This window comes from Leucoraja erinacea, chromosome 10, assembly GCF_028641065.1.
Source record: "Leucoraja erinacea ecotype New England chromosome 10, Leri_hhj_1, whole genome shotgun sequence".
In the NCBI taxonomy this organism is placed as follows: Eukaryota; Metazoa; Chordata; class Chondrichthyes; order Rajiformes; family Rajidae; genus Leucoraja; species Leucoraja erinaceus.
Genome location: NC_073386.1, coordinates 34,581,097 through 34,800,613, shown reverse-complemented (window position 1 = coordinate 34,800,613; position 219,517 = coordinate 34,581,097). Strand labels below are relative to the sequence as shown.

Below are 219,517 nucleotides of genomic sequence, written 5' to 3'. Positions count from 1 at the left end.
AGAGGCACAATATTTGCCACCTTCCACTCATCCGGCACCTCAGCCATGTCTAATGATGATTCATATATCCCAACCAGTGCACCTGCAATTTCTTCCATAGCATCCTTGGATATATCTGATAAGGCCCAGAAGTTTTATCTACCTTTGTACACTTTACGATATTCAGCACCTCCTTGACTGTAATCTGGACTGTCCTCAAGACACTTCGATTAACTGACCCAAATTCCCCAATCTTCATGCCTTTCTCTATGGTAAATACAGAAGAGAAATACTCATTGAGGACCTTGGTCATCTCCTGCCACTCCACAGAGATGAACACTTTATTTTCTGAGGGGCTCTATTCTCGCTTCTAACCCAATTTCCCATAATCTTTTAATGTCCTTAATATTATGTTTTAGTTTAGTTTAGAATGGAAACAGACCCTTCGGCCCACCAAGTTCACACTGACCATCGATCACCCGTACACAAGTTCTATGTTGGCTGCCAGAGTTATCCCCTGCCCACTTTTTGCCCTCTTTCACGTACACCATTTCTTTCAGGTATGCTGCTCAGTTCCTGAAAGTCCTCCTGGGATACTCTTGATCCTAGCTGTGCATTATGCCTCCTTTTTCCCTGAACAGAACCTCAATTTTCTTGTCATCCTTACTCCCACCTGCCTTGCTTGCCATTCACTCTAACAGGAACATTCATGCTCTGAACTCCTCATCACATCTTTAAAAAAAATCCCTCTTTTTGGATGTTCCTTTGCCCACAAACAATCTGCTCCAATCAAGTTCCTGCCTTGCACCAAAGTTGGCCTTGCTCCAATTCAGAATTGTCACTGTGGGCATACCCTGTCTTTATCAATAGCTAATTTAATCTTGTTCATTTACACCATGTGTCTTTTTTTTTGTAAGCCAGCATCTGCAATTCTTTGTTTCCATTGATTTCAATCTGCGTAGTTTTTAAAGTGATGCATGCCAATAACTACAGTAAAATCCCTTTCTAAATTTAGATTGATTGATAAAATTTCTACAATGTGCATTTGTATGGGAGGTTGACTGGGGTTGTAGCAACTTGAGACAATACTCATATGGACAATGTCCCAAACAATATCTATCCAATACAATTCTCTGATATGAAAAAAATAAATATTGAGCTTAATCACTTCTGAAGTAAATATTGATAACATTGATAACATTAAAATCCAATTTATTCAGAAATTGCTAAATTTCAAAAAGGGGTAGTGAAAGCAGTTATTGATAATACAACAAGAATTGTTCACGTATACTTTAATTACATTAGTCATCATTACATTACATCCAGGTGCCTGGTGCTAATTAGCCATTTTTAAACCTCTGTGCAAGTAGAAAATTACAATCATTTGAGGATAAAATCTAGCTGAAATTGCTCAAACTTTTTTTGAGAACAGAAGATATTTAGCATGTGCTGAAAATACTTCCAGGATTACAATAATTTTTTCACATTATTTAATATCAGCGGTAATGTGCAGAATAATGAAATTAATATTTGTATTAGAAATAACTGTTGTTAGAGCAGCAAGAGATGACCAAGATCCTTACTGATTAGGCTCGCATAGATTATTTGCGTGTTCTTCCACTGCATAAGGATCACTAACTATTTGGCTGGCCAGTGTGCTCGTAATAATGCTATTTAATACGACCACCTATGCATGGAACAAAAACGTAGACATCATTAATAACTTTAGTTTAGTTTAAAGATACAGCGCGTATACAGGCCCTTCAGCCCACTGAGTCTGCACCAACCAGCGATCCCCGCACATTAACACATGCCTACACACACTAGGGACATTTTATACTTATACCAAATATACAAACCTAAGTCAATTCACCTACAAACCTAGGGCCGGATTTAGATGAAAAGAGGCCCTAAGCTGTTCCACTTGTGAGGCCCCCTCTGCGTTGGTTTTCAGCGCTGGCGGCGAGGCAGCGACCGGACGGCCAAATCTCCCACAATTCAAAGTGAGGGAGAAAGTGCCCAGCGCCGACCAGTTGCCGTTGCAGTGCGCATGTGCAAGGCGGCCTGCCATGCCGGCGGATGAGGAGCGAGCGGAGCCCGGCGGCCCGGACACGGATAGCGGGGGGAGATGGAGAGAGAGAGAGAGATAGAGAGGGGAGCCCACCCAAAGTTGAACGGTAGGTGTCCTGTCTTGGCCGGAGACCCCCCTAGTCCTCGAGGCCCTAAACTTAAGCTTGTCTAGCTTATAGGTAAATCCGGCCCAGTACAAACCTGTACGTCTTTGGAGAGTGGGAGGAAACTGAAGATCTCGGATAAAACGCACATGGTCATGCGGAGAACTTACAAACTCCGTACAGACAGTACCCATAGTCGAGATCGAACCTGGGTCTCCGGTGCTGCAGGCGCTGTAAGGCAACAACTCTACCGCTGCGCCACCGCCACAAATTACTACCTGTCCTGAACATTTCCAGCATTTTCTGTTTTTATTTGATTTATAGCATCTGCAGACATTTGCTTTTGTGAGCACATATTATTCTGAGAGTAATATTAAGCACTTGGGTGATCCATAATATGAAAAAGGAAAAACAGACATTTTCAAGCATGTGCAAACTTGCTTGAACACAAAGCAACACTGAGCTTTTTGAGCTTGCTACTTTAATTCTCCATCCCACCCTGACCTGTCAGTCTGTGGCTTCATGTCTGTGTTAATGAGTACTAATACAAACTGGAGGAACAGCTTCTTATCTTCTATCCAATCACATTACACCCTTCCAGATTAATATTGAATTCTACAACTTCAGATCATTTCAGTTCTGTCTGTATCAATTTGGCTCTGCATTTTGCAGCTCTTACATTTGTTGCTATGTTCTCGTTCTCTAATTCAAATACACAGTTATAAGTAACATTAGTTCTCTAAGATAAACAGTTATTAATGTTCAAAACAGAATAGTAAAATTACTGAATCCAACAGAGTGAAGAAGAATTTTTATATTCTACATAAGGTGCATGAGGAGCAAGCGTAGAGTAGGAGTAAAACGGGTCCTTTTCACAATGGCAGGCAGTGACTAGTGGGGTACTGCAAGGCTCAGTACTGGGACCCCAGCTATTTACAATATATATTAATGATCTGGATGAGGGAATTGAAGGCAATATCTCCAAGTTTGCGGATGACACTAAGCTGGGGGGCAGTGTTAGGTGTGAGGAGGATGCTAGGAGACTGCAAGGTGACTTGGATAGGCTGGGTGAGTGGGCAAATGTTTGGCAGATGCAGTATAATGTGGATAAATGTGAGGTTATCCATTTTGGTGGCAAAAACGGGAAAGCAGACTATTATCTAAATGGTGGCCGATTGGGAAAGGGGGAGATGCAGCGAGACCTGGGTGTCATGGTACACCAGTCATTGAAGGTAGGCATGCAGGTGCAGCAGGCAGTAAAGAAAGCGAATGGTATGTTGGCTTTCATAGCAAGAGGATTTGAGTATAGGAGCAGGGAGGTTCTACTGCAGTTGTACAGGGTCTTGGTGAGACCACACCTGGAGTATTGCGTGCAGTTTTGGTCTCCAAATCTGAGGAAGGACATTATTGCCATAGAGGGAGTGCAGAGAAGGTTCACCAGACTGATTCCTGGGATGTCAGGACTGTCTTATGAAGAAAGACTGGATAGACTTGGTTTATACTCTCTAGAATTTAGGAGATTGAGAGGGGATCTTATAGAAACTTACAAAATTCTTAAGGGGTTGGACAGGCTAGATGCAGGAAGATTGTTCCCGATGTTGGGGAAGTCCAGGACAAGGGGTCACAGCTTAAGGATAAGGGGGAAATCCTTTAAAACCGAGATGAGGAGAACTTTTTTCACACAGAGAGTGGTGAATCTCTGGAACTCTCTGCCACAGAGGGTAGTTGAGGCCAGTTCATTGGCTATATTTAAGAGGGAGTTAGATGGGGCCCTTGTGGCCAAGGGGATCAGAGGGTATGGAGAGAAGGCAGGTACGGGATACTGAGTTGGATGATCAGCCATGATCATATTGAATGGCGGTGCAGGCTCGAAGGGCCGAATGGCCTACTCCTGCACCTAATTTCTATGTTTCTATGTTTCTAATCCTAAATAAGAACTTACGGTATCTTCGTGTGGAGGCATCTTATCAAGCTGATATACAGTGACTTGTCCATCGCTGTCCCCAACAAGAATGCAGTCTGTGTTTTTAGCAAAGAGTATTGTGGTCAAACTTAATTCCTCATTGGCTGGGCAGATAATAATAGGATCCAATCTACAAAATAATACAAAATATTTTGAGTATTTACTTTGGTATGTTGTGCCTACAGCAAAATAGGTTCAGAATTAACATTGAGATCTGTTGTTTCAGTCTAAACCGAACAATGTTAAATTAAATCTCTGTCCAAACCATAACTAAAGTTTGAACCACCTGGTTAGCCTTACATTGAGGCATGGGATTCACAACCCTTTAAAGCTGCATACACAAGTCGGATCTGGCCACGAATAACAACTGCAGTTCAGAATAATTTGATTGCTATTATTCATTTTTGGTTGTTCTGAGAACAATATCATAAAATATATTGCATACTGCATACTATCATATAACATACTAGGCAGTATATAAAAACATAAACCACTGTAAATATTCACGTTGATCAAACAACAACAATGGAGAAAGGAATATGATCAATCTTTCAGATTGATAACCTTCCATCAGAATTACAATATACTGGGTGCATGTCCGAATGAGTACCTCTGGTCTGTATGAATGTAAGAGTGCTCACCCTGACTCCGATTAGTTAGGATTCTTCACCAGTAGCACCAGTAACACTACCACCTCAAATAAGCTCTGAACTACACAGACTATTATTGTTATTATTGAACGATTATTGCTTGTTATGTGTACGTATGTGTGTGTGTATAGAAAACACACACTGAACTTTTTTTTCTCATTTGCTCATTAATGGGCGGCATGGTGACGCATCGGTAGAGTTGTTGCCTTGCAGCGCTAGCAGCGGCGGAGACCCGGGTTCGATCCCGACTACGAATGCTGTCTGTAAAGCTCTTGTACGTTCTCCGCGTGACCACATGGGTTTTCTCCAAGATCTTCAGTTTCCACCCATACTCCCAAGGTGTACAGCTATGTAGGTAAATTGGCTTGGTATAAGTGTAGATAATGTTAACGTGCAGGGATTGCTGCTCGGCGGACCGACGAGCCTGATTCCGCGCAGTATCTCTAAAACTAAAAAACTAAAACTAAATTTATGGTATAGTTTACAGTGTACTACGTTTACTTATTCTGTTGTGCTGATGCAAGTAAGAATTTCATTGTTTTATCTGGGGCATATGACAATAAAACACTCTTAACTCTTGACTCTCTTTCTCTAGTTGATGTACCTGAAATCCCAGATTCTTTATCACTATCCACTCATTAGTGGCTCAGATTACTGATATGACAGTGTCAAATGAACCTCATGCCAGTGAGAATACATTGGCTGGAGAATACTGTTTAGGTTCAAAAAGCAAAAACGCATGGTGTGCATTGGATGATTACTCTTCCGCACAATAGGGTTTTGCCCAGCAGCTGCCACACTTCTAGCTGCTTCTTCTTCTTGCGTATGGCGTGCACAGCCTAAAGTTGTAGGACAACTTGTTCTATTTGATCTTATTTGATTGCTAACGCCAGGTTGATTGCATTCGTCGAAACAGGGCGGACCATGTGAAGGTTGCAATCTCCCACCCCTTCTAGCTGCTTATCTAGCAACAGGCCCATTTAAGTTGCTCAGGTATTAGAATGGTGAAGCAAAAACAATTTTCCACAATATTTTCACCCCTCCCCACCTCAAACAAGCTCTCATCCTGGAGCGTACATGATTACTCTCTTTGTGTAGGGGTGAGTATGTGACAACTAATATAAGCCTACATGCATATGTTGATTTTTATACAGTTGGATCTTCTAAAAGTGCTGATCATTTGTGATAATATAGTTTCAGAGTTTCCAGTGCAGCCTTCATGTGTGATGTTAGTAAATATTCATAGCATTTTTTATGGTGAGACATCATAGGTGATTAATGTTTTCATCATGTGTCCATGTCGAACACGTTTTCACAAAGTGGAACAGAAATTATATATTGTTCAAATAAAGGCATCTGGGTAATTGCTGGGAAATTTGATCCACGTTCGTGCCTTTTCTATTGTCATAGGGAAGCTAAGGATAACTATAGCTAATTCCTTTGGTTGTTCTTAGTACAGATCAGATTCAAAAATCAAAAAACAACAAGCATCTGGTCTATGGATATTGGTAATAATATCAGGTACTATGAACTAGGTTATTGGGAACACTAATACTGTAAGATTAACAACTTACTCTCTATAATATTTAAAGAGGGAAAATACCCACATGCTGATGGAGAGGTCCCAGATTTCCATTCTGTCCTCATTCACTGCTCCAAACACAGTAGCTGACTTTGGTGACCACATGATATCGTGCACAGCCTTCGTAATTGTGGAAGAAAAGCGTAGAATTGGTTGTACTATTTCCTGACTCCATATATGAATGGACCAATCAGCCGAGCAGCTTAGAAAAGTATCATGAGAAAACGGTGACCATGTTACTTTATACACAGGACCCTGGAAAGAAAACATAAAAAGGAAAGGCATTTGCTGGTTGTGAAAAATGACTACGAACTTTAACATAAAGATAACATCGGGGAATCAAGAACCAGGGATAGGTCTATGGTGAGAGGAGAAAGATATAGTAGGAAACTGAGGGGCACCTTTTTCACACAGAGGGTGCTGGGTATATGGAACGAGCTGCCAGAGGAGGTAGTTGTGGCAGGTACTATAACAACATTTAAAATACACTGGACAGGTGCATGGCTAGCAAAGGTTCACAAAGATATGGGCCATGTGTAGGCAAATGGATAATAGTGTTGATGGGCCAAAGGGCATGTTTTTGTGCTGTATGACTCGAAAGTAATGACTGGCTGCACACACTGATCTTTAACCTCCTGCTAATTTCTCTATTTTCACTGTGTTGAAAACAAAATCCATAGACTTCAAAAGTGATCTTGTTTTTCAGACTTAAAACTGTAAAGCATTTTACCACTCCTTTTCGCCTTCATCAGGAACCATTCTACTGGTCTGCTCATCCATCCCTACCCACCCCTCTTCAACCTCTAGCACTTCTCTACAAGTGCAAGAGATGTACCACTTGTTCCTATACATCCTCCCTCACCACCTCCCACATGAGGCCAAGATTCATGTGCACCTCCTTCAACCTTGTCTCTAACAGTCAATGCTCTCGATGTGGCCTCTGCTGCATCACTGAGACCAAATGCAGACTCAGCGACAAATTTGCAAAGCATGTGTGCACTGGGCCAACCTAAGCTCCCTGCTGCAAGCCATTTCAAATGCCTTTCCCATCTCCTCACTTGTCCATCCTCAGCCATTTCCCCGCCATACTCTTCCTGCTCCCTATTACCCATTTTTGTCCCCCTCCCTGTTCCATGCACCTACTTCCCACATATTTCACCCACTGGATCCTGCTCCCCCATTAGGTTTCACCACTGGCACCCTTACTCATCAAGAATCTTAAAAATATCCATTGACCTGGCATCCACAGCCATATGTGGCAAGGAATTCCACAGACTCACCACCCTCAGACTAAAGAGGGTGGATGAGGTCATACAGAGAGATTATAGGGAGTAATTTCATAATCAGCTTTGCTTTCAATAGTACCACCCACTTTAGTATTATCTGCAAAAATACAAATAATGCCTTCACTCTCATCCAAATCATTGATATAAACCACAAACAGCAATCGGCCCACCATTAATCCCCGAGTTACAGCACCAAAACAACCTTTCACCATCACCCTATAGCTGGTAGTTGGCAAACACATGAGAGGGTTTTTTTTTACATGCAGATTGTTGTACAAAGGCCAGAAATGAAAAGACAGGTGTGAGCCCTGGAGTTGGAGCTGGTCCGGACTTTGGGCTTGGGGATGAGCAAGGGAGGGGGAGGAGATTACTGCTGCCGCCAACACCACCATCACGAACAGCACCAGCAGCTCCACCGGGCGCCCGGCCTTCCATGGCCGGCAGGAGCCCATCCGCAAACTCTCTCCGACCAGGATGACTCCAGCAGCAGCGACTCCGAGTTGCCCATCTTCGAGCAGGGCCGGCGGCTGCCCATCTTCAGCAGGATCTCGGTGTCAGACTGAGGGGAGGGGGGTGAAGGTGGAGGGCTGCTGGCCAACCCGGCAGGACAGGCAGAGCTGAGCTGGAGCCAGCGGCTGCAGCGCTGGCTGCAAGTCCACGGCCGCCCCGCCAGCCCAGGGCCGCCCCAGACACCTCCGGACAGGGACGGGACACAGGGGAGGGCACAGGGATGGCACAGCAGCAACTCAAAAGCACCGGCAGCGACGGAGAGCTGAACCCGACCCCGACCACGAAATGCAAGCCTGCACACAATGAAGAAATACCGTTGCTGAGACTGTTTATAGCTAGTGACCCATGACCTGGGCATGCGCAGTCGGAATACCGAACTCGCTTATTGCTGGAGTCTTTGAGGACATATTCAACCTCTCATCACTGATTCCTTGATACAGTTAATTTTGTATTTTGAGTGCCACATACCTTGTGGACTCCATACGTTTCCAAGAACTGCTCATTATAGGAACATGAGCATTTATGAATATAGCCTTCTTCTGTTCCAGCCAAGTAAATATTAGTTTCCTGCCACAAATCAGAGCATCAGTTTCAAAGGCAACATATTGAAGTAGAATATACAATAATTAAGCTTGCAAAATTGGGTTAATATTGAGACAGAATGATTTAATTATGATTTTGAAGTGATTTATTCTTAAACGTTTTCCTGAAAGCAATTTTGGTTGATTGTCAGTTTGTTATCAGCAGGCCCCCAAAAAGTTGTAAAGGAGCTAACACAGCAATTTTGAAAAAACACTCTCCTTCCTAGAAAGGCACAACTAAACTTCCCCATCAATGTGATGAGATTATTAATGATATGCAGCACTGTGTTGGCAGATAAAGCTCTGCATATAATACATTTTCGGGACTGAAAAATGATTGTTGGCATAAACTGTAGCTTTGGATGGCTTTAATTTATTACTTACCCTTAATATGACTCCTAAACTAATGGAAATAATTTCCCTTCATCTAACTTATTACTTATGTCCAATAACTTGAACTTTGATGAAAAGCACTTTAAACTTACAAATTTTAGGCTTCAGAATTCTAGTTTATGTCTGTTCATTTCAAACACACTGAATGTGTAGGGGTGAGAACTGGCATTCGATACTCTCAAGGGCAATTAGCACAAGTGAATAAAGGCATTCCGTGACATTGCTATCACTGAATCACTTGTCATCAACATGAGGGGCCGGGCCCCGCCATAGACACGAAACTCAACTGATTCAACCACATAAATACTGAAGTTTTTCACTGTATTCCGGTACATACGACAATTATAATAAACCTAAACCTATCCTTCACAGACAGTACAGCTCTATCAATGCTCAAGAAGCTTCACACTACCCAGGACAACATGGCCCGCTTGACTAGCATGCCATCAACCACGCTAAATATTTATTTATTCCTTCATTTTTTACCACCAGTGCATGTTGTAAACAATCTACAAAACATACTGCATTTACTCACCTATTCTGCACAGAGAGCAACTCCAAAATCCACCATCTACCACATAGGAGAAAAGCAGACAAGGGAAGATCACCGCCCAGCATTCGCCTCAATCCGAACAATGAAGATATAAAATACAAAACTCAACCTGATGTGTGCGCCAGAGTAGTTGTAAATCAATACCATGCTGAAGCACTGATTGATATTGATTGTTGTTGGGAGAATGATGGGATCATAGAGCAAGGACCAATATGAGTTTTATGGTGGTTAAGATTGGCTGTAAACTTTCAGCAATGGGATCAAAACCTGAAGGTATCTTTAAATGCATTAATCAATCTGACTACCTCCTACCATCATCTCTATATATCTGTTCTGAGAGGCTTCCATGATCTCTCCACCATATTCCACTGTGGGTGTCAAGACATTAGACATCTGCTACCATGTCTGTGATGCTATTCCTGTTCACGGTTCACCATAAACTGCAAAGTGATATCCCGCATCAGCAGCATTAATTGGTTATCTTCTCTTTGAGAGATGCAGGTATGATTTAATTAAAATGTTAGTTTCAGTATCAGAGGTTCGTAATTAATTAAACATACAGTTGGGTGGAACGCAAAACACATTCCTGGCGCTTGGCGAGATATGGATGCTTCACTCTTCTTATCTTTATCCATCGCCACTTTTTTAGATGTCTGTACACCTGTTCGTTTTATCCTCATTAAATCTGTAGTGTAAATTAAATGTTACATTATGAAAAATCTTGGATTTGCATTCCTGTGAGTACATTGTATGTGAGAATAAGGGGTGGCACAGACAGTTGATAGAGTCGCTGCCTCACAGATAGAAACATAGGCTTGATCTTGACCATGGCTACTGTCCGTGTGGAGTTTACACATTCTCCCTGTGACTGCATGGGTTTCCTCCGGGAGTTCCGGTTTCCTCCCACATTCAAAAGATGTTCATGTTTGCAGCATAATTGGCCTTTGGAAATTGCCCCTATTGTGTAGGGCGTGGATGTGATAATGGGATAACATAGAACTAGTGGCCGGCGTGGACTCGGTGGGCCAAAGGGCCTGCTTCTACGCCGTATCTCTAAAACCAAATAAACAAACAAACAAATAAATATAAAATGAAAGTGCATTGAAGATAGACAAAAAATGCTGGAGAAACTCAGCGGGTGAGGCAGCATCTATGAAGAGAAGGAATAGGCGATGTTTCGGGTTGAGACCTTTCTTCAGTATATACATTGAAGAAGTTTATTTTAAAGGGAATGTAACTTTTGCATTTGATGTTGCAATACTAGAGCTGTTCTGTTGTACCTTGTTAATTTCTTAAATGTGGCAAAATAAACTGTAATTAATGGCTTCTTGCTATCTCTATACTACACGATTGGATTCTAGGCTTACCTGAAGATTCCAGTCCTTTTGCAAGTGTCCATTTGGCAATCCTGCCATCAGCAGCAATGGAGATTAATGTCCCTTCCTTTTCATCCCCTTTGGAATTTCTGTCCTGTTCAGTCCACTTCAGTTGCCAGACTGGGCCGATGTGCTTATTCATATCATTACTGCAAATGAAAAAGATAGACATTTTGTAAAGGCCCCAATTAAAAAATAATATTTGTTTTATGAGAATGTGCTCAAAAACAACAATCAAGATCTTGCTGGCACACATCACCATCCACAATCACATCTTGTGGTCACCCTTTTTCATACCTATCAAGTCTACATAAGCAGGGCTGCCAACTCTCACGCATTCAGCGTGAGCTCAAATCACGCATTTCGCCAAATTCTCACGCTCTCATGCTGATCACAAATTTCTCACGCTCCGTCGTGGGGAATTCTGTGAGCAACGAAAATTTCAAAACTCATATGAACTGCATGGGCCGCGGGTGTTGGAGAGCCGGGGCTGAGGGTGGGATGGAAGCAGAAGCAGTGGCGGAGGCAGATGCGGACGGGGAGCCAGGGCTGGCGAGTGTTTGCCTGGCTGGCGAATGTTTCCCGGGCTGGCGAGTTGCTCGCTAGAGCTCTGGCCATGGAGCAGCTTCAGTGCAAAGAGTCCCGGGCCCATAGGAGGCGTCGGAAGCGTTGCGCCGCGGCCGAGTCTCTTGTGCCGAATTCGCCCAAGTGACCGGCATGGATCACACTGCGGCTCAATGCATCCTGGAGGACAACCAGTGGCTCTGGAAGTAAGTACCAAGCACTGGGTAGAAACGGTGGAAGGTAGTGGCCTTCAAATGGGGGTGGTTGGTGAAAGCATCCTGCTTGCCTGCTAGATTTTCACTTACTGTAACTGCAGGAAAAATGTTCCCGATGTTGGGGGAGTTCAGAACCAGGGGTCACAGTTTAAGAATAAAGGGTAGGCCAGTTAGGGTTGAGATGAGGACCAATTTTCTTCACGTAGAGAGTTGTGAATCTGCAGAATTCTCTGCCACAAAGGCAGTGGAGACCAATTCACTGGATGTTTTCATGAGAGAGTTACATTTAGCTCTTGGGGCTAGCAAAATCAAGGGATATGGGGAAAAAACAGGAAAGAGGTACTGATTTTAGATGAACAGCCATGAACATATTGAATGGCAGTGCTGGCTCGAAGCGCCAAATGGCCTATTCCTGCACCTATTTTCTATGTTTCTATGCTTGAGTATATGGCAATAAAACTCGACCACTTGATTTTGAGGTATAATGTAGTCATAGAGAAATACAGTGTGAAAACAGGCCCTTCGGCGCAACTTGCCAACACCCGCCAACATGTCCCAGCTACACTACCTGTTTATGGTCCATTTCCCTCCAAACCTGTCCTATCCATGTATCAGTCCAACTGTTTCTTAAATGTTGGGATAGTCCCTGCCTCAACTACGTCCTCTGGCAGCTTGTTCCATACACACACCACCCTTTGTGTAGAAAAAGTTACCCCTTAAAAAGCTAGCTCTTAAAAATACTTCAAACAAAAACCATTGAAATCATACTTCTACAATGCACTAAAACATACATCAAATTTCAAAAGTCCCTACCCCACTCGGTTGCTCCATTCCCTCGCCAGGTACCCCCAAGGCCAGTGATCAGTGAGCTATCAGCCTGGCCCCTGGTTCAGACAGAGAACACTGCCAGATGTGAGCGGGGAAATGAGGCCTGTTGTCCGTGATGTCTGGATCCCAACGATCAGTGTTTCGGAGTTGGCTAATGTTATTGATTTGGAATTAGTCTGATTTGTAATTAGTTGTCAAAACCTTAATCTATTAATCTGGAATTTCCAGGGGGATGGGATAAGTGTAATATTAAAATGACATGCAAGATGTCAGACTGTCTGTCACAACATACATCCCCGATATCCCATTATTTCCTCCAGTTAAATATTGGGAAGGTAGCACTATTGTCATTTGGCACTCAACTATTATGTTTGTTTATCTCACTGACTATTTCTAAACCTCCTCCCCCCACTCCCCAAAATTCCTTTGACAGGTTGAATAGAAATGTCCACAAACTCGTTGTTTTATTAATTGAACATGTAGATGAACATCCTCAAGGAGTGTAATCAGATGGAAACTGATTCAGATGCGATGTTTAAGAGCTTGTTCAAAGAAGGGGCATATTTTAAAGGAGTGACAGAGATACTTGCAGGGGAATGTGTGGGGAGTTTATTATTTGTCTTTAGTTTTAACTTGAACCAGGACATCTGAAGATTCAAAGTTTAATATAGTAATTGTGCTGATATTGACTCCAACCAACCACGTAATGAATATCATCCATCCCAGAGGTTTTATTTTTCTAATGCCATTTAAACTTCACTTGAATTTCAATGACTTCAATGTAAAAGTAAATGGGAATGAGGAGCATTGGAACAAAAATTTGCACTCGGTACATATTAACTAATATAATAATGTATGCATGTTGGTAGGTGCAATCAAAACAAATATCTTTTTATCATTGTTGTGTTATGAATACCACAGAAAATATTATGTACTCTCAAGATCACATTTAATAGAATAATATTGCTTAAATATATAGTTATTGGACTTTGCATTTCGGAAAAGTCCCAGCTGAGAGGAAGACAGCAAAATACTGAAAATATTGGGGGTGAAAATGACTTCAGGACACTTTGTTAGGAAAATGAAGGAAATGGTAACAGAATACCTATACAGCTGAGTGAGTATAAATTTATGGATGAGAAATTGAGTTAAATCAAATGATGACTTCTTTGACAAAGTAACTAGCATGTTAGATAAAAAGGATGCCAATGGATGTAGCAAATTTTGTTATACAATTTGGCCTGTGAAGTGCCCCACAAAAGATTACCGCATTAGATAAGCACCTGTGGACTTGAACATAATAGGTTAAGTTCAGGGGGTCAGATATGGGGCTTTATGTGTGGGCCAAATATATTTTCAGTGCAGAGGGGGTCGGAGCAAGGCCAAGAATGTATCCAGAGTCAAGGTCTGGAATAGTACTAGGTGTGCAGTCAAAGCCCCCCCCCCCCCCCCCCCCCCCCCCCCCCACCACCACCTATCCACCCCGGATTGATTCACCCCCCCCTCCCCGACCCTATTGTGCTGGAAATGTCTTCAGAGCTAATATTGACTATGTTTGATAACGGAATACAATCAAATATGTTTTAATTCCCAATGTTATTATTTGTTTTAATCCATAAAGATGGATTCATTACATTTTGAACAGGTGAAACATTAAAACCACAGTGTTCGATTGTCACTGACACGTTATTACAGAATTCATTTTAATGGCAAATCAATGCTGTTAATATGGAGTATCAGTGCTGTAGTTATTTAATGAGAAACATTCACAACTATACGTTGGATTTATCCAGGTTTTACTTCTACAGTCAGTCATATACATCACAAATTTGGTCAGGAGATATTTCAGTTGAAATTTTAACGTTAATTCTGAAGTGGGAATGATGGAAAAAGTGTTTATCAACAAATTTTTTTTTTTTAATGGTGCTTACAAACTGGGTATCTTCATTGCCACATACATCTAATTTGAATGTCCGGTAATGTGGCCTCTTGACACCTTTAAATATATTACCAAACATTTGCTGCATTTATGTCCTTTGGCCATCTCTTGTTAGTTAGTGTAATGTTTAACCTGTCAGATGGGTATAGTCAGTTTTAACAGCTATTATCATAAAATGCCTTTAGAAAATTCCTTGCAACCTGTATATTTTGTTGTGGATAAATTATGTGAGAAGCGAGAGTGTTTCTGTGCCAATAGCAATAACGACCTATGCTATGGCCATGTCATGATAATTTTCGGTCCTTCACAGAAAACATGCTTGCATCAATCTGTAGTGTGCATGGTTGAGCATATATGCTATCAAGGTCCAGGATTTATTGACACAAGTTGATCATACGCTGAATAATCCAACCACATTTTTGTTTGGAAGTGGAAAGAAATAATAAAAATTGCATTTATTGCAATGTGTAAAAAGAGTTGTGATACCGTATTATAATTTTGCTGCATGTCATTGTGGTATATATCATGTCTTGAATGGTGAATATGTTAGTTTCTGACTATTTGAACCAGAAATAATATGTGAATGCTTCATTGAGCATAATTCCGACTGGTAACTACGCACTTCGTCCGAGCAAGCGTCATGCAAGCCATTTTAAATGACCACCTAAAATGTCATTTGGCAACCTAAAAAGCTGCCAAGGTTGATTGACTGGCAACAGGGGAAAAAAGTTAAGCGAGAGCCCTATAAGATCATTTATGTGCTGCACCTGTTGATCAGAGCCTGGAACGTAATTAGGAATGTAATTTAGCCTAACCTTATTCATAGCTAATCCAATTTAAAGCATAAATATTGCATTCAAGTGCAAGTTAAAAGACTCGCTACAGTATGCACCAGATTGCACAATTTCAAGCTGAAATATGCAAAAGCTCCGTACCAATGAGAGGGGGACAGTTCTTTTTTGAAATGTTAATGAATCACTCTTAAAATGTTGCTATAATTAAAAAGCAAATTAATTTAAAAGAAAGGAACTCAAAGCCCTACTATTCCTTCTGAAATTAATTGGTTTGAGGGACTGATAGTATTGAAACATGCACCACTAATTATGGCAAAATAAATCAGGAATTTCTATGGTTGGAATGCAGTAATCTAAATATGCTGCCAATTGAACAGGTAAATGCTATTGGTTCCATATTATTGTAGATAATCAGATACAGATTCCATTTTTTGGAAATAATTTATTAGAAGACCATTTTTTGCACAAAAAAAATAAAAGCTGAAATTAACATACAACTGAGAGGCAAAAAAAAATTCAAAAACATAATTTCAGTGTTGTAAAACCAACAGGGCAAATTGTGGCAGTGGCTGAATTGTCAGCATTCATTTGGTCATAGTCAGTCATACAGTGCAGAAACAGGTCTTTCGGCCCAACTTGCCCATATGCCCCATCCACACTAGTCCCACCTGCCTGGTTTTGGCCCATATCCCTCTAAACCTATCCCTTCCATGTACCTCCTCTGGCAGCTTGTTTCCCTTACTAGCACGTGATACTGGAAGCAATACAAATATCACTTCCATGGAGGTTCTGCTTTTTAACCTTTTACTTAACTCCCTATGCTCATATGGCAATACCTCATTCCTTTTCCTAGCTGTGTCATTTGTGTCAACGTGCATAACGACTTCAGGCTGCTCACCTTCCCCATTGAGAATGTCACACAGCTGCTTCTAAACATCCTGGACCCTGGCATCTGGGAGGCAACACACCATCCCAGAGTCTCAAATGCTGCCACAGAATCTCCCATCCCCTAACTAAAGCTGGCAAAGGTGAAGCCTATTCTGGAGCGGCAGCATTTTGAAACAGTAATCCATGCCTTTATTACATCTCGGCTGGATTACTGTAATGCGCTCTACACTGGAGTCTCGCGAGCTTCGTTGGCGCGTCTCCAGTTGGTCCAAAATGCTGCCGCTCGCCTTTTAACCGGAACTCGAAAGAGGGAGCACATTACCCCAATTTTGGCCTCCCTTCACTGGCTTCCAGTGCACTTTCGAGTTCATTTTAAAATTATTTTATTTGTTTTTAAATCTTTGAATGGCCTCGCCCCGCCTTACCTCTCTGAGCTGCTCCACCTATATGCTCCTACCCGGTGCCTCAGGTCAGCGGATCAGCTGCTCCTTGAGGTACCAAGGTCTAAGCGGAAGCTCAGAGGGGATAGAGCCTTTTCTGTTGCTGCACCGGCACTTTGGAACACCTTGCCGCTGCAGATCAGACAGGCCCCTTCACTGTCCATCTTTAAATCCTCCCTAAAAACGCACTTTTATTCACTGGCTTTCGACACTGGCTGAGACTTTGTTCCTGTTTTAGTGCTTTTAATGTCTTTTAATTTTTTACTGTTTTTATAGTCCTGTCGTTTTAATGGTTTTAGTTTTGTGATAACTTTTTGTTGATTTCCATTGTACAGCACTTTGTGGTAACTGATGTTGCCTAAAAGTGCTTTATAAATAAAGTTATTATTATTATTATTACTCCTACCACTATGCTCTGCCTGACGTTACCTTTCCCCGCTGAGACGCAGAGCCACGTTCGGTGTCGCTTTCCTGCTTGGCATTGCTGCTCAACCTTTATTTTTCCCCTCCAACAGCACTCAAAAGGGTCTTGTTTAGAAGAGGGATGGCCTCAGGGGTCACCAGCACTCCATGTCTATTACCCTTCCTTGTGGTCACCCACCTTCTATCTTCCTGGACCTTGAATGCGGCTATCTTGCTGCACATCGTGTCCAAGAAGCTCTCATTCTCAAGAATGATTCTGATGACATGCAGCTGCAGCTCCAGTTCCTTAATGCCGTCTGTAAGGAGCTGCACTTAAAGACACAATTTCCACAGGTATAGTCATCAGGGACACCAACAGTTTCCATGACTTCCCACATGCAGCAGGAGGAGAATTGTACCAACTTACCTGCCTTCACCACTGCAACTGAACTAAGAGAGAGAAATAATAAAAAAATAACCAGCACACAAGGGCAGAGCAGACTATCCTCCTCATCCTCCTATCCGCCTCAGCTAGCCTCCTTGTCTCAGCCTCCGCACTGTAGACTCGTGCCAATGACCATAATTTGACCTCCACTCACCACTTAATATTCCTGAGCCAAATACTCACAATTGACCTCATCACAGCACATGATTCATGCACCCAAGACTTACACTTGACCCCAACACAACACTTCAGCTCAGCACAGCCTCTCTCCCGACAAGGCCGCTCCCAATAACTCCGCTACACCTTGCCTTATTTTTATTAGCTGCTCAATTGGCCAATCTTGATGCTCCAACCAATCCACTGGCTACCTTAATATTTCCTGACTCTCAGGTAAACTGCCCTCAGATGGAGGCCATTGTAGATATCAGAAATGTGGGTGCTTTGGGACAGAACCATTGTCTGTGAAAAATAACTGCTGATGAGCTCATTTTGCAAGTTGCTGGACCAGGCTCCACAATGTCTGGAGTTTTGCAGGATTTGCAGGAAGTTCTGCACCTGTAACCTTTTTATTGACACTCTGTTCGGGGTGTTAAGTGCTTTTTCTTATTTTGCAGAGCAAGGACGCTGAATGCATGCATATAATTGGTTGGGAAGTTTTAGGTTCTTACTTAGTTTCTACTTTGTTTCAGTGTCGTCCCCCCGTGGGTACCTGTGATTGGCCCAGATAGTGGCCTGCACCTGGCATGTTTCGCTATGCCCTGGAGTGTAACTACTTTGTTTCTGTCTGTTAGGAATGAGATGTATATTGATCTATGATTGGGCAAAATAGTTGCCTCCCAATGTAATTTTGCAGCGGTATTGATTATTGGCTTGTAGGGGTTGCCTCCCCCAGTAATTTCACGCCCTTAGTTTATGGGGTATAAAAGGGTGAGCTTTCAGTTGGGGCATGCCGGTTGTCTCCAAAGATCTTAGAGCAGAGCAAGATGGGTTACTCTCACGCAAACGCGTAGTACGCTCATGGATAGATTCATGGGTGATTATAGGACACATTTTAGCAACCAGTCCCCGCCATCTTGCTCCGCCATCTTGCTTCCGGCCAAAGATCGGATCTTTGTTTCCGCAGCGGGAGAGGGAGTGTGCGGCCCGGGGCTGCGGGAGAAGGAGCGTGCGGCCCAGGGCTGCGGGAGAGGGAGCATGCGGCCCGGGGAGAGGGGGTGTGCGGCCCGGGACAGCGGGGAAAGGTAGTGAGCAGCCCAGGGCAGCGGGGAGAGGGAGTGAGCGGCCCGGGGCAGCGGGAGAGGAAGTGAGCGGCATAGGAGGGGGGGAGACATTGCAGGGGCATAGGAGGGGGGGGGGGGGGGGGAGACATTGTAGTGTGGGGGGCAGGCGAGGGAGTGCCGGGGAAGAAGGGGGGGGGGGGAGAGAGTTGAGGGGTGGGATAAGGCCTAGTGTGTGTGAAGTTGCAGGGAGGTTTACAATGTTTCTTATTTAATGTCCCTTGTCTAGTCTGAAATAAAGTTCATCATTGGATCAGAAGAAATATAATTGTGTGTGTTATATGATTATATACATTTATATCACATTCATGTATGTGTGTTTATAAACATTTTATTCTTTAACAAGAATTAACAGAATTATGAACTAACAGAATTATGAATCTAACCCTATATCACACACAAAAACTTCCCCCACAATGTCAATTTCCCTGCGGGTCGGGTTGGGTAGGTTCCGGTCACTACAAAATCAACTCAAACACTGCTTGTGAGCCATTTTAAAAGAAATGATTTAAAAAACATTAAAAAAGACAATTACCAGAGTCAAATTTTATTCTTGACAAGAAGTATGAACTGACAGAATTATGAATCTAACCCTATATCAGACACACAAACTGTTGCCCCGCAACATTGATTACACTGCGAGTCGGGTCGGGTCAGGTAGGCTCCTGTAACTAAAATGGGCGGGGAAAAATGCCCAGGATCCCCTCCGTAGCGTACTACACGTCAGCCCATTGTATTTCGCAGGAGTGGCCTATCTTGCTCTGCTCTAATTTCTTTGGTTGTCGCTTTCTTCTGTACTATTTGTACGAGGCTGGTGTGGGCTTGAGTGAAGAGTTCTCAGTCCGGCCCCGCGGTACCATTTACAAATAAAGAAGTGTTTGGATCACAGTGTTTGAATTAGTGCTTGACTGAACCAGACTAGGGAAGGAGTTTTAGAACTGGAATCTACACCACGATAACCAGAATAAGTTAGTGATCTGACCTGCTATCCAGAACCATTCCATTTTCTGTGTTGCGTACGTTATAGATTGCCACAAGTCCATTATAATGGCCGACTGCCAGCAGATTGGGGCTGTCCGCAGAGAAATCCAGCGCTGTAACGCCACTTTCACATTGGTATATGCGTTCGGGCCACTAATATAAATTCAAATGCACATTTCTTAGGGTCCAAATAATATTACAGGTGCGCCCTGATTTACGATGCTTCAACTTATGATACTTATGACATGCGATATTTTGACTTTACGATCGGCAAACGCTCAGCAACGGCAGCGAGTCGCATGTCACTTCCAGTCATGTGATCGCCATATATCGCAATGCGTTTTCGACTTGCGATATTTTTGGTTTACGATGGGTTTACATTCCGATAAACCCATCGTAGGTTGAGGAGCACTTATCACAATCGGAAAAAGATCATTGTAGTACAAGATGTGAAAATCATCAGGAATAACAATCAAGAGATGTAAAATAGGCAGCAGGCTTGCTCTCAACTTATTTAATGCTGTCATGCAAGGCCAAAACCTGCCTACAGTTTGAGAGTTCAACAAAGCAAAATATGAGTTAGATCTGTGTGCTCTTATAATGGCAGGGACTGTGCTACAGGTAAACACTTTCTGAAGAATAGTTGGAAATGCTTTCAGGTTGACAATAATATAAAGAAATAAATTCCTGCCCCATACTAAACTAATATGAAAATACATTATCCATGCGAAATACAATTTGAGAAAAAAACTGGAGGAAGTTGCTACTCCTACTTTCTGAAGTTGAGGCTATGATCAGAATAGCTATCATATAATTGAAGCTGGGCCATGTGGGGATGTGGTCTCTCTTTCTAACACTTCACAATTATATTTCACCCTGCTGAAAATATATTATTACGGTTTGCAAAAGCAAGACTTCTCTTTTACACCATTTAAAAGTAAATTATCGGCATGTAAATGGTATCAAGCTGCAACTTTGCTGCAAATCATGATGAAAAATCTATAGGCCCAACTAAAATGTTGCATTCCATGGAGTTTCATTTGGCTTCAACAACATGCTGCAACTTATTCAACTTACCATGGGATTTTTCAGTGACCAGCAACAAATCAGTCCTCCTCTCTGTTCCTTATATCCAAATGATCCATAGCCGACTGCTAGTAGGTCCTGTATGCCAACAAAACACAATTATCATAAGAATATATACATAAAGTTATAATCCTAAAATTTTACATTACATATAGCTATAGATAAGGACAGCGCTGGTACACAAGTTAAGTTCTAAATGGGACAAGGCCAACTTTGATGGTAAATGGGACATGAGATAGCTCTGGAAAATAAGATTAAGGAGAATCCAAAGAGACTTTATGTGTACTAGACCAAGTGGGACCCGTTGGGTCCCATCCACTCAACACGCGGTTGCGGTGGGGGAGCCCTGCGGTGGGGGGGGGGGGGACTGTGGCATCACACACACACACACACTAATCCCCCCCCTTGATATTATATTAATATTATTAATTCGCTACTTTTCCCCCATCCTCCGCCCTATCCACTCACGCATTCCCCCCAACTGTGCAGGCGTTGGGAGAGAGGGAGCGGGTAGAGAGGGAGGAGGAAAGGGGTAGAGAGGGAGGGGGGGGGGGGTAGAGAGGGAGGGGTAGGGGGGTGTAGAGAGGGAGGGGTGGGGGGGATGTGGGGTCACAGGGGAAGGCTGGTCCCCAAATGCAATACTCCACCACTCAGTGGTCCCAATACTCACCAATCCCTAGAGAGGGAGGGGGGTAGTGAGTGAGTGGTGGTAGAGAGGGAGCGGTAGTAGAGGGGGGAGGGGTAGAGAGGGATGGGGGGGAAGAGAGAGAGAGAGGGCAGAGAAGGAGAGAGGGCTGAGAGTAGCAATGTTACAAAATTTTGAGATTTTAAAAATCAAGTCTGCAATTTATCCCATCAGGTAAAGCATGAAAAGAAGTTTAATTTGACACCTAATTCACTTTCATAACTCAAGTATTTAAAAAGTTATGGCCATTTTCATACTATTTTCTATGGACATAACAATAAAGCTGTGATCGTGGACAGTCAAAAACCCATAACTTTCTTAAAAATTAAGAGAACTAAATGAAATTTTCAGTTATCATAGATTGAAGCATTCTGAAACAAATATAAAAGAATCTTACTTGGATGACCTGAAATTAAAGCATATAATTAGTTAGTTACTTAATTGTAGCTAATTTCAAACTTCAATTACTAGATCTAAACATCTATCCATTTCTTAATAAATGATTAACATTTTTAAATAGCCTAAGTGTCCAAATAATACTCACAAATAATTCACAATAAAACATGATTTTTAAATCTCATTGACATTAATTTATAGGCCAAATGGAAGGAATTTAGTGTTCAATTGCTGTAAATTAATGTCCATTTAAATCAGCTTTCTGGTGGGATCCTGTGAACGTGCTGGTTTAGAATGTTCACATTGCGGTGGATTTGTGCCCTAAATGCCCAGAAAAATACTGCGGGATATAATGGGCCCAAAATTAGCTACTTGCAACTTTAAACTTTGTATAAAAGGATCTTAAGAAACCCTTTTTAACGTAAAAATAAACAGCCTACCTTCTGTTGTCCCCTGTATGAGATCCGACCCGTTGTTGGCGGTCGTGGGTTTAGAGGTTAATTTTTAACCTACTATAACAAGTAAAGAAAGCCCTTAAAACTAAAAATAGCTCCAGCTACGGAATCTTCCAGCGATTTTTCGTTAATAATTAACTAGGCTGAAAAACCTCGATTTGAACAGCCTAGGGAAAATCGCGTTTTAAACCCGCCCCCCTCTAAACGGCGCCAAAATCGCGCACACGGGCTGGGACAGATTTTCAGCGACGCTTCAGGTAGGCTTTGCAACATACCTACTGAGAGAGAGAGAGGGCAGAGGGTAGAGAGGGGAGAGGGCAGAGAGAGAGAGAGGGCACAGATGGGAATATGGCAGAGAGAGAGGGCAGAGAGAGGGAGGGCAGAGAGAGGGCAGAGAGCGAGGCATAGAAAGAGGCATAGAGAGAGGCAGAGAGAGAGGCAGAGAGAGAGAGGCAGAGCGAGGGAGAGGCAGAGAGAGGGTGAGGCAGAGAGAGGGGCAGAGAGAGGCAGAGAGAGAGAGAGGCAGAGAAAGAGGCAGAGAGAGGGAGAGGCAGCGAGAGAGAGCAGCGCCAGAACCTGGAACTCGGCCTGGTTCTCGTACTCAGCCCAGCCCTGGCTGTAGACTGCAGCCGTTAGCTCGTCCGCTGCATGGTCTCCAGTCCAGGCCCTGACTTATCGGCGGCTTATTTTTCGGTGCCGGTCACGGCCCCATCCCAAGCCCTGGGCTCGGCCCTCACTGGAGTCCAGCCCAGGCCCAGTCGCCTGGCTCGGCCCACGGCAGCAGCCTCCCGACCTGGCCGCAGACGGGCGTCGACGACCCTGACGCTGGCTCGTCCTTGGTTCCACCGGTGGCTTCTTTATTGGAGAGCTTGAGTGCCCCTCCCGCACGGAGTGTCCCGTCGTGCCTTGCGAGTCGATTGTGACATCAGTCGGATTTTTTTTCTTCGAAATTAGAACTTTGAAAACTTTCATATTTTAACAGTAGGCAGTATTGGCCGATGGTCCAGGAGGCCGGTTAGGCCCCCCCCCCCCCCCCCCCCCACCCGCCAGTGGGGGGTTCAGGGGCGCACCTGCATTTTCAATAATAATATCAATATGTTCCCAATATGTTCTATCCTATTCGGAACATCCTACACACTGGGACAATTTACAGAAGCCAATTAACCTACAAACTTGCATATCTTTGGAATGTGGGAGGAAACCTGAGTAGCAAGCGAAAACTCACGCAGTCACAGGGAGAACGTACAAATTCCGTATGAGTTGCATATGTAGCCAGGATAAAACTCGGATCCCTGGAGCTGTAGGACATCAACTATACTGCTGCACCACTGTGCCGCACGAAAGCACAATGTCAGTTAGAATTACAATCAAATTTCTACGTCACACATTAACAAAAATATGTATTTTCCTTAATCTGTTACCCCAATAATATTTTATTTTACTGTCCCCCTTACGTTTCCTCACCAAATTGTGTTTGTTCCAGACCATGCAGCTCACATTGTGTCCCTTGGTGAGACTACAGGTAAAGGTCCAGAGTGGTAGCAGTTTTGGACCCATGACTTCCAGAATCAGCATGCTCTCTACCAGCTCTTCTTCAGCATTCAAACCTCCATCTGGATCTAGGTAATATCAAGGATTAAATATTAAAATATTTTAGACCTCACCTAATGAGGAAATAAAATGAAACAAAATAAAAATATCAGTCACAGACACAAAATGCTGGAGTTGTTTATCGTTGGTATACCAGCATCATCAGTTCCTTTTCATTAAATTATGAATATCAGAAAAATGACTGTTAATAAGTTTTGGAAATCTCTATAATACTAAAACGTTGTCTTGTTCATGGCCGTGTGTGTGTGTATGTGTGTGTGTGCATGCATGCGTGTGTGTGTGTGCATGTGCGTGTGTGTGTCTGTGTGTGTGTGTGTGCGCGTGCGTGCGTGGCTGTGTGTGCGTGTGCATGTGCGTGTGTGTGTTAATATCTGGTTAATTCCTATTTTCTTCCAAAAGTTAGGCCACAGACTTCTCATTTCACACATTCTACTCACAATTTTCCCGTTGAGGTGATAAACATCTTCCCATCGCATTCCCACCTATATTTCCGAAGTTGTTAATCGTTTAAAGTTTTAAAAACAGCCGGAAAACTCGCCCATATCAGAAATAAAAAAACGAGTGACGTCCCAATGCACTCGCAAGGCAGGACGGACATTACGGGAGGGAGGGACACTCCAGCGCTCGCGGTGAATGAGGAGCGGCAGCAGCTGCCAGCACCTGACGCCCAATGCCTGATGGGGAGGGTGGTGCTGGACCTGCAGCGAGGGCCGTGCGCGGGGCTTGAGATGGGGCCGTGACCGGGGCAGAGAAAACGAAGGGGCCGGGGCCGCTGGAACTAAGGATGAGCCTGGGTCCGGGGTCAGGAACGAGCCCGGATATTAAGTCGGGGCCTGGACTGGAGCCCAGGCGGTAGCCGAGCTGACAGCTGGAGCCTACATACAGGGCTGGGCTGAGTACAAGAACCAGGACGAGTTCCAGGCCCTGGCACTGCTCTACAACCTGGGTAGGAATGGGAGTGAAGGGAGGAGGATGAGGGAAATGAGGAGGAGGGAGATGGGGTAGGGAGTGGGGGTGGTAGAGGGAGGTGGGGGGTGTGGAGGAGGAAGATGGGGAGGGGTGGAGGAGGGAGATGCTCCCTCCCTATTTACTCATACTCCCACCCTCTCTACCCCCTCGCTCTCTATCCCCCACCCACGCTACCTACCCTCTCCCTCCCTACCGCCCACTCTACCCCTCTCCCTCTACCCCCTTCCCTCTTTACCCCCTCCCTCTCTGCCCCCCACTCCCTCTCTGCCTCCCCTCCCTCGCTAGGGATTGAAGAACGAGGGTGAAGAGGAGGAAGAGGTATTGCTGGGGGATGAGGAGAAATTGGCCGCGCCTGCGCAGATGGGTGCTATGCGTGAGTGGTGCAATATTGCGTTGGGGGAACGGCTTGCATTGGGGGGGAACAGGTGAATGGTGGAATGTTGCGTTGGGGGAGTCTGCACTTGGTCTAGTAAGTAATAAAGATCACTTGGATTCTCAGATTGATTGATTGATTAAATTTATTGTCATTGCACTTTTCAGTGCAACGAAATGGTTTAGATCAAAACCTTTATCAGAGAAGTTCTGACAGATCACACCTAAAACATTAATCTGGATTAAGATGCTTCATTGAGATGATTCCAATATTTACTAGATTAGATTTGATTGATGATTAGCTGTAGTCCTGCAGACATGGATGCAATTTCTCTGCCCACATATATTATTCAGTTTGTACGCATTTTGTAATCTCCGGAGCCAAGCAGCCATAGACACTTCTTATAGAGTCATAAAACAATATGGAAACAGGCCTGACTTGTCCATGTCAACCAAGTTGCCTAATGCCCCTGTCCCACTTAGGAAACCTAAACGGAAACCTCTGGAGACTTTGCGCCCCACCCAAGGTTTCCGTGCGGTTCCCGGAGGTTGCAGGTGGTTGCAGGAGGTTGTAGGTAGTGGAAGCAGGTGAATGACAAAAACCTCCAGGAACCACATGGAAACCTTGGGTGGGGCGCAAAGTCTCCAGAGGTTTCCGTTCAGGTTTCCTAAGTGGGACAGGGGCATTACCAAGCTAGTCCCTGTTGTCTGTGCGTGGCCCATAATCCACCAAACCTTTCCTATCTATGTACCTGGCCATATGTATTTTAAATGTCATAATTGAACCCATATAGATATCTCTATCAGCTCATTCCATAAATGCAACACCCTAGATGTGTAATAGTTGCCCGTCAGGACTCCCCGCTCACTTTAAAACCATGCCCTCGAGTGTTAGGTACTCCTTCTCTGGGGTAAAGACTGTGGGCATTCTCCTTATCTATTCTTCTCATGAATTTATACACTCGAATAAAGTCATCTCTGCGACCCTGATGCTCTAGGGGAAACAGTCCAAACCTATCCAGTCTCTCCTTATAAGCCAAACCTTCCAGATCCGGTATCATTCTCATAGATCTTTTTTGTACTTTCCAGTTTAACACCATCGTTTTTATAGCATTTGTTCTTATTGCATATGTCCTATGGATATCTTAAAGAATCATAGAGACATATAGCCCGGAAACAGATCCGTTTATCTAACTGGTCCCGGCAGACCAAGATGCCCCATTTAAGCTATTGACATTTGCCCACCTTTGCCTCATATCCCTCTAAACATTTCCTATCCATGCTCCTGTCCAAATATTTCTTAAATATTATTATTTTACCTGACTCAACTAATTCCTCTGGCAGCTTGTTCCATACACCCACACCCTCAGGTTCCTATTAAATATTTCCCCTCTTACCCTAAGCCTATGCCTTCTAGTTCTTGATTCCCTAATCCGGGATAAAACAATCTGTGTGTATTCACCCCACATTGAATATAAGAAGGAAGTCATGATACAGCTTTATAGAAGTTTGCATGTACTCCCTCTGATCATGTGGGTTTTCCTCTGGGTGCTCCGATTTCCTTCCACATCGTAACACGTATGGGTTAGTAGGATAATTGGCCACTGTAAACTGCCCCCAGTGTGTAGGGAGTGGATGGGGAAGTGGGATAACATGGAGCTGGTGTGAATAGTGGCCGATGGTTCGTATGAACTTGATGAGCCAAAGGGCCTGTTTCCATGCAGTGTCTCTAAAAGCTTAACATTCCCCCTCCTCTTTTCCACTTCCTCTATCGTGCCTGTGCTCCCGCAACTCAGAACATTAACCTGCTAGTCCTATCCCTCCATTTAGCAAAACACAAAGTCCTGGAAGAATTCAACAGGTCGGGAAGATTTGTGGAGGGAATAGGGAGACGATGTTTCGGGTTGAGACCCTTCCTCAGACTAAATGGAGCATGGGGATGAATGTAAGGAAGGCCCTTTGATCCAACTCATCCATGCCAACCAAGATTGCCCATCAAAGCTAGGCCCATTTGACAGCATTTGGCTCATATCCCCCTAAATCTTTCCTATCCTTGCACCTGTCCTTCAAATGCTGTTACATCCTCAGCCCACTTGCCTTACTGATCAAGATCCTGTTGTAACTTTTGATAACTTTATTCATTGTCTACGATACCACGTACTTTAGTGTCATCTGCAAAATTAGTAATCTTGCTCTTAATAATCATACATTTTCATCCAAGTCTTTGTTATAAACCACACATAGCAATGCACCATATCCTGAGGTACATCACTAGTCACAGACATCTAGTCCAAAAAACAACGATCCACCACCACCATCTGCTTCCTTTCAGGTGTATGAAGGTAGATAAATCTCCCGGGCCTGATCAGATATATCTGAGGACACTTGAGTAGCTGCAGAAATCGCAGGAGCCCTGAGATACACATATAGTCACGCAGTGTGGAAACAGGTCCTTCGGCCCAACCTGTCCACACTGACCAACATGTCCCATCTACACTAGTCCCACTTGCCTGCATTTGGCCCATATCTCTCTAAACCTGTCCTATCCATATACATGCTTGTTAAATGTTGGGATAGTCCCTGCCTCAACTAACCCCCGTGGCAGCTTATTCCATATATCCACACCCTTTGTGTGAAAAGGTTACCACTCAGATTCCTATAAATCTTTCCCTCTTCATCTTAAACCTATGCCCTCTGGTTCTCGATTCCCCTACTCTTGGCAAGAGACTCTGTACGACCACCTGATCTATTCTTTTCATGATTTTATACACCTCTATAAGTTCACCCCTCATCCTGCTGTGCTCCAGGGAATGGAGTCCCAGCCTACTAAACCTCTCTCTATAACTCAGCCCTCAAGTCTTGGCAACATTCTTGTAAATTTTCTCTGAACCCTTTCCAACTTAACAACATATTTCCCATAACATGGTGCCCAGAACTGAACACAATATTCTAAATGCGGCCTCGCCAACGTCTTATATTTATAACTGCAACATGACCTCCCAATTTATATACTTAATACTCTGACTGATGAAGACCAATTTGCCAAAAGCCTTTTTGACCACCCCATCTACCTGTGACGCCACCTTCAAGGAACTACATATCTGCACTCCTAGATCCATAATAATATGAATCATCGTTAGACATGGGTGAGGCACCAGATGACTGGGCTAATGTTGAGCCTCTATTTAAGAAGGCCTGCAAGGAAAATCTTGGCAACTATACATTGGGAACATGTTTCCTGCCTCTAGCGTGTCCAATCCCTTAATAATCTTATATGTTTCAATAAGATCACCTCTCATCCTTCTAAATTCCAGAGTATACAAGCCCAGACGCTCAATTCTATCAACATATGATATCTCGGGAATTAACCTCGTGAACCTACGCTGCACTCCGTCAATAGCAAGAATGTCCTTCCTCAAATTTGGAGACCAAAACTGCACACAATACTCCCGGTGTGATCTCACTAGGGCCCTGTACAACTGCAGAATTACCTATTTGCTTCTATACTCAACTCCTCTTGTTATGAAGGCTAACATGCCATTAGCTTTCTTCACTGCATGCTTACTTTCAGTGAGTGATGAACAAGGACCCCCAGATCTCTTTGTACTTCCCCTTTTCCCAACTTGACACCATTCAGATAATAATCTGCCTTCTTGTTTTTGCCACCAAAGTGGATAACCTCACATTTATCCACATTAAACTGCATCTGCCATGCATCCGCCCGCTCACCCAACGTCCAAGTCACCCTGCATCTTCATACCATCTTCCTCACAATTCACACTGTCACCCAGCTTTGTGTCATCTGCAAATTTGCTGTTGTTACTTTAAATCCCTTCATCTAATTCATTGATGTATATTGTGAATAGCTGCGGTCCCAGCACCGAGCCTTGTGGTACCCCACAAGTTACTGCTTGCCATTCTGAAAGGGACCCTTTAATCCCTACTCTGCCTGTCTTTGGTTTCCTGTCTGCCAACCAAATTTGACCAACTGGGCTTGTATTCACTGGAATTTAAAAGGATTAGAGGGGATCTTATAAAACATATAATATTCTCAAAGGATTGGACAGGCTAGATGCAGGAAAAATGTTCCTGGTTTTGGGGGAGTCCAGAACCAGGGGTCACAGTTTAAGAATAAGGAGTAGGCCATTTAGAACTGAGATGAGGAAAAATGTTTCACCCAGAGAGTTGTGAAACTGTAGAATCCTCTGCCATAGAAGGCAGTGGAGGCCAATTCACTGGATGTTTTCAAGATTAAGTTAAATTCAACCCTCAGGGCTAAAGGAATCAAGGGATATGGGGGAAAAACAGGAACAGGGAACTGATTTTAGATGATCAGCCATGACCAATAGAATGGCGGTGCTGGCTTGAAGGGCCAATTGGCCTATTCCTGCACCTATTTTTCTATGTTTCTATGATCTACGTTTTATGATAGTTAATGATAGTGGAAGATCGCGTCTCACAAATTTGATGAAGCTTTTTTGACAAGGACAAGGACATAGGCGTTGCCTATATGGATTTCAATAAGATCTTTGATAAGGTTTCACGTGGTAGACTGGTCTATAAGTTTAGATTGCATGGCATATAGGTGAACTAGCTTCGTGGATACAGAATTGGTTTCATGGAAGAAATCAGAGGGTCGGAGTGTTAGTGTGCGGGGAACGCAGGTCGGTGCAGAATCGATGGGCCGAAGGGCCTATTTCCACACTGTATCTCTAAACTAAACGGTTATAAAATGTTATAATTTACCAGCTAGTATAGGTAGCTGCCGATAAGCAGCAAGTTTAGGCTGGAAAATATTCTCCATAATGACACGCTCCATAATAAATAAATCTTGCTTCAGTTTCTCATTCTTTAAGATTTCGTCCAGCTCATGGTCTACATATTCTATGCCTGGAACTGAAGAAAAACTTTCCGACTCCCCCGATGAGGTGGATCGGCTTTCTGTAATCAAAGCAAATATTTTACATGTAAAAATATAATTTTCCAATTTGTTTTACAAAGCCTCAAGCATTGCGCCTGCTCCCTCAGATTTTCCACCAGGTTGGCTATTGTCAAAAGATGCCATTGTCAAATGGACAAACCATTACATTATTTTAGGTACACAAAAATGCTGGAGAAACTCAGTGGGTGCAGCAGCATCTATGGAGCAAAGGAAATAGGCAATGTTTCGGGACGACCTGAAGAAGGGTTTCCGCCCAAAACGTTGCCTATTTCCTTCGCTCCATAGATGCTGCTGCACTCGCTGAGTTTCTCCAGCATTTTTGTGTACCTTCGATTTTCCAGCATCTGCAGTTCCTTCTTAAACACATTACATTACTTTGACCAGTTCAGAGTACAGGGAATTCTGATAGTGAATGTCACCAGACACCATCGGGTCTCTGATTGTAAAACTGGCAAAGACCATAAAATAAGAAAGAATTGGGAAAGGCTCGTAAGAATATTTTGTAGATTATTGAGATGGTGCTTTTTGATCTTATTCTCAGCACCAGGCTAAGAATCATAAATCAAGTCAATATTAAATCATCCGTAATTATTTTTCAGGTGGAAATGATGACATACATACGGCAGCTATGTAATGCCCTTTAACTGTAATAGTGGCTGAGCAATTATGACAAACTTTATCACATCATATAAACTATCAAGGGAGAGGAACAGGTGCCCAGTGGAACAATGACAAAACTTATTTGCACCATAACTTTCAGGAACATTTATATAATAGCAATAACAATAACAATAATACTAACAGGGTTAACAATATTAAATTGTAACAGCATCAACACATGTACTTACTGTGTATTGCTGCGCTCTAATTTCCAGTAGAATCAGGATCAATTTCCCATCTCTATAACTTGAAACCTCTCATCTTGTATGTGTGTATATGTGTGTGTCTTTATATTTTCGCAAAAACACGACGCGGTAACGATAAGATTTTTACATATTCTGACTCACATTTTTCCCCTCTAAGCAGTGATCAGCTTCACTTAAGATTTTATGCATTATTTCACGACATTGCTGATTAAATTAAAAACATTTTTTTTTAAACTCCCTCTTAAAATGACCAGATACCACTGATGACGTCACAACGAGGTCCGCGGGCACAATGGCTCGGCTCAGAGCCCGTTTCACACACAGAATATTCTACGAGCTTCGAGTGATGTCAGGCAGACGGTAGCATTTCCAGAACATTTCTCAAACGCTTCACCACCTCCCCAACGGTCGACCTGCTTCATTCTCACTGCTTGATGCACTCCTTGATGCTTCATTCCGACTTTGTCATCTTTAAAGATATGATGTCACAATGAGGTGGCCGGCACCATGGCTCAGGTCAGCGCCTGTTTCACACACGCCCGCCCGCGGCCTCGCTCAGGTCCTCGGGTCCATGCCCGCCGGCAGCCTCGCTCGGGGTCCTCGTGTTCACGCCCGCCCGCGGCCCGGTGCCTGGTGGGGTGGCTGCTGCCGCGGGCCAAGCCCGACAACTAGGCCTGGGCTGTAGCCGAGCCTGGAGCTTGAGTAAGGGCTGAGCCCGGAGCTTGGGATGGGGCCGTGATGGGGGCTGAGAAAGAAGCTGCCGGTGGAAACAAGGACGAGCTGGGTTCAGGAACGAGCCTGGAGGTGGTCGGGATCTACCCGGAAATGAAGTCGGGGCCTGGACTGGAGCCAATGCAGCGCCCGAGCTGACGGCTGGAGTCCTCTCTACCCCTCCCCTCCCTCTCTATCCCCTCCCTCTCTACCCCTCCCCTCCCCTTCTCTACCCCCTCCCCCCCTCTCTACCCCCCCCCTCCTTCTCTACCCCCCCCCTCCTTCTCCCTCTCTATCCTCCCTCCCTCACTCTCTACACCACCCCCTCCCTCTCTGCCCTCCTCCCTCATTGCCCCCTCTCCCTCTCTACCCCCCTCCCCCTCCCTATCGACCCCCCCTCCCTCTCTAGGGAGTGGTGTGTACTCGGACCTATGGGTGTGTGGTGGAGTATTGTGTTCGGGGATCAGACCTCCCCTGTGACGCCGTTTTCCAAAATGCCATTATGGTCACTTCCTTCCAGTGTGAACGTATTATAAAGCATTATCGGATTTGACCTTCCAATGTTGCAATTTACAACCTGAAACACTTGCAATTGAAATCATCCACAGCAATGTTGGGCAGCAGCTGGCTCTTAGATATACTCTTGTGATCTCAGGAACTGACAAAGGGGGATGTGGAGGGGTGGACAAACCAGTTGCAAAATAGTAGTAACATGGAAAAGGTGGTGATATGTGAAGGACGGCAATTGCAAGGGCAATGGATCAGTGGGAATGTATTCCACAGTTCACTGCTGGAGAGGCAGAGCATTTACTTGTTCATAAGTCATAAGAACAAATATATCCAACAAAATAGCCTCCACAGCCATCTGTAGCAATGAATTTACAGATTCACCACCCTCTGACGAAAGAAATTCCTCCTCATCGCCTTTCTAAAAGTATGTTCTTTTATACTAAGGCTGTGCTCTATGGTTCCTAGATTCTCCCACTAGTCATAGAGAGTCATGTTCGTAGGTTCAGAATCATACAACGTGGAAACCTTTGGCCCAACTTGCACACATTGATGAACATGCCCTATCCAACTAGTCCCACCAGCCTGCATGTGGCCCATATCCCTCCAAACCTGTTCTAACCATATATCTGTCTAAATGATTCTTAAACATTGTGATAGTACCTAGTGGAAACATCCACTTCACAATCACTCTATCAAAGACATTCACTATTCAGTAAGTTTCAATGAGGTCACCCCCTCATCCTTATAAACTTCAGTGAGTACAGGCCCAGAGTCATTAAATCCTGATCATGCATTAACTCCTTCATCCTCAGGATCATTCTCTTAAACTTCCTCTGGACCCTCTCTATTACCCGCACATCCCGTCTCAGATATGGGGCCAAATGCAGTCTGAGTGGAGCCTTATAAAGCCTCAGTATTACTTTCCTGCTTTAATATTCCAGTCTTCTCGAAATAAATGCTAACATTGCATTTGCCTTCCTTACTCCCAATACAACTTGCAAATTAACCTTTTGAGGATAAATCACTCTTCTCTCTGGGTATGGAGGAAGTCCAAGACAACAGCTAGGCACTCTTGGCAGGAGATTGCTTGGGAAACCTCCATTTGGAGAGGATTTTCTATGTCTGCACCATCTATCAGTGTCTGTATTTTGGGGAAACGCTCACAAATACTCATGCCTGCAAATTAACCTTTTGGTAATCTTGCATCATCACTCCCATGTCCCTTTGCATCTTAGATTTCCGAATCCTCTCCCCATTTAGAAAATATCTACACCATATTCCTACTACCAAAGAGAGTGATCACACACTTTGCTACGCCATATTCCAACTGTTACTTCTTTGTCCACTCTCCAGACCTGTCCAGTCCTTCTGCAGCTTCCTCTACACCACCTGCCCCTTCACCTATCTTTGTATCATCCCCATCATTAATATATAAGGTGAAAAATAGCGGTCCCAATACTGATCACTCTGGAACACCACTAGTCACCTGAAGCTAACCAGAAAAGGTCCCCTTTATTCCCAGTCTTTGCCATCTGCCAGTCAGTCAATCTTCTGTCCATGCTCGTATCTTCCCTCTAATACAATTAGCTCATGGTTGATAAACCCTACAATGTTTCCTTCTATGTGGCCCCCTCAACTGTCTCCAAACCCTGTGCCATGCCATCCAGCAAGTTAGGTGGAGACAAATACCGATTGGAAGTTGGTTTTGATTGTAAGAAAGCAGTTAACATCCGATCGTAAATGTGATCAATGTTTTGACTAGGCATTGCTCCACAGTGTGCTATGGAACAGTCTGACAAGAATGTTTTTAGTGTGATTGGCCAATCAAATTGTGTGATTTTAGGCAAAGCATTTTGTTGCCCAGTGGGTAAACAAAGACACTCAGGTGCAGATCGGTGAAGTTGAAAATCATGCCAGAAGGCAAAAAGCAGGTATTGCACCATTGCTAACATAATTGGAACTAATTTAAATATTTCCAGGGGAGTGCATGTATCAAATATACACAGCTCATCAGTATGAAACCAAATCTTTTTTTAAATGTTCAGAATTATATATTCAAATTTTCCAAAAGGCAATCAAATTGCAGTGCAATTCTCCATTCAGCAGAGTTACATACCCCCACTGGAAAATCAAACAGTGCCCAAAATCAACATAAAATAATTCTAACTAATATAATTTAGTTCATTTTCTAAAAAACTCATGAGCTATTTTCAGTATAACATGAATAGCTCATTTACACAGATGATGCACTGCTACCTCAGTGCTCCAGGGTCCAGGTTCACTCCTGGACATGTCTTATCTCAGAGAAGTTCACACATTCTCTCTAATTCTCCTGGTTGCTAAAGACTTTAACTCCCCCTCCCATTCCACACTGACCTTTCTGTCCTGGGCCTCCTCCACTGTCATAGTGAGGCCAAATGCAAATTGGAGGAACAACACCTCATATTTAACTTGAGCAGCTTACAATCCAACAGTATAATAGTAATTCCTCTAACCTCAAGTAACCCTTGCTTTCCTTCTCTCTCCGTCCCTAGTTCTCCTACTAGTTTCACTGTCCTGATTAATTTTACTGTTTGTATGTTTCATTGTCACCTTCCCCTCAACCAACAATGAACCATTGTATATTTCCTTGATCATCGTCTGCTTTGATCTGTCCCTTTCACACCTTACATGTTCTTTATACCCTTCCATATCTCGTTTCCCTCTCCCTGACTCTCAGTCTGAAGAAGGGTCTCAACCCGAAACGTCACCCATTCCTTCTCTCCAGAGATGCTGCCTTTTCTGCTGATTATAGACAATTGACAATAGACAATAGGTGCAGGAGTAGGCCCTTCGGCCCCTCGAGCCAGCACTACCATTCAATGTGATCATGGCTGATCACCAAAATCAGTACCCCGTTCCTGCCTTCTTCCCATATCCCTTGACTCCGCTATCTTTAAGAGCTCTGTCTAGCTCCCTCTTGAAAGCATCCAGCCTCCACCTCCCTCTGAGGCAGCAAATTCCACAGACTCACAACTCTGCGTGTAAAAGATTTTCCTCATCTCCATGCTAAATGGCTTACCCCTTAATCTTAAACTGGGGCCCCTGGTTCTGGACTCCCCCAACAGCGGGTACATGTTTCCTGCCTCTAGCGTGTCCAAGCCCTTAATAATCTAATATGTTTCAATAAGATCCCCTCTCATCCTAAATTCCAGAGCATACAAGCCCAGCCACTCCATTCTATCAACATGAGAGTCCCGCCATCCCGGGAATTAACCTGGTGAACCTACGCTGCACTCCCTCAATAGCAAGAACGTCCTTCCTCAAATTGGGAGACCAAAACTGCACACAATACTCCAGGTGTGGACTTACTAGGGCCCTGTACAACTGCAGAAGGATCTCTTTGCTCCTATACTCAACTCATCTTGTTATGAAGGCCAACATGCCATTTGCTTTCTTCACTGCATGCTGTACCTACATGCTTACTTTCATTGACTGATCAACAAGGATCCCCAGATCCCGTTGTACAGGTGCACAACCTTTTATCCGACGATCCAAATAACGAAAACCTCCGAATAGCGAAAAAAAATTCGGTCCTTGAAGAAAGGTCCTTGAAAACGTTCACCGAGGGCGGCCCGCAGAGGTGACAGCGGAACCTCCGGTCGGTCCCGGTCCTCGAAGAAAGGGGAACTAAATCCCCATTCATAAAAGAAAAGGTGAGGGTATATTGCGTGGGAGGGTTAATAATTGACAATATGCTGCTGCCTGTCCGAGATCCCAGAGACCCACAGCCAGCAGCAGCCCAGCCCCGTACCAACTACAGAGGAAAACTGCAAACTGGCCGGAGACGTCAGGACCACCAGAAGCCGCTCCCCGAGCTGCGCCCCCTCATCGGGACACCGACCCCCAGGCCCACTGCAAGCACGGAGATCCCAGATCAGCAACTCCAGCCCAGCCCCGCTCCAACTCCAGAGGAACACACTCCCCGTATGGACAGAAGCTGATGGTGTGCAAGGGCCGTCGTGTTTTTGGGGTCGCGCAGCTCGGGCTGTGGGCGAACTGCCACTTATCGCCGTAGCGGCCCATAGGGGAGCGGATTCCTCTGGAGTTGGAGGGGGAGTGGGGTATTGTGCTGTTTGATGGCCCCCTGCTATCCCAGGGACAGGGAGACAGGACGTTCACCGAGGGCGGCCCGCAGAGGTGACAGCGGAACCTCCGGTCGGTCCTCGAAGAAAGGGGAACTAAATCCCCATTCATAAAAGAGAAGCCGAGGGTACATTGCGTGGGAGAGTAGGAATCCCAAGACAAAGTTGAGTGAGCGTTCACCGAGGGCGGCCCGCAGAGGTGACAGCGGAACCTCCGGTCGGTCCTCGAAAAAAGGGGAACTAAATCCCCTTCATAAAAGAGAAGTGGAGGGTATATTGGCCGGGAGGGTATATCGCCTACCTGGAAGAAACCGGACATTTTTTCCAGGATGTCGTCTGCACACCAAAGCTCACCAGTTTATGTTTAAAGTTTTACTTAACGTTTATCTCGTCTTTATTATTTATTCGGGGGATTCAAGAATCCCCAAGCTAGGCCGCCTATGTATCGTGAGTCTACCGTGGGAACTCTTTAACTCAGGGAGGCAGCAGCAGATTGTCGCTCCCTTCAGTTTCCCAGCGACAGTCACCTGCCATGGGAGAGAGATCATGCACTGTTGTAGGTCTCCTTTGCACGTCGGTGTTTCTGTCTTTCTCCACTCATTGTTGGCCCCATCTGTCACCACCCCCATCTACACCCCTCTGCTTCCCGGCCATGTGTGTGACCCCTTCCCTCCCCTCTCCAGCTCCCCGCTCATTGCACCGGCGCGGGGGCTTTGTACTGTCTTCACCGGAGACGTCAGGACCAATTGGACGTCGAGCACCAGGCCCACCGCAAGCACGGAGAACCCAGAGACCCACAGCCAACAGCAGCCGAGCCCAGCCCCGCTCCAACTACTTAGGAACCTGGGTTGCGGATGACGGGGCGCAGCTCGGGGCGTCGTAGGGGCCCATCGGGGAGCGGGTTCCTGTTGGTCCTGACGTCTCCGGCCACCTGCCATCCTCCGGGAACTGTACCGCCCTTGCAGGAGAGTGGGGTTGTTTGCAGTTGCAGAGGGAGGGGGCAAGGGCGGTACAGTTCCCAGTCTCAGCTCCTGTCCATGGGGGTGGCCGGATACGTCAGGACCAACGGGACAGCGACCCCCAGGCCCACTGCAAGGACGGAGATCCCAGAGACCCACAGCCAGCAGCAACTCCAGCCCAGCCCCGCTCCAACTCCAGAGGAACACGCAGGGGTAGAAGCTGATGGTGTGCAAGGTAAGTCTTGGGGTGGCGGATGAGGAGGCGCAGCTCGGGCTGTGGGTAAACTGCCACTTGTCGCCGTAGCGGCCCATCGGGGAGCGGATTCCTCTGAAGTTGGAGGGGGAGGGGGGTATTGTGCTGTTTGATCGCCCCCTGCTATCCCAGGGACACGGAGACACAGCGGCTTTTTAGACTGGTGGGCAATCACTTCCAAAGTTCTGCCCACACAGTCAGTACACCTCTCCTACACTGCATTTCATACAAACATTTATTCTGCAAGAAAAAACTACATTGAAGACTCAAACTCGCGACTGAGTAACTGCCGGGATCAAGGCGCAAACTCGCGACCTTAGATCGCCTAAGGGCATGTAGCCCCGCTAGGGTGACATGAGTGCGGGAGGTGATTTAATGCTGCGGGCACATTTACAAATGGAGGAATTCATTAAACACACTGCATTTCATACAAACATTTATTCTGCAAAAAAAAACCCAGATTGAAGACTCAAACTCGCGACCGAGTAACTGCCGGGATCAAGGCGCAAACTCGCGACCTTGCGGATATGAGCCGAGCACTCTACCACTGAGCCAGCCATTAAAATCTACGCTAAAAAATTTCCATTCCGAAGACCGACAAATTCTGAATTACGAAAAGTGTCTGGTCCCAAGGCTGTCGGATAAAAGGTTGTGCACCTGTACTTCCTCTTTTTCCAACTTGACTCCATTTAGTAAATAATCTGCATTCCTGTTTTTGCCACCAAAGTGGATAACCTAACATTTATCCACATTAAACTGCATTTGCCCACTCACCCAACCTGTCCAAGTCACTCTGCATCCTCATAGCATCCTCTTCACAGTTCACACTGCCACCCAGCTTTGTGTCATCTGCAAATTTGCTAATGTTACTTTTAATCCCTTCATCTAAATCATTAATGTATAGTGTAAAGAACTGCGGTCCCAGCACCAAGCCTTGCGGTACTCCACTAGTCACTGCCTGCCATTCTGAAAGGGAACTCTTTGTTTCCTGTCTGCCAACCAATTTTCTATCCATGTCAGCACCCAACCCCCAATACCATGTGCTCTAATTTTGCCCACTAATCTCCTATGTGGGACCTTATCAAATGCTTTCTGAAAGTCCAGGTACACTACATCTACTCGCTCTCCCTTGTCCATTTTTCTAGTTACATCCTCAAAAAAAGTTACTCCATCATTTTGTGTCCATTTTCAATGTAAACCAGCACCTACAGTTCCTTCCTACACACTCTAATGACCATGTGGGCTTCTGCTGCATGCCCCACTTTCCTCCCGCAATGACATTTGGTTATTGTAAATTACTCCTTTATGGAGATAAATGGCAAAAGATTCATTGGATGTAATACTGGCCATAGTGAGGGGAAATAAAATAGCAGGGCCACATTAATATAAGTAGGGGGGACGAGACTGATGGAATTGTACTGTAAGAAGCTAACATGGTCCCTATGGGTCAAAAAGCTTCTTTCTGTGTGGTATTAATAAGTAAACAAACAGGAAGTTAGAAGTCATAATGACAGATTGTAAATCTATAACATTTTATGGAGAAATCAGTTGAAATCATCTCTATTTAATAAACTTTTTCATTATTACATACTTACCTAACCCTAAAGAACTTAGAGCTGATAACGTTTGAATTATAGTTTTGTCTAAATTAACTTGTGCTGGTAACGAATCTTTTTTCTGTTTCATTGGATTGAAGGCAGCGTCTGCATACAGTTCTCTTTCCTTATAGCTATCATACAGGTCCCAGGTTGTTGCCATGACAGCTGGAAAGCAAAACATTGTAATTTGTCAATGTGTCATTTGGATACTTCAGCTAGATTTCCAAACATGGAATTAATTTTTCACCACAAGCAAAAATAATACCGGTGTAACCAACTGAGAGCAAATTTTGACACAAATGCAAGAGTAAGGGGTGATATCAAATATATGTAGTTATTTTGAAGCTCAGCCTATTTCATCTCCCCAGTTTAATCTCCATCTGATTGGTTATTTTGCATCTTAGCACATTAAGATCATGCATATTTTCTGGCTGTTTCAAACAAAATGTCAGAAACATATATAAAGCCTATATAAAGCATCCAGTCACATCTATCCAGTCACATCTTCCCATCTCTACACCTTTCTGCCTTCCGCAACTCCTTGGTTCACTCATCCCTTCCCACCCAAATGACCACACCTATCCTCCCCCTACAATCAGTCTGAAGAAGAGTGCATACCCAAAATGTTGCCTATCCACATTCTCCAGCTGTTACTCCAGCATTTTGTGTTTTTTTTTGTAAACAAGCATCTGCTGTTCTTCGTTTCTATACTAGGAGTACAGGTACAGGTAGTTCTCTGAAAATGTGATCTCAGGCAGATAGAGTGTAAAGAAGCCCTACATTGGCCTTCATCAGTCAGGGTATTGAGTATAGAATTGGAGACGTTATGTTTCATAGCAAAAGGATTTGAGTATAGGAGCAGGGAGGTTCTACTGCAGTTGTACAGGGTCTTAGTGAGACCACACCTGGAGTATTGCGTACAGTTTTGGTCTCCTAATCTGAGGAAAGACATTCTTGCTATAAAGGGAGTACAGAGAAGGTTCACCAGACTGATTTCTGGGATGTCAGGACTTTCATATGAAGAAAGACTGGATAGACTTGGTTTGTACTCGCTAGAATTTAGAAGATTGAGGGGATATCTTATAAAAACGTACAAAATTCTTAAGGGGTTGGACAGGCTAGATGCAGGAAGATTGTTCCCAATGTTGGGGAAGTCCAGAACAAGGGGTCACAGTTTAAGGATAAGGGGGAAATCTTTTAGATGAGGAAAACCTTTTTCACACAGAGAGTGGCGAATCTCTGGAATTCTCTGCCGCAGAAGGTAGTTGAGGCCAGTTCATTGGCTATATTTAAGAGGGAGTTAGATGTGGCCCTTGTGGCTAAAGGGATCAGGGGGTATGGAGAGAAGGCAGGAACAGGATACTGAGTTGAATGGCGATGCAGGCTCGAAGGGCCGAATGGCCTACTCCTGCACCTATTTTCTATGTTTCTATGTTACAGTTGTATAAAACATTGGTGTGGCCACATTTGGAGTACTAGATTCAGTTTTAGTTACCCTGCTATAGGAAGGATGTCATTAAGGTCATAGGTTAAAGGTGAGAGGGGCAAGATTTGAAAGGAACCTGAGGGGCAACCTTTTCACTCAGGTGGTGGTGAATATATAGAACGAGCTGCCAGAAGCAGTAGTTGAGGCAGGTACTATACCAGCACTTAAAAGACGGATACATGGACAGGAAAGGTTTAGAGGAATGTGGACCAAATGCAGGTAAATGAAGCATCTTGGTTTTCATGGATGAGTTGGGCTGAAGGGCCTGTTTCCATCCTGAGCTAAAGTACCTGTATTCGACTCCCCTTCAATTTGGGGAAAGAAGATTGTGACCATTCACCTTATCTATGCCCTTTGGGTTTTAATACCTCTATTAGGTCCCCGCTCAACTACTTAGTCCAGGGAACAAAGGCGCAGCCTATCCAATCTCTCATTATAACTCCGTGCCAGTATCAACCTTGTGAATCTTTTCTGCACCCATTGCTGCTTAATGACATATTTCCTCCAGGTAACCACAGCACACAATAATTCAGGTGTGGTCTAATCAACATCTTGTACAGTTCCAATATGATTTCCCAACTATTGTACTCATGTGATAGGAAGGAACTGTAGGTGGTTTATACCAAAGATAGACACAAAGCACTGGAGTAACTGAGCAGGTTGCCTGACACGCTGAGTTACTCTAGCACTTTGTGTCTCTCTTGTATGCAATGCCATGACTGATGAAGGTAAGTATGTCAAATGCCTCCTTCACCATCTTGTCTACCTAAACCTACCTGTAAAAACCTTCAACGAAGTACAGACTCGTATCACTAAGTCTCTCTGTCCTGCCACACGCTTCAGGGTTCTACCGTTTGCTGTGCAAGTCTTGCGCTGGTTTGAGTTATGAACTTGGCTTCCAAGATCCCCCCCACACATTAATGCTGTTAAGTGTCTTGCCATTAACTGTATATTTTCCCCTTATATTCAACCTTCCAAAACTGCACACTCAACACTTGCTCAGGTTAAAGTCAATCTGCCAATTTTCTGCAGTTGATCTATAGCCTGCTGTATCTTCAAACAACCTTCCTCACAGCCTGCAACTCCTCCAATATTGGTGCCGTCAACAAACTTACTCACCAACCCATCATACAACATAGCCATTGTGAATCCCGCCGTACATTGTAACCTTCTGGATCAACCTACCACCTACCTACGCAAATTGGACAAACAGCATCTCATATTTCCTTTGGTATGAATATTGATTTTTCTCACTTCAGGTAGCCCCGGCATTCCCACTCTTTCTTTCCCTCAACCCCACCCAAGTCACACTCACTTCTCGTTTTCACCTAACAAACAGCTAACAATGGCCTTTCCTTTATCATCTTTTTTTGCATATCTTTTATTCATTGGTCTTTATCTCTCCACATCATCGTCTATATCTCTCCTTTCCCTTATCCTTTACCAGTCTGAAGAAGGGTCTTCTCTCCTGAGATGCTGCCAGTCCCGCTGAGTTACTCCACCTTTTTGTGTCTATCCTATCTTGCCTCCCTCAATAACCTGGGATAGATCCCATCAGGCCCTGGGGTCCTATCTACCTATCCTTACTTTGAAGATTACTTGCCATAACCTCCAATTTCTCATCAGTGTTTCCATTTGCTGGCCTGCTGCACTGGTTCTCACCCCCCCCCCCCCCCCCCCCCCCCCCCCCCTATTATTTAGTTTAAACCCATATGTGTAGCCCTGTTTGTCAGTGTTGCCAGAATGAAAATTTCAGTTATTATAGATTGAAGCATTCTGAAACAAATATAATACATTTTACTTGGATGACCCGAAATTAAAGCGTATAATTAGTTAATTACCTAATTGTAGCTAATTACAAAATTGACCGTTGTGACGGAAAATAGTAATAAACACCTAGACTGCCATGAAAATTCAAAAATGTGATATTCTCAAGATCAGAGCTTTAATATTATTGTATTATATGTTGTAAGTCTGTAACAGATAGGTAAATAAATTACAATTTCTAGCAATAGACCAAGTCTTTATGGAGCAGATCAGTTGCCAGCTGGTACATTGGCATATCATAATAAGTAGCATCATCATACTCCTCAGATTGTAACCAATAAGCAACTCTGTACACCTTGTTTTTCCTCAACTTTTCAATTTTGGCATTGTAAACTACAAGTTTTTGCTCTTCAAACCACACATGGCATGCCTTTCTGCCCACTGCTTTTCCATTAACAATGTCCTGTAGATTCAATTTCTTAAGAAAATGATATCTTTTTTAAATAGCCTAAGTATCCAAATAACAAAGTAATCCCATTCACACAAGAATTCACAATATAACATGATTTTAAAATCTCACTGTCATGAATTTATATCCTAGATGGAACGAATTTAATGTTTAATTCCCATAAATTAATCTAAAAACATCCACCCAAAATATAATCAAATTATTGTTTTTTGCACAATACATGGGACACAAACTGCTGTGAATATTTGGTTTAAAAATAATGATCATGGAGAGAGAATAACACAAAATATAGACAATTTAGATGGCTTATCTCCAATAAAATGGGCATTTTAATCATCTTGCTTCTGGAACGCTATTGATTAGAACGTTGCATTTGTGGTGAATTTGAACCCCATATCGGCAGGTAAAACACTGCCGGTTCCTATGGGGCCCAAATCACTTTTTCGCAATGTAAAATTAGATTAAACCCATCCCATGAAGCAAGATTATATGTAAAATAGACGACTTACACTTTGTTTTGTCCCGTTTTTGTGATACGTCACGTTGTAGGCGTTGAGGGCGTTCGAAGTAGCTTTTTATTTTAATCCAAATATTAAATTGTCCAGCGATTTTCTTTTAATATAGCGCGAACGGGAGTCGGATCGGTTTTTCTTCAGCAGCTTAGCAGCCCGAGGAAGTCCGCCTCCGATAGGCAGTACAAAACGGCATTTTAATCCCCCCCCCCCCTCAAAGGCGCCAAATTCGCGCACACGGCCAGTGGCAGAACTGCAGCACCGCTGAAGGTAAGTTTTGTAACATCGCTAAAACTTTGCCTCAATTTATCTAACTTTTTCACCATCCTCAAATTTGCTGGTGCTCTGCATTATGTGCCAATAACAAATAAACTAGATGTTTGAATAATATGTTTTGTTTGCTTGATAGTTTACCTTGTTCTTTTGTGTTAATTTTGTCACACTGAATATCCTTGGATTTTTGTGCTCCAGTGAATGTCTGTGCCATCCTTTCAATGTAGCGATCATTGCCAACTCGCTCCCTGCAGAGTTCAATATATTGTGCATTCCTTGTCCTTAAAATGAAAAAAATGCCAAAGTTTGCATTCACTTTTGCTACAAATATTGCGAGGCGTGGAACAGGAGCAAAGACTGGGATCAGCTGCAATATTTGGTCCATTTTCTCCTGGTAGTACCGAGGTCCAATTTCATGATGTGCCAAATACTCAGCAGATCAGACAGCATCCGTGGTGCACATGGATAGGCTCTGAATGCAGTCGAAGAAGTTAGAGGAAGATGATTTAGACTTTGTGTGTAGGAAACAACTGCAGATGCTGGTTTAAATCGAAGGTAAACACAAAATGCTGGAGTAACTCAGCAGGACAGGCAGCATCTCTGGAGAGAAGGAATGGGTCGCGACCCGAAACATCGCCCATTCCTTCTCTCCAGAGATGCTGCCTGTCCTGCTGAGTTACTCCAGCATTTTGTGTCTATCTATGAGTTAGACTTCCTCTGACCTCATCACGTCTTTTTACAGCGCCAACCTTCCTGTTCATCGCGGTGTGTGTCTGTTTCACCTTGGCTTTGCACCGTGGGAATTTTTTAGACAGCGCTCCCCCGCGTGCCCTGTCCCCCGCCTGCATAACAGGCTGGTGAAGGAAGCAATGTGTTTGTGTTCCACTCTGACAGTCGCCGTACCAGTTGCCGGTTTTTCAGGCGACTGTCGGCAACTTGAAAGTCGCCGGCAGTCCGCCGAAAAATCGCCTGTGAGACTGGCTCATAAAGCTACAAGTTCAGTATTTCACAAACTCTGGTTTGCTCTGCAGAATAAACAGCACCCAGCTTACTTCAAGAAACTGCTTCCATTCAGTAATATAAATGGTAGATTAATCAAATAATATGGTAGGATATTTACGATGTAAACACTTACTTTACAGCTTCTGCTTCTCCTGAATCCACTGAAATTATTTCAACTGGAAGATCCAGAAAAGTATATGTTTCAGTCTCTGTCAGGTACACATCAACAATGTTATTTAGTTCATCATCTGTCAGTTGTTCTCGTACATCCTCTCTCCGCATTTGTTCATCTAAAATCGTGAGTGTTTATGAAAGGCACAAATAATAATCCGAATTATCATCTAAAATTAACAGATTTGTTTAAAATGTTGAAATATTTTAGTCAAATGGGAGAAAATGGTTTCCACGGATTGATAATTAAAGAGCATCACTTTAATTAACAAAGAACCATCAACTAAGGAACAAAGGGAATATCTGCCTGTACATAATTATCTAGGATACATTTTCTGTGGCAGATAACTGTTAGGGTAATAAATTAACCACATTGGCGTAATAGCTTCAAAAAGAAAAATAGCAATAGAATGCCTCGGAATGATGGGGACACAGCAACAAAGTACATGCTTTTTCAGAAAACTTAGTTTGGTTCGAAACAGTATTGGTTTAAATGGCATCTTTCCCTGCTTTAACATTTTATCCTTCTATAATTTCCCACTCTCTAGAACAGGGTACACACCTGTCAAACAAATCCTGATCACACATTAGCTGCAATTCAGATTAGATACTAATCCACAAGTGACAAATTAAAACCTGACATGATTACCCTTGACAGCATCGATGTATTGATGTACAAAGGGATTTTGGGATCCAAGTCCATAGCTCCCCGAAAGTGGCAACGTAAGTAGATAATGGTAAAGAAGCCGTAAGGTATGCTTGCCTTCATCGGTCAGAGCAATGAGTACAAGACTCAGGAAGTCATATTGCAGTTTCATAGGACTTTGGTTAAACCGCATGTGAAATATTGTGTGCAACTCTGGTACACCCAATATATAAAGGTTGTGGAGACTTTGGAGATGGTGCAGACCAGGTTTATGAGAATGCTGCCTGGATTAGAGGGTATTAGCTTAGAGTGCATTGTTTTCTCAAGGAGTGGTCAGTGCCTTGAACACACTGCCAGGGGTAGTTATGGAGGCAGATACAATAGAGGCATTTGAGAGGATTTTAGATAGAGAAAGGATATGCAGAGATTGGAGGGATTTAGATAACGTGCAGGCAGAGGAGATCATGTTCGGCATGAACATTATGTGCCAAAGGGCTGTTCGATGTTCCATAATTAAAATAATAGCAAAACTTATAATTCTCTCAAATTCCCTTCCAATACCAATATTAAAAATGTTTAAGAAAGTATCATTAAGTACTGTAAAAATGCTTCCAATTTATATCAATACCACATTATAGTGGCTGAAATAGCAATATATGAGCAATTATAATTTATCAAGACATTAAATGTAGCTACAGTATTTTTCATGAAATTTCCATCTCAAAAAATAACAATATAAGTAACCAAAATAATAAACTTTATGAATTAGTAACTAGGGAGTTAATGACATTATACTCATAAATCTGTACAGTGTTAAGCTACAAAATATGGTGACAAATCTTACAATGTATACTTGTAACCTCATGATGCACACTAGAATCTCCAATATCATCCATTGAATCTGAAAAAGTACGACTTGTTCTGGAGATGCTACCGCTGTCAAAAGTGGATCTGTGGATAATAGAGAAAAGAACATTGACAGGAAATGCAGGTAAGTACACCCGCACACTTTGTTGTGATCTGTAATTTGTCTCTGCTTTGTTTAGTTTAGTTTAGTTGAGAGATACAACGTGGAAATGGGCCCTTTGGCCAGGCAGTCCATGCTGATCAATGATTACCTGCACACTAGATCTATCCTACACACTACGGACAATTTACAGAAGCCAATTAACCTACAAACCTGCCCGTCCTTGGAATGTGGCAGGAAACTGGAGCACCTGGAGAAAACCCACGTGGTCACAGGGAAAAAGTACAAACACCACACGGACAGCACCCGTAGGCAGGATTAATTGACACTAGACCAAGTGCAGACCCGTTGGGTCCGTTACCCGAACGTGCAGTAGAGGGAGGGAGGGGGGGGAGGAGGGAGGGAGGGGGGGGGGGAGGGGGGAAGGGGGAGGGGGAGGGGGGGGGAGAGGGAGGGGGGGCAGAGAGGGGGGGGCAGAGAGGCGGGGGGGCAGAGAGGGGGAGAGGTGGGGGGAAGGGAGGGGTGAGGAGGAGAGGGGGTGAAGTGGGGGGAGAGGAAGGAGAGGATGGGGGAGAGAGGTAAAGTGGTAAGGAATCAAAAGGCCGAATCTGGCACCCACAAACACACACACGCACACAGACACACACAGACACACACACACACAGTTTTAATATATAGATAGATAGATAATAGATGCCAAATTTTGTGAGTTTCATACCAATTTTGAAATGAAGTGGCCTGAAAAGCCCTAAAATCCAAAAGCTTATTTTATGTCAAGCACCACAATGGAATCCACAGTCACGGAAATGTACAATAGGGGTGTTATCCCTTTCCAGAACAATGTTCAAAATCTCAACTGAACGAGATTTAAGACAAAATGAGAGTTACCTGGTAAAGGGTCCTCCATAACTGACATTTGCTCCAGTTTGGTAAAGTGTGCCAGTGAAGGTATAGTCAGAAGTTGTTAAATCTTGTGAGGAGAAAATTTTACTTTGCCTGGCTTGTGGAATATTAGGATCCAAGAGTGGATGGGGAGTGACATCTTTTCCATTTTCATCAAATACCTAGAAATTGATACAAACAGCAATATCAGTTGAGCATGATCAATAAGCATTTAGTAAGGAGATAGCGAGCTCAATAGCATGGTATGAAGAAAATTTCTCCCTCAATGTCAGCAAGGTGAATAAGCACATCATTGACTTTAAGAATCAAAATGATGTACACATCTCAGTCTACATCAATGGTGCCGAAGTGCAGATGAACAAGAGCTATAAGTACTGTGACTTAAATATCACCATTATTCAATGTTTATGAACTTGGCAACAAACCTGAATGAATACACTGCAGTTGTTAATGACTAGAGCCAGGATGTTTAGGCGCTAAAAATCTCTGAAATAGGCAGGCAAAAAATTACAAAATAGGCACGAAAAAGGCATTTATTGGCAAAAAAGGCATAAAAAGGCATGTATTTCCACGACCAAAATATGTTTAAAAATGATAATTATGAAGGAATACTACATTATTGCCTGGCTGCACATAACTACTAGCATTGTTTTTAAATAACTGGTGTTAAGCTATGCCGTTTGTCAGACAGAATATGCTTCAGTTGTGAAAAACTTCTTTCTACCCCAGCTAACGTCACTGGTGCATTCCTGAAACAAGCTACAAACTCTACATTCATGTTGATATCTTGTACTTTTTGACTTCTCCAATACTTCCAATGTCAAGAAATACTCCTTTGATGATTGACCTGCCTCCAGTTTACCGATGACCACATTGGCAACATATCTCACCACAGCATTGGTTGTCTCGTTTATTAAGATCCATATTTTGATGCATGCAACTTCATCTCTAATGTTCTGCACAACAATGTTGAAGTTGCTGTCAACATAATTTTTCTGTAATGATGACTCGCTCGGTATAGGTTCCGTTGTGTATTTCCCTAAAAAACCTCTGAGAGATTTGTTTTCCAATTTCCACAGTGGAATTGCAGCATCAATGAATGCTTTGCACAGAGCACTCGAAGCGATTGGAGCCAGCAGTAAATGTTGTGAGGAGACAAGCTTGCGTATTTTGCGGTCAACTTGCGTTTAGCTGTCTGTTCATGCTTCGCAAAACAGCACAGAGTTGTCTGTAGAGAATATATCACTCCCGTACACTCTCATCAAATCATTCAGTTTTTTACAAGGCGTTGACGACTTTAGGCATTTTGATGCTTGCAGGGGTAGATCCTACAGGAGCGGGGTTGCAGACCTCTTCAGGCAGGTCAAGTACAAGCTGAGAAGAGGAATCAGAGCTGTCAAGGAAAGGTACTCTGAGAAGTTGAGGAGCAAGTTCTCAGCAAATTACTCTTCTTCAGTGTGGAAGGGCTTGCAAGAAATCACAAGTTACAAGAGGAAAACTCCCCGCTCCTTGGGCAATCGTCAGCTGACCAATGACCTGAACGAATTCTACTGCAGGTTCGATTAACCCTGGTACCCCACACCGGATCCCCAACCAACACTTCACACCTACTCACAGCTTGACTCCAATATGAAAAGACTAGATCCTTCCCCAATCACCACTTCACACCTACTCACAGCTTGACTCCAGTAAAAAAAGACTAGATCCTTCCCCAATCTCCACTTCACACCTACTTAAAACATGACTCCAGTCTGCAAAGACTGGACCTATTCCCACGCACCCCTCTCCAATCACCACTTAACACCCAGTTACAGCCGGGTTTCGCTCTGGTGCTGTAAATTTTCTTGTAAGTCATGTTAAAATGGCAAAAAAGGGCTGATTTAGGCACTCAATCGTCAAATGGGCAATACAGACCTCAATCTGTATGAATTGGCAGCAACACTTCCTCCATGATCACCACCAGCATAGGAGCATCTCAAGGATGTGTGCTCAACCCCCTGCTCTACTCACTCTATACTCACAACCATGTGGCCAGAAAGAGTGTGAATTCCATCTTCAGGTTTGCCGACAACACTACCATTGTTAGACAAATTACAGAAGACAATGAGTCAGAATATAGGAAGGATGTCAATCGACCTACCAAATGGTGCCAGAAGAACAATCTTGCACGCAACGTCAGACTAAGGAACTGATTGCAGAATTTGGAAGAGGAAGGATGAGGATCCACAAACCTATCTTCATCGATTGGACATCGAAGGAGTCAAAAGCTTCAAATTCCCGGGTGTGCATAGCTCTGAAGATCTATTCTGGACCCAGTACATTGATGCAATCATAGAAAAAGCCCTTCAATGGCTTTACTTCCTGAGAAGATTTAGAAGATTCAGTAGGTTAACTAATATTTTTGTGAACCTCTTCTACAGGTGTACAGAAGAGAGCATATTGACTGATTGATTCACGGCCTGGTTTGACAACTCGAACACCTAGGAACGAAGAGGATTGCAAAAATTGGTGTACAGCGCACTACATTAGTGTACTGCCCTCCCCACCACCATCAATGTGATCTCCAAGAGTCGCTGCCTCAAAGGCAGCCAGCATCAACAGTGACCCACACTACCCTGGCCTCGCTCTCATTTCACTCATCATCGGGAAGAAGGTATAGTAGCCTGAAAACTGTAACGTCCAGGCTCAGGTACAATTTCTTCCCTACAACCATCACGCTATTAAATCTCCAAATAGACTTGTACCCAGTCGCTCTCGACCAGATCCCACAAAAAGAAAACATTTGACGATCTTGAAGGTCTCGACCCAAAACGTCACCTTTTCCTTCGCTCCATAGATGCTGCCTCACCGGCTGAGTTTCTCTAGCATTTCTGTCCACCTTAAATTTTTCCAGCATCTGCAGTTCTTTCTTAAACACTTGACGACCTTAACCTTCACCCATCTTTGGAAGAGATCAAGAAGACCATCAGTCCAACCAGCATAGGCAAGGCCTCAGGCAGGACGGAATCCCTATTGAATTCTACAAGGCAGCAGGTCCTGAGATACCAGACGCCTTCCACAACATCTTGTCCAACATCTGGGAGACAGAAAGTATGCCCGATGAATTCAGGGACGTCACTGTTGGCTCCTTGTTCAAAAACAAAGGTAGCAAAGTTGACTGTTTCAACTACCGAGGCAGATACTGACGTGTGTCATCCTTAACCGCCTAATCGATAAGGTCGCGGAAGCAAGCTTGCCGGAGTCTCAGTGTGGTTTCAGATCTGGTCGCAGCACTTCTGACATGATCTTCAAGGTCGGACAGATACAGGAAAATTGAATTGAGCAGAAGATGGACCTCTACGCAGTCGTCATCGACTTGACAAAGGCCTTTAACACGGTCAACCGGGAGGCTCTGTGGTTGATACTTCACAAGCTCGGCTGCCCAAGAAAGTTCATCCAGATCATCCGCCTCTTCCATGATGGTATGACAGTAACAGTTCTGGTCAACGGCAAAACTTCTGCACCTATCGACATCTCCAATGGACTGAAGCAAGGTTATGTTCTGGCCCCTGTACTCTTCAACCTCTTCTTCGGCTGCGTCCTGAGTCAAGCACTCCAGGACCTCGACCATGGCATGCACCCGAAGTACCATCTGAACAAACCTCTCTTTGACCTTCGACGACTGAACGCCAAAACCAAGACGCCAGAACAGCTAATTCTCAAAGCTCTTTTTGCGGTTCCCTGCGCCCTCATGGTTCACAAGGACCTCTGGTGCATTGTGACCAAATTTGCAGAAGCAGCACAGGCATTTGGTCTCACAATCAGCCTCAGCAATAGACAATAGACAATAGGTGCAGGAGTAGGCCAGTCGACCTTTCGAGCTAGCACTGCCATTCAATGTGATCATGGCTGATCATCCACAATCAGTACCCCATTCTTGCCTTCTCCCTATATCCCCTGACTCCGTTATCTTTAAGAGCCCTATCCAGCTCTCTCTTGAAAGTATCCAGAGAACCAGCCTCCAACACCCTCTACGGCAGAAAATTCCACAGACTCGCAACTCTCTGTGTGAAAAAGTGTTTCCTCATCTCCGTTCTAAATGGCTTCTCTTGTTATGAAGGCCAACATGCCATTCGCTTTATACACTGCCTGCTGTACCTGCATGCTTACTTTCATTGACTGATGAACAAGGACCCCCAGATCCCGTTGTACTTTCCCTTTTCCCAACTTGACACCATTTAGAAAATAATCTGCATTCCTGTTTTTGCTACCAAAGTGGATAACCTCACATGTATCCACATTAAACTGCATCTGCCCACTCACCCAACCTGTCCAATTCACCCTGCATTCTCATAGCATCCTCCTCACAGTTCACACTTCCACCCAGCTTTGTGTCATCTGCAAATTTGCTAATGTTACTTTGAATCCCTTCATCTAAATCATTGATGTATATTGTAAATAGCTGCAGTCCCAGCACCGAGCCTTGCAGTACCCCACTAGTCACTGCCTGCCATTCTGAAAGGGACCTGTTAATCCCTACTCTTTGTTTTCTGTCTGCCAACCAATTTTCCATTCATGTCATCACTCTAGCCCCAATACCATGTGCCCTAATTTTGCCCACTAATCTCCTATGTGGGACCTTATCAAATGCTTTCTGAAAGTCCAGGTACACTACATCCACTGGCTCTCCCTTGTCCATTTTCCTAGTTACATCCTCAAAAAATTACAGATTAGTCAAGCATGATTTCCCCTTTGTAAATCCACGCTGACTCGGACCGAGCCTCAGCAAAACGGAAGTCATCCACCAGCCGGCTCCAGACTCTGCAGCACCGCCCCAAGTGTGCACATTGACAGCACACAGCTGAAAGCCGTTGACTCCTTCAAATACTTGGGAAGTGTAATATCATCTGATGGCTCCCTGGACAAGGAAATCTCAACGAGAATCAGCAAAACCAGTCAAGCACTTGGACAACTGTGTACACGAGGGTTGAACCACCACAACATCAAGCTGTCAACTAAACTCAAAGTCTACAAAGCAGTTGTGCTTTCCAGCCTGCTCTATGGCTGTGAAACGTGGACCTTGTATAGGAATCACAACCATCAACTTGAGAAATTCCATAAGTGCTCGTTACGGTCCATCATGGGATGACAAAGTGTCCAACCTAGAAGTATTGGACAGATCAGCTTCACAAGCATCGAGGTAATGATCATCAAAGCACAGCTCCGATGGACTGGGCACGTCATCAGGATGGACGAAACCCGCATGCCTCGACAGGTCTTCTACAGCGTGCTCTCCGATGGACAAAGGAACCGTGGGCATCCTAGGAAGCGGTACAAAGATTGCGTCAAGGACCATCTCCACTATTGTGGTCTTGCGCCCCAGCAACTAGAAGCCTGCGCCAGCGACAGAACACGCTGGTGTGCAGCAGTTCGAACAGCAGCCAGAAGCTATGAAGAGCGCCGCCTAGAGCAACTTACCAAAGCCAGGGAGAGGAGGAAGGCTGCCGCTCAGAACCCGCCCGCAATGACCTTCATCTGCCCCCACTGCCCTCAAGTGTGCGGTTCACGAATTGAACTTGTGAGCCATGTCAGAACTCACCAGAATTGTGACTGCACAACCCGCCATCTTAGGTACTGACGAGCCACCACCACAGATTCCAAACTACATAGAATCGGGGACGTTATTTTTTAACTTGTCACTATTATTGTTTGTTTATTTGTCAAGTCAACTTTATTTGTCACATACAAGATGTGCAGTGAAATGAAAGTGGCAATGCCTGTGGATTGTGCAAAAACAACAGAACATGATCAGTATTTACATTATTAGAAAATATATATATATTTTAAAAGACACAACACAACAGTAAATTAGTACAGTAAATTAGCCCCTGGTGAGATAAGAGTTTACAGTCCTGGCGGCCTGTGGGAAGAAACTCCGTCTCATCCTCTCTGTTTTCACAGCATGACAGCGGAGGCATTTGCCTGACCGTAGCAGCTTGAACAGTCCGTTGCTGGGGTGGTAGGGGTCCCCCATAATGTTGCTGGTTCTGGATCCTGGGTATAGGTCTTGCAGGGGGGCGAGTGTAGTTCCCATAGTGCGTTCGGCCGAACGCACTACTCTCTGCAGAGCCTTCGTGTCCTGGGCAGAGCTGTTCCCAAACCGGATTGTGATGTTGCCAGACAAGATGCTTTCTACAGAGTAGAAGCACTGAATTTCCTCAGCTGCCTGAGGTGTTAAAGGCGCTGCCTTGCCTTACTCACCAGTGCGGCAGTGTGTGTGATCCATGTCAGATCCTCTGTGATGTGGACTTCAGGTATTTAAAGCAGCTCACCCTATCCACAGTAGTCCCATTTATCTCCAGTGGCATGTACGTCCTCGGATGTTGTGCCCTTCTAAACAATCACCTCCCTGGTTTTAGTGACATTCAAGAGGAGGCTGTTGTTCTGACGGGCACATTGAAGTTGCGTCTAAGAAGACACACCAAAGCCTATACTTCATCAGAAGACAAAGATAGTTTGGTGTATCTCCACAATTCTTATCAACTTCTACAGATGTACTCGAGGAAGCATCCTAAAGGGATCATCACGGCTTGGTTTGGCAACGGGTCTTCACAAGACCACAGGAAATTGCAGTGTTATGGATGCAGCCCAGTCCATCACACAAACCAGCCACCCTCCTCCCACCATTGAAGTATAGGTAATAGTGACAAATAACATCAAAGATCCATATCACTCTGGGCATGCTCCAGTTTTACTGCTACCATCAAGAGAAATGTATTGAAGCCTGAAAAGAGTGACCACCTGGTTCAAGAACACTTTAGTCCTTGCAATCATCTGGCACATGAACACTATACAACACTAATCGTAGCTACTATGATCTCCAATGGACTTTCTTTGATTGCACTTCAAAAAAAAATTATTTGCACTATTATGGTTATCTAGGATTGTTGTCCTGGCACCATTCAAACAGATTTTCAATCTCCCTCCTGCACTCTAATTCATCGTTACCCATTATTTGTCCAACAACAGTGGTATCCTTGATAAATTTAAAGGTGACGTTTCAGCTTTGTCTAGTTGCACAGTCTTAGGAATAGAAAGAGTAGAGTAAGGAAGACATAAATAATCTGCCGGAAATAGCAGGGAACCGGGAGTCAAATGAGATGGAGGAACTGAGTGAAATCCAGGTTAGCCGGGAAGTGGTATTAGGTAAATTGAATGGATTAAAGGCCAATAAATACCCAGGGCCAGATAAGCTGCATCCCAGAGTACTTAAGGAAATAGCCCCAGAAATAGTGGATGGATTAGTGATAACTTTTCAAAACTCTTTAGATTCTGGAGTAGTTCCTGAGGATTGGATGGTAGCTAATGTAACCCCACTTTTTAAAAAGTGAGGGAGAGGTAAAACGGGGAATTACAGACCAGTTAGTCTAACATCGGTAGTGGGGAAAATGCGAGAGTCAGTTATTAAAGATGGGATAGCAGCACATTTGGAAAGTGATGAATTCATTGGACAAAGTCAGCATGGATTTATGAAAGGTAAATCATGTCTGACGAATCTTATAGAATTTTTCGAGGATGTAACTAGTCGAGTGGATAACGGAGAACCAGTGGATGTGTTATATCTGGACTTTCCGAAGGCTTTCGACAAGGTCCCACAAAAGAGATTAGTATGCAAACTTAAAGCACACGGTATTGGGGGTTCAGTATAGAGAACTGGCTGGCAGACAGGAAGCAAAGAGTAGGAGTAAACGGGTCCTTTTCACAATGGCAGGCAGTGACTAGTGGGGTACCGCAAGGTTCAGTGCTGGGACCCCAGCTATTTACAATAAGATTGAGGGGGGGATCTTAAAGAAACTTTAAAAATTCTTAAGGGGTTGGACAGGCTAGATGCAGGAAGATTATTCCCGATGTTGGGGAAGTCCAGAACAAGGGGCCACAGTTTAAGGATAAGGGGGAAGTCTTTTAGGACCGAGATGAGAAAATCATTTTTTACACAGAGAGTGGTGAATCTGTGGAACTCTCTGCCACAAAAGGTAGTTGAGGCCAGTTCATTGGCTATATTTAAGAGGGAGTTAGATGTGACCCTTGTGGCTAAAGGGATCAGGGGGTACAGAGAGAAGGCAGGTACAGGGTACTGAGTTGGATGATCGGCCATGATCATATTGAATGGCGGTGCAGGCTCGAAGGGCCAAATGGCCTACTCCTGCACCTATTTTCTATGTTTCTATGTTTCTAGTAGGCAACTGAGTGCACAGCCCTGAGGTGCTCCCATGTAGATAGTTATAATAGAGGAAGTGTTGTTGCCAAGTGTCTTGCCAATGAGGATCCAATTATGGAGAAGACGTACAGAGAGCAAGTTCTCTAATTTAATGACAGGTGTGGAGGGGATGATGGTGTTGAACTATAGCCTGACACACATGTTCTTATTGTCAAAGTGGTCCAGTGCAAAGTGGAGAGCGAGCAAGATTACATCCCCTGTTTGTTCATTGTGGCATTCTCTGATTTAGACTAGTTGATTCAGCATGGGTGAAAATAGCTCTTTTAGCTTTCTTGTAAAACTACTCATTAAATTATTCCTCATTGGATAAGCCTGAGAAGGATAAAAATAACATTTAGTTTACTACTATCATTGTCACATGTACCAAGGTACAGTTGCGTGCTATCCAATCAGCTGAAAGATTGTACATGATTACAATCGAGCCATCCATAGTATACAGATGCAGGATAATGGGATAATGTTTAGTGCAATATAAAGTTCAGTAAAGTCCAATAAAAGACAGGCCGAGGGCCTCTAATGAGAAAGATGGTAGGTCAGGACTGCTCTCTCGTTGGTGAAAGAATGTTTCAGTTGCCTGATAACAGCGGGAAGAAAACTGTCCAAAAATCTGGAGGTATGTGTTTTCACACTTCTGTGCATTATGGGGAGAGGGGAGAAGAGGGAGTGACCGGGGTGAAATTGATCCTTGATTATGCTGGTTGCCTTGCCCTGGTGAAGTGTAGAGGGAGTCAATGGAAGGGAGGTTGGTTTGCGTGATGGTCTGGGCTACGTCCAGAACTCTGTAATTTTTTGCAGTCTTGGATGGAGCTGTTCCCAAACCATGCTGTGATGTGTCCCGATAAAATACTTTCTATGGCGCATCCGTAAAAGTTGGTGAGAGTCGCTGAGGACCTGATTAATTTTCTAAGCCTTCAAAGGAAATAGAGAGTTCAAGAAGGAACTGCAGATGCTGGAAGATCGAAGGTACACAAAAATGCTGGAGAAACTCAGCGGGTGCAGCACCATCTATGGAGCGAAGGAAATAGGTGACGTTTCGGTCCGAAACGTCACCTAATTCCTTCGTTCCATAGATGCTGCTGCACCCGCTGAGTTTCTCCAGCATTTTTGTGTACCAAAAGAAACAGAGATGTTGGTGTGCTTTTGTGGCCATTGCTTCAGGACAGGTTGCTGATGATATTTACTCCTAAGAATTTGAAGCAGATTTGAGGAAATGATTGTAGTCTTGGCACCAGGTGACAAGGTTCTCAATCTCCTTCCTGTATTCCATCCGTCATTATTTGACATCCGGCCCACTAGTAGTATCATCTGCAAATTTGTTCATTGAGTTGGAATTGAGCTGATTATGTTCCGAATTGATGTAAGCCCTCAAATAATTTGTATCTGTCCAGTTAGATGGATTTAAATGGCATACCTTGCATAGAATTCTCTTACCTAAGAAAAGGAGCTAGCTGATCAGGACTGATAAGTGTTTTCAATTTTATTTATTTTTTTAACTATTCGTACTGTTTATATCAGGAACTGGATTGTTTTTATTTATGTGTGAAATGTTTAAGTTTTTATGTGCGATGCTCCGGTATTCCCTGAGAAACGTCATCTCATTTTGCACTGTACAATTTGTTGCTTTGCATGGTGATAATAAAGAATGATGATGAATTCACCATTTTGTTGCATTATAGAATTGTACAGCATGGAAACAGACATTTTGGTTCAACGTGTCCACACCGAGCAGTGGGCACCCTTTCATATTAATCCGATTGCCTGGCAATTTGTGTAAATCCCTCTATCCCTCAACCATTCATGTGTTCAGCTGGACACACCTTAAATGCAGTAAGCTGATCCAGCTTCCACCACTTTCTCTGGCAGAGAACTGCTGATACTCACCATTCTCTGGGTGAAAAAGACAAAACAAACTCTAAAATTCATTGATGTTATAATTCGAGAAAGTGAGTTTCTTCTTCCTGCGTTTGAGGCAGCAGAAGTCTGCAGCAGGGTGATGCCATCCGGTTCGACGTCCGTAGGTGCCCGCCATAAAAAGGGCGCATGCTCCAGATTGGTGCCAAGCTGCGCCGCTGCTGCAGTGAAGCACTAACTATTCCTTTCATACCATATGTTTTATATTCAAAATAAACAGCACTCACATTTCATAAGTCATTGAAGCAAAACAAGACAAGTCATAGAAGAAGAAACTAAACTGAAACTTTTCTTATCATTAACATTAGACTTTATCTTCGCAGATATTGGGTTTCATTTGCAGTCTTCTAAGCTCCTAGCATAATTTACAATTTTGGATGGGTCAAAGCAAGAGGATGAAGCATCAAAATACTGAGACAAACAGACAGAATGATCTGGTCAAAGATCGCTTTATGTGTAACTTCATCAATTTACAAAGTGGATCATGTGATTATACACAATTCATTTAAGAACCCAATTATTATACATCTCCAGACTTCAGACCTCAATTGCTTCAGTTCAAGCAGATAACATAACTCCTAAGTAGACATTTCATGTTGAGACCGTTCATCAGGTGATGATTCACTCTGATGAAGGGTTCGACCCAAATGATCACCTATTTCTTTTCTCCAGAGATGCTGCCTAACCCGCTGAGTTACTCCAGCATTGTGTCTAACTTCGGTGTAAATCAGCATCTGCAGTTCCTACTTACCACAACTGCTAAGCAACCATATACATATCTGATCCAAATAACTATCATTTCTCTGTTACATGCACAGTTTATCATCTTAATTTTGTCTAAACTAGATAGTTGGATAAAGACAGAAAAATCTGGTGGAGAATTTATCTTATTTTAACATGTAAATGTGGCTTCACTTACAACCCAATGCTATGAACATTAAATTCTCCAATTGTCGGTAACCTTTAACGATTGCCACCTTGCACCCCCATATCCCGCCACCCTCCCCTCCCTTGTGCCACACCTGAACTCACACCTATTTCTCCCATCCTCCTCCTCCTAAATTCCTGGCGCTGGCTTCACAATAAGCAAGTATGGTATTCCGACTGCGCATGCCCAGGTCAAAGGTCACTGCATTAACATTGCTGTAAGCAGTAGAGATGTATTCATATAGACATTCATTTCATCTGTTTTTTCCAGCTTTGATTCTTCTAGGTAAGAAAATACTGCTTTCAAACTATGAATTAGTTGTATTTATTGTTCCTTTGTTAAAAACTATGTTGATTTTATCGTTTTTATTGCTTTATGCTTCGGTGAGTGAGCGAGATCGTGCTGCTGCGTGGGGTCGGCGTCGGGGTCCGTGGTCGGGATGGGGCGCAGGTCTCCGGCACTGCGGGTGCTGTTGAGTTGCTGCTGGGCCGTCCCCGTCCCCTCCCAGGTGTCCCGCCCCTGTCCGGGGTGGCCCTGCAGCCAGCTTGAGGGGGAGGCGGTGGCTCTGGCTCCCGGGGGGGGGGGGGGGGGGCATTTCCCGGCGGGCCGGGGACCATCGGCTGCACCTTTCTCCTTGTCCAGTGGCTGTCGGTTGGTGCTGGCGGGGGGCAAGCGCCAGTCATCAGCAGGGGTTGCTCGGCGGATCAGGCAACATCTCTGGAGAAGGGTCTTGACCCGAAAACGTCACCCATTCCTTTACTCCGAGGATGCTGCCTGTCCAGCTGCAGTGCTTTGTGTGTATCCCCGTTGATGGCTGGTGCTCAGCTTTCGCTGGCAACGGGGTAGTTGGCCGGTGGCCGCTGGGCGTGGTGGGGGGTGCGGCTGGCAATCTCCGGCCCATCGGGGAGCGGGTTCCTCGGGAGTTGGAGTGGGGTTGCCGCTTCTTCTCCACGCTGCCTGTGGGCCTGTGACCGCTGGTGTCCTGTCGGTCCGGGGTCACTCTAGGCGTGGGTGGGGGAAGGGGCGGTCCAGTGGCGGTTCGGAAGCGCTTGCGGCGCCGAGGACCCAGGTTCGATCCTGGCTGCGGATGAGGCATGCGTCTGTGTGCGCACTCTCCCCTGTCTCCCACTCACATCTGCCCCCTCTCTCTCCGCTCTCCCGCTACCTGTTTCTTTGGGGGGGATGAGGAGTTGACCATTTATGGGAGTCCCTTTGGAATCGAAAATGTCATTGCTTATTCGTATTCATAGACAAGGCTGAAGAATTCCATTGCCTTGAAATTAGCAGAATAGTGAAATCTGACTCAGAAACTATCATTGTTGTGTTCCTGTCTGGAATACATTAATTTTCCTATAATGTCACCACACGGCCCCCCCGTTCCTCAGATTATATTATTTTTTAAACGTAAATTATGAATAAAGATAAGAATTTATACACAGTTTCTTCAGCCAGCGCTTAATTCACTTTTTCTTTATGGTGAATGACCTTTGACAAATCACATGATTCCTTACATTTTTCAGAATACCGAACTCACTTATTTCCTACCATTCTATCTGTCTGTCTCACATCTACTTTAATCTCTACCCTTTGTTCCAAAGATCTGCCTATCAACCTCCTACCCCCTCACCTGTATTCACCTATTACCTGGCATACTTTGTCCTGCCTCTGCTCTCCCCCAGCTTTTATCTCCCTCCCCCCTACAATCAGTGTAAAGAAGCGTCCCTCCCTGAAACATCACCTATCCACCTCCTGAGATGCTGCTTGACCCAATGAGTTACTCCAACACTTTGTTCTTTAGTGCCTCAAATCTATTTTTTTCACCAGCTCCAGGGAAAATGCTTAGCATTAATTTAAAGTAAGTATGGCAAGTCTAAGTTGGATAAACAGTTTATATGGAAAAATTCTGTCACAATTCCCAAGTGTTCACATCCAGACATGATGCTGAACACATAAAACTGTACCTGTGTGGTATGTCGTCCTCCTGCACTATAGCCTTTATCCAAGAATTTATCTGCTTGTATACTTATCCTTGGGCGACCACTTGATCCGAACAAATTGAATACGTTTTTTTGGCTTTTACTGCCTAAGTTACTGGAACTGCCATGAGTAGAATGCTTCTTCACACTTCCTCCAAGTTTGGATTGCCTACAATGTCAAACCAAAAGAAGCCATTAAAGATTCAAAATACTGCAGTGTTTTGGTAGCAGAATGTGCAATATAAAAAAAGATGCTGGAGCCAAATTACTTAAACGTGCAGCATATTTCTTGATCAAAATGTTTAATTTGTCATCAGTACTATTTTACTAGGAACAAGAGAGCTCTAAACACAAGCACTGTATTTTACTACAATGTACTTTAAAATGCTTTCCCTGAAAATATATCAAGATTTCAGGGAAAAACTAGTTCACATAGCACTTGCTATTTTACATTGTCCAAAAACTGCCGATGGTACCTATTATCCTTCAGATGAACTCTTCACAAAGTACAAAAGCAAAATATAGTCTATGCTGAACACTTGAAATAAAAAAGAATAGGCTGGAAAGACTCAGCAGATCAGGCAGCATCTGTGAAGATAGGAACAAAGTTAACATTTTAGGTCAATGACCTTGCATTCTCCACCAAAGTCCAGGAGCTTCATATATTACAGGGTATGAATTGGCTGAAAATGAAGATTCAAATCAAAATCAATCTGGTATCAGGTCTTAATATATTTGGAATGGCTGCCTGGCATGAACAAGGGGACCAGCCCTCCCCTGTGATGCCGCGCGCACCCCCCTTCCCTCAATCTCTACCCTCTCCCTCTCTACCCTCCTCCCCTTCGCTCTACCCTCCCTCTCTACCACCCTCACCCTCTCCCTCTCTACCACCACCTCCCTCTCTAGCCACGCTTGTGCAGTTGGGGGCAATGCGTGAGTGGGTAGGGTGGGGGATAGAGGAAAAGGAGCAAATGAATAATATTAATATAACTAGACCAAGTGCAGACCCTTTGGGTCTGTTCCCCCAACGTACGGTTGTGGGGGTGGGGGGGGTCACACACACTAACTATCCCCCCCCCCCGCACTCATGCTAATTACTCCCTTGATATTATATTAATATTATTAATTTGCTCCTTTTACCCCATAACCACCCTATCTACTGACGCATAGCCCCCAACTTGCAGTCACATCCAGAGGGGCAGGGGGGCGGGTGGGGGTAGAGAGTGAGGGCAGAGAGAGTAGGGGCAGAGACAGAGAGAGAGATAGACAGAGACACAGAGAGAGGGGCAAAGAGGGGTAGGGGGTGGGGGGGGGTGAGGTGAGGAGCAGGGAGGGAGGAGAGGGGGGGGAGGAGGGAGAGAGGGAGGGGAGGAGGAAGAGGGGGACGGGGGGGGAGGAGAGCGGGAAGGGGCGGGAAGGAAGAGCGGAGGGGGAAAGGGGGGGAAGAGGGGGCGGAGAGGGAGGGGGAGGTGGGGAAGGGGGGGGGGGAGGGGAGAGGGAGAGGTGGGGAGTGTGGAGCAGGAGAGGGGGGGAGGGTGGAGGGAAGGGGGGTAGGGGTGTGTGGAGGGGGGAGGGGGAAGGGGGTTTAGGGGAGGAATGGTGGGGGGGAGGGGATGGAGGGGGGGGAGAAAAAAGAGGGGGGAGAACGGGGAGAGAGAGGGGAAGAGGACGAGGGGGGAGAGGAGAGGAGAGGAGAGGGAGGGGAGGGGGGAAGGGGGGGAGGGAGGGAGGGGAGGGGAGGAGGGGGGGGGGGAGGGAGGGGGGGGGGGGAAAGAGGAGAGGAGGGGGAAAGAGGGGAGGGGGGAAGAGGAGAGGGGGGGGAGAGATTTCTGGGGGGGGGAAGGGCAGGAGGTCGAAAGAGGCGCAGGAGGGGGGGAAGAGGAGGGTGGAGGGAAAGAGGGGGGGGAAGAGGAGAGGGGGGGGAAGAGGAGAGGGGGGAAGAGGAGAGGGGGGAAGAGGAGAGGGGGAAGAGGAAGAGGGGGAGAGGTGTAGAGGAGAGGGGGGGAGGAGAGGAGTGAAGGGAGGAGGGATGAGGAGGAGAGGAGAGGGGGGCAGGAGAGAGGGGGGGGGGAGAGATGAGCGGGGGAGCGGAGAGGAGGGGGGAGAGGAGAGGGGGGGGGGACGGAAGGTGGAGGGAACTCACATAGGGGGATAGAGAGGGAGGGGGGAGAGTCGACAATAGCTTCTTTTGTAGGGCTGAGGAAGCAGACGGGAGGTTGGAGGAGAGAGAAAGAGGGGTGGGAGAGGAAAGGCGGGGGGGGAGAGGAAGAGGGGGGGGAGCTGGAAAGGGGAGAGGAAAGGAAAGGGGCAGGGGAGAGGGAAAGGGGGGGAGAGGGGAGCAGAGGGGGGTGTGAGGGGAGAGGGGGGGGAGAGGGAGAAAAAATATTTTAGCCATAGACCAAAAAGGACACATCTGCAAGCATTGTAGAACCAAAAGAGACACTTTTTTGCAAACAATTTTTAGAACCAATAAACACTTTTTGCAAACATTTTAGAACCAATAGACACATTCTGCAAGCGTTTTAGAACCACTAAGGACACTTGCATTTGAGTAGACATGTGTTCAGTGTTATTCACAGCTCAGAGAAACGTGACCCTCTGCCTTCCTCCAGCTCGCAGACACTGATTGAGGCACACCACTTCCTGGTTTTATAGTCCCTCCCACCTGCCGCCAGCAGGGGGCAGCAGAGAGAACGGGGAATTTTGTAAAATCACTAATGTCTCTGTCATTTTTCATCGACGGGAAAAATGCTCGGCACACACACGGCGGAGGGGGGCTCTGAGCAAGGTGGCCAAAAATGACGGCCATGGGTGGCGGCGTTTTCTCGGAAATCGCAGCACAGATGGCCAAAACCGGTCAAGAACAGACTTTTAGTAATATAGATATCAAGGGGTGGATTAGTGTGTGTGTGTGTGTGTAGTGTGTGTGTGGTGTGTGAAAGTTGGTGTTTGTGGGGGTGTGTGTGTGTGTGTGTGTGTGAGCGTGTGTGTGTGTGTGTGTGTGTGTGTGTGTGTGGTGTGTGTTTGTGTGTGTGGGTGTGTGTGTGTGGGTGTGTGGGGGGGGGGGATGGTTAGTGTGTTGTGTGTGATGCCACAGGCCGCCCCCCCACAACTGCATGTTGAGGGAACGGGACCCAATGGGTCCCACTTGGTCTTGTATAACTTTAAAACTCTCATCTTGTATATATGTGTATGTGTCTTTATATTTTCGCAAATTTTTACATATTCTAATTCACATTTTTCCCTCAATGCAGTGATCAGCTTCACTTAAGATTTTATGCCGGCGGCGGCCTCTGGCCGGGATCAACCTGAGAGCTCCAGTCGCAGAGCCTGTGGACTCGCCATCGCGGAGCTGGCCGTCTTCGGAATGGGAGGAGCTGTGGTGGCGTGCGGCTGCGACCCGACTTCGGAGCTTCGGAGGCTCCGGCCGCAGGCCCGGTGGACAGGAACATCGGGAGCTCGCAGGTCCCTGGTGGGAGACCACTTTTCGGAGCACCCACAACGGCAACTTCTACCGCTGGAATCGCAGGGTTTAAAGGACTCGGAGCGGGGCCTAACATCGCCCGCCGGGGGCTTTAACATCGGGAGCCCCAGTTTGCCTCGACGATGCAGTTGGACTGCTGGACCCTGGGAGAAGAACACCACGGGCGGACACCATGGCTCAGGTCGGCGCCCGTTTCATACATGCACGCTCACGGCCCGTTTCACACATGCCCACTCATGCTCGGGTCCTCGAGGCCATGGAGCCTTGCTCGGGGTCCTCGGGTCGACATCTGCCTGCCCGCAGCCTCCCCCGTGCCCACGCCCGCCCGCAGCCTCGCTCGGGTTCTCGAGTCGACGCCCGCCGCCTCGCTCGGGGTCCTCGAGTCCACGTCCCCCAGCGGCCTCGCTCGAGTCCTCAGCTCGACGCTCACAAGGGGTCCTCAGGTCCACGTCCACCCGCGGCCTCACTCGGGGTCCTCGGGGCGGCCCGGTGCCTGATGGGGAAGCTGCTGCCGCAGGCCAAACCCGGCGACTGTGCCTGGCCTGGAGCAGAGCCTAGAGCTGGAGTGAGGGCCGAGCCCGGGGCTTGGGATGGGGCCGTGACCAGCACCGAAAAATAACCTGGAGATGAAGTCAGGGCCTGCCCAGAGATGGTCGGGGCCTGGACTGGTGACTGTGGCGGCCGAACTGACGGTTGCAGTCTACAGCCAGGGCCAGGCTGGGTACGATCACCAGGCCGAGTTCCAGGCCCTGACGCTGTTCTACGACGTGGGTAGGTGCTGCCTCTAACCCCTCACCCCCCCCCGACTCTCCACCCCCACCCTCTCTGCCCCCCACCATCTCTGCCCCCCTCTCCCCTCTCTGACCCCCTCCCTCTCTGCCCCCTCACTCATCTGCCCCCTCACTCTCTGCCTCCCCTCCCTCTCTGCTCCCCCCCCCCCGACTCTACCCCCATCCACTCTGCCCCACACCCTCTCTGCCCCCCAACCCTTTCTGCTACCATCCCTCTCTACCCGCCCACTCCCTCTCCACCTCCCTCCACTCTACCCCCCCTCCCTCTCTATCCCCCCCCTCCATCTCTAGGGAGTGGTGAGTATTGGGACCTATGGGTGAGTGGTGCACTATTGCGTTCGGGAACCAGCCCTTCCCGTGCTCCGCACATCCCCTCTACCCCTCACTCTCTACACCCTCCCTCCCTCTCTACCCCTCCCCCCTCCCTCTCTACCCCCACCTCACCTTCTCACTCTCTAACCCCCTCTGTCCCACCTCCCCCCCCCTCTGCCCCCTCCCTCTCTGCCCCCCCCTCTCTCTCTCTCTGCCCCCCCCCTCTCTCTCTGCCCCCCCCTCTCTCTCTCTGCCCCCCCCTCTCTCTCTGCCCCTGTCCATGCTCCCTCTCTACCTCCCTCTCTAGGCGCGCCTGCGCAGTTAGCGGCTATGCAAGGGTGAGTGGATAGGGCGGGATGTGGTAAACGAAGCCAATTAACAATATTAATGTAATATCAAGGGGGGGGGGGGGGGTTAGTGTGTGTGGGGGGTAGTTTGTGTGTGTGTGTGTGACGCCCGCAGGCCGCCTCCCCCCTCCCCCCCCGCCCGCAACTGCGTGTTGAGGGGACGGCACCCAACGGGTCCCACTGGTCTAGTACATAACTAAAACTCTGATCTTGTTATCTTTCGGTTTGCATGGTCTTTTCATTTGCATAAAAGGTACGCAATAGCGCTACGATTTTTCACCAGCTCACTCACCGTTCACCTGTGCTGCGAGTGTGCCGTTTCGTTCCGATCGGTTGAATGATGTAAAAGTTAGCGAGGATCAAAAATCTTAAAAAACGCGCATGTGCAGATCGATCTCCACTGCTGCCAGTCAGTGCCGCGCGGATTAGTCTCTTCTCCTGCCACTCCCCAGGACGGTCCGCCCCTTCCTGCGCCATCTCATCTTTACTAGAGCTGAGGGTGGCCGGCGGAGGTCTCCAACCGGACATAATTTTCAGAGGGACCGGAAGCAGCCCAGCCCAGAGTCGGAGATGTCGTCAAACAGGAAGCGGAGAGAATAATCTCCGGTTGGCGGCGCAGCTCACGCAGCCTGTCTGTCTTTTTTTTTTTTTTGTCTAGTTGAATGGGGTTTGTTGTGTTCTTTTTATATTGTTTTTAACTGTGTATATGTGGGGGGCGGAACTTTTAAATCTCTTCCCTTCACGGGAGTCTCGACCTGGAGCGGGGCAGTACATCGCCCGGCGCGGCCTTAACGGCCGTGGGACTTACCATCGCCCACCTGGGGGCTTTAACATCGGGAGAAAAATGGAACACTGGAGAGAAAAGACTTTGCCTTCCATCACAGTGAGGAGGAGATTCACTGTGATGGATGTTTGTGTGAATTGAATTGTTTGTGTGTCTTGTAGAAATTGTTCCTTTTTGTATGGCTGTAGAAACAGAGTTTCGTTTGAGCCTCATTGAGGTTCAAATGGCAATAAATAAATATTGTATTGTATATTGTAATCCCAGCAGAGGAGAACGACCAATGTGAGTCCCATCGCACTGCCAGTTCCAACCCCTCCAACCCCTGCACACACACCCCTCCCCGCCCAAGCACTCTTCCGGCCACAACCCCACCTTTGGCCTGCGCAGTTAGGGGCGATGGGTGAGTGGTGGAATATTGCATTGGGGGAACGGGTTGCGTTGTGGGAGCGGGTGAGTAGTGGAAAATTGCGTTGGGAAATGGGTTGCGTTGGGGGACCAGGTCTCCCGTGTGATTGGGACCCAACAGGTCCCACTTAGTTTAGTTATTAATCTAGATTGACAGACAAAAGATTGACAAAAGATTGACACCACCTACTCATCTCCGGGGGGGACGAGTACGCCTACCGGGATGAGGCGGAGCAGCTGACAGTGTGGTGTGAAGAAAATAACCTGCTCCTCAACACCTTAAAGACAAAGGAAATAATAATAGACTTTAGGAAGAATAAAACGGACATGGTACCATTGATTATTAGAAGGGGACTGTGTGGAGAGGGTGGCGGATTTCCGCTTCCTGGGAATCCATATTGAGGAGGACCTGACGTGGAGCGTGAACACCACTGCGCTGCTGAAAAAGGTCCAGCAGAGACTGCACTTCCTGAGGGTGCTCAGGAAGAATAACATCACTCAGAGACTGCTGCTGTCCTTTTATCGGTGCTCCATTGAGAGCATACTAACATACTGTGTATGCGTATGGTACACCAGCTGCACAGCGGCTCAGAGGAAAGCGCTCCAGAGGGCCATTGACAACGCCCAGAGGATTGTCGGCTGCCCTCTCCTTACCTTGGAGGACTTACACAGTTCCCGCTGCATCAAAAAATCCCAGAGTATTATAAAGGACATTTCCCACCCCGGTCACTCCCTGTTTGAACTGTTGCCGTCAGGCAGACGGTACAGATCTACAAGGACAAGGACGAACAGACTAAAAAACAGTTTTTACCCCACTGCTATAAAAGCACTAAATGTAGCCGCCAAGGAACGCAGGGGCGATACATACTAAGGGACTGTGGTACATTGTGAAATCGGCAGAAGGATGGAGGGTTGGGTGTTTATGCGTGCTATTTGCATGATATTTATTTTAGTTGTTTATCTTTTAATATTTTACCTTGTATGTATCGTTAGCTTTTAGAAATGTTTGAATGGTGCACTGACTGGCTGACATTTTTAAATTTCGTTGTACATGGTTCATGTTACAATGACAGTAAAGAAACTATTCTATTCTATTCTAAAAGTAGACCCAGCACCAATCCATGTATAGCACCTCACTGGTCACAGGCTTCCAATTTGAAAATTATCCCTTCATTACCACCCTCTGATTCATACAGCATACTCCCGGCAAACACCCATATAACCATATAACCATATAACAATTACAGCACGGAAACAGGCCATCTCGACCCTTCTAGTCCGTGCCGAACACATAATCTCCCCTAGTCCCATATACCTGCGCTCAGACCATAACCCTCCATTCCCTTCCCATCCATATAACTATCCAATGTATTTTTAAATGATAAAAACGAACCTGCCTCCACCACCTTCACTGGAAGCTCATTCCACACAGCTACCACTCTCTGAGTAAAGAAGTTCCCCCTCATGTTACCCCTAAACTTCAGTCCCTTAATTCTCAAGTCATGTCCCCTTGTTTGAATCTTCCCTACTCTCAGTGGGAAAAGCTTTTCCACGTCAACTCTGTCTATCCCTCTCATCATTTTAAAAACCTCTATCAAGTCCCCCCTTAACCTTCTGCGCTCCAAAGAATAAAGCCCTAACTTGTTCAACCTTTCTCTGTAACTTAGTTGCTGAAACCCAGGCAACATTCTAGTAAATCTCCTCTGTACTCTCTCTATTTTGTTGACATCCTTCCTATAATTAGGCGACCAAAATTGTACACCATACTCCAGAATTGGCCTCACCAATGCCTTGTACAATTTTAACATTACATCCCAACTTCTATACTCAATGCTCTGATTTATAAAGGCCAGCACACCAAAAGCTTTTTTTACCACCCTATCTACATGAGATTCCACTTTCAGGGAACTGTGCACAGTTATTCCCAGATCCCTCTGTTCACCTACATTCTTCAATTCCCTACCATTTACCATGTACGTCCTATTTTGATTTGTCCTGCCAAGATGTAGCACCTCACACTTATCAGCATTAAACTCCATCTGCCATCTTTCAGCCCACTCTTCCAACTGGCATAAATCTCTCTGTAGACTTTGAAACTCTACTTCATTACCCGCAACCCCACCTATCTTAGTATCATCTGCATACTTACTAATACAATTTACCACACCATCATCCAGATCATTGATGTACATGACAAACAAGCTGGATGAACTTAAAACTAGACTCACCTACCTTAATGAACTGGGATACTAAAGTGTGCATTGTTTTACAGAGACAAGGCTCACACCTGCTCACCTGACTGTGCCATTCAAAATAAAGGCCTCTCAATTCATTGGATGGACCATAGGGCATCCTCGAACAAGAAAAGATGAGGATGGGTCTGCTTCCTAATCAACATTTCATGGTGCTTGGACGTGGCTGTTCTGGTGAGATCCTGTCCCGCACCGTGAATATCTGAAAGTAAAGTGCCATTCCCTATTACCTGCCACAGGAATTCACTTTGGCTATCTTAATTGCAGTTTCCATCCCACCCTATATGGTTGTGATTCCTATACTGGATGTACTGTGCACCACTACCAATAGCCTAGAAACAAAGTACTGCAAAGCTTTAGATAGACACAAAAAGCTGGAGAACTCAGCGGGCCAGGCAACATCTCTGGAGAGGAATGGGTAAGGTTTCGAGTCGAGACCCATCTTCAGACTGGTAAGGGATAAGAGAAAGCCTTGTTCATCATAACCTAGGGCTTCAACCAAGCCAACCTTGAGAGTGTTCTACTAAAATACTATCAACGTGTCCTCTGTCCGACAAGAGGGCCAAACACCCACGATCACCGCAAAACAACCCCTGTCTGAATTTTGGAAATCTGACCATCAGGCTGGAAAAATCGAACCAGTTTGTAAAATTTAACCAGCTCCTATTCCCTCCTTACACTCAAAAACAGAACTCAGATAAACATAGAAAAATAAATAATGTATCAATTATATATAAGCTACACATAGAATTTCAAAAAGAAAAACTGTACCAAAATTAAGATAAGGTGCAAAAACATAAGTTGAAAAAAAGCACAAGTCCACAGTAGTGCTGGTGATAGTCTGTAGTGTTCCGTTATTGAAGTAGAATTAGGGTTGTGTGGGTTGATTCAAGAAGACAAAACTTGTGCGAAAGTGATGTTCCTGAAACTAGTGGTGTGGGGACTTTTTTATTTTGCCTGATGGTACCAGTGGAAAGAGGGCAAGGCCTGAATGGTTAGGATGCCTGGAGAGATTCCACCTTCTTGTGGAAGTATAATGTGGATAAATGTGAGGTTATCCATTTTGGTGGCAAAATCAGGAAAGCAGACTATTATCTAAATGGTGGCCGATTAGGAAAAGGGGAGATGCAGCGAGACCTGGGTGTCATGGTACACCAGTCATTGAAAGTAGGCATGCAGGGGCAGCACGCAGTGAAGAAAGCGAATGGTATGTTAGCTTTCATAGCAAAAGGATTTGAGTATAGGAGCAGGGAGGTTCTACTGCAGTTGTACAGGATCTTCGTGAGACCACACCTGGAGTATTGCGTACAGTTTTGGTCTCCAAATCTGAGGAAGGATATTATTGCCATAGAGGGAGTGCAGAGAAGGTTCACCAGACTGATTCCTGGGATGTCAGGAATGTCTTATGAAGAAAGACTGGATAGACTTGGTTTATACTCTCTAGAATTTAAGAGATTGAGAGGGGATCTTATAGAAACTTACAAAATTCTTAAGGGGTTGGACAGGTTAGATGCAGGAAGATTGTTCCCGATGTTGGAGAAGTCCAGGACAAGGGGTCACAGCTTAAGGATAAGGGGGAAATCCTTTAAAACCGAGATGAGAAAAACTTTTTTCACACAAGGGTGGTGAATCTCTTGAACTCTCTGCCACAGAGGGTAGTTGAGGCCAGTTCATTGGCTATATTTAAGAGGGAGTTAGATGTGGCCCTTGTGGCTAACGGGATCAGAGGGTATGGAGAGAAGGCAGGTACGGGATACTGAGTTGGATGATCAGCCATGATCATATTGAATGGCGGTGCAGGCTCAAAGGGCCGAATGGCCTACTCCTGCACCTAATTTCTATGTTTCTATGTTTCAGGCAGGTCCTCATGTAGATGCTTTTGATGGACATGTTAACATTGAGTGAGAGGGTGTTTTTGCAGCACCACTCAACCAGGTGTCCTATTAGGTTTTCTAAACTATCTGTGACACCAGGAGACAATTCCAGATCAAGTTCATTACCGAGACTAACCACACAGATACCCATTGATCGTATCAAGGCCTGCATACTATAAGTGGCTACAAAATGAAGTTGGGCAGAGTTGCTGACAACAATGCATTCCTCCCTGAGTCGATGCATTCAAACCTCATTTTAAACCAAAGATCAGAGAAATGCAGTGTTCAAGTCTCCTGCCCCGATAGCCTCAGGTGCACATGTGATCATGAATACAAACATCAGATTGGATTTCCAGAAACTGAAGCAGGTTAAAGTGACTGGCCCAGACCCTGAATGTACCACAGCAAGCCGAACATAGCACAATACTGCACCATTACAGGATCTTCGTCCCAGAATATCCATGCTGAACATGATTCCAAGTTAAACTAATCTCTTCTGTCTGCAGGTGATCCATATCCCTTCATTCTCTGCATATCCATGTGTCTATCTAAAAGCATCCTAAATGCCAATATCATATCTGCCTCCACCACCAATACTCCTTGGTGGAGATATACGAGCAGTAATTAAATACAGGTGAAATGCCAAAAGACTGGATGGTGGCAAATGTTGTGCCTCTATTTAAGATGGGAAAAGCCTGGGAACAATAGATCAGTGACTCTAGCATCTGTGGTCATAAAGACAGTAGAGAGTATTCTGAGGGATAAGATATAAAAGACTTTGGATAAACAAGGGCTGATTCGGGATAGTCACCACGGTTTTGTTTGCGCGGTATCTGGTCACACAAATTTGATTATTTTTTGAAAAAGGAACCAATAAGGTTGACGAGGGCAGAGCTATAGACTGTCTATATGGATTTCAGCAAGCCATTTGACAAGGTTCCACATGGTAGGCTGCTCTGGAACGCTAAATCACATGGGATCCAAGGAAAACATCTTTGAATAGAAAATTAGCTTCATGGAAGGAGGCAGAAGGTGATGGTGGAAGGTTGCTTTTTGGACCGGAGGCCTGTGTCTTGTGGTGTGCCTCAGGGATTGGTGCTGGCTCCTTTGGTGTTTATGGTTTATATCAATGATTTGGGTGAGAACGTACGAGGCAGGATTAGTTAGTATGCACACTAAAATGGGTGGTATTGGAGATAACGAAGGTGGTTATCAAAGGTTGCAACAGGACCTGGATCAGTTGGGTAAGTGGGCAACATGACCATCTACATGAGTTCCACCCGTCTGCATTCAGCCCATATCCCTCTAAACTTATCCTATCCAGGTACCTGTCTAAATGTTGCTTAAATGTTGCGATAGTTGTCCCAACTACCTCTAGGAGTGCAGGTTAGATAGTTTATTGCAAGCGGCATCTCGGGTAGATAAGGAGGTCAAGAAGGTTTATGGCACATTGGTCTTCATCAGTCAGGGTTTTGAGTATAGAAGTTGGAATATTATGTTACAGATGTACAAGGCGCTGGTGAGGCCACGGTATACCACCAGTATTGTGTCATGTTGGTCATCCTGCTATAGGAAAGATGTTAAACTGGAAAGAGTGCAGAGAAGATAGGGAGAGGTCAGGCAGAACAGGACCTTGTACCTTGTACCTTATACCTTCCACCTTCCGAAGAGTCCACCAGGGACTATACTGGAAGTAGGACTATTTTATACCGGACAATTGTTTTTACATTTATCAAACCAATTAACCTACAAACCTGAACGTCTTTGGAGTGTGGGAGGAAACCGAAGACATAGGAGAAAACCCACGCAGATCACGGGGAGAACGTACAAACTCCATACAGACTGCACCCGTAGTCGAGATCGAATCTGGGTCTCCGGCACTACATTTTGCTGTAAGGCAGCAACTCTACGCTGCGCCACCGTGACTGCCCTCCTGCATTCCTTGGAGCGTAGGAGGATGAGGCGATCTTATAGAGGTATATAAGTTCATGAAGGGAACAGTAGATGCGCAGAGTCTTTAACCCACAGTAAGGGAATCAAGAACCAGAGGACATAGGTTTAAGGGAGAAATTTAATCGGAATCTGAGGGGCAGCTGGTTACACAGAGGGTTGTGCGCAGTTGGAATGAGCTGACAGATGAGATAGTTGAGGCCAGCACTATCACATTTCAAAGATATTTGCACAGGAACATGGATAGGATAGGTTTAGAGGGATGTGGGACAAACACGGGCAGAGGGGACGAGTGTAGATGGAGTATTTTGGTCGACATGGGCAGGCTGGAACGAAGGGCTTGTCTCCTCTGTGCTGTACGACCTTATCCTGAATCTTTCTTTCCGGTTCATATTCACGGGCTGAGACAGTGAATAGCAGAAAATGAAAAGCCGATAAATCCGTCAGTCTTGCTACTATCTGCTTCCACAGCTGCTTGCTGCTATGGACATCATATGAGTGTTCTAGCGGTAATTTTCGCAAGACAGTTCAGAAGACAGTCTGCAGAAGGGTCTCGACCCGAAACATCATCATTCTCTCCAGAGATGCTGCCTGTCACGCTGAGTTACTCCAGCATGTTGTGTCTATCTTCGGTTTAAAGCAGCATCCGCAGTTCCTTCTTACACACTCAGAAATAACATGTCGTTTCGATCTCTATCCCAATCTCCGAGATAACTTTGGACAGCATTCCTCAGTGATAAACACAAAATGCTGGAGTAACAACGGGCCAGGCAGCATCTCTGGAGAGCAGAAATGGGTGACGTTTCGGGTCGAGACCCTTCTTCAATCTGAGTCAGGTGAGAGGGGAGACACAGAGAGATGAAAAGGTACAGAACAGATCAAAGCTATGATCTGACCCGAAACGCCACCTATTCCTTTTCTCCAGAGAATGATGCAGCCTTACCCGCCGAGATACTCCAGCATTGTATGTCGGCGTAAACCAGCAACTGCGGTACCTTCCTCTGTGAATTGAAATAACGATCTTGGGCCACTGAATTACACACGAACCTTTAATTATCAGTCATATAAAAAGTAACACAAAATCTAGCAGAACTCACGACACTGAGGTGTTGCCTTTCTTCATTGCTGCAGAGTTTTGCATGAAGTGGATGCACTGACTTACTCCCTCGCCGCTCTCCAACACAAAGACCTTATAGCTTTGCTCCAACCGGCTTCACCAGTTTCCAAGCGACGGGGCCGTTGTCAGGGAGCGGGCGGTACAGTCACCATGGTTACTCCGGCCCGCCCGCAACCGCAAGAAAACCCAACCCGATTGGTCAATATTGAAACAGAACCAGTTCATTCCAAGCAAAATTACGCCGCTATTTCAAAAACAGTTTTAACCAACCGACGGAAGAAGGCGCCACAAAAGAGCCGAGAACTGTGAAGCGGGCGGCGGAACATTCATTTACACTGATGGTCCAAGTTACTTGCGCGTCCAATCAGAGAGATTGTTGCGGCACGGTTGGGGGGGAGGGAGGCGGGATGGGCAGTACATCCGGGTCAGCAGTCGATCTCACTCTCCGGCCCGAAGTTAGAAAATGGCGGAGGTAAGGCAGAGCCGTCAACACTTGGCTGAGCAGGAAGAAATAAAAGTTAATTTAAACATCTATTCTTTAATATTTATTCTCAAATGTGACCATCATCCGAGTCTGATTATGTTATATATTTAAAAAGCAAGATGCAATTTTAAAGAGCAATCGTTCAGCTGCTCAACTTTTCGTTTTTCTTGGGGTTAAATATTGCAAAATTGTGGAATTATTACTAGGTTGAGCCTGCCTTCGCGGCGCGCTTTCCCCAACCCCCACCATCCGATGTTGAAGTTCTGTCCGTATCCGCTAGGCCTTGGTAAGGGTTATTCCTCTCCTGGAATTCGTCACTTAAAAAAACCCCACAAAAAACTGCGTTTCTTCTGAAATATGTTTGAATAAAGTTCTTGAATTGCTGCATTTACTTTGATTTTTTAAAACATTTTATTTCGCTCCAGGCTACGTGCAAAAGTCCGCCAACAGCGGCTTGCCATTACACAAACTTTCCTCTCAACCCACCCAGTCAACCAGCCAACATTTCCCAATTTGTATTTTATTATTACTTTTAAGAACGGTGGTAGTTTGTGAATATATATTTAAATAATATTTGTATAATTTGTAACGCTTTATAACGCCATTTAAGACTTTAGATCTAGACATGGTTTTTTTTAAATGACTGCCAGTGAATTTATTTTGAACCTTTTCAATTTTATTTTAATCCACAGCCTTCCATTGGAAGCTCAAGCCCAGGTAGAGTAAATGTAAACATTCCTTAAGGTCTGTATTTATGATAAAGTTTGCTGTTACATCATGATATTTTGTAGAAATGGCTAATTTATAAATTGCAATTTTTTTTTAGTCATGGGATACTGGGCAGATACAAAACTCGAGAATTTCAAAAACTTTTAACATGAAATCCAATAGATTTCTCACAGATAATGTGGTCTCATTGGGACTAGAGTCGTATCAATGTTGGACTACAAAGAACTTGATGCTTTCTATCAAATATTGTGTAAGCAAAATCTAGTGCTGAAGGTCATCATAAATTATGTTGAAAACTATAAGGCATTGCATTGTTTTACACTCAACATTCTCCTAAAAATGCCTTGTACAGGGGGTGCAACATGCTCAGAGGACCACGATTTTGATCCATCTACTGATATGTTGGTGCATGATTTTGATGATGAGAGAACACTTGAGGAGGAGGAAATGATGGAAGGTGACAACAATTTCAGCTCAGAAATTAAAGATCTTGAAAGAGTAAGTAATATTACATTGGTTATGGTTTATGCTTGTGAATGCAGCAACTTTGTTGCAGACTGATTTCCCCATCTGGATTGTTTATGAAAATAATGAGTGTTAAAATTGTGACATTCTCATAATCAGCTTTGTGGTGTTTCCTATTACTAGATAAACATATTTTTGAAATGAAAAACCATTCATATTGTCCACTTTTTATTCCTTGACTTTATTTGTTACATTGAACAGTTTAATTTAACGATACAGCGTGGAAACGGGTCTTTTGGCCCACCGAGTCCATGGCGGCTTTCAATCACCCATTAACACAAGTTCTCATCCACTCCCTACCCACTAGGGACAATTTACAGAGACTAATTAACCTGTATACCAGCATGCCCTTGGGATGTGGGAGGAAACCAGAGGAGGCCCATGCAGTTATGGGGAGAGTGTGCAAGCTCCACAAAGAGAGCACTTGGGGTCAGGATTTAACTCTGGTTTCTGGCGCCATGAGTCGGTAGCTGTACCACTGTGCTGCGCCACTGTGCTGCCCCAGCTCGGCCATTGGTCGGATTTCAAGTCAAAATCAGCTGTTATTTAAATTTTTGCTGCAGATTTATTTTTCCTTTGAACATTTCATTTGCATTGTTAATAAAAACAGAAAATGTTGGAAATGGTATTGGTTTATTAATGTCATGTGCACTGAGATTCAGTGAAAAACATTGAGTTGCATGCTATCCAGGGAAATCATACTGTACATGAGTACATCAGATAGTGCAAAAGAAAAACTAAACAGTACAGAGTATGTCTTTACAGCGACAGAGAAAGTGAAGGTAAAAATAAAGGGCAAGGGTTGAAACAAGATAGCTTTAAAGATTGAGAATTCATTTGTGGTCTCAAGGTCCATCCAGGAGTCTGAGAACAATGGAAGAAGCTTGCAGTAGGCAGTAGCTGCTTTCAAGTTTTCTATTTTCTGCCTGACAGGAAAGGGGAGAAGAGAGAATGGCTGATGTGTGAATGGTCATTGATGGTCCTGAGACAATGTAATTTGTGGAGGAGGAGAGTTGGGTTTGCATGATGGGCTTTGTGTTTACAACTCTCTAATTTCTCGTAGTCTGGGCAGAGCAAGCTGTGATGCATCCGGGTTGAATGCTTTCTAACTGTAGAAATTGGTACGAATCGTTTGAAACATGCTCAATTTCCTTAGCCTTCAGAGGAAGTAGTGGCGCTGGTGTGCTTTCTTGTCCGTAGTGCCAGTGTTGTTTTGTCCATGACAAATTATTGGTGATATTTTCAGCTAATGGTCAGGAGAAAGGAAGTTAATATTTCAGGTCTACAACTATACAATTGAACTAATGATTGAATGATCATTCACTTGAAACAACGATTTATAATTAGTATCATTTTTTTGTGCTGGTCCAAATCATTTATTTTATTTCAGAAATTCATTTTTGTTATGTATATTCAGAGCTGAAGAAGTTAATTTACAGTTTTGCAAATTGCTGTTTACTGCTGTTATTTTGTATGCATCAGTAAACCTTTTACTGATTTTCAGTAAAATAGATTTTTCTAAGAGAAAATTATAGATTGTTCTCTATAATAAGGCTAATTATAAATCTGCAATGTAGTTTCTTGTTAATTGTATAGCATACATGTTTTTTTTTAAAGTGTTTTCTTTAATAGCAATATTGTAAACCTTTGTTATTGCAGACATCATTACAATGGATTTGGGTTATAGTGGATTGTCTCTAAGAAAGGTAGACACAAAATGCTGGCGTAACTCAGTGGGACAGGCAGTGTCGGGGCGAGACCCTCCTTCAGACTGATGTCAGGGGAGTGGGTGGGACAGAGATAGAATGTAGTCAGTAAGACTAGTGGGAGAACTTGGAAGGGGAGGGAATGGAAAGAGAGGGAAAGCAAGGGCTATTTGAAGTTAGAGAAGTTAATGTTCATACCGCTGGAGTGTAAGCTACCCAATCGAAACACAGTGCCCTCCATAATGTTTGGGACAAAGACCCATCATTGATTTATTTACCTCTGTACTCCACAATTTGAGATTTGTAATAGGAAAAAATCACATGTGGTTAAAGTACACATTGTCAGATTTTAATAAAGGCCATTTTTATGCATTTTGGTTTCACCATGTAGAGATTACAGCAGTGTTTGTACATAGCAAGGCTGTCAAGTCGGAGTTGGAGCAATTTTGGTGCTGCTGGAGTCGGTAAAAAAGTCCCGAATCCGACCTCAACATAAATTTCAGAGAATTACAATTTGTAATCATGTGTTGTTTTTCTGCTAACTGGTTAGCACGCAACAAAAGCTTTCCACTGCACCTTGCTACACATGACAATAAACTAAACTAAGTGATGAAGTTGATCAATGCGAGTACGGTAGTGGATGTTGTCTACATGAATTTTATTAAGGCATTTGTTAAGGTTTCCCATGGTAGATTGATCCAGAAGATTAAGATGCATAAAATTCACGCTGACATGGTTGTAAGGAATTATAGCTGACATTGATAGAAGATAAAAGGTTGTGGTTGAAGAACAATGTTCAGGCAGGCTTTCTGAGACCAATGGAGTTCCACAGGTATCGGCGCTGATACCTCTGTAATATACAAAGGACTTGGACATTAATGTAAATGCTTAGTTAGTAAGTTTGCAGATGGCACCAAAATTGATGAGTTTGTCAAGTTGGGAAGGCCATCAAAGTGTACAGTGGGACATGGATCAGCTACAGAAATTGTGGAGAAATGCAGAATATAATCTGAGCAAGTGTGAGGTGTTGAATGTAGGGAGATGGAATGTAAGGGGAATGACAGTTAATAACAAGATCGCTGATGTATGGAGGGATCTTGTGGTCCAAGTCCTTTGGTTCTTGAAAGTGGAAATGCAGGTAGATTAGTATAGGAGGCGTAAGGCATAATTGCTTTCATTGGTCAGGGCATTGAGTTTGAATGGGGAAGTCATGCTGCAGATTTATAGGACTTCAATTACTCCACATTTGAAGTATTGTTTGCAGTTCTGATCACCCACTACAGGAAGGATGTGAGGCTTTGGATAGGATGCAGAAGAGGTTTACCAGATTGTTACCTGGAACGGAAGATAATAGCTATCAGGAGAGGTTGGGCAAATTTTGATTGTTTTCTCTGGAGCGTCGGAGGTTGAAGGGAGATCTCAAAGTATATAACATTGAGAGGCGTAGATAAGGTAGACATGTAAACTTTTTTACTAGGGTACGTGTCAAATATGTGAGCGTAAGATGAAACCAGGAAAGTTTGAAGGAGCCAAGTAGGGCAATTAATTTTTAGGGGGTGCTAGTTTGCACTGTCAGTGGTGGCTGGCATTTGGTGGTATTTGAGACTTACTGATACACACATGGATAGGCAGGGGATGGAGGGATATGGATCGCATGCAGGCAGAAATTTGTTTAACTTGACATCATGTTTGACATAGACATTGAGGGCTGAAGAGCTATTTCCTTTGCTGTACTATTTTATGTTCTGTGAAATTAGGTTTTTGACTAAGCTCTGCCGAGCACTATGCAGCCTCTGGGGCTGCTCCAGTTTCTTCACTTTTGTACTGGACCTCTATTCTGTTTGCCTGCTTTTGTTCCATCTCGAGGAGTGGAGCAATTGCTACCGTGCTTGACCTCTGTGGTGATAGTTGTTTCTAAGAAGTCTGTACAGAATTTTGTCCAGTGCACCAAACCACAACAGGCCAGTCATTTTAAACTTTTTTTGTGGAAGCTATTAGTAATTGTCCAAATTGCTGTTAATTTCATCTAAGATAAATTTGGATTAGTTTAGAGATACAACATGAAAATTGGCCCATCGTGCCACTGAGTCTATGCCAATCATTGATTACTCAATCACACTATTCATTTATCCCATGTGTCCATTCTCCATGCTAAAATTTAGAAGCCAATTATCCTATAAACCCACACATCTTTTGGATGAGAGAGAAAACGCGTGCAGCCAGAGAAACCCCACACATTCACATGTGGAACGTGCAAACTCCACACCACATTCGACGGTAGAATTGAACCTGTGTCTCTGACACTGCACCACTTTAAAGCAGAGTCAGTTATGGATGATTAAAGAGCACACTTGACGTGGTGTGTTGATGTTTAATGTGCCAAATGAGAGTGTTGTAAGTAAGCTTTATGCATACCAAGTGAAATACAGAGTGGCAGTATAAATAAATAATTGGTTTAAACGGAAAAGAATCATGCTGAACATTTGTATGGTCTGAAGGAAGGTGGCTTGGCAGAACATAATTTAGAATTAACATGATGACAGAAAGGACAAACCCCAGGAATAAAAATGGAGATAAGACCTGTTTAGGCTGGTCCAGAAGATTAATTCAAATGAGACCCATAGTGACTTGGGAATTGGATCCAATACTGACTGTCATGAAGAGGATGCAATGACAAAGATATTTTTATTACAGTAGGTTTGACTTGTGTTTGCAAGTGTATGATTTGCATGAAAATATAGATGGTCTCATTAGTTCATAAGATCATAAGTGATAGGAGCAGTATTAGGCCATTCGGCCCATCAAGTCTACTCCGCCATTCAATCCCCCCCCCCCCCCCATTCTTCTAACCCCCCAGAGAGTATAGGGCCAGTGCCGTCAAACACTCATTCATTCCTGGGATCATTCGTGTAAACTTCCTCTGGACCCTCTCCAGAGCCAGCACAAGCCAGCACACGCTTCCTCAGATATGGTGCCCAAAACTGCTCACAATATTCCAACTGCGGCCTGACAAGCGCCTTATAGAGCTTCAGCATTACATCCCTGTTTTGATACAAGCCCTTTCGAAATAAATGCCAGTATTGTGTTTGCTTTCTTTACTATCGATTGGACTTGCAGATTAACTTTTTGGGAATCCTGCACCAGCACTCCCAAGTCCCTTTGCACCTTGAAGCTTCCCAATCCTTTGGCTTCCCACTAATATTTGCAATGTTATATGTCTTCTCTTTTAGTTTTATACTGTCCTTGGCATTTCTTGTCAGCCACAGTCGCCTCTTTCTCCCCGTAGAATTTTTCTTCCTGTTTGGAATGAAAAGATCCTACATCTTCTGAATTATTCCCAGAAATTCCTGCCATTGCTGTTCCTCTGCCATCACTGCTAGTGTCCCTTCCCAGTCAACTTTGGCCAGCTGCTCTCACATGTAGTCCCCTTTGTTCTGCTGCAATACCGACATGAAATGAAATTTGTGAATTTTGGATTGAGGGGCAGTCAAAGAACAAAGCAGAATATAGATCAGTACAGATATGTTGGAGAAATGGCAGAGGGTGTTTAATCAGAGTTTGGGATATTGTATTTTGGGGGATCAAATCCAAGGAATATACTAAATGGCTGGGCTCTTGGGACGGTGATGTACAAAGGGATCTTTGGGTGTTTGTCCATAGCTCACTGAAAATAGCAACGCAAGTAGATAATGAGGTAAAGGAATATGGCATGCTTGCCAACATCGGTCAGGGCATTGAGTATACAAGTTGGCAAATTGTGTTGCAGCTGTGCAAAACGTTTTGGTTCTGTTACATTTGGGGTATTCTGTCCAATTGTCCAATATAGGCAAGATGGAGAGATTTCAGAGAAGGGTTTTACCAGAATGTTTTTGAAAAAAAACCACATGCAGTGCTAAAATAATGAGGCAGATCAGACAGCATCCCCCCACCCATGTTTTCTACTGCTCATTGACCACTTTCTTTCTTAGACTCACTGCAATAGCCACGTGTCCTTTGTAAAAAATATAATCATAGTTTCCCTTGTCCTTGCCTTTCATCCCACTAACTTCCACATTCAGCATATCCTTTATCTCTTCTGCCAACTATAACACGATCACACAACCAGCCCTTATCCCCACCCTTCTGCAGTGACTACTCTCCATAACTGCTTGAACTGCTCATCATCCTGTTGGCACTTTCTCTGCTGGAGAGCAACACTTGTTCCTAAACATCTTCCCTCATCACCTTTCAGGGACCTAAGCTGTTCTTCCAGGTTAGGTGAACATCCACATGCATCTCCTTCACCCTTGAATACTGCATCCAGTGCTGTTGATGTAGCCTCCTCAACTATTCCAAATGCAGAAGAGGCGACTAGTTTGCAGAGCATCTGAGCTCTGTCCACAATAGCAATCCTGAGATCCTGGCTAAATGCTATTTCAACTTCCCATTTCCACACTGACTTGTCCGTCTTTAGCCTTTTTCACCACCAAAGTAAAGCCCAACACAAACTGAAAGAACAATACCTGGTGGAGGAAATTGAGATGGAGAGGGCATAGGTTTAAGGTGAGAGAGGAACGTTTTAGCCTGTCGAGGTAAATGAGGCAAGCCCAATAGCAACATTTCAGGGACATTTCAAAAGGTACATGGATATGAAAGGTTTTGGGGGGGGATATGGAACACCTTGATCAGTGTGGATGAGTTGGACAGAAGGGCCTATTCCTGTGCTACATGGCTCTGACTAACATAGTAGATTAGGTCGTCTACAACCCAATAGTACAAATATTGAGCCTGAAATTTCAGGTAAACATCACCACTTGTTCTCCTCTTGGTCCTCTCATTTTTGTCCCCTTTCCCATTAAACTCCCCCTCACCCGGATGACTACGTTTCTTATCTCTCCAACTTTAGTTTTAATCCATCATCTACCGACAATCTTCACTCATAGAAACATAGGAAATAGGTGCAGGAGTAGGCATTCGGCACTTCGCGCCAGCTGATCATAGCTGATCATCCAAAATCAGAACCCCATTCCCGCTTTCTCCCCATATCCCTTAATTCCATTAGCCCTAAGAGCTATATCTAACTCTCTACATCCAGCAAATTGGCCTGCAATGCCTTCTGTAGTAGAGAATTCCACAGATTCACAACTCTCTCAGTGAAAAATGTTTTCCTCATCTGTCCTAAATGGCTATCCCTCATTCTTACTCACTGTGTCCCCTCCCTCATATGGCACCATGTACCCGTCACCTCTCCCTTAATAGTTCCCATTTATTACCATCTTTATCAGATTCTCAGTTTTCCGCTTTTGCGTCCCCACTCAATGCCCTCCATTCATTGTCTCCAACTTTGCCCTCCCCTTCCCCCACTTGGCTCCATCTATCTTATTCCTTCTCTCCAGAGATGTGGCCTGTTACTAGTCGGAGTCGGATACACAAGAAATCAAGGAGTCGGAGTCGCGTGTTTTGGGTATCGACTCCACAACCCTGATATATTGTCCCCCCATTTCAGGATTGAGCCAGTACCTTCAGCAGCCATACATGCCCAGGCCATAACACCATGTTTCACAGATACGGTGATATGCTTTGGATATTGGGCAGTTCCTTCTCTCCTCCATACTTTGCTCTTGCCATCAGTCGAATATGTTAATCTTCGTCTCATCTGTCCACTAGACCTTTTTCCAGAACTGTGGTTGCTCTTTTAAGTACTTCTTGGCAAACTAACCTGGCCATCCGATTTTTGCAGATAACCAGTGGTTTGCATCTTGTAGTGTAGCGTCTGTATTTCTGTTCATGAAGTCTTCTGCATACAGTGGTCATTGACAAAATCACACCTGAAGAGTGTTTGTGGTCTGTCAGACAGGTGTTTGGGGATTTTCCTTAATTATAGAGAGAATTCTTCTGTCATCAGCTGTGGAAGTCTTCCTTGGTGTTCCAAATAGTTGATTTTGGTAAGCCTTAGGTTTGGCTAACAGTTTTATTCTTGGTTCTCATAAGTCTCATAATGGCTTATTTGACTTTTATTGGCAGAACTTTGGTTCTCGTGTTGATAAACAGCAATAAAAGTTTCCAAAGGTCATGGAAAGATGAGGTGCTGAGAGCTCTCTTAATTGCCATTAAGGAGGCAATTAAACACACCGGAGCAATTACAAACGCCTGTGAAGCCATGTGTCCCAAACATTGTGGTGCCCTGAAATGGGGGGACTATGTATAAACACAGCTGTAATTTCTACTTGGTGAAACCAAAATGTATAAAAAATGGCCTTTATTAAAATCTGACAATGTGCACTTTAACTGCATGTGTTTTTTTTTCTATTACAAATCTCAAATGGCGGAGTACAGAAGCAAATTAAATAAACGATGGGTCTCTGTCCCAAACATTATGGAGGGCACTGTATGAGGTGCTGTTCCTCCAATTAGTGCTGGGCCTCACTCTGATAATGGAAGAGGCCCTGGACAGAAAGGTCAGATTGGGGCTGGGAGGGGGAGTTAAAGTTCTGAGCAACCAGCTAGCTGAGTGCTGAGCTTTCTCCTTAAGAACACAGACTGCTAGTTACACTGCTGACACTATGGAAATTGACATGACATTGAAATTGACTGACTACCGATTGCTTCCATCCACACTTAACTCTTTAATGTAACAGACTGCCTTTAGTATTTTAGCTTGCAGTAACAAAATTACATGTAGCTACTAAAAAGAACTTTGCATTTGAAGGCAATTCATTGTATCACAGAGTGGCCGCTAGGTGGTTGGAGTAAATCCCTTACTTGCTTATAGCAGACAATCTACAATAGCGAATACTATTTTCTCCCTGTGGTATGTTATAATGGGGGTTTACAATTGATTGCAGAATTGGTACGTTAATAGATTGATACAGATGGGGAGGGTATTTGATAAAGTCCCGCATGGTGAGAGACCAGGTACGACTGCTCAAGGATAAAGGAGGAAATTTGTGCTTGGTCAGACGATGTGTGCAAGGTACTAAATGAATGTTTTGCATCTACATTCACCAAGGAGAGGAACATGGAGGACAGTGAGATCAGTATGGAGAGTACTAGCATGCAAAGACATTTTCAAATTAAGGAGGAGGTGGTGTTGGGGTTCTTAAAGAGAATTAAGGTGGATGAATTCCCTGAGCCTGATGCGATCTGTCCCAACTTATTAAGTGGAGATTTGCGAAAATACTTCTTTCTTCTCTAGCTACAGGCCAAAGTCCTGGAGGACTGGAGTCGATGGTGTTTCTTTGTTTACGAAGGGAAGTGGAGAGAATCCAGGAAGTTACAGGCCAGTGAGCCTCATGTCAGTGGTAGGGAAGCTATTGGAGAGGATTCTGTGGGATAGGATTTCTTCCCATAGGAAGGTGGGCTAATGAGGGACCAACCTCATGGCTTTGTAACTGGTAGATCATGTCTTCCAAACTTGATTGAGTTTTTTGAGGTGACGATGAAGATGATTGAAGGGGGTATGGCGGTGGATGTTTTCTACATGGAGTTTAGTTAGGCAGGAAGTTGAGTAAGTCTCCCACGGCAGACTGATCCAGAAGATGAGGGATATCGTGGGCTGAAACGCCTGTTCCTGTGCTGCACTTTTCTGTTGTATAAATGTTGTGTGAACCTTTGAAATCCATTAATATTATACTTGCCTCCTATAGTGGAGAGCAAAACTGAACTTTTTTGTTGCTATAGTTATGGATGATCATTTATGATTGAGAATTGTCCAGAGTAGTTAGTTAACAATGCAAGGTTACTTTTGCCATATGGAATGATGACTGGGTAGCAATAGATTATCAGTGGAAAATCTGCAATTGGGTTATTTTACTATGTTATATTGAGGATTCATAACAGGCAAAATGATGGTGATGATCAGTTTGTACTGATGTTTCGTACTGAACTTAATTGAAGACTTAAATGATCAACACTGAATATCCTTATGGGCTTTGACCAGAAGCAAAGCCAATGATGAACATAGTGTTAAAAAAATTTAAGTTCTGACATATGATCCGTGTTTCTCTGCACTATTTATTGCATATTCCTTTGCCTTGTTTCTTCTATACAAAGGTGGCACCTCGTACCTCTGTAGATGGAATTCCATTTTATGTTTTGGCCTAGTTAAGTATTCCACTGATTACCTTTTGCTGCCATAGTAATTTTTCACTATCAACCAAAAAAACCTTTTCCTCATCCAGCAGTACTGAGAATTTTTGTAATACTCTGTATGACTTCCATGCTGTCTGGTTGTTTATCTTGACATTAACTACAGTTTAAGTCATTTTGTGCTTTAATTTCTCAAAGTAAAAGATAGATATAGATATAGATATGCCATTTATTGTCACTATACATGTACAGTGAAACTGAAAGCTGCTCGTACTCAGTGCATACATACAATTTAGCACAAAAAACAAGAAACAGAAAAAACAAAAAATTCTGCACAAATTCTGCGGCGCTACATACATATATACATATATACAGATGGAAGTCCGTGTTGGGCAGTGTAGTCAGTGCATGTGTGAATTTGAATTTATAGTAGTTATAATTCTCGGAAAGCAACTATTCCTTCTGTTTGTCCTGGAAACCTATAGCGCCTTCCAGAGGGTGCAGGTGTCCAAACGCAGATGGGAGCTGTCTTTGATGATCTTATTTGCCCTGCTAAGGCAGCGGGAGGTGTAGATGTCCATCAGGGAGGGGAGAGGGCAGAAATGCGCTGTTGGTTACCCTCTGAAGTCCCTGTTGCCTTGCCATACCATGCTGTAATGCAGTATTGCAGGCTCTCATGGACATGTGTTTTAGAGTCCAGGTTATGCTTCCTGAGGACCCTCAGGAAGTGCAGCCGCTGCTGAGCCTTCTTGATGAAAAGTAAATGTCATTAAAAATTTAGCTTTAATTAATGCTGATTTTCTTTAAAAATAATGTGGATGAAAGTCTCAGGTTGCTTTTTTGTGTTGAAATCTTGTAAAGTCACTTCCTTTAGTTGGATCATTGACTCAAGGCATGTGTTTTGCTTTCCACAGAGACTGGCCTGCTAAATATTTCCAGAACATTGAGATGATTTTTATTTCAGAACATTTTAATTTCAGATTTTCATTTTCATATTTTCATTTTCGTATTTTGATTTTTCATTTCATTTATTTTTTAATCTCTTCATTTTCTTTTATCTTCAGGAAGGTGAAATGCCAATCCAAGATTTATTAAATTTGTATGGTTATGGGAAGACTGTGCCATTTCCTGGTGATGATGATGAGGAGGATGATGATGATGAAGTGGAGGAAGATGATGATGGGGATGAAGGAGATAATGAAGAAAATAGTGGAAGCAGTGAGGTTCCAGAGACAGAGGATCTACCTGAGATAAATATAAACCAGGTTAGTTAAAATGTTGGTGGTATAACAGTTGGTGGATAAGAGCTTCATCTGAGCAATCTATACATAAGGTTTTGTTTTGAAGAACTTATGGTTTGATGGAGTGGGATTTTAGTCATGTGTCATGTGAGACGGAATTTTTTGTACTATGTTCAACTAAACTGCGAACAATGCTCAAACACAATTATTTTTTCTTAGATTTTGCTTGTTCTTTGATTCAACATTTTATTTTCTGATGTATTTGTTTTTTTACAGTCATTGCAATACACCTTGTTCAGTCAAACTGTCCTTATCATTAATTTCCTGGCTCTTTCATGTATTTTTGTGCTGCTCCGGAAGCTGTGATCATTATATAGAGATTTTTGTTCACCAATTATAGTTAACCAGCTGCTTCCATTCATAGGAGCATAAGCAGTCCCTTGGCATCCATATTAAATTAAGTTTGAATCCATGAATTGTTTGAATGCAACCATTGCTTTTTAATGCCAGTTTAAAATCTTGGATTTGGGTCTTTCAGGAGGGACTTGAACCTGAAACCTTTTTATTTGGGTCACAATGAGCATTTGTCTGGAGTCGGAGCCTCTAACCCAGATGTAATCATTATACATCTAGGGTAGACAAAAATGCTGGAGAAACTCAGCGGGTGCGGCGGCAGCTATGGAGCGAAGGAAATAGGCAAAGTTTTGGGCCAAAATCCTTCCTAAGACTGATGCCGGGTGGGGGGCGGGAAGAAAAAGGAAGGGAAGAGGGAGAGCTGAGAAGGGATAGGAGACATCAAGGGCAACTGGAAATTGGAGGTCAATGTTCAGGCCACTGGGATGCAGACTGCCCAAGCGGAATATGAGGTGCTGCGCCTCCAGTTTCCGGTGATGCTCACTCTGTCAATGGACGTGGCCCAGGACAGAAAGGTTGGATTCGGAATGGGAGGGTGAGTTGAAGTGCTGAGCCACAGGGAGATCAGGTTGGTTAATGCGGACCGAGCGGAGGTGTTCGGCGGAATGATCGCCAAGCCTACGCTTGGTCTCACCGATGTAGATCAGCTGACATTTAGAGCAGCAGATGCAATAGATGAGGTTGGAGGAGATACAGGTGAACCTCTGTCGCACCTGGAACGACTGCTTGGGTCCTTGAATGGAGTCGAGGGGGGAGGTAAAGCGACCAGTGTAGCATCTCTTGCGGTTGCAAGGGAAAGTGCCCGGGGAGGGGGTGGGAAGGTGGGAAGGGAAGAATTGACGAAAATGACTGAGGACTATTTGTTGTATGTGACGGCTAGTGTGATGGAAGGTGAGGACTCTAGGGCCTTTGTTCCGAGTAGGGGGATGGGGAGAGGGAGAGCAATGTTGCAGGGCATTGAAGAGACCCTGGTGAGAGCCTCATTTATGGTAGGGGAGGGGAACCCCCGTTCCTGAAGAATGAGGACATTTCCGATGCCCTGGTGTGGAACACCTCATCCTGGGAGCAGATGCGGCGTAGATGGAGGAATTGGGAGTAGGGGATGGAGTCCTTACAGGAAGCAGGGTGGGAAGAAGTGTAGTCTAGATAGCCATGGGAGTCAATGGGTTTATAGTGGATGTTGGTCAAAAGCCTATCACCTGCGATGGAGATAGTGAGGTCAAGAAATGGTAGGGAAGTGTCGGAAATGGTCCAGGCGTATTTGAGTGCTGGATGGAAGTTAGTGGCGAAGTTGATGAAGTTAGTGAGCTGTGTGTGGGTGCAGGAGGTGGCACCAATGCAATCGTCGATGTAGCAGAGGTAGAGGTCGGGGATGGGGCCCTGGTATGTCTCGAACCTTGTTCGATGTACCCTACAAAGAGGCAGGCATAACTGGGGCCCATGCGCGTGCCCATAGCTACGCCTTGTGTCTGGAAGAAATGGGAGGTCATATGAAAAGTTATTGAGGGTAACGACTAATTCCGCTACGCGGAGGAGCGTATCAGTGGACGGGTTCTCCGGTCTCTCTCCCCATCCCCCTACTCGGGACAAGGGCAGAGTCGTTATGCAATTTCTATTAGTTCTTTCCACTTCCAAACAAAAATGTGGTTGGATTATTCAGCATATGATCAGACTGTGTCAATAAATCCTGGACCATGGTAACATATATGCTTAACCATGCACACTACAGATTGATACAAGCATGTTTTCTGTGAAGGACCGAAAATTACCATGACACGGCCATAGTATGGGTCGTTATTGCTAATGGCACAAAGCACTCTCGCTTCCCACATAATTTATCCACAAAAAAATATACAGGTTGCAAGGAAATTTCTAAAGCTTTTTATGATAATAGCTGTTAAAACCGACTATACCCATCTGACAGGTTAAACATTACACTAACTGACAAGAGATGGCCAAAGCACATAACTGCAGCAAATGTTCTTTTGGTAATATGTTTAAAGGTGTCAAAACAAATAATAACATTGGGAATTAAAACGCATTTGATTGCATTCCGTTATCAAACATAGTCAATGTTCGCTCTGAAGACCATGAAGCACAATAGGGTCAGGGTGTGTGTGAATCGGTGCGGGGTGGATAGATGGCGGAGGGTTGAGAAGGCAATCGGTGCAGAATGGATGGATTGAGGCAGGTGAATTAGTACATGTTGGTTGGAGTATGTAAAATTGTGAGGGGAGAGCACGGGGGATGTCAGTGGTGTTGAAAGGTGGGATCAGTACGGGATGGATGGGGGGGGGGGATCAGTACAGGAATGGTGGGGATCAGTACAGGATGAATGGGGGTAGACAAAAATGCTGGAGAAATTCAGCGGGTGAGGCAGCATCTATGGAGCAAAGGAAATAGGCAACGTTTCGGGTCTATACCCTTCTTCATACTGTCCCCCCCCCCCCCCCCCCCCATTCTTCTTGAATGGGGAGATCAGTACAGGATGGATGGGGGGGCTCAGTACAGGATGAATGGGGGGGGGGGGTCAGGACAGTGGAACGGAGGATATGTGCAGGATGAATGGGGGATCACTACAGGATGAATGAGTTGATCAGTATAGGATGAATGAGGGATCAGTACGGGGTGCATGAGGGGATCAGTACAGGATGAATGAGGGGATCAGTACAGGATGAATGGGGAGATCACTACAGGATAAATGGGGAGGGATTGGTGCCGAGTAAATGGAGGGTGGGTCAGTATGGGATGAATGGGAGGATCAGTGCAGTATGAATGGGCGAAGAAGTACAGGATGGATGGGAAGAGGGGTCAGTACAGGGACCAGTGTAGGATGGGGGGGGGGGGGGGGGGGGGGGGGGGGGTGGCAGGAGAATCAATGCAAGGTGGGTAGGGTGATGAATAGATTGGGGGGGGTGGGTAGATGGGGAGGGGAGCACAGGGGATGCCAGTTAGGAATGAATAGAGGGAATGGGGATCAGTGCGGGATGGAGAGGAGGGGTCCCAGGATAAGGGGGCGTACGAGAGGGAGGGAGAGGGAGAGAGAGAGTGGTCAGCGCTCCTCGGACAACATCGCCCCGCTGCCTTGGCCGTCCCTGTCCAACGCCAAAGTAGTGCCACCGCCAAAGGAGGTGTCGGTTGGGATCTCCTCGCCACGGCCTCCCCTCCTCCGCCAGCCGACAGGAAGGTGCGGGGCCGAGGGGTGCAGCTCAAAGATCCTATAGCTATAGGATCTTTGGTACAGCTGCTTCAAACGGCGGTATGAGACCTCCCTCTCCCCCTCCCTCTCCCTCTCCCTCCCACTTCCCGGCCTCGGCGTGCGAGAGGGGTTGTTTGAAAGCGCTGTTGGCGGATTTGCAAGCAGCGGCGGTTATCAGGGCGATAGTGGCCGCTGCCTGCATATCCGCCAACGGCGCTTTCAAAACAACCCCTCTCGCACGCCGAGGCCGAGAGGAGGGAGGGAGAGGGAGGCCTCCTTCCGCTGGGCGGGGTGCGGGAGGAGGAGGCGGTGGAGCCGCTGTCGCGGCCGCCGCTGCTGCTGTTCGGTGCCCATTTGCTCCGACCCTTCGTCACCATGCACCTAGTATCTTTGCCCCGCAATACAGCCGCCTCCGACATGAAACATCACGTTCCTTTTCTCCAGAGATATTGCCTGACCCGTGGAGTTACTCCAGTTTTTTGTGTCTATCGGTATAAACCAGTATCTGCGTGCCAAGCCGGGCAAAATGACTCGCCGTTTAGGTTGCCCGACGGCACTTCGGGTAGTCAATGGCACCCGGGTAACCGCTAATTTCGAGCCCTGAACTAGTGGTCTGGCACCACCTTTAATCCGGATAAAATTACAAAAGTACACTTAAAGCCGGTGTCTCAGCTCCTCGGAGGCCTTAACCTCTGTTGGTCCAGCAAAATGAATAATCCAGTAAGACTCTGGAACCGAGTATGCCAGAAAAACGATGGTGTACCTGGACTTTGCAGCACATGTTAAAATAGACCAAAGTCAACATGGTTATTGTGAAGGGGAGATCTTGCCTGACAAATCTTTTGGAATTCTTTGAGGAAGTAAATAGTAAGATAGACAAAGGTGAGTTAGTGGATGTTGTTTACCTGGATTTTCAAAAGGTTATTGATAAGGTGCTGAGCATGAGGCTGCTACAGAAGATGAGAGTCCATCGTATAAGAGGGAAGATACTAGCATGGATAGAAGTCGAAACAAAGAACTACAGATGCTGGTTGATACCAAAGATAGAAACAAAGTGCTGGTGTAACTCAGGTGGGTCAGGCAGGATCTCTGGAGGAAATGGATGGGTGACATTTCAGGTTGGGACCCGAAATATCGTTGATCCTTTTCTGCCAGAGATGCTGCTTGACCCGCTGAATTACTCCAGCACTTAGTGTCTATTTTTAGCATGGATAGAAGATTTGCTGAATGAGCGAAAGCAAGGGGCGGAAATAAAGAGGGCTTTTTCTGGTTGGCTGCAAGTGACTAGTGGTGTTAAGGGATCGTTGCTGGAACCGCTACTTTTCACGTTGTATATCAATGAATTGGATGAGGGAACTGAAGGCTTTGGGGTCAGGTTTGCGGATTGTATGAAGATGGGTGTAGGGGCAGATTGTACTACGTTCTGCAGTTCCATGAGGCGTTTTCATTTGTATGCTGCATAAGTAATCTTTCCCCTTTTCTAACATTTGCATATAGTTACGCAGTCCTTTAGAGTAGCCTTCATATTTTGACTCAAAAAATCATACTTTTGTTCTTGATCTTTTTCTACTAAATGTTGTGAATTCATTGAGCTTTGTTTTACATATTTTTTAATGAATTTCATAGCAAGAAGTACCAAAGAATTCGTGTGGACACGAAGATGAAACTCAGTCTTCAAATGATGACCTTGTACCATTGATAACCTCACACGATGTGCAGGAGATGATCCGCCCACGCAGATGTAAATACTTAGACATAGGTATAATTTATTTTGTGCATGTAAATAATGAAGCTATGGTTACCATTCATCGCCATTATTATAGATCTCAATGGCTTCAATCTCTGTTATTGTCTAAAAATGAGCTGTCGCAACTGAGGAGCGTAAAGGTCACAATGCAAATAATCAAGGATGCGAGGCAAAGGCAGCTTCATGAAGTGAGGTTCTAAATCAGATGGACACAATGCTGTCCACAGTAGGACAGGAAGCATTTCTGGAGAGAAGGAATGGGCGGTGTTTCGGGTCGAGACCCTTCTTCAGACTGAACCTACCATTACTAGGTTGTTTAAATTTAGAAAATGTGTATAAAATATAAGACCAAAATAACACTAATTTTCTCTTGCTCCATTAATTTTCACAGTCTAACCTCAGAAGCAGTAAAAACTAAATTGAAATTCAGTTTCAGCATTTTAGAATATTTTAAACCAGTTTATATCAAAATGATGATTGTTACACAGTTAGAGCTGTACTGCATGTACCAGGCCCTTTGGCCTATTTCGTCCATGTCAACCAAGTTGCCTGTAATTGCCCCATATCCCTTTAAGCCCTTTCTATATATCTGTCCAAATGTTTCTTGAAAGTTAAATTTATCCACTGCTTTTTCTTCCTTTGAGTGAAAAAGTTGCCCCTGAAATTGCTTCCTTTTGGTGTCGTCTGCAAATTTACTAACAATGCTAGCTACATTGTCATTCCAAATCATTAATGTAGATAATAAACAACTTGTGGACCCAGCACACACTGGTCACGGGACTCCAATCAGAAAATCAACCCTCCGCAGCTACTCTTTGACTCCTTACTGCAATACAGTTTTGAATCCAATTAGTTTGTTCATCTGGGATTCCATGTGATCTAACTTACAAAACTAGCTTACCATGCTGTACCTTGTTAAAGATCTTGCTAGTGTCTATATGACAAGGGCCAGTCCTCTGATCTTCACTGACTTTTTCAACAAAAAAAACGGATTCATGAGACACAATTTCCCACGCACAGCCATGCTGGCCATCCCTAATCATACATGCCATTCCGTATGCTGTTAGATCTTGTCCATCAGTATCCCCATCAGTAATTACCTCCATTAATTTCAGACTAGGTCTGTAGTTACCTCGGTTGTCGTTGCAGCTTTATTAAAATAAAGGTACACCAATAACCACCTTCCAGTCTTCGGGACATCACCTGTGAATCATGATGCAAATTGCACAGTGGCGCAGCAGTAGAATTGCTGCCTTACAGCACCAGGAACCCGGGTTCAATCCTGACTAAGGGTGCTTCCTATATGGAATTTGCACGTTCTCCCTGTGACCACGTGGGTTTCCTCTGGGTGATCCGGTTTCCTCCTACATCCCAAAGGCATGCAGGTTTGTAGATTAATTGGCTTCTGTAAATTGTCCCTAGTGTGTAGGATAGAACAAGTGCAGTGCGTACTCTGTGCACTGAAGGACCTTTTTTCATGCTGAATATCTAAAATCTAAATATCTCTGCAAGGGCCTCTGTAATTTTTTTTCTCTAGTTTCCCACAAGTTCCGAAGGTCAGGTCCTGGGGATTTATCCACTTTAATGTGTTCTAAAATTATCAATAATTCCTCTTTAGAGAAAAGACACAAAGTGCTGGAGTAACTCAGCAATTCGAGCAGTATCTAGTTCAAACCTGGATAGGTTGTGTTTCAGGTTGGAACCCTTTTCAGACTGATTGTAGTTCACATCCCTTCCCACCCAACCACCCCCTCTCCAGGTACTTTGCCTTGCGACCATAGGGGGGTGTAACACCTTTCCTTGTACCTCCTCTCTCACATCCATCCAGGGACTTTCCAGCAGTCTTTCCAGGTGAGACAGCGTTTTATGTGCACCTCCTCTAACTTCACCTACTCCATGTGCTGTTCCCTATATGCCCTCCTTTACATTGGCGAGACCAAGCATAAACTAGCTGATTATTTGATCAAACACTTGCACTCTCGGTCCACCAAAGCCTGGCTGATTTCCTGTTTGATAACCATTTTAAATCTTCCCATCACCATACTGACCTTTCTGTCCTGATATGATCAGTGAATTCTCCAGTTTTAGGTAATTAACCACAAACACCCTCCTCCCCTTTTTCCCCTCACTCTTCCCTGTGCCCCCCATTTCTCCCCTTACCCCTGGATTCCTTCCTCTGGTTGCACTATTCGCAACTCTTCTATCCTTGTATTCTGGTCTCTCGCACCTTTTGTCTTTTCATCTCCAGCCTTTGTCATGGCTTTGTCCTGCCCCTAATGTTTCCAGATCTCTCCTCCACCCCACAATCAGTGTGAAGAAGGGTCCTGACTCAAAGCATTCTCCAGCGAAGTTGCTGACTTTTTATTTTTAGCATTTTGTGTCCTTTTTTGTAAATTAGCATCTGCGCCTTGTGCCTTGTCTTTGGAGGTTTGATGAACTAATTGGAACTGTTATAATATGTATGGAATGGGGTGTATCAATGAAAGCACTGTGCTTTACCCAGAGGAGGGGAGGCAAGAATCGGAGAGCATCGATTTAAGATGAAAGTGGAAAGGTTAGAAACCTGGGGGGGGGGGGGGGGGGGGGCACTATTTTTACACTGTTGGAATGGTATATGGAATGAGCTGCCAGAGGAGATAGTTGAAGCAGGTACTATACAACATTTAAAAGCTATTCGGATATGTACATGGATATGGGCCAAATGTGAGCAAGTGGGACTAGCGTAGGTGGGGCATCGTGGTTGGTATGGGCAAGTTGGGCAGCAAGACCTGTTTCTATAATCTGTGCATTGCTGATCTATAAGAATTCAAAATTGCAAAATCATGAATGTATATTTTCAGATTTTATGACCAAGAGACCTACAAAAGAGCAAAAGGGTAATTTTTATTTATAATAACATTGATATTTTGAAAAAAGCTTATGTACAAATTGAATTAGTTTCAAAGTTCTTATTTTAAACAAGCAAAGCTCTTTCCATAATATTACGAAGAATAATACTGGCATGTCAATATCCTTAGGCAATGAAGAAGAGGAATCTGAAGAAGATGAAGACTATGTGCCCTCAGAAGATTGGAAAAAGGTAATATTATCCATAATAACAATGATTTACAAATGTTGTTAACTGAAGCCTCATTTCACAAGTCCCCCAAAACTTTATTTTTTGACTTTGTGCATGTATGGCTGATTTCCATTTTAGCCTCCACTAAGCTGTTCTGAACAGGCTGGCTAATAATTAAAAAGATGAGTCAACAATAGGTAAAATAGTAGCATCATCACCTCAACTCTTGAGTTTAAGAAACAAAGAGAGAAGAATGGAGTTCGTGTACCGATAATGTGACAAGTACATTTCTTGGTGCTATATGTTTTTAAATACCGTATTTCCCAGGGTGGGGGGGAATTCCTTTTACAGCGTTTGGGGAGTCTGGCCTGGGGTAAAGTTGCGGGGAGGGCAGGAGCGTTGTGAAGGAGGGAATCGGGATCATGCCAGTAACCCACATACGATGCTCCTTGCACGGAGCCACCGCATGGAGGCCGGGGTGGGGGGAGAAATAGCTCGGGTGGCTGAGAGCGGCCGCTGGGCCGGACAGCGGAACCAGCCACCACCTCTGCGCCTTCTGCTGGCTGCCGCTCACCTTTGGCAGCTCTCCGTCTAAAAACCTCTCTCCTGCCGCTTGCTGGCCTCACTCATGTCAGCCGCTTCCAGCAAATCTTTAAATTCCAACAACGAGATTGAGGTTACTCGGCTGTGGGAATTTAAGGATTTGCGGGAAGCGGCTGACATGAGCGAAGTCGGCGAGCGGCAGGCGAGAGGTATTCGGACGGAGAGCACTGCCAGAGGTGAGCAGGCCGGCAGAAGGCGCAAAACTGGCAGCCAGTTCTGCTGTCGGGTCCTGGCGGCTGCTCGCAGCTACCCTAGCTGCTTCCCTCCCTGGCCACAATGCGGTGGCTCCGCGTCCGGAGCTCCGCAGCAGCGGTGAGTGAGTAAGTTACTGGCATGATCCATGACCACCTCCTTCTCAACACTCCTGCCCTCCCCTCAACTTTACCCCTGGCACAGACTCTCCACACGCTGTGAAAGGAACTCTCCCCCCAATTGGTCCCTTGAACAAGTGTTGTCATTCAATAAGATGACAACTGATTCATCTTGTCCCGGTGTGCTCCCGTTTTTCCCACCATCTCTCTACCTGCTGTCACCCTTCACCCCGCACCCATTCAGTAATTCAGAATAAAGGAGACTTGGAAGCCTTGGGCAAATTGAATTGTTACTGTCTTTATTTTTAATTTTTATGGGGAGAACATTCTGCGCATGCGCGGTTTAAGTTATTTTTTTTATAGCCGACTGACTGCCTACCCTGAGTAATTACTCACGACACGTGCCTGCCACAGATGCTGCCTGACCCGCTGAATTTCTCCATTCCAAATGAACAGTTTGGTTTTGGAGAGGGAAGGCGGTGCTCTCACTGACAGTTTATGCTTATTACGAAGTTGGGACGGGGTTTCAGAAGCAGATTAAAAACTGGAGCTACCGTCATGAATTTATCATCAGTATTTGATGCTATCTGGCATGAAAGCCACCCACCGAATGATTTGGTATGCCAAGACTCTCAGGGCATTCAGCGGCAAATAAATTTAACTTGAGATCATCTACTCAACAACTATCTGTCATGTGAGCAAGCCTCCCACTGATTCCCAGAGGTGTTATTTATGTTGCCATTGCTAGAGGAAGCAAGTTAAAAAATATTTGAGCAACTGACACCCATAAATGTGCTGCAGTCAAAAGGAACCGTGGATTTAATCAACATCCAATTCACAAAGCCCCCTCATAGCAAAGCCCCCTCATAAATAAAGCCCCCTCATAAGACATGCTCTTATTTGCTGATTTACAGAAAATGACATACAGCGCTGGAATAACTCAGTGGGTCAAGCAGCATGCCTGAGCTGCTGAGTTACTCCAGCAGTTTGTCTTTGTTCCCCATCGGTACACTGTTCTGGACCTGGCATCCCATCTGAAGAAAATGATGCTGGGGGAAAAAATCAAGTTTTCCAAAAACATTTTGCCCATGAGCATCATCCTGGTATCTCATGGTATGCCTCATCTAATTAAAACACTCAAAATTTGGAACCTTCAAGACCTCTCAAACTGTGTGACTATTATAACTGGGCTGCATTACCCTGCCTGCTATTCACTGTAATTCTGATGACCTCTCAGTTAAAAAATGTGTCATGGATTTAATCAACATCCAATTCACTATAACTTAGCAAAGCCACCTCACAAATAATGCCCTCTTAGAAAACATGTTCTTATCTGCTAAGCAGCAGTCAGTACCGTGCGGGTGGCGCCCCCTATCCAGATTAAAGAAAAAGCAGCATGCATCCAGTGCATGAAACGGGTATTTCATCAATGGAACATACAGATACATTTAGCTTTGACTTCAATCACGGATCAAGTTCAAATAGGACAGAATCTGTACAGGCCAGGAATGATGAGACCACTTGGTTTACAAATGGAAGTGTTAAATAACCTGAAGTGAGGTCATAGTATATGTCCAAAATATGGAACACGTCACCTCAGTCTGACAAAGAATTCTGTTGCTGTCTGGCACCTCATTTCTCCACCTGGCTGTTGCCTGCATTGACGTACTTGCATGGCGGTAGCTCCAGTTTCTCCACCTAGCTGTTGCCTGCATTGACGTACTAGACATTCAACTGTCACTCATTTCACATTGTTTGAAAGCAGTAAAATACCTTAAAGCATTGTTTTGGTTACCTTGTTAATGTGTCCAACTGGGAACTTGAAAACTAACTACTGTTCATTTTTACCTCTAGTCAGGAATTTTTATTGGTTGGAATGATATTCTCCCTCTTCTCAAATATATATTGGGCTAGGTTATGTTCATTATAACTACTGGCTACATCCTATTTGAGTCAGCTCATTTACTACTTAAATACCTGAGCATTGCAGTGCAGAAGTCAGAGATAAACCGGAGGTTATTTGCTAGGGCATATGATCTACACCATTTCAGGTCCCTTAGCGTTACACAAGGAATGTCTAGTTTCAGTAGCAAGCCCATATTTATTTGAAGGTGCTTGTCATTTTTCTTAAATAAGGTGATAAGTTTATTTTTTTGTATTTTATGTTTTAATTTTTTAGAAATGTTTTTCACAATTTCAAATAGTTTAAATGTTTTTCGACTTTTTGAGACAGTTAAAAATAGTTCTGACATTTTTGAGAACAGTGACTAGTCGAGAGGCAATCAGTGTGCTTTGAGTGCAAGGCCTCAGGATCCATTGCCTGAGGTCACCACTCAAAGCCCACTCTGCTTTCTGGGATGCCTGTTGCATCAAAACATGAATGCTGTTTGCCACAACAGAGCTGCAAAAGGTAAGTGACGCTGCAGAAATAGCATAGGAGTTGGGGAGGTAAGCCTGGGTTGTGAAGTGGTTCAAGCATTACCTGGCTCAATATTTTCAGTAGTGGGAGAACAAAATTGTGTGTTATCACTCTCTTTAAATAATATATGAAACCTATAATGCTTTTTATAAGTTTATATAAACTTTCTATGAAAAAAACAATTCACGGCATGTGCTTTTATATTCTGGTGTAGTGCTTGTGCTCTTAATTTCTGATACATGTGTCCTCGGCAATAAAATCAAAGTAAAGTTGCCAGATGTCTCTAGCAGCAGAAAAATATGTTTTTCCAATTACCACTGTATGAAGAATGTATAAAATGAACAGGCTATTGAGTGTAACTGCAGTTATGAAATATGGGTAATAAATATGATTTATGTTTCTTTATAGGAAATTATGGTGGGCTCCCAATATCAGGCTGAAGTTCCCATTGGCTTTTACAAGTATAAAGAGAATGAAAAGGGTAAGCTTTTCTCCAGAATGTGCTTCTTGAAAAATGCCATATTTGTGTGAGAAACAGCGAGTATTGTGAACTGTGTAATACTGTGACGTTTTATGTTGCACCTTTCCAACTATTCGTTACTTTGTATCTACAACGTTCCTCTTGTTTGAAGCGCTCTGTCATTTGAATTTAAACTGATGTACAGATCTATAATCTATGCAGACAGCTTTTAAATTTATCAATTACATTGAAATTTAAAAAAAATAGAGGAGTCATGTGCCTCCTCAAACTTGCTCCAGTTGTCAATAAGATTCTCTCTACATGCCAAGTCAACTTTTCTATCAGATTTCCTTTCTTGCTTGATCCTCTTATTATTTTTCTGATTTCTTAATGGCCAGCTTTAATGCAGATGTTATGCCTCCCTCTTGACATTCCACTCAGAGGAAGCAGTCTCTCTGTATCTACCCAAACAAGCACTTTCAGAATCTTGTATTTAAATGAGATCATCTATCAATTTTCCAAATTTCAAGTCTAACAAGGACAGGACATACCCAGTGAATGGTAGGACTCTGGGAGTATTATAGAGCAGAGAGCTATAAGAATGCAGGTACATGTTCCTTGAAAATGTCATCACATGTAAAAAGGGTAGTCAAGGCTTTCATTGGACTTCATCAGTTCGAGTATTGGGTATAGAAATTGGGAGGTTGTATTACAGTTGCATAAGGCATTGGTAAGGCCACATTTAGAGGATTGTGTTCAGTTATTGGCACCATGTTATAAGGAAGATGTTGTCAAGCTGGAATGGGTGCAGAGAAGATTTACAAAGATGTTGCCAGGACTCGAGGGCCTGGCTTATACGGAGTGGTTGAGCAGACCAGGACTTTATTCCTTGGAGCACATGAGGATGAGGCGTGATCTTATAGAGGTGTACAAAATAATAAAAGGAATTGATTGGGTAAATGCCCACTTTTGTCCACAGTAGGGGAATCGAGAACCGGAGGACATGGGTTTAAGGTAAGGGGGGGGGGGGGCGATTTTATATAAACCTGAGGGGCGACATTTTTACACTAAGTTGGTGGGTATATGGAACGAGCGGCTGGAGGAGGTAGTTGAGGCAGGTACCATCACAACGTTTAAGATCTATCGTAACATTCAAGGGACATATGGACAGGTAAATGGATAGGATCTGTGTGGAAGGTTATGGGCCAATTGAGGGCAGGTGGGCCTAGTGCAGACGGTTGGGTCGAAGGGCCCATTTCTACACTATGACAATAATTTATGCCAGTGTTGCACACTCATTCTGGTGGAAATCCCTCATCACACGAATCTTAACTGGTGAATCTGAATCCTACTTACAAGGCAAATGTAGCTTTTCTTGGATTATGGAAATATAAACTAGTGTGGTCTCACCAAAGCCCTGTTTTCTTGCACACCAACTCTAAATGCATGCAGGCCATACTGTTTATTTTTTAGTTGCTGTACATCTGTGTAGACCGCCTGCATTTCACGAATCAACAAGCTAAGTTAAGTACACTATCTTACTCATTGCTTACCATTTTAAAAATATGCTTTTCTGTTCTTCCTAATTAAATGATTAGTACCTCATTTTCACATATCATTACTCATCTGCCTGTTCATATGCACTTGATATATCATTGCTGACACCATGTGTCATTCTCACAGCTCACTTTCCCACCAGTACAGTTTCCTTTTATCTCTTCTGTCCTCAAACAGATTTTAAAAGGCCAAAGATATCTGAGCATATCGTGACTCCAAGACTAAATTCTCCCAACAGAGGAAATACCTCCTTCATATCTACTCTGTTAAGACTCTTCAGGATTGGAGTTTCTGCGTCCATCTTTGTGCTTTAAAATTCCAGCTGATACAAGCCTAGCCTGTCCAGTCTTCCCTCATACGACTAATTTTCTATTCCTGCTATTATTCTAGTAAACCTTCTCTAAACTGTTTCTAACACATTAACATTATTTTTTAAACTAAGCAGGTGTGTTAACATGCTCTTCTTGGCACATGACTTCACAATAACTGCTGGCACGATAGCTATTCGCAAATCATACACTACGATGCTCACGTTATTTGCTGCTCTTTCATCATTTTGGTAATAGGTTTTTCTTTTCCTTTTCCTGCCTTAAACTCTACCAACCCTATATCAGCAGTAGTGTTAATGTTAATTTCTTAAATACTTTGAGCATGGATTCAAAATGAGAGCATGCTCTGTATGTATTGTGATGTGTATACGTATGTGTTGTGCTTTGTGTTTTATAACCAATTTAAAACCGTCTGAAATTTAGTACTACTGTAGGTTTCATTTTATCAAACAAAGTTCAAGAATTAGGGGCAACATTTTTTTTTTAAATCCTAATCAGATTAAGTTACAGAAACATGCTGTTTTATATTAGTTATTTAGCACTCCCTCCAACTTTATTAAGTTAATTCCAACCTATCAGAAAAATTAGCTTTCTCCAGAAAACACTGCCATTGGCATGCAAATTGTTCTGAGAATTGGTCTGAATTGTTTTGGAGAAAATACCTATCTTTTGCCAGAAACGTCCTGATTTTGCCAGGATGTATGCAGGGAAACATGTGAAAGACACAACATCACAATTTAGAATGGATAGGGTTCTAGGTGGTAACCCAAAGGGAGATTCTCCAAGTCAATGTTATGGAATGTTTTGCAATCCTTTTTTTTTTATCATTGACTGCTGAGAGGATAGGACTCTTTTTTGGCTGTAACCCTCCTTCAAGAGAGAAAACAAATGTGTTCAACCATCTTCACAACTGTCTACATAGAAATATCCAATGCCTAGCTGTCTATCTTTGAAAATGTGGTATAACAGTATGAACAAATGTTTACTTTTTCTGAGTGGTGATCCAATGCTATTACTGAAGAATACTGCTATTCCGTTTAGATCACCTCCTACAATAGGCCAAGGTAATTGGCAGTTGGAGCTAAGTTTATGGTGCATGTTTAAAAGCAAAAGTATCCGTGGTTTGGATATTCCACCAATAGTGGGATTGGGTAATCCACTGACATAACTATGAAAGAGCCTGACATCCTTTGTCAGGACTTGTAAGTAATAAGTGGTTGATTAGATTAGTTGTCAAAGTTCTTACATCACCTGAATATTTCTATGCTAGCATAAGATGTCTGAGGAAAATTTATTTGTTATTTTCTTTTTAATTTGTTAATGGTTTCTTTGGTTAATCTTAAAGATTGAGCCATAACGGTTATTTATGAGTCAACTATAGAATCGAGAACCACAGAGATGCATAGTGATCGCAAGTGTATGGCATGGGTAAAACTGTGCACTAATGGATCTTATAAAAATCTATGTCTAGTATATGAGAATGAAGACCAGTTGTTGTGGAATCCTGATTTTCTGCCTGAGAATAAAGTGGTGGAATTTCTTTGTGATGCTAGTAAGCGTACGGGTGAGGAGAAAGGATTGGATGCAATACCAGAAGGCTCACACATAAAAGACAATGAACAGGTTGGTTGTATATGTTGAATTTTACATATCAAACAAGGCCTTAGATAAAATCATTATCTCAAATTAGTATCTCAGTTTAACATCATTATACATTTTGACTAATTATTGTAATTTGAATTTTTAATTGAAGGCAACGTTTTTTGTATTGTCCTCTCTGTTAAACATGCATTCTGTAAGATATAAGATAGTAAGAAAATTCAGTTAACAAAAGATTGAAGCAACTCATTCAGATTAGCCATTTCATTTAGAACTTAAATCTCTGGATGAGTGACGGCACTCCATTTCAAAATGCTTTGCAAACTTCCATGACAGATGAATGTGCGGCTGAGGAATTGGTGCAGGGAACAGGAATTCAGATTTTTGGATCTCTTCTGGGGCAGTGGTGACCTGTGCAAGAGGGATGGGTTGCACTTCAACAGGAGGGGCACTGACATCCTTGCAGGGAGGTTTGCTGGTACTACTCAGGAGGGTTTAAAGTAGTGCTGGGGGGTAGGAACCAGAGCATCAGATCAGCAAATGGAAGGGCTGCTGAGAAAGTGGAGGTCTCAATTATATCTTAAATAAGCAAGTCTCAAATCAAAGACAGGCAGGGAGAGGTTCATGAATACGGGGATAATGAAGGGCTGAACTATGTTTGCTTCAATTAATATTGTGACGAAAGGTGATGGAGCATGGCTCAATGCTTAGAATTATGATATTGTGGTCATTACAGAAATTTAGTTGTGCGAGGAACACTATTTGGGCTGAGGAAGGATGTACTGGCCCTGGAGAGGATCCAGAGGAGGTTTACACGAAGTATCCCAGGAATGAGTGGGTTATCTTCTGATGAGCGTTTGACGGCACTGGGCCTGTACTCGCTGGAGTTTAGAAGAATGAGGGGGGACTTCATTGAAACGTACCAAATAGTGAAAGGCTTGGATAGAGTGCATATGGAGAGAATGTTTCCATTAGTGGGAGAATCTAAGACTAGAGGTCATAAGCTCAGAATCAAAGGACGTTCCTTTAGGAAGAAGCAATTTCTTTAGTCAGTGGGTGGTGAATTTGTTGCCACTGAAGGCTCTGGAGGCCAAGTCAATGGATATTTTCAAAGCAGAAATAAATAGATTCTTGATTAGTACGAGTGTCAGGGATTATGGAGAGGAGAACGGGGTTAGGAGAGAATGATAGATCAGCCTTAATTGAATGGCAGAGTAGACTTGATGGGCCGAATGGCCTAATGCTACTCTTATCACTTATAACCTTATGACTGGCAGCTCAACCTGCTTAGGTTTCGATGTTTCAGATGAGATAAATAGTTGGTTAAAAAAAGGTGGAGTAGTTGCTTTGTTAATCAGGATGTCACGATGATACTCGGAGAACATATTGGAGGGTGTGTCTACTGAAGCATTATGGGTTGAGCTGAAAATAATCTATTCTAATGAGATTATATAGGCCTCCCAAAAGCAAGTGGGAAATGGAGGATCATTTACGTAGACAAATTACAGAAGTATGTAAGCATTGCAGGGTTGTTGTGGATGACTAACTTCACCAATATTGACTGGGACTTACTCGGGGCAAGAGGGTTAGATGGAGCAGAATTTGGTAGGTGCACCCAAGAAGGTTTCCTTAAACAGTATGTGGATAGTTGACTCGAGGGTGGACTATACTTGACTTTGTATTGGGAAATGAACCTGGTTATTGTGACTGGTGGTGCAGTGGAAGTGGAATTTGGAGATAGTGATCACAACCCCACAGGTTTTAACCAAAAATAGAAAATGCTCGAGTAACTCAGCGGGACAGGCAACATCTCTGGAGAGAAGGAATGGTTGACGTTTTGGGTTGAAACATCTGCAGATTGAGTCGGGAGAGGGATAAAGAGAGATAGGGAAGGATACAAAGAGCATGTAAGGCATGAAAAGGACAGATCAAATCAGACAATGATCGAGGAAATGTACAATGGTTCATTGTTGGCTCTGGGGAACGTGACAACGAGGCAGACAAACAGTAAAATTAATCTGGGGATAGTGAGAATAGTAGGACAACTCTGGTGTTGGAGGGAGAGGGGGAAAGCCAAGGTTACATGAAGTTTGAGAAATTCAACATTCATACTGCTGGGTTGTAAACTGCAAGCAAAATGAGGTGCTATTCCTCCAATTTGCATTTGACCTCACTGTGACAGTGACGAGGCCCAGTACAGAAAGGTCAATATGGGAGGGGAGTTGGTATTTAGCAACTGGGAAATTGCGTAAGACCAGGCAGACTGAGATAAGGAGGTCATTGAAATGATCGCCCAGTCTGGTTTTAATATTTTGAATAGGGATAGGTCTGGATGTTGAGGGAAGGCAGATTACAATGTCATACGGCAGTAGCTAAGGAGAGTAAATCAGGAGCGGTTGTCATTGGGTAGTCCACAGATGTCACGTGGGACTCATTTAAAAGCCATCTGATCAAAGTGCAGGATCCGCATATTCCGGTAAGAAGTACTGATGTGGATGACCAAGGAGGTTGTAAACTTGTTCAGGAAAGAAAAGTATGTGTATGTCAGGTTTCAGAAGGTAGGCTCAGATGGCCTCAGAGCAATATTAAGCAAGAAGGAAAGAACTCGAGCGGGCAATCAGAAGGGGCCCTGAAATGCCATTGACGAGTCAGATTTAAGTAAAATCTCAAGAGTCTTTATACAGATGTTAATAAATAAAGGGTGACCAGAGGGAAGGTAGGACTGCTCACTAAAATGAGGAATCTATGCTTGGAGTTGGAGGATGTAGGTGAGGTACTAAACATGTTCTGTGCATCTGTGTTCAAAGAGGAGAAGGACTTTGGCAGCGAGATCAGTGTAGTGAATACATATATGCTAAGGCAGCTTGAGATCGAGAAGGTGGTGGTGGTGGTGCTGGGGCTCTTGAAGACATTAAGGTGGATGTTCTCAGACATCTCGTGATGGGATTTATCCGGTTATTGAGGAAGGCAAGAGAGGATATTGGGGGTAGACACAAAAAGCTGGAGTAACTCAGTGGGACAGGCGGCATCTCTGGAGAGAAGGAATGGGTGACGTGGCCTTGACCAGGATCTTTGTTGCTTCTCTAGCCACAGGTGAGGTCCCGGAGGACTGGAGAGTGGCCATGTTGTTCCTTTGTTTAAGAAAGGAAGTAGAGAGAATCTAGGAAGCTATAAGCTGTAGAGCCTCACATCAGTGGTAGGGGAACTATGAGAGAGAATTATTTGTGACAGTATTTACTCCCAATTGGAAGAGATTGGGCTAATTACGGATAGTCAGCACGGCTTTTTCCATGCAGGTTGTGTCTCACAAACCTTATTGAGTTTTTTTGAGGTGGTGACAAAGGAGATTGATTAAGGTCGGGGGGTGGATGTTGTGTATATTTTAGTAAGGATTTTGATAAGGTCCCTCATGGTAACTGATCCAGAAGATTGATATGTGTGGGGGTTCACAATGACTTGGTCGTATAGATTCTGAGGTGACTTATTCGTAAAAGACAGGGTCATTGTGGAAAGTAGATATTCTGGCTGGAGGTCTATATGTATTCTAACTGTAGATGAGTTGGTGAGTAAGTTTACTGATGACACTAAAGAGGAATTGGAGACTGTCAGAAAATACAATGGGATATAGATCAGCTGCAGAAATGGCAAATGGAGTTTAGCATGAGCAAGTATGAGGTGTTACACTTTGGGAGTTTGAATGTAAGGAATTTGATGTACAGAGGGATCTTGTTGTCCAAGTTCATAGCTCACCGAAGGTGGCAACATAATTCAATAGAGTGGATAAGAAGGAATATGATATGCTTGCCTTCATTGCTAGAGGCATTGAATATAAGAGTCAGGAGGTCATGATGCAGCTCTATAGGAATTTGGTTGGACTGCATTTGGAATATTGCGTGCAGTTCTGGGCGCCCTATTACAGGAAAGATGTGGAAGCTTTGCAAAGGGCGCAGAGGAGGTTTACCAAAATGCTGCATGAATTAGAGAGTTTAGGCTACTAAGAGAAGTTGGACAGACTTGGGTTCTTTTTTCTGGAACATCGGAGGTTGAGGGGTGACTTGCTAGAAGAATATAAATTTGAGAGGCATAGAAAGGGTAGACGGTCAGAACCTTTTTTCCAGGATGGAAATGTTCTACAGTTAAGGCATAACTGTAAGATGAGAGGGGAAAAGTTTAATAGAGGTGTGTGGCGTGAGTATTTTGCACTGTGGGGTGTGTGGTGGGGGGGCTGGAACACATTGCCTGGGGTGGAGCTGAAGGGTGATGCAGTAGTGACTTTTAGATAGGCACATGGAAGTGTAGGGAACAGAGGGATATGGATCATGTGCAGGCAGATTAAATCAGTTCAGCTATAAATCCCGTTCGGCACAGTCATTGTGGGCTGAAGGACCCAAAGGCCCTAAGGGTTGCTATGCTTTGTAGGTTCTGTAAGGCAATCTCTGAAGAGTTATTTTCAGTTCCCACCTATTCCTGCAGTAGCAGTTTCTGGATAGTCAAAATTTGATTAACTAGGACTTGCTCTTGTATCATTTTCTGGCCTTTGTCTAATTATCATGGCTTCAATTTTAAGTCTTTACACTCTGGCCTTTTCCACATGAAGCTGTGTAGGTATCCCTTGTATGAATTAAGTTCCAGTCTGTGCCAACCAGCATGAATAAAGCACAATACAACTTATTGCCCTAGTTTATGTTGCCCTGCCTTTATTGCCCTAGCTTTTTATTGCTCTGTGTGCCACTTTTCAGGGTTAAATTGTGAAATAAACACTGATTGAATGAGATGTAGACACAAGGAAGATACTGGCGTAACAAAAATGAAAAGACAAAGTGTGAGATAAGGATAGAAGAAGCGTGAAACGTGAAGCCAGAGGAAGAAATATAGATGTAATAGAATATGGGGAATGGAAGAAATGGTTGCACATCCAGGTGGAGGACAAGGAAAATAGGGGTAAATGGGAAGGGTGGTGTGTTGTTTACCAAATATTGGAGAATTCGGTGTTCATTCCATTGGGTTGTAAGCTATCCAAGCTGAATCTGAGTTGCTGCTCCCACAATTTGCATGTGGCCTCACTCGGGCAATTGGGGGATCCAAAAGGTCTTGGCGGACCAAGCGAAAGGGTTTAGTAAATCTAGTGAGTAAGAGATCCTGTCATAATGACGCTTAAATGAATGTGTGTGAAAAGTTTGGTAGCTTGTTCGAGGCAAATAGAATTATGCACAAGTTCATGCTGAAGGAGTAGCAAATGGCCTGATGAACCTGTTTTATGGAAATCCATGATTTAATTCAATGAATCTGCCTTCCCTCTGTCATACTTTGGTTAAATTAAAGTCTAATACTCAAATATAATGTTAACAATTGTTCAAGTATCCATTGTAGATAAGGGCTTGGTCCACACCTGACATTTCTTGCATGGGAAAAGCATTCGTCTCAAATTTAGTGTTTGTATCACGTTAAACTTGATTAGATTTGCTGAATGTTTCCTATAAAATTATGGTACCTATGTTGTAAACTAGTTAAGAATATATAGTGACGATATTACATAAATAATAAATTATTAGAAGTGCCATTACGTGTAGGTACCTATAATAATAAACATTAACTATGGGTGGTTAATTTTAAAATCATATACATGCATCAAATTTTGTCGGCCAAACGTAGTTTTAGATGAAAAAGCTTCTATAAACAACATAATTTAACTAATCTGGAAAAGTCTACAGATACGTGAATTATTTGTCTTTCTCAGGCATTGTATGAATTGGTTAAGTGCAATTTTGATACAGAGGAGGCACTGCGCAGATTGAGATTTAATGTGAAAGCAGCCAGAGGTAAGAGCATTTTAATTTTCCGATAAATGGTGGTTTATATTGCAAATGGTGAAAGGTGCACAACAATTTCCACAACTTTGAAATAATGGACCAAACGTTGCATGCAATTATTGTTGCTCAACATGGTGCATATGGACACGCTTTTCTTGGATTCTTCAGTGTTTGCTTGCTTTACAGAATTATCTGTCCAAAATAGTACTGGCAGCTGGATCTGGCAAGTGTTAATTTTGTCGGGTGGGCAAACCAGGGTAAGCGTCACCTCTGCTATAGCAGCTAGATAGATACTCTGCCAGCCATCCAAGCCGTGGCATTAGCTTAGTGAAATCTATAACATTTTTTTTAAAGCGTGGCCTGCTAGGGCAGCGTTGACCATCATCCCACATTTACACTGTTCCTGTATTAATCTATTTTATATTTCCCTCCACATTCTTATCAACACACCTCGGATTCAACTACTCCTTACAAGCTAGGGCAATTTACAGTGATCATTTGACTTGCTAATCTACATGCCTTTTAGGATGTGGGAGGAAACACAAGCAGCAACAAAAAACCCACTCGATCATAGGGAGCACATGCAAACTCCATATAGACAGCACCCAAAGTCAGGTGCTGGATCACCGTCAAACAATATTTAAGCAGATTTTTTTAAATTTATATTTCCTTATGCTTTCATGGATATTTCAAAGCAATTCCTCTTCTTTCCAAGATTGAACCTGCAATTCTCCTTTGTTTAATCTATCAAAGATTTGGCTGTCAGGTTCTTTCATTTTGTATTTCAGATTACTTGGTAATCAAATTTCCTGTCAGTTCAATGACGACTTCAAACCTACGGTTTTAATGCCTTTCTGAGCACCCATAATCGTTTTCTCACCTGCTTCAGAAAACAGAGAGATTAATATATCTAGTTCTTTACCACAAAGACTGATATCAATCAGCATTGCTTTCAGATACATTAGGTAAATTTTGTCTGAAAGTTAAAAACTTTTACTTCCTGTCGTATTCCTGTGTTTCCAATGGTAATCTGTTTTTCGCAATATACACATCCCTTTTAGTTGAATACACTTTTTCTAATTAAGGAATCCCTTCACTTGCTAACTTTAGCAGCTTGGAGCTAGCATAAGTTTTTGAATATACATAGAAACATAGAAAATAGGTGCAGGAGTAGGCCATTTGGCCCTTCGAGCCTGCACCGCCATTCAATATGATCATGGCTGATCATCCAACTCAGTATCCCCATCCCTGCCTTCTCTCCATACCCCCTGATCCCTTTCGCCACAAGGGCCACATCTAACTCCCTCTTAAATATAGCCAATGAACTGGCCTCAACTACCTTCTGTGGCAGAGAATTCCACAGATTCACCACTCTCTGTGTAAAAAATGATTTTCTCATCTCGGTCCTAAAAGACTTCCCTCTTATCCTTAAACTGTGACCCCTAGTTCTGGACTTCCCCAACATCGGGAATAATCTTCCTGCATCTAGCCTGTCCAACCCCTTAAGAATTTTGTACGTTTCTATAAGATCACCCCATGTTATATACTTTGGTTGCTTTTTCTTTAAAATATTCTGAATTATGTACAGTTCAAACTGACGATGCTTATATTGATCTCTAATTATTAATAGATCTAAGATTCTAAATGTATATGGAGAAATAGGAGTGGGAGACCTTATTATGTAGTTGTAACAATAGAATGAAATCTTGTCATTATTACATAATTTCAATATTACTAGTTATTGGGGATTTTGTTTTAAACATCGCTTGAGATAATTAACCAGGCATTAACTTTAAAAAAAAAAAGGTCAAAAGTTCCATAAAGAGAGGGGCCATTGGAGCAACAAAGTTTGCTATCAACGAAATCAAGATTGTTTTCATTTCCTCTACTATTCCCATAAATGATCATTACCCATTTCCCAATATTGAGTGCTATTATTTAGAACCGATAAGCTTTAACCAGTGGCATGGAAAAAAAATCAAATGGGAAAATTGAATGCTTGTCATGTGAATGCTCATCACCGGTCCAACTGATGCTATAACATAAGGACTTATTCTCACTCCTCAAATCTTAAACAAAAACTTGGATGGAATGACTTTCAATGAAAATTAGACCCTTGCCTGAAAATATTTACTTCTAATCAGCCAAGTGGTGCTCCAGCATATAATATGCAATGCAGTTTGTTCTTCGGATTAAAGAAGAAATATGCTCAATACTTGTGAATTGTGTTGTAATTTGCACCCTTTTGCTTACAAGTTTTTCATTTAATATAGAAGAACTCTCTATTTGGAGTGAAGAAGAATGTAGGAATTTTGAACAGGGACTCAAGGCATATGGAAAAGATTTCCATCTGATCCAGGGCAACAAGGTAGAATCTCTCATATCTATGCTTGTTATCTTGAACTCTAAGAATAAATGTTGATAATTGGACAATAATAATTCTAAAACTGGAATCTAAAAAAAGATTGAAATTTCAACCAGAAAAATCGAACATTTTCATGCCTCATGTGCAATCCATAATGCTGGCAGGCCAATATGTGATTCTCGACACATCAGTGCAGTTGACTTTCAATTGCCTCCTAGAATTCAGGAACAATTAGAGATAGATAATAAATCCTGACATTAGCCGTGCCATCCCTGTGTGAATAAAGCAAAAATGTCAAATAATTATAATGCAGTTAATGTACAATACAGATTTTAAAAGATCAATTTGAAGGATAATCGTGAGAGGAATAGATTGGATAGACGCACAGAGACTCTTGCCTACAGTAGGGGAATCAGGACCCACAGGACATAGGTTTAAGGTGAGGAGGGAAAGGTTTATTAGGAATCTGAGGGGTAACTTTTTCACGCAAAGGGTGGTAGGTGTATGGAACGAGCTGCCAGAGGAGGTAGTTGAGGCAGGTGCTATCGCAACATTTTAGAATCATTTAGACCGGAACGTGGATAGGACAAGTTTAGAGGGATATGGGTTTAGTGTAGATGACACATGTTGGCCGGTGTGGGCAAGTTGGGCCGTGGTGCCTGTTCCCATGCTGTAAGACTCTGACTCTATGATAGCCTTATGCTTTCCTTCAAAACAGCATTGTGGAATAACTAAACTGAGAAACCAAAAAATGCATGCATTATGTTAGAACGGTAAGGAAGCTATTACAGAGGATTCTACGAGTTCAAATGTACTCATTTGGACTGGCTAATTTGCGATAGTCTGCATGGCTTTATCCCCAGCAAGTCATATTTATGAACGATTGAGTTTTTTGAGTTGTCGAAGGTGATTGATGAGGTAGACCAGTGGAATTGTCTCTTTGGATATTAGTAAGGCATTTGATAATGTCTGTTATTCTGGCTGGGGGTCTGTGACTAGTGGAGTACAGGGACCTCTGCTGGGACCTTTGTTACATGTGATATATATAACTAACTTGGACGTAAATATGAATGGGTAAGTTAGTAGATTTGCAGATGACACCAAATTTAAGGACTGTGGGGAAGGCTGTCAAAGTATACATGGGCAAATAGCTCACTTGGTTAGGCTGCATTTCAAATGTGTGTTCTAGTCACCCCATTACAGGAAGGATGTCAGAGGTTAAGGGGAGAGCTAATGAAAGTATGTAAAATTGAGAGGTATAGATAGGTTGAAACCTTTTTTTCCTCTGGTGGATATGTCAAAAACTAGAGGGCATAGTTTTAAGGTGAGAGGGTAAAAGTTTAAATGAGATCTGCATGGCAACTTTTTTTACACAATGGTGAGTGTTGCAGGAGTGTTGGGGGAGGCAGATAAGAGTGGTATTTAAGAGGTTTTTATAAAGACGTGGTTTGAACAGTTATGTATCGTGCATTCACCAGTGTCAAAATAAAATTTGCCTCCTACATTTTTACCTACTCGTCGTAAACTAATGCTCTCTATTACTTAACATTTCCGAACTGGGGGTAAACGACTGTCACTATCTAACGCCCCTCATGATTTTATAAACTTTATCGGGTTCACTCTTAGTCCCTGAAGATTCAGCAGAAATAATGGTTTGCCGAACCTCTCCATTTAACTAACATGCTGTAATCCAAGCAATGTCCTTCACCATTCTCCAGCACCATTTTCACCTCCACATCCATCCTTAATGTGGTGACCTGAACTGCTTGCGATACTCCGAATGTGGCCTAGCTGAAGTTTTATACAGTTGTGACATGAATTCCCAACTTTGGGACTAAATGCCCTAACCAATCAAGGCACCTCTTTACCAACCTACCCACGTGTTGACACTTTCAGGGAAATATGGAGTTGCATCCCAAGATCTCTTTGTACTTCAATGCTCATAAAGGACTGGCAATTTACTGTATTCTTGCATCTTGCATATAGTCTTCAAAAATGCTTCATCTTGCATTTGTCTGCTATAAACTCTCTCTGCTAGGTACACAAAAATGCTGGAGAAACTCAGCGGGTGCAGCAGCATCTATGGAGCGAAGGAAATAGGTAACGTTTCGGGCCGAAACCCTTCTTCAGACTGATAGGGGGTGGCGGGGAGAAGGAAGGAAAAAGGAGGAGGAGGAGCCCGAGGGCTGGGGGATGGGAGGAGACAGCTCGAGGGCAAAGGAAGGGGAGGAGACAGCAAGGGCTAACAAAATTGGGAGAATTCAATGTTCATGCAATGTCCTTCATGCCCAATGAACATTGAATTCTCCCAATTTTGTTAGCCCTTGCTGTCTCCTCCCCTTCCTTAGCCCTCGAGCTGTCTCCTCCCATCCCCCAGCCCTCGGGCTCCTCCTTTTTCCTTCCTTTTCCCCGCCACCCCCTATCAGTCTGAAGAAGGGTTTCTGCCCGAAACATTACCTATTTCCTTTGCTCCATGGATGCTGCTGCACCCGCTGAGTTTCTCCAGCATTTTTGTGTACCTTCGATTTTCCAGCATCTGCAGTTCCTTCTTGAACAACTCTCTCTGCTAGTTCTTCACCCAAGTTTCCAACTGATCTTTATCTTGCTGTATCCTTTGACAGCCTTCCTCACTATCCAAGTCCACCATTTTTTGTTTCACTAGTATAAGAATGAATAATAATTTTTGACTCAAAATTAATGTCTAATGCTATCTGTTAGATCTTGTGGAATTAATAATAATAGAATTACTTTAAAATAAGACATGGCTGAAATAATTTCAGTTTCCAGGCTTTTTTTAAATGCATATTCTTGTGAATTATCTGCGATAAAGGTATTATTTCTTTACTATTTTCACAATATGTAAATGTTGAAAATTTATATTTGCAATTTAAGCATTAGCTTTTGCACCAGGTTCAGAACTTCAACAATTTTTTAAGAGATGCTATAAAGACACACATGGAATTCATTGGATATTTTAATTGCATTCAGTTAATTGTGAAATTATTTCTTTTAACTTTAATTTGTTTAAAACCTAATTTTGAACATAATAAAGTTTTAAGAAAAAGAATTCAGGTAAAATTCTTTTGAAAATGAATTTTGAGATTAAATGTTTATCAGCAAACAAACCAAAAACCATATTTTTAAATGAGAATATTAACCCTAAACATTGGCAACTGGTGATAACACTTATGGATGAGATGGTTAATAAAATAATAGATTTAATAATCCTGGAATAGTCCAACACCAAATTATGAGATGAAAATGGATGGCATGGCAAGATAACGTTTTGCTTTCACTAAAGGAAGTAAATAAGATTTTCGTTATCTGTGCACTTAACTTTGACACAGTTTAAAGTATATTGTTACTGATTTGATTCTGTTAATATGCACAGGTGAGAACACGGTCAGTAGGGGATTGTGTAGCATTTTATTACATGTGGAAGAAGTCTGAGCGTTATGATTTTTTTGCACAGCAGACTAGATTTGGAAAGAAGAAATATAATCTTCATCCAGGTGTTACGTGAGTATCTTTGGAATCATTGTACAATCTATAGGGCCAATTCATTTTTTAAATATTGTAATATCACATCCTATAAATGTTCTGTTGCACAATTTTAAAAACCCACATGATGAAGAGGCTTTAGAAAGGGTGTAGAAAAGACTAACTGCTAACTCCACGCTGTATTTCTAAACTAAACTAAATGGTTAGCAACTTGGAGATCCAAGGCAGACCAGGTGCAAATGCTCAACAAAACAGTCACCTAGTCTATGTAAGCTCTCCAGATGTAAAGAAGGCCACATCAGGAGCAGTGAATGCAATAGATGGAGGTTAGAGAACGTTCATGTGAACCGTCTCATCTGGAAGGGCTGATGGAGTCCCTGAATGGATGTACCGTATGAGGTGTTGCATTTTGGAAAGTTAAACCAGGGCGGGACCTTCACATTGAATGGTGAGCCTTAGGGAGAGTATAGAGCAAAGGGATCTAGGAGTACAGGTACATAGTTCCCTAAAAGAGGCGTCACAGGTAGAAAGGGTGCTAAGGAAATATTTTGGTACATTGGCCTTCAACAAAACAACTTACCATGGAATCATTTTTATTATTAAATGCCTTATCAAATGCCTTGTTGAAGCCCATATAGACAACATCTACGGCTTTGTCCTCAATATTGTTAGTTAGTTCTTCATAAAACACTGAGATTTTGAGACACGAACAAAACCATGCTGACTATTCCTAATTGGCCTTTGTCTATCTAAATGCTTGTGTATATTATCCCACAAAATACTCTCCAGTTACGTGCCTAGCGCAAATGTTTGGCTCTCTGGTCTATCTATATTCCCAGGCTTTTCCTTGCAGCCTTTTTTAAATAGAGGCACAACATTCGTCACCCTCCAGTCTACCGGCACTTCCCCTGCATTTAATGATGATTCGTATGTCTAAGCTTGGGTGCCTGCAGTTTCTTGCGTTGCTTCCAAGTGTCTTCTGATATATCCGAGAGATTTATCCTCCTTCATACGACTGAAGACATTCAGCACCTCAACTGTAATACTAACAGTCCCCAAGACATTGGCGCAGTGGTAGAGTGCCAGAGACCTGGGTTTGATCCTGTCTACAGATACTGTCTGTATGGAATCTATGTTCTCCCTGTGATCGTCGGAAGTTTCTCCAGGTACTGCAGTTTCCTCCCACATTCCAAGCAGATGCATGTTTGCTGGTTACTTGGCTTCTGTAAATCATCCCAGCATATAGAATGGAACTAGTGTGAATTTGTCATCGTGGACCTGGTGGGCTGAAGGGCCTGATTTTACGCTGTATCTCTAAACTAAAGACACTTACATTAACTGTCCCAAACTTTATCACATTCTTCCTATAGGGTGTCAAATGCCACCTTCATGATACTGTCCACCTGACTTGCCACTATCAGGGAACCATGCACTTGTACTCCTATTAATGTTCTGTTGCACAATTTAAAAAACCCATATGATGAGGAGGTTTGATCACTCTATTCTGCAACACTCTCCAAGCTCAAGCATTTACTGTGCAAGTGACCTAGTTTGACATACCAAAGTGCAATACCTCTCACTTTTTTAGAGTTAAATTCCATTGGCCCACCATCCCAACTGATCACTGCTTGTTGTAAACTTAGATATAGAAGCAGAGTTATACAGCATGGAAACTTATCTATGCTGACCATGATGTCCTCATCTAAGCTGGTCCCATTTGCCTGCATTTGGCCCATATTCCTCTAAACCTTTCGTATCCATGAACCTGTATTAGTGTATTTTAAATGTTGTTGTACCTGGTTCAACTACCACCCCTGGTAGCTCATTCCATATAGCCACCACCCACTCGATGCAAAAGTTGTCCCCCTCGGATTCCTATTAAATTCCTATTTAGGTGCGGCACAGTGACACAGCTGGCAGAGCTGCTGCCTCAATGCCAATGACCCAGGTTTGATCCCGATCAAGGGTGCTGTCTGCAGAATATGCACGTTCTCCGTGACTGTGTGGGTTCGCGCCGGATGTTCCAGTTTCTTTTCCCAACTCGAAGACATATGGGTTTGTAAGGTAATTGGTCTCTTGCCTCTAATGTGTAGGAGGAGACAGGTGGGATGACATGGAACTAGTGTGGACGTGTGATCGATGGTCAGGCTGATGGACATGTTTCTGTGCTGTATCAATAAACTCAACTAAATTAAATAATTCTTCTCTCACTTTAAACCCATGTCCTCTGCTTCCCCTACTCTGGGCAAAAGGCTCTGTGCATTTACCCTAGCTATTTCCCTCATTAGCTCGTATACCTGTAAATTATCACTCATCCTTAGGTTCTGCATGGAATAAAGTCCTAGCTTGCTCAATCTCTCCTTACAGTTCAGGCCCTCAAGTCCTGGCAACATCCTCCTAATTCTTCCTCATAACACTTTCCAGCTTCCCTAACAGGTTAATCAAAACGGAATAGGAACCTAAAGGTCGACATTTTTGCACAAAGGGTGGTAGGTATATGGAACGAGCTGCCAGAGGATGCAGTTGAAGCTGATACTATCGCAACATTTAACAGACATTTGGACAGGTACACGAATAGGAAAGGTTTAGAGGCTAATGAGCCAAACGCAGGCAGATGGAGCATCTTGGTCGACGTGGGCAGGTTGGACCAAATGGTTTGTTTCCATGCTGGAAGACTGACTCTAAAATTGGAAATCGTGCAGCAGAGATTGAAGGCTTGAGCCACAATTTCCTCCATAATGTTTGGGACAAAGACCCATCATTTATTTATTTGCCTCTGTAAGAGAACTCTCAGCACCTATTCTTTTCACCAGTCTTTCCATCACCTTTGGAAACTTTTATTGCTGTTGATCAACATGAGGGCCAAAGTTGTGCCAAGGAAAGTCAAAGAAGCCAGTATGAGCCTGAGAAACAAGAATAAAACTGTTGGAGACATCATCCAAACCTCATGCTTACCAAAATCAACTGTTTGGAACATCATTAAGAAGAAAGAGAGCACTGGTAAGCTTACTAATCGCAAAGGCAACACTGCAAGATGCAAACCACTGGTTAGCTTCAAAAATAGGATGGCCAGGTTACAGTTTGCCAAGAAGTACTTAAAAGAGCATCCACAATTCTGGAAAAAGGTCTAGTGGACAGATGAGATGAAGATTACTTATATCAGAGTGATGGCAAGAGAAAAGTATGGAGGAAAGAAGGAACTGCCCAAGATCCAAAGCATACCACCTCATCTGTGAAACACCGTGGTGGGGGTGTTATGCCTGGGCATGTATGGCTGCTGAAGGTACTGGCTCACTTATCTTAATTGATGATACAACTGCTGATGGTAGTAGCATAATGAATTCGGAAGTGTATAGACACATGCTATCTGCTCAAGTTCAAACAAATACCTCAAAACTCATTGGCCGGCGGCTCATTCTACAGCAAGACAATGATCCCAAACATACTGCTAAAGCAACAAAGGAGTTTTTCAAAGCTAAAAAAATGGTCAATTCTTGAGTGGCCAAGTCAATCACCCGATCTGAACCCAATTGAGCATGCCTTATATGCTGAAGAGAAAACTGAAGGGGACAAGCATAAGCTAAAGATGGCTACAATACAGGCCTGGCAGAGCATCACCAGAGAAGACACCCAGGAACTGGTGATGTCCATGAATCACAGACTTCAAGCAGTCATTGCATGCAAAGGATATGCAACAAAATTCTAAACATGACTACTTTCCTTTGCATGACATTGCTGTGTTCCAAACATTATTGTGCCCTAAAATGGGTGGACTCTGTATAAACACTGCTGTAATTTCTACATGGTGAAACCAAAATGTATAAAAATTGCCTTTATTAAAATCTGACAACGTGCACTTTAACCACATGTGACTTTTTCTATTACAAATCTCAAATTGTGAAGTACAGAGGCAAATAAATAAATGATGGGTCTTTGTCCCAAACACTATGGAGGGCACTGTGGGCAGGTTCCTCTTTGGAGTGTTGGCAGCTCAGGGATGACCTTATTGAGATGTACAAAAAATTATGAGATGCATGGATGCAATGAATTCTCATTCTTTTTCTCGAAGGAGAGGATTTTAAAACTAGAAGGTATAGGATTATGGTAAGAAGATAGAGATTTAAGAGGGATCACAGCAGCACTCTGAGATAGTTCATATCTGGAAAGACTTGCCAGATGAAGTTGTAGAAGTGGATATAATTGTGACTTTTAAAAGGCATTTGGTCAAAAATATATGAATACAAAGGTTTAGAGGTTTACGGGCCAAATGCAGGCAAATGGGACTAGCACAACACACTAACAGCCGACATGCTAGTTTAGTTTAGAGATACAGCATGGATAGCAGTCCTTCGGCCCACTGAGTCTGCGCTGACCAACAATCACCCGTGCGCTTCTATCCTGCACACTGGGGCTATTTACAGAAGCCCGTTAACCTACCAACCTGCACATCTTTGGAATGTGAGTGGAAACTGGAGCACCCAGAGACCCCGTGCAGCCACAGGGGGAATATACGAAATCCGTAAAGACAGCTCTTGTAGTCAGGATCGAACTTGGGTCTTTGATACTGTAAAGTAGCAACTCTATTGCTACACCACTGTGCCCTACAAGGTGGATCAGCGGGCTGGTTGCTGTGCTCCACAGCTCAATGTGATGTGTTCTGCTCATTTGAGGAAGGGGTGGGAGGGGAGGAAGGAAATTGTAGTCCAAAAAATGTTTATAAGAAATGTAACTAGTGTGAAACTGGTGACTGGGTTTTTGGATAACATCCATCTGAAATTGTTTTTAGGGATTATATGGACCGACTGCTGGATGAAACTGAGAGTACAGCTTCTAGTTGTGCACCTTCCCCTCCTCCAACCACCTCGACCAGCAGCAGTAGTCAGACAGAAAGGGAGGATAATGCTACAATAGGAAGTAATACAAATGGTGAGTTCTGCATTAAGTTTTTGTTTCTCAGGCTGAAACCGGTCCCCTGTGAATCATGATGTTGCCATGTATCTGATAAACTGTTAACTTTATCATCTTAAAACATATTATGACCCAAAACAATCATTGTATAAATTTGCTATACCATTTTAAATTGATTGCGCTTTTGAAAATATCAATATTTTGATTGGCGTGGTTTATTTTAATTTGGTTTATTGCAAGCTGCATTGATAATATCAGGTCTCCTTTTTGTTGACGTTCAATTGTTCTCTTAACTGATTTGTATCAGTTGCCGATAACTTTGTTTTATTTTGTGGGGTTTTTAAAATCAGAAGTTATATTTCGTCCTATGATCCAAGATGCAATCTCCACAAGATATTTTGATTTCGCGCAGGATGGACACAAAGTACTGGATTAACTCGGTGGGTCCGGCAGCATCTTTGGAGAAAAAGGACAGGTGACATTTTGGGTCGGGGCCCTTCAGTCTGAAGAAGGGTCCACCTGAAACGTCACCCATCTGTTTTCTCCAGAGGTGTGCCTGATCTGCTGAGTTACTCCAGCATTGTATCTATCTTTGGTATCAAGCAGCATCTGCATTTCTTTGTTTCTACATTTCTTGATTTGACAGGATTCATACTTCCTTACTGAGATTTCAAACTGGGTATAGATCCCACTTACAAAAATTACAGAAAAATTGGTCTAACCATAAGTTTACCACGTTATATGTGAAAAAGCTTGCCAGTCAGCATAAAATGAATGAATAAGTTTATTGACCAAGTATTCACATACAAGGAATTTGTCTTGGTGCTCCGCCCGCAAGTGTCAACATGACATACAGTGACAGGAATGATACATAAAACATTAATAATAAAACATTATTGATTAAACATGTGAATTTAATAAAATACCAGAGCAAAAGGAGGCAACAGATTTTTAGTTATTGTGTAGAGCTACTACTCGTGGATAAAAGCTGTTTTTATGTCTGGCTGTGGCAGCTTTGACAGTCCGGAGTCGCATTCCAGAGGGAAATGATTCAAAGTGTTTGTGGCCAGGGTCAGAGGGGTCAGAGATAATCTTACCCAGCCACTTCCTGGCACTTGCAGTGTGCAGTTCGTCAATGGAGGGAAGGTTGCAGCCAATAACCTTATCAGCTGATTAGATGATTTGCTGCAGCCTCCGGATGTCGTGCTTGGCTAATATTTGCCTAAAACGTTGTTTCTGTCATTTGCTGTCATGTGAAATTTTGAATTTGTGTTGTCCATTTTTATACAGCTTTGCAGTGAATAAATTCTGTGCAAATGGTATCTTTGGATTTTAACTTTTAACTGAGATGTTGCTTTTAGCTGAGTTTCATGATAGCTAAGTTTATTTATGTAATTATCAAAGACAATTTCTCACATTTTTCCATTATACTGTAATGCAGTAAAATCTAGCACCAACAATTTTGCTCAGATTTTTTTCTTTGAGTAACCTGATCAATTCCATTCTCTTGCATGCTCCCTGTAGTCTTCCAAACGACGAGAGTTAATTATATAATATTTAATTGTCTTCGTATTTACCTTTAATTTATGGTCTCATATTACTATCATGCTAACAGATAATAAACAATTCATCAATATTAATCTGGAATGCATCCATCAAACTGTATTTAGTATCTTTTTGTAGAAACCCGCAACATCACAATGGATTAGGGATACTGAAGCTGCTTTGATCACATTCTAGGCTCCTGTGTCTGCTTTCACCCAAAGTTAGAGTGGTGGATGATGATGTGTACATGGATTTTAGTAAAGTTAAAACTCCCCCATGGCAGGCTGATCCAAAAAATAATGATGCAGTGGATTCACAGTGGCTTGGTCATTTGGAATCAGAAATTTGCTTTCTCATAGAAAGGTTTGGTTGGAAGCCAGTGACCCGTGGAGTACCACAGGGACCTGTACTGTTTCTAATACAGATAAAGAACAGGGAAGAGATAAGACTTTTGCCTTCCATCACAGTGAGGAGGTGTTGGAGATTCACTGTGAAGGATGTTTGTGTGAAACTGAATTGTGTGTTTTTTTGCTGTTATGACTGCAGGGAATGAAATTTCATTCAAACCTTTGTTTGTTTGAATGACAATAAAAAGGTATTCTATTCTAAATTACTTGGGTATAAATGCAGATGATTGCTGGAGTTGCGGGCAGTGAGGAAGGCTGTCAAAGTATGCAGCGGGACATAGATCAGATACTAAAATGAAATGGGATTAGTTTAATCCAAGTAAGTATGAGGTGTTGCATCATGGGAGGTTGAATATGTGGAAAATATACAGTTAATGGTAAGGTCCTGAATTGCACATATATAAAGAGATCGAGAGGTCCAAGGCCATAGCTTCATGATAGTGGCAACACAGAACGTAGTGTAATAGAAAGGTTCATGGTATGCTTGCTTTTATTAGTTGTGCGATTTAGTATAAACCGGCAGAACTGCTGTCTAACAGTGTCAGAGACCTGGGTTCAATCCTGACCTCGGGTACTGTCTGTGGAGTTTATGCGTTCTCCCTGTGACTACATGGGTTTACTCTGGGTGCTATGGTTTCATCCCGCATCCTGAAGATGTGCAAGTTTGTGGGTTCATTGGCCGCTGTAAATGGGTGACCGATGGTTGGCTTGGACTCGATGGGACAAAGAGCCTGTTTCCATGCTGTATATTTCAATCAGTAAATCGAGAAGTTGTGATGCCGCTCTATAAGACTTGATAGGACCACATTTGCAGAATGTGTGTAGTTCTGGTCATCCCATTACAGGGAGGAATGGGGAGACTCTGGATAGAGGGTGTAGAAGAGGTTTACCAGGCTTGGGTTAGAGAATATTAGCTATAAAGAGAAGTTGGGCAGATTTGGATTGTTTTCTCTGGAACACTAGAGGTTGAGGAGAAACATGATAGAAGTATATAAAGTTATTTCAAAGACTAGATGGCATAGCTTTAAGGCGAGGGGCAAAGTTGAAAGATGTGCAGGACAAAGCTTGTACATGGCGAATGATGGGTACATGAAATCTGCCACGGGTTGTGGTCAAAGCAGATATGATAGTGGTGTTTAAGGGGCGTGTGTTCTCGATCTCTTTCCTTCCAATCCACTTTAGTTGCTTTCTACCTAGCTTCTCTACCCACTCCCCTGCACCTCAATTTTCCCTGCAAGTCTGTCGGGCATGGCTCAGTTTAGGTGTGATAAATTGGATTTTTACAGGTCCCATCTGCACCAGACGTTGTTTGAGAAATCTAAAGACTGCTCTTCTGCACCATCTCTAGTTTCATGTATATGCTTTACCTTCTTACTCCTATACCAATCAGTAGAGCCAGGATTTTGCCATAAATGCCATGTCTTTTCATGCTTTGTTTGATGATTTCACCAGAATAATGCCTTTTTTTGCCGTATTACTAAGAGGTTTAATTATTTTCTCTTGTTGTACCATGATAACATTTTCTATGTTGACATGTTAATATTAATGTTATTATTAACGTGTTATCATAGTATAATTTACAAGAAAACTTCCACCACCGGTGTAAAACCAGGGCGCCACCAACGGTCGATCAATCGTTCGTGCCGCTGCCCGCTGGTTCACTTTTCTCCAAGATCTATTTAAGAAAGAACTGCAGATGCTGGAAAAATCGAAGGTAGACAAAAATGCTGGAGAAACTCAGTGGATGAGACAGCATATATGGAGAGACGGAATAGGTGACATTTTGGGTTGAGACCCTTCTTCAGACTGATGTTGGGGGGGGGGGGAGAAAAAAAATGGAAGAAGCGGAGACAGTAGGACCAGAAGGAGAGGGGGGAGGAGGGAGAAGACAAGGGCTATGGAAAATTAGAGAAGTCAATGTTGACACCGCTGGATGTAAACTAGTTTCTTGTTACGACAAATACTTGCTTAGCGCACTGGGTGAGCTTGAACTTCTACGCTGTATAGGCCCAAGGAAGACCGTGACTGCAACTGTAGCAACACTGGTGAGGAATCATCGTAAGCGGTATGACAGGATGCGGAAGTGGGGCAAGCGCGGAGGAGTCTACGCTAGGCTAATCCACACAAACCAGCAACTCATGTTGGCAAATGTCCGCTCCCTTGACAACAAGATGGACTACATCAGAGTGTGGAGAGCTTCTCAATGTAGTGGGAGGAACTGCTGTGTCTACGTTTTCACAGAGACCTGGCTGAACCAGAACATCACGGACGCTGCGATCCAGCTGGCGGGGCTAATGCTACACAGAGCTGACTGAGTAGCTTCGCTAGCCGGTAAGCTAAGTGGAGGTGGCCTGGCTTGAGTACTTCAACAGATCGTGGTGCCGGGATGCCGTGGTGGTTTCCACTCGCTGCTCACCCCACGTAGAGCTAATCACTGTGAAATGCCGACCCTTCTACTTGACGAGGGAGCTGGCGGCAGTCTTCATAACGGCCGTCTATGTACCACCGAGCGCGGACGTGAAGGGAGCTATGATAGAACTCTACAACAACATCAGTGAGCAGCAGAGGGAGCATCTAGTTGCTTTCTTCATGGCAGCTGGGGATTTCAACCAGGCACGTCTCACATCTGTTCTGCCTAAATTCTATCAGCATGTGAATATTGCAACCAGGGGATAGAACACACTAGACATGGTGTACACAAACATCAAAGATTCATATAAAGTAGTCCCCCTCCTCCATATCGCTAACTCTGACCACCTGGCGGTTATGCTCACACCAGCATACAGACCCAGGGTGAAACAGGACAGGCCAACGGTCAGAGAAGTCAGAATGTGGCCACAGGAAGCTACCGCAGCACTGCAAGACTGTTTTGAAACCACACACTGGGTCATTTTCAGAGAGGCAGCAACATGTGACAGCGGCACTGACCTTCAGGAATATACAGAGTCTGTCATTAATAAATGCATTAACCGTTAAGAGGCGTGCCAATCAGAAACCTTGGATAACTGGGGAAGTTTGTTCTCTGCTGAGAGTGAAATGCTGCATTTAAATCTGGGGGACTAATCTGTCCCGGGGGATCAGGAAAGGTAAGAGGCGGTATGTACAAAAACTAAACGGCCACTTCACAAACGACAAAGACACACGTCGCTTGTGGCAGGGATTTCATACCATCACTGACATCAACAAGTTCGCTGACGACACAAGTGGTGGGTCTCATCAGTGACAATAATGAGTTGGCATACAGGATGGAGGTGGAGCTGCTTACAGAGTGGTGCAGATCTCACAACCTCACCCTCAACGTGGATAAGACGAAGGAGATGATGATTGATTTCAGGAGGGCTGGCAAACACCATCATACACCGCTGCACATCGACGGTGCTGCTTTGGAGAGGGTTAGCAGCGTGAAGTTTCTGGGAGTTCACCTGACCTCAACGACCAACAGCAGTCATCAAAAGAACACAGCAGCGGCTCCACCCCCTCCGGAGACTCGGATAGGCAGGTCTCCCTACTGTTCACCTTACCACCTTCTATAGGGGTACCATTGAAAGCATACTGACCTACGGCATCACTTCCTGGTTTGGGAGCTGTAAGGCCTACGAACAAAGACAGCTAAACAGGATAGTGAAGACAGCCAGTAGGATCATTGGTGCCCCCCTCCCTTTCCTGTTGGAGATCTACCAGAAGTGCTGCATCCGCAGAGCCATCTCCATCATTAAACCCTTACCACCCCTCCCACCACATCTTCTCCCTCCTGCCATCTGGGAAGAGGTACAGGAGTATCAGCTGCAGAACCAGCAGGATGCTAAACAGCTTCTTCCCACAAGCAATAAAAATGGTTAATGGACTGTGTCCCCTCCCATACACATACACCCCCACATCTAACCTCGCCCAACACCTTGACACCTGTCAAGGTAAAGTTTTTAAATAACGCTTAATTGGGGATCGATTGTTCTGTTTGAATGGCTGTTTTTAGTTCTATTTTAGATAATTTTTAACGTAAGTATTCATTTCTGTTTTTATTAATTGCACTGACAAAAACTGATGAGAAACAATTTTTTTGTTTCTTCTGTGTATGCAAGTACTCGGTGAAATGACAATAAAGTGAATACTGATATGGGGAGAAGGCAAGAACGGGGTACTCATTGGGGATGATCAGCCATGATCCCATTGAATGGCGATGCTGGCTCGAAGGGCCAAATGGCCTGCTCCTGCACCTATTGTCTATTGTCAGATAATTTGAAAAAAAATATGCAAGTAATTGTGTGCAATCAGGCAACTTTGGTCATTTAATGAAATACCTTTATAATTATTATTTTTAACCATATTTTGGTGGTGGAAATAAATGCCTCTTATTGTCACAAATGCCTTTTTCATGTCTTTTTTGTAATTTTTTAATGCCTTTTTGCCTGCCTATTTCAGTTTTTTAGTACCTAAACATCCTGGCTCTACTAATCAGCATGTGGCACTGAGTAGTCCTAAGAGTACCACCTCTAGCGTCCTGTTCTTTTAACTTTCACAGCTCTGTGAACGCCACCTGCAGAACTTCAGCCCTCCTACGTGTTCAGTAACATCCTTGACGCTTGCAAAATCCTGCAAGTGACAAAATAGTTCTCAATGAATGAAAGTTAGAGGATAGATGATATTTTGCTATTGAAGATTGGAATATTCAAGTTAAGAGGTTTGGATGAGAATTTCAGCAGAATTGTATGTTGATTCTTTTTGTAGGGAATAAAGGGTCAAGTTCAGCCTCGTGCTACTGATCACTTTCATCTAACCAGCCAGAATATTCAACCTCAGCATCACAATTATGTCCTGCAAATCTTTCATGTTTATTGTTTTTTTTTTAAATAAGGCTTAATGGAATTTTGAAATAAATATTTCTGTATTCTCTCTGTAAAATATTTGAAAATAATAGAATAAAGAGCCATCTGAAATCTTTGTTTTGTATCTGATGCAGGAATGAATGCTAATGGTTCAACTGAGACATCAGATCAGTGGCATGATTATGGTGAAATCAAGGAATTGAGCTACAATGGGCCCATCATTAATTCCACAATTTCTGGACCTGAAAAAATGAGCACAAATGGCTGTGAGAAAGATGATGGTTTCTGTGACCACAATCTGGTAAATACACAGAATAAAAATGACGAGTCCGAATCAAATTGTGAAAGACCAGCTAAGATTTTGAAAACAGAAGGTGACCTTGGAATTGAAAAGAACAGTGTAGGTATTTCAGAAGCAAGTTTGCATGTGAAGTCTGATGCTTCTGAGAGTCTAAACCTGACTGACTCGCGACACCAAATGCCTGTTGAATTGGATGCTCAACAAATCTAAATATATATTAACCACTTTTTATTTACTTTTTGAAAAACACCTGATTAATAATTGGGTTGGTTTGTATAAATACAGTAATTGACATCAGTGATGTCCTTTATACATCTGTATATGTTAGTATATATATATATATATGTAAAAACTCTTATTATGTGGGCTCAAATACATCCTGTATTTTTGCCATATTTCTACGTAAAATTTGGAAGGATTTTTTAAAGATAAATACTCATTTCTAGTCAGTTATGTAAAATTTGTACAGTTGCTAAGCTTTATCATGGAAGGGGGAAATTAATAAATATACCAAGAATCTAATTATGTTTGATTCATTCCATTTGGGTACAATTTTAAATTATTAAAATGATGGCCTGTTTAAAATATTTAAGAGGTAGTGGTTTTACACTGTCTTCAGCTGTTGCCAGGGTCATAGTTTTTACAAGACAAATTAATTGAAGCTTTTTGTATGCTAGTGTATCACTGCAGCAAACATTTTAGCTTAAAATAACATTTTGTTCCTCAGTATTGCTGAGTCACAGTTGATTTATATGCTGCATTTTCTTGATATTTTTGATAAGACAATTACAACATGTTGAGATGCATGTTACAAAATTAAATTGTGTAAAGACCAATTGTAATATTTTTCAATAAAAAAAAGTTTCAGTTAACCTCCCAAGATTCTGTTTCTTTCAATGATATCCTGTGCTCATGATCTTGGTAATAAAACCAAGACATGTTAAAGATAAGCAGTGAGTGCAAGATCCATCATGATAGAAGTAGCATGTGTGCTGTTTTAAATCACTGAAGTATACAATAGATCTGCTTCTGGCAATGATTCAAACATCGGTGGTACAATTTTAAAATTTACATGAGAAGCTTTAGTTATTTTGTGTATATGTATAAAATTAATGCTTTGCCTTCCAGAGGAAGGGTTGATGTTACAGGATACACAGAAAACAAACTCATTAGTACAATTTTAACAGATAGTGCCAGAAAGAACAATGGATGCTTGCATGTAAATTTTAAATGACAAAAGGACACAGAAAACAACTCAATGGGTCATGCATCATCTCTGGAAAACATGGATGAGGTTTCGGGTTGGGACCCATCTTTCAGACTGATTGTAAGGTGGGAGGGAGGAGATTCAGGACAAACTGTGGCAGGTAATAGATGGACACAGGTGGGGAACAGGCAGATAGTTGGAACAAATGCCAGAGGTAAAAGATGTGAGATAGAATGATTGAAGTGTTGCAAATTGAAACGTGAGGAAGTAATGTAGATGGGGAGAAATAAGGTTAAGGTCAGTTTATTGCCACACGTACCAATTATGGTACAGTGAAATTCAAATTACCATATAGCCATACTAATAAAAGCAGCAAGACAAGTTAACAAACATCTACCACAGCAGGTTCCTCACTGATGGAAGGGAATAAAATCTAAACTCCCTCCTTTATTCTCCTGTGATCAGAGCTCTTGGAGTTCCCAAAGCCGGTCTCTGACTAGGGACCACGAGCTCCACGATGTTAAAGTCTGCAGGCACCTGCGGTGAAGCTCAGAGGTCGATCCTTGGCAAAGTGATTGCGGGCTCCGTGATGTTAAAGTCCAAAGGCACCTGCTGTGGAGCTCCCGAAATTGATCTGCAACAAGGCCCCAACGCCTCAATGTTAGGCCGCAAGACGGACAGAGATGCCATATGACAAATATAACCATATACGATGCAGAAAAAAAATTAATCTCCGTCGAAGTAAGGGATAAGAAAATGTCACCCCACCCACCACACAACAAGCTCAAGATCACCAAAACATACAACAATAGAAGGAAGGGACAGAAACTATGGTGAGAGTCCAGGTGAGGCAGTGGTAGAAATTAACTAAAATTAGAGAATTCTATGTCGAGAATGTTAAATTGGTAAGACTAATTAAAAGTACAATTTATTATGTAAAAGACAGGAAGTTGCATTGAGCTGCATGGTACAACATTGGATCCAGTTGGTACAATGACCAGATTTGGCTCTTTAGGAAAGCAGTAAAAGGTTTGAAAGATGAGGGATTACAATTATAGGGAAAGATGGGAGCAGCTGGTATCGCTCTTTGGAAAAAAGCCAAACGACTTTGAAATTAAAGTATTTAAAATCACGAAGGGGGTATACATATAAACAAAAAAGTAATTGGAGTTAGTTGAACAGTTAAAGCAGATTTAAGAAACTAGAGGCAGTGGAGATTAATATTAAGAAACAGGATGATACAGATTCAATGGTCGTGTTCCAAAACTGATTGGATAGATACGTAATTAAATTACATGAATATGGCAAAGGAACTGGAGATTGCGCTTTGAAAGAATGGGCAATTAAGTAATCAGGCATACAGTACAGAAAGAGGCTCATCGGCCCAGCTTGCCCATGCAACCCAGGTGTGCCTCCACTTATTCACCTGCGTTTGGCCCATATCCAACTAAACCTTTCTAGGCATGTACCTCTTCAAATGTACTATTAAATTTCTCCCCTTAAACCTATGTCCTCTGGTTCTTGATTCCCCTACTGTGGGTAAAAAACCCTTGTGTATCTTCCCTTTCCATTCCATTCATGATCTTTTAGACCTCTATAAAATCATCTCTAATCCTCCTACACTTCCAAGGAATAATCCTAGTATGCCCAACCTCTGCTCAGACCCTCAAATCCTCGTAAAACTCCTCTGCATTCTTTCCAGCTTATCAACATCGTTCTCATGGCAGGGTGGCCAAAACTGAACTATGCTACAGCCACGTCTTACACAGCTGTAATGGAACTTCCCAATTTCTATACGCATTACCCTGACTAATGAAGGTTAATTAAAGCTTTCTTTTAACCACCTTATTTACCTGTGACACTGCTTTAAAGGAACTACGTACCTGCATTCCTAGATCCCTCTGCTCCACAACACCCCCCCAGAGCCCTGCCATTCACTGCAAATTCTCTGTCCTTGTTAGACTTCCCAGAATGCAACACCACATTTATCTGCATTAAACTATAACCATTCGAAGGTAGATACAATGCTGGTCCAATTCAGCAGGACAGACAGCATTTCTGATTAGAAGAAATGGGTGATGTTTTGTGTTGAGACTTCTTCAGAGGAGAGGGAGACACAGATATAAAGAAAGGTAAGATGTTAAAACGAGACATCAAAGGGGATGAAGCTCAAGGAAAATGTAGAATAGATTGTTAGCGAGGGGAAGCTGACAATAAAGCATACAAAGATAAGATTTAATCAAGGGCTTTTTGTGTATCTTCAGTGTAAACCAGCATCTGTAGTTCCTTACTCTCCATTAACCATTTCTGCCCAACTGATCAAGATCCTGCTGTAACCTTCGATAACCATCCCTGCTGCCTACAACTGCAAATTTACTAATCACACCTTTGAGGTTCTCATCCAAATCGATATAAAGCACAAAGAGCAAATGCCCTTGCACTGATCTTTGAGGCACACCACAGGCCTCCAGCTGTAAAACAACCGATCACCCTCTGCTTCTTTCAATGAAGCCAATTTTCTATTCATTCAGCTAGTTCTCCTTGGATTCCATGTGATCGAACCTTCCAGAGCATGCAGAACATTGTCCATATGAATTTCAGCAAGGCACTTGGAAATGTCAACAGCTCTGCCCTTTTTGGTTCCATCTTCAAAGAAAAATCAGATTATACACAATCTCCAAATATATAAAACTATGCTGACTGTCCATAATCAACCCTTGTCTATCTAAATTAACGTATACCTTATCCCTCAGAATATACTCAGGTAACTTTCCAACAGCAGATGTTAGGCTCGCAGCCCTTTCGCTCCTATGCTTTTCCTTGCAGCCCTTAGAGGCCGTCCTCAAGTCCTCGACACCTCACTCATATTTAATGGTGATTTGTATCTCAGCCAGGGTACCTGCCATTTCCTCTCTAGGTGCCCATTGTCCTCGGATGTATCTGATCAGGCCGGGGAGATTTGTCTACTTTCATACGCCTTAGGACATTCGGAACCTCCTTGACTATAATACTGACTGCCTTCAAGGTACTTCCATTGACTGCTCCAGATTCCCGGGTCTTCGTGTCTTTCTCCAAAGTAAAAACAAGAGAAATACTCAGATGACCTTACCATCTCCTATGGTTCCACACAGTGATGACAGCTTTGATTCCCGAGAGGCCCTATTCTCTCCCTGGTTACCCGATTTCCATTAACGTACATAAGATTTGGATTTTTCTCAATATTAACTTGCAGAGCTATCTCCTGCCTCCTTTTTGCCATCCTAATTTCCTTTTTTAGCATGCTCTTCAGTTCCCGAAATTACTTCAGGGATACACTTGATCTCAGCTGCCTATACCTGTACCATGACTCCTTTTCCTTGACCAGAGCCTCAATTTCTCTCGTCATCCAACCTTCCTTACGCCCACCTAGAACTCAGCCACCACTTTCAAAAGCATCCCACTTTCTGGGTATTCCTTTTCCTGCAAACAACATGCTCCAATAAACTTGAACGAGTTTCTGTCAAATACCAACGTTGGTCATGCCCCATTTTAGAATTTTAAACCGTAACAATTGTAAGGCAAACAAAAGTGGCCACTGGTTCCAAAAGGGTCATCCACGAACTCTTCAGCAAATTGCTACTCTCAATTTCCTGAGGCTAGTTCAAGCATTGCCCTCTCCCATGGAGGGTCCTCGACATATTGCCTGAGGAAACATTCCTGAACATAGGCATAGAGCTCTTCAGGTTCCATACATCCTCCACCCCGTGTCTGAAAAAGTTACCCTTCAGATTCCTGTAAAATCTTTCCTCCTTCACCTTAAACCTTTGCCCTAAGGTTCTTGATTCCCCTACTCTGGGCAAGAGATTCTGTGCTGATCTATTACTCTCATGGAATTTATACATGATATAAGATCACCCCTCATCCTCCTGGGCTCCAGCATGCTCAACCTCTCCCGATAGCTCAGACCCTCATGTCCTGCAACATCCTTTCTCTGCAACTTGTCAACATATTTTCAACAACATAGTGCCCTGAACTGAATACAACAGTTTAAATACAGCCTCACCAATTTCTTATATAATTGCAGCATGACATCTCAGCTTGTCTTAGTGCTCTTGACTGATGAAAGTCAATGTGCCAAAAGCCATTTTGATCACCCAGTCTACCTGCGATGCCACCTTCAAGGAACTATGTATCTGCACTCCTACACTTCCCAGAGCCCTACCATTCACTGTGAAGGTCCTGCCCATGTTAGACTTTCCAAAATGCAACATCTCACATTTCTCTGTATTAAATCCCATCAACCATTCCTCAGCCCATCTGGCCAACCGAACAAGATCCTGCTGCAATTTTGGACAACCATCTTCACTATCTGCAAACTTCCTCATCTTGCTTTGTCTGGTCTCATCCAAATCATTGATATAGATGACAAACATAATGGGCCCAACACTAGTCACAGGCCTCCAGTCCGATTTGCAACCTTCCACTGGGAAAGTTTAAAGATTTAAAAGTTACAAAATGGATGCTTTCACCTTTCTCCTATTACACTAGCAAGGCTAACAGAAATGTGTTCGCCATTCTTCCATAACACTAGCGAGAAAACAGCACATGATGTTTTCCTTTATGATATAAACAATCAGAAGAATGTTCAGACAACATTTTTTTCCCTCTGCTCTACTGATTGCAATGTACAAACAATAGATCAACAAGGTCAAAAAACAAGAGTGCTTGAATCGGCCAAAAAAATGCTTCGTTAGCATAACCATATATGGGATAATCTTTCTTCTCTCGGAAGAACCTGTCAATCTTAACAGACAAGAGGCTGTACAATGCACTGTAAGATAAAGAATTGCTGATTATTGGGGTATAAATATATCTGATTGAACATTACCTCTGAGGGGATAGTGAACCTATAGTCTGTATATTACATATTGTGAGAGTTTACTGCCACACCCACCCGGTGTAATAAAGATTTTACCACTCGACTACTAATTTTATTGCGTTTTTGTCTGTTTGAAGTGAAACGAACCTTAACACCACCATCACCCTCTACTTCCTTCCATGGTCGATTTTCTATTTATTCAGCTATCTCTCCTTGGATCACACGTGATCTAACCTTCCAGACATCTACAGCTCTGCCCTCATTGACCTTTTTTGTCACATCTTCGAACACATTTGATAAATGCTGCTCCGTTTAAACATTTTGCAGTATGACACTCCCAGTCTATGTTGGAAAAGTTAAAATCCCCAGCTATGACAACCTTTAGTCGTGCCTGCAATCTCCTGGCTCTTCTAATTCCCATTGACTATTTGGGGGGGGGGGGTCTGTAGTAAACTCCCAACAAGGTGATCATCTCTTTTTTATTTCTTGGCTCCACCCATATAGCCTTACTGGACAAACCAACAGTAAAGTCAGGCCTTGGTAGCCAAATGATCTTTAGTATAGAGTTTTAGACATACAGTGGGGAAAAAGGCCCTTTTGTCCACCGTATCCATGCTGACCAGCAATCACCTGAATACTAGTTCCATCCAACACACTAGGGGTAATTTACAGAGGCCACTTAGGAAAGACTTCTTTGGAATGTGGGAGGAAACGAGAGAACCTGGAGAAAACCCATGCGGTCACCAGCAGGATGTACAAATTAAGTAGACAGCGCCCGTAATCAGGATCAAACCTAGGTTTCTGGGAGTGTAAGGCAGTAACTACCACTGCCCCATTGTGCTGTACTATTATACAGCTCCTTTTATAATGTCCCAACTTACTTTGGTCACTCATGGGGAAATGCAGACAAAACTACTTAATCCCTCTGGCCATGATGATCCGCTATGCCGTTACAATTTCTAGATGCAGGTAGACTAACACAGAAACATAAAAATAGGTGCAGTAGGCCATTTGGCCCTTCGAGCCAGCACTGTCATTCAATGTGATGACGGATCATCCAGAATCAGTCCCCCGTTCCGTTAGCCCTAAGAGCTATATCCAACTCTCTCTTGAATACATCCAGTGAATTGGCCTCCACTGCCTTCGGTGGCAGAGAATTCCGCAGATTCACAACTCTCTGGGTGAAAAAGCTTTTCCTCATCTCAGTCCTTAATCTTAAACAGTGACCCCTGGTTCTGGACTCCCCCATCGGGCCGGGGGGGGGGGGGGGGGGGGGGGGGGGGGGGATCTGCATCCAGCCTGTCCAAATACTTAATAATGTTATATGTTTCCATAAGATCCCCTCTCATCTAAATTCCAGTGAATATAAGCCCAGTCGATCCATTCTTTCATTATATTAGTCCCGGGAATTAACCTGGTGAACCTACACTGCACTTCCACAATAACAAGAATGTTCTTCCTCAAACTAAGAGACCAAAACTGCACACAATACTACTCCAGGTGCGGTCTCACCAGAGCCCTGTACAACTGCAGTGGGACCTCCTTGCTCCGATAATCGAATCCTCACTATGAAGGCCAACATGCCATTTGCTGTCTTCACTGCCTGCTGTACCTGCATACTTACTTTCAAAGACACCCAGGTTTTGTTGCACCTCCCCTTTTCCCAATCTGACACCATTCAGATAATAATCGGCCTTGTTCTTGCCACCAAAGTGGACAACCTCACATTTATCCACATGATACTGCATCTTCACACTCACACAACCTATCCAAGTCACCCTGCAGCCTCATAGCATGCTCATTGTAGCTCACACTGCCACCCAGCATTGTGTCATCTGCAAACTTGGAGTTGTTACATTTAATTATTTTGTCTAGTTAATATATATTGTAAATAACTGGGGTCCCAGCACTCATCACTGCCTGCCATTCTGAAAAGGACCCGTTAATTTGCAATCTTTGCTTCCTGTCTTCCAACCAGTTCTCTATCCGTGTCAATTGCCCCTCCCAATACCTCCTGCTCTAATTTTGCACGCTAATCTCGTGTGGGACCTTGTCAAGGGCACAACTGCTGTGGGACCAAAGCTAGCTATCAGACCTTTGACTACCAAAATTATTGTGGAACCCCCAAACAATGGTGTAAGATTCACACTTCCACTTACGTTTTGCAGCAAGAATGCGACAACTATCTAGCCAAATAAGATGCGATCCTTTGTAAGTCCTGATCTGATCTCTCCAAGGTTAACTATTCAGCCAAAGAATCAACAAACTCGGCTGACTGTCTTAGTAATGGTGAAAGGTCACAAATAATGGGGTTGAAATTCATTCCACCGCTGCACTTAACAATCCAGGTAATTATAAAAATTACCTTCTTCCTTCACCCCGCCAAATGTCTAAGAGAAGGGAAACCGTAGATGCTGCCTCACCCACTGAGTTTCTCCAGCATTTTTGTCTACCTCCAAATGTCTGATTCTTCCATTGATTCGTATTACTAATACCAACATTTCTAGTTTGAAAAAAGCAGGAGAGCTTGAACAGTGCAAATATCCAGGTCGGCAGAAGAGGCGAAAAGCATCAGTTGCTTAACAGGTAAGTGGTGTCTTTCTTCTTTCAGTTTGAAGAGCAGGAGAGTTTCAACAGTGAAATTGGCCAGATCCAGGTAAAGGCAGTGAAGGTAAGAGGTAGGCCAATTTAAAGGTAATAAAGGCAATTTAAAGATAACCATGGGTCTGGTTGCAGCATCAAATTAGTTAATTGAGTAGTAAATAAAAAATAAGGCAAGGTAAAGTGGAGTGGCAATGTTGGGTGAGGGGCTGTGTTGAGGGTAAATGCTGTGGAAGGGTCGTGTGAGTCTTTGGCTCGGGAGTCTTCGGCGAGGAGGCTGAGCCAAGGAGACTATCAGCAGCAGATATGAGAATAAGGTTCAATCAGCTGAGTGTTTCTTGTCATCTAATTATTGATTTGGCTGCAGTGGTAATGGCATGCAAGTCGTTGCAGTGTGTCACCTGCAGGATGTGGAAAGTCAAGGAAACTGCTGGTACAATTGTAACATAACCTCCCAGCTTCTATATTCAATAATAAGGGTCTTGACCAGAAACGTCATCCATTCCTTCTCTAGAGATGCTGCCTGTCCCGCCGAGTTACTCCAGCATTTTGTGTCTACCTTCTACAGTATATTCAATACCCTGACTGATGAAGGCCAATGTGGCAAAAGCCTTTATGACCATCCTATGTATCCATGTAGTTTCTTCTAAATGTAGTTGTATTCCAATTTCTGCTTTCTATTCAGTCAATCAAGACATGCTTTCATAATGCTAAATTAGAAATTTGACATTGACGAGAAGGGCACAAGTATGAAGATGACAAATAAGTCAAGTGGAGGTGGTGGAGACAGGTTCGATTTTATCATTTAAAAATAAATTGGATAGTTATATGGATGGGAAAGAATGGAGGGTTATGGTCTGAGTGCAGGTAGATGGGACTAGGGGAGAATAAGTGTTCGGCACGGACTAGAAGGGCCGAGATGGCCTGTTTCTGTGCTGTAATTGTTATATAATAATAATAATAATAAATCTTATTTATATAGCACATTTTTAGTCAACTTGCATTGACCCCAAAGTGCTTCACATAATTACATTACATTTACACACAGGCAAAGGTGGGTGAAGTGTCTTGCCCCAAGGACACAACGACAGTATGCACTCCAAGCGGGATTCGACCCGGCTACCTTCCGGTCGCCAGACGAACACTTAGCCCATTGCGCCATCTGTCGTCCCACAGATGGTGGTTAAACTAAATGTTATAGATTTAGCGTAGAACAGTACAGCATTAGAATAGTGCTTTTAGCCCACAATGTCTGTGCTGGCATTATGCCAAGACCAACCTACATATAATCCATTCTTTGCAGATCCAAGTCTCTTTAATGCCACTGTTGTACCTGCCTCCACCACCACCTGCAGCACCTGCCATAGCTGGTACCCGGTGCATTCCATTGCCTAGTTAGGATTTGGGTTCTGCTGGTTGGTTCAAGAACCTGATAGTTAGAGGTAGGAAACTGTTTTTGAACCTGGTTGTGAGAAACTTTAGACTTCTGTACCTTCTGCCTGACAGTAGTAACATGGTCCAGGTGGTGAGGATCTGATCTGATATGCGAAATGCCACATTCTTGATACTTTTGATTGTGGGAGAGCTGTGCATGTGATGGACTGGGCTGAGTCCATTGTTCTCTTCCTATTTTGAATTGTCATACCTAGCCATAATGCAACCAATTAGGATGCCCTCTATAGTAAATCTGTAGGTTTGTTAGCCTATTCAGTAACGTGCTGAATCACTTTAAACTTAAGAAAGAAGACTCCATCACAAAAATGTAGTGCAGGTCAGCTAGGAAGAAAAATATATTTGTAGAGAGATAGATTTAACAAAAAATGTCTAACTTATGAAAATGTATCAATAAATTGAACTTGGAATATCTGGAACTAGTTTTACGCATCAAATAATCGCAATTTTTCTTCACTTGGAATAAAGAAGGCCGAGAGGGATAGAAGAATGCCTTTAAAATTTGTTTAAAATTGTGACAGACTTTGCACTTGAGAATATTGAGTATCAATACAAGATAATTGTTAAATTGTTACAGCACTACATTTTCTCCACATGGCTGAAATCAAGAGATTGGAAACATTTAAAAGGAGAGTAACAAACAATATAATTCGATGAAATTGTAAAAAAAATTGTTAGTGCGAATAATTAATGCTAGGAATGGGGTGAATAATCTACATACTACCAGATTCAATTTTAAATTATGAATGCCAGCAGATTGACAGAAATGTCATGGCCAGATACATTAGATAGCAAATGTTAACTGTAAATCTCACCTTTTTTGCAAAACGGACTGGATTAATTTGAGACCCATAAGTTGAAATAAAGTATGTTATATTTGGTTTTCTTATCAATTGTTAATCATAGGTACAAAGACATTGCTGCCAAACAAGCTAAGAATGGGTTCCTTAGCTAAAAGGGACCACACTAATCACTGCCTGCCATACTGAAAAGGACCTGTTAATTCCTACTCTTTGCTTCTTGTCTACCAACCAGATCTCCATCCATGTCAATACCCTACCCTCAATACCATGTGCTCTATTTTTTTGTGTGGGACCTTGTCAAAGGCTTTTTGAAGGTCCAGGTTTACCACATCCACTGGGTCTCCCTTATCCATTCTACTAATGAATCCATTCTAATGAGGAAATTAAAACAATTTGAATTATGCCACGTACATGGACGAAAAATCCATTCTTTATTCAGATCTACATAATGGCACCGCTGTTGCCTCAGTACCAGATAATCGGGTTTGATCCCGACTTCTGAATGGACTTTGCCCGTTCTCTGTGACCACGTGTGGCTGGTAGCGACTTGTTGGTTAAACGTCCTCTGTACAATTACCCTTAGTGTGCAGAGTGAGAGAGAAAGTGGGATGAGATAGAACTAGCACGAACAGGTGATTGATGATCGGCGCGCACACTGTGGGCAGAGGGCTTGTTTCCATGTTGTTTCTCTAAACCTGCCTCTCACATTCTTTAGAATGCATTTGACATTGCTAATGATGATACAGTTGTTCTAAATATATGCACAACATTTTACAGATGTAAGTAATATGGTGACTGTTTTTAACTGTTGTCCAAGAGTTAAAGGTTTTTAAAAGGATAGCAAGTCAAGTTTTAGATAAATCATATGCTTAATTATTAGGACTTAATTGAAAACTTCAAAGACTTATTGAAGTATTGACGACAATTTTAGATGCTTAATAAAATGTTTTGCCTCATAAGCAAGGGTATGGAATACGGCCAGGGAGACATAAATCACTTGTTCGACTGCAGGTTGAGGACATGGTACAGATCTGGTTACATTACAGAAAGGTGCAGCTGAATTGCAGAAGTTGTTCTCTTTAGAATCAATCAGCTGAGTGAGAGGAGACGGAATTGAGATACGGCAGAAACCTTAGAAATTATGACCTGCAGGACTACAGATCAAATGTACACGATCAGGCAATTCTTTCTCAACCAGCTTGTCCAAAATAGATCTATTGATCTTATGATAAATGTTTCTTTGATTTGATCTTCACATATTGGTTGCACAGTGCAACTCAATTTATGATCATCATTAAATAGTAAAATAACTGTAATCTTTGCTTAGATTTTAAATAATTGCAATATTATTATATTGTTTTCCAATCTACATCTCGTTTCACCAAGACAGAACTTGGACACAAACTTAACATCAGGCAATAAAATCAATACATAACTAAAGCTCTGATCTTGTTATCTTCCGGTTGCGCGGTCATTCTATTTGCGCAAAAAGGTTACGCGATAGTGTTACGATTTTCCGCCAGCTTACTCACCATTCTCCTGCATTGCAATTGCACGAAGTTTCGTTCCGATCGGTGGTCTAATGTAAACTTTATGCACCATCGCGTCTTTACTGGAGAGGTGGATGGCTGGCAGAGGTCTCTAACCGGACACAATTTTCGGAGGGACTAGAAACGGCCTGGGAAATGTCGCCAAACGGAAAGCGGAGAATCTGATCTCGGCGGAGAATGACCAGCGACCACTGTGAGTCCGCTCCTTCCCCTCTGGTCCCCCTCGCTGGCTCCTGCCCCCTCCCACAACGCCCGTATTTTCTCCAAGCTCTCGCCCCCCGCGCACACACCCCCCGCTCCCCCATCCACACACCCCCCCTCCCCCAGCTCACACCTCCCTGCCCATACTCCGCCCCCCCCCCGCCCCCTCCACACACACCCCTCCCACACGCCTGCGCGGTAATACCTGCGTGTTCTACGTCACAATGAGAACCCAATGGGCGGGAAGAGTGGATGGGGGGGGGGGGGGGGGGATGGAGAGAGTGCGGGGGGGGGTAAGGGGAGGATCAGGGGCTTCACAACGGGAACAGTCAGCCGCGCCTGCGCAGTTAGGGGCTATGGGTGAGTGGTGGAATAATGCATTGGGGGAACGGGTGAGTGGTGGAATATTGCGTTGGGGAATGGGCTGCGTTGAGGGACCAGGCCTCCCATGTGACTTGGTCCCAACAGGTCTCACTTGTTCTAGTAAACACTAAAAGGTTGAAAACAAGACAAAGTGCTGGAGTAACCCAGTAGGCCAAGCAGCATCTCTGCAGAACATGGATAGGTGACTTTTTGAATTGGGTAATTTCTTCAGACTGATTATGGTAGCAGGGAGGGGGTATAAAGCTGGAAAGGAAGAGCAGCAGGATAAAGCCTGGCAAGTTTTTGGTTGATACAAGTGAGGGTGGGGTTGATAGGCAGGTTGGACAAAGACCAGAGTTGTAAGGACATGAGATGTGATAAGGGTAGAAAGATTGCTTCCAAGTATTTGGAGGGGGAACGGTGGTGCAATGGTAGAGCTACTGCTTTACAGTGCCAGGGACCCAGGTTCGATCGTGACTATGGGTGCATGTTTGTATGGAGTTTGTACATTCTCCCAGTGACCCATGTGGGTTTTCTTGGAAATCCTCCGTTTCCTCCCACATTCCAAAGACGTACAGGTTTGTAGGTTAATTGGCTGGTATAAATGTAAATTGTCCCTAGCGTGTGTAAGGCAGTGTTAATTTGCGAGGATCGTTGTTCGGCATGGACTCGGTGCGCCCAAGGGCCCGTTTCCGCGCTGTATCTCTAAACTAAATTGTGAAGCCAGTGGAAGGAATATAGGTGGAGGGGGGAAATGGGTGCATATCCGTTAGCTTGTAAGCTACCCAGGCAGAGTACAAGGTGTTGTTCTTCCAGTTTGAATGTGACCTCACTCTGGCAATGACATAGACCCAGGACAGAAACATCAGCATGGGAATGGAAAGGGGAGTTACAATGGTTAGCAACTGGCAGATCCTGTAAGCCATGACAGGCCAACAACAAAACTAAAAGGATGACTATGAAATCTACTGCCATCACAAATTTACAGAGTAATATTAAGGATTAAATAACTTTTCCAGGCAAGATTTATAAAATACTAAGTATTTATCTGTATATTATGCTGTGGAGATATTACAGGATGAAGAATAATACTCATGTGAAGTTAAAGCAATTATTAAAACAGAGTTAGTTTAAAAAAAAAAGCTGTATTTGTTACAAAATATTTTTCAAATCCAAATTTCATTCAATGAAAGGATGAAGTACAACTATTAAAAACAAAGTAGAACACGTCCTTTATACATTATGGGAAATTGCACAAGCAATACATCATCGGTAGTAATTAATTTAAGAAAATCTAGATTTTCCAAATGCATCCACATTACAAATACCCAAATATTAAAAAAATAATTCAATGACTAGGCACTTCAGTGTTTACTTACATTAAACTATACATGTTTACTGATCACCATATTTTCAGTACTAAAAGCATTTTGAAAATCACTAAACCACTTAGCTGACAATGCAGAAATATAAAGGAAACCTTGTTGCAACGTTAAATAGAGATTTAGTGCTGAACAAAAGCAAAATGGTACTACAATTTAGCAAGTGTTAATTATTCTGGACGGTGTCGTTTCTTATTTCCATAATGTAGACTTAACTAATTGATTTTCAATTGATCTCACGATTTCAATACTTCTTATTACATACATGATTTACAAATGCCATATTCTGACAATATGCATTTCGGAAATTGAACATTTAAAAATGCTCATTAAAACTTATACAGGTGCACAACCTTTTATCCGAAAGCCTTGGGACCAGACACTTGTCGGATTTCGGACATTTTCGGATTGCCGAATGGAAGATTTTTAGCGTAGATTAGGTAGGTAGCGCAGGTGGCTTGAAAAGTCTGGAGCGACTGCCTCCTCCCCGGAGACCGGGGAATCATTGTAAATCATTGCATAAATGTTAGTCAGTTAGTTTGGAGCGTTTTTATGTGGTGGTGGTGGGGTGGGTGGGTGAAGGGGGAAACTTTAATTCTTAGTCCCCTACCTGGTCGGCGACTCCCAACATCGCGGAGCTGGGGGCTCCGTCCGGCCGCGGGCGGTGCCGGTTGGAGCTCCGACCCCGGCAACTCGACCCCTGGCTGCGAGGCGCTCCAAATCCAGCGCGGCACGCGGTCGGACGCCCGCAGCCCCAGCTCCGCGAATGTTGGGAGAAGGCGGCCTCAGCGCCCTGGAACTTACCGCACAGCGACCCGGTAAGGCATTGCCCGCTTCCCGTTGGTATCCCAGCGCTGCGACGCCGCCAACTCCCAACATTGGGCGGGCGTCAGGCCGCGGGGGGCACTGAATTTGGGGTAGAGTAGAGTTGCCGGGGTCGGAGCTACAACCGGCGCAGCCCGTAGCCCCAGCTGGAAGTTGGCGGCCACAGCGCTGCGGAGCTTACTGCACGGCGACCCGGTAGGGCATTGACCGCTCCCCGTCTCTCCGACCAAGTAGGGGACGAAGAATTAAAGTTTACCCCTTCATCCCCCCCCCCCCCCCCCTCACATAAAAGCCCTCCAAACTAACTGACTAACATTTAAGCAATGATTTACAGATGTTTAAGTGTCTCCCCGGTCTCCGGGGAGGAGGCAGCCGCTACAGTAGTACAGACCTGGGTTGACCGTGGGTCGTTTCGGGTCAAGTTTGACCCCAAACGCGAGCTTTGGTGTGCAGACGACATCCTGGAAAAAATGGCCGGTTTTCGGAGTTTTTCGGTTTCCGGAACACCGGATAAAAGGTTGTGCACCTGTACATACATTACAAATGTAACTGTCTCCTTGATTCCTCATATTCATACTTTTTCCTACAAGCTTTATATTCCACATACATTATATTTAAAAATGTTATGAAGTTGTCACAAACACACAGTAGATTTAAGCAACCTGTCAGAAGTACAGAACAATTAATTATTAAATACTTTGGTTCATCCAGGTACTGAATGAGTTGTTTGAAGTAAATTTAAATATTTCATGAAAAGTTACAACTGAATGGGCCAAGAGGTTTAATGTGAACCAACATTTTCTAATCTTCCAATTTTATCAATTGTTTAGCAGACTTAGAAAGCATCAAACAATTTTTTGAAGGGTCCCAACCCGAAACACCACCTATTCATTTTTTAAATAGCTTTGCTTTAATGTTAAAAATGTTAGTTCCAAAACTGTTCTTACAATTCAGTTGTGTTTAACACAACTCGCTTGTGCAACACTCATTAAATTGTTTGACAGATTTTTTCAGATTTCAAAATATTTAATTAAAAAAAGGCAGTTCAAACGCAGCACTAAATTTATTTTGAAAAAACAATTCTCCACTAAAACTACCCTTGTGATGTTATGATTATCTGAACTGCATTGTTAAATGTAGTACTTAGCAAAGCTATTTCTGGGAATTTCAGCAGAAGGTGTACCAATAAGATATTTATGTCAACAACATTCTTGCTCCCCAAAGTCAGTTTCTACCATTTGAAACCTAGAAAATTATCCCACACTTTACTGCAACATTTCTTTCTGTAAACGAACAAGATTGTTTACTTACAAATATCTGATTCATTGAATACAAGATATCTGTTCATGGACCAAATTTGGTAGCCACAGTGCATGAGATAGTTGGCTTGCACCCAATGCTCCAAGATATCCTCAGCCTCTCAATCCACAAGTACAAATTTTAAATCGATGCCAAAAACTATCGGTACTCTGACTTCCTCCACTTAAAAGTGTTATCAAAATTGGTAGTTCTACAATTCAGTCATCATTTAATTAAAACCATTGTAAGCAGAACATATTATCTACCTCTAAGATTGCCAGATTATTGTACTGTTCTTTCGCTGTTCTTAAAAAGAGGTGCAAACAGACAAACAATAAATATTGTAAAAACAGATTAAGATGCCCCAGTGGAGATATCTATTGGGAACTTTGGGGCCGAGACAAAATAGAACCTGTAGGGGAATGTATAATGTTTTAAAACCAAACTGTAGCACATTAAAAATGGGCCATTTTGTACTAGTTTGGCTTTATTTGGTCTATCAACATTGTAACAAACTTGTACCAAAATTAAAACAGCATATAATTACATTAATCTATAGTCATAGATACCTTTCTTAAAGAAATTAAAAGGAACAAAAATGTTAATCGAGATGCTCTGCTCAAACAGCAATTTTTCCCTTGGTTTCAGTGTTGCTGCTGGGTGTCTTGGTTGACTGCTCCTCTGTGAATGTAATATAGGAATATACCAAACTTCCAGCAATGCTGTTAAAACAAAATACATGAAAAAGTTCATGACATCGCACTATATGAATAGGTCAAATCAAACAAGAAAATTATACCATTCTACAATGTTGCAGACATAAGGAGAGACGGTTTAAAAGATGAAGAACACAATGCCAGGGCCTAAAAGGGAACATTAACCTGTTAGATTAAACAATATACATTGCATAATATTGCATGCCCTTTCGGCAATACTAGCTGTTTTGCAATAAATCCTTCCATGACCTACTCTGTAAATTTCCCGTGTATAACCAATTCCTTTGAAATTCACCACAGGAAACTGAGTAATTCAGTGTGGGAATAGGCCCTTCATGCCGTCCAAGGGCGGCACGGTGGCGCAGCGGTAGAGTTGCTGCCTTACAGCGAATGCAGCGCCAGAGACCCGGGTTCGATTCTTACTACAGGTGCTATCTGTACGGAGTTTGTATGTTCTCCCCGTGACTTGCGTGGGCCCATTTCCGTGCTGTATCTCTAAACTAAACATGAATGAATTACAACCTCCCCCTGCTATCTCCAGAGGAGAGGAATGTAAGACCTCTCTACGACTCCTCACTAATAGCATAGCAAATTGAAGATTACTATATACAGACCTCAACAAAGAGGGTAAAGAAAACCACAAAGCGAGCAAGGGTTGTCAAGAGGCCAGAAAAGGGAAAATCATGTGAATAAACGTGTTGTCAATCACTGGAAAGGACTTTGTTGATAGTTTGCCACGCCTTCTGTACCTGGGGGGGGGAAGGGGGAAACTACCTTTCAGGGTCCCTACCTGGTCGGAGAGGCAGCATTTCTCCGGGCTGCAGCTTCGACCCGTCCTCACGGCCTACCAGCGGGCCTGGAGCGGCGTTTCCCGTCGGGGACCGCCCAGAACCTCGGCTTCGGCGGCGGCACAGCGCTGGAGCGGGCGATGCCTTGCCCGGGTCGCCACGCTGGAGCTCCGGTGAGCTGAAGATCGCTGAGGAAAACATCACGGAGCTGCGGGACTGTGGAGCGACCAGCGGCGCTGAAATTTACATCGGGAGCCTGGGATCTCTAGATGAGATCGCCAGTTGTGGAGCTCCAACCGGCGCGGCCTTGTTGGCTTTGGAAGCCGCGGCCTCCAGTGCGGAAGCGGCCGTTCCAGGGTTCCCAGGCCGCTGAGAGGATCCTCCCGACGCCAGAGCAACATCACCCGGCGAGAACGGCCTGGATCATCGGGCCTCCGTAGAGGCAACTGTGGAGGCCTCAATAGGCCCGACTATGGGTGAACTGAGGTTGGGGACTGGACTTTGTGCCTTCCCTCATAATGGGAACCATTGTGGGGGGATGTTATTTATGTTTAAAACTCTTATTAATGTTATGTCTGTATTCCTTCTTTATGTTCTGCAAAATGGCAAGAAGCATTTCACTTCACTACACCTAGGTGTATGTGAATGTGACCAATAAAATACCTTTGATACCTTTGATAATGATCCAATACCTATATAATGCCTCGATTTTGTATTGGAGATATAGTTCTCTGGACCTGCCCCAATCTGTGTTGGAAGGTTTAAAGAATTATCCAGCACTGTCAGAATAAAGAATCGATTTCAATAGCAACAAGATTTTGAATCGAGTGTTCTTGAATTAAATTGAAAAAAAGAGCTCGGTTTAACAACGAAAATAACTAAAATATCAATCATTACTAACCTGATATTTAAACCAATGAAGTTAGTCCATGTGAATATATAGTCTCCACCAAGAAACATTCCAATATAAGTCACCAAAATATTCTGTGGGCATAAAAATATTTTAATGCAAGTTAAAAAAACTAAAATATCACAGGTTACTTTTCCTGGAAAAAAATAGAGCAGAGTGGATAAATGATACGATGGAATGAGATGTGACAGTATGAAAAAAAAAATTACAATATTTGTAAAACTAAAGTAGAGAAGATTTTAAATGTAGCCAAAGTCTAAATTTTAAAAATCAATGCTTTTCACGTACATCAGCCCTCATTTGGGCAAGTAGAAACTGGATGCTGGTTTCATATTTAAAATGTAATATTTTTAAATTAAAAAAATGTATTTTTGCTGAAGCTCTCAGCTAGAACCTTATTTCTTATTTTTTCTCCTGCAAAAAAAACTGCCGCAATAGATTTTGATTTACAACACCATGCACATTGGTATTCAAATTATTAAATTGATAGTGCCTTTGACAAAAACTGGAAATCTTCCTGGTTTAAAAACCATATGGTTTATGGTTTACTTAATAAAGTAAATCCGCGTTATAATGGATCACGTGGGGTGGAGAAAAATATATATCACAGTTTACTTGCTGGTAACAGCTCGTCTACCAGTGATGCTCCCTGGTATTATTCTTTAAATTTACAATTTTATGTGAGAAGTGTTCTTTTCCGACTGAAAATTCAGTTTAAGAACAGTTCTCAGGAATGGAACCCTTGCATAACCTGGGAACCCCTTGTGGCAAGCAGCAATACAATTGGTCTAAATATACTTATGCAAAACTTGGGTATGGCTATACTTTATCTGCAAAATAATTTCACTGTACGACTGCACATGAGATAATAACCATTGTAAGTAAATTCAGGAAGAAAATAGTCAATCAAAATCTCTCTATTACTCAATGATCCTCAGCAATAGGACTACAGGGTCACCCTTAATTCAGCCATGACTTCAAATTACTGCTGGTAATTGAGGACAGAACTATGTAGATTGTTTGCTACACATTGCAGCTTTATAGACACTTCCCAACAAAAAGAGTCAAAGACGAGAAGCCATCACCACCATTACAGAGCGCATTGTACAAACATGGAACGAGCTAGAACATCTTACAGGCCTCTGTTCCCCAACTCTTGGATGTTGCATCCGGTCAGTCAGGGTGAAGACATGCCTGATTTTCCCTTGATACTTGCCATCAAGAAATATCCAATACGGACCGTTCACATGAAGTTCAAAAAGGATTAAGCATGTCTCTGTACTTCTTAGCCATACCATAGTCGAACAAAGGCAATTCAAAGATTATGCAGGATAACAGGCAAATTACGTGCAGAATAGCAAAAAGGTAGGGAATCATATAATATTGCCATTAGAAAGATAATTGTCAGGGCATGCCAAATACTGGAAATAAATGGATCATCTAAGGTTTTGTCCTATCCTACCTTAACACAGCCAACGATGGTGGTGGTAAGAGCAGAATTATACTGTGTGCACAGAACTGTAGAGTACATGAGAACAAATCTGCAAAGAGTAAAATAATATCAATAAAACTTGGGTGATCCCAACTGAACTCAATTAACACAACGATTTAACCAAATTCAGTATTTTGTGTTAGTGATTTACTAAATACCAAGAGGCAGGTTTTAAATTCAAGTAGACACAAATATCATTGTTGCAACAGGAAACTGCAGATACTGCTTTATAAAAAAAAAGTGCTGGAGTAACCCAGTGGATCAGGCAGTAACTCAGGAGAACATGGATCGGTGACGTTTTGGGTCGGGATCACTCTACAGGCGGATTGTAGGGAGGGGAAAGAAAGCAGGAGGACAGGAAGAGCAGGAACAGAGATTAGCATGGTGGATGCAGGTGAGGGGTTTTTGGATGGGCAGATGGTTGGACAAAGGCCAGAGATTAAAAAGCAGAAGTGGGTGACACAAAAGGATTGAAGAGTTGTGAATTGTAAAGCAAGATAAACCAACATAGGTGGAAGAGTTGGGGAGGAAAGAAATAGGTGCAAGTTCAAGTGGGGCACATGCGAGGGGGTGCAGAAAGAAGAGGAGGGGCGGATACCTAAAATTGAGGAACTCATTGTTCATACCAAAGATACCAATGTTGGAGCACACAGCGGGTCAGCTAGCATCTCTGAAAAAAATGGAAAGACGACGTTTCGGGTTGGGACCCTTCTTCAGACCGAATGGTGCAGGAAGAACGGTGGAAACATTTGGAAGTGAGAAGAGGCAGGGCAAATTACTACTGGCAACAGATGGCCTCAGGTGAGGGGGTACTGTGATAGGCAAATTGTTGGATTGAAACAGATCTGAGCCCAAGAGGGATACATAATGATTGTAGAAAATTGAACATTGAATTCTCCAATTATATGTAACTTCTACAAACCTCCCACTGGAGTTACTCCAGCACTTTGTGTTTATCTTTCGTATTATCTATCAGCATTTGCAGTTCCTTTTTATTTCAATGTTCATACCACTGGGTTGTAAGCTACCCAAGCAGACATCCTTTTATGCAATTCTCCAATTTTAAGTAACTGCCCCTCCCCCTTCATCCCCCAAATATCCAAGGAAGAATGTGCTGGCGTGGAGAGGGTCCAGAGGTGGTTTACAAGAATGACCCCAGGGATGATTGGTTTAACGTATAGGGAGCGTTTGTTGGCTCTGGGCTTGTACTCGCTGATGCTTGGAAGAATGAGGGGGTGGTGTCATTGAAACTTACCAAATAATGAAAGGCTCAGATAGAGGGGACATGCAGAGGAGTTTCCAGCAGTTGGAAAGTCTAGGACCACCATGTTTAAAATTGGCATGTAAAGGGATATTTCTCTGACTGTCAAGGCAGAGAGAGGCGCAACCCACATTTTATACTGGAGAGGTTGGGGGAAACCTCGGGTATAGATTACATCCCAATGAATTCTCCAATTGTACCTAATATTTCTCCATCCCTTCTCCCTATCCTGTGTGTGTCCCCTCCCACACACACCCCAATTTCCCGAATATGTGCGTTATGATTGTGTTTATAATTTGTTTGGTTGTTTTGTTGTTTGTCTTTTGCACAAAAGTCCGCGAGCATTGCCACTTTCATTTCACTGCACATCTCATATGTGTACGTGACAAATAAACTTGACTTGACTTGATTTCCCCCACTATCATGCACCTCTTGCATGAGATCATGCCCCTCTCCCCCCTCCTTTCCCAGACCCTTCCACCTACATTCCTCACTCGGACTTTAAATTTCACTCTTCCCCTTATCTGACACTCTCTTCTCTACTTTCCATCTTATGTTTAAATACTTATTCAACTTTAATTTTAATCCAGTCTCAAAAGTAACACTATTCTTTGTCATTTATTCCATCCAAATGCCAACCTAACCCCTCCTCGTGTGCATTCAGCTTTGTCATGCCCCAACCTCTCTTCCAGGTTCTCTCCTCCCCCCCCCACCACTAAGCCAATCAGATTAGGCCATTCAGCCCATCGTGTCTGCTCTGCCATTCAAACACGGTTGATCTATTTTGCACTTTCAAAATTACTTTACAGAAATATACGTGGATTACACTTACCCCATTATGCAGGACACCAGATACTGGAAAACAAACATTCCATTTGACCAGCCTTCAAAATCAATTGCCTGGAAAAAAAGTGTTAACTTGTTCATTTAAAGTTTAATCTCTTCCAAACAGATGGAAAATGAGGTTTACAAGCCACGTAGCATAGTTGTACTTACAGAATCATTCCTTATTTACTATGTCTCATCCGGCAATACAAGACAGGTTCTAAGAGAATAATGAGAGTCACGACCCAAAAGGTAGTCTGTCCATTCCCACTACAATTGCTGCCCGACTCGCCGAGTTTGGCCAACATTGTGTTTTGCTTATAATTCCACAAGGTAATCTATCCATTTACAGGATAGACCACTACACGTGTCATCACAATGGAACACAGACAGGATGACTCCAACAATGTTCCAGTGGGTGGCAGAGATGGGCAGCTGATCTTATGCCACCTCACAGCGCCAGAGACTGTTCAATCCCGACCTTGGATGCCGAGTGGAGTTTGCATTCTCCGTGACCGAATGGATTCCCTCCAGTTTCTTCCCACATCCCAAAGACGTGGGAAGTTTGCAGGTTAATTGGCCGTTAATTGCACCAAGGAGTGTACAGAGTGAATGCGAAAGTGGAAAGTGATAACATAGAACTAATGTGAAATGGTGATTGATGGTCGGCCTGGACTCGATGGGTCTAAGGGCCTGTTTCCATGATGTATCTCTAAACTAAACTGTGCTCACAGCAACAAGTCAAACTAAGAACTGATTCCCACATACCATTTACCCTTCGCTGATGAATCAGTGCTCCTTCACATTGGGCAATACAGGGTAGAAGCATTGAAAATAGCAAGAGCACAGAACGTACACAGTGGGAAATTTTAATATCCATCACCAAGAGTGGCTTGGTAACGCTAGCACTGACTCAGCCCCCAAGACCCTATCTGGTGCACCTGACATGCTTTCTGAAAACAAGAATGCTATCAATGACTCCTTATTCTGTTAGGTACATAGACATGTTGCTTACTTTATTAGTTTTATTGCTATCAATAAAAGTCTCGGCCCAAAATGTCACCCATTCCTTCTCTACAGAGATACTGCCTGTTCCACTGAGTTACTCCAGCATTTTGTGTCTATCCTCAGAATAATTCTGTCTATTTTCTAAAACCCACAAATACCATTCTATTTTCCTCCAGTTGCAGATCTCTGCTTTCCCTTCTTCACTCTATAAATGATTCACTCTATAGTGCTCTATTCGAAAATGTGTTCTAATATTCTCAAGAACCTGTCAAATCTATTAATTTTAAAAGCTGCAAAATGTACAAATCCAAAGTAGTTCATGTGCTAATTTATTTATTAATGTGCTAGATGGATAACAGTAAAAATAATTTAATAATTATAATTATATGCACACACTTAAAGGCAGTTTCTTCTGCACAGGAATATCAGTTGTCAATCTTTGTATCTTTTAAAGTATTTATCTTTTGATGATCAGAAAGGCACAGTGCTACTAGTAATATCGATATATCGGGGAAGGAATTTTTACATACACCTGCACTTTGTGGGTAAGTTAATAGTAAATTTCTAATATTCTGAAAGTACATCAGGCAACAGATTTGATCCCCAAAACCTGTAACAGTTTCAAAATGGTAATGCAGCTTTGTTAAAAGCACAAATGAAAACGCTTAAAAATTCTTCATAGCCCCGAATTATAATTTGCCTTCACTCTCCCGACTCCCAATTCTGCACTCCACCCCTTCCTTTTCCTAAACTTTCTTACAGTACCTCCACAGAGCACACTCTAATAAGCCACCCCTTGAGATAGCAAGACAGAACGTCTATTCTACACAAGTCTCCCTGGTATTTTTTTCCCTCCAGAAAAGGTACACAGGCCTTGAACCAACGCCAACTGGGCAGACAGCATGTCTGCATACTGAATTCAACTATTCAATCCTGCCAAAACAGTCACAAGCTGGGGCCTCTCACATTACCTTGTGTGCACACACATTAATATTAATATTTCTATCATTAAATTTTGACCAAAATACAATTTGAAATACTATCCAAGTTCAATATTTTATGAATTCTCCAAATATATTTCTCTGAAACTAAATTAAAAAATAAATCCTTCCAGTTCGCTGGAGGATATTTAAAATGAATATTTTATTACACTTCCCTTTTCTTAGGACTTCAAATAGTTCAGAAAATAGAATTCCTAGAAGCTTCATGCGGTTTCATAGCACTGCATTTAGTTTAGTTTAGAGATACAGCGTGGAAACAGGCCCTTCGGCCCAACGAATCTGCACTGACCAGTGATCCTCGCACATTAACATTACCCTACACACATTTGCGACAATTTACACTTATACCAAGCCAATTAGCCTACAAAGCTGCACGTCTTTGGAGTGTGGGAGGAAATTGAAGATCCCAGAGAAAACCCACACAGGTCACGGAGAGAACGTACAAACTCCGAACAGACAGCACGAATGGGTCAGATTCGAACCCAGGTCTCTGGCACTACAATACAACAACTCTACCGCTGTGCCACCGTTCTGCCCGAGATTAAAATTGTTTGCATTTTGAAGCACCAAAATCTAAAAATTTAAATGCCCCAGACCTATATAGAGTGTTGCATCAAAGGAAATCCTTGCCCACTTACTTCACCTATGTCCTTTTTGTAGCTTCCTTTGTATTCAAGTCACATTTTGCTTTCTTACATTTGTATTATCAGCTAATTTAGCAAACTGTCTTTGGTGCCGCCAGTCATACTTGTAAATTATTTTAAGGTTGAGGCCTTGGCTTCAGTCCTTGTGGCAAATCACTTCTTGCATCTTGCAAATCAGAAAATAACCAGTTTTTGACCATTCTCTGTTCTATTTACCAATCCACTCTCTATGCATTCCAATGTTAACATTGCCATGACCTTTAACTTTTACTCTTTCCGGTTGATACCATTCTTCAGACTCAGGCATTGTCCCAACCCCAAACGTCACCTGTCCAATTCCTCCCAGATGCTGCATAACACAGAGTACCTCCAGTAGTTTAAATGTTGCTCAAGAACTCCATATCTGCAATCTGTGTCTTCTTCACAAAAGTTGTGCTTTTTTTTTTAAGAATGTGAGACTACAAGATTAGAGACTATGGACTGAAGCTATTTGAGGGGAAGAGGCTAGTGGAAATATGGGAGACAATAGTCTGATGTTCAATGGTGGGTCATGGTGCATTAAGTAGTGCGATGCATCAGATAGCTGGTGATCAATCTTTGGAATTAGAGATATGGATCAATTTACAAAACAACAGTATCGCCTTCATCGGCAGGTCCTATGACAATGTTCGCACTATTTTCAGATAGCGTTATCAACGGGCACATATTGATGAGCAGTAAGAAGGGTGCAAAGTCAGCTGGGAGATGCCGAGAGCTGTGAGAAGACATGCCACTCACTGTGCATGATTCACATGTCATGGTTATACAGTATAATATAGTCCCCCAAGTTGAATAAAATGGAAAATCATTAAAGGAGAATGAATGTAGTAATTGTTGAGCTGCAGATGGACTGTGAAGGTAAAGGAAATATAGTATACTTCTGTCACAATCAAATTAGGTCATTTGTGAATTATAATTGCACACCCTTTCAGTCCTACAACAGGATTCAGGACATACGGGAAAGAGACCAAGAAACACAGGCTACACAATAGCCTTAACTGCTGACAGCAGATCTAAAGGGGATGGCAGCAGTGACAATATCATGAGCGAGCAGTTAATAGGGCAGCACAACGGCACAGCAGTAGAGTTGCTGCCTTACAGCACCAGAGACCTAGGTTTAATCCTGGCTATGGGTGCTGTCTGTACATATTCCCTGTGACTGTGTGGGTTACCACCCACATTTCAAAGACATGTGGATTGACTTTGTAAATTATGTGTAGAATAGAACAAATGTATGGGTGATTGTTGGGTGGAGTGGACTCAGTGAGCTGAAGGACTTATTTCCACACTGTATCTCTAAATGAAACTTATTAAACATTGTGTGCTCACAAGCTGTTTACAGAACGTGTAAGATGAGACAGATATGCTTATCTTGCATTAGGGCAGAGTAGAGAAACTAGTATGTATCAATTAATAGCACAGAGATATTTTTTGTCATTTTCTACTAGTCTCAGTTTCTTTTCCCTTTCACTGCGTAATAAATTAATTTTATCTTTCACTGCTTAATACCTTAATTTGTAGATTTAAAGATGAAGCGTCAGTATAACCAAGAACACTTTTTCAATTTTTGGCGATTTATAACGTGAAACATTTTTTGTTCTATTGGACAAAAATAAAATGCCAGACATCATACATCTTGGTGACAGCTTAGTTTGTGAACTACAATGGCTAGCTTCCAAGAATGAGCTATCACATTCAACACAAGTGATATGTCTATACTTATGTGGCAGACTATTAATAGCAGTATCAGGAAATTTTGTATAATGAGCAGTGTTGTTATAGGTACATAATTTTAAGTATTTGCCTTCATCACCTAGGCAACATTGACAAAGTGATGTGGATTGCGAATGGGCAAAAGAAAATGGAGGTGGGGACAGATTGATGGGAATCTGTGCACACTTACCGTATTTCCCGGCAATGAAGGCGCTATTTTTTTTACCCAAAGATAAGGCACAAAAATTTACCTGCGTCTTGGAGGCCGAAGGTTGGGTTGTTAGTCAAGATAGACTTGGCTATACCCCATTGCTGGCAGTTGATGGGAAGTGGCTGTAAATGGATGGCGGGGGCTTGGGGGGGGCGGGGGGGGGGGGGGGGGGGGGGGGGGGGGGGGGGGGGGGGGGGGGGAAGGAAAAGAGTTCCTTTCACAGCGTCTGGCCTGGAGAGGGAAGCAGCTCGGGTGGCTGCGAGCGGCCACTACCTCAGCGCCTTCTGCCAGCCCGCCCACCAGCCAGCAAGGTGGGAGCTGGCTGCTCCAATAGACAATAGGTGCAAGAGTAGACCATTCGGACCTTCGAGCCAGCACCACCATTCAATGTGATCATGGCTGATCATCCCCATTCAGTGCCCCGTTCCTGCCTTCTCCCCATATTCAGAGAATTCCACAGACTTACAATTCTCTGTGAGAAAAAGTGTTTCCTCGTCTCCGTTCTAAATGGTTTACCCCTTATTCTTAAACTGTGGCCCCTGGTTCTGGACTCCTCCCCAACATCGGGAACATGTTTCCTGCCTCTAGCGTGTCCAAATCCTTAATAACCTTATATGTTTCAATAAGATCTCCTCTCATCCTTCTAAATCGCAGAGTGTACAAGCCCAGCCGCTCCATTCTCTCAGCATATGACAGTCCCACCATCCCGGGACTTAACCGTGTAAACCTACACTGCACTCCCTCAACGGCAAGAATGTCCTTCCTCAAATTAGGGGAGCAAAACTGCACACAATACTCCAGGTGTGGTCTCACTAGGGCCCTGTACAACTGCAGAAGGACCTCTTTGCTCCTATACTCGACTCCTCTTGTTATAAAGGCCAACATGCCATTCGCTTTCTTCACTGCCTGCTGTACCTGCATGCTTACTTTCGTAGACTGACTAGACCAAGTGCAGACCCGTTGGATCTGCTCTCCCAACGCAGCCGTTCCCTACCCGTAGCCCCACGGAAGACGTGGTCCTCCAACTCAAGCGGCTCAGGATTCAGCAGTGCTGCTGTTTTTAAATGGCGTCTTTGAGGCGAGATGCGGGCGCCAGCAGCCGTTATGGTCGCTGGCCAGCAGGAGGCGACAAAATGAGTGAGTTTGGGGGGGGGGGGAGAGAGAAGGATTTTATTAAAAATGTGTACATAAACATGACGAAATTTAATGAGTGGATACTTGGAATGAAAAGTGAAATCTCTACCGAAATGGAAAAAAAAAAAAAAATCAGGGAGTTTGATCTGGTCGGGTGTTGGCGTGGCAACAAATCAAAGGCTGGCAGCCACGTCACACACAGCCAGCCAGCCAGACACACACAGAGTTTTAATATTATACTAGACCAAGTGCAAACCCGTTGGGTCTGCTCCCCCAACGTAGCCGTTCCCTACCCGTAGCCCCCACGGGAGACGTGGTTCTCCAACTCAAGAAACACACACAGCCACAAAAACACACACAGCCACACAGAGTTTTAAATATAGATAGATGAACAAGGACCCCCAGATCCCATTGTACTTCCCCTTTTTCCACCTTGACGCCATTTAGATAGTAATCTGCATTCCTGTTTTTGATACCAAAGTGGATAACATCACATTTATCCACATTAAACTTCATCTGCCATACATCTGTGCGAGGGATCTGGGAACTGCAGCCAGTCCCGGGGCACACAGGTGATGTTGCCGACCCCAGGAATAAACCAAACCCTTGATACTGTGCCGCCATCCTTTTTTCAAATGTTAACAACTTAAATTAGGGGTGCGTCTTCATTGCCGGGAAATACGGTACATGTGGCCAAAGGATACAAGAATTACTGATACTGATTTTAAAAAGTAGACACTATAAATGATGCATTAAAAAGCTTACCCTCTGTAGATCTCCTGTGAAATAGGCGATGGCCAAAGAAGGCAAAATCATAAAGAGGGCATTGTAATAAAGCAGTCCATATTTTCCCAGCTCCTGAAAAAGAAAGACAAATCAGCATGAACAAACAGATTTAGGTAGCCTCCATGAAACACAGCACAGGAATATACCCTTCAGCCCAAAGCACCAAACTAATCCTGTCCGCCAACATATGATCCACATCAATGTATCTGTTCATGTGTCTGTCTAAACGCGTGTTAAGCATTTAGATTTTAGAGATACAGCGTGGAAACGGGCCGTTCAGCCTGACGAGCTGAAACACCACACACACACGCACACACGATAAAGGGAGTGTTGGAGGTAGCTGGAGGACCCGGAGAAAACCCATGGTCACAAGGAGAGCGTATAAAATCTGTACAGACTACACAGGGATGATCCAAGAAATTATAGGTTTCAAACCTTACGATAGATTTAAAGAAAATATTAGGGACAGGATTTACTCTTTAATTTATTCGAGATAGTTAGCTCAGCTTTGTGCAGAGGATATCCTGTCTCATAAACTTTATTGAATATTTTCAGGTGATGAAGATGACAATAGGGTAGTGGATGTTGTCGACATGGACTTCAGTAAAACCTGGGGTTGATTCAGACCACAGTTGCTGTCTGTAGGAAGTTTATACTTTCTCCCTGTGGCTGCATAGATTTTCTCCAGGTGCTCCCATTTCCTCCAACATTCTAAAGACATGCAGGTTTGCAGGTTAATTGGCTTCTGTAAATTATCTCTAGTGTGGAGGATAGAACTAGGGTACGGGGGAAATCGCTGGTTGGCACGGACTTGGTGGGCCGAAAGACCCGTTTCCACGCTGTGTCTCTAAAACTAAAAAAAATCATTGCACATTCAGTTCCATTTGCAACTCCTCAGCAAATGAACCTGTCCATACCTGCATGCACCATGACCAACAACATTCCACCAAAGCCTGAGAAATTAGCGTTCATAATTGTGCCAGAAAAAAAAGGGCAAGAGTTATTTTTAGTTTATATTACAAAAACATGCCTTCCTATGGCATAACAGTGAAAACTGCAACAGTTGAAAATGATAGCTACATTCCATAAAATTAAAGAAATGGAAGTGTTTGTTTTCAGTTTCTCTTATCTACTTTCTAAACCAGGCGATTTTCATCTGGATCACCATGTTCTAAGAACTTTCTTCAATTTAATGCACTTAATTTCAAACAGTTTTATTTCACTTTCAAAAACAGTATTTAATTTCACATATACTTCTTTTGAAAATATCAGTCCTTTGGACAAAATCTGCCAATAGACTCTGCCCAACAATTTTTTTTTTACCATTGCTCAAAATAGACGACATCCTTCTACTTAAATTCTAACACGGATAGTGTGATGTTATTGCAAGTCAATTTCCTAACATCACAACCATTCTAGTTTTAGTTTTAGAGATACAGCGCGGAAACAGGCCCTTCGGCCCACTGGGGCCGTGCCGGCCAGCGATCCTTGCGTAACCACCAGGGACATTTTTTACATTTACCAAGCCAATTGACCTACATAACTTAACGTTTTTGGAGTGTGTGGGGAAACCGAAGATCGCGGGGAAAACTCACGCAGGTCACGGGGAGAACGTAAAACTTCATACAGACAGCGACCGTAGTCGGCATCAAACCCGGATCTCTGATGCTGCATTCGCTGCAAGGCAATTATACTGCTGCGCCACTGTGCCGCCCCCTGCCGGGTCTTCTTCACTGAATCAGTCAGACGTTGGCAGCTGATCAAAACGTCGCCTGGCTATTTCTTCCACATTCCCGACCCGACCTGCTGAGTTCCTCCAGCTCTTTATTTTTCATTATTACTACTTCCTCCACATGTTCATCAATCAAGGTGGGAAAGCTTGAGGGAACATTTCCAATACTATTTATAAAATTCTATCAAACTCTGGTGGCACAGTGGAGCAGTGGTAGAGTTGCTGCCTTACAGCCCCAATGACCTGGGTTTGATCCTAACTATGGGTGCTCTCTGTATGGAGTTTGTATGGTCTCCCTGTGATTACTCGGGTTATGATCCACATTCCAAAGACATACAGGTTTGTAGGTTAATTAACCAGTAAAATTTGTAAATTGTCCCTAGTGTGTAGTATTATGCTAATGTATGGGGATAGGTGCAGACTCGGTGGGCCCGTTTCCACACTGTATCTCTGGACTAAACTCTGATAAACTTGAGAAGAATGCCAATTGGCAAATTCAAAATATTTTTTTCTTGAAGGACTGTGTTGTAATCATCACTGTTGTCTCTGAACAGCTGCAAATACCACTTTTGAGGGCGAGGGGTGAACAACGGCAAGTAAAACTGCATGCTCAAATGAATGCGGACACATCAAGGTTTACAGAACCAAAAAGTAAGCACACAACTCCGAAGAGAAATGCACATCGCACAAGTTTGTTACACTCAGAATCCATAGAGCTGTGCAGCTTGGAAACAAGACCTTAGGCCCATGTTGTTCATGCCATCCATGTTAGCATTCTGAGCTAGTCCCATTTGCCGGTGACAAAGTTAAATTCCATTTCCCATTCCTTGGCCCACCTTCCAAATGATCTACACCCTGTTGAAAATGTTTATTTTTCTTCACTGTCCACTGTACCACCAATGATTGTACCATCTGCAAATGTACTAAAATGTTAACTACATTGTCATCCAAATTGTTAATGTATACAAAACCCCCCAATAATAGTGTAATAACAACAACATTGTAGTTATTTGAGGTTGTAGTGATTAATAGCCTAACATGAAAGTCATTAGGTTTATTGCAATGCTGCAGCCAGATCTCAACAACAATGACCATGCCATGAGCATTTGGTGCCACTTGTTCAGTGCTTTGCATCAATTTCCCAGCTGCTCAGAAGGGTGGGAAGGAGAAAAACAGAAGCTCCTCTCTTATTTTCGTTCCTTCCACCAGTATTTTCATAGCTGCATCTGAAAATCTGACCTGCTGAAATTTGCATTCCTGTAGCAGATTTACCATGCAACCTTTCATTCTGGTCACGTTACATTGAGTTACAACACTAACTCAGCTTCATTCCACAGATGCTGTCTGACTTGCATTTTCAAGATATTGGTTGATTTTTTAACCTTTTGACTTCCATAATATTTTACTTTCACCTTCCTTTTAACTTGAAACCTGAGAAAGCAGTTGTTGCTTATAGTACATTAGACACCAAAAATAACCATGCAGTTATGCCAAATAATCCACTCGGAAATAGGCAAGCTCCCTAATTTGGCAGCATGCACCACACCAAACCTATCACCTTTGGATCAATGCACTAAGATTCCTTTAGTTTTGTTTACTAGTTTACCCTAAATCCCACGTCCGACTTGCCTAATCACATTTTGGGAGAAGTGAATTAGAGGTTCTATTTTTATAAACTTTTCCCACTAAGTATATAATAGCCACAATATTAGCAGCACCAACAACTCTGAAGAGCCTAGGGTGGATCCATATTATCAATTAATGCCACGAGGCAGGTGGTAGCACAGTGAAGGGGAAGAATTATAGAAATATTACATCTGCACAATAATCTGGGATCTGGGAAAATCACACTGTGGCTTACCATGCCTGGGAAGTGGAATGGGTAGGAGGACTATGCTACATGTTCTTCAAATATTTTAACCAGTTTAAAATGCGAAAAATGTTCTGCTGAAAAGAGGGGGGGGGGGGGGGGGAAGCAGATTCATTTGCAGGGAATACAATGGTCTACCGATGCACCATCTAGGTTGACACGAGTGGCACACGAGATGGAAAAATTTACTTACTTCTGCAATATTACTTACTTTTGACTCCAATTTCTGTTTTACATAAGCTCCATTGGCAGCTGTTAGTACATCATTTGTAAGAATGTATCCATATCCCAAAGAATCAAATGCCATGTCAGAACTGAAAGAAAATGCAGAGCAATTTTCACTTTTCATCATGCACATTAAAACCAAGATACTGTGCCCTCCATAATGTTTGGGACAAGGACCCATTATTTATTTATTTATTTTCTTCTATACTCCACAATTTGAGATTTGTAATAGAAAAAAAAAAAAAAAATCAATGTGGTTAAAGTGCACATTGTCAGATTTTATTAAAGGATATGTTTATACATTTTAGTTTTGGCGAAAAGGTTGCATATGCTTGGTCTTGTCGATGTACAGGATGCATTAGGTGAAGATAGAGGAGGTGCAGTGAACCTCTGTCACAGCTGGAAGGACTGCTGGGGTCCATGGATGGGGGCGAGTGAGGGGGTATAGGGACAGGCGTTACATCTCCTGCAATTACTGGGGAAGGTACCCGAGGAGGAGATGGTATGGGTGGGAAGAGATAAGTAAATCAAGGAGTGGCGGAGGGAATAGTCTCTGCGGAAGGTTGGAAAGGGAAGATGTGACGGTGCTGGGATCACGTTGAAGGCGACGTAAATGTCAGAGGATAATGTGTTGGATGTGGAAGGAGCTGAAAGGACCAGGGGAACTGTATCCTTATTCCATCTGGGACTATGACAGTAGGGGAGAAACCATGTTTACTAAACAATGACGACATTTCAGATGTTCTACAATGGAAAGCCTCATGCTGGGAGCAGATGAAATGGAAACTGAGACATTGAGAGTAGAGGATAACGTCTTTGCAAGAGGCAAGGTGGGACAAAGTGTAGTCCAGAGGTACATGTGTTTTCTTCCACATTTATGCACCGAGTTCCTCTTTTATCACAAAGAAATTGCAAATATTTTCCCTCCCCCTACCAAGCTCGTGTGTGCGCACACACACACACACAATTACCTTTGACAGCTCTCATTTTTAAATATAAACAATCACAATCATCCTTTATTAGCCAAGTATGTTTTGCAACATACGAGGAATTTCATTTGCCAAGTCAGTCATAAACTACATATGAAAAGTAGCACTGAACTAAAATAAGCAAGTGAACTCTTTCAAAATGAGTCGGTGTCATCCATCACAGTAATTAATGTAGAACATAATAAGATTCTATGATCTAGCCAACAGACATCGCAAAAGCAGGTATCACTTTGAGTTTAACCGCTAAATACTTGAGTTGTCAAATTGTAATTGTGATTCTGCACAAAACCATGCAAGTTATTCCACACAGCTGCCTCGTAGAGTATCAAAGGAAATTATTTCAACTTGGGAACATCATGTGGCTTGAGGACAATTAAGAGTACTTTCAAATTTCTTAGAATAAGCCCCTACTTACTTACCTGTATATTTCTATGATTCCAAAAGTTGTTGTACTGCCTATTAATTGAACTTTATTTTGTGCTTATTTTATCTGCTTTCAATCAAATTAAACAAGCAAATGTCCTTGGCTCGTTACATAAAATAAAATTATACTTTAGCAGAGATGTAGCCGAAAATAAAATTTCAGAGTAACACTGTAAAGAGAAATCAATAGATTTCTAATAACTAATCTGTATGAATGAATTCAGATAAATCTCCAAGACCAAGTAATTTTATTTTACATTTGAGATAAAAAATAGAGAATGCTCAAAATACTCAGCAAGTGAAACAGTATCTGTGAAAAATGAAACCGAGTTTTGAGCCTTCTCTCTTGGTTAGCTCTCCAACTAACCATCAACATACACAGCTGGATACAGCAGAATTGCAAAGCGTTAGTACGATCTGTTGGATGCAAGACCTGTTCACTGCCAAGCTTTTTTCCCCACTAATGGCCATGATCCGAGTATACTCATGGGTGGCACTGAACAGGTTAACCTTGTTTTTGCCGTGTAGCATAGTTTCCATGGTCTGGCACCTGAGAAATGACAGTTATGCCCCTGTCCCACTTAGGAAACCTGAACGGAAACCTCTGGAGACTTTGTGCCCCACCCAAGGTTTCCATGCGATTCCCAGAGGTTTTTGTCAGTCTCCCTACTTGTTTCCACTACCTGAAACCTCCGCCAACCACCTGCGACCTCCAGGAACCGCACGGAAACCTTGGGTGGGGCACAAAGTCTCCAGAGGTTTCCATTCAGGTTTCCTAAGTGGGACAGGGGCTATATTTAAGAGGGAATTAGATGTGGCCCTTGTGGCTAAAGGGATCGGGGGTATGGATAGAAGGCAGGTACAGGATACCGGGTGGGATGTTCAGCCATGATCATATTGAATGGCGGTGCAGGCTCGAAGGGCCGAATGGCCTACTCCTGCACCTATTTTGTATGTTTCTATAACCCAGAATTGTAAATAATCCAGAAAGAGGACACCACAAAACTGAAGAATTCATTAAAATTCATAGCAATTAAAAAAAATAAAAATAAAACCTTTAACTTTAATATTGGGGGTTCTAACATTGCATTTTCAAACATAAAATCATCCTAGCCAATAATATAAAATTTAAAGCGCATGAGTAATCCTTGGTCAAAGAAACAGGAGAGGTAAAAGTTAGAGTGGGAGAGGACACATGAAAGATTACATGGCAAATAAATTTGACAGTGTAATTAAGCTAGGATATAAAAATATAGACGTTTTGTGGCAGGGCAGAAAATTACATAGATAGGGAAAGGCGAGATATGGTGGGATTTGTAAACAGGAATGAGATTCTTCTCATCCTTCTAAACTAGAGATCTGAATGCAGATCTAACTGACCCAATATGGGCAGCACTCTGGCACAGCTGCTTCATCACAACACCTCAGCTGCTGCATCCCTGCACCAGACACCCAGGTTCGATCCTGACCTCTGGTGCAGTCTATATGGAGTTTACATGCTCTTCCTGTGACCGCATGGGTTTCCTCTGAGTGTTCTGGTTTTCGTTCCACATCCGAAAGACATCCAAGTAAATAGGTTAATTGGCCCTTGTGTGTACTGCACAAAATGAAGATGGGAGTACCAAATCCTTCTCATCCTCTTCAAATGATGATTTTACAAACTATTTAGATAAAATTGAACAGTAGAGAGTAAAGCATTCCCATTTAAACGTGCGAAGGCAACTAATGGAATTCAGGCAAGATTTTCTTGGTGGTTTAAAAGTAGAGAAATTTGATTGCTCATGTAAACTTACAGAACAAGAAATCATCCCTGCTTATCCAGAAATGGTAACATTTGCAGCTATGATAGTAACAGCCATACTACCCACTCAGGTCAGCGTGGAGAGGCTCTTCTTGTCAATGAAAATAATTCAATCAGATTTAAGGGCTTCAATGAAGGAGGATCTGGCAGAAACAATTCTGTTCCTAAGGACAAGTTATTAATACATTTTAGGTATGGACTTTTGGAGCAAACTTAACTACCTATGCATTTAGTTTTAATTTCTATTGCACTTGAGATTTTTGTCATAATTTTGCCATTTAGCTCATACCTGTGGCTGGAGCAATGTTTTTATAATTTTTATTTAATTTGTAATTTTTTTCTTTCTTTAGAATAATGAATTATGGGTTTATTTCAAGAATAAACAATTTAAAAAAAAGCCATATTAGCATAGCTACAACCATTAGACTTAAAACTTTAAGGACATGGGTTTAAAAGGTAGCCTGATGATTCATGCAGTTCTTGTGAAATGCCATCTTGTGTAATATAATCATAGCAGATTTTAAATTATTATACCTAGGGGTCAGTCGGAGTCACAAAAAATCAAGGAGCCGGAGTCGGGTGTTTTGGGTATCAACTCCACAGCCCTGCTTGCAAGTTCAAGCACATTAGCATGTTTTTCATAGAATTCAAAACTCACTCATCTCACACTATGAAATTGAAATTCGAAGAACCATTTTTTTTAAAAGATCATTTAGGTAGCTTTTAACATTCAATTCTTTCCACATAAATGTCCAGGTTCTCTCTCTTTTAAAAAATAAATAAAACACCCATTTCATTGTTTCCTGCTCAATATGCTTCCCCCATAAACGGTTCAACCGTAGCATTTAGTTGCAATCAAGTATTCACCATCTTGCTACCCATGCAGCCAGGAGAAATCAGAGAGAAAGCACAAGACATGGCAGATTCTGGAATCTTCAACAAAACCACTCAAATTTAGGAGGTTACTTGGGCATGGACTGAAATATGCATGATCATTTATGGTTGATTTTAAATTGACATATTGCCAATTTTGTGTCCAATTAACCTCGGTTTGTCTGTTCATACCACAGAGGCACAGTTTTGCAGAAGCCTTAAAGCACATGAAATCTGTGGATCTATTTTCTTATGGACAGGACACACATCACTTGGCTAGAACTCAAAAGCTGCTGTTGTCACACATTGAAGTTGACTGGCTGTTTTTATCCAAGTTAATATGATACCCGTGGCTAATTCCCGAAATGTAATGCAAGAAATTGAGACCAGGATCTACCTGCTCTTTTATAACCCCTTGATCATAGAATCGAATTCTCCATAAAGTGGTGCGGAAAAACAGAAAAAGTTAACAGCAGTTAAATGGAATTAAGGAGACCAAGATTAAAACTCAGTGGTTTTTGAAAATAACAGGGACTGGAGGGTGAAGCACACACTGCGATGTTATTAAATATAATCTTACCTGGCAGCAATTATTGCACCAAGCAACATTGCAAATACTGTCATCTGAATAGATCGAGTGAAACTCTTACTGTAACCAGAAATGAAAAAGTTAGGTTTGTATTTGAAAGAAAAAAAATAATTACAGGGCATTTATGCAGTACTTTCAAACAAGAAAAGCCATCTTTCCAACAGGTGCAACAAAACTAGCACAACAACCATGAAGTTCAATTGTATTTGGAAATGTTGGAAATACTCGGTTTGGGCAACAACTGTGAAAGACTTTAATCTACTGAAATAGTCAGCAATAAAATGAAAGCAACATTTTCAACAAGCAGAATTCTCCAACAATACAGTTGTTAATCCTGGCTAAATTGGAGCAGCTAAGACTTCAAAATGGGGTAAAGTTTCAGGGTTGCTGGGAGATTTGGTAAAATTGGAATTGCTCTCTGCAGAGATGGGACAAGCTGCGAAGAGGTGCCAGAGTGTCTGGAGCTTAGATACAATTTGCAAGCAAAGAACGGGAATATCTGCAAACCCTGTCAATTAGGTGCAAAATGCATAGAATGGATTGGATGGCTGCAAACCAGCCATACACCTTATAAATAACGTTGCAGAGTTTGACTTTGCCAAGTGTTGATTGGATGAGGTGTTGAGTCTTGTCTGGGTTTTCTGTAAATCAGGATAAATGTTTCTAAGTTGGCTTCCTCTCAAAATCAGTTTTGAATACAATGTATTGAGCTGTTGTATCATTGGGTTATGGGAATGCCTGTTATATTTAGGGTTAATCGATACCTGTAAGTACGTTATTAAGTGCGTTAATAAGTGTGGTTCGGCCCCTCGAGGGCCCGGGACATAAAAGTCCACTACCAGGAGGCTCAATGTCGATCTTCTGGGAGAGCGCTTTGGACTGCGTTAATTTCTGAAGTGTCTCTGTCTGAGCGAGGCCTAGAGGGTTTAAACAGGCAGAAACGAGGATCGAACCCGCGGTGGGATAGGTACAGTAGTTGAACTGTAACGCGCTTTCGGTAAAATAAAGATCAGTTGTTTCAAGTGCTTGGTTCAGTGTTTTTTTCTGAAACTAGACTGGGGGGGGGGGCTTAGAATCGAGCAATTTACACAGTAACAAAAGCAAGATTATTTAGAATAAAGTTTTATTAAACTCTAACTTTAAAAAATCAAAACATCATGACAAGCTATAACACAGAATTGACTAGACTTTTGAGAAACGACTTTCTAGTGTTGCAGGTCTACCACCGATTTTCTAGCAACTGCCGATCTGGCACCTCCTTTAATACGGACAAAATTATAAGAGCGCACTTGAACCCCCCCCGATGTGGGGTCTAGGCTGGGCGAGACAGCCCCGATCTCAACATCATCAGGACTCTGGTCCGGCCAGAGCCGGCACATCCATTCCCATAGCCGACTTCCAAGGCCGACTTGTATCTTGGCTCCCCAATAGCCTAGCCTGGGTACCATTGCAATTACCTCTATTGGTTCGGCAAAAAAGAAAACCTAGAAAGGCTCTGGAACCAAGGGTGTTGGAAAATCGGAGGTGGACCTGTATAATAATGCATGGCTAACTATTTGCCAATTATGCATTTATATTATAGGCTCTGAGAAATTGTACAAAATATTTGTTTTATAAAAATAATCAATAATTTTTTGATATTACTTACTTGAGCAATATGCCTTCCGCTATCATTGTAAATAGAATAGAAAACCTCCTTAGGACTGTAAACATTGGGAGGCTGAGAAAAGGAAGTTACATTTAGAAAAGGTCATATTGTTCAAACCCAAGCTTCTTTCAAAAAATTAGATATAAACATACTTCAGTTTCTTAGTGCCAAGAAGTCCTGTCATTTGGTTACCCAAGTACAAGAGAGGTAGTGGAAAAACCTATGACAAAGTAATTTTACATTACTCATTTAATAAGATGCAAAATATACCAAAATTGCACTTACACAGGCAAATTACAAATGCATGCAAAGGTTTAGTTTAGAAAAAGACCCTTCAGCCCATCAGGTCCACGCCAACCATTGATCTCTTGTTCACAAAGATAGACACGAAATGCTGGAATAACTCAACGGGACAGGCAGAATCTCTGGAGATGGAATGGGTGACGTTTCGGGTCGAGACCCTTCTTCAGACTGGGGATCTCTTGTTCATATTAGTTCTGTTAGCTAACTTTCTCATATACAATAGAAAAAGATGCTGTATGACTTAAAGGGCTTACACATATTCTAACAAAAATTTGTCAGTTTAGAAAATTTGAGACGCTATTGGTAAATATTTTGCCTGCTAAAATATTACATTCCAACTTTTTCACGTGAAAATAGAACTTTAATAGCAGCACTGTTTTTTTCTCTTTGGTAACTTAGAATATGATTTGTAAGTATTGTATTTTCCAGTTACAATAACTCTGCACACTTTCACGAATTACAATTTTCAAATGATGTGATGGATAAAGGAAATGCAAAGTTATTTTGGCCTGGATGCAAATGGGATATGTCAACACTTTACTGTGGACTGCCAGCAAATTTTAAATTTGTAGAAGTGCAGAACTTGCTAACCTAACCCTTCCAGTGATTTTTTGGCAGCCTCTGCCCCTGGGCTCTGGGGGAAGGGGGAGCAGGGGGGAAATTCAGCTGTACAGCAGAGTTGTGCTAACTTACGAATGTCTGACTGTAGATCTAGCTCAAGGACTACAGAATCATGAATCCTCTTATTTGAAAGGAAACTTTGGCTGCGAGGAAGAAAAATAAGTAATTACTGTGCGTGTATGCTAGTTTTTTAGTAGATTTGAATTTTTAAATTAAATATTTTTCCAATATATTTTTTATAGCTTTTGATTATCACGAGCATTCAGAAGCATATAAAGACTTTGATGGAGGCAAATTCCCAAATGTGAAATTGGGTTCTGGCTCGGACATGACCAGACCACAAAGTAGAATGACCTGACATTTCACAGGTCTCCTTCATGCCGGGCCTATACCTTGCTATCCAGCTTTTTGTAATCAAATCGGGTAAACATGGAAAATTACTAGGGATGACACAAAATTCTGGAGTAACAGTGGGACAGGCAGCATCTCTGGAGAGAAGAAATGGGCGACGTTTCGGGTCGAGACTCTTCTTCGGATTGTTCTTTTCAGCAAGTTAAGAAAAACGTATTAAAATTATATATTTATCTAAACAGGTAGCCAGCAATTTAACTCCAATTGATATCGGTGCAATTCATATCTGGAATAAGAACCATTTTAAGGTTATAAATTCTTTTTTTCATGCCCATAAAAATGATTTTCCAAGATATTTGGGTTGTCCAAGAGAAAGTTTAAATGATTTCCCTCCACCATTTCTAGCATGTAGGCAGTGCCGGATTTAGATGAAGAGAGGCCCTAAGCTGTTCCACTTGTGAGGACCCCAACGACCGGAAAGCCATGGCTGCCAAATCTCCCACAATTCAAAGCGAGGGGGAAAGCGCCCAGCACCGACCAGTTGCCGTTGCAGTGCGCAGGGCGTCCGATGATGTGCTGGCCGTGGTTGTGCGTATGTGCAAGGCGGCCTGCCGTGCCGACGGATGAGGAGCGAGCGGAACCCGGCGGCCCGGACACGAATAGCGGGGTGAGATGGAGAGAGAGAGAGAGAGGGGGGCCGCCCAGAGTTGAACGGTAGGTGTTCTTCCTTGGCCGGATCCCCTAGACCTCGAGGCCCATAAATTTTTTCGGGGGCCGCCCTAGAAAGTGGGGGCCCTAAGCTATAGCTTGTTTAGCTTATACGTAAATCCGGCACTGCATGTAGGTCTCAAGTCGTTTGTACCCTCACTTACACCCCCCCCCCCCCCACCCCACACAACTTAAAGACATAATAGATTTGGTGATTCAATAATAAACTCAAACCTCAGTGCTCAATGTGTTTGCTCCTCATGAACAAGAACACTAGCAATCAGCCCAAGATAGGCCACTATTGCATTCTCTACCAACAGCACTGCAAACCACTATTCTCCCTGCTACTCTGCCTCAAAACTGGTTACGTTTTGGGTGTAACAATGAAACAGATATAGTGATCATATCATTGCACAGCTCGGTATGAAGTGCATCACTACACTTGATGTGTGATATGCAGTGTCTGTCTTAGAGAATAGGTTGGGGGCTTGTCATCACAGAAATTACCAGACTAGGATGAGACGTGTACCCAAGTAAAAAGGGGAGAAATCACCTTTCATCACATACAATAAGAGGCAAAATCACCTTCCAACATATTCAGAGGCAATCTGTTACTACATGGAGTAGGAGCTGCCAGGTCCTAGCAATGATCTGTACACAGTGTACCAACCAGGATGGCCTCCTAGGACCAGACCTCAGTGCTGCATGACAGCACTGCTTCACACTAGTCCGTGTGCATTGCCTCAGTGGTTCATTCTAGAATGAACTGTGTATTAATTCAGGCTCCCAGCAGAGAGCACATAGCTCAAATAGAGGACCACTAATTAAAAAAAAAAAACACTGGGAGTGCATTACTACAAATATTCCACTATGCATAAAGCAAATACATCAAAACATATTTTAGACTTGCCTTTCGAGGCATACTGTAGTCGAGGTCAGGATACTTTACCACCCTGCATGCCTTACCCACCCACAGCAGGGTCACTGTTGCCAACATCTGCAAATGAAAGAAAGTTTTCAGAAAGTAGGTCACATGCTCCGTTTACGTTTATCCAAAATGAAACTTTACCAAAGAAATACAAACAAATTAAATTGCGAAAATAACGTACCTGCCCAAGCCCCACAAATATTATTGAAGGGAATCTATAGGTGGAATTAAAAAATAAAGATGGTTAAACCTCAACCTCCAATACGTTTGAAAGGTTTACAAGTCAAGACAACAAAGTTGGGGGTGGGGGAAAACGGCTACCAAAAATTGCTATTTCCTTTTTGCCGAAGTTAACAAACCGCAGAACAGAAGCAAAACGTAGAAAAAGCTAACCTGATTATTTTAGTTCAGCCACGAATAATCATCTCAAAAGAGGAGAAAAATACCCTCAACTGTTTTTCGAATACAAAGCTTTCACATAAAAAAAATACACATGTAAAACAAAGCTGCACGTTTTACTGCAATTCAAAAACATGCAAAAAATAGAATTTAACTTCAGCATCCGTACACAGTAAAAGGCGTGAAACCTAAGATCGTTCCCAAGTAAATAAAAATGCAAATATTAACGGGATTTATATGTTTGATTGAAACAATTAAAAAAGGTAGCATTTAGCAAAATGTCAGTGTATAAATAAAAAATGGTTAGAAGAAAAGATACCCTAAAGCGTTTAAAATACACCCTGGTCAGCATAATTTTGCATGCGGATCCGGCAGCAGTATGTCTTTAATTGGAATTAGTGCAGAGAACATGACGATTAAATCAGATGCAATTCTTGTTTCAAGCATTCCGCGCTGTCTGCACTGGAAAACGAATGAGCGAGCTGCTCTTGTTCAAAGACCGGTGGAACAAGTCTGTTGTTCACGCCACGCCACGCCACTGCACTCTTTTCACCTGTGGCTGGTCAGCACACTTTTGTTCACGACGACGATAAAAAACGAGCTGACTCCATAAAAAGCAGCTGCGCAGAGCTTCAGGAAGACGGTTATCGGCTCCGCTGACATCTCCTCGAGCCCGGCTCGCTGGTCGACGCGGGCAGCATCTCCGGCCTCCTCTTTTCTCCCCTGCCTCGAATTAACCACAACATCATGACGTTGACGAGCAGCCAACATGTCTTCACCCTCGGCCCCGACGCTGCGCCACTCTCCGTCCGCCCAGCGTGATGGCGTCACGTCACGTCACGTCACGCTCCGCCCACCCGGCGTCATGGTCCCCGAGTGACACGTCACACGTACCCGGTAACAAAGAGAGGTGGATACAAAGTTTCCACCGCAGATAGATACAAAATGCTGCGGTAACTCAACGGGACAGGCTGCGTCTCTAGTATAGAGAGAAGGAATGGGTGATGTGTCGGGCGGGTCTGAAGAACGACCTCAACCCGAAACCCGTTCCTTCACCTTTTCTCCACAGATGTTGCCTGCCCCGCTTTGTTACTCCAGCATTTTGTGTCTCTTCTCTTCTATCGAGGAAAGAAGACGGGGTTGAAAGCGGGAGGAAATTGAGGTACGTGATCGTTGAGGAAAAGGAAATTAACATGATTGTATACCCGCGTCAGAGTGCGGTATCATGTTATATTTATGCAGCAGTGCCTGGTTTCAAACGGTCTTGGATCTCTACCATTATACAAGGCCCTTGTGCTGTCAAAAGTGCGTGGAAGCTAATAAACAACCATCATATAAGGTTTACAAAGTTAAATTTACGGGTACCTTCCGCTCCCAGAACTTCAATAGAAGTTGATCATAGTCATACAGCATTAAATATGATCTTTGTGCCATCAGCTCCATGCCAGCCATCAGGCACCTATCTATATTATGTTCATTTACCAGCACTTTGTTTGTAGCCTTCCGTGCCTTGATCCAGAGCGATCTACCCAATGTGAATATTGAGGTGATATAGTTTACACCAAGATTGCTGGAGTTGTGCACAGTGAGAAAAGCTGTATTTAGCAGGATATAGATCACCTACAGAAATAAGTGGAGAAAAGGCAGATGGAGTTTAATCCGAGCAAGTATGAGGTATTGTACTTTGGGAGGCTGAATGTAAGAGAAAGGTATACCGTTGAGGGCAAGAACCTTAAAAGTATTGATGTGCAGACATCTTTGGCCGAATGTTCCCGTGCTGTACTTTTCTATGTTCTAAAAAACATAATTTACTGGAAATGACAAGTAAATGAGAATGTTAGAAATATTCGGCAAATCCGCTAGCATCGTGAAATGAGAAAAACTCAGAAACCTTGCGTCCATCTCTTTCCCAGGGTTGGGGAATCAAGAACTAGAGAACAATTTGTAAGGTGAGGAAGATTCAAAATAGGAACGTGAGGGACAACCTTTTCACACAGAGGGTGGTGGGAACAACCTGCCAGAGGAGACATTGAGGCAGGCACAATAACATAATTTAAAAGACGTTTGGGCAGGTACATGGATAGGAAATGTTCAGAGCGACATGGGCCAAATGCAAGTAAATGGGAATAGCTTAGATGGGAGACCTCAGCCAGCATGAGCAAGTTGGATCCAAGGGCCTGCTTCTGAGCTGTATGACTCTGTCTGATATGTAAGAGTTCAGTTTAGTTTATCGTCAAGTGTACCATGGTACAGTGAAAAGTTTTTATGTTGCGTGCCATCCAGTCAGCAGAAAGACAATAAATGATTACAATCAAGCCATCCACTATGTATAAGTGGCTGTGCAGGTTTGGATGACTAAGATGTTGTTAAGCTTGAAAGTGTGCAGAGAAGATTGACAAGGATGTTGCCAGGACTCAAGGGCCTGAGCTATGGGGAGAGGTTGAGCAGGCTAGGACTTTATTCCTCGAAGCGCAGGAGGATGAGGGGTGATCTTTTGGAGGTGTATAAGAGATGGGAATAGATGGGGTAAATGCACAGAGACTTTTGCCCAGAGTAGAGGAATCAAGAACCAGAGGACACGGGTTTAAAGTGAGTGGAGAAAGATTTAAAAGGTATCTGAGGGGCCACAATTGTACACAAAGGGCGTAGGTATATGAAACGAGCTGCCAGAGGAGGTAGCTGAGGCAGGTACTATCAGAATGTTTAAAAAAACATTTAGACTGTTACTGGATAGGTTAGAATGATATGGGCCAAAAGCAGGCAGGTAGGACTAGTGTAGATGAGCATGTTGGATGGTGTGGGCAAATTGGGCTGAAGGGCCTGTTTCCACACTATACGACTTCATAACTAAGAATGGCTGTAGAGGGATCTTAAGGAAAAGGCCTATGGCTGTGTGGAAGACAATGCCTGATGGTCAGTATTAGTTGGGGTGTTGTTTAGAGGGAGGTGATATTTGGCCTCTGCAAGGCAGAAGTCAGTTCTCAAGACCTCAACAACTCCACTCTTGTTGGGAGCTTTGATGGCACTGTTGGCATTGCTGTGAGAAGATCCACTACCACTTCACATCCAGGAATGACCATCTTGAAGAAGTAAATTTCTGATAAGAGGTAATTGATTTGAAATATTGTTTCTCTATCCACAATTGCTGTCTGCTCTTCTTTCTGTCGTATTAGTTGTTTCTATTTCAGATTTGTAACAATAGATTTTTTATACTTTCCAAAAGCAAATTAGTAGCCTGGTGACACTACTCAAATTTCTTGTCCACTGAAGATAGACACAAAGTGCTGGAGTAACTCAGTGGGTCAGACAATATCTCTGGAGAAAAAGGATGGGTGACATTTTGGGTCGGGACTCTTCTTCATGTTTAATTATTTTCAACTCTCATCTGAAGTTAGTTTCATCTCCTGTCTCAGCAGTCTGGTTACCTAATAGAAACACAGAGAGCAGCATTAACCACCAGACATGACATTCTTCAACCTCAAAAAAAGCATTTAACAATTCAGAGAGAATACAGAACATTTTCCTGATGTTGGCTGCTCTGAAAAATCTCTTTCTACCTACATCTGATTTGTGTCAAACATTAATTTGACCCATAGGCTCAACACAAATGTACTGGTAAAAAATAGTCATATAGTATAAAGTACAGTATATCATAATTTCTCTTGAAGATAGACACAAAGAGCTAGAGTAACTTAACGGGTCAGACAGCATCTCTGGAGAAAAGGAATAGGTAACTTTTCAGGTTGAGACCCTTGTTCAGACCTGGATCATTCCTGCCTCATCGCCAACAAACTTCCTGCTGGAGCAATGTTAATCTGCAGGACCAGTAGGAAACTGTTCAACCTCCATTGCATCGACTCCAGCACCAAGGTCATTTCAACCTCAGTCATAGGGCTACAGTACATTAACAACACTCCTGTATGTGACCATCCCGCCTTCAATTACAAGCATAGAAGTTCTGTACATCTCATTTCCCAAAGCATGTCCTTGATAATAGATTCAAAAGTTTTTGCACTTGTTTAACCAACAGCTTGATTCATTGCATCCACCCAAGAGGAAAATTGGGAATTTGCAATAGCTTGCCTGAACAAAACACTGATAATGATCTACAAGTCCAAACATTTTTGAGTGCTCTGTGTCACTTTTACTCTGAGGTATTCTTAACGAGAAAATTGGTTTTGGATTGTTTTATTACTGTCACATATACTGAGATACAATAAATCGTTGTTTTGCGTGTTACCCAGGCAAATCATAACATACCTGAGTGCATAGGGTAGTGCAAAAGATATAAATAAATAGTGTAGAATATAACCTTACAGCTACACTGAAAGCATAGAGTAAACAAAAAATCCAAAGGCCTCAACAGTGTAGCTTGGCAATGATATTGGAGCGTGACGACTCTTTGCGCGATGGCCCTAGCAGATCTACTTTAAAAAAAATTACAATCTGAGACTAACTGGGTGATTATTTTTGATGTGCCTTTCGCGGGTCATTGTTTGATACAGCCTTGAACAATTTGCTTCAGAATCAGAAATAAAAATAATGTCTGGGGAGCTGGAGCTGTATCTAAAACTTTTTTTTACAGTTCTAATGGCTTTCTGTTTAATATTTATGATTGGCAACTGAATCTGCTTTACTAACTCCTGAAACATTCTCAGGGGAATTCAAAATCCTTTCAGTTTGTATTTCAAGATAATCAGTAATCTCATGACATTCACTTTGTGCCATCTAAAGGGCCTGTCCCACTTGGGCTATTTTTAGGCGACTGCCGGCCACTGTCAGTCATAGCAGGTCCCCGTAAACCCGGCGACTGGACCCCCTTTCGACATAAAATTTAAAATAGAATCATTACTTTAACAACAAAAAAAAACGAAGTAGGCACCGGCGACAACCTACGTTAAGCTGGCGACAAAAGTGGGACAGACCCTCTTACCTGTAATGTTGTGAAGTCTGAAGTTCAAAGGTTGTGTAATTACTTTGGATTTGCTAATTTTGCAACAAACAACATCTTTGATGGCTGACAAGCTATTTTGTTTCTGTATATATCTGGTGAACTGGGAGCCACAGATAAATTCATGGTCATACTGTTCCTTGGTCTCCGGGTTGAATAATTTGCATGACTGCTTTAAATCCACATACAACACAATCTTTATTTTTCTTAACGCTGATCTGTGTTTTCAGTTGCAGTTAGCTTTAAAATTTCCTGTTGTTTCCCAGAGGCATAATTAGGCATGCGTAGATGCTATAGATCATTTTCCTATTAATATTGAACAGTACAAGGCATAAACAGGCCCTTTAATCAAAAATATCTCATCAAAAATGATGCAAAATTAACCTAATCCCTTCTGCCTGCACATGTACAGCACAGGAACGGGCCCTTTGGCCCTTTGGTTCCAAACATGATGCCTAGCTGAACTGATCTCATCAGCTTGCACATGATCCATATCCTTCCATTCCTTGAACTTCCATGTACCTATTTAAAAACCTCTTAAACATCACTGTCATATCTGCCTCCACCACCGCACCTAGCAATTAGTTTCAGGTCGCCACCACCCAATGTGTACAAAAACATTGCCCCTCTCAACATAGCTATACCCTCTAGTGTTGGACGGTTACACACTGGGATAAAGGTTCTGACTGTCTATCCTATCTATGCCTCTCATAATTATCAAGTCTACTCTCGACCTTCAACGTTCCAGAGAAAATAATCCAAATCTATCCAACCCTAAATCTGAAATCCTTTAAACCCTGCTGTATTCTGGTAAACCTCATCTGCACCCAGCATGGCTGTCTGAGAAGGCATATCAGTGTTCTCCCTTTTGTAGCGAGCATAGAGCTCATTGAGCTTGTCTGAGAATGATGCCTCGCTGTCCTTGAGCTGCCACTTGGTTTTGCCTTGTTGGAAGCAATTGCATGCAGGCCCTACCAAATCTGCCAAATGTCTGTGTCCTGTCCTCCAATTTAGAGCAAATTTAGAGGGAGGGACTGCAAACGGCCCGACCCAACCAAACCCGACCCAGCCCAGCCCAACCCAACCCAAACCAGCCTGGTGTGCAGTCGGAGATGGCCCCCTCCCCCGTGATACCGCACTCTCCCCCATGGCTCTTCCCTGTCTTTTCTCTGAGCTCTCTCTCCTGCCTCCATGCCCCCTCCCCCACCCACACACCATTTCCCCCCCAAAACGCCCCCCCCCCCCACATCCCTCCCACCACTCCTCCACACCACTCCCCCCTCCTCCCCACACCTGTGCCCCCCACACACCCTCCCCCACCCCCTCCCTGCCCACACACTCCTCCCCCCACAACCCCCCCCCCCGCCCACACATACACCCCTCCCACACACCCCTCCCCCACAATCCCTCTGCCCACACATGCCCCCCCCCCTCCCCCAACCCCTACCTGCCCACACACATACAAGATTCAAGATACCTCTCCCACACACCCCTCACAAATAGAATGTAATAAAAGTAATGAAAGTGTGTAATTATTAAAACAAATAAGGCATGACATTGTTCAAAGTGCAAGCGGCTGGCCGAGCACGAGACCTGCTCTCACGTGACAGGATCTTTCAATAAACATGGTCACTGAACTACTTTACTTCACAGACAGTCCCTTAAGATTAAGATGCCTTGTGTCCACAGTGCTTTTAGAATGCTAGTCACCACCACATGTGGAGCACGAGGTGCCTGATGGCGCAGGTAGGCATTTACATAAAACAGTACACTGACATGAGGAACAGAGGGAGGACTGCCTGTCAGAGTGACCACACTGAAAGAGAGCCTGGCTGAGCAACTGTCCCGCACTGTGTGGGAGATGGTGGGAAGATCAAGACCGCAGGGGACGGTCGAGGAGCGAGAGAAGGACATTGTGGAGAGACTACGGGCCTTCAGAAGACAGCCTCGTCTTCCAGAAGAGCTTTAAGTTATGGATAACTTTTAAAATATAGGTGAGCTGAATAGAACTTAAAGGTCGACGGTGCTTTATTTCATTTGTTACGTCCAACTGTTTTCCCCTATTTAAATGAAGATAAATACAGGGGAGGAATGCACAGGGAAGTATGTTCTGCATTATGGATGGAGTTTTTTTTCTTTTTGGATGCTGCAGTGGGGGCCCTCAGCTCACAGATGAGAGAGGCTCGCCCCCACAACTAGGCTTTTCCTCAAGCCTAGCCCAGGGTCATCCACAGGAGAGCTCTACCTTGGAATCATGCCTTTGTTTTTTCATATGTTCTTTTGTTTTTGTCTGTTCAGGGAGTAGATTTGTTATGCCTAATTTCACCATGTTACTGATACACAGAAGTTAAATACAAATGGCTAATGGAAAGGTAAAATTCATTTATTTTAATGTGAATGGTCTGCTAAGCCCAATAAATGCAGCAAAATTTTAACTAAAATGTGGAAAGAACAAGCCCATATAGTATACTTACAGGAAACCCATCTAAATGACAAAGAACACGAAAAACTTAAAATAATGGGTTTCACTAATCTCTTTTTCTCCTCATATATATTGAGATGTAGGAGAGGTGTCGCCACTCTCCTCTCAAGCAAGTTAAATTTTGAGAAAGTATTTGAAATGAGTGTTGAGGGTAGATTTATTTTAGTAAGGGGGGAAATAGATGGGAATCAAGTTACGTTGCTGAATGTATATGCACCTCCTGGAAGTGATTTTAATTTCTTCCAGAGAATTATTAATATCATGATAATGGAAACAGAAGGCCTTCTTATTTGTGGGGAAGACCTAAATATACATTTACAACTTGAGCTAGACTCGTCCAGCAGAAAAGCTCATGATACAAAGTCTTCACATAAGAAAGTCAAAATTATTTTTAAGGCAGTCGGTTTAATTGATATATGGCAGGACCTTTTCCCTAATAGAAGGGATTACACCCATTACTCGGCCCCATACTCTTCATACACAAGAATAGACTATTTTATAACATTTGGTAAAGATAAAATATACACCTGTGGAATTGGAACAATAGATTTAAGTGATCATGCACCTATTTACCTACCTTTCTCCCTCCTCCCCCACCCCCCATCAGGCTGAAGAAGGGTTTCGGCCCGAAACGTTGCCTATTTCCTTCGCTCCATAGATGCTGCTGCACCCGCTGAGTTTCTCCAGCATTTTTGTGTACCTATTTACCTATCTGTTGATTTAGACCTACGTCCAAAAAATGCCTCATGGAAACTGAACTCGAGTCTGCTCAATGATCTTAACTTTAAGGAACAAATTAAAAAGGAGATAAGTCTCTAGTTAGAACTCAATGATAAAGGAGAGGACTCTCCCCCTATTTTGTGGGATACTTTGAAGTTTGTTCTAAGAGGAAAACATATAGTAATATCTTCATATAAGGAAAAAAAAGAAGGAATAAAACATTTGAGGAAAATAAGCTGAAGGAACTAGAAAGGAAACACAAATTGACGCCGGCGCAGGATACATTGGAGGAAATTAGAAATACTAGGAATGAAATCAACAATCGGGTTGCAGAAGAAATCAAGAAAAAGTTAATGTTCCTGAAACAGAGGCACTATGAAAGTGGTTCTAAATCTACGAAAGTATTGGTGTGGAAGCTGAAAAAAAAGATGGCTGAAAATACAGTTCACAGAATCAGATCCCCAAGAACAAAAATATTGAAAAGTAAATTAAGTGAAATTCAGGAAGCCTTTGAAATATTCTACAGAACTCTGTATTCTGAAGTTCCAGGAGGTAGCCAAACTCAAGTAGACATATTTCTGAATTCCTTAGATTTGCCTATCTTAAATGAAGAACAAAACAAGATAATGACTGGAGACATAACAGAGGGTGAATTAAAAATTGCAATTAACAGGCTCAAGTTGAGCAAGTCACCAGGATCTGATGGTTATACGCAGAATGGTATAAGGAATTTAAAGAGGAATTAACACCTATTATACTCCGCACATTAAATTGGGTTTCAAAAAAAGGCACAAACACCACCGAGCTGGAGGGAGGCAATTATCTCTGCTATACCAAAAGAAGGTAAAGATAAAACTGAGTGTGGGTCATTTAAACCGATATCAGTTCTTAATGTAGATTATAAATTATTCATTTCTATCATGGCCAAACGGTTAGAACAGTTCTTGCCTAAATTAATACACAATGACCAGACAGGGTTTATTCGGCAACGTCAAACACAGGACAATACATGACGGAAACTACATATTGTGGACTACATTAAAGAAAATTTGAAGCAATAGTGATAAGTGTGGATGCAGAAACTGCATTCGACTCTGTGAACTGGAACATTATCGAGTTCTAATAGATTTGGCCTGTATGACACTGTTATTAAAACCATACAGGCACAGCCCACAGCTAGAATTATAGTTAACGGATACTTATCAAATAGTTTTTCATTAGAAAGGGGTTCAACACAGGGATGTGCGTGGTCGCCATTACTTTTTGCATTGTATTTGGAACCACTAGCTCAATATATAAGACAAAATGAAGAAAAGAAAGGTATTACCATTCAAGGGACTGAACATAAATTGTCCTGTTCTGCGGATGATCTTTTTGATTTATTACCAACAAACTCTCTACTTAAATTGATGCAATCACTCGAACAATACGGTTAACTATCAGGATACAAGATTAACATAGGTAAAACGCAACTGCTTACATACAACTGCAGCCCATCAGGAGAAGTCAGAAGTAGGTACCCTTTGGCATGGCAAGCAGAACATCTCAAATATTTGGGCATCATTATACCAAGGGATTTTACAGAATTATCAGAATGCAACTATTCACCTATACACCAAAAAATTAAGGAGGATATAGCTAGATGGAACCTAATTCATTTCTTGAGCCTCAGCTCGAGAATTGAATCTATTAAAATGAGCATATTGCCAAGACTGTTATATTTATTTCGGACCCTACCAATAGAGATTAATCAAAAACAATTTAATGAATGAGACAAAATATTGTTAAGATATATATGGCAAGGTAAAAGACCTAGGACCAGTCTCAAAACCTTACAGTTAACAAAAGAAAAGGGGGGATGGGGTCTACCCTCTCTCAAAGACTATTCTCAGACAGCACAGTTAGGACCTATGATATGTTGGTGCAACCCATCATATGATGCTCAATGGAAAAATATTGAAGAGAGAACACTCGCCATTCCTGTACAAGCGATCATAGCTGACAGCATCCTACAAGACTATATAAATGCTATTGAAAATCCTTGGGTAAAATTAACTCTTAAAATATGGAAAACAGTTATAATTTAGAGGAAGACATTAAAATTCTTAAATGGTGCACATATGACACAGACGTTACTCCTAATAAATTAGATAGTAGGTTTAAAGAGTGGACAGTTAAAGGCATAACTGCTCTTTGTAACATAATGAAAGAAGGAACACTGTTAAGTTTTGAAATGCTTAAAGAAAACTTCCTGTTAGGAAAACAAGACTTCTATCGATACTTACAGATGCGGAACTATGTTAATAAAAATGTTAAAAATAAAACAGTCGAGTATAGGTTTGATGGGATTATTTAGGAAAGCGTATAACTCAAATACTGGTGGTAAAATTATTTTATGCATGTATGAATCTTACATGATTCTGAATGTTAAATCACACTCAACCTTATATATTAAAATGAAATGGGAGAAGGAAGGAGGGATAATCATATCCGAAGAAGAATGGACAGCAATATGGAGGTATCAATGGAAGTGCACCAGTTCACAAAACTGGAGGGAGTTTAGTTGGAAAAGCCTGATGCGGTATTTTATCACGCCTTCTCAGAAATCCCATTACGGTGGGAACTCTCCAGTTTGTTGGAGAAAATGTGGAAATTTAAAGGCAGATCATTACCATGTTCTGTGGGATTGCCCTGTTATTAAAGATTTTTGGAGAGAGTTGCATGATGCCTTACAATACATTTTAGATGTCATGTGCCCCTGGAGAGTAAGATCATGTTTTTTGGACATACCTGAAGGCTGGCGGAAAAAAGACAAATACTTACTGAATATATTGATGGTAGCTGGTAAAAAAGCTCTCTCAAAGAAATGGTTATCACAGGAGAGCCCAACTCTGAATGAATGGATGGACAAAAAATGGACATTTATAAAATTGAGAAAATAACAGCATATGTTAACTTTAAATTGGATTTATTTGTGTCACCCTGGGAAAATTGGGTTAACTATGCAACGCCTCATAGGCCAGACTTTATTTTTACAAATTGTTGATTATATGGTAAAGAAAGGATCACCCCCTAAGTGTTCATAGTTTTTACTGTGTTCTTGTTTCTATATTTGTTTGGTACAAATTTCAAAAAGAGGCAATTCAAGACAAACATAAGTGGATGATGTATACATATAGTATTATACCTGAAACCTGTTTTATGGAAATGTGTTTGCTGTGGAATGCCAATTAAAAAATATATTAAAAAAAAGAACAGTACAGCACAATACAGCACAAGAACAGGCTCTTCAGCCAAACATGATGCCAAGACCATCACTTACATACCTGCACATAAACCATATCCCACCATTCTCTGCATATCCATGTGCCTGCCCAGAATTCTTTTAAATGCCACTAACATATATCGGCTTTAACCACCGCCCCCAGCAGTACGTTCCAGGCACCCGCCACCATCTGTGTAAAAAGCACCTGCACATCTCCTTTAAACTTTGCCCCCCTCATGTTAAAGCTATGCTCTTTAGTATTTGATGAAAACATCATGGGAATACGATTCTGACCGTCTACCCTATCTATGCCTCATAATTTCATATATGCATTTATCCAAAATAGAAACATTATGAGGCATAGATAGGGTAGGAAAAGGAGAATTTGGCTAATATTGCTACAGATGGAGAACATAATGTCCTGAGTTGGCTCACATTGATCAGCAATGCCCTGTAGAGTGTAAGAGAAGCCATGCTGACGGCTGAACCAGCTGTAAAACTGCTGGTTCACATTGCACATCAGAAAACATCTAACACGTAGCATATTTAGTTCTGGCTTACTGATAGATTCATAGAATCATATAGTGTGGAAACAGGCCCCTTGACCCAACTTACCCGCACTGAGCAACATGTCTCATCTACGCCAGTCTCACCTGCCTGCCCCTGGCCCATATCCCTCAAAAACCTTATCCTATCCATATGACTGTCTAAATGTTTCTTAAATGTGGCGATAGAAGACAGAGTGTTGTGGTGGAAGGGCAATATTCAGGTGGGATGTCTGTGACCAGTCGAGTTACGCAGGGATCTCTACTGGGACATCTGCTGTTTGTGATATATATATATAAATGACTTGGATGTAAATACTTTTGGGTTGGTTAGTAAGTAGTAACACACCAAGATTGTGAGGAAGGCTATAAAAGTATACAGCAGGATATAGATCAGATACGGAATTTAATCCAAGCGACCATGGGAGGTCAAATGTAAGGGGAACATATACAATTAATGACATGACCCTTAACAACATTGATGTAAAAGGGATCTTAGGGCCCAAGTCCATAACTCCCTGAAAGTGGCAACACAGGAAGATAGAGTGGGGGAAAAAAGCCATTTGCTATGCTTGCTTTCATAGGACAGGCGTTGAATATGGAAGTCAGGAAGTCATGATGCAGCTCTATAGGACGTTGGTTCGTCTGCATTTGGATTATTGTGTGGAGACTTATGGGCCTGGCCATAATGAGGCCATAACTAGTTCCCAGAATGTATAGTCACCTGCAGTCGCCTAAAAAGTCGCCTAAGTGGGACAGGCCCATAAGTCTCCACACAATAATCCAAATGCAGACGAACCAACGTCCTATAGAGCTGCATCATGACTTCCATATTCAATGCCTGTCCCATTAGGATATGGAGACTTTGGGGAAAAATGCCAGAGATTTACCAGAATGATGCCTGGATTATGGGGTATTAGCTACAGATGAGGTTGGACTGACTTGGATTCTTTTCTCTGGAACTCTGGTGGTTTGGGGGAAATCTGATAAAATTATATTAAAATTATGAGTGGAATTCAAAGGGTAGACAGTCAGAACCATTTTCCTAGGATGGAAAAGCTAAATACTAGAGGCTATAACTTTCAGCTTAATGGGACAAAGTTTAAAGGGGAAGTGTGGGGCAATCTTTTTGCAGAGGGGGTGAAGAGTGCTTGGAATGCACTTCTAGGGGGTGGTGGTCAAGGCAGATCGTGGCATTTTTAGGGAATTTTATATAGGCATATGTATATGCAGGGGATGGTGGGATATAAATTATGTGTTGGCAGATAAAAGATGGTCTAGGCATCATATTCAGCACAGACATTGTGGACCGAAGGGCCTGTTCTTGTGCTGTTCTGTTTTATGTTATATATTCTTAACTAGTATTTTAAATTAGAATTGTTTTCTTTTGCTCATCCTTTTCAGTCAGCTCCTTTGATTTCATCTCAGCTTAATTTAACAAGCTTTCACGCTCCCTTTCAGCTGACGCCATCAGCATTTCTGTAATGTTGTCTCTTGGTCTGTATAGACAGTCACTTTGTTCTCTTGAAATGTTATTTCAGTTCTGCCGATAGGTTAACTACCCGATAGATTCACTTATTTTCTCTCTTCAGCCAATGCTGCTGGAACTCTTGAATGTTTTCAATATTTTCTGCTTTATTTCAGGTTTTCTGTAAATTCTTTGAAATTTACCTCCCTCACTTGCCAGTCAGATGAATGGAGTTACTTCATCTGAAAATAACAGGATATTGGAGAAGGAGTGGGTGCGTGAGGTGTCATGAATAACTGGATTGTTCTACAAAGTGCAATCTTGATGGGTTGGTTATTTAAGTCCATAGTTTTATTAATTAAGTGATGTGCTCTACAACACCTTCCCAGGGACCTGCCATTTACTGTGCAGGTCCTGTCCTGGTTTGACTTCCCAAAATACAACATTTCTCACATTTATCTGCATTAAATTCCATTAACTATTCTGCAGTCCATCTGCCAAACTGATCAAGATTCTGCTGTAACATTTGTAATGAACTTTGCTATCTACGATACTATGACAAATTGTCTCACAAAAAATGTGATACTTTCTCTAGTCTGCTGAAGGGTACCAATGTTAGACTTCAAATTCCTAGTTCACCTTGTGCTATAGCTTTAATATTTAAAATAATCAATTTGGAATGATCTTGTCCATAGCAGTAGACATTTTAATTTGATGCCAAGAATATTTCATCTGCAAAAATCCAAATGCAGTGATCAATCTCAGCAACCCAGTTCCATTTTTTATTTTTGTCTTTTTTTAATATCCTTTTCTCTTGTACATCCCTCTGGTGTAAATGAGAATTTATATTATGGGAGATCAAGTTACCAGAACTTTCTTATTCTTCTTTATTGGTAAAGTTAAGTACAGTTGTTAGCATTTTCTTAGTCATGTCCCCTGAACTCTGAACAACTCTGGGAATGACACAAGGTCTCAAATGAAATTGAACTCCTTGGAACAGGCAGGCTTAAATTTTTACTGGATTTCGTGTTCGTAAAATAATAAGTATTCAATGTTTTTGGAACAAACACTGTATAATGGTGGACCTTCAAGCACTTTTTTTATTTAGATAGGATAGGTTTGGAGGAATATGGGCTGGATGCAGGCAGGTGGGACTAGTGTATGGGGGACATGTTGTTCGATGTGGGACTTCGTTGGCTTTATCTTGCACTAAATGTTATTTGTTTATCCTGTATCTATATACTGTAAATTACTTGATTGTAATCATATATTATCTTTCTACTGTCTGGATAGTACGCAACAAAAGCATTTCACTGTACCTCAGTATGCGTGACAATAAACTAAACTGAACTGAAGTTGTACCGAAGGGCCTGTTTCCACAATTTATTTGTTTTCTTACCTTTTCAACTTTCTTGTTTATTTCCCTTTGCTCCACAGCCTGGGATCAATGTTTCCACATTTAATTTCTCCAACCCCACACAGGCAGAAGTGACCAAGATTGGTTAATCACGGAAGCCAAGCCAAACTGAGCTTGAAATAACGTGATATGCATTGTCCATTCGCTGGAGTGCATCTTTGCAGGGATAATTTAATAGCAAAACACTAAATCTGGACAGGTACATCGATAGAAAAGGTTTAGAGAGATATGAGCCAAATGCAGGCATGTTGGGCATCTTGACAAGTATGGCCACGTTGGACCGAAAGGTCTTTTCCACGTAGTATGATTCTATGACACTATTTACTTGCAATGCATATTATTAATCACATTAGCTCTGACTATCACTTTTTGAAATTATATTAAAAATCCTGGAGGATTCAATCGTTTCATTAAAACTTCACATATGTGGGTAAAGTTAGAATGTATCCCGTGAGCTTGAGAACCCAGCTCTAGATTTTGGCTAAATCTAAGTTCTCTTTCTTCCTATATTTTTATCTTTGGCTATCTGGAAGCTGTTTACTTCAGCAGGGATTAGCCTGATCCATCTCCATCAATGTTGGTGAATGGTCTAAGAAAGAAACCTCTATATATTTTTCTTTAAAAGGATTTGGAAAATCACACAGATATTTCTACTTCTCTATTAATTACTTGACTTTTTTATTTACCTTTCCAGAATTCTCAGACACCTCATAAAATGCAACAAAAAAATAATAATTTCCCTCTCCCCAGAAATTACAACAGGACAAAGACAAATTCTTTGGAATTTCAGGGCCACTCTTCGATTGTTGGCAGAAATCCATGTCCCAATAAAGATCCAATGTGAATGCAGAGCAATTCCCTTCAGTACTATGATTCAACACAACAAGGCTCATAAAGATTTGCAGTGGGAATAACATTGAAAGTAGAAGCATTCAGCATTATCAAGGAATTTTCTCACACGCAGTAAAACGCAGGAATTAGAAATCTAGCAATCAAGAAAATATATATATATACTATTTATATATATATATATATATATGTCATAAACTCTCATACTAATATCTAGAAATCTGAGTTGCAAAGATTTTATTGCCAGATAAAAGTGAAGCACTGCAAGCATACTGCCAGTGGGAAGTGGGCTATTTGGAGAGTATGCCAACCAGATTATTTTCTAATGAGAAGAAATAGCAATCAGGGTATTGAGTCGGTGGCTTCTTTATCTGTAACAGAATCCAATAGTGGCAGGTTAAACATTTTGGCAAAGATCCTACTACCTATCTCATATTACATCCAGTCAATAATTTACATTATTTTAGGATATGCTGACTGAACCATTCATGCTCATTTCAGTCCTGTAGGACATTTAATATGGACTGCTCACAGACTGGCATTGTTACTCCCTGTAACCTTGTGTTATGAAGCACCAGGTAAAGAACAGTAATTATTAGCCTTTCCAATTTCCTCTTCACCTCTTTCATGGAGGACACACGGCCCTCTTTGCGTTGTCTAATAGCCTCTTGCTATTTAATCTCCCCTCCCCGCACAACCCACTTCTACTTCCTCCCCAAACCCACAACCAGGCCTGTTTGGTAGACCCAATTGTTTCAGTATTCATTTGCCCCCAAAATTATTTCTTCCCAAACAGTCTTAATATATTGACTGTATCCATTTTCTCCAGTTCAGACCCTTCCCACTTACATCTGTGAGCACTCCGATAGCTTCCCACTTTGACAGTTTCCAATTTCCAGGCACTAACCAGGCTAACTTTACCATGGACGTACAATCCCTGTGCACTTCCCTTCCTCAGGGCCAAACAGTCCTCTCTACAAAAACATTCATTTGTCTTGTTGAATTCCTTCTTAACTCCACTCACTTTCTCCAGATGAAAATATATCTAAGGGAACTTCTATGGGCCCAGGCTCTGGCTCTCAGGGATATATCAAACAGTCCTTGTTTCAATCCTACTCAAGTTTCCGGCCTTGACCCATCTTTGCCTCATCTCTGCAATGGCAACTTCTCCCGCGGGAATCACGGGGTTTAAAGGACACGGAGCCAGGGCCTAACATCGCCCCGCGCGGCTTAAACGGCCACAGGACTTACCATCGCCCGCCGGGGGCTAAACATCGGAGCCCCAGTTCGCCTCGACATTGTAGTTGGACTGCTGGACCGCGGGAGAAGAACAAAGGGAAGAGATAAGACTTTGCCTTCCATCACAGTGAGGAGGTGTTGGAGATTCACTGTGATGGATGTTTATGTAAACTGTGTTAAGTGTGGGTCTTGGGTTTTTTTTGTAATGTAAAAACTATAGAAAATGAAATTTCGTTCAAACCTAGTTGTTTGAATGACAATAAAAGGCATTCCATTCCATTCTCTGCCTCTTTCTCAAAAGTCAAGTAAAGTGTTTTATTGTCATATGCCTGGAAATGGAACATCAAAATTCATACTTGCAGCGGGTGAAGATATGTCAACATAGTACTCTGTAAGACACATAATAAAGTACAAAAAACTTTTTCATTAAATGTTCATATTTGTGGAGTCGGGGGAAACCGCTGAGTGGAGTCGGGAGGTGCTGTGTGGTGCCGGGACTGGTGGCCGCTGAGTGCCCCCCCCCCCCCCCCCCCCCCCCCCACACACCTCCCCCCCCCCCACACATCCCCTCCCCCCACCCCCCCCCCCCCCTCTTCCCCCCCTTCCCCTCCCCCCCACACACCCCCTTTACCCCTCCCCGTTCCTCCCACCCGCCCACCTCCCCACATCACCCCACTCCCCCACATCACTCCACCCCAACACCACCACCCCCCCCCCCCCACCCCCCAATCCCCCCCCCTTCACCCCACCCCCCCTCCCCCCCACACCACTACATTGGACAAACCTTAAATGTTTTCGAGGGAGACTCTTGCGCCGTGTGACCTAACTTTCTCTGGAAAGGCTCGCGTTAGCACCCTGTGTTGGAGGTATATTGTTAACAGGAGACTGGGTGATACTATTCGATGTGATTGAAGGTTGGAGCTCGCCTGCTTCCTTTATCTCTCATTTTTCTCCCACCTTTTTGATGTTGAGTGAAGCTGCAAGTGTTTTTAACTGTGAAGAGGCTGGAGAGTTTTCATGTCTTGTTGTAGGTGTAGCCACTTCAGGTGGTGTTGATTGTGCTAATGTAGATGTTGTTTGAGCACCTGGGTCTATGGTTATAGATTTTGGTACATTGGCATTTGGCCTTTCCTATGAATCTATGGGTGATCAAGGTTTACATTTTGGTTTGGATTCGTGGTCTGTGTGGGCAATGGAGTCTGTACTGAGCCTCTTAGTGGAAGACAAGGATAATCTGCTTCTGGAGCAGGAACGGCAGACCCATGATTCAATCCACATGCAGGCCCTTTCTCATTTGTCTTTTCTTCCTCTGAACACTGCAATGCCTTGGCAGTGAAATGGAACAAAGTCTTATTACTGATTGTAATCTTGGTGGGAGTGGTGACACCAATATCTTTGTGTTTTGGTTTTTGTCCTCCTGCCAGGTCTTTGCAGTTTAAGGATTCTTTCATATTTCTGTTCAGGGGTAAAAATGCGCCGATAGGTGCTAGTGGGCTTCTTGGGCATATCATGCCTGGTGTAATGTTGAAAACATTTTTGATAAACTTATCTACCCTTGACAAAGATCCTGCAGATGTAACATTATTTTGTAGGTTGCTGACATCCATTTCACAAATCTGCATAATTACACTCTTTGCTGGTTGCCTTTTTACGTTCTCTCTCATCTCCAAACGTTTGGTTGTTCCATCATCTGACAATAGATATATTTGCTTATTCTGTGATTTTGTGGCTTTTCTCACTACTTTTACAGGATCTTCCAGGATCGTGTCAATGCCTCCGGACGTGCCATGTGATTTTATGGTAGATTGTGAATTTACAGAACTAAATGAATGAATCACTCCTAACTCCTTGGTTGATTGCACATCTTGATTCCAAGAATGAGGATCAAAAGGACATGATCCACTTTCAACCTGTGTAAATAAGGGTGAATATAGATTTTCAGCTGATATTGAAGGAAATTAAAGTAAAACATTCAGAAAATGACATAATGTGCTGGAATTACTCAGCGGGTCAGGCAGCATCTTTGGTGAATGTGGATAGGTCCATATCCATGTTCTCTATGGATGCTGCCTGACCTGCTGAGTTACTCCAGCACTTTGTGTCTTGTTTTGTAAACTTGCATCTGCAGTTCCTTGTTACTAAATTAAAATATCTTTTTTTTTGGGTTACACACATTTATTTTCCTCCACCAATATTTGAACCATGCAGAGTTAAGACACAGGAGCCTAGAAATTTGATAGCTTTGTGGCTTCTGCCTGGCAATTAGAGAAAAACCTAACCTTGCATTGCCAAAGAGGAAGCACATAATTATTATGCAACGGATACACCACCCGCCATACAAGTTGTTATAGGCAAAATGTGGTTTGCAATACCCAACACATGTGCGTAGCCTCATTTGCTTGGCATGTTTATTATATTTCGGAAGCAAAATGATTTCTTCTGAGCATATAGTATCAAAGCAAAGGATGATGCGTACAAACTAGCCAGAAAAAGCAGCATACCGGAGGACAGGGAGAAATTCAGAGACCAGCAGAGGAGGACGAAGGGCTTAATTAGAAAAGGAAAAATGGATTATGAAAGAAAACTGGCAGTGAACATAAAATCTGACTGCAAAAGTTTTTATAGATATGTGAAAAGAAAGAGATTAGTTAAAACAAATGTAGGTCCCTTGCAGTCAGAAACAGGTGAGTTGATCATGGGGAACCAGGATATTGCGGACCAATTGAATAACTACTTTGGTTCCGTCTTCACTAAGGAAGACATAAATGATCTGCCGGAAATAGCAGGGGCCCGCGGGTCAAAGGAGGTGGAGGAATTGAGTGAAATCCAGGTTAGTCGGGAAGTGGTGTTGGGTAAATTGAATGGATTAAAGGCCGATAAATCCCCAGGGCCAGATAGGCTGCATCCCAGAGTACTTAAGGAAGTAGCTCCAGAAATAGTGGATGCATTAGTAATAATCTTTCAAAACTCCTTAGATTCTGGAGTAGTTCCAGAGGATTGGCGGGTAGCAAACGTAACCCCATTTTTTAAGAAGGGAGGGAGAGAGAAAACGGGGAATTACAGACCAGTTAGCCTAACATCAGTAGTGGGGAAACTGCTAGAGTCAGTTATTAAAGATGGGATAGCAGCACATTTAGAAAGTGGTGAAATCATTGGACAAACTCAGCATGGATTTACGAAAGGTAAATCATGTCTGACGAATCTTATAGAATTTTTCGAGGATGTAACTAGTAGCGTGGATAGGGGAGACCAGTGGAATCTGGACTTCCAGAAGGCTTTCGACAATGTCCCACATAAGAGATTAGTATACAAACTTAATGCACATGGCATTGGGGGTTCAGTATTGATGTGGATAGAGAACTGGCTGGCAAACAGGAAGCAAAGAGCAGGAGTAAACGGGTCCTTTTCACAATGGCAGGCAGTGACTAGTGGGGTACCGCAAGGCTCAGTACTGGGACCCCAGCTATTTACAATATATATTAATGATCTGGATGAGGGAATTGAAGGCAATATCTCCAAGTTTGCGGATGACACTAAGCTGGGGGGCAGTGTTAGGTGTGAGGAGGATGCTAGGAGACTGCAAAGTGACTTGGATAGGCTGGGTGAGTGGGCAAATGTTTGGCAGATGCAGTTTAATGTGGATAAATGTGAGGTTATCCATTTTGGTGGCAAAAACGGGAAAGCAGATTATTATCTAAACGGTGGCCGATTGGGAAAGGGGGAGATGCAGCGAGACCTGGGTGTCATGGTACACCAGTCATTGAAGGTAGGCATGCAGGTGCAGCAGGCAGTAAAGAAAGCGAATGGCATGTTGGCTTTCATAGCAAGAGGATTTGAGTATAGGAGCAGGGAGGTTCTACTGCAGTTGTATAGGGTCTTGGTGAGACCACACCTGGAGTATTGCGTGCAGTTTGGTCTCCAAATCTGAGGAAGGACATTATTGCCATAGAGGGAGTGCAGAGAAGGTTCACCAGACTGATTCCTGGGATGTCAGGACTGTCTTATGAAGAAAGACTGGATAGACTTGGTTTATACTCTCTAGAGTTTAGGAGATTGAGAGGGGATCTTATAGAAACTTACAAAATTCTTAAGGGGTTGGACAGGCTAGATGCAGGAAGATTGTTTCCGATGTTGGGGAAGTCCAGGACAGGTTAAGGATAGGGGGGAAATCCTTTAAAACCGAGATGAGGGGGAACTTTTTTTCACACAGAGAGTGGTGAATCTCTGGAACTCTCTGCCACAGAGGGTAGTTGAGGCCAGTTCATTGGCTATATTTAAGAGGGAGTTAGATGTGGCCCTTGTGGAGGGGATCAGAGGGTATGGAGAAAAGGCAGGTACGGGATACTGAGTTGGATGATCAGCCATGATCATATTAAATGGCGGTGCAGGCTCGAAGGGCCGAATGGCCTACTCCTGCACCTAATTTCTATGTTTCTATATGAGCCCCATTGTCAGAAAATAAATGGGTCAAAACTTTTGGGGGCTTTTTCTGGTTGGCTGCCAGTGACTAGCAGTGCTCCGCAGGGATCGGTGCTGGGGGCACTATTCTTCACGTTGTATATTAATGATTTGGATGAGGGAAATGAAGGCTTTGTGGCCAAGTACAGATGATACAAAGATAGGTGGAGGGGCGGGTAGTGTAGACTAAGCAGCGACTCTGCAGAAGGACTTGGACAGGTTGGGAGAGTGGGTTGGAAGTGGCAGATGGAATACAGCATAGCAAAGAGTGAAGTCATGCATTTTGATAGTTGGAATAAAGGCGTAGGTTATTTTCTAAATGGGAAGAGAATTCAGAAATCAGAGGTGCAAAGGGACTTGGGAGTGCTGGTGCAGGATTCCCAAAGAGTTAATTTGCAAGTCGAATCAGTAGTAAGAAAGGCGAATGCAATGCTAACATTTAATTTGAGAGGACCATAATACAGAGAAAGGTTGAATAAGTTAGGTCTTTATTCTTTAGAGCGCAGAAGGTTAAGGGGGGACTTGATAGAGGTCTTTAAAATGATGAGAGGGATAGACAGAGTTGACGTGGATAAGCTTTTCCCATTGAGAGTAGGGAAGATTCAAACAAGAGGACATGATTTGAGAATTAAGGGACAGAAATTTAGGGGTAACATGAGGGGGGACTTCTTTACTCAGAGAGTGGTATCTGTGTGGAATGAGCTTCCAGTGGAAGTGGTGGAGGCAGGTTCAATTTTATCATTTAAAAATAAATTGGATAGGTATATGGATGGGAAAGGGATGAAGGGTTATGGTCTGAGTGCAGGTAGATGGGACTAGGGGAAAATATGTGTTCGGAATGGACTTGTAGGGCCGAGGTGGCCTGTTTCCGTGCTGTAATTGTTATATGGTTATATGGTTAATACAAAATGCTAAGACTTCATAAGTGCATTTGTGAGCAGTTTTGAGCCCCATATCTGATGACGGATGTGCTGGCATTGGAGAGGGTCCAGAGAGATTTATGAGAATGATTGGGTTAACATATGATGAGCGCTTGAAGGCATTGGGCCTGTACTCGCTGGAGTTTAGAAGGATGAGGGAGTCAATGGATATTTTTTAAATGGAGTTTGACAAATTCTTGATTGGAAAGGATGTCAGGGGTTATAGAGAGAAGGCTGGAGAATGGGGTTGAGTGGGAAAGATAGATCAGCCATGATTGAATGGCGGAGTAGACTTGATGGGCCAAATGACTCAATTCAGCTAGAATTCATGAAAATTTGTAGATCACCCTGATCTATGTTCGAAGGTACAAAATGATCTTTTGTGGCTTTGGAATTATAAACTTGCTCTCTGAAACTGTCCAAAGTTAATTTGGTGAAACCTTCGGTGAAAACAGGCCCTGCATGAATAAATGCCGTCAGAGGGATACGAGAGGGTGGGGGTGGACAACCCAACCACCTTCCCCCCCCACAATACTTTGACTGCTTACTAAACCAGTGGGCACTTGCCAAACCTGTCATTAAAGATTACACCCTAATATCACTGGGATTTTCTATGATTAGATTTCATGACATGTTTCATATTCAATAGCAATTTCATTGGCCAGGGCTAATGAAAATTGGGATCCCAATCCAAACTTTCTTGTCTGTCCACATTCAGCACACCGTGTGAAACTTGGAGACAGTGAGCAGAGGGCATCCAGATCTTAAGTTGTGCTCTTGTACTGATCATCCCATATTTGGAATAAACATTTATAGGAGGCAAAGAAGGAAGGGGAGGAGCAATGAAAGACCCTGAGATCGTCCCACCAGGAAGGTCAAAAGTCCTCTGGTTCTTCCATGAAGTCCTCTGGTTCTTCCATGAAGAGACACAGAAGCAGTTCCCCTCTACGAACAGTCCCCTCCACCTGGAGGAACATGTCCTCACCCTCAACAACTTCTCCATTGACTCTTCTCATTTTCTTCAACTCAAAGGTGTAGACATGGGCTTCACCTATACCTGCCATTTTAGTTTAGTTTAGAGATGCAGCATGAAAACAGGCCCTTCGGCTCACCGAGTCATCACCAATCACCCATTCACAATAGTTCTATGCTATCCCACTTTTTCATCCAACCTCTACACACTAGGGGCAATTTAGAGAGGCCAATTAACCTACAAACTGAACCGTCTTTGGAATGTGGGAAGAAACTGGAGTGCCCAGAGACTCTGACTCTGGGCTCATGTGGTCCGTAAGTCTTGGGATGCACTGATCATATCCCATGAAAAGTGTCCTTCTTCAAGCCCATTATTGAAAGCGAGGTTACACTAAATTCAATCCGCTATAACCGAAATACATTATAATGAGGTCAGTAATAACAAGGGTAGACTGTACTTCACTTAGGTCTCTCTTCAACCTCCGGCATTCCAGAAAAAACAATCTAAGTCTGTCCAACCTCTCCCTACTCAAGGCATCATTCTGCGCCTTTTCCAAAGCCTTCACATCCTTCCTGTGCTGTATTTTTGACCTCCCAAAGTGTAACACCTTATACTTGCTCAGATTATACGCCATCGGCCATTTCGCTGCCTATTTCTGTAGCTAATATACATCCCACTGTACATGTTGACAGTCTTTCTCATAGTCCGCAACAACTGCACAGTATTTGCGTCAAAATCATTTCTATATATATCACAAATACAGGTCCCAGCACAGATCCCTGCTGAATGCCACTGGTCACAGACCTCCCACCTGAACATTGTCCTTCCAACACAACCCTCTGCCTTCTATCAATAAGATGGTTCTAAATCTATTCAACCAAGTCATTGGTAACCCCATACATCTTAAATCTTCTGGATCAGGCTACCATGGGGACTTTATCAAATGCACGACCACAATCCATGTAGACAACATCCACCACCATACCCTCAGTGACACCTTCATCACCTCATCAAAAACTTGGTCATTAGTAAAATACAACCTGCTGACTGTCCCTAATTAACCCATTCTCTTTCAAATGGAAATAAATCCTGTCATGAAGAATCCTCTCCAATAGCTTCCGCAGTGACGTGATGCTGACCAGCCAATATTTCCTTGGATTTTCTCTACTTCTCTTTTTAAAGAAAAGATCAACATTAGCTATTCTCCAATCTTCTGAGACCTCATCTGTGGCCAGAAATAATGCAAAGATCTTCGTCAAGACTCCCATTTTCTCCTTTCTTGCCAGATAGATCCCATCAGGGCCTGTGAATTTATCAACCTTAATTATCTTCATGTGCTCCTCCTTTTTAATCTTATATCCTGCCCTTGCATGTTAGCATTCACCACACTGATCTCACTGTCCTTCATGTCCTTCTCTTTAGTGAAACCTGATGCAAAGTACTTGCTGAGTTACTCCAGCACAATGTGTCGCAGGATCTACTCAATTGAGAAGACGGAGTGTTGTGGTTCTGGCTGGAGGTCTGTCACTGGTCTGCAGGGATTAGGACCTCTGCTGTTTGCTATACATGTAAATGACTTGGTTGTTAATCGAGATGGATTGGGGAGTACGTTTGCTAACGACATCGGAATTGGAGGAGTTGCAAACAGTGAGGAATGCTGTCAGCGGGATTTAGATCAGCTATAGAAATGGCAGATGGAGTTTAACTCGAATAAGTGTGAGGTGACAGACTTTGGGTGGTTGAATGTAAGAGGAAAGTATACAGTTAATGGAAAGACCCTTAACAGCATTAAAGTGCAAAGAGATCTTGGAATCCAAGTTCATAGGTCATTGAAGGTGGCAGCACAAGTAGATAGGGTGGTAAAGAAGGGATATGGTATGCTTGCCTTCTTTGCTAGGGGCATTGAGAGTAACGGTCAGGAATTCATGATGCGGCTCAATAGGACCTTTGTAAGCCGCATTTGGAGTATTGGTCACCCATTTACAGGAAAGACGTGGAGGTTTTGGAGAGGGTGCAGAGGAGGTTTACCAGAATGTGCCTGGATTAGAGGTGGTGGAGAGGGTGGTGGGGGCATGGAATGTATTGTCAGAGGTGGTGGTGGTGGCAGACATTAAAGTGGCATTTAAGGGTATAAATGCAGGAATAGCAAGATGGATTCAACAGTGGCTGAATGGAAGAAGCCAGAGGGTAATGGTGGATGGCTGTTTATCGGGTTGGAGGCAGGTGACTAGTGGGGTGCCTCAGGGATCTGTGTTGGGTCCTTTGTTGTTTGTCATGTACATCAATGACCTGGATGAAGGTGTGGTAAATTGGATTGGTAAGTATGCAGATGATACCAAGATAGGGGGTGTTGTGGATAATGAAGAGGATTTCCAAAGTCTACAGTGATTTAGGCCATTTGGAAAAATGGGCTGAAAGATGGCAGATGGAGTTTAATGCTGATAAATGTGAGGTGCTACACCTTGGCAGGACAAATCAAAATAGGACGTACATGGTAAATGGTAGGGAATTGAAGAATACAGTTGAACAGAGGGATCTGGGTATAACCGTGCATAGTTCCTTGAAGGTGGAATCTCATATAAATAGGGTGGTAAAGAAAGCTTTTGGTATGCTAGCCTTTATAAATCAGAGCATTGAGTATAGAAGCTGGGATGTAATGTTAAAATTGTACAAGGAATTGGTGAGACCAAATCTGGAGTATGGTGTACAATTTTGGTTGCCCAATTATAGGAAGGATGTCAACAAAATAGAGAGAGTACAGAGGAGATTTACTAGAATGTTGCCTGGGTTTCAACAACTAAGTTACAGAGATAGGTTGAATAAGTTAGGTCTTTATTCTCTGGAGCACAGAAGGTTAAGGGGGGACTTGATAGAGGTCTTTAAAATGATGAGAGGGATAGACAGAGTTGATGTGGACAAGCTTTTCCCTTTGAGAATAGGGAAGATTCAAACGAGAGGACATGACTTCAGAATTAAGGGACAGAAGTTTAGGGGTAATATGAGGGGGAACTTCTTTACTCAGAGAGTGGTAGCGGTGTGGAATGAGCTTCCAGTGGAAGTGGTGGAGGCAGGTTCATTGGTATAATTTAAAAATAAATTGGATAGGCATATGGATGAGAATGAATGGAGGGTTATGGTATGAGTGCAGGCAGGTGGGACTAAGGGAAAAAAAATTGTTCGGCACGGACTTGTAGGGCCGAGATGGCCTGTTTCCGTGCTGTAATTGTTATATGGTTATATGTTATATGGTTAAGAGGCTCATATAGGCACATGGAAGTACGGGGTATAGAAGGATATTGATCACACACATGCAATCAGTTTAACTTGGCATCATGTTCGGTACAAACATTGTAGGCTGCAGAGCCAGTTCCTGTGCTGTACTGTTCTATGTTCTACTGTTATGCTCATCTTGATGCCGATTATTGAAAGTCATGAGATAAGCATTACTCCATTCTGATTTCCTCCTCAGTAGTTAGAGAACAAATTATCTGCTAATCTATTTGTAACAATTTGTAAAAGTGTCCAAACACTGTCATAATCCACAATTCCTCCACTATTTAGCATCAAACCATGGGATCCAAACATTCACCTGAGGTGGAATCTCTTCTTGTGGAGAAAAGTTGATGATCTTTACATTAGATCTGGTCATTTGATCCTCAATGCTGAGAGGTATAAGTGATGATTCCACGCTCATATTTTCAGTTAATTTCTCTTGCATAAATTCATACTTTATGGAATGCTTTCTGCTGTCAATACATCTCTCTCTGTAAAATAAGATACTGGTTAACAGCTTTTCCCCAAAGTTTTTCAAATGTCATGTCTTTCTTAGATATGTCTTAGTTCTGATGAACAATCCATTCAGCTTTAAACTAAATAGATATTTAAACAGACTAAGATTGGTTTAGGTAGACACAAAATGCTAGAGTAACTCAGCGGGACAGGCAGCAATTCCGGAGTGAAGGAATGGGTGATGTTTCGAGTCGAGCCCTAAAACAGTCTAAAGAAGGGTCTCGCCCCAAAACATTACCCATTCCTTCCTTCTTGGTATAATGCACAGAAGCGTCCTGAAATAGTGAAGATCAATAGACTTAAAGTGAATGAAGAACTCAGAAATGTGCATTTATAAAAAATATGAATAAATTAATGTGATTGAAAGGAAATATATTTTCCAGGTTTTGATCATTTTGTAGGAATTTGCTCTGGAACATCTTCCTTTTTTAAATAGCCCATGGACGCCAAATGGTTCCCACAGGCTGGAATGCATCCAACTACTTCAGAAAGGAAGGAGAAATGAAACAATAAACCACAGACTAATTAACCTAATAGGGCACATAAAAATAATAATGGGGCTGGTCAGTATGTACACGGATTTATGGAAATGATGTCATGTTTGACAAAGGATAGTGTTGTTGGACATAGTTTCAATGGGTTGGCAGTAGGATGGGTACCTGATAGTAAAATCAGAAGAGAGAATAACTAAAATGGAAATAGAAAATAGGGATTAGGTGATGGGATGTTTAGAAAGGTAGCAATTGTGCAGCAATGCCAGAGATAACAATGACAAGTATTTGGGAAGGGGCCAAGTGTACAAATATAAGAGTGCATAAGAAAATAAGAAAATGGTGGGTATAATTTATGAGCACACTAAATGTAGCTAAACTGTAGGATAGAGCATAATTTATCAAGTACAGGTCCACCACTGATTTTCCAGCACCCTTGATTCCACAGACATTCGGGATTATCCATTTTGCTGGACCAACAGAGGGCACAGTGTCCAAGAGGAGTCGAACGTTACTGAAATGGTCTGCTGAGGCCGCCGACTGGCTATGATACCGGCTGCAAAATTGGCATCAGAAATCAGCTCTGGGAATGAATCTGCTGCCTCCGGCCAGGCGAGTTCCAGAGCACCGTCCACAGGGGACAGATTCGACCCGCCAATCAGCCGCGGAAGTCCTGATGAGGTTGAGATTGATCGGCTCATCCGGCCTAGGTGGGTACCGCATTTTCAGGGGAACTTCCAGGGGGAATTTCAAGCCCGCTCTCGTAATTTTGTCCAGTTTAAAGGAGGTGCCGGAAAATCTATGGCGGACCTGTAATGCGGGCATGTAAGAAAGCTACCGTAATAATCATGTGTGATTAAATCATTGTGTAGATTAGCTACATGAAATGAGCAAGGATAGCCTTAGATTTGAGTTTATAGATTGTTTCGTGGATGGTTTCCTAGAGCAATATACCACAACCCAGAGTGGAGGGTTACTTTTGAAATGTTATCATGTAATGAGATTGGATTAATAAAGATCTGATAGCAAAGAACCTCCAAGAAAAAAAAGTATTCATAGCATGGTAGAATTTCAAAATACAGTTGAGTGAGAAATTTGAGTTTAAAACTGTTGCTTTCGGCATAATTAAATAATTACAGTGCTTAGGAGTATGGATTTGGCTGAAGTGGACAAAACTAGATTAAACAGTAAAATGATAAATTAGCCGTGACAGACGTTTAAGGATTTATTTCATACATTTTAGAAAAAATATAAGTGAGTGCAGCTCATGGGTTAAAGGCTGACACATTTCTTCATTTATTTATATATTATTTATTATCTATGTGTATTGTTTTTACGGTTTTTAATGCTGCTGCAAGTTCTGTTATCGATACATATGACAATTAAACAATTTTGACTTGAATCCCTGCACCTGATGGACTGAGGTCCAGTTTTAAAGAAAATGGCTACTTGGAAAATGGCAAATGAATGCCACAATTCAAAAGAGGAAGGAGACAGAAAGCAGGAAATTATAATGATTCTTTGGATTCACCCAAATGAGTAGTGAGGAAGTGAGGAATGGGGGCTCAATTATTGAGTTTATTCAAGACAGAGATCAATAGTTTTTAATTTCTTAAGAGATACGGGCTTTCTAGATTGGGGTTAACAAACGTAGTCATGGGAGTCTGCCATGGAAGGAAGAAGGGAAAACTGGAAGGCCACTGGAAACAAATCTGAGGGTATAACAGATCTTAGAATTCGCAAATAACGCAATTTTCAGAAACTCTACAACTCTTGAGCGAAAAGGGAACAATTTGCCCGAGAAGAAATTAGCTCAAGCAAACCATTTGGGGGGACACGTTGTGTGGTAAATGGAAAGGGCCATGAGCCCTGCTTCCAGCACTCCCTGTATAGTGCCTAACTTGTAGATGTTCCTTGGGATTTCATTAAATTATGAAAATCACATCACGTGTCTCTTTCTGTTCAGCGCTTCCAATTAAATATTTGACATAGGCCGGAAATGTTGTCATTTGGTACAATGGTTTTAACTTTCTGTAATTTGGATGCACCACTATATGCTTATTAGAAAACCAGAAGCAATGGAGCTAATGGCCACTGATAAAACACCAGGTGGGGCCACCAGCAATGGCTGCCTCGCCAACTGTCTGTCTGTCCTTTCTTCTTTTTGTTATTTTTTAGTATGTGTTAAAAAGTACGTTTTAGTTTTCCTTGGTGTCTTTTCTGTGGGGGGGTGGGGAGGGGAGGGGGTTGCGGGAAACTTTTTTGTCAATCTGTTACCTCGACGGAGATGAGATTTATTTCCGTATCGTATCTCATTCCACACTGCGGCCTAACATCGTGGAGATGGCGGCCTTTCCTGGGGCCCGACCCAACGCTCCAAACCGCAGGAGTCTGCGGGACTGTAACATCGCGGAACTTACGATCCCTTTGCTGGGGATCGACGTTCCAGCCGTGGGGCCTGTGCACTTTAACATTCTGAAGCCCACAGTCTCTGATAAGAAGAGGCCGACTCGGGAGCTCCATCCCGCGGAGAGAGTTTCAACGGCACGACGCGAGAGTTTCGATCACCTCGACGGGGGTTTTGTTCGTCGGCTGCGGGATCTTTGATCGCCCCGACTGCAGATGGTTTGTATCGTCCGCGGGAGAATCACGAGGAGGAGGATTGAACCTTATTGCCTTTCATCACAGTGAGGAATGTGGAATCCATTGTGATGGATGTTTATGTTAACTTTTATGTGGTTGTGTGTCTTGGTGCTTTTCACTTAGTACGGATGTATGGTAACTCAAATTTCACTGTACCTTAATTGGTACATGTGACAATAAACTGACCTTGAAACCTTGATACACAAAACACAGATACACAAATACCATTGTACCAGTGTTTTCCCCTCCAGGTATTCAATTACTCCCACTCTTGGCTGGGATAGTTATTGCCCATAACAGCTTGATTTAAGAATGTATGATAATATCTGAATCCCTTGTATTTCCTCGTGATAGAGAAAATTGCTATTGCCAGAAGCAGAGAACACCTTTTGGGTACCATTCACACAAACATACCAAAATAGCTGTTGTGGGTGGAGAGGAAAGAATAAAGATAACATAAGGAAAGCACTTCTCAACAGACAACTGGCATGTCACTATGGCCTGGAACCGCAGCAAAATGTGAATGGTGGGAATTCTTCATATCTTAATTAATAGTATAGCAACCAAAAGCATTTAGCATTTTCCTGTAGAACGGCGCAACTTGTTAACGGTGTTCTTGGCCTGCAGAATTATGTTCAGATAATAAATATTTGTTTCAGTAGCAGGAGGAAAAAAAGGTGTTGCTGTCCTTATTTGATGGCCGTGGGCTTTGAAGCAAATTCCAATCCCCAGATGGCAGGTTTTAAGGTAGAGCAGTTAGTTAATTATCCTAACACAGAAATCTGGAGGGCAACTTGGATTGGAATGCCAACTGACCCTCCAGCCATAAGATAAATTTAGTTTAGTTTAGTTTATAGATAGAGTGTGGAAACAGGCCCTTCAGTCTACTGAGTCCACGCTGACCAATGTGTTCAAGAAGGAACTGCAGATGCTGGAAAATCGAAGGTACACAAAATTGCTGGAGAAACTCAGCGGGTGCAGCAGCATCTATGGAGCGAAGGAAATAGGCAACGTTTTGGGCCGAAACCCTTCTTCAGACTGATGGGGGTGGGGGGGGAGAAGGAGGGAAAAGGGGAGGAGGAGGTGCCCGAGGGCGGGCGGATACGAGGGTGGGAGGAGACAGCTCAAGGGTTAAGGAAGGGGAGGAGACAGTAAGGGCTAGCAAAATTGGGAGAATTCAATGTTAATGCCATCCGGACGCAAGGTCCCCAGGCGGAATATGAGGTGCTGTTCCTCCAATTTCCGCTGTTGCTCACTCTGGCAATGGAAGAGACCCAGGACAGAGAGGTCGGATTGGGAATGGGAGGGGGAGTTGAAGTGCTGAGCCACCGGGTGGTCAGGTTGGTTATTGCGGACTGAGCGGAGGTGTTCGGCGAAACGATCGCCCAACCTACGCTTAGTCTCCCCGATGTAAATCAGCTGACACCTAGAGCAGAGGATGCAGTAGATGAGGTTGGAGGAGATGCAAGTGAATCTTTGTCGCACCTGGAATGACTGCTTGGGTCCTTGAATGGAGTCGAGGAGGGAGGTGAAGGGACAGGTGTTGCATTTCTTGCGGTTGCAACGGAAAGTACACGGGGAGGGGGTTGTGCGGGAGGGAAGGGAAGAATTGACAAGGGAGTTGCGGAGGGAGCGGTCTTTGCGGAAGGCAGACATGGGGGGAGATGGGAAGATGTGGCGAGTGGTGGGGTCACGTTGGAGGTGGCGGAAATGGCGGAGGATTATGTGTTGTATTTGCTGGCTGGTGGGGTGAAAGGTGAGGACCAGAGGGACTCTGCCCTTGTTGCGAGTGCGGGGATGGGGAGAGAGAGAGCAGTGTTACGGGGTATGGATGAGGCCCTGTTGTGAGCTTCATCTATGGTGGTGGAGGGGAATCCCCGTTCCCTGTAGAACGAGGACATTTCTGATGCCCTGGTATGGAATGTCTCATCCTGGGACTAGATGCGGCGTAGGCGGAGGAATTGGGAGTAGGGGATGGAGTCACGCTGACCAATGATCACCCATACACTAGTTCTGTCCTACACACTAGAGTCAATTTACAGAAGCCAATGGCTTATAAGCCTTCACGTCTTTGGGATGTGGGAGGAAACCAAAGCACCTGGGAAACCACATGGTCACAGGGAGAATGTACAAAGTGCGTACAGACAGCAGCCATAGTCAGGATGGAACCCGGGTCTCTGGTGCTGTATGGCAGCAACTCTACCACTGGGCCACTGTGCCGCCCTGTAATATGGTTGCACACAGTAAAGTAGAAATATTGGCATGGTGCACATCAATTAAATGTTGAACTTACTTTCCACTTTCCACGAGAATGGATTCTGTTAATCGATGACCGTTTATGCCAACCCAGATTTTATTTGGCTTTTGCAGCTGCTGCGCAACTAGTTTTCCAACTCCACCATGAATACTGTACATTTTGCCACTGGGAATACCTATAAAACAGAGTTAAGCAACACATTCATACTCTCCAGGTTTTGTTTTGTTCAACTAAGTTACACTTTTTACTTCATCAAATAAAAGTGTTCACATGGACAGTGCAGGAGTGGTTCACCTTTCCTTAGTGCTCTTACAATAATGGAATACCACAATTAATGGGCTATGAATCTTGCCAGTGAGGACACACTTTTGTCCTTTTGCCTCTCTCAGATTCGGGTACAAATGTAAGATTGTAATCAAAATGATCTGACAGAAGTCAAAGTGGAAAAATATTAATGTCCCTCAAAGGTTAGAGTTAATTTAAGCAAGGTCTGCTCTGGGGCAATGTACAGTAGATCGAGCTAATCGTGCTCCATCAGTTGTCGTTTGGTCAATGTTTCATACAAATATATTTCATTAAAATGCCTGGGCAGCTCCACGGCAGAAGATTTGACATCAATAGTCATAATCACGTTATAATCTAGTAGAAAGAATCAGACATAATCAATTCTGGAATCATACAGAATGAATCACCTGTCAGCCCGTCTACTGCCTACCGAGGAATATCAGTAATTAAAGTTGGAAGAATATAATCAACCTTGGGTTTATTTGCATTATTCTCTTCTGAACCATACCAGCTCTCCAGTTCCATTTGTTGTATGACTGCCAGCATGCAATTTTCAGGCGCATAGCACAACATTGGCATTTTGCACTCACGCCATCCATTTTGACAGTGGAACTTTTGCCTCATCGTGCTTATCATCTGCTTTAGTTATCTTCCGCAGAAGCTTGTGGCTTTACATGAGTTCAGTCGTGTCAATGAAATGCAAAACCAAATGCAACATCAATTAAAAATGGAGCTGCTGACAGCCTTGTTCCCACTTACCAGTGAAGGCACTGATGGGTGTTTGTTGATTCACACTGTTGATGCCTGTAATTGAGTACCAGTGTGATTTGTCATTATAGATTTGAGAAGCACCAGAAGTAGATTGGTTCTCACGTAGGAGCTGCTGCAGATGAGGAATCATCTCAACCTATGAACAAATTCAACACTACATTAACTCACTGCTTTTGAAACTATCAAGCTGGTGGTGTCATCAAGCAACTTATATAGAAACATAGAAAATAGGTGCAGGAGTAGGCCATTCGGCCCTTCGAGCCTGCACCGCCATTCAATATGACCATGGCTGATCATCCAACTCAGTATCCTGTACCTGCCTTCTCTCCATACCCCCTGATCCCTTTAGCCACAAGGGCCACATCTAACTCCCTCTTAAATATAGCCAATGAACTGGCCTCAACTACCTTCTGCGGCAGAGAATTCCAGAGATTCACCACTCTCTGTGTGAAAAAAGTTTTCCTCATCGCGGTCCTAAAAGATTTCCCCCTTATCCTTAAACTGTGACCCCTTGTTCTGGACTTCCCCAACATCGGGAACAATCTTCCTACATCTAGCCTGTCCAACCCCTTAAGAATTTTGTAAGTTTCTATAAGATCCCCCCTCAATTCTAGCGAGTACAAACCAAGCCTATCCAGTCTTTCTTCATATGAAAGTTCTGACATCCCAGGAATCAGTCTGGTGAACCTTCTCTGTACTCCCTGTATGGCAAGAATGTCTTTCCTCAGATTAGGAGACCAAAAGGCAGGGCAGGAGTTATGCATTGCATTATGCTGAAAATATACATGAAAGAATGGTAGCTCAAGGTAATAACTACCAAGGCTTGGTTTTTATTAATTTTGAAGTCCCATACATATAGCCATAAAATGATGAGAAACCATAAAAACCTTAAAATCAATGCAGAAAAAAATGGATTACAGCTGGAATATTTTGGAAATAAAATTAGCATTGTAAGGACAAACGTCAAAGTGCAATCTCCATAGTCTAACCCCAATTTCTAAATATGTCAATTGCCAAATGTGATTGTGCATATTCCAAACTCTTGCCTGAGTATTTGGTGGCCAAACCTAATCTCATGACAACACAACATTGGACAGGAGGTGTGGAATAAGTGGGAAGTCCTCCGGGGATGCTGGAGAAATACCATTTTTTTTGCATTTAACCAGGTTCTGCATGGTAGGCTGCTCTGGAAGGTGAGATCCCATGGAATCCAAGGAGAGATAGCTGACTGGATGATGGTGGAAGGTTGCTTTTCGGACTGGAGGCCTAAGACTAATGGTGTGCATTAGGGTTTAGTGCTGGGCCCATTGCTGTTTATCATCTAATGATTTGGATGAGAACGTGCAAAGCATAATTAGCAAGTTTGCAGATGACACTAAAGTGGGTGGTGTTGCAGAAAGTGAAGTTGGTTCTCAAAAATTGTAGCAGGATCTTGATTCGTTGGTCAGGTGGGGTGAGGAATGATTGATGGAATTTAATATAGATAAATGCAAAGTGGCGCATTTTGGGCAGTTTAACAAGGGCAGGAGCTATGCATTGAATGGCAGGGCTCTGGTGAGTGTTGTAGTGCAGAGAGATCAAGTGGTGCCTTAAAAGTGGCATCACAAGTAGTCACGAAGACTTTTGGAACATTGCCTTTCTTCAGTCAGTGAATTGAGTCTCAATCTGAAACGTCACCCATTCCTATCTGCGTTACTCCAGCTTTTTGTTTTTATTACGTATAGAAGTTGAGAGGTCATGTTATTATTGTACAAGACAATGGTGAGGCCACATTTAGAGTATTGTGTTCAGTTATGGTCACCATGTTATAGGAAAGACATGGTTAAGCAGAGACAGCTCACTCCGCAACACTTTGGTTCACTCGTCCCTTTCCACCCAAACCACCCCGTCCCCAGGTACTTTCCCTTGCAACCGCAAGACTTGCAACACCTGTCCCTATACCTCCACCGTCGTCTCCATCCAGGGACCCCAGCAGTCCTTCTAAGTAAGACCTAGGTTAACATGCACCTCCTCTAACCTCATCTACTGCATCTGGTGTTCCCGATGTGGCCTCATGTACATCGATGAGACCAAAGGTAGACTCGGTGACGAATTCACTGAACACTTGCACTCAGTCTGCCAAGGCCTACGTGATATCCCAGTTGCTAACCATTTCAACTCCCCCTCATTCCCACATTGATGTTCGTGGCCTGGGCCTCCTCCTTTGCCAGATCCAAAGTGGTGGAACAGCACCTCATATTCTGCCTGGGTAGCTTACAACCCAACAGTATGAACATTAAACTCTCCAATTTTAGATAAACCCTACTCCCCCCCCTTTATCCCCCCAAACCCACCCCCTTCCCCCCATTGTGCCCACCTGGACTCACACCTGTTTCTCCCCTCTCCCCCTCGCTTCTCCTGCCAATTTCTGCCCTCTGGCTTTACAATCCACATCTCTTCAACATCTGCATTTGTCACACATCTTCCTTCCTTTCTTATCTTTGGCCTTTTTTCCCAACCAGCTGCCCATCAAAACCCCCCTTTCCTGCCTGTGTCGACCTGTTGCCTGCTGAGAAGTCCTGCATCTCCCCTTTTACAGTTTTCTTCTTCTCCCCCCACCCCCACCCCCCCCCCCCCCCCCCGCCCTAAAATCAGTCTGAATAAGGGTTTCGACTCGAAATGTCACCTATCCATGTTCTGCCTAACCTGCTGAGTTACTCCAGATTTTTTGTCCAAAAATATGTGAAAACATTTTTTACAGCTCAGCCAGGATGATTTTGAGAGCACATCACCATTTGCCTCTTCCCTTTCACTCCACTGCATCAAATTCAACCCAACATTCAATGGGATCATACCAATATTCTAGGATGCTGAATTGCTACAGGTCTTAAATGCAAATCATACATTGGTATTATTGAGTAATAAATGTTACAATTAATTGTCATCCTCGAAGGCTTGCAAAATATTTGAATGAGTTTAAAGAAAAACTGCAAGGATAGTGAGTGAAAGTAAAATGCTAATTCACCTTTTGGGTCCATTTAGGTTCTTTAAAGAATGCTGTAGGTTGTACTCTTGCTTTATCTCTGTAATTGATGAAACTGGCTGCCATCTTCTGGTTCCTCCCTAGAGCAAAATCTCAGCAAAATAAGTCTTCCAGGATGCAAGAGATATTTATTTAAACAGAAAATCTGTCTTTTGCATCAACTGTAATATTGACCTCCCCGAGGTAAACAAGCAAAGATCTTGCGGCAGTCTGTAAATATGAACAGGGTGATTCTGCATGCGTCTGCTGCATCTGCTCTTGAGATGAAGATACTCATTTTGACATTTAAGATTTAACTTTAGGAAGCGTAGTTCCCCTCTGGAGACAGGGAGATCAAGAAACGGGAGAGAGGTGTCCTTGGGTGGAACGGTTAGTTTCCATTCTCGGACATCTGAGATGTTCTCTTTTTTTTAGTTTTCCATTCTAGAACACTTGACAAGTCCTCTTTCATTTATTCATGTTCATAAGTCATAGGAGCAAAATTAGGCCAGTTGGCCCATTGAGTCTACTCTACAATGAATTCCACAGATTCACCACCTCTAAAGAAAATATTTCTCATCTCTTTTCCAAAGGTATGTCCAGAAGGTTGTGCCTTCTGGTCCTCAACTCTCCCACTAGTGGAAACATCCTCTCCACATCCACTCTATCCAGGCCTTCCATTATTTGGTAAGTTTCACGATTTCTAGAGCCACTCCCTTAAGTACCTTGGGATGTGGACCATCAGGCCCTGGGGATTTATCAGCCTTCAGTCCCATCAGTCTACCCAACATAATTTCCTGCTTAGTGTACATTTCCTTCAGTTCCTCCATCACCCTATATTCTCTGGCCACTAGTACATCAGGGAGATTGTTTGTGTCTTCCTTAGTGAAGACGGATCCAAAGTACCTGTTCAACTTGTCTGCCATTTCCTTGTTCCCCATAATAAATCTTCCTGTTTCAATCCTCTGGCTTCCCGCTCATCTTTGCTATGTTATACTTCTTCTCTTTTATTTTTATACTGTCCCTGACTTCCTTTGTCAGCCACGGTCACTCCTTACTCGCATTGAAATCTGTCTTCCTCTTTGGAATGAACTGATCCTGCACCTTATGTATTATTCCCAGAAATACCTGCCATTGTTGTTCCACTGTCATCTCTGCTAGGGTATCTATCCAGACAACTTTGGCCAGTTCCTCCCTCATGGCTCTATAGTCCCCTTTGTTTAATTGTAATACTGGCACTTTTAATTTTCCCTTCTCCCTCTCAAATTGTAGATTAAAACTTATATTATGGTCACTACCTCCTAATGGCTCCTTTACCTCGAGTTCTCTTATCAAATCATTACACAATACTAAATCCAGTATTGCCTTCTATTTGTTAGGCACCAGTACAAGCTGCTCTAAGAATCCATCATGGAGGCACTCCACAAACTCCCTTTATTGGGGTCCAGTACCAACCTGATTCTCCTATTCTACCTGCATGTCCAGTACCAACCTGATTCTCCCAGTCTACCTGCACAGTCCTCTCAAAATGAATGCTAACATTTTATATGCCTTCCTTACTATCGATCTAACCTTCCAGAGCAGCCAACCATGCAGAACCTTATTGAATGCCTAACTGAAATTCATATGTACAACATCTACAGCTTTGCTCTCATGTGACCTTTTTGATCACATCTTCAAAAACTTGATCATATTCGCGAGACATGACCTCCCACGTACAAAACAATGCTGGCTATCCCTAATCAGCCCTCATCCATCTAAATGCATGTACACCATAATCCCTAAGAAAACTCTCAAGTAACTTTCCGACCACAGATGTTAGGATCAACAAAAGGGACCACCTTAGTTTCCATTTAGTACTTCGAATCACATCCTGGCTTTCTTCTGCAAGATGATGTAGTATCAATGTGCATGCTTGTTCTCAGTGTCTCAGTCAATCAGGATAAATGAATCATTGTGCATGATAAACATTTTCACTGTACCTCAGTATGCATGACAATAATAACCCAATACAAATAGCATTCAAGAAGCTTATTTTCATTTCCTCGTTAAACATTTTCAATGTGCACAGTTCCATGGACTTACTCTTTGCATCCGAGGCAAATTAGGACCACTACCTTTACTGGCAGTTACATTCTTCAGGGTCTTACACCACATACAAAATGCCCTACTTTTTGAGGCACATAACCTTGGGAGTTGGTAGGTTTGTGGTGGATGTCAGTCTATAGTCTGTCCATCTCTGACAGCAGGGTGCAAACTACGTTTACTAAAGAACGAGAACATAGAGACATACAGCATTGAAACAGGCTCTTTAGCCCAACTTGGCCACACCGACCAATATGCCCCATATACATTAGTTCCACCTGCTTATGCACCACAGTTCTGCCCAAATAGATCAATAAAACACAAGGACATATTTATGTTGAAGTAGTTAGACTAGGAATGTGTCAGATTTTATTCTGGCCTTTGATGAATTTGTTGCCACTGTCAAAGTAGTGATTGGGACACTTCCATTCATTTATTTTTCCCAAACTAGGGAACATAAAATAAATCAGTGCCGATTGACTGTTGATGAGTATCCAAACATTCCTCATGAAAATTGCGCATAGGTAGGCCAAGGACTGATTGGGGCTCACAACTTCTCCAATTTGAATGTTTAACATCAAAATCCAGACAAAGAATATTGACAAATTGTTAAAACTTTTACCATTTTAGCCTTACTTTATGGCCTACAGGTTATCTTACCTGAGAACATTCAGTTAAAATCTTCTCGGAATAAATGTCCAAATCCCTGATGCATTTAGTAGCATTTGTCATTTCTGTTGAAACAGATAGAAATTAAATCATAATAAGAAATTACATTGAATAACATGTTGTTCAATAATAATTAGATGAAAGTACCCTAATTGTATGCCCTAATCTATCCATCTATATCATATCATATCCTTATTAAAAGTCTGATCTTGTATGTGTGTATATGTGTGTGTGTATATGTGGTTGGCTTTACATCTTCACAAAAACATTACGCGGTAACGATTACATATTCCGATTAACAATTTTCCCCTTGAGGCAGAGAGCACCTTCACTGAACATTTTATGCTTTACTTCTCTACTTATTCTCGACTCGTTACCGGTTAAAAGTTTTAAAAAAAATCAAAAGACTTTGAATTTGAAATGACCAGCTTCAACTGATGACGTCACAATGGTTCGGCTAGCAGTGATCAGGGGGACCACACCTTCAGTGGGGGCTACGGGTAGGGAACGGGTCCGTTGGAGGAACAGACCCAACGGGTCTGCACTTGGTCTAGTATATGTTACTAAAACACTCATCTTGTTTGTTTCTGTGTGTGTGTGTGTGTGTGTGTGTGTGTGTGTGTGTGTGTGTGTGTGTGTGTGTGTGTGTGTGTGTGTGTGTGTGTGTGTGTGTGTGTGTGTGTGTGTGTGTGTGTGTGTGTGTGTGTGTGTGTGTGTGTGTGTGTGTGTGTGTGTGTGTTCCCAGAACTACGCCAAAATGGTACACAATAGCGCTACAATTTTTTGACCATCTTACACACAATTGTCTTGTGGTGTATTTTTTTTTAATATCAAGTTTCGTTCACATTGATGTTTTATTTTACAAGTTATTCACATTTTTAACTTTACAAAACCCCACTTTGAGAAAAATAACTTGAACACTGCAGTGGCAGTTACAGCTATGACGTCACAATGGGATTGTAGCCATGCCCACTGCAATGTTGCAAATCCCAGGACACTGAGTCCTGGCAGCAAGTGGAAGAGCAATTGGATTTTTTTTAAAGTTTAATTAAGGAGGGTGAATAAGGGGAAATGAGCCACCCGTGTGCAGTTGGGGGCTATGGGTGAGTGCTGGAATATTGCATTGGGGAAGGGGTTGCGTTGGGGGTACGGGTGAGTGCTGGAATATTGCGTTGGGGAACGGTTGCGTTGGGGGACCAGCCTCCCGTGGGGCTATGGGTGAGTGGTCAAATATTGCATGGGGGAATGGGTTGCATTGGGGACCAAGCCTCCTGTGTGACAGGGACCCAACTGGTCCCACTTGGTCTGATCTCTCTCTCTCTTAAGAAAGTTAATAGGCTTCTGTAAATTGCCTCTAGTGTGTAGCATGGGAGAGATGGATAGAACTACGATATATGGTTTGTCCGAAGGGCGTGCTCTCGCTCTCTCTCTCTCTCTCTCTCTCTCTCTCTCTCTCTCTCTCTAACTCTCATCTTGTTTGTTTCTATGTATGCCTGTCTGCATGTCTATGATCTCTGATTCAGTGATGTCAAATTACACCAAAATGGTAGATGATAGTGCTACAAATTTTGGACCACCATACAAACCACCACATGACAATTGTGAGTATCTAGTTTCGTTCACATTGATGTTATATTTTACAACCAAAGTTGTATAGGGCTCTGGTGAGACCACATCTGGAGTATTGTGTACAGTTTTGGTCTCCTAATTTGAGGAAGGACATTCTTGTGATTGAAGCAGTGCAGCGTAGGTTCACGAGATTGATCCCTGGGATGGTGGGACTGTCATATGAGGGAAGATTGAAAAACTAGGCTTGTATTCACTGGAGCTTAGAAGGCAAATTATAGAAACATACAAAATTATAAAAAGGACTGGACAAGCTAGATGCAGGAAAAATGATCCCAATGTTGGTCCAGAACCAGGGGCCACAGTCTTGAAGGCCAAGACTGCTGTAGTGGAAGGTAGGACCTCCCTGGTGGAATAAAACTGGGTGAAAAAAAGGTCTTACCTTCCACTACCTGCAACCTCCGGCAACCACCTTCAACTAGCATCGCAACCGGCTTCGACTAAAAAATTACCAATTTTTAAAACGGCAACCTATTTTTAGTCGCGGCCGGTTTTGAATTTTTTGAAATAATCGCCGGAACATAGAAGAAGCGGAAACCACTTTCGACCATTAGGGAGACTGACAAAAACCTCCGGGAACTGCACGGAAACCTTGGGTGGGGCGCAAACTCTCCAGAGGTTTCCGTTCAGGTTTCCTAAATGGGACAGGGGCATTAGCCTTCCCTATTCTTTCAGCACCTGTGATGGACCAGGCAGTGTCCACCACTTTTTGTAACATGTTCGTTCCTGGGCGTTCAAGTTGCTGAATTTGACACCTGTAATAGTTCAAATAAGTATTCATCACCATACCAAATTTCCTCAATCTTCTAAGGTAGTAGAGGTATTGATAGATTTCTTGGGTCCAGGACAGACCCTCAGAGATGTGCACACACACAAGAACTTGAAGTTATTGTCTCTTTCCACTAACGGCCCATCAATGAAGACAGGTTTGTGGATCCTTGGTCTTCCTCTTCTGAAGTCAAGAATCAGCTCCTTGGTCTTATTTTGTTGTTCTGGCACCAATCAGATGATTGATCGGCATTACCTGTAATTCACCCAACAACGGTCGTGTTGTTGGTGAATTTAAAGGCGGAGTTCAAACCGTGTCCAGCTGCATAGTCATTGGTATAGAGCGCATAGAGCAGGGCACTGAGCACACACTGTTGTGATGTTCCTGTGCTGATGGTTATCGAGAAGGAAGTGTTGTTGCCAATCAATTGGTACCAATTGTGGTCCGTTGATGAGAGAGTCGGTGATTCCGTTACTTGGGGATAGAAAGTGACCCAGTTCCCCGCGCTTGGTAACAAGCTTGGGGGAGATAATGGTGTTGAGCTGTGTCAACAAGCAACAGCCAGAACAGGCATTTTTTTCTGAGCTCTATCTGGGGTGAACATGCCAGGTGGATAGAGGAAATGATTCAAAGCTCTTCCAGGAAACACTATACCCCCATGGAGTCCTGGAACCTTTAGCTCATGACCAGTCAAAATGGACGAGGATTTGGGATGGTATTGAGAACCGCGAGTACATGAATTGTGAGCACACAAATTCACCAGTGGAAGACCACGCCACTCATGAACCACCTGCCCACACATGCAGGCAGCCACCTCCCACCCCATCCCATCTGTGGAAAAGTCTGTCTCCCATATTGATGTCATCAGCCATTTCATACTTGACTGCCTTAGAAGAAGGTGACCACATACACACTAAGGATTACACTATCAGTTTTATTTCAAAATACACTTAATTCTATGTTCTTTGCATTCGTTGTACCATGAAACCATCCAATGTGAAATGACAATGTATCACATCAACTCGTGCTTCTTCAAACAGTGCACCCCTGAACCGTGTGAGGAGTGGCTGTAACACAGACTAAAATGTGGAGGAAGGAATTGCAGATGCTGGTTTACACCGGAGATAGACACAAAATGCTGATGGAGTAACTCAGCGGGACAGACAGCGTCACTGGACAGAAGAAATGGGTGACGTACCGGGGTTGAGACCCTTCTCCAGACTGAGAGGCAGGGGAGAGGGACCCTTATTCAATCTGAAGTATCTCGACCCGAAACGTCACCCATTCCTTCTCTCCAGAAATGCTGCCAGTCCCGCTGAGTTACTCCATTCACCGTTTTGTGTCCCTCTTCTGTTACACAGACTACAGCCCACCCGTAGTGTCCAGTGATGGCAGGACCCTGGATTGCAGCCCTTCTCCACAGAGCCTTCACGGCAGCTGCACTGGGTGTCAGTGAATCCCTCAGAACGCAATCCTACAACTTGCAACTCATGGGTCGCCAGCATCCGCCTCCGCACTAGAAATCTATCAAGTTTCGGGCAGCCTGAGAATCGCACTAGCCGCCGGCCTTCGCCACACCCCCCCTTCACGTCCGAACTAGAACTCACGTCCGCACACTTCAATCCCATTTCTCAGCAGTCATATACTTGATACGGTTCTGAAACAAATGTCTTTCCATAAAGACCGCTTGTGTGATTAAACCACCTTGTTTTAAAGGAGCGTTTACAAGTTGTTGCAGTTCTATTTATTTAAGCTTACAATACTGACATTAACAGAAATTCCTTCCACCAAAAATATACTCCCAATTTTAATTTTCCACACAAATAGCGATGCAAAAAAAAAGAACTCGCGGATTTCTTTGGGTGGTATATAATCACTGAACAACTTTTCATAGTCACTTTCGTGTGGCTCTTCGGCACAGCGGTCCATGCCGATCATCGATCACTTGTGTTTGTCTGAAGAAGGGTCTCGACCCGAAACGTCACCCATTCATTCTCTCCAGAGATACTGCCTGTCGCGCTGAGTTACTCCAGCATTTTGTGTCTATCTACTTGTTCACACTGGTTCCGTGTTATCTCACTTTCCCATCCATTCCCGACACATTAGGGGCAATTTACAGAGGCCAATTACCGAACAACACCGCAAGTCTTTGTGAGGAAACCGGAACAAAGGCACGCGAACGTGCAAACTCCACGCAGACAGCTCCCGAGGTCATGATCGGACCCGTTTTTCTGGCGCTGCAAGGCAGCAGCTCCGTCTTACAGCAGCCACTGGGCCACTCAAACCTTATGCGGAAAACATGCAGTGCTGCTTAACCTTCGATTCTCCAGCATCTGCAGTTCCCTCTTAAACAGTGCTGCTTCTGACCGTGCGCCATAGGTTATGAGGTTTAGAATTGTTTAATCTATTAAGATTCGGTTGGGAATACCACATAGAAAATGTAAGGCTTGTATTCAATACCTACTTACGTGTCACTTAACTCCCCAACGGGCAGCTTTGCCTGCAGTGCTTGTTTCGTGCTGCGATGTCAATGATTGTGTCATCATTAGGTAAGAGATACCTACTTTATCCAAACTGAAATTGCTGCTAAACCAAGTACAACATTTATTATCCAGCGCCCTTTGAAAAACAACTTTTAACTTAGCTGCAATGCTGAAAACATTTAGAAAACAAACTCACGACAACATCGAACAATCTTCGTTAAGGATAGATATTTGAGCAACAATAACTCTAAAATCCCATAGATGAATTAGAATTCTAATCTGTGTATTTGAAATTAATTTTCTGATGCAAGGAAAGAATGATTTTCAACAAGGTAATCGCTGACTGCGTGAAACAGATTTGCAATAATACGTCGGTGCAGAAGAAGATTTCCAGGCGAATGATAAAATGCAGATTTCAAGGACAATATAGATTCAGTATGAAAATATTTTATAGGTGTGGTTTATGCCCGCCGTCTGTCTGCCCGCCGTTCGGTCTCACTCGATGTGCGTGCCTTTGGTCACTCGGTCGCCATGGAGACTGCATCTTTCTATTCTTCCATAAAGATTGTATGTACTTGTTGATTTATTCCATCGCTGAAGATACCAAGTCATTTCTGCCCAGGGTCCAAAGACCTTCCTTTCTGCCACTCTAGTTCACATCCCCTTACCATTCACGCGTTGAATCGGATACAATATTATGATTAGATCATTTTATCTAAGAGTTTCTTTTCAGAGTATGAAAAAAATGCCGATGTTATTCATTCAATGCAATTTCTCTTCTACATCGCACGTTTGCCTCCTCTCTATAAGGGGTGCTGCCTCACGCCTTGGTTTGCCTGCTGGAAGACATTCCACCCTATCCAAGTCCACTGCCTGTTGATTGTAATGACGCAATGGTCTCAACAAGTAATCACTGTAGTAACCAGGCAGATATCCGGTAGGTAGAAATATTTAAGAAAGAACTGCAGATGCTGGAAAAATTGACGGTAGACAAAAATGCTGGAGAAACTCAGCAGGTGAGGCAACATCTATGGAGCGAAGGAATAGGTTGAATAGGTTTTCGGGTTGAGACCCTTCTTCAGACTGATGTGGGGGTGGGGGGAGGGGTGTGAAGAAGAAAGGAAGAGGCAGAGACAGTGGGCTCGGAGAGTTGCGAAGGGGAGGGGAAGGAGGGAGAAAGCAATTGGAGAATTGGAATTGGAGAAGGCAATGTTCATACCGCTGGGGTGTAAACTACCCAACCAAAATATGAGTTGCTGCTCCTCCAATTTGGGACTCACTCTGATTATGGAGGAGGCCCAGGACAGAAAGGTCAGATTCAGAATGGGAGGGGGAGTTGAACTGCTGAGCCACCGGGAGATCAGGTTGGTTAATGCAGAAAATCAGCATTAATCAGAAAATCAGAACGGAAGTACAAATCTGATAAGCTTCAAATTTCCTTTGAACGTCTGAGAAACAATCTTCACAAATACCAGGAACCAGTAAAATCTGCAATAACAAAATACTTTTCTGCCCTTATTTCCAAAAACGCTCATCTCCAAGGTCCTTATTAGTACCATCACCGCTATCATATGTCCTGCCCTCAGCACCAACTGGGTCCCCTGCCAAGTGCGAGGAATTTACTACATTTTTCACCAACAAAGTAAAGAAAATCAGATCAAATATTTCCCCTCCCATCCGTGACCTGGCTGTCTTATTGATCTGCTCTTCAAAATGAGACCGTTTCCAACCCGTTACTCTACCCTCCCGTGTAAAACTGGTCACCACCATGAAACCTACTACCTGCCCCCTCGACGTTGTCCCCTCTGCCCTTCTGAAGGATGTCATTGCAATAGCCGGTCCCAGCATCCTCGCCATCTTCAACAGTTCTCACCATCTTCAACTGTTGGGGCGGGGGGGGAGTGGGGGTGTGGGGACGAGGTGTGTGGGAAGCGGGGTGTGTGGAAGGCAGGGTGTGGGGGGGGTGTGGGGTGGAGGGGTGTGTGTGGGCGGGGGGGTGTTTGGGCAGGGGGGCTTGGGGGAGGGGGTGTGGGCGGGGGGGGGGGGTTTGTGTGGGGGTGAGGGGTGTGTGGGTGGGGGTGAGTGAGCTCAGAGAAAAGACGGGGTAAGAGCCATGGGGAGATGGCATCACGGGTGAGTGGGGGAGGAGCCAACGAGGGGTAGTGGCTGGAATTGGCGGTGCGATGGGGACTCACAGTGGGCGCTGGTCACTGGTCGTTCCCCTCCACCGGGATCAGAGTCACCGCTTTCCATTTGGCGACATCGGCGACATCTCCGACTCCGGGCTGGGCTGGGTCGGGTCTCCGATGCTGGGCTGCTTGGGGCTGGCTGCTGCTTGGGGCTGGGCTGCTGCTTGGGGCGGGGCTGCTGCTTGGGGCGGGGCTGCTGCTTGGGGCGGGGCTGCTGCTTGGGGCTGGGCTGCTGCTTGGGGCTGGGCTGCTGCTTGGGGTCCCTGCGAAGGTCCGGTTGGAAACCAATGGCGACCATCCTCAGCTCCAGTAAAGATGCAATGACGCAGGAAGGGGCGAACTGTCCCAGGGAGTGATAGGGGAAGAGACTAATCCTCGCGGCTCTGACTGGCAGGAGAAGAGATCGATCTGAGCATGCGCGGTTTCTAAGATTTTTAAACCTTGCTAACTTTTACGACATTCAACCGATCGGAATGAAACTTGATGTACAGGAGAACAGTGAGTGAACTGGCGAAAAATTGTAGCACAATCGCGAACCGTTTTTGCGCAAATAGAAAGACCGCCAAACCGGAAGATAACAAGATCAAAGTTTTAGCGTAGATGACTTCAAGTTCACATTTATTTGTCACATGTAACAATTAGGGTACAATGAAATGAGTTACCATGCAGCCATACAATCAAAAAGAGAACAATACACAATATAATTTTTTTTTAATTTTTTTTATTACATTTTTTATTAGAAGTAAAGTACAATATTACAAACATGAATAACATATTACATTTCATGTACAACTTCTTATTTTGTTTAATAGTAAAAAAGAAAGTGAGAAAAGCCAGAAATAGAGAGAGAGAAAATATCGTATACGATAGTGATATTGTTAATTCGTGAAATAGTGAAAAAAGAAAGAACCCATAGAGCTGTAATCCCCGAAAGAGGAAACAAGAAAGCAAGAAGGTGAGATGAAGTAAGCAAAGAAAAGAATAGACACGAAAAAAGGAGAGGAAAAAAAAAAGAGATTGAAAGGGACGTGCCTGCTTCGTATCTTTACCCACCCCTCACCCGGTTCTGAAACAGTTCATTTCAAAGGTTATGTTGCACCATATGCTTGTAATAAGTCGATAAAGGGAGACTAATACACAATATAATTTAACATAAGCATCCACTACAGTGGAATCAACATTCTTCACTGTAATGGAAGGCAATAACGTTCAGTCAATCTTCCTCCTTTGTTCACGTATGGGCACGCTGGGCGGTTGCCCGGGGCACAACGAGCATAGTGGCCCCATGCTAATCTATGTATGTTGTGACTTGCTGTCAATAAATAAATACTGGATTGCAAGCATAGATTCATCAACTGAATGGGTTTGCCATCTAGGTCCCCTGTGCTGGACACAGCCTGAACTTGGTGGGTGCAAAAGCAGCAGAGTGTTGCCTGCAGACTGTAAAATTCTTTGACTTTGTTCAGCGTCTGTATTCCTTTTTCTCTGCTTCTACACATCGATGGAATGTTCTGGCATGTTGTTCATGCTCTGTATAGGGGTTTCGAGAAAATGAAACATGTACTGGATTCTGTATCAGCTGACACTGAACAGGAAGTGAACACAAGGCGAGAGGAAGAAGGATTGAGTGAGAAAATGGCGAACCTGGAAACAATCTTTCTCACAATTCTTTGGAATGACATTCTTGAAAGAGTGAACAAAACAAGTAAGGTCCTGCAGAGAGAGGATGTGAACATACTTGTTGCCATGAATCTTCTTGAGTCTCTGAAAACCTATCTTCAGGAAATTAGACAAATTTAGTGAATACAAATTGAAAGCCAGGAGTAGGTGTCCAGATTCAGATTTTAGCGATGTGAAAAAAGGGGAACGAAAGCGAAGTGTGCGTCTTACTAGATATGACGGATCAGAAGAAGAGGATAAAAATAATTTCAGCCAACATGAAATCTGTGTTTCCCAATGTTGAAATTGCACTCAGAGTGTTCATGTGCATGAACTGTGCAGGAGAAAGATCATTTTCAAGACTGAAACATATAAAAAATCAGCTTCGCAGCACAATGGAGCAGCAGCGTTTGAACTGGCTTTAATGTTATCGACCACGTACATTTTTATTCCTGTGAGTGGTTGTGTAGGTAGGGGGCCCCAGTGCATTGCTTTGCCCGGGGGCCTATAATGCTGTTAAGATGGCCCTGGTGGTCGGGGCCATGAACTCTCCGTTGTTGCCGCTATGGACGGCCCGATGTACAAGCCCTCTCGTCGGGAAGATCGAAACTCCGACGTCGAGACGGATCGGAACGCACACACTGGTAGTTCCTGAATCAGCCACTTTCTTACCGGAGACCCCGGCTTCACGATGTTATAGGCCGCAGGCCAGCAGCCGGACCACTTCTTCTGCCGATCCCCGGCATAGAATCTCCGCGGCTTCACACGCCAGCGGTTGGAGCACTTCTTCAAGATTCAAGATGCAATTTAATTGTCATTTGGACCCCTTGAGGTCCAAACGAAATGCCGTTTCTTCAGCCATACATTACAAACAAATAAACCCAAGACACAACATAATTTACATTAACATCCATCCCATAGCTGTGATGGAAGGCCAAAAAAACTTATCTCTCCACTGCACTCTCCCCCCCCCCCCCCCCCCCCGACTTCAGAGTCAAAGTCAAAGCCCCCAGCTGGCGATGGCAATTGTCCCGCGGCCATTAAAGCCACGCCGGGTGGTGCGAGGTCGCACACCGGGTCTTGGTGTTAGAGCCCCCGGCGTGCGCTCACAGAGTCCCACGGCCATTCCAAGCCGCGCGGGGCGGTGATGTCAGGCCCCGCTCCAGGAGCTCTTCAACCTAGCAACTCGGGCGGGAGAAGTCGCCGTTGCAGGAGCCCAGAAAAGCGGTCTCCCGCCAGGGACCTGCGGGCTCCCGGTGCCGCCGTCCGCCAGACCCACAGTTGCAGCCTCCGAATCTCCGGAGTTCGGGCCGCAGCAGCGGCAGCGCTCCACCACCGTTCCACCCACTCCGGACTCGGCCAGCCCCGCGACGGTGAGGTGAGTCGTCGGCACCAGTCCCCGGTCTTCTCCTGTTGGAGGCCGTTCCTCGTTGCAGCCCCAACGACAATGGAGACCCGACAGAAAAGGTCGGGTCTCCCGTGCAGGGAGAGATTTAAAAGTTACCCCCTCCCTCCCACCCCACCCCCACCCCCCCCCACACACACCACACAACAAAAAATAACAAAAACTACATAGAAACATAGACAAAAAAAATAAAAAACGCGGACGGGCTGCAGAGGCCGCTGCTGACGAGAGTCGCGCCGCCTACCGGTGGCGCGACTCTTCTTCTGGCGATCCCCGGGAAGGGATTGCCATACTCCACGATGGTAAGTCCGCCGCGCCTACTACTGAAGCTCTGGGCCGGTCTCCGAGAAAGGCCGCACCAAACCAGCTGTTAGGCTGCGAGGGGGGCGAAGGTGCGACAAAGAGAAAAGTCGCATCTCCGTCAACGTAAATTACGGAAAAATGGTTCCCCCTATTCCCCCCCCACCCCCCCCCACACTAAAACATACATTTAGACATACGAAAAAACAAGAAAAAGTCAAAAGGACGAACATGCTGCTGACGAGGCTGCCGGCTCGCGGCACTGTAATTCTGCTCCTATTCTCACCCCGTTAGTCTGGTTCAGTAAAACACTGAGTCAAGCACTGGATCAACTAACTTTATTTTCCAAACACAAACACACTACCTATACGATGCCTAGCCAACACCGCGGGTCCAAGCCTTGTCTCTAGTTGTCCAAGCCCTTCAGCCTTGCGCGAATAGACACCTCCTGATGGTCAGCACCGTGCTTGTGCTACCCCAGAAGATTGACACAGATACATGTTCTCTCCCCTCGTATATACTATATCGTACCCGTGGTGAGAAATATATGGGGGGGAGACAAACCAACCCCTATAAACCAATCATAAATAAAGATCACAAAATACATTAATTGACAATTCCCTAACCCAATCACAAAATATCCCATTACATTGTTTCTACAGAAAGTCCGTAATGGAAGACAGTTCCCTTAAGTAAAGAAACATTTTACGAGGTAATGTAAACTATTTGGGCAAGGCCCCTCTCCTTAACCAATCACAAATAACAGTGCAAAGACCATGCACATAGTTAACAATAGTATTATAACATACCATTCCCCAACCAATCATGCATTTGCAGCGGGACTCAGCTCCTTCTGCAAAACCCTCACACATATTAACAATTAAAGGACATCTGGACATCACCCTGTACTTAAATTCCTCCCAGGCCACAGTCATTCTGGAGCCATGATCCTCATGGTCTTTGCAGCCTTTGCTGAAAGATGCCAAGCAGGTTTTGCAAAGGCAGAAATCCTCCATTTTGTCAGACACTAAAAATGCCCAATATTATCATTCCCACCAGGTGGATCGGTTAAAACGGGCTTTCACAAATTAAAGGCATCTTGAATGTCTTAAAGAGGAAATTTATTTCAGCTGAAACAAGTTCAAACAAATCTCTACCAATGAAACTGACCTGAAAAATGGTGAAGGATAGCACCACAAAGCCCTGATGTTCATAGACTTCATGGCAGGG

At 43.1% G+C, this 219,517-nt stretch overlaps 4 protein-coding genes across 17 annotated transcripts; 1 reads left to right on the top strand and 3 right to left on the bottom strand.

Moving 5' to 3' along the window:
- Positions 1–1,254: 1,254 nt before the first annotated feature.
- dnai4 (dynein axonemal intermediate chain 4) lies at positions 1,255–74,260 on the bottom strand. The gene is made up of 17 exons (XM_055641931.1): positions 73,922–74,260; positions 60,611–60,794; positions 47,539–47,714; positions 46,528–46,634; positions 45,000–45,156; positions 44,006–44,145; positions 39,355–39,522; positions 30,141–30,335; positions 23,907–24,061; positions 20,898–20,984; positions 19,822–19,973; positions 11,039–11,196; positions 10,232–10,356; positions 8,613–8,711; positions 6,374–6,603; positions 4,096–4,246; positions 1,255–1,666 (listed from the first exon to the last, which is right to left on the bottom strand). The coding sequence occupies exons 1-17, from the start codon at positions 73,963–73,965 to the stop codon at positions 1,559–1,561; spliced, it is 2,436 nt and encodes an 811-aa protein (XP_055497906.1). The 5' UTR covers positions 73,966–74,260; the 3' UTR covers positions 1,255–1,558.
- A 79-nt stretch (positions 74,261–74,339) lies between these two features.
- Positions 74,340–126,921, top strand: LOC129701023 (mesoderm induction early response protein 1-like). Of its 11 annotated transcripts, none has more exons than XM_055641936.1 (14): positions 74,340–74,413; positions 75,118–75,142; positions 75,507–75,652; positions 86,517–86,717; positions 91,933–92,065; positions 94,894–94,929; positions 95,071–95,132; positions 98,853–98,925; positions 102,262–102,413; positions 108,127–108,208; positions 110,473–110,567; positions 113,956–114,083; positions 118,852–118,991; positions 125,883–126,921. In XM_055641936.1, exons 1-14 carry the CDS (start codon positions 74,405–74,407, stop codon positions 126,257–126,259), a joined length of 1,659 nt encoding a protein of 552 aa, XP_055497911.1. In that variant the 5' UTR covers positions 74,340–74,404; the 3' UTR covers positions 126,260–126,921. The 11 variants fall into 11 exon arrangements, with proteins under 11 accessions (XP_055497911.1, XP_055497918.1, XP_055497908.1 ...); XM_055641943.1 differs by having other exon boundaries at positions 74,387–74,413; positions 75,118–75,169; XM_055641933.1 differs by lacking the exon at positions 74,340–74,413 and having other exon boundaries at positions 91,933–92,047.
- A 13,288-nt stretch (positions 126,922–140,209) lies between these two features.
- slc35d1a (solute carrier family 35 member D1a) lies at positions 140,210–169,400 on the bottom strand. 4 transcript variants are annotated; one of them, XM_055641926.1, is made up of 13 exons: positions 169,132–169,400; positions 168,361–168,394; positions 168,162–168,248; positions 165,421–165,488; positions 165,269–165,340; positions 163,612–163,680; positions 158,932–159,034; positions 155,098–155,190; positions 148,590–148,657; positions 146,467–146,545; positions 144,996–145,078; positions 141,683–143,312; positions 140,210–140,946 (listed from the first exon to the last, which is right to left on the bottom strand). In XM_055641926.1, exons 1-12 carry the CDS (start codon positions 169,347–169,349, stop codon positions 143,210–143,212), a joined length of 1,077 nt encoding a protein of 358 aa, XP_055497901.1. In that variant the 5' UTR covers positions 169,350–169,400; the 3' UTR covers positions 140,210–140,946; positions 141,683–143,209. The 4 variants fall into 4 exon arrangements, with proteins under 4 accessions (XP_055497901.1, XP_055497902.1, XP_055497905.1 ...); XM_055641927.1 differs by having other exon boundaries at positions 140,210–140,942; XM_055641930.1 differs by lacking the exon at positions 169,132–169,400 and adding an exon at positions 168,573–169,031.
- Positions 169,401–184,479: 15,079 nt separating this feature from the next.
- LOC129701020 (uncharacterized) lies at positions 184,480–208,012 on the bottom strand. The gene is made up of 8 exons (XM_055641925.1): positions 207,848–208,012; positions 205,106–205,203; positions 202,090–202,237; positions 201,082–201,220; positions 195,455–195,629; positions 186,299–187,424; positions 185,527–185,587; positions 184,480–184,646 (listed from the first exon to the last, which is right to left on the bottom strand). Exons 1-6 carry the CDS (start codon positions 207,855–207,857, stop codon positions 186,654–186,656), a joined length of 1,341 nt encoding a protein of 446 aa, XP_055497900.1. The 5' UTR covers positions 207,858–208,012; the 3' UTR covers positions 184,480–184,646; positions 185,527–185,587; positions 186,299–186,653.
- Between the last annotated feature and the right edge of the window lie 11,505 nt (positions 208,013–219,517).

What these genes read in the sequence shown, in the direction of transcription:
- LOC129701020 (XM_055641925.1), bottom strand. An exon ending in ACCCATCAGTGCCTTCACTG is followed by an intron (nt 201,221 to 202,089) that starts GTAAGTGGGAAC and finishes TCTGTTTTATAG; the next exon opens with GTATTCCCAGTGGCAAAATG. An exon ending in ATTCTCGTGGAAAGTGGAAA is followed by an intron (nt 195,630 to 201,081) that starts GTAAGTTCAACA and finishes CTTATTTTACAG; the next exon opens with AGAGAGATGTATTGACAGCA.
- slc35d1a (XM_055641926.1), bottom strand. Translation starts at nt 169,349, where the DNA reads ATGTTGGCTGCTCGTCAACGTCATGATGTTGTGGTTAATTCGAGGCAG. An exon ending in CCATCGTTGGCTGTGTTAAG is followed by an intron (nt 145,079 to 146,466) that starts GTAGGATAGGAC and finishes TTATGCCCACAG; the next exon opens with AATATTTTGGTGACTTATAT. An exon ending in TTCATTGGTTTAAATATCAG is followed by an intron (nt 143,313 to 144,995) that starts GTTAGTAATGAT and finishes TTGTTTTAACAG; the next exon opens with CATTGCTGGAAGTTTGGTAT.
- LOC129701023 (XM_055641934.1), top strand. Translation starts at nt 75,362, where the DNA reads ATGTTGGACTACAAAGAACTTGATGCTTTCTATCAAATATTGT. An exon ending in ACCTACAAAAGAGCAAAAGG is followed by an intron (nt 94,930 to 95,070) that starts GTAATTTTTATT and finishes CAATATCCTTAG; the next exon opens with GCAATGAAGAAGAGGAATCT. An exon ending in ACATAAAAGACAATGAACAG is followed by an intron (nt 102,414 to 108,126) that starts GTTGGTTGTATA and finishes TGTCTTTCTCAG; the next exon opens with GCATTGTATGAATTGGTTAA.
- dnai4 (XM_055641931.1), bottom strand. Translation starts at nt 73,965, where the DNA reads ATGCAAAACTCTGCAGCAATGAAGAAAGGCAACACCTCAGTGTC. An exon ending in GAGGACGACATACCACACAG is followed by an intron (nt 47,715 to 60,610) that starts GTACAGTTTTAT and finishes ATCAATTTCTAG; the next exon opens with GTATTTGATGAAAATGGAAA. An exon ending in TCTAAGTTCTTTAGGGTTAG is followed by an intron (nt 30,336 to 39,354) that starts GTAAGTATGTAA and finishes CTTTGATTACAG; the next exon opens with AAAGCCGATCCACCTCATCG.